This window comes from Pteronotus mesoamericanus, unplaced genomic scaffold, assembly GCF_021234165.1.
Source record: "Pteronotus mesoamericanus isolate MK-2021 breed Mesoamerican mustached bat unplaced genomic scaffold, CSHL_Meso_final contig_68, whole genome shotgun sequence".
Taxonomy (NCBI): domain Eukaryota; kingdom Metazoa; phylum Chordata; class Mammalia; order Chiroptera; family Mormoopidae; genus Pteronotus; species Pteronotus mesoamericanus.
This window is the reverse complement of record NW_026555234.1, coordinates 12,080,920-12,369,277: the sequence shown is the minus strand read 5'-3', so window position 1 is coordinate 12,369,277 and position 288,358 is coordinate 12,080,920. Positions and strand designations below refer to the sequence as shown.

Genomic DNA, 288,358 nt, shown 5'->3' with positions numbered 1-288,358 from the left:
CAATATCATCGATGACAGGGGTAGCAGCGTTTAGTGGAAAGGAGAGATTTTGGAGTCTGGCAAAGACTGGGTTCAGATACCAGACTGTGCGTCAGGCTGACCTACTTTTTTTGTGCTCTTGGAAAAATTGCTTAATCATATTAAACTGCAGTTTCCTGATTTCTGAGAAGCAGTATTGCCTCATTTCCCACCTTGAAAGCTCCTTATAAAGACTAAATGAGAGACGGTATGGGTAATGAGGTAAAGAAACCCATGAATTCGTGCAAGGCCCTCAATTTACAAAAAAGTGAAACTGTTTAATAAGGTGCAAACCCACAGCTGCAACCTCATATGCTTAACGCAGAGCACAGTGGTCTTTCTGCTGCAACCTGCTGAAGGGAAGAAAAGTACTTATAAAGGGCACACATTATGTAATGTAACTACATAAAGTTATGCTCAAGAGAAACCACATTTTCTAATTGTAACTCTATGAAGCCTAATTGTAACTCTTATGCCAAAGGCTAAGAGGATGCAGAAGGTGACCAGCCAGTTGGGTTTCTGAAAGATGCATCATGAGTGAAAGACGGACATTGGCTTGAGTTGTGGCCTCCAAAAAGACATGCCTATGATGAGTCCCAGACTATGTAAATGTGACCACATTTGGAAAAGAGGTCTTTGCAGACATAATTAGGGATTTTGAGATGAAGAGGTTATCCAGTGACAAGTGTCCTTATAAGAGACACACAGAGGAGCTGCACACAAAGAAAAGGAGGAGGAATACAGCCACGGAGGCAGAGATGGGAGTGACCACATCCAGAAACCCAGAAGTGCCCCCCGCCACCAATGCCGGCAGAGGCAGGGACCCGATTCTCCCTGCAGGCCTCTGGAGAGCCTATGGCCCTGCCGACACCTTGCTTTTGGTCCTGGGGTTCTGATTTCAGATGTCAAGCCTCCAGTACCATGAAAGGAAGAGTTGCTATTGATTTAAATAATCAAGGTTATTTGAATTTTAGGGGAGGTTATGGCAGCCCTATACACCTGAGACAGGTGGCTAAAGCATCTGAGATGAAGAACTGAAGTGTGTCTGCCTAATACGAGGGGGCCAGGTGTTTTGGAAAGATAAGCTCAGAAGTAGACAAGGGCAAAGTCATGGGCATGGAGGACCGAAAGCTTCCATAGGCCAGGTGGAGCAGGTCCAGCTCTCCAGACGGCAGCTCCGCCTGTGGCTTCCTCGTCTCTGCCCCGGAGGCCCCGCTGACAGCTCTCCCCACGCTTTAGTCCATCGCCCTAATGCCCAGTCTGGACAATGGAACTGAGAAGGAAGAGGGGAACAAATCTCTTGTTATATGTGACAAGCACTGTGCTGTGGACACATGTGATCTGACTTAGCTCTCACCACACTCCCTGGGGAAATGTGGGGCCATTCTGTTTTTCAGTAGAGGAACCACTTTCCTGGAGCCGAAGGACCTTTGGGGATTCAGCTGCTGCTCACTTCTCGTCTCCAGCTCTAGCCACACTCTGTCTCATGGTTCACACTCTAGCGATGCCAACCTGCCTCTAGTTCTTTCTTCCACGCTTACTGTAGTGATTCTGCCTCAGCTGGGGCCAAATTTATCCTCTGGGGTTAAAATTTGACAATGTCTGGGGACACTTACAATTGCTACAACTGGGGGAGGCAATGCAACTGTCATCGAGTGAATAGAAGCCAGGAATGTTCAACATCTTGCAAGAAATGCACAGACAGCCCCCTTCTGCTGAAGAGAATGGCCTGGCTCAAAATGTCAGTAATTCTGAGACTGGGAAATGCTGCATTAGTGCCTGTCATTCCTTCTGCCTGGTCTGTCCCTGTTCCTCTTCTCCTCTTACTCTTTTAAGACCCAGCCTACGTGCCACTTCCTCTAGGAAGCCCTCTCTGATTGCTCCAGACTGGGCCTGGTGCTCCCCTCGGGGCTCCCATACACAGCCTCCCTAGCGATGTCTTCTTACTGGTTCTGCACTGCCCTCTTCATGAATCTGAGGCTTTCCCTGGGCAGGGAACCATATTCCACCCATCTTTATGTCCCTAGAGGCGACTGAAGAGCCTGGCAGGTACTTAGTATATTTGTTGGGTGAAGGAAGGGTAATTTGGGATCTATACACCATCTGGAAGGGACCGTGGGAAGAACTGATATAGTTGGTTTCAGTGCAGAACGTTTGGCTTAACAAGAGAATGGCAGAAATTGCTGCCTTGGAGATACAGGCCCATTTCCTGTTGGTTTTAGTCCTGGTTTCCTGACCCAAGAAAGAGAAGAGAAAGTCCCAGAGGAAAGAAAAGGTGGAAGAATGTACTGGATACATGGCCTTTTCTTCTTCATTCCTACTTCCTCTCCATGTTGTGATAAAGACATGACAAAACATGCTAACATGTTATATAGGCCAGGACTGGCTGTTGTAGCTTGAAGGGCAATCAGATCCATCAGAGGAGGTGTGGAGAAATGGCAATGTATGTGAAAGGACGCGGGTTCAAGAGCACCTCATTGGCCATTTTCTTGCTTCTGTCAGATAAATTCTAGTGACAGTAGCACTTGTGCCGGCTGCCAAAGGAACTGGCGGAAAGCAGGAGCTATCTGAGGCCCTTGACATGCTATTTCTTTACAGAGAGTGTGTGCGACAGCCTTCCAGCTCCGACTCCCTTTGGCACTTGGAAGGACTGGCAGTCAAAGGGACACTGAGGACCTATCCTCTGCACAGTTTCAGGATTTTAGAATAGCCCAGGCATGGATAAAAAGCACACGTCACTGTTTCGGCTAAGCTCTTCTACCTGTAGCAGATGGAGAGCCAAAGATGAGGAAATGGGACTTGGTTAAACATAAAGACTCAGGAGCCTGCCCGGGCACAGGCTAAATGGAAATCTGGCTCCAGGAATTCGTACTGGCTCTCAAGTGCATGAATCTAGGCATACTACCTTTTCTACTTTAAATTCATTTCTGCTTATAAACAGGAGCTTAAACGTTGCACGTAACGTAACGTGATTGTTGAAAACTGATCATTTAGTGCCAGGGCAGCCTAATGGAAAAGATGCCTGGGAGTGGGCCTCTTTTCTCACACTGGTTCCAAATACCGCTGCTTGCCAGGGCTCAGCCACTCATTTTTCACCCTGAAGGAAAAAAATAGTTAGGAAAATTATTACCAGACTAGAAAAGCAATTCCTTCATGGATCATATGCTGCAGGGAGTAGACACTGGCCAGCAGTCCTGATCATTTGATGATAATGCAGTAAGACTTTGAGTTCCTCCCATCAGGGAGGATGTTGAACAGTGTTGCCTGGGAAGTGCATGCTGTCCAGCTCCTATGCCATGGACCATCTGTCTCTATCGCACAGCCAATCCTAACCTCATTACCTCTAGGAGGACAGCACTTGACATTCTCCTCCTGCTCCTGCCATATCGATAGAGAAGCCAGACAGCCCCGGGCACATGGGCTGGCTATAGGTAGATACAGTGCAGTGGAAGTCAAAGGGAGACAGCAGAATTTAAAGTTTTCATCAAAGATTTAAATTTTTAATGTAATTCACATTTTAATATTTTTCTTTGTTATGTGTTTTAAAATCCTTCTGCAATCCAAGGTTATTTTATGTAACACTTAGAAAGGATCAAAAAAGTCAATTGAGCCTCGACCAGTGTGGCTCAGTTGGTTGAGTGTCGTCCCACAAAGTGAAAGGTTACTGCTTCAATTCCTGGTCAGGGCACGTCGCCAGGGTTGCAGGTTTGGTCCTGCATGCGAGAGGCAGCCAGTTGATGTTTCTGTCACACACTGATGTTTCTCTCACTCTCTACCTCCCATCCCCTCTCTCTAAAAATAAATAAAATATTTTTTAAAAGTCACTTGAGCTTTGACACCATGCCTTTTTATTGCATCAGTTATGAAACGCAGTCCAATGTCAAAGATGTGCATCTTACAATCAGTGAAATATGGTACAAAAAAGAGATGAGCACAGGAAAGAACTGGACAGCTTATATGCAAAATATAAAAGGAAGTAAGGTCTAGAAATCCAGAGTCTGCAGAGTTGGAACAGTCCACAGCTTCTGGACTCCACGGAAGAGATGTGATCTGGAAAGGTTTTGAGAGACAAAGACCCAGGGAGACTCCTTAGCTGAGGTAGGCGACTCAGCGTGGAAGTAGAGATTAGTGGGGGGCCTGTCCACTTAAGCCCCGTAGCCTCAAGGCAGTGGCCTCTGTGCTGTGAAGGGCAGGTATGCAAGTGAGGAAGTGAAGAATAAACCTCCGTGATCCAAATCTGCAGAACTGTGAATATAGTTAACAGTGCATGGATCTAACAAGAAGTGAATAAATCAGAAGCATACTAATTATGCAAGGGAGTTTGCTGCCAAAGAATTCTGGCCTAAAAAAAGCCACACTGTTCAGGGAGTCTTACAGTGGCCCTCCTGCAGGAAGCAGGCCAGGTGAGCTGTGCAGCTCTTAACAAAGGCACCCTCTCCAACACCCACGTTAGCCATGTGGCCAAAGTGGATAATGAACCAGAGAAAATGTCCCTGAGTGAAGTCCAGACTTTTGAAAACCATAGGGCAAAGAAGTTTCTCCTTTGGGGAATAGAGTTGGGGGGTCATACAAGGAAATTTCAGCCCTTCCTTTGCAGGAGACCTCCACAGAGTTGGCCCAGTGGTATTGTAGAATTGCTACAGACCAGTGGCTACAAAGCATCTCCCCATTTTCCTTTTCCTCACTGAAGGTGTCTACATGGCTTTTCTGTCCCTGTCTTGCCATTACACACTGTGTGTGGGAGCAGAGGAAGATAACCTGTCTTGCTAGTACATAGGTTGTTGCACAGTGAGGAGCCACATTGCAGTGTAATTGGAGAGGTCACCCAGAAGCCCTGGACTTTCAGTGGTCTTCGGTGCAGATTGGATCTCGGGATTGCCTTCTTGGGGATGGTGTAAGCATGTTCTATATAGGAAGAAAGAATGAAATACATATTTGAAAGCCAGGTGTAGAGACATTTGCAGTGACAGTGCCAGGCGTTTATGAAACCCAGGTTATTTTCCTGCCGACTACATTGGCTGGCCACATTGCTCATGCTCCCATTGTATCAGAGGAGCCACCGGACTGTGTTCTGGCCAATCAGATCTGCCAATGGAAGTGGCAGGCACCACGTCTAGACCCCACCATCAAAACCCCTTCCATAAATGTCCATGCTCTCTCTCAAAGGAATTCAGAGGCTTTGTACTATGATGAAAGGAGCTCCCTTAAATAACTGCAAAAACTAGAACAGAGAGATGCACACCCCTGTGCCTCTTACACCAGCGACTATGGTCAACAGTGAGCAATAAAATGTTATTGTGTTCAAATGAGATTCTATTTTTTTTTATTTCTTACTGCAGCACAACTTAGCGTTGCATAATTAACACAATCAATCAACTTCTCTCCATTGGTTTATTCTTATTGAACTTACCATCTATTCATTAATATTGTCCAACTTGAAAATATCTTTCTCTTGGTCTCAGAGCCTCCTCTAGCCTATTTCTTTGTCCCTGTTCAAAGGACAACATTGTAAGTCTTCTTCACACAATGTATCCACTTCTTTCCCCTTCCATTTATTCCAAACCCAGCGATCATTTCTCAGTCCTTATTTACTTTGAATTCCTAGCAGCTTTCATAATGGTTAAGCATGCTGTTATCTTTGGTTTTCTTCCTATTCTGTTAGCCATTTCTTCTGGATCTCTCTTGTTGGCTTCACCCCTTCACTGATCTCAAAATGTAGGTGTGACCCACAGCTTCTTTGCTTGCCCATCTAATTCACATCCTTGGTGATCTCATTCATATCTGTACCTCTAAAGTGTCCCATATTTATGGTAGTATAACCAAAATCCATAAGTTTGTCCCTAAAACTCTAGCCTGAGCACCAAAGTCACATATTCAACTGTCTACTTGATATCTCTGTGTGGAGCCCTACTGGACATCTCAATCTCAACCTGAAAAAAGAGACAACCACTAATAGCCCATTCCATCATATCTTTTCTTTCCTAAGACTTCCCATTTCTTTCAAGAGCGCCCCTGTCCTCAGGCCCAGAACCTAGGAGTCCTCTCGGACTGTTCTTTGTTTCATCTCTTCATCATACCCCTCAGCCAGTTAATCAGCAATTTCTCTTCATCACCGTCACTAAACAAACTGTAATTCAAGCCACCCTCGTCATTGGATTTGACAATGCGTCCTTGTTGGTCTTGTTGTTTCCTTTCCAGCCCCATCAGGGCAGCCAGTAGCCTATTTTGGATGATAAACCCTCCTATCTTTAGAAGTCTCTGACTGCGAGTAGCATAAAATTCGGGTTTCTTACTTCGCCCCCACGGAGTCTTATATAATCTGATCCCCACCTGACTCTCCAGTCTCATCTCCCCCACGTGCCCTCTCACTTAACTGAATTTTAGTCTTACTGCTCTTGTTGCTGTTGCTCAACCATGTTAAGTTCACTTTATCTCAGGGCCTTTGCATTTCCCATTCCTTCCAGTTGCAGAGATTTTCTTTAGGACCTTTCTTTCAGATTTTATGGCTGCTTCCTTCTCCTCCTTGTTTCTGCCCAAATAGCCTTCTCTCAGACAAGCACATAGATAATCCCTGAGTCATTTTCCATCCCTTTAATAAATTGTCATTTTTCTTTATATGTGACTGATTCACTCTAAGGGGATTTGACTATATTTTAAATAAGGGATATACTTTGACTATTTTTGCTTTATAATTATTTATTAACCAGTAAAGAAAATTCTGTCTATTTAGCCTTTCTACTAAGAAATTTCATGCAGGAGCTAAATATAATGAATCTGGCAGGAACTGAAGAGAGGCGCTGGCTTTTGTGCAGAGACACCTAATAAAACCATTGGTTCGAATAATTACTTAATCATAGTATGCCAGAGTTTGAATGCCACCTGATTATGGCTTCATTTCAGTTTACAGCCAAGGTTCTGGTGCAACCAGCTCTTTGAAATGCCATGGCAACATTGCCGCTGGAGCATCTTATTCTTGGCAGAAATGTTTTTTTTCTTCCTGGTTGCTTGGGCACCACTTTCATTAAATTGCCATCAAGTCTTTGACCTCCAACATGTCTGTTTTCAGAGGTAGTGCCACCCTTTAAAACACCCATACTCTACCTGACAGAGTGCACTCTCTCAGGCTATGAAGAGATGGATACCCATGCAGACCCTCGGTGAGGGAGGCTTCAGTCCTCACCTCTCTCTGCTCACCTCCCGCGTCAGCTCCTGCTCCTGTCCCTCTAGTCCTGATGAACATGGGGCTCCGTTTTCTCAGCCCCAGCTCTTGCTGGCAGGACAGGCACTTCCAAGGGTATAACATCCATCTAGTCACCAAGATCCTCTTCGTTACAACCCGGGCACCTCTTAATTTTGGAGGCCAGTTCCCGGGTAGTTCCTGGCACCTCTTAATCTTAGATGCCAGCCCCTTCAAGTGCACATGTCCTGAGGTTTAGGCTCAGATATGGTCTGACTTTTAGCATGTTGTCCTCCAGTCAGAAGACTAGGATGGTAAGGGAAAATAAAGTGCTTAGGAGCTCACCAGAGGATAGTTCTGTGCTCTTTCCCTAGGATCTTAACTCCTGCCATTAAATCCTTTTATGAGAAAACTTGGCTATCCCATGCTGGGCAACATGCTTTCAAGGACATCAACCAAGGCTCAACCTGTTCTCTCCTAGAGAACTAGTTTGCTTCTAGACTTCTTTCTTTTTGATTGACCCATTTGGCAAAAGTTCTGGGAGATCTAATCTGAATTAGCACTTATTTTGAATAGATCAAAATCTTTTGAGAATAAACTTTTAAGTTTGAATAATACATAGATTTTTCTGATAGGAAAAGTTCTTCCTTATTCTTGAGAGTGAGGTCTACATTAGTTTGCCAGGGCTGCCGTTAAGTACCCCAAGCTGGGTGGCTTAAACAACAGAAATGTATTCTTTCAAACTTCTAGAGGCTAAAAGTCTGAGATCAAAGTGTTGTCAGGATTGGTTTCTTCTGAGATCCCTGAGAGAAGGATCTGCTCCTGTCTGCTGTCTTTGGCTCTTGTAGATGGCTGTCTTCTGCCTGTGTCTTCAATGTTTTCTTCTCTCTGTGTGTCTGTGTCTCTGGGGTCTGTGTCCAGATCCCATCCTAATGACCTTATTTAACTTAATTACCTCTCTAAAGACCCTGTCTCCAAATAACAATCATATTTTAGGGCCATGGGTGTTAGGACTTCAGCATGTGGATTGGGGGGTGGGAACATAATTCATCCCAGAATAAGACCTTTAACCTTTTGAGAAACATTTAATTAGAAGTCACATTCTGTCACATACATGATCACCTGTAGCTAATTGAGTGCTTGCTTATGAGCACCTTAGTTTGTTTCTGCCTGAGAATGTTTGCACTGGCCCTTTCCTGGACCTAGCATGTTCTGCTTCACACAGCCACGTGGCTTCTGATTAACTATTCCATAAATGAAGAGCGTCTCCCAAATGTCCAATTAGTGCACACATCTTCCCCCCATGCCCAGCCACTCTCTGTCACTTTACTGGCTTTATTTTTGTTTGTAGCTTTCAGTACTATGTAAAACTTGAAAATGCTGTTTAATTGCAAGAATAAAGATAATAAGGTGGTACCTCGGTACTAGTTAATTCGTTCCAATGAATGGCAAGCAAGTGATGATTGATAAAGCATTTTCTTTTGTGGAGCAGTGTCAGGACTTACACAAGTTCTAGCAAGTGTGATGAGTGGCGGGCAAGTGCCTAGTGCAGAAACATTTTTTCTCATAAAAATGCCATGTATACCAGGTCTGACAAGCTCTGAAGCCTATGTGCACCGAGGGGTGAATGTGCTAACATTCATATCTAACAATCATTGAGTATTACATGTTAGGCCCTCCTCTAAGTATTTTATACAGGGCAGGGCAAAAGTAGGTTAACTGTTCTTTGTATGGAAAATAATACAATAAATAATAAATAATAATACAAGACTAAACTGTTTTGCATACTCACAACTGTAAACTTACTTTTTGCCACACCCTGCATATTATTTTTTTAAATTTTACAGCAATCCTGTGAGGCTGCCATTATTTTTAACACCATTTTGTAAATGAGAAAACATGCTTATTTCCTTATTTACCTGTGTGTACTGAATGATACATATTAAAAACTTATACATATTTGTTGAGTGAATACAAAATGACTACAGATGCAAAGTTGAAACAAACAGAAAGGAATAAAATCAGCCACAGGTCTTTGTAATTCAGATCCAGAATTAATTTAGAAAGTAATTTTTAAAATTATATTGAAATGAAAATACAACCTTAAAATTTCTTGTATATCTCTATGGATGTCTGAGAACGTGTACGTGGACTCCCATGTTACAGAATTAGTAGATTGTATCATCGGTGGTTTTTGATGGAGAGCATCCATCAGAATCAACTGGGGAGCTTTTGAAAACTGTACCTGCCTGGCTCCCAGACCCATGGAATGAGAACCCTTTGAAGAAAGGTCCAGCCATGTGAGTTTTGAGCTTTCTACTATACTTGAAAGTACACCAAAGGGGGGAGGAAGGAACCTCATGGCCTTGGAGATCATGGGGCTCATAAGTCTTTCTTGTGCTGTGGAGCATATGGGTACCAGCATGAGCTTTGGAAGTCATTCAGATCATGGTTCAAATCTTAGCTCTGTCCTTGCTTTTGGTGTAAATAACTTAAACCTCCTGAGCCACGGAGTCCTAAAATGTAGAATGAATATAACCTTTCCTATTTCATAATGTTGTTCTGAAAATTAAGTGAAATTATATACTATTTACTACAGTGTCTGGTCAGAAGTAATTCTTCAATACTTGAAAACTACTGTAAATAGAAATCTCATAGGAAAATGAAGGAATGGTAGAAACAGTTTTTGTTTGTTTGTTTGTTTTCATTTTTGTAAATGCATTAAAACCAGTCTTTGGGATGTCTCTCTGGAAGACACCTCTGTGCCAGAACTTGCTACTCAAAGCATTCTAGAGCCTTTTTGATGCCCTACGTACCAATATGGTAGCTGGCCAAAGTTTTCAGCAATGGGATCTCAGATCTCAGAAGAAGTCAGAGGTTCTTTCTTTCTACTCAGAGACTGTTGGAGCTTCTGCTAAGCAGCAATGGCCAGCGTCTCCCCAACAGTTACTAAGCACCAGCAGTGGTCCTTTTAGCCACAGTTGCAAGGTGATTACAACTGCTTTTTAATTTAGTGCAGCTGAATAGTTTGGAAAGATCATCACGGACAGTTTTATTATCCAAAATCATCCTAATATCCTAGCAAAGAGACAAGTCACCCATGAGGCAGATTCAAGTACAGGAACTCCTAGCTGCCCAGTTTGGTTCTCCATCATATGGATGGTCTGACAAGTGTTCTACCCTAAGGATATCATCATTCCAGAATCCTGCAGAAAATCTGACCTTGTTGGCCTTGACTTTCCTAGAGCTCTGTAGATGCAAAGTTGATTAACATGCAGTTTGAATCACTCACCCTTTCTATTGTTCACTGAGCAGAGTTTAAAAGGAAATCATTTGCATAACTAAATTTTGCCTTCTTCAGTGTTTTGGAGGGAGCTCCTTGTTGTGAGTTGTTCCATAAGGTGAATTATCCTAATGGATTCACTGTATATGAAAAATTAACAGATGTTTGTGGAAGTCAAACCTATTTTGCCTTGTTTAAAGATGTGATTTAAGCTCATCTGTCTTCAAATGATTCAAATAAATAACTAGTCAACCACAGAGCACATTACTTAAGGGAAGGCTCTGCCCAGAGGAAGTATATATGCCAAATTGTATTTTAATTTTTCAAGAAAATTGATTATTTTCATTGTTTGATGTGTTTACCACTTTCTAAGAGAAGGCTTGAGATGGCACCTATGCTGAGCTTTTCTGTGGCTTCCAGAAAACTGAGGAAACAAATTTGCCAGTGGGAGCAATGTTCTATATTAGGAAACATGCAGATTGGCAGATGGTCGAGGGAGTGCTACCTGAGTGTAGTGGGCCATTTAGGACCATTCAAATTTAAATCTCCAATTTGAGCTGAACTCAGGGGGAGCAACAAACCCATTTGTCACATTTATACTTGGATGAATTCAGAAATGTAATATTGGTTTTACACATACTTGCAAATAGGTCATTGCTTAAATATATTTGTATAGCAAAGAAAGTATAACCTCCAGCAGAATAACTTAATGGAGATAATAACATTTGTCACAGTGTTACTATTGTGACTGGTCAGGGCCTGGACCCTGAACAGGTCTGCCTAGGGCCAGCCAGTAGTAGTGTGTGGGTTCTTGATTTTGTGAAGGAAAGATTTCACCTGTGAGTCCCGGTGATTTTGAGAGTACATTTATTAAGGCTGGGGACAGGGAAACGAGGAAGGAATTAGGATGGAAGAAGTAACAGGAGAGAGCCAAGGTGATGATGGGCTTTGGCTCTCTAGAAAGGTTATAGGAAAAAAGGGAGCCAACGTAGGGCTGTTAGCTCACTAGGAAGTCAGAGAAAAAGGAGACCCTGGAGACAGATTCAAGGGCTAAGCTTGCAATGAACTGCCACTGCCTACTGCTCCCTTGGTTGCAAGTCTTGTTGGGACCCTCAGAGTTTAAGAGGAAGTAAACAGTTCATACCTGAGAAGGGGCATGGGAGTGCTCTAGTGTTAGCCTGCACTGGGTCTTTGTCTTGAGGGTTTTCATTTCTTTTTTTCTGCAGGTGAGAATCTTAGGGGAGGGTTTCAGCAGAATATTCATCAGTTTTCCAATTGTGTTTTTAATATGCTGATGCATCAAAATGAGCGTACAGGGGAGTTTGTGATCATCTCTGGTCGGCTTTACTATTTTATTTTTATCTTGGGTCTGTCTGGCTTTTAATGGGGTTTTGTTATTTGTTCCCCTGACTTCTCCCATCCTTGGGCTTAGCTGGCACAAATGGCATGAGCTGGTTCTCTGCTCTATCTCCCTGGCCAGGGTGATTGAAGCGATGCATTTTCTGGTCAGGGAGGAGAGATGTAAACTTGCTCTTAAGTGTCCTTGTTTAGGGAAGATAAGACCTTGTGATTCACTAGCTGGCTCTGAGTTGTTCAAACTGCTTGGCCTTGTTTAATTTTCTTGTATCAGTTTCCGCATTCCACTTGCGCAGGAGTTTTCCTAGCTTACTATCCTGACTCCATGCATCTATTACAGAGTATTTATTGTGTGGTAAGTGTGTGCAGGAACAGGGTTATATAAATTAGGAGACCCTGTCACAGTATGACATACAGGGCAGTTTTATAGGAACAAAACATTGATACCTACCTTTTTAAAAACATATGTCAGTTAGTCTATAAAACTTCTATAAAACATGTATTCGATAAAAACCTCTGAAGGAAGCAGTTTAACTATTTTTTAAACTTTCCAAAATTTTAAAAGTTGTCTTTAGTGCAAGCTGGCTATAACTGGACACAATTGGGCTTTTTGACAATAATAGATAAATAAGCAATTGAAATTCATTAATCAACTAAGAAATTAATTCCCCATTTATCTCCCTCCTTGAAACTAAATTGAAACATTTTTTCCTGTTGTTTAGAATGTATTAGCAATTTCCTTACTATGGTTAGGATAGTGCTGCAAGGAAAATTTACATGTAATCTTATTATTACTAAACTTAAATACCTACTTCAGGAACACAAATATTATTGAAGCTGAAAGTAAACTTAGGAGACTTTCTAGTTCAACTTGGTCATAAGATAAAGAGGAAGAGTGACTCACATAAGGTCAAATCTTTGATGGATGGCTGAACCAGAAGACAGGTCTAAGAGAGCTCAGGTTAATTAAGATAATTAACATGCACAAAACCAAGACTTACCAATAATTTTCCTGATAATATTTTATTCCACCGGTTTTTTTCAGACAAATTTTATTAAAAACAAAGTTACAAATAAGATCCCAATTGTGTCGACTGTAAAATCAAATATAATTATATTAATACATCAAATTAACTAGAATTTCTGAATGAGTATGGATTTGTTGAGACATATACAAGAGTACTTGTGCAGTGACATGGCTTTCTGGTATTGCTTTTCATGAACATCTTTCTAGACTTTTCTTCCGAAGGTCAGCACAGCATTGCGGAGCAGTCTCTGAAGAAAACAAGAGCCTGAGCTTGCCTGGGGTGGGGAGGCTGGTGTAGCTCTTTGGGCACTTGACAGAGATAAAGAAGGAATTTGGATTCCAAGTTAGTCATGTTTGTGTGTGTGCTTGTGCTATGTTTATGCATATTTTCGTGTATTTCTTCCTCCCTTCAAGGGTGAGTACACGGAATCTCCAGCCAAAAGCATGGTTTTGTTGTTGTTTAATTGAATGCCCTACGACTCCCAGAGTATATGGATTAAAGTTCATACAGTAACCCAGTCCCCCTACTATGAGGGACACTTTTTAATCAGATTTTTTCTTTATGTGAATATGTTTCATTTTATTCCCCACTTAGTATACACTTGGGATGTGTATGTATATCTTTTACTTCATGTGATTTTTCTCTCCTATGAGACTGCATGAAGGGATATTAAAGACTTGTGTTTATAACTGTTATAGCTTCCTGATGGGTCGAACCCTTTATCATTATAAACTGTACTTCTTTGTCTCTAGAAACAATTTCCATCTTAAAGTTCACTTTGTCTGATGTTCGTATAATCATGGAATTCTCTTTTGATTATTATTTGTAGGCCCTTCTTTTACTTTCAGCCTATTTGTGTCTTAGAATCCAGTGTGTCTCTCATAGATAGTAAATAGAGCATGTATTTTTGTATTCATTCTGCCAACCTCTGCCTTTTGATTAGAGTATTTATTTTATTTAAACTTAATGTACTTACTGATAAGGTAGGTTTACTTCAGCCATTTTGCTGTATTTTTTCCTACGTGGTTTATCTTTGGTTTCTCGATTTCTCCCTTATCATCCATTGTGTTAAATAGATATTTTCTAGTGTTCCACTTTAATTCCCTTATGGTTTTTCTGTTAAATACTTTTTTTTAGTTACTTCTTAGCAGCAACTTGGGAAGTCAGATCCTGCCACCCACTTAGAGTTTGTTGTTTTTTCTGTCTGCTGTTCTTTGTGTAATGACTTTTTTGAACTAAGGTTGTAAGGTCTGCATTTTTGTTGTGTGTGCTCGCTAAAGTTTGTGCTCAGTTAGTTTAGTGGTCAACTAATGAATGGCAGAAATTTCCTTAAATACCATGAGCAATAAGCCTCCCACCCTTTGCCATGGGACGGCTATAGTTTGTTGTGGCCTGTCTTCAACACTTTGTCAATTTGCATCTCCACCTTATCCTTCACCTGCGCTTTGCAAAGAGCCTCAAGTTTAGCCAGGGTGAGAGCTTAAGGTCTCCTCAGGCCTTTCCTGGCATGCGCATGATCTTCTCCTTCCCTAGGAATATGTCAGAGCTTTTCAAAAACCCTCCATACAATTTTATTCCGTAACATTTTCTTTTAACTTTTTTTGAAAGCCTCTTATTTCCCAACTTGTGTCCCCAGCTCAGGCAGCTGTGATATTCAACAATTGCTGCTGATTGCTTTGGACAAATGCCCTGGGGTTAGGAATTTTCCCACTCAGCTTTTGCAGGGAGCTGCGAGAGAGCCAAACTCAGGACGGTCCTCCGGGGACGGGGACGGGGACGGGGCTTCTGGCAGCGCGTCAGTCCCATTCTGCCCCCTTGAGTGTCTGCTGGGCTGCGCTCTTCCTTCTGGAGGTGCAAGGGTTGTGAGACTGCTGGTTCTCAAGGCCACTGCAGCGTTGCGGAGGGGGAGGGACACGGTAAGTTAAGGCCCAGCCCATCTCACTGTGATTACTGAGATTCAGGTCTTTTTTACTTAAACACTCCTCAGATTGTTACAAGCCTTTGGTCCATTTTCAGCTTTCTGGAAAAAGTTGCTTTTGACAATACTTTGCTCTTTTTCTTACTGCTTTTCTGAAGGAGTGAACTTTGGGGGTTTTTAGCCCGCCACTGTGGAAGTACATCTCTACTTGGGATTGCTTAGCTCAGACGTGATTATCCCTTCCAGTGGGTCTGGCCTGAACTCCCATGATAGACACAGGGTCCGGCAGAAGGAAGGCCTGCTTGAGCGTGGTTGGCAGGGTAATAATATGGGTGTAACAATTTATAGTTTTAATTTGAACATTTCACCTAAAATGTCATATGATGTGCTTGAGCATGATACTGTTATGTTACAGAGCTACATGCTTATGATTTTGTAGTAAAAGATTTTGTAATAAAAACGGGATAATTATTTGTGTTGGACCCTGTATATCCCACGTTATAGTTAAATAGTATTTTTTTTTTTTGTTTCTCTTTCTTTCCCCTTAGTGTGTAGGTTCTTCAAGAACAGGGACAGAGTTCCATTACTCTTTGTGGTCCCCGCTCCTTTGCAGCTTCTGACTCATTTAACTTACTTATTCATGTATGTTCTCTTCCTCAGGTGTATGCTGTCTTTCCTCTAAAGTCATTCAAGGCAGATAAGAACATAATAGTGAAGCGATACAGAGTAACCCCCAAACATGCCTCTTTGGGATATTGATTAAGAGAAAAAGACCGAAAAAGATTTTTTGACTTTCCCCCAAACTGCCTAAAAGAGTTTAACCAGAGAACCTGCTTCAGAAAAGGAGGCCATCACCATAGATAACTATAGTTTAATATGAATAACTGTGACGAACAGGGAGGAAGGAAGCAAGGTTTCTCGGATCAAAGTTCTCTCTGTGGCCCGTTTGTTGACCAATAATTTGCCTTTTTATGTGCATGTGAATTACCTTTCTCCCCTTTGAAGCCCTAAACCTCTACCCCCACCCCTTTTTCCTTAGCTCAAGATAACATGTAAGCCTCAACTACCCAATTTGTCCTCAGATCCCATAATTATGCTAATCGAATTTGTCTCATGTCAATCTAATTCTTAGGTCAGCCAGAAGAACTAAGAGGGAAAAGAGGGGGAAATTTCCTCTCCCCTACAATAGTCAAGATTAGAACAAATATTGCAAGGTACTTCGAGAAATATATTTAGGGCTAATATTTATACTACATATGAACTCATACAATTTTAGGTGTATAGAATGAAAGTTGGTTTTGAGATCCCTAGCTGCAGACCTCTGAAAATCTCTTTTTGGCTTTGAATACAGAGTAATGGTTATAAGACAGAAATTTTTTTGAAGTATTTTAACCAATATCTCCAAATATCCGTTATCCTTTCTCACGGTCACTTTAGGAGCCGGACTTATTTCCAATGATGTCTCCCCAAGGCAGCTCTCTCCTCAGGGATCAGCTCTTGCCTGCATAGTCTCACCACCAAAAGCACCAGAATCATCACCAGCTTCGGTTCAGGTTCAATGTGCCCCATTCCCTGTGCTCAGTCCTCCTTACAAAGGATGAAGATTTACTTAGTCAAAGTGCTCTGGGTGAAATACATGCTGACTGTGGACCAAGCTCTTCATCAAAGAGCCTCATGGGAGACGGTGCTTCTAGCTGCTCATGGGGCCCTGCCATGCCAGCCTTTTGCTGGCATCTTAACAAGCTCTTTCTACATGGAGAGACAGGGTCAGAGCTGCAAGTACCTGTGTGTCCAGCGCCCTTTACCTTAAATTTGTGGTGCTGAATGTATTGCAAAGATATAAAGACAAAGCTAAACAAATGGGAAAAGATATTCGCAGAAATACAACTTCTTAATTTCATGCCAAACTATACATTTGTCTGCACAGGAATGGTTCAGTGGTATTTTAATGGATATGAAGAAAAGTCTTTGAGATGCTGATAAAAGTATCTGTAATGTGGCTTCTCATCTATTTTATGCAGTCTTGGCACAGAGCTCAGCAATTAAGAGCCCATAGACTCTCCTTCATGGAAAAATGGAAATAATATAAATTAACTCTCTAGAGGAAAATTGAAAGGCTTGTGACTCAGGGTCAAATGTTTTTCAGTGTAATAAAGACTCCTTCCTGGCCATCTGCTACTCCTAGTGGTATTTGTATCTTTAGAATTGGTAATTAAATTATAACATATATATGGAACATGTAAAATTTAGATAAGCGAAATCAAAGACTAGAATCCATTTGTGTTTGACCACTATCCCCAATATTATGTTTGCAAGATGCACCAATACTGCTACGGGTATATGTAGTTCATTCACTCTCTCTGCTATGTGGCTTTGTATGGTAGAATATACCACAATTTAATTATATATTCTACCATTGGTGAATAGTTCGCTTTTTTTTTTTTATTTTGGTGAACATATACCCAATTTTCTTGGCTGTTTAACTTGGAATGGATTTGCTCATTCATGCAATAGTCATGGGTTTAGCTTGATAGATACTGCCAACTGTTTTATCCAGAGTATTTCCACAGACTTTACTGTGGAAGTTATGACAATTCAGCTATTTTCCATATTTTAGCAACATTTGATATCGCCTGCCTTTTTAAAATATAGCCAGTCTGTGGGGTGTCTGGTAGTCTTAATTTATATCTCCCTGATAATTAATAAAGTTGATTCCTAGTTCAAACAAAAAGTATACATAAGTTAGATTTTGTAATCGTGAGGCAAGAAAATTGCACGGAGTCAGAGACATTGAGGCTACTACGTCGAAGGGGCACCATTTCCATCTCATGCTGCATCTGAGGACAAAGATGAAATGGTTGGCTGTGGGAGGCTGTGCGTTCTCTGAGTCAGTAGAGGTTAACGCTGGTGACTTGAAGGGAAGTATAGAAAAGATTCCAATAGTATTAGACTTCAAATAATTTCTATGGCTAGTTCAGTGGTCTCCTTAAAATGTAAATGTGCTGTTTAATTTTTCTTAAACTCTCTATTTTAGTATTGTCTTGATTTTCTTAAGGTCATGTTGGTTGATACTTATTATGGATGGTATTTGTCTTTACTCTTTCTGTAGAGCCTGAATTAGTAAAAGACTGATTCAACTTAGAGAAAAAAAATCATAATATTAAACTGTGTTACATGCATATATGGCACAAGTAATGAAAATGATGCATGAGTATTTCTATAGCATTTGAGGAGAAATGGAACCTTGAAGGGTTACATTAACCTTTCTAACAAGGGACCCTTCGTATTTTACCTCTTTGTATTGCCTAATGTTCTTTGACTATTGCTGTACATTTAATTAAAGCTAAAAAAAGTTACATTGGTTGTTATGATTCATAAAAATGTGAAGACTCTTAAATGCTGTTCAAATACTGCACGAGATATATTGCTGCTCCCTGAGGAAAAGTCTAGTTTTATTATAATTTGTCTCCCAGTCAAAACATACATTATTTTGGATCCAAGTGAAAACTCTGCTTACTTGCTTGCCTCTGTTTTTACAAGGTATCAGTTTTACCCCCTCCTCATCTTGCTTTTGTATAATGTAAAAACTTGTGACTCACTGAGGACTTACTGTGCTAAACATGTTACATCTAATATTTCATATAATTTGACAACAACCCTGGGAAGGAGGAATTTTTATCCCATTTCACAGATGTAAAAACTGAGGCACATAGAATTTAACAATTACCTGCATAGCTAGCAGGTGTGGCAGCGGGGATTGGACTAGGACTTGGCTCTGACTGTTCGCCCTTGAAAACGTGGGGCTGTGGTGCAATCTTAGGCAGCCAAACTCAGCATGTAACATTGACTCCCCCTAAACTTGGCTTCAGCTGGCGCTTCACATCTGCAGATTCAAGAAACTGCTGATCAAAACCAGTGTTTTCATACCGCGGCTGGGAAACTGCAGTTGGGAATGCAAAAACACCATTCCTGATCCTTGGTTGGTTGAATCTGCGGTTATGAAGCCCAGAAAGGGGAGGGATGGTTGTATTGATTAAAGAAAATCCTATGCTGTTGAAACTGGTGTTTTTCAAGGGTCAGTTATGCTAGCTTAGTGCCCTTGGGTAAGTTATTTTAACTTTCTGGTCTGTCCCCTCATCTGACAAAATGAAATAGTATTGACAAAATGAGGTAGTATTGATACTATTGGGTTGTTGAGAAAATTGAAGATGGTAGCTCTAAAGGGCTTCCTGTGTGCATGTCAACATGTAAGGACTCTAAATGACTGCTATATTATTATTATTATTGTTACTTACTGTTAATATTATCCTCAGTTGTCATTATTGGCCAGGTAAGTTTCCAGGTGCTCACAACAACTCTACCACTGATGGTTCACATTAATGCTCTGTGTGTTAGTGCACACTAAGAGTTTATACTACCCTACTGTGTAGTAAACCCTACTATACTGTGCATAACTTTCACTGCATGTAGCTCACACTACTGCCCTGTGGGTATTAACTCACATTGTGTGTTGCTCACACTGCTATGCTGTGGGGTGACTCACACGGGACCTAGTTCAGTGCTGCTGTGTTGAGCACTATTCTATGTGGAGGCCTTGAGAACAGACACAGCTCTTAAAAAACTAATCCTAAGAAAAAGAGAACCTCTTCTAAAATTCTCATGGATGGAAGTGTTATTTTTAGCATTTGCATGGTTTTTCTGCCACGTCTATAAGTCAGGATTTCACAGTATAAATAAGCACCATGTATGCTGCAGAGAGTGCTGGCATGACAGCTTCTAGTGTCAAATCATCCAAGTGTGGCCTAGGAGAGGCAGTCATTTAGAACTGCATTGAGGGGTAAAGGAGGAAACCATTATCCCTGGATTTGTAATAATCCACATAGATGATGAGGCTTCTCCACATGCTCTTAGGAGTGACTCCAACATGCATTCTGAGTTTGGATCGGGCTGTTAACTACATAGTCTGTGGCCAAGGTATTATACTTCTAACTCCAAAAGAGTGCCTTCACCGACAAGAGGCTTTAGATTTTGTCAATAGATGGTACATTTTGGGATGGACAAGAGAACAGAAAATGGGTACAGAGTGGTCTATGCATTAGTTTTAATAGTACATCCTTCAGATCCATTCCAGAACCTTCAGGTGGCAAAGTCTAATATGCCCTGAAGGTGCCAGGATGATACCCCAAAATGCAGGGGTTGGTGTTGGACCTTGGGCTTATGAAGGTCAGAGCTGGATGGCACAGATTGCTGAGCCTTCCTGAGGCAAACAGCTCCAGGGCTCTGGCTGACGATAGGCTTACTGGCCAAGCCCAATGGGTTAAGAGAACAAAAACACAGGGACTCTAGAGGAGAGATACTATTCCCACTCCTGCAACCAAAGACGAGAAATTTCCCTTAAATGGTCCTGGCCTCCAACTTTGCACTGATCGCCTTAGGGAGTGGGGTGAGTTGTCTAGTTGCTGCCTGATAATCATTGGTGTTAGTTTTTTGGGGGGCCCTGTTTCCTTTTCACACCTGTTCAGCACAATGATGCTGCATACGTGTCTCATTTCTGCAGTTCTTACCTAAGAAAAGTCCTAGCAAGGCAGCTCATTGTTGCTGCAAACCTAACCCCATACTGGCCAACTTTTTATCAGTCTCCATCTGCCTGGATCTTCTGGATCCTTCATTAGTCCAGAACTCAGGTGGTGAGGACATGGGTTTACTGTATTAGCTCCCTAAAGTTCCTAATGCTTCACATCACTTACTATAGTTTTATTTGTGACCCATTTGTATATGATTTGTATATGATGAATGTCTGCCTTCCTAATTAGTGAGTGAATTTTGTGGGGAGTGAGAAGGTGAGCACACGTGCTTTTGGTCCCCATCGTATTTATGGGACCTGGTCCAATTTCGCAAGACCATAATACAATTTGTCAAAGGAAATGAATAAATGAGTCTTGGAAACCCTCCCATTTTCATTGGGTCTGGCTGACTCCCCCCACCTGTAGGGTCCTCTGGCTGAGGTCTTTAGAGCTTTCTGGACTGAGATTTTCAAGCTCAGCAAAGCCCACAACACATCACAGCGCCACCTCTCATGTAGAGGCAGCCCTGTGTAACTGCACTCTATGTCAAGGAAGAGTTCCGAATTTTCACGTTTTTTTCCCCTTTGGCTCGTCATGAGTATTTTCTTTCCTGTAACTCAGCTGGGCAACTACTTGGTTAGCTGCCTGCTGAGCAGCCCAGCACCAGGGAATAGACAAGAGTCACACAAGGTAGCTGTGCTATTCACCCAGCTTTTACAGAGTGCAGGTTCACTCAAAGTAGAACATCAACACACGTCAATATCCTATTCACACTCTAACAACCTAAGAGAAATATAACATACACACAGAGCAATCAGTGGGGAATAACAAACCCGAGTCCCTGAGTCTCAGTCTGCAGGTCCAGGAGACAGCACGGTGGGCCAGGGAGTGGTCAGCATCTTGAAAGGAAGGCTCTCCAGAGGCAGGTGGGTAGCAGGGCAAACAAAGTCCTCAGTCCAGCAGGGCAGAGCCTCCGGCAGCCGATGCTGAGGGAGGTCAGTGTGGCATGGAGCAGCGCTCTGTTGTGTGGATCTCGGCTGTCTCAGCCATGGTCTGGAGCCTGCCTTGGTTATACCTTGAGAGTGGTGTCCTCCACCCTTCTGGGCCTCTTGAGGAGTGTCTTTGGACTCCTGATTGCAAGTGGAGAATTTACCCAGAAGCTATCTATGGGTAAATTCTATCTATCTCTGCAGACACAGCTGTTCTGGTGACATGGACAGGTATCCTGTACAGGTGTCTCTTTGCCAGATGTATCCCGCTTGATTTAGGTAGTTTCCCTCTGGAACCAAGGTGCGAGGGCTGACTAGCAACCATCTTGGTTTACAAGATGTGATTCCATTTTGTTTTATATACTTTATGCTATCTTGACCAGACCAATGCTATTTTCTTGGTACTTCTCTCTGCAGCTCCTCACTTCTAGCTATGGGCTTGTGTTTTTGTGAACTCTGGCCTTAGGTTTGCCTCTCCCCAATATTCTTAGCATGTCTTCATGAAAAAACCCACCTGCTTTCTCTGTTGCTAGATGGCTCAGGAAAGTCTTGGGATGTGAGTCTGGGTTGCCGGAGGTCTGAGATCCAAGCTGGTTGACATTCACTTTCCCCCACCCTGGCCACCCTGGGGCTCAAGAGAATTTGGAGTGGGTTTTGGGCAGAGCTCAGGGAAAAGAGTTTTGTCTTCAGACTTTCACGGAGGGAGCGAGGAGCATGGTGGAGAAAATATTTACAAACAGAAGAGCAAGAGGGTTGCCTTGCCTTCCTTCCAGCTATTGCTTTTCCCTCTTCTTTAAGAGTATAAAGGAACATTTTCTCTCTTCTCTTGCCTGGATTTTTCTAGGGCTTTATCATTTCACTTTTAAACACTTTTTTCTTTGGACTTTATCTCTGAACCCTTCCTGGGGCTCCTTCCTCTGCGAACTATTTGATAGGGAACAGGCAAATTCAGCACAAAGGAAACAAACAGAACCCAGCATTTTCTGCGATGCCTCCTGGCCACCTGCTGGAGGCATTGAGGCTGTGCCCAGCGACACTTGCTTTGAAACAGAACAATGTGTCTGCGATCCAAATCAAAGTTGCTTATAAAAAGATTTTCCTCTTTCGGGTCCGGATTGGCGTTTTTCTCTCCCACCTCCAGGTCCTACTGTCTTCCTGCTGCCACCAGGGAAGGGCCCAGGGGCTTCTTCCTGCTTTGAGTGGCACAAGCTTTGCAGTGTGAGCCCTTTTCCTGCTCAGCTGGCTGAAGCCAACTTGGTGGGTGGCTCTCAAACCTGGCCCTGAGCTGTTACCTACAGCTGTACCTTCCTGTCTCTCCTTCTTTTCAAAGATACAGTGTTTTCTCTTCCACTGTATAAGTAATACAGCCTTCCTCTAGCAAATCGCTATAGAAATACGCAGGGGGCAAACGATTCACTCCCAGCCCCCTGGCCAAAGATAAACATTGAGAGCATGTTGATACATTTCCTTCCAGACTTTTATATTTTTTAAAAAACATCTTTAGAGTTGGAAGACTCCTGGTCCTTGCACTTGGTGTTCTTATCCATCAGATACTGCAAATTCCCAAGTGGGGTTTTATTTTGAGGTGGGAGTTTTCTAAGGGAGGGGGCAGGGGAGGAAGGGGAAAACATGCTGGACATAGAAGGAGCATAAACCCAAGTGTCTTCTGTGAAATTATTTCATCTCTGTGAACTCCCAGACTGGCGCTTAGTTATAATACTTCACATTTAGATTCATCTACTAATTAGAGAAGCCATGAGTCAGCAACTACTTGAGGTCTAACAACTTGTCCCTCTGAGTAACTTTTCAGCACCTTCAGCTAATCTCAAAACAGTAAAGACTTGGCGGGCAGTTTAATTAATAATGAAAAATAATGTCCCCTCAGGGCTGCCACTTGCAGGCACGGGTGGACTCAATGCGTAGAGAGCCGAGTGGGGCTGCCCGACTCCCCTTCTAGCACCTCTGGGTGGGGCACAGCCCTCGCGGCCATAATGGTGGCTTGTGGCCTGGAATGGGGAACCAGGGAAGCACAGTTTGGGGTCCAGTATTGGCCACCGTGTGATTTCGTTTGGCCAGCCACTTTCCCTTTGTGGCTTGGCTTGCTCCCCAGTACAATGAGGGGCCCAGAATACAATGATCTCTAAGATCCAGGTCACACATTCCAGGGAGAGAGCAAGATTGCATCCCCAGATGCCGCACACAGTTGTAGACCTGTCCTCTGGTCTCACCGGAGGTCTCAGGACCTGGGTGCAGCGGGTGAGTGAGCAATCTGTTGGGATCCTGAACTGTTCCTTCCTAGAGCTGAGTGACCTGGTTCATGTCACTTAATTTCTACACCTCCCTTTACGACTTTGTTACGAGGGAATAATAATGTGTGCCTTTAAGGGCTGTTAGGAGAATGAAATGAAAAACAGAATTACTTAATAAATAATTTAACGAGTACTTCTTAAACACCCACAATATGCCAAGGAGAGTCCCAGTCACTGCGGGCAAGCAACGGGCCAGCAGAAGGTCCGCTGTCCTGCGCAGCTGTCATACTGAGGGGGCAGGGATGTGGGAGAGAGGAAATGAATGAAGGCATCTCTGCTGGCTGGGCAGACGATTAAAATGGGGCGAGGTGGTAGAAAGTGACGAAGCCGCCCCCTTTCAGGCTGAGCACTTAGCGAAGGTTTGAGGAGGTCACCTGCAGGCTGAGACGTAAATGACGAGGAGCCAGCCACACAACAGTGGCCAGGGAGTGAACAATTCAGAGACAGGAAACTGTTCAAGAGAAAACCACAGGCCCCAAATGGCATCACTTGTGTTAAAACCTATGCTACCGAACCTAGTTTAACACCTGCCCGAATTGCTGTGCAGCCTCTCCCAGAGGCATGATCTTAATCAACCAGCCTGGAATATTCTGGTCAATGCCACTAAGAGCATGTGTCACTTGGGTCCTCTCCACCTCCCCCACTCCCAACAGAAAAAAGGGGCAATCTGCATGATAAAAATCCTTGACCTTTTTTTCCCTACAAAAAAAGACGTCCTGGTCTAAAAATAACCCTTTCTGTTCTTTAGTTAATAGCTCCCTTGCCCTCCCTTCTTCCTATAAAATCTGTCCGTGTTGTACAACCCTCTCGGAGCTCCCTTCTAGTTGCTGGATGGGCTGCTGCTTGATTTAGGAATCACTTAGTAAAGCCAGTTCGATCGTCAGATTTCCTCTGCTGAATTTCGTTTTTGTTAACAGAACAGAACTGCAAAGTGCAAAGAGGGAAGGCAGTGGGCGTGGTATATTTAGGACCGGCGGTGACGTCAGTTTTTCTGGAGTCTAGAAGGTGAGGAGGCGGTAGGTTCAGCGGGTAGCAAGGAACTGGATCACAGAGGCTTTGGTGAATCAGGAAAGTATTTGGGACAAGGAAGAGATTACTTAGCTCGTGGGTGAAAAAAAGGGCTTCCACGGAAAGGAAGCTCACAGGGCGATCTGATCATTAATTCCCACCCAAGAGGGGAGGAGGCCGGTAGTCTTGCCCCAGGCATGTCGCTCTTTTAGTAAAAGGTTTATTTTGGTTGTAAGCAATTGTCCATTGTTCTTGTGCATGCAAGTTAAGGCACCTTTGAAATGCCCCCTTGCAGACCCAGCTGCCCTTGTTACAATACCTGACAGTCTTCCTTAACTTCCCTCCTTCATCTCCTGTGCATCAAAGAAACTGCAAACTGTCATTCTTTGAAGCATTTATCTCAGTCGTTGAGATCTTGCTTCAGGTGCATCCTCTCTTTGGCTCAAATAAATTATAAAAATTCTCTACAGGTTTGGAAGTTTCTACGTCGACAAGCCCTTGGCCCAAAGGTGCTCTTGACTGAGGGACTTGTCTGTGAAAATGAAGAGCAAAGAAGGTTCTGGAGAAAGCTGCTTCCTTCTAACCCCGAAAGATAGAGGTAAAAATTCTTTCAAATGCTGCCTTGGCAGATGGTTTCCAGGGTGGAGGGTGTCTGCTTGTGTCACACAGAAACCCTGGGGGACAAATGGGCTCCCTGAACCTTCAGAGGAGGCAGCTGCGGAAAGTGGGGAAATAGTTCATAAAAGAAACCTTAAAATTGGTTCTGATAGAGATGCAAATTCAGTTCAGAGCAGGTCTCCCAAAGTCAAGAGCTTGAAAGAGTCCCAGGAGGGGAAGTAGGGAAGTGGAAGCCCAAGGCAGAGCAGATGGCCCAGCGAACAGGAGCTGAACACTTCGAGCTACTCCAAGCACAGGAGTGTTAATTAAGTGAAATCCGCCCCTCCTCCCCCAATAGCAGACTGTTTGCCTTCATTATGAATAGTATTATTCTTCCGTTTTTGAGAGGTGAAGAGGTAGATCTGTCAGGGCTATCTAGGTCTGAGAGGAAGAGAATCCAGCTCCTCTTCCTATTATCAAAGATCCCTGGGGCTTCCCCCAGGACATTTCCCAGGATTTCAAGGAAGGCTAATGTTCCAGATGACAAGTAATTACATCTCTTGGTTTCTAACTCTGCCAGAGGCAGCTCAGATAGTTAATTGGCTCTGCTATCTTGGCCTCTTTTCCTGAGGCAACTTCCCTCTGCTTCCTGGAATACATCTGGGGGAATTTTCACCGTCCAGCAGGCTCTGCACATGTAGGTCACCCTGAAGGGTGGGTGTACCATCAGGCAACAATGATTTCCAAGCCACTGTAGCTACCTTGGCTGGTTTTCTGTGGCGGGAAGGAGGACTGGCTGTTTGTTCGCATCTCTGACATTCTCACGAGCACTAATGAGGCCCATTTAAAATCTCAGACCCAGACCCAGTGGAATTCTTCCATGCCATAGTGTAGCCCAGCCCTGGTTCAGCAGCCTGCCACCTGGAAAGACAAACTCGTGAGACAGGCGCTAGCAAGAAGGAAAGAAGTTTATTCCAGTGCCAGCATCTTCAGAAGATGGGTGGACTCCTTTTCTCAAAAACCCGTCTTAACCTCTCCGTCAAACCAGTGATCCTTATAGGGAGTGGGTGGGAATTTGGGATGGAGACACTGCCCCGGGGAGTGCAGATGTGCAGGTGCTGGTGAGAGGGGAAGCAGGAGTCGGGGAGGTGGCTGAGAGGGGAGTCCCCGCAGCTCCTGCCCAGGTTCACTCCTTTTGTTCCCGTGTTATCTCCTAATTTGCATTCACCTTCCTCGCTTTCCCAGATACCCGCGGTTAATGGGCGGTACTGAAGCACAGGGTTGACTACGTACTTTAATTTGAAACAGAATACATGACTCTGATTACTAGTTGGGAGGTACTAATTCATGGTTACAATTTAACATCTTAGTGCAGGCACAGGTTTTTCCAAGGAGGAAGGGGAGGGAAAGTAGAACAAAGAGACCGGGGGAGGGGCTGTGGACAGGCAGGCAGTGTCCTTGCTGGTCCTGATGCGGATCTTTACGGTCAGCATCCTTGGGTTGGCCCTCTCACCTTTGTCCGCTTAGCAGGGCTCTGAGGAGGTGAGGCTGCTTCTTACCTTTTGATTCCAGTGAAGTACACTTAGAAAAGAAACTTTTAACATGTAAACTCTAGTTTTGAGAGAGAAAAATCAGTTTAGAGTACCAAGCAGGGGTTTAATATTTACTGAGATTAATATGGGTAACTTTACATAAGTATGATGTATTAATTTCCCATCACAACAGGGATGATTAGAGAAACTCTTTTGGCTTATTTAGGCCCTAGTTAAGATCCAAAGGAGCATCAAATTTATCCCAAATGATAATGGTATTCCTTGGAAAGGAATTCTCTGGAAGCTCGGGACCTAATGTTTTGAAAACACTTTATAATGAAGAATTTCACACATACAAAACGAATAATGTTACAATGAACCTTCGCATGCTCATTGCTCAGTCATTACAATTACTAACGTTTTGCTAATCTTTCTGCATCTCTTTCCCTTCTTATTTTTTCTTTGCAATTGTGAGACATCATTAACACCTCATCCTTAAATTCTTCAGGGTGTATCTCCATTAGATAGAAAACTTCCCCCATGACGTTGTTACAGGATGGGTTCCCTGGAAATCAACCTCTGAGGTGAGAAGCAGTGGGCAGAAAGCTTATTAGGAAGTTGCCAGACTAAAAGGAGTGAAGAAAAGAAGCGAAGGCGGTCTCTCTAAAGGACTCAGCTGGCCCCCATGAAAAGGTGCAAAGCTGAGCACTCCTTAGTTGTCCAGGGCCTGGGGGAGAAGGTTGGGACTTTATATTCCTGTGCCACTCCCATATTGACCAGGCTCTTTCTTCTCAGGAGCTGGGTATAACCTTGAGGTAGGTGCCTCTCTTTAGCCAATGGCATCTGAGGGCAATTTCTGGAGAAGGTACATAACACATGGTTGTTAGCTGGCAGTCCTCCTAGAAGCTTAGGGAGTTTTAATTTCTGAAGGGGGGTCAAGGCTGCGCATCACAGCACCCACTGCAGACATTGCTATGCCTAATAAAATCAACAGTAATTCTTTCCTGTTTTCTAATATTATCTAAACAAGGTTATGTTAAGTTTAAACGTTCCTTTATAGCAGGTCTGTTATGAATTTTAAATATGCAAATGATAATCAGGATTCTCTAAGAGCGTTCTTAAACGTACAGCATTCCCAAAATTTATTGGACCACCTAACATGTTTTTGGTTTTGCTTTTATTTTTATTTTTGGGTACTTATCCCAAAAAACAATATCCTGGAGAATTTAATAAACAGGCAGAGCAGAAGTTTTTATTTTACAATGTTCAAGTATAGCTAAGGCTAAGACAGTCTTGCCTGGCAAAGGAGCTGAATGTTTGGAGAGGAACCACAGTAAGAGTAATGAGAGTAAATGCTACTGGATGACATAGTCCCTCCGAAGACAGCTATGACTTACAGAAACATTTGAAGGCATCTGACAGTTAGAACAGGACATGTGCTAAAAAAAAAAAATACTGTCTGTTTTGTCAAATTCACAATATTTCACTGACACAGCTTTATGATACGGTCATCTCTTCACAATGGAAGGGTGGCAGAAAAATGTGGGAACTGATGAGGAGTCTCCTTGTGGACGCTGTGAAATTATTTTTAGGTTGTTTCAAAGCCTCATTTGTAACTGCTACCCCAATCTTAAGAGGCTGCGGTTGGAGACCAGGGAAAGGGAAAGAAGTGTTCTAGGGTTTAGTGAAAGGTCCATAAATCAATAGATTCCAGCTGTGCATACAACATGGGGCCAGGCTGCGGAGCTGGTAATTGCTTCCCTAGGACTTTATATTGGGATGATGAAGGGAGAGGTGACAATTAATTCAATGGAGCAAAACAAGGAAACATGTATGTGATTAATTTTCATTTTGTTGTATGGTTGTTTCTCTCTTGGGCTTTTTAAATAAACACTACCTCCAATGATATGTACATGCAAGAATTATTTCTATTTCATAGACAGAGACATGGAGAAAATACTTCATGGCACAGCGAATAAGTGAAATGTTTGGAAACATCATCCAGACATTTTCATCGTAACAATTCCAGTTGTAGTACACAATGGTGGCAGTTTAGAACGAGGAAAGAATCGAGGGGGAGCTGATCGGGTGTCTGGAGTTAGGGATGCAATTAGCAGAGGATTTCTTTTGATTCAGTGATTTAAGGTGTTGGATCCCCTTCCTTGGGAGGTGAGACACTGGACTTACTGTAGGGGTTCATGCTCTGAGAGACATGTTTTTCTACTTCTCCACATTTGTGGGGAAACTTAGGTGTTTTCCAAATATACGGAGGTTGCTAGACAAGGTCATTGTGAGAGACGACGCAGAGTGGAAAGAGAGCGTAGATGTGCGCACAGATATGACTGCTTTTAAACTCTATTTCTGCTTCACTATCAGCATATTTTCATGCATCACCTTGAGAATGTTAGTTTTCTGATCCGTGAAATGGGACGAATAATGCCTACATCCGTACAGGGTGTCTGTGAGGATTAAATGATGATGTGTGCTTTATTGGGAAACATCCCATCTGGTTTCAGGAACTGTAGCCTCGCCAACAGGTGAGAGGGCCCCAGGGCTGGAGCTAATCAAGGAGGCCTTGGGAAAATAGGCCACTAAGGAGAAAAAGCCTGTCCCCGTGGCAGAGGCGCAGCACCAGCCTCCCTCACATCACCCTGATTGGCCCCGAAGGATGGTTGGTTAGTCAATGACAGTTCAGACCCCTCGATGGCAAGGGCAACCTAAGACAGACACAGCCTCACGGGCATCAGGGAAGAACTTGGGGGACACAGAGAAAGGGCAAAAAGACCCTCATCCTTTGGCTTTGATATGGCCAGGGTCCTCATTCCATCTAAAAGAAGTCTCCTTATCTCTTGTCAGCTCTGATCCCCGACCTGGCTCAGGTTTGAAACAACGTGAGACAGCCCTAAACTGGATTGGGCAGTTCCTGTGGGAAATCAGGCCTAGAAGTAAATTCTTTGAAGCATGCTCTGTTTTTCCCTCAAAAGCTATGATAACCAGCTCATGCTGGGAAGGAAATTTACATAATTCACAGACCCTGATCCTAAACCCTTTGGCGCTCTTATGTTTACGCTCCCATCTTTACTCGTCTCCTCTGGGACCCATGTAAATTCATATGTTCCTGCCATTTGTTTTCTTCAAAACATCATCAGTTCTCTGTAAACATTAACATACTGATGTAATGAGATCACCTGTACATTCCTACTACCTGGCGCCATCGATAAGCCTTCCAATAAAAGCCTTTGGACACAGGGGCTCGGGGCCTTCTCCACTAGAGGGAAGTGCTACCTCTTTCCCTGGCAGACAGAGAAGTGTCTGGAATGACTTATTTTATTTTCCCCATCTGTGACGACCCTGGAGCGGCCTCTGTGGGATCAGAGTCCACGCTCCCACCTCAGCTGGTGCCCGAACAGGGACCCTCAGATCCACAGGCCGGCGCCACCTCAGTGCTTTGTGATAGTGCCTAGGAGGAGCTTGATACCTGACAGACACATGGTCAATAATCACTTTCCCCTTATTCCTCATGAAATCACTTATCTTCAGCACAAGAAGTTGTTGGTATCAGAATCAGCTTTTCAATAAAAACTGGAATTTCTGGTCTCCTCCCTTCCTCCCCCACCCTATTTTCTGGGAATTCATGCAATATATACTGTTAAAGGGTCAGCTGTGCACTCTGCTAAATTATTTTCTATATTGGTATGTGAGTCTCTGAAAAGTTCATGCTTCTCTGCCTGATCTCAGACAAAGTTCTCTTATTCTGTAGTGAAAAGTAATCATGGAAGCTATAATCTCCTGGGTGGTTATTATGGCCATTTAGGTGTTTGCAGGCCATAACAACTGTACGAGATAAGTCCTGTTGTTACTTCCATTAGAGTGATGACACTTTGGAGTTTGGGGCTGTGTGGATTTCCCCAGATCATAGAGCTGTTAAGTGATGGAGGAGACCTTTAACCTAGGTTTTTGTGTTACCACAGTATGAGGGGTAAAACCTTCGGATAACAAAAAGCTTGTGCAGTGACTTCTGATTCTAGTGCACCAGGACCGCTTGGGTGCAGTGAAAATAAAGAATTGGTTATTCAAGGGCCTGCTTTTGCATCTAGTCTAAGTTTACTCTGGTCAGATGTCTTGGCCAGAAGTCCAGTTCAAGTTTGCTTTAGTAATTACGGGAAATGTATTGACTTTAATCTTTTTCTCTCTGTAACTCTGCTTCTGTTGGTCAGCTTTCTTCTCATATTGAAGGAAATTACCCAAATTTCACCCAGGAAATCTGCTAGAAATAACTTTGACCTAGTTTTCTCTGTGATCACAGAGAAAAAGGACATATTTCCATAAGATCTGTCAAGTTTGTGGCCCCATACTAATTACCGTGGACAGGAGAATGAAGAACTCTTTTTTAAAAAGATTTTTATTTATTTACTTTTAGAGAGAGAGGAGGAGAGGGAGAAAGAGAGGGAAAGAAACATCGATGTGCGAGAGATACATTGATTGGTTGCCTCTTGCACACCCCAAGTTAGGACTTGGCCTGCAACACAGGCATGTGTTCTATTGGGAATCAAACTGGCGACATTTCAGTTTGCAGACCGGCACTCAGTCCACTGAGCCACACCAGCCAGGGCTGAAGAATTCTTAGCTTGGCAAGGTCGTGTTCCTCTAACCTGTGGGATTGGGTAGAATGGAAGGTAGGGTAAATCCCATTGAACGTGTATAAAGGACCCATGGACAAAGCCAAAGTGGGGATGGATTGAGGGTGGGAGGTGGGGGGAGGTGGGGCAGGGGAAATGGTGGTAGGAAAATGGAGACAAACGTATTTGAACAATAGAAAAAATTTAAAAAATAAAAATAAACCAAAAAACAAAATCCCATTGAAAATAAGTTGAATAAGACATAAAAGGAAGAGACACTCATCAGATAAAAGATCTTTTTCCTTAATAATATGCCATGTAAAACATGTCTAAGTTTAAGTGTTGTTTCCCTGGATGAAATTTGAAACTGGCCTCAGCACACAGAGGTCAAGGAGAGACCAAAGAAAGAGGCCGGCTACTCCAGATTGGTAGGTGGCAGGTTCAATAAGCAAGGGAGCTTACATAGCAGGCTTTTCCTGGGCAGCTGCGAGCTGAGTGGATCTCTGCATTCAACTGTCATAATCTTGTTTATATCGAGGCCTTATCTGGGTTCAGTCATGTATTCAGTCCTTGGGGTCTCAATGACACAATGAAGGCTGCATCCTTACGTGGCCCCTTGTGTGGGAATGGTGGGTGGAATGTACACCCTAAGGACAGGGGAGGTGGGGGAGAGCCTCCCATTGCTCGGATCTAGCTGGAGGGTCAACCAGAGGTCACACCCACTCGATGACCTCCTCAAACGAAGTTATTTCTCTTTAAGCTTTAGTCTCTTTGTCTGTAAAACAAGAGTAACAGTTTTCCATAAAAGTTGTTGTGAGGGACAAAGGAAATAACAGATGAGAAAGAAAGTGCTCTGTGTACATCAGAGGCCTGGGGCAACATGACTCCATGCTGGTGTCTGAAAGCCTGCTGTGTCTCTAGCCACCTTTGTTTTGACATATGACTTATTTTAGGTGCTTCCTTTCCATTCAGTGATAACAAGTCATGCACCACACTAAATTAATGAAACTATATGTACTACTACTATAACATATGTCCTCATACTCTTTAGCCTGAAGAGAAGTAAAAATGAGAGCATGAAAAAAAATCTGGGATACAGTTATTTATATCTCATGTCTGCCAAACTCTCTGCCGATGTACAGCTTAATTTCAGGTTTACCTTAAAATGTCTCTGCTAAAAGGTGAAAGCTGGGTAACAAGCCTGTGGATAAAAATAAACAGAGCATTTATTCAAAGGGAAAATACAAAGCAAGAATACAAAGCTTAGGGTCTGTGGGTGACAACTGAGCCGTGAGCCAACTGCGCATTTTAAGGTATGCTGGAACTCAGTCTAAGGTTATGAATCAAGGGGAGAAAGAAGTGCTTACTCCTTTAAGTGATTAAACCTAAAAATCACATCCTACTTGAATGCTCCAGCTAATCAAAGTGACTCTGGGGGGCTCGGCCTCCCAATCAGGAAGGACATATTGAATTTCAGCGGCTTCCTGTTCTAGCTGAAAAATTCTAACACATTATGGGAAAGCCATTTAAAAACCAATTTTTTATTATTGTTCAAGTACAGTTGTCCCCATTTTCCTCCCATGACACTCCCCTGCCCTACCCACCCCCCACCTTCCACATTCAACCTTTAGAGAATTTCCCAGGTGATGAATGTGGACTGGTACCTCTATAACAAGTATAAAGTCACTTAGAAGGGTGTATGTGTCTCAACATTGTAGCCATTGGTTTTTAGACACTTAGGATTGGCTAGGTTCCTTTAATACTGGTTGATAGAAACACTAAAGAACTGATGAAAATGACTTAGTCCTGTGGCTGGGAATAAGAAGGCCTACATTCTAATTCTCATTCATTTGATATTAATTTGAAGAATTAATATTTGAGCATCAGGCTCTGTCCTAGGTGCCAGGGATAGAGTTTTGAACCAAATGTTGTTCTTGCCTTCATGAAGCTTATATATCTATCATGTGAAAGAGATACCTAATAAAGGTATCCTATAAATGGTTATTACTGTGATTAAAAAATCAGTAGGGAGGGGCATTGAATGTTTTTTCATGGAGACTGGTCAAAAGAATAATTCTCAGGAGGGTTATTACTTGAAATATGTCTTGAAAGAAGTGAGAGAACAAGACATGAGTTTGGGGGAAGGGGAGAAGAAGGCTCCTGGAAGAGAAACTGGTGTGTGCAAAGGTCCTGCAGCAGAAGTGCGCTTCACTTTTTTGAGAAAGTAACAAGGAGGACAGGTGATTAGAGGGGATTCATCTAGGAAGCAGGAATGATAGGTAAGAAATACGTAGGAGAGCAAGCTGGAGGCTGTGTTCCATGGGGATTTACAGGTCTTGGTAGCACTTTCTATTTTATTGACATGTAATGGAAAGCCATCGGGGAGCTTGAACGGAGTAATGGCACAGTGTGATTTATGTTTTAGAAAGATCATTCTAGCTGTCATGTGGAAAACAGACTGTGAAAAGTAAAGGTAGAAACAAGAGAGCAGCAGACGACTATTATAGTAATTGAGGATGTTCGTGGTTGTAGTGAGAAATGGTTTTATTTGAGATAGTTTATGTAGGTAGCTCTGAGGGATTTGATGGGTTTCTCTGCTGTAGAGCTCTGGTTATGTATTTTGGAATGTGATAAAATATAGCAGACATTTCATATAATATTTTTTCAAACATACACAAAGGTAAAATGAATACTAAAGTGAACTGTGTATCTACCACTCAGATTGAACAGTTTTAATATTTTCCAATCCTGTTTTGCTCATGTCTTCCCATTACCACTTCTTTTTGTTTCTGGGATGTTCAAATAAATCCTAAGCATCATATCATTTTACCCATCAATATATTAGTGTGTATCTCCAAAAATGAGAACTTTAATAAAACCCCCACCATACCACACATTAAAAACCCCACAATAATAACCTAACAAAGTTAACGATAAATATGTATTGCCATCTAAATCAATGTTTGTTCAAGACTTCCTGTTTTTAACAAATGTATTTTTATAGTTTGCATGATCAAGTCAACATCCAAAGGAAGTCTACCCATTTGCGGTTGCTTAATTTGTCTTGTAAATCTGTTTAATCTCTAACTACCTATGTTCTCCCATTATTTTACTTGTTTATTTATAACTATTTATTTTATTTTACCTTCTCATTGTAATACCTTATTTTTTAGAGCAGTTGCAGGTTTCTGGCAAGGCTGAGATGGAGGTAGCGATTTTTCACATACCTCTGAGCCCCATTAACAGCACCCTGCAGTGGAGTGGTGCATTTCTTAAAATATGTCACTCTAAACTGACACATCATCCTCACCCAGAGTTCCTAGTTTCCTTAGGATTCGCTCTTGGTTTGTCTATGGGTCTGGGCAATCTATTCATCATTATGGTATCATTCAGAGTGTTTTCACTTCCCTGAAACCCCTCTGTGCTCTGCCTCTGCATCCTCTTCCCCTCCCTCCCAACCTCTGGCAACCACTGACCTTTCTACTGTCCCCATAGTGGTGCCTTTTCCAGAAGGCCATGTAGTTGATGTCACACAGTATGCGGTCTTTTCCAATTAACTCCTTTCACTCAGTAATATGCATTTAAGTTTATTTCATGTCTCTTCATGCCTTGATAGCTAATACCTTTTTAGTGCAAAATAATTTGATTGTCTGGATGTACCAGAGTTTGTTTATCCACTAACCTATTGAAGGGCATCTTAGCTGCTTCCAAGTTTCGGCAAATAGGAATAAAGCTCCTATCAATCCATGTGTTGGTGTTTGTTTAGACATAAGTTTCCAACTCCTTTGGGTAATTACCAAGGGGTGTGTTGCCAATAATATGGGTAAGAGTTTGTTTAGTTTTGTAAGAAATTGCCAACCTCTCTTCTAAAGTGGTTGTACAATTTTCATTTCCCACTAGGAATGAACGAAAATTCCCATTGCTCCACATCCTCACCATTATTTTATATTGTCAGTGTTCCAAATATTGACCATCCTTTTATTTTTCTTTGCCATTTTTAAAAATTGAGAACCCTGAGTCATTTGCCCTGTAAAATTTCCTATATACTAGATTTTTCTGATTGCCTTGTGTTGCATTTGAAAAATGTATCTTTATCCCGCTACTTTACTATGAAACTCTTAGATCTAGAGGCTTGGTTATATTATTCTTTTTTGGCAAAGTCAGGACCAGAATGATTTATAGGTGGTGCCATGTATTATCTATGTTATTTCATTGTCAGCCTAAGTAAAGAAGTAAGCTGAGGCAAACTTGAATTACCAGAACTTGAGTTTATTTGGGAATAATAGAGGAATTGCTATTCAAAACACAAGCTATGGCAAGCTATGGGAGAGTCAATGGGAATATTGGATGAGCTGTTTTTATTGACAGGTTGTGCAAAGAAGGGGCAGTTTAACTAGAATTCAAACAGCAAGTCCTTTAGCTTGAGGATGGGAAGAGGTTCTTGGTGGAAGTTCAATGGTTAAGGGATAAGATTCCTTTTCCTGAGGGAACGTGGGTGAGATTCTCTGTTTCTTATCCTCCAGTTCCATTTTAGATTGAAATTCTCTCACAGCATTGAGGCCCATGTGACAACCACTTTTGTTCAGGTGGGTTCAAGTGACTCACAGGAGACATTAAAGGGAGACAACCTATCCCAGCAGAAGCCAGAAGCAGAGGAGAAGTGTGGTAGAAGGGAGAAGGGCAGCAAGAGAAATTGCCAGCAGGGGACAGTCTCACATGCTGTTGCTGGCTCTGAGACATGGGGGTCCCTGGGCAAGGCCCGTCGGAGCTAACGGCAGGCCCCAGCTCACAGCCAGCAAGAAAAATAGACTTCTGTCCTTGCACTTCAATGAACCTTATTTGGCCAACAGCCTGAAGGAACTCAGAAGTGATTTTTTCCGGTGCTACCCAGGCTGAGTGACACCTTGGTTCTGACCTTCTAAACTCTGCAGCAGAAAAACCAGTCAAGCAGACCTGGACTTTTCACCTACAAAACTGTGAGATAATGAATTTGTGCTGTTTTAAGCTGCTAAATTTGTGGTATTTATTACAACAGCAATACAGGCATACCTCAGAGATATTGCAAGTGAGTTCCAGGGTGCCACAATAATGCAAGTTGTATCCCTTTCGCTGGTGGAGGGGCATCGGGTCTTGCTTTCAATCTGCAAACAGTACAACATCTGTGGAGCTCAATAAAGAGAGGTGCAATAAAAAAAAACAAGACATGCCTACAGATAAGTGTAAGTACCACAAGTGGATACAGGTTTGTGAGCTTGGCCCATCTATTAGAAAGTTCTGTACAAATTTTTCACCTGTGGTTTCAGCAACTGTTGATGATGTGTTTGGATCTATTGTCATCTGTGTTTATAGAATGGAGATTTTTCTAATTCTGTCTTTCCCTCTGCATTTATTAGCTGGAATTCTCTAAAGGAGAGCCTTACTTTATTACAAATTTAGTTTCCCTAAAGAATTTTGTATATGAAAAGCAGGATAAATGCCTGATTTAAAAAAAATTAATTCTCAAAATGCGGAGATGAGAATACAAGGGAGAAGACAGAGTCCTTTTCCTCATAGAACTTATATCCTACTGGGAAAAACTGGTGTAAGCCAACCAATAATTACATCTATAAGAAAATATCAAATAGTGAGGAGTACTTTGAAGAAAACTTAAGCTGGGGAAAGGCTTGGACAGTAAGTGACAAGGGCTTCATTTTAGGGAGCAAGGCCATTGAAAGCTTTTCCCTGGAGGAGACTCCTCAGCCTGAGGGAAGCGAGGCAGAAAACTGCCTGCCCCTGCGCACACCCTCCAGGCAGTGGGAAGTGCAAGTGCAAGACCCTGAGGAGAGTCTTGCCTGGGGCCTGCTGGATGGCAAGGAGCCAGTACTTCCTGAGCTGTGAGCAAGGAGAAGGGGGCTCCGAGAGCAGAGTGACTTCACAGCCAAGTGTGGGCTCACGCAGGGACCCGTAAGCCATGCAGAAGACTCAGGGCTTTCTTCTCATCACAGTGACAAGCCATCATAAGGTTTTAGTAAGGCGCATATAGTGTTCTGACCACTATTGAAAAAAAATTCGCCACGCATTAGTCTGGGACAGAAAACAATTTTCCATTTATATGCTATAGAACTAGATAATTCGCTGAGTTGTACTTAAAGTGCTTTGTAAACAGCGCGTTTTCATTCATTCATTTAATAAGTAAATATTGAACAACATACCATGAGCACCTTTTTCAGCATCAGGGATAGAATGATAAATGAGACATAAGCGCTAACCTTGTAGAATTTATAACATTTTACTTGAGTGCAGAAGAAGTCAACAGATCATTGTATATAGTTAGCAAGTTCTGTAAAAAGGGCAAACACTGAGGGGCATGCGTGCCTTTGGGCGAAGCACACAGCCCAGACACGGGTGGATGGGGAGGGAAGCAATGTGTGTTTACTTCAGCTGTGTTCCGAAGACCCAGCTGTAGGGTAGAAGGGGGTAAGGCTGCCAGGTGAAGTACAGGATGACCAGTTATATTTGAGCTTCAGATAAACAATGGATACATTTTTTAGTATGTCTCAAATATTGCCTAGGGCATGCTTGTACTAGAAAAAGTATTCATTGTTTATCTGAAATTCAGATTTAACAGGGCATCCTGTATTTTTTATTTTCTAAAGTTAGCAAATCTGCAGGATGCTCTTCAAGGGAACTGCAAGAAGTTGGATAAGCATGGAGTCCAGAGCCGGAGACCGGTGTGTGGAGGGAGGGCATTGGACCAGTGATTTTCAACCTTTTTTCATCTCATGGCACACAAAAACTAATTATTAAAATTCTGCAGCGTGCCAAAAATATACTGTATTCTTTGCTTATTTGACCAAAAGGTAGGTATAATTTTGATTCATTCACACTGGATGGCTAGTGTTGTATTGGCTCTTTTCACTTTTTTACTTGACAATCTAAGGGAGAAGAGGTCAGTGATCCCAAGTAAATAGGCAGGTATTGGCAAGGTTTAAAAATCCCTGAGGTGTACCCAGTGAAGATCGCTGGGTCAGACCAAGTCGAAGGGGCTGAATTGTACCCTGCTGTCAGGATAAAGTCAAAGGGCAGTCAGGGAAGGGATTTTAATAGGGAAGCGACATGCTCAGTATTCCAGGTTAAGAAAAACCACAACACTCTGGCTCTCAAAGTACCGATCGTGATGAAGTGGGGGCTGTCTTCATAGCTTGACGACAGGAGACGTTATAAATAGGTCATTTTTACGTAAGGGCCTTTTAATTTAATTAAATTATTTTTAGCTTCTTTCATATTCCCCCGAGGAAGGGTTTAGGCTCTTTCTCATTAGTGTGCACTGATGTTAATCCTGAACCAGCCGAAAAACCCTTGACGAGAAAAATTTTTCATGAGAAACAAAAACAAGATTTCACCAGAAGAGATCTTCCCCACAGAGCTCCCAGAACATTTTCGCAGTTGACTCACTCGCCCTCAGATCACCTCTCACTGTCCATTTTAGGAGGAGGAGGGAGTAGGTGTCAGAAGCTTCGTCTCTCGAGTGACCTCCTTCAGCCTCCAGCAAGGACCCCCAAGGGTTTCTCTGACGAGCAGGAGGCTAAGGTGTGTTTGCGAGGCCAAGAGGACAGCACCAGGAGGCAAATCCAGCTCTCCCCGACCGGGGGTGGGGGGTGGAGGGGGGAAACTAGGCCTCAGCTCTTTGGCAACAGTCAAACTCAAGGTTCAGTCTGACTTTGAAACTGATTTATGAAGGCTGGGTGGAATTTCCTTGGAGATGAGAATGCAAAAGGGAATTGCTCATCAAACACAATGCCACAGGCCACAATAATTCTGAAGCATGATTCCCTTCTAGTAATTTGTCATCTGTTTTATCTTTCTGTCAGAATTTGTGGGCCTATTAAACTCATTTTTCTTAATCCAAATTTTGTCCTTTCTTCTCTTCTCCCTATTCTTGGTCACCTACCTTAACCTCCCAATTCTTTCACTCCGAGTTTCATCCACTTTTTCATTCATTAAATATTACCAAACACCTATGGTAAAGCCTATTTTTGGTCTGATTGCTGAAGAATAAAAAGATGTGTCAAAGAGTGTCTTTTTTTCAAAGTATATTTATAGTAGTTAGGGGAAGAGAGAGAACAAATTAAGTAATACTTATTTATTTTATTGTTTATTCTATTACAGTTGTCCCAATTTTTTTTCCCCTTTTGCCCCCGTCCACGCAGGCCCACCCCTCTCTCCCACAGTCAGTCCCCTCTCCATTGTCCATGTCCATGAGTCATTCATACACGTTCTTGGACTGATCCCTTCCCCTTCCTCTACCGTTCCTCTCTTTCTTCTCCCTCCCTACAGCTATCAGGCTGTTCCATGTTTCCATGTCTCTGGTTCTATTCTTCTCAATAGTTTATTTTATTCATTAGATTCCAGTCATAAGTGAGGTCATAAGGTATTTGTCTTTTGCGGGCTGCCTGGCTTATTTCACTTAGCAGAATGGTTGCCAGTTGCATCGATGCTGTTGCAAAAGTAAGAATTCCCTTTTTCTTTCTGCTGCGTAGTATTCCATTATGTAAATGTACCACAGCTTTTTAGTCCACTCATCTACTGATGGACACTTGGGCTGTTTCCAACAATTGGCTATTGTAAATAGGGCTGCTATGAACATAGGGTTTCATAAGTTCTTTTAAATCAGTGTTTCAGGATTCTTAGGGTATATTCCCAAAAGTAGAATCACTGGGTCAAAAGATCAATTTTTAATTTTTTGAGTAAATTCCATACTGTTTTCCACAGTGGCTGCACCAGTCTGCATTCCCACAAACAGTGCATTAGGGTTCCCTTTTTTCCACAACCTTGCGAACACTTGTTGTTGATTTATTAATGATGGCCATTCTGACAGGCATGAGGTGGTATCTCACTGTGGTTTTAATTTGCATCTTTCTGATGGGTAGTGATATGGAGCATTTTTTCATATGTCTATGGGCCATCTGTATGTCCCCCTTGGAGAAGTGTCTATTCAAGTCCTTAGACCATTTATTAATTGGATTGTTTTTCTTCATGGTCTTGAGTCATATGAGTTCTTAATATATTTTAGAGATTAAACCCTTGTCTGAGGTATCAATGGCAAATATGTTCTTCTATACTGTTGGTTCCCTTTTCATTTTGATGACAGTTTCTTTAGCTATGCAGAAGCTTTTTAAATTTGATGTAGTCCCATTTGTTTATTTTTTCCTTTATTTCCTTTTCCCTAGGAGATATATTAGCAAAAATGTTGCTACGTGAGATGTCTAAAATTTTACTGGCTATATTTTCTGTTAAGACTTTTATGGTATATCAACTTAGATTTAAGTTCTTTATCCATTTCAAGTTTATTCTGGTATATGGTGTAAGTTGGTGGTTAATTTTTTTTTTTTTTTGCATGTACCAGTCCAGTTCTCCCAACACCATTTACTTAATAGATTGTTTTTATTCCATTGTATGCTTGTGCCACCTTTGTCAAATATTAATTGACCATAGATAAATGGGGTTATTTCTGTGTTCTCTGTTCTGTGTCATTGATCTATGTGACTGTTCTTATACTAGTACCAGACTGTCTTGATTACAGTGGCCTTGTAGTATAGTTTAATATCAGGTATTTTGATCCCTCCGACTTTGTTCTTCTTTCTCAGGATTGCTGAGGCTATTTGGGGTCTAAAAGATTCCATATAAATACTCAGATTATTTGTTCTAAGTCTGTGAAATGTGCCATTAGTATTTTAATAGGAGTTGCATTGAATGTATAGGTTGCTTTGTGTAGTATGGACATTTTAATGATGTTAATTCTTCCAATCCATGAACATGGAGTATGCTTCCATTTATTTGTCTCTTCCTCAATTTATTTCTTCAGTGTTTTGTAGTTTTTTCAGTACAGGTCTTTTACATCCTTGGTTAAAATATATTTTCCTAGGTACTGTATTTTTCTTATCGCTATAGTAAATGAGATTTTTTCTTAGTTTCTCTTTCTAATAATTCATTGCTGGTATACAAGAACGCCATCAGTTCCTGAATATTGACTTTGTATCCTGCTACTTTCCCAAGTTTACTTATTGGGTTGAGTAGTTTTTTAGTGGAGACTATAGGGTTTTCTATGTACACTATCATGTTGTCTGTGAATAATGACAGTTTGACTTCCTCCTTTCCAATTTGGATGCCTTTTGTTTCTTTTTCTTGTCTGATTGCTGTGGCTAGAACTTCCAGTACTATGTTGAATAAGAGTGGTGAAAGCAGGCACCCTTGTCTTGTTCCTGAACTTAAGGGAAATGCTTTAATTTTTACCCATTGAGTATGATGTTGGCTGTAGGTTTCTTGTATATGGCCTTTATTATGTTGAGGCATGCTCCCTCTATTCCCACTTTGCTGAGTGTTTTGATTATAAATGGGTGCTGAACTTTATCAAAGCTTTTCAGCATCTATTGATATGGTCATGTGATTTTTGTCTTTCATTTTGTTTATGTGATGTACTATATTTATTGCTTTGCAAATATTATACCATCATTGTGTCCCTGGGATAAATCCCACTCAATCATGTTATATGATCTGTTTAATGTATTGCTGGATCCAGATTGCCAATATTTTGGTGAGAATTTTAGTATCTATGTTCATCAGAGATATTGGCCTATAATTTTATTTCTTTGTTGTGTCTTTACCTGGTTTTGGAATTAGGATAATACTGGCCTCATAAAAAAAGTTTGGGAGTCTTCTCTCTTCTTGAATTTTTTGGAATAGTTAGAGAAGAATAAGGGTTAGTTCTTCTTTGAGTGCTGGTAAAATTCACCTGTGAAGCCATATGGTCCAGGGCTTTTGTGTGCCAGGAGTTTTTTGGTCACTGCTTCAGTTTTGCTAGTTGTTTTCAGTCTGTTCAGGCTTTCTGTTTCTTCTTGATTCAGTTTTGGGAGATTGTGTGTTTCTAAAAATTTGTCCATTTTGTGTAGGTTGTCCAGTTTCTTGCCATATAGTTGTATTCTTATAATCCTTTGTATGTCTGTGGTATTAGTTGTTACTTTTTGTCTTTCATTTCTGATTTTATTTATTTGTATCTTCTCTCTTTTTTCTTTGATGAATCTGGTTAAAGGTTTGTCAATTCTGTTTATCTTTTCAAAGAACCAGCTCTTGGATTTGTTGATTCTTAAGTAATACTTACTATTGTAAAGAGACATGGAGACAATCAAAATATCCTTTGACAGAGCATCAGGTAAAGAAGATGTGGTATATATATATAATGGAATGCTACTCAACCATAAGAAAAGGTAAAAGACTGCCATTTGCAACAACATATATGGATTTTGAGAACATTATGCTAAGCAATATAAGTCAGTCAGAAAAAGCTGAGAACCTTATGATTTCACTCATATGTGGGACATAAAACTGAAACTCATAGACACAGACAGACAACAGTATGGCAGTTACCAGAGAGAAGCAGGTAGGGGTACTGAAGGGAAAAGGGGCCAAATATTTAGTGACAGTAGATGATTTGACTTTGGGTAATAGGCACACAATACAATGTACAGATCATGTATCATGCAGTTGTATATCTGTAACCAATATGATCCTATGAACCAATGTCACCTCAATAAATTTAATTAAAAATAAATAAAAGCAATCTATGACAGTAATAATTTACTTATTGTGGGGGAATGCTGGACAGCCTCTGGATCTGAGGGTCCCTGTTCCGGGGGGCCAGCTGAGGTGGGAGTGTGGAATCTCACTCCCACAGAGCCTGTCTTGGGGTTGTCACAGATGGGGCAATAAACACAAGTCATCACAACCACTTCTCTCTCTGCCAGGAAAGGGGGTACGGCTCTTCCCCCTAGTGGAGGAGGCACTGAGCCCCTTTTTCCAAAGGCTTTTATTGAAAAGGTTATCAATGGGGCTAGGTAATAGAAATGTATAGATGATCTCATTACATCAGTATGTGAATGTTTACAGAGGAAACAGATGGTGTTGAGGAAAACAAATGGCAGGAACATGGATTCACATGGGTCCCAGAGGAGACGGGTAAATGTGAGAGCATAAATATAAGAATGCCAAAGGGTTTAGGGTTAGGGTCTGTGAATAATGTAAATTTCCTTTAAAGCATGTGCTGGTTATCATAGCTGCTGATGGAAAAACAAAGCATGTTTAAAGAATTTACTTCTAGGCCTGATTTCCCCTGGGAACCACCAGATCCAGGTTAGGACTGTCTCTGGTATTGTTTCAAGCCTGAGCCAGGCAGAGTATCAGAGCTGCCAAGAGACAAGGGGACTTCTTTCAGATAGAATGAGGACCTTGGCCATATCAAAGCCGAGCTGAGGGTTTTTGGGTCTTTTTGCCCTTTCTCCGCATGCCCAGAGTTTTTTTTTTTCTTGATGCCCATTGTGGCTGTGCCTGTCTTAGGTTGTCCCCTTCATCGAGGGATCTTACCTGTCATTGACTAACCAGCCATCCACTGCGGCCAAGCAGGGTGATGTGAGGGAGGTAGGGGCTATGCCCCTGCCAGGGGGACAGATTTTGTCTCTTCAGTGGCCTGTTTTCCCAAGGCCTCCTTGATTAGTTCCAGCCTTGGGGCCCTCTCATGGGTCGGCAGGGCTACAGTTCCTGAAAACAGATAGGACACTTACCAACACTTATTATTATAAAAATATTAAGTAATAACAATAGTAACAATCTGGCATGTGCTGAACAAATCCTGGAGACTCTTCTAAGAACTTTATATATATATATATATTCATGCCTTTAATAGTCACAAAAACATTCTGTGAGAAGACTGCAGTTTTGTTACCATTTTAAGAGAAAAGTGAGATGTAGAAAGTTTCAAAAATTTGCTTAAGCCCCCAAGGTTAATGGAAGAGCTGGGCGATGACCAGTACTCTGGCTCTAGCATTTGTGTTCTTAACTGTATGCTTTATAAGTATTTATTGCTTATTATATATATTTATAGACAAATGTGCTTTTATACAATTCACTTGTAAAATAGGCTATTCATTATTTAAAGATTCTCTTCCATGGGTATTTTTACCATTGGCTAAGTATAAGAAAGATGGAGCTTGGTATATTACTTGACAACAGACCCCCTACCCCAGATCAGATATGTCACATGTATAATATGGTACAGTTGCCCCTGTCTGGAGTTATAGTGGGGTTTTCAGCTAAAGACCGAAATTTGGGAGTCATCTCCACGAGGGATTTAAAACTATGAAATGAACGGTGTCAACCGGAAGGGATGTATGATAAGAGCAGGAGGAGAATAAAACTTGGCCACCTCAACATTTAGAGGGTAGGAAGAAGCAGAAGCACAGGTAAAGAAGAGAATAGAGTAGAGGTGGGAGGAGGTCAGAGAGCGAGTGCTGTGGGTGACGGAGGAATGAAGTCTCAGGATGGAGTCATCATGTCACAAGCAGCCGAGAGAGCCATTTCACTTCCTTACCTTCCTGTATAAATGGCACTTGACGAAGCTGTGCAAAAATGTTTCCCGACAACTAGCCCCTGGTGACTCATGCTCTCTTCTGTCCTGGGGTTAATGTTGTCCTTTTTCCTTGCCTGGGCTGGACACTTCTCTTTCTCAGAGATGCTTTTGTGTAACTGGAGGCCATTTGGCCGTCAACAGATTTCTACCCACTCCATCCATCCTGGGTGGATAAGCCCCCTGTCCTAATAAACAAATGAATGAATAAATAAAGAAATCTTGATTTTTCTGCTTCTAGTTTGCTTTTGATGGGACAAGTGAGATGAAATGACTCACCACCAGAGCCGGATGGTCTGGACTGAACTCACATTAAGGAGAAAAAGAGGGGGAGAAGATGGAATCTCCTTAGCAGGAGCCTTAGCAGGAATCACACTGTTTAAAGAGGAACAGTGAGTAGAGATACACTGAGCAAAGGATAAACGTTCATTCCAGGAAATGCAGGAAGGTGGCCGTTCCAATCTCAGGTGTCCTGTGAGGTCACTAGCACATTTCTCAAAGAATTCTCAGAAAAGCTGATTTAATTATCCACTTTTCTTCCAATACTACCAAATGTCCTTTAGATCTAATGCTGGCAAGATGACCTGCAATGAGGAATGGGTCATCATGTCCTTCCCTTGAGGGCTGGGGATGGGGCTAAAGGAAGTGCTGAATGTACTTTAGGAATAAAGACAGAAAACAGAAAATAGACCAAATTCCTGGTGATTATCCCAGAAGCAGGGACCAATCTCTAGATAAGAAAGTAGCTTCTAAATCTTTATGAAATTCAGAAAATATTGTACCTTCCCCATATCTATTATTTGGGTTTTCCATTATATATTCCTCATAGTGACTAGTGATAAAAAAAAATCCACTCAGAAAGACTCATGGCCTTGATTTGAGATGGAAATTGGGGTGACAGCAACGTAAAGAGGTACTATCTCCAACTCCGCACCCAATTCATGGCACAGGGATGGGGGAAGAAACCCAACGATGCTGGTAACAGCAATTTTATAATACCTTAGAGGGAAGGAATCCTAAGACTTGGTGCAAGGAGGAAAAAACAGAAAAGGGGAGCCAAGGTAAAAAAAAAAAAAAAGTACCAGTATTACAGTAATTTTGATGTTACCGAGAGCTACAGTGCCTTAGACCCTGTTCTAAGTGTGGTAATAATAGGTATTACTTGTCCCTCTTACTAATGCTACCTAACAAAGCTTCCCAATGTTTAGTGGCACAAAATAACCACCATTTTATTATGCTCACAATTCTGGGGACAGGAATTCTGAAAGGGCAGAGTGAGCATGATTTTTCTCTATCCATAAGATCAGGAGCTGCAGCTCAGAAGACTTGAATAAGCTGGCTTTTCACTCATACATTTGGTTCCTTGATGGGGATGGATAGTTGGCTTGAAATCTGGGCATAGCTAAGACCATGGTGGCTCAGGGAAAGTTAATTTCTCATGTGACAACTCTGAATCAGGGAAGAAGGTGGAAACTGCATAGCGTGTTGTGACCTGTTCTGGGAAGGCCCGTGGTGTGACTTTGGCCAGCCTCCATCGGTGGGAGTAGACATCAGCCCACCCAGACACGAAGGGAGGGAGCACAGACTCCAGCTGTTGATACCGGTATCAAATAATGCATTGCCATTTACAATATATTACACTTTTATTACCACCATTTTATAAAGGAAGAAACGAAAGCCTAGGCAAGTTAAATAATTTGCCAACAATGACATTGCAAGTAAGTGGCAGAAATGAGAATCAAATCCAGGGACTCAGGTTCCAAAGCCAGTGTGCTTGATCATTCTGTTGGTAAGACCATCGCCACTGATGATAACACCACTCTTACTCCAGCTAGGACTGCTGCCCCTGCTGTGGCCACTGTAACTGTATCTTCTATTACTCTTCTGCTACCACTCTATCTACTGCTGCTGTCTGTCTCCACCACTATCACTATTACTACCACAACTATCACTACTGCAATGACTACTATTACAACTACTAAACAACCATCCGGTGAGTTTAGTTTATTACTCATGTCAGCCCTTGTGATAAATATCTTACATACAATATTGTATCCAAACCTTACAGTATGTCTGTTAGGAAACCAGTAGTACCCCCTTCCTTTTAAGAATGAGAAGACTAGGTCAGAAGTTAAGAGACTGGTGTTGGATAATAGGCTGCATAGCCCACGCTCCCAATCATTCTTGAGTCCTTCTTCTCTAATGCTGGCAACTCATGGCAGGTCAAGGCTACCTCCTCTATCATCCAAGTTCATTCCTAAGTTGGTGTAAGGTTGTTCTTTGATCTTGGAAGAAGCAGCCCTACCCTTAAACATTTGTAGGGAGTAAAATGAAAGGATATATAAGTAGATGTGTTTTTGCTTTATTGATGAGGAATGTGTATTGAGGATACAGGGTTATACAGTAGAGAGAGGAGGTCTCTAGGATTTGCCCTGGCCATTCCAGAAGTCGTGTGCCTTTGGACAGTCACTTTGTTGGCTGCACCCTACTTTCCCTACTCTTTGGTCAAAAGGGTTTGCAAAGCTTATTTCAACTCTGGTGTCTCATAGCCTTGAATTAAGTGGACAGTAAAGAATGGGAAAGAGAGGCAGGTTTCCTTAAGAAATTTGTATTGGGAGCAGCTTCTCAGTGTATTTGTATTTAGTAAGTTCAACTTGTCTGGTTCTGAGATGGAGCTGGAGTTACAACAGACCTGTCGCCCCAGGAAAAGCCTAACTCACCTATAAGAAACAGGTGGGGAAAGGGTTGAAGAGTGAAATTGGAAATGCTTAAGTGCTGAAAGTTGTTGAACACAGTGCAAATTATATAAAACCACAGGACTTCACAGACCTTTTAATGAATATTCTTTCAGTAATGAAATTACTTTGGGTAATGCATTTCTTGGATATGTTTTGTATAAGGAGGGGAAAATAAAATCGTGCCAAATTAAAAATCAAACTAAAATGAACTGGAAGAACTGAAGATACTAAATATTGAAAAGATCTCAACAATTGTAACATTTATTTTTTTTTGTTTTCTTTTAACAGAAATAGTGAAGAAGAAGTCCAATGAAATGTTAACATTAACTTGTGAAAATTTAGGCAAATAAGCACTTTAAGGCTCTTTACACAGGGATGGATTTATCTCATTTGGCTACTCAAAAGTTTGTTTCATGTGTGTATGTGTGGTCTAATATCATGTTTAGGTTTTCTTTATTAATGGTTTAGAAAACATGATTGGTACCAACTATATTGCTTGCAATGTCAGCCGGTGACATAATGTTTTTTAAAAAAACATGTATTAAATTTATTGGGATGACATTGGTTAATAAGGTGATATAAACTTCAAACATACAATTCTATGACACATCATCTGTATATTGCATTGTGTGTTCACCACCTAATGCCAAATCTCCCTCTGTTACCACATATAATATTTGACCTCCTTTACCCTCTTCTCCCTCTCCAACCCTGACAACTTTCTTTAATTATGCTTTTCCTTGAGTGGCTTGCAACTTCTGGGAAGGATAATAATAAAAACCACAGCAATAATGGTTATCGACTATTTAGTGTCTGCCAGGCACTTGCCTGAGCATATCTTGTTTAGATCTTCCAAGATTCCCTATGAAGTATTATTATCGTCATCCCCATTTTGTAGATGAGGAACCTGAGGGTCAGAACCATTAAACCAATTTCTTAAGGTCACACAGCTGTTAAGAACCAGAAGAGCCAGGATTTGACCCCACTGCAATCAGAATCCAGAACACAAGGTAACTACCACACAACACCAGTAGTTCAGGGTCATCTTTCAGTCCTATGCTATTAGTTGCACTGATCTGGGAGTAATGGTCTCATCCTTTTCTGAAGTTTGCTGTTAGTGGTATTTCTGGTAGGTTTAGTGCATCAGCTGCCTGCTGACCATGAAGCCAGTGTTATGGACTAAATGTGTCCCCATCAAATTCCTATGTTGAAGACCAAGTCCCTTATGTGATGGTATCTGGAGATGGGGCCCTTGGAAGTGATTGGGTTTGGATCAGATGATGAAGTTGGGGACCCCTGATGGATTATTGTCCTTAGAAGAAGAGGAAGAGAGAACAGAACTCTGTATCTCTCTGGGATGTGAGGACTCAGGGAGAAGATTGCCCTCACCAGGAACTGAATCTGCCAGTCCTTTGAGAGGGCAGCTCTCTTTTTTGATACGTAGGTGGATCTATTGAAATTCATATTGATGTGGGCCAAATACCTTATTAAGTTATGGATTAAAAAGACTATTTGCTATTCCACTTTGTATTCCAGGATCCTAGCATGGAGAGAGGACATGAGAGAGACTTGATATTGTGTTGGCCAAAATGTTCATGTGTTTTTTTTTCCCATAAAATTAAAGGCATATTTTTCATTTTCAGGAATCACTATATTGATTGGAATATTTTGAGTGTGTTGGCTATCTTCCATGTGGTATAACATTGATTGTTCTCAATTAATGTTTTGATTTGATCACTATCAACTTCAACTGGTCTACCCAACTGTGATGCATTGTACAGTGAGAAATCTCCAGCATGAAACTTTGCAAACCACTTTTGATATATTCAACTGGTCACAGCACCTTCTCCACTCACTGTACAAATCCATTTTTGTGTTTCAGTTGTGTTTTTACCTTTCTTGAAATAATAAAGCATACTATATCAAAAATGTTGCGTGTTTTCCTCCATCTTCAATATTAAAATGGCTACACAAAAATTTGCCAATTTTGGTAAATTTTTTTTAAATGCACACTGAGATGACAGCTGTCACAATACAATCTAACAAAATTGTTTTGAATGAAGTCAAATATGACTAAGTGCTACTAGAGCCATCTTATAGAAAAAAAAACTGAATGAACCCTTTGGCCAACCCAATCATTTCATAAATCCATTAATACACTCTGGGCTACTGTCTCCTGCCTCAAAGAAATTCCCTTGCCAAATTAGGAACTATCCTTCAACCCTTGAGTTTATTCCCCACTTAGAACTTTAAAAGGCTTGTATACAATTTCAAACAGAAAAAAAGTAATGTTTTTAGCACATATCCTTCTACCGTTATTTAATGAATGCTGAAACTAATTCACCATTAGAACCCAGTGTTTCTAGAATCTCTTGTCAGCATTTTAAAAGATCTCTTTGGATATGAGTAATCCATATTAAAAATCCAGGCACAATTTTCTATTCAGAAAAAATGAACCCTATAAAAATTCACCTCTCTGAAAAGATTAAATGTCAGCGTTTAGAAATTAAATATCTGTTGCTATCCGAGATCACTAAAATCTTATGCTTCAATTTGTTTTAAGTCCTGAGGATGGATTGGCTTCAATAAATTCTTACATTTTCATCCCCTGTGGCTAGGGGAATATAATTTGTTAGACATCTGGCTGATCCAGAGATCTCACTGGTCTCAAGGAATGTAAAGGGAAGGGAATTAACTTGTGTTGAGAATTCAGTTAATATGTGTCAGGAGCAACAGCCCTGTGAGGTAGATATACTGTATACTGTTCCCATCCTATAGACTATGGCAAGAAAACAAACATATGAAAACCAAACCAATGCCATTCAAGAGAACAAAAAAATGTTGAGTAATGAAATTTGTGACAGCCTAGTAGTAGCACTCTTCAAAGTACCTGTACTGAGTTGTCCTTCAAAAAGCAAAGCTGTGCATATTTTCCATTTATGAAGAATGAAGTTTTGAATGTTGCAGTATTTTATGGATGCAGTAATATGAAGGACAGTTTTGAACCACAGTCTCTGTAGGTGTTTTCTCTAGTTGGTCTCAGTGCGAGGCACTATTAGAAAATTTTCTTTTGTTCCTTGGTTTGTGTATTTTTTACAGAGGCTTTGATTATGGGGTCCATGGACACCCAAAGGATTCTTGAATAGAATGCTGAGGTTCTGTGAATTTGGATGGGGAAAAGTTGCCTTTTTACTTTCATTAATCTCTAAACTTTCATTATGAGTTTAGGCAACATCCTTCTGTAATTTTAGGTGTATTGTGGCCTTGTCATCAATAGAAATTACATATAACTTCACATTATATGACAGTTTTTGCTGATGTGTTGAAATTGTATGTCCCTGACTAGTTCAAAACTATGGTAGTTATCAGACCAACTTATATATTATTATTTAATGGAATATTAAAAAAGCATATATATTTTTGTATCTCAAAGTTGTTGCCTTAATAATTGGTTACTGTATTTACAATATAAGTAGATTCTCTCATAGCCTTATATATGTTATTTTATGCAGTTAAAAATATTCTAAGAAAGAGTTTACAGCCTTTCAAGGGTCATGGCACAAAAAAAAAAATGGGTCTCAAGTCTTTACTGTGTGTTTTATCCTCAGCCTCTTTCTCTGCCATTTCTTTTTTTGCTTCTTTTATCTCTTTCTCTATTATCTCTCCTTTTTCTTTTCTGTCTTCCTTTCTTCCCATACCTGCCTGTACGAATATGGAGATTCTACTCAGGCTTCTTTTACTCTGATAAATAGTGAAGTGAGTTCTCCTTGAGTCTTTCTTTTTTTATCTGAGCATCTAATCTACTCTGAGAACAGTTCACTGTTGTTTATTTACTAGAGTCTGAAGCATTTGCAGGGAGCAAGTAACCCAACAGGGTCTATATACCAGCTGGGTCTATGTTCTATCTGTGTGATAGTATTCAATTCTATCTTTTTCTTCTGAGATTTTGTTAAATGTCCCACATCAGGGTCCATGCCTATGTTAAAGAATTATTCTTTCTTGAATAAAAAGGAGTGAATCCAGACTTTATGTTATTTCTCCAATTCGGCAAAGACTATGAGAGAGAGAGAGAGAGAGAGAGAGAGAGAAAGAGACAGAGAGAGGGGGAAATGAATGAATGAATATAAAAGGATGAATTCTAGTTATATTTATAATACTGGCCTCCTTGGTAACAGGAGGGGATGCAAAAAGAGCTTCTGGTGTTTTGTGTGGCTCTTTCCTAAGATTCCATATTTCATAAAGTAACATCTTATTCATTTTCCTGCATATTTTCTATGTTTCTCTTCAGTTCCTGCATCTTACAGGTAATAAATACTTCTATGTCATTATCATTTCCCTGCCCTTTCTTCTTTTACTTTTAGCTCAGAAAGTTCATATGTTACCATGTCCCAGTGACTTCAGGGAATGGTTTTAAAGCTCTTAACACATGGCTTTGGAGCATATAATTCTGTGTCTCTATGTTGCTTATCTCAAGGTAGGTCCTTAGATATCCCTAACATAATTCTACATTGACTCCCAGTATAGGTCTGTGTTGATATTCTTTTTTGTTGTCTTTTTTATTTTTGTCTATTCAACAGCAAGGTCTTCATTACTGTCTTTTTTCTTTTCAAAAAGTGAGGGCGTAGACTACCACTTAATGTCTGTTTTTTTGCAGAGCTTCAATTGTGCATGTGGGTGGGAGTGTGCTCAGTCCTCAGCACACAAATTATGGAATGAAAGGAAATTTCACAAATTGTGAAAGACAGAGTCTGGTGACGGGTCCAGATTAAGACTGACTGAGAGTCATCCTGAAGCTGGGGTGAAAACTGAGTAAAAGGTAAAACTTAGAGCATCCGGGATGGACCACCAGCATCCTGTCCAGAGGACAGAAGGCAAAGCTTGGACAGCATCCTTGAACCATGAGGACCTAACATCAATCACTTTTTATAGGCGTTTGAGCTTGTCCAAGGCTGAGGACAGAGAGCTGTCGAGGACATTTGGAAAGTTTCTCCCCATCTAAATTTCATTCTAATGAATAATCACTGTCTTTTATGTCTGTCTCTTTGTTGATTTAGGTAGTGTTCTTGAGATGATTATAGGAGAGAGGAGATGGCTAGCATGTTTGAGGATCAATGAAAATGCCAAATGCTGCTCCAATGAAGGTATGAAAAGGGAAAGCTAGGAGATAAGGACAGAAAGGAGAATGAGAGGTCAGATTATGGAGGATATTTGTGTTTCTTAAAATAAAGTATTTGGGTTTTCCTTTAGTATATTGGGGAAGCTACTTCAGGGTATTAAGTAGAGGAAAAATATAGTGTAGTTGCTATTTTTGAAGGGTCTCTTTAGTTGCTGTGTTGAAAAGAAAAAGCAAAGATATCACTTTGGAGTCTATTGCAATTGCCCAGACAGTAGAGGAAGGTGGCTTGGATGCTGCTGAGAAGAAGGGGTGGTGAGGAGTCTTACCAGTAGGACTTGCTAGTGGCCTAGACCTCGGGCATGATAGAAAGAGGGTGTTAAGGATGTTATTATGGGTTTAGAACTGAGGAACTAATGGAAGTGAATTGCTGCTGACTTTCATAGAGAAGCTCCAGAAGAAATATTTTGGGAAAAGGATAAATCTAAAACTTTCTAAACAGTGACATGGTTACAATTGCTCATCATCCAAATGTAGTGGGTTCTCCAGAATGCCACATAGAAATAATTTAGAGACAGTACTCTCCCATTCTAAGGAACTATTATTGGAGCAGTTTTGCCTATCGCTTTATAAAATTAAGATAATTAAATTGTACATATTAGAGAGAAAGATGCTATTGGAGAGTTCAGTTAACCAAGCAATTCTTTGACATTGAAACTACCAGAGAGAAAAATGAATCTCCAATAGTGGGTCATCTGATCTTCCTGGAAGAAATGCCCTCAATGACTTTCTTAGGGTTTGTTTTTTTTTTTATCTTTTTTTTTATTATTGCAATGGTCCAAGTGGAGGTGTGGAAAATGTTACTCTCATATAGTTCAATGACCCAGTGTGAGACCTTTCATGCAGAACGAAGCAATATAGCCTATTTTATCAGAGAGGATTCCGCCTGTCAGCCGAAGTCATTCTAGCTAATTTAATGGCAGGAATCTATTACAGGTATTTATAAAAGTATTAGGGAAAGCAACCAAAAAAACAAGGACACCTTAAAATTTGCAACAGTGGGGAGCTGCTGCCAGCCCTAGGGTTGGGGGATGAAGAGAGGAGCTGGGGTCACTAGTGGAAGCAGTAATCACGTGGGTCTGCCGGGGGTGGGGGGTCCTGAGCTCAGAGCTAGGGTCAGAGAGCAGGTGCAGCCTTGGAGGAGGCTGTGTTTGAGGCAGAGGCAGGGGAGAAATGCACTGGCTTCCTCTTCCCGCTGCCCTTCAGCCTCCTTCTGTGCTTCCCACTGGGAGGCAGGAGGCAAGGGGCCTTGGAACTTTGCTGGCAGGGCATTGCCACCCACGTAATCCAAAGTAGAGTAGGGAGGAGGAGAGAGATAGATATGCAGGCAATCAAGCAAATCTCTGAAAAACTCCCTCAGAGAGGTTGAAAGGAGAATGAAGTTGGTGAATTTTTGTCTCAGGAATCAAAGGGAAGGAAGGAGTTACATGGGGCTTCAGGTACTATCAGCATGGAGTCAGATCTTAGAGAAAAGACACTTTTTATTGAGAACTTTGATTTCAAAGCTTTGTACTCTCATTGTGTTTATTTTTATTTACCTTGTGGTGATAGATCCTTTAAACAAAGAGACAGTAAGAAAAGGAGGCCTGTGAAGACTACATTCCTTTACACACTGTTGGGGGAGAAAAATCCCGTTATTATCGAATCGGTAAAGAAAAATTTCGAGGAGGCAATAATGTGGAATTACTCATTATGACAAAATAAAAACAAAATAGAGGTGAACCAGTAGTCCTTTAATGACATTCATTCTCAAGGTCCTTCCCTTTCTGATATTCTAGACCATGGTTGGGAGTTCTCATTGAAATCATCATTTCTACTTCAATCATCATTTGTTATATAGGATGAGCAAAATTATTTCTCTTTCATGTTAAATTCATTGCTTTTGAGTCTAAAATGACACATACCCTGGAAAAGGTAAGCAAAATTATTTCCTCTACATGCATCATAACCTAGGAACATTTGTTGGATATAATCAACAAATGACCTGTCATTCAGAGATTAAGTTATATTTTTTAAAAATCATTTGTTGTGAATTTTACTGTTGGATACATTTTTGTTTTGTTTTATTGAAGCAGGACGTTAAAAGAAACACAAAAGTAAAAACTTTGGTAATTCAAAATTCAACCCTATGATTTGTAATTGTTTTTATTATTGTTTAATTACAATTGTCCGACATCTTTCCCCATTGTTCTCCCCTGCCCCCTCCCCACCCCCCACAGTCAATCCCCACCCTATTGTCTGTGCCCATCGGTCCTCTATACCAGTTCCTTGACTTGTCCCTTCTCCTTCTTTCCCCTATTACTCACCCCCCTCCTCCCCTCTGGTAATGGTCAGTTTGTTTTTTATTTCAATGTTGCTGATTCTATTTTGCTTGTTTGTTTGTTTTGTTCTTGAGGTTCCACTTACAGGTGAGATCATATGCTATTTGTCCTTTACTTCCTGGCTTATTTCACTTAGCATAATACTCTCCAGCTCCATCCATGCTGTGGAGAAGGGTAGGAGTTCCTTCTTTCTTTCTGCTGTATAGTATTCCACTGTGTAAATGTAACACAGTTTTTTGATCCACTCCTTTACTGTTGGACACTTAGGTTGCTTCTAATAGTTAGCTATTGTAAAGTGTGTTGCTATGAACATTGGGGTGCATAGGGTCTTTTGAATTGGTGGTTGAGGATTCTTAGGGTATATAATCCCAGCACTGGAATCATTGTATCAAAAGGTAGTTCCATTTTTAGTTTTCTGAGGAAATTCCATACTGTTTCCCATAGAGACTATACCAGTCTGCATTCCCACCAACAATATACTAGGGTTCCCTTTTTTCCACAATCTCACCAGCACTTGCTTGTTGATTTGTTAATGATGGCCATTCAGACTGGTGTGAAGTGGTATCGCATTGTGGTTTTAATTTACATTTCTTTGATTACTAGTGATTTGTAAATTTTAGACAAACTAAATTTGATTTTGCTATCTGCCCAGCTTGAAGTTTATAATTCATGTAATGTGACCATCTTTCTTTAGCTATATATTACCTATAGAATACAAGTCTTCATCAGCTTGAGCAAAGTAAACTTTCCATAAAAGTTATGATGAAAAAAATCCTTTAGTTTTTAAGAGACTGGAAGAAACTACTGTTATTTTTAAAAGATGTTTTTAGCGTGGGTGATGGACTTACTTCAAGCATAAATTATAAAAATGTGTCTAATTCTTGATTTTACTTTATCATACTAATTCTTTTGTATTTTCTGACATTTCACTCATATTTCTCATGTTAAATTTTTCAATGTTTATCAACCTAAAAGTTATTTTCAGATGTTCAAATTTGTATATCAAAAATATTTGTCTTGTAACATCAATAGACTGATCATTCCAATGATTAACACTCAACCAATTGCTTAGTTTTAATGCTCTCTCAGTGTAGTAAGTGCTTCACACTTTTACATCTTGCCTTTGTACATATACCTCAGTAGGCCTATGGAATGGTTCAGGAGCTTTACTCTTTTAGAGGTGAGAACATTGTGGTTCAGAGGAGACACAGGACAACTGTCACTATGATAGTGTGGTGCTGATAGGTCAGTTGAAGTGGAGGCTCTGTCTCTTTAAAGATGTATGTAGGAAGCATAGTACAGTGACTGGCACAGTAGGGGTCCAGGAAATGATTACTTTATTCCATTTACTGCCTAGTACTTGACACACTGTTTGATTCTAGGCGGGGAAACATAACAATAGGGACATTGTGTTGGCCCACAGGATTCCTTAATATCTTTCAGATCTAGAAAAAAATAACAACTTTTAAAGCAGAAAATGAACACACTGATAATACTCCCGTCCTATCAATTCTGAACTATACTATGGTTGTCATTCATGAAGATGAGATGCAGAAACTTATGAAATACCTGAATACATAGGTAGAGAAAATAAGAAGCCTAAGAGCTTTGAACAGTGATTTAATATCAAAAGCCCCAAATATCCTGTTTCCTTAGAACTCTTCATTGGAAGGACTACTGGATACTTAGAAATCTTCCTCTAGGTAAGTTGAAATCTGGACTCCACAGAGGCAAAGATGTCCCCTTTGTTATGATTTTTATAAAAGAACTTCTCTTTCCTTTTTTCCCCATCTCTCAGTCCTCAGATTTCTGTACATTATCATCCACAGTAGAAGTAGAATTGTGGCTCCTTATTGGTATAATCTATAAACATTATTGACATCTAATTCTGGGTCAAGCACCATTCATAGGAAAAACAAAGAGGAAGGCACATTCCCTGCCCTTGAAAATTCAGATGGCTCCTCAATAGAACTCAATGGCTTTATCATTATTGCAATAGTTGTTTTCTTGTCTGTCATCTCATTAATTTTTCATCAGTGTCTTTAGGATATTCTTAATATTTTACTGACGTTAAATATGCTTAATGTCTCTCAGAGATGAAGTGTGACCTAAACAAGTATGGTCTGACTCTTCTTCCAAGGTGGTGGTATCCTTGTTATTATTGCCAAGTGGGAGCTACCGAAAGCCATCTCTTCCTCTTAGAAAATCTTGCCCTCCGCTTGCCTTCACAGCTTCCGCTATCTCCACCCTTAGTAAACTAAGACTCCATGCCTCTCCCTTTCCCTTGGGACAAGCTGATATAACGAGTGTGGTGCCTAGGAGGGCTTGGGTGTCTCAGTCCACTGCAGGGGTTGGAAGAGTAAAAGAACTCTGCATATCCTAAGCTCCTTTGCAGCTGGGATTCTGAACACCATTTATTTTCACCAATAGGATGCACTCACCTGAGATTGGGTAAGTGGAGTGAAGCAGAGGCCATTTTTCCATGGATGCTATTTTCTTTCATCCAGCATGGCCGTGGTACTATACTCACACAGCAGAGGTCTGCTGTAGGTCCACTAGGATTGGAGAAAGGAGAGGCAGGGTCCTAATGTTGGCGTGCTGGCAACTCCCCGTTTCTAGATTGTAGCCATGGTGTGTTGCTAGAACCAAAAGTTCCTGCAGATTTCTGCTTTTCCTTTATCTTAATAACAACTCCAAGGGGTAGATACTACTATTATCTTTCCGCTTTATAGATGGAGAAACTGAATCCCAGAGAGGTTAAGTAAAATGCCTGGTTCACGTAGCTAATAAATGAAATGACCTAGGTGAGTTTTAATTGTCTGGTTTCAAAGGCTGCCCTTTTAATCTTGCTATGTTGACTTTTTATATATACGAGAGCTAAACACAAACTAATATCCAGTAAATTATATGTCCAGAGAAGCTTTTTAGATCGGATGAATAATGGAAAGCCCTACTCAATAAATATTAAGTGTATAAACAACACCTTCAGTTTATAGACAAGGAACCTGAGGCCCAGATAATGTAGAGCTATGTCAAAACTTTTATAGATAAAATATTAAACTGCCACTGAGTGTTCTTATTCAGTGTCTGTTGTTCTTTGGAAGCTAAAACTGATATGAGAATCTGATGAAAACTTTCGATCCCTTAGTAGAAAAAAAGCCTAAACACCATCACGTATACACACAGTATTTTGTACAAAATTTACTTTATTGTTGTAATTGGTTTCTCAGAATTAACCTGAACCTCCTTTTGACAATCCTGGCATTCTAGTGCAATGAAAGCAATTGATTGGGAATTTATTTCACAGTGAAGAATAGACACAATCTCTTAAGAATTATAATTTTCCACTGTCCTTTTTAAAAAATTATACCTATTTCTGTAAAAAGTTTGAAAGAGGTCTAAATTGCACTAACAACAGTTTGTTTGGTTTGGTTTTGATGAGATGTTAAGATTGGAGAGAGAGCTTGTTGAAGTAACAACACACAAGCATCTTTGACAGCTATTTGATTTTGACTTTCATTTTCATAAGAATAAGTGCTGAAAACCCTGATTTAAGGATTAAGAGGCAAACTGAGTATTCATTTCATTATGTTTCATTATGCTCTTTGTTGTGTAAGGGTAGTTTGTCTTATGAAACACTGGAGAGTTCCAAGATTCTTCCTCTTGGGGTTAAATTCATGATTTCCTTTGCCCTCAAATCAGTGAGGATATTTTTTTCTAGAAATTTCATCATGGATGCTATGTATATTCACAAGAACAGAATATAATCCTTTTTTAATCTCAACAGAAATAATTTTTGGCAGACCTTTGTAGTATTTCTGAGTGTCTGCAGGCTTCTGACAAATTGACTAGATGTTATCGTTTTCAACTTCAGCCTGCTGAAACGGTTTTCCAGCTTTGGAAAGTTTTCACAAATTTCTGATTCTAATCCCTTCTTCCAATGTGGAAAACAGGCCAGTGGGATCCACAGTTGGCCAGCAGCCGCCTCTGTAAAGGGGACTGCAGAGCTCCAATGAGATGATTTACGTCCTCCATAAGGGCCCAGATAGCTGCCAGCTAAGCAGAGACCTGAGCGAACTCTGCCTTTTCTCACTGTTCTGGGAATGTAATTTAGTTTTACTATTAAAATGCAACTTCTGCTCAATTTTCAATCCAGCTCTTCAGGACTCCTTCTCTTTTGTAAGCCAGGGAACATGCGTGCAGAAGACATCTTTGCATTCAGCCTACTCCTGAGCGAAACCACACAAAGAGGCTGCCATTCAAAATCTAGATCAGATGGAAGAGCCCACTTCCAAGGCAGTAGACTCCCAGGACAGTAGACTGTCTGTGGTTTCAGAACCCAGCAAAGAGATCCCATGACATGTGCAACTTCCTTCTTCATTAAAGCAGGAAAAAAAGTTAATGTTGTTGTGTGTGACAGGTGACACGTCTGTAGAGAGCACCAAGAATTTGTGTGCTGAGTTAGTGTTGGCAAATAAACTCTTTACTTTTTTGAGGTTATCAGTTGATTCCATAGTTTCCAAAGTGGTTTAAAACATTGGGTTTCCACCCTCCAGGCCGCGGACTGATACAGGTCCGGGCCTGTTAGGAGCCAGGCTGCACAGCAGGAGGTGAGCTTGAATGTAAAGCACTTGAACCATCTCCAAACCATCCTCCCCACCCCCGTGCATGGAAAAATTGTCTTCCATGAAACTGGCCCCTGTTGCCAAAAAGGTTGGGGACCACTGGCTTAAAAGAGGCATTTTTCATAGACATGTTACCAAAAATGAGTTTAGATCCTGGCACCATTGAGAGAGGATAGTAGCTCCATCTAGTTAATACTGAAGAAGGATAAGGTGCATTACTATCTGAAACATATTTAAAAGGATAACAACAAGTTTGGAGAAGAGAGTATTATTGATAGAGTAAGTACTTCAGTTTTTGTTAGTTTAGCCATTTGTAGTTCACATGGTATTATGGGCTCCATTATGTGCTTCAAAATTTGTGTTTTGAGTCTTAATTCCTCTTACCTCAGTAAGCGACCACCTTTGGAGACACGATATTTAAAGAGCTAATTAAGTTAAATGAGGTTATTATCATGAGTTCTAATTCAATATGACTGGAGTCCTTATAAAAAGTGCTTAGGACACAGACATGCTCAGAAAGAAAACCATCTGCAAACCATGGAGACAGGCAACCCTGCTGACACCTTGGTCTTGGACTTGGAGCTACCAGAACTGTGAGAAAATAAATTCCTCTTAAGCACTTGTCTGTAGTACTTTATTATGGCAGCTCTAGCAAACTAAAACATGGTTTCTCTAGGATCTTGCCATCCTGTAAGAGTCTTTTTCTTGGCAATTCTTGGAGGATGCTTCAAAATAAGGTGCTTTGGATAAGGCAAATCCAAGTTTTGTTGAAGTTACAATCTTTCAAAGCAAACTTTCTTCTCACAAAAAGGTCTACAATTCCTGCTGTTTTGTTTTGATGATCACTGAATAGGTTTCTCTAATTGTGTTGACTTCAAGAATTATCCTAGAACACAAATGAGCACTGTGTCCTGTCCTGCTTAAGAAAGCAAAGCCAAAACATACCTAAGCTTTGTTCCATTGACTGTTTCTAAATTAAGGTAATCCCAATGCAAATGCAGAAGTGTTTCTGTAATTAAAATGGTAAGGTGTGTTTTTGCTAATTCTTATCAGTGATAAATTATTTTAGGCCTCATGGTACAACAAATATTTTAATGAAATTTTGTATGACTGGGGTCCCGTTAGCTGAGAGGAGAAAACAAAGGGGAGCCTGGAGAAGACACGAGGTTTTTAAATTCCCTGTGTTGGAAGGAACCATATTGTTTCAGCTCACACTCCCTGGGTCACACCTGCTTGGTCACAAGAACATGCAGGAAGGTTGGGATATGTCTAAATGCACAGCCCCTTGCCAATTACAATTGTACTGTCGTATGTGTATTATGCAGTGTAGTCCATACTATGGTACAGGAGGAAGTGAGCAGATTTTTGTGGAAAGTGGTTGTCTCTGCCAAAATAGTTCCCATCTATTTAATACTCACTGTGTGCTCTGCTGCCATAAGCCCTTTCTATCATACGGCCTTTAATCTTCACAACAACTCATTAAGTAAGTTCTGTTAGTATTCCCAGAATATAGATGAGAAGCCGAGATAGAGAAATAAGTTGGTTACATTCACACAGCTAGGAAATGAGAAAACAGGATTCAAATCAGCTCAAGTGACCATTATAGCAGACCACCATGTCATGTTTATAAAGGAAGCAATAAGATCATAAAACAGTGAAAAAAGTTTAAGACTTCATGATTGTTTCAAAAAGACCATGAAGAGGTATATTCTTAGGAAAACAACACAGCTAACGTCATTCCTACTTTCTATCTAACCAAAGTATTCCTAATTTTCAAAACTTGAGTTAACCTCATGCCTTAGTATATTTTTGCTGCTATAACAAAGATACAATAGGCTGGGTAGCTTATAAGCCATAAATATTTATATATAACAGTTGTGGAGGCTGGAAAGTCCAAGATCAATGTACCAGTAGATTTTGTCTGGTAAGGCATGCTTCTTGGTTCATAGACAGCAATCTATTCTTTGTGTCCTTACAAGGTGGAGGGGGGACAAGAGTTCTCTAGGGTCTCTTTTATAAGGGTACTAATCTCATTCATGACAGCTCTGCCCTCATGACTTAATCATATATCAAAGGTCCCACATCCAAACATCATCACATGGGGGATTAGGTTTCATCATTTGAATGTTGGGGAACACATTTAGCCTATATAGCATGCATCTCTTCCAAATACTATTTTCTTAACTGTATAGCCTCTATCGGCCTCCATTAACTTCCATAACATTCTGTACCATGCATCTGCTTCAGTTACAGAATTATTTATTTACTTAATGATTTATTCATCATCCATTAGCCATTTTTAAAGTGTGTTATGTTCCAATTACAGTGTTAGGTGCTGGTGATATACTGAACAGAACACGAACTGTGCTTCCAAAATTTCATAGTTCAAAGGAATATGTGTTTAGAGAATAGACACTGAATAGCTTATATTGGTGTGGAATCTCTTGTATGTGCTGTGTTTTACCAATGCATTTTTGAGTTGTAGCTTCTATCACTCCTCTCCCATTGAGCCTAGGATAATAAGACATATTATAGGAGCTTGAAAAATGTCTGCTTTCTTAAACATGCAAATTTTATTCTTTCAAGTAACTCCACATATATCTTTAAAAAAATCCTCACCTGAGGATATATTTACTGATTACAGAGAGAAAGAGAGAGAGGAAGGAAGAGAGGTGGGGGGGAGAGAGAGAGATCAATGTGAGAGAACATCAATTAGTTGCCTCCCATACACACTCTGTCTGGGGACCAAACCTACAACCTAGGCATGTGCCCTGACCAGGAATCGAACCTGATACCTTTCCATAGGACAATGCTCCAACCCACTGAGCCACACCAGCCAGGGCTCCACATATATCTTTAACTCACATGTATCTTGGAATACTATTTTCATCATTTGTTTGAAAATATGCTGGTGAATAAGTGGCTCTATAAGAATATAAGGAAAACTGAATCGAATAGCGTGCTCGCCATTTTTTGTTCCACATACCTGCTGCCATGGCTGGTCAATTTCTGTCAATTGGAATTTGAGTGGAATTTGATAATGGGAACTGGGCTAATGACACTGAAAGAGAAGGTGTCACACAATGCTCAACTTATTTCTAACTCATTTAAATAAAATGTCACATTTCCTCACCTTTGAGCTCAAAATAGATCATACGTTGCACTTAACAATCAATCTGAACTTTGTATGAGAAGATGTATATAAAGTACTTCACATTTATAGTATACATGCATACAACACACCACATACACACACATACAGCTAGATTTGAGAATAGATGTTAATTATGTATTTGAATCCAAAGCCTTAAAATACATCCTGCTCAGAGTGTGGGAACATTTAATAATTTGTTTATCATGCAGCAGTGAGGAGAAAGTTAGTTATGGCGTAGTTGCACAACCAATTCAAGAGGTGAGAAAAAAATTAACCAACTGGATTATGTTCAAGGCATAATAATTTATCTTATTTTTCTCTCCACTGGAAATGATGAAGTTATGTAAACAGCATCAAAAACTCCAGTTTTGTTTTTCTAGGTTTTGAGGCTTTTCTTTGAAAAATGAGATAACTGTATTTGAATTTGAGTAATCACTTTTGTAATGAATGTCTCTGTTGGTATAGTGAAGGGAAATTTTGATCCATTGATTTGTATAATTTTGGAGAAGTAATCTTTTATCGTTACATATCTTAAATATTAAGACAAATTAATATTTTTTTCAAATTCATTGAATGATTCATTACCCTAATCTTTAGCTTAATTTTCCTATTTGTGATTTTTAAAAATACTCTTAGTAGGATAAAGTCATCTCTTAGAATTACTGTAGTTGCTTTTCTGGAAAAAGTTCTTCCATAGCAATACAAATTCTATGGATTTTTCACAATATTTACTCATGCATTTCCTTCCCCCCCAAAAGTATGGTAAAACTTTATAGGTAGAAAAAAAATCAAGTAATATTTTCTCCAACAAAATTCCTTTGGCCTTTAGGAGATCTCAGGAAAATTCTCTATGTCAGAATTGAGGCCCTGTGTTCCCATAAGGTAACAGAGTTTACTTGAGGGAGTGAATAGATTTTGGCTGTTGTTCATTTTTAAGCAAGATGTGGTAGGCAGTCTCCATGGATCCCTTTGCTTGTCACCACATGTAACCCACTCCCTGAATTTTCTAACCATCTTCTAACAAATAGAATATGGCCAGTAGATGGAATGTTACTCCTGAGATTAGTTTCCAAAAGACTAATTGGAATCCAGAATTTTTAATATTTTCCATTCAGTATCCCATAGAACAAATAATTTCCATTAATTAGAGGCCATACATTTCCAGATTACTAGGGCCCACTTCATTCCCAACTTCATGAGGGTGACAAAAAAGACCCTATCAGCAAGAAAATGCAGAACATTGTCATTAAAGAGAGAATTCTAAAAGCTTCCAGAGAGGAAATGAATAGCAGGTCACATATGATCAAGAATTACAATCGCATCAAGCTTCTTAATTGCAACGTTGGCAGATAGAAGACAAGAGAGGAATGCTTCACAGACCCGAGGAAATGAATTCTAACTGGAATTACGTTCTCAACCAAACTATAAATCAAGTCTGAGGTGAAATAACATTTTTAGACACACAAGATGTCAAGCGATTTATTGCCCATGGCCTCTCATTCAGTGCATAGGGGCACGTAATAGACAATAGGACCTGAGATCCAGGAAACAGAGGGTTTCTGAAAGTAGAGAAAGAGAGGTGATAAAGAAGAGAAGACTCATTTTGCCTGCTATGCAGCTGGCCAAGATGGATCGAGTCCACGCTGGAGCATATGACTTGGGCTCCGTGAGAGATGAGCCCAAGGAAAAAGGAAGATAAAGCATTGATGTGCTTTATCTTGCTGAAAAGCATTTGGCAAAGTTTGAGTATGCAGCAATGATCAGCACGGAGAACACAAAGCAAACAAACACGCTTGTCTTCTTCAAAAGGAAGGAATAAAGATATTGTCTACAATGGCAAAATCTAGAAATAGCAAAACAGATATTGTATATTGAAAGTAGGGGTAAATATCACAAGAACCAGCTAACGAGTAAACTAGGATGGCTCTGGAGATTTGAAAGTGGGAGTAACAAGGGCCACAGAAGAGGACTGCTTGGGGAAAAAAAACCAAACCTAGTCTAGCTCTTTGACTTAGAATTATGCATTGATTACAATAACAAGAAGTTCCCAGAACTCATATTTTATAAATGTTAAAATGCCTCATCTTATTCTCCCTCCTCCCTGCACTCCTCTCCCCTTCATGACCTACAGACCCTGAAGCTTTTATACTTCTACTGCCTGGTCAAAAATCCATACAGTCCCCAGAAGCTCCCATCCCCCCCAATTCCTGTGTCTCTTTCCCTCCTTCCCACTCCGTACCAGGAAAGTTCTAGGAAAAGGGGTTTACATAAACATGGCCTTCTGTATTTTCTCTTTCCCTCTCCAGAATTTCACATTCAGCTTCTGGCAGGGATTCAGCATCAAATGGGGTCATTGGCAGGTCTCACTAATGATTTTTCCTCTTCTCCATTTTTACAGTGGTTTGAAAACAATAGATCTCCCATCTAGACAGCTTCATTCTAAGAGCACACTGGGAGTTTTTCTTGCTTGTGTTCCATCTCAGCCTAGGCTCTACCCTGAAAATTGAATTGTCTCTTTGCTTATTTAGCCTTTTTAGTGAGATTTCACCTCATTATGGTGCACCAAGGTGAGCTTGCCTGTCATTGATTTCTACGTGAATTCTGGATAGCCAGTCAGTTAAACCAACACTGCTCACTGGGTTCCTTTCTGAATGCACTCCTTGGGGAGGATGTCCACAAACTCCTATGAAAGGTCATTATCACAGCAGTTCTGGCTGGCCACTGGGATTGAGGCAGAGCAAATATTCACAGGGGCTTTTGACTATAAATTTCTTTTCCTAGTCTGGGTTCCGAAATACAGAATCTGATCTGACTCTCCAGTTTGGTGTGAAGTAGCAAGGGAGTAGCCTTCCCTCCTCTTGCTCTGTGTTTTATATGTCTCAGGTCTTAGATGGGACTACGGTGGGACTAAGGACAGCCTCCTCTGGCAGCATAGAGCAGGGTTCCATGTTTTTGCATATCAGGGACAGCTTCCCTGGGAAGGAATGTTTTAGCATTGACTTTGTATGGAGCTAGAAGGCTGCATAGTGTGAGGTCTGAACTAGGTGGAAACAACTGGGTGTATAAAAACACTAACAATCACACCTGGCATGATCTCTTACCTCTACAGAGCATTTCACAGTTTATAAATAATAGCATCTCCCAGTACTGGGTTGGTCAGGAGAAAAAGAGCCTGTGTCCAGAGCACCAGCAACGCCGGGGCCAAGGAAATGGGCGCAGTCCAGCTTCAGCAAATTTACTCATAATTTTGCAATAAGAAAATCAACAAGGGGCCTATTTTAATTGCAGATTTTTTTTTTTTTTTTAGTTCTGGGTTTTGTAGTTTGTATTGGTTTTATTTTGTAAAATATGTAGGATGAGTAGTAGAAGTTGGGGAGGCATCATTTATTTTAAAGAGACTAACCTGGTTACTTTACATGTATTGTCTTATAACAACCTTGAAAAAACTGTATAGGCTAGATATTGTTATTGTTGTTGTTGTTACGATTATTATTGCCAAGTTAATAGGTGACCAAACATAGGTCTAAGAGCTGCTAAGGGACTTGGTCAAAATCACACTGCTGGTGAAAGACAGAGGCGGGGCTTGAAGCAAGGAACTGCATTGATCCACGATAGCCTGTATGTCAGATAATTCTGAGCCCAAATCTTCTTTCTGTCATGTGGTGAAACTCTATTACCTCATTCACCTTCAAATGGGGCAAAAATATATATGCCAGAGAGTTTGGAAAATTAAATAAGATAGTGTTGGAACAGTGTCTAGCCTGGGACAGGCTTGAAGTATGTGTTTAATGGATGGTGGTATTGTCATCCCGTAGTTTCTGGGTTCATCGACATATCCACTCTGCAGCATGTGAGCGAGAGTCCGTTAGAAGAAATGCCAGACCAGGGGGAGGACGGATTAAGTATTTAGCTTGCTCAGGACTGGGTGCGCGTGCAAGTGAGACCACGGGCGTGATCTGATGATGCTGTTGATAAACTTTGGTGCTCTCTGCCCTGCTCCCATTTTATATAGAAACAGCTTAGGTTATTTGTCCAGATTCTAGATGGAAATATTTGAGTTTCCACATTTTTCAGTGTATCCTTTCTATCTGGTTTATTCAGTCAGAATTCAGTGGTGGGAGGGGGAGCTCCAGGGCCAGAGAGGCTGGATCAAAATTCTGGCTTTCTTTGTCTTCTAGCTGCATTGCGTTGCAGACATCATTAGAATAGTCTGTCTCAGGATCCTTATCCATAAAATGAGAATAAGACTAGTATCTACTTATTGGATGTTGAAAAAATGAAATGAATTAACACATGTAAATTGCCTAAAATTGCCTGGGAGAGGGTCAGTGTCCATTGAGCATTTATTATATGTCAGATCCTATTTTAAACACTGAGATATTATCAGTCACCAAGAGAGACAAAGTCTCTCTCTCCATGACCTTAAGTTCTAATGTGAACAAATAAGTACCAGTGAGTTTCTCAAACTCTTAAGATTCTAATATGAGAACACATTTTGATGCTGCTTTGTCATCAAAATGGAGCAGCATATGTTTCCAGCTCCCTCTGGGTTTTGCCAGATCATTCAGAACCCTGATGATATTCCCTTCAGCGTGTGTGAAGGCTTTAATCTTTTCCCTCAGGAATGACTTCCCACAAACTGATACTTCTGACTTCATGAGAAGCAACTTCGTTATAAGGAACACTTTATGGATGCCAGGTAAAAGTTTGCATACTACAGGCCAAAGATTAGAAATGTCTAATTTTGAGTTTAGTTCTAACATATGTAGATTATCTATCTAAGTTAGGAGTATATATCTTTGTATTATAAAATTTGCATCCTGCTAAATAAAACTCTGGGAACATTACAGGCAAAGCCACTGCATGACAAAGAAATGTGTAAAGAGGTGACATCTAGGATTCTGAAAATCCTGATTTCAATGCCTTCCTTGTTTCTCTTATTAGTAGTTTTATAACAACTGCAACCCTCTATTAATAGCTATACTTTCCCAACCCAGGGAAGGCCTTTCCACTGAATTGCAGCCAGAAATTTGGCAACAGTTGAGATAAGAATAAAACATTGCATTTATGTTCTTCCCATTAGTGCACATAAAGGTGAACAAACTCATAAATAACTTGAAGTCAACCTAAATGAACAAATCACCGATGAGCTCATTCTGTGTAGACAATGCACACCTCAGTTTCTGAGGCGGCAGGAGCCTATTGGATAATGGGCAGGCAGAGTCCCAAGTAGACATTATTTCCTTTGGCAGTACCACTTCCACTCTGCTACTTCCTCTGTGTCACTTGTCACACACAGAGCAAGAAATTATGTAACATAATAGCAGAGAGCCAGTGACTCTCTGTATGTGATAGACTCTGATTACTTAATTTCATCTGACGTCATTTTTTATAGTGTCCCGAATGTAGAATGCACATGCCTACCTGGAAATACACTCGTTGGCCCTCCCCAAACACACAGAAGGATTTAGAGCCATTCAAAACCATCATCTCAGGCTTCTAATTTGGAACTTGATAGGCTCCTTCATAATAGTGTTGATGGTATTTCTTGTCAAAAATCCCTTCTCTTGGGAAATGTGTGCCCATTCCTCATTCTGCCTCACAGTCTATATGTTTATGGATACATGTTTCATAATTTAGCAAAAGTCTCACCCAACCACCCATCAGACACCATCCATAAGAGTTGAGTTCAAATTTGAGCAGAGTATTTTGCTCTATTAACAGAGAGGCTGATATTTTACCTGTAGATACTAGTAAGTCTTTATCAGAAAGCTTATACTGTCCTAGGAGCTAAATATTTGTAATATCTCCCTAGGTACCCTTGCACCTCTGTGAAAATGCTATTAGCTAGCTATACACAATTATGTATTCATTTAGTCCCCATAGGTAAATTTTGTGTTTCAAAAAAGTTAAGAATCTTATCAGTCTAACCTTAAAGAACACACAGTTTTGGGGAAAGTGATGAGTGACTCCTGTCTTAACTATCTTGGCATTATCTCCTATCAGCCCTTAATAAACCACAGGGTAATGCATTATTGTGCTCTATAAAGGAGAATATGTTGGCATGAGATTGTGTATTAATCCACTTTGAATGCTATCTGAAGTCATTGACTTGCTTTACTCAAGCACAGGTTTCTCCTTAATTAAGCCAAACTGGCACTGGTGAAACACCACACTTAAATTTAAAATGAAGTACAACTAAAGGAAATACCATATTTTGCCATGTATAATGCACATTTTTTGCCCAAATTTTTGAGGGAAAAATGAAGATGCACATTATACATGGATATAATGATTACATACCATGAATATAATAATGGATGTAATAAACCTGTGTATAAAGTGCACAAAAATGTGTGTGCACATTATGCACAGTAATATATGATAGATACCATGACTGAGTTCATAAGTCAAAATCCCATTAATCCCAGAACCTGGAAAATTAATGTGCTTCAACACTTGGTATTTAAACTGCATATTAGAGACTGAAACATAAGAAATCTTGGGTCACATTTGCAACTGCTAGCCGCATTTCAGATATTGTTTTCAGACATATATTAACTTAGTAATGCACATAATCTTCCATGAGATACTTACTTTTATTATCTTGATTTCATAGGTGAGAAAGTGGGACAAAAGAGGTAAGCAAAGTTTATACACCTACCAGTTGGGGGGGCCTATGATTCAAACCCAGGTCCCTAGCTCCAGAGACCATGCCTATAACTATCACTGTATGAGCCTCAATATAATATTGGTTGAGTATAAAACTGGTCTTTATTTAAAAGCTGATCTATTTGAAGCATTTTTAAGCACTCTAACCGTTCATCTTTTACTCTACTGAGCCCACAATTGTCCATGGGGATTAGCTGTCTCTGTTCCAGGGCATAATCTGAAGCCAACTCACATGTAATTAATTATTTGCCTGTCCATCCTATAGCTTGGACTCATGGGACTTTTTCTAGTTCAGCTGGTGAATGAGGGTGAATGCCCTTCCTAAATCAGTCACTCTGGGATGAATGGCATGCTTTAACAGGAATAAAACAAACTCCAGGAGGGCAGAATGGTTGTACCTTTCTCATGATTGGATTCTCAACACCTGGAACTGAGTTTTCCTCATGATTGATGCTTGTAATTGACTCAACATATGAGTGCCACCAGCCCCTAAATTCCTAACCCCCAGTGTGATTATGTTAGTAAGTGCAGCCTTTGGAGAGTAATTAGGTTGTTAAGGTAGAGCCATCATGGACAAGAACAGTGTCCAGAGTTCCCTGCCCTCTTTCCACCCTGTGAGAGAATAGGGAAAAGTTGGCAGCCTACAACCTAGAAGACAGTTCTCACCAGAATCCAGTCATGGTAGCTCCCTGGTCTTGAACTTCCAGACTCCAGAACTGTGAGAATGAAATTTCCATTATTGACAGGCTATCCAGGCTAGAGCATTTTGTTTTGGCAGTCCAAGCTAGGACAATACTCAATGAAAAATGATTGTATGTATAAATATAATGTAAACCCTTGACTTAGGGAAGACCAAGCCTTGAACACTCTTGGCTGAGTGTAAGAGTGCTGAAGGAATGGGATTGAACTCTTTCAAGAAAACTGAGGAGTTCACACAGGGACCTGCAGTAGTAGCGGGGTTTAAAGAAATTTAATATCAGGTGCTCTGGCTGGAGGTCACCTGGGCCTGACTGAGCTTAACCTGAATGGAAGAGACTTTCTTTTGTCCCCTAGTAAGCCTTAAATTGCCACTGCCAGGTTCTATCACAACAGTGGGAGGGACAGCACCAGGCAATGAAGATTTTGAGTAGCCCAACTGTAGCAAAGCCACGCAATGCAATAGAAATGAGGCCTTCTAGCAGACTCATCATATTACCCAGTTCTCCCTCAGTTAAGGCATTATTCAGCAGGGCAGACCTCTTTTATCTAAATAGGCTTTAATTTAAGATTTAGGGAAGGGAGGAAAATCTGTGAAAGCTATCGACTTCTCATTCATCTGGCCATATAAAGATGGGATAATTAACTTTGGAAATATACAGGGTCTGGCACAAATAATGTCCCCTTTTTATTACAAAATCTTTTATTACAAAAGCATAAGCATGTAATTCTGTAACATAACAACATCACACTCAAGCATACCATATGATATTTTAGGTGAAATGTTCAGAATGTCTCATGCAATACATTCACATACCCTACCAAACAAAATCAAGCAAGCCTTACTTCTGCTGGACCCTGTATTTTATTAAAAAAATGAAATTTGACTATGTGTACCCAAAATTGCTTATAAGGTTCAGAGTGATTGAGTGTGAGTCTCTGATACCAAGACAGCAAGTATTATATTCATTTCAATAGAAATTGAAATGACAATGATATTTAGTGAGTCGAGTCTATGAAATAAACAGGAGAGTTGCCCAGCTGTTGTGTGCTCTTGAATCTTTTGGATTTGAGTTTTTCTTCTATTTTACAGAATTTTTATGCCTGAAATATCAAATAGAGTTAATAAAATGGGAAGGTCCCACAGGAATTAAATGTGTTTGTCTTAATCATGATTCAAAGTCCAGACATGTCTTATTTCACTGAAATTTTAGTTTAAACTGGGTTTTGAAAAATATGACACCTTCTAGGGTAGTTAAATTTCACAATGTAGTCTTCTTGCTAGAGTTTTGGTAAATTTGCTAGGGTTGCCAAATTTATCATCATGTTGTGAGACCTACTAAATAGTGCAGTAGGGTCGCCAGAGACAAGTGCCCCAAATGAAGTTGATTTCAAGGCCTTAACTGATAGCAGTCTCTTATTTCTTATTTTTCATGCCCAGCTTGATGTGGTACTACTGGGAACTTGTTAGCTCAGCGGCATTTATCATGATTCTGTTTTGTTGTACAAATACAATAGACTCTTCTTTTTACATTTAATCAATACATAAAGTAGGGAGATCCGTAGAAGGGAAAAGAATCGTGTTAGATTAATGATTTCTGACTTATGGTGAAATTCAGCTGGAATATTGCACTCACAGACCTGAGATGGCCTCTCCTAAAAGCAAAATATTTCTAAATAATTCATTGACATTGTTCCTGTACATCATAGCTGCTCTTTCATTTCATCACTGGGAGAAAAAGCAAGAAACATTCCAATCCATCAAAGTCAGTGTTACTTAGAAGATAGACTTTTGCAGGCAGAGCAAATGCAAATTTCATTGGAGGGGGTGGAGTGGCAGAAAGAGTAGAAGAGAAAGGGGCATTGGAGGTCTATCAAACTCTCTAAATATCAAATGTACGTTATTTCATGTAACCTTCTTTATAAATGTACATTATTTCATGTAACTTCCTTTATATACTTCAAAAAATATAAAGGGGGTTTAACCTTATAAGAAAAGCACTGTGTATGGCAGTGGTCCTGCTCAGGCAGAAGGTAGTGAATGTAGTCCCTGGATAAGGTCTGTGTAACTCAAAAGCCCAGTCTTTATTCTTTTTTTTGTTTGTTTGTTTGTTTCCTCCCAAAAGGCCACGATCCTCTTTGTGTATGTGTGTTGGGGGAGACAATAGGGGATATTGTTTTTATAGCAATGAACTATTTGCTATCATTTTCTATAGTGAGCACTTCAGTGGGAATTTCCCACAGAATGAAATATGAGGGTATTTGTTTTGGTTTCTCTCCTTAACACTCTTTCTCTACAGTAAAATAAAATTTGAGAAGAGAAGACTTGAAGGGGTGAATTTGAAAGGAGTAAGAATTGCAGAATTTTATGGATACGAAAGGCATTGATGAGACTAACATGAATTCTGTGCTATAAGAAATGTTACATCTGGATTCATGTACCTGAAGTAAATTTGCAGAGAAAATGAGCTGAGTCCAGCGCAGTTCAAAGCATGATGAGGCCTTGCCGTCCCTTCTTGTCTGCCCTGTGTGATCTCCAGCGCTAGATGAGACATGGAGTAATGCACTGGGAAGAACATATCTTTGGAGACAGAAAGGCTTGTGTTCGAGTCGGATCAACACTGCCTAACTCCTCATGTCTTTTACTTAATCTCTCTGAATTTCAATTTCTTTTGTTGGTTATGCAGGCATGATAGTACCTGTCTTGTGGGGTTGCTGTGAATCAGATGTGATACTGCATGTAGAACACATTGTGTCTGGCACATAGTAGGCAGTCACTAAAAAAGTTAGTTCACTGTGTTCAACTTAAATGTTTATTAATAAAAGAAATATAAATTGAGAAAGAAATTGAAGGAATGAGTTGAAAACATGGTGTGAAAACATGCGGCTCTTCCAAATGTGGCCATCCTTTGTATAGTTACCACTATGGTCTGTTGGACGTGATTTATCTGGTCCTTGGAAAGCCCATAATCTAAAATGTCAGGTTGTCTGAAAAACCCATCATTAGCTCTCTTTTGGCTCTTAAAGGCTTTCATGAAATGACATTTTAGGGGACAAGGATGGTGAGGGGACTGGGAGCAGGGTGATGAACTGAAAACAAACCGAACTTCACCTGTAGCACAATTTGCTAAGACCAGCTCTGCTCCAAAAACCCCATTGGAGACTCATTGGTTTAGGTTTGCTAAGCTTAAATATGCAATACCTTTGTTTTCATTTTGAGAAAAGACCCATCAGGGAAAAAAAGTCAGAAAAAGCTATCGCTCTAAGGAGCCTGAGCCAAGACTTCCTTTTTGCTCTTATATACCATTCCTCCCTTGCAGTCATTTCCAAAGACTTTTACATTCAAATTCTTTTCTTTCTCCCCCTCTCCTTGAGACAACAATATATGAAATCATTCTGGGAGGGGGGAACACCTACTGTGAGGAGATTAACCTGGCATGTAATCAAAAGAAAAGAAAAATAACAGAATGACATAAAATCTGAACCACTTCAGAAAATGAGGTATGTTTTTCATTGCACTTAGGAATGGGTATTTAAGACTTTCTGAATGCACTACCCAAGCAATGACTCACTCCACTTAGTGTGGACACCTGGAAATTTCAGTTCAGATATCATTATGACAGAGTATAATTTTCCCGAGCTGCGGTGTTCACTCTGACTCAGCTGATACAAAACCTACCACATGTTCCTCACTTGAGTCATGACTAACACAGAAGCTGAATTGAGAGTCATTATGGTGTTCCTTTCAAGAAGAGACTAAGGTTGCCATCAGCGTGAAGGGTACCTTTGGCATGATACATGTACCAAAGCAAACAGAAGCCTACTGTTACCCCATTGGGTAGAAATTCTTGTTAAGTATTACATATGGAATTCCTTGGGAGTAACACATTATATTGGTTCTTTAGATTCCTTATCTACATAGTAAAGGGTGTTTGGAACTGGTATCAAAACACTCAAAAATTAAATCACTTGAACTGAGACTAGTGAAGTTCTTCATGAAACAAAACAGCCAGAAAGCTTTATTGTGCTGACAGTCCTAGCTTTGTGTTGTCTTCCAGATATGAGCATATGTTATGATAATATTTTTTGGATTTCTTAAAGCTATGCTTGTATTTCAAGAGATTTAAACTGAGCTAGTTGAAGGCAAAGGATTCATCACTTTGAAAATGAGCCAGTTAAATTCAAATAACTAGTTTCTAAGTAGTCATTATCCAAAATAAGAAGACTCTAAATTATTTGAACCATTCATTGGGATATTCATAACTAATGTAGAGGTAAAACATTTTGAAGCATTTAATCTGATAATATTCGATGGAATTATTTATTTATAAAAAATTCATTTTTTTCCCCAAAGCCTAGCATAGTCGCTTACATAGTAGGTACTAAATAAGTCTTTACTGAAAGAATGAAGAAATGAACAAAAGGAAAGAAAATATTATTTTAAAAGAATTCTGCTGTATGAATCTCTTGACGTTGAATGAAGGCTAATTTATGTTAGGAAGGACAACTTCTCCTTTATTAGAACAAATACCATAATGGTGATTTTTGATAATGGAAGTTGTGTGATCTTGGGTGTAGCCTGAAAGGAATTCTCTGTATCTCAAAGTCTTAGGAGGCATGTTGTTACCCAGAGCAACTCTACTGGAGGTGGAGGGAGTACAGTGAGGGCTTAGAAAGGATGAGAAAGAGAGAAGAGATTGAAATTAGAAGAGGATCTTGAGAAAGTTGGCAGGAAAGAGGACCCTCAAAAAGAGCATGACCAACAAAAAGTTTCTTCATGAGGGGAATGGATTTAAAGTTTTAGGGAAGTAAATCCCAGGATTCAAACTTACATTTGCCATCACTGTGATGGGCTTTGACTTCTTTTTGTTACTTCAAATTTGAATCTAAAGGTGGCTCTACTCGGTAGTACTGGGATCGTTTATTTGTGGTGAGTAAAAGAAGTATCGTTTTTAGGTAGGGGGCAAAGTGGTAGAATAATGGTGAAAATGAAAAAGTCAAAATTTACAGGAGGCCATAAAAGGTTGATACTCAGAAACCACTGGAAACGGGAAATTTGAGCAATCTACTTTGAACCTAAATCTACTTTGAATCCCGGACAGACTGACATGGGTTTTGGGAGAAGGTTATGGTTTTTCCCCTCCACAAACATCTACCCACCTCTGTGCATTCTGTCTCTATGAGCCACTGTAATCATCCCTTCCCAGGGAGATCTAATGAAAAGTACCTTGATCAATATAGTTAATCACTGCCAAAGATCCAGCCTCTGGCAGCAGAGTATATTTTCATCTGATTTCCATTTAATTAACCAGTAGCTGATGAATTTATTTTGTTACAGTTGCCCAGAAGTAGGAGTTCTAAATGTCCTGGTGATTGGATTAGTTTTCACCAAAACACACCTTCTAACTTATTTGGATAAACGATTATCAAGTAGCTCCTACATTCTAACTCTGACAGTCTATCATCTCCTGATCTCATTGACAAGGCCTCAGTTTCTTTTGGTCAAAGGGGTATGCTGAAAGCCTTCAAGTGCTAACATCTGCATCTCAGGCCTGTGTCTAGGTTCTAAGAAGAAGCTGACAAAGAGTATTTTAAATGGACTGCTTGTTCCTGAAGTTAGGGGAAAATGACAGAGACAGTATCTGTGTGTGTGTGTATGTATGTGTGTGTGTGTGTATTGGATCCATCAAGTTTTCTAAGTCTGTTCTAAATGTAAAGCATGTGCAAGGTGGTAAGAGAGCTTTCTAGTAGTGGAACCCATGGACCCAGGTTTTATTCTTGTTTCCCACTGAGTTGAGCGCAGAGTATGTGTGCAATAAATGTCTGCTGACTCCAATAAAAGTGGCCAAGATTTCAAGATGTAGGAGGTGACTGTGTTTTTGTTTTTGCTGGTAAATCCCCACAGAAGTTTGCTTCTCTATTGTAATAGTTTGAGCCTGGTAGGTAGGCTAACATTTCTTGATAAATTTTAGAGAGACAATTAATCATTTGGCTGCCTCTCCAATCTCTTTTCACAGAGAGTAATACTTGAACAGTGACTTAGCCAGTGGACAGCTCTCAATGCCAAGAAAGTGGACAAGGCCTTATTTTTTTCTAGGAGATTTCTTTGTCTCTTTTGAGTCTAAACTTACCTTCATTCTGATGTGTCCTCACTAGTGGAAACAGCACTAAAAACCCTATTTTGAACACCATAAAAAGTTTTCTTCTACCAATATATTAGATTAAATGCTTTCTTTATAGAATTTTAAATATTTTAGCTCAAATTACCATATTTTTGCCATGTATAGTGTACACCCACGGTTTTGGCCCAAACTCTCAGGAAAAAATATCTTTCATTTTAATTTTTAAATTCAATTATTTATTTATTTATATTTAGAAACAAAACCAATTATTGTATTCCAGGGTATTATTTTGCATATGGATATCGTTATCATTTTATAGAGTTACACTTTTAATGCATAAGCATAAATAAAAGAATCAGAAACATTTCTATAGATACAGAATGAATACTACCCATGTATAATGCACATCTTTATTTTTCCCTCAAAAATTAGGGCAGAAGAGTGCGCATTATACAAAGCAAATATGGTAGATATATTATATTCAGTTAGGATGGAGTTCAAATGACTTTCTCACCCCTAAGTGAATGAAACCATGAGGCTCTGAGTGTGTACAACGTTGTGATGCACTTCTTCCATTGGAAAACAATTGCCCCCTTGTCTTAACACAAAGCAGTTTCCATAAAATGGTGCAAAGGAAAGGTATGGGGATATGTCTCAAAAAATGTAAAATCAGATGTTTAAAACTATCTTCTCTATACTCTTGTAAGACAATCAGAAATAGTCATTGGCCACATCGCCATATGCAGATTTCCCCAGTACTACCCTAGCGAGCTGCTAACGTAGTATTCACTGTGGGCCTTTAGAATTGCAGATTTTGTACTACATTATCAACTCTGTACATGAGGGGAATAGCAAGACAATGGAAATGAGACTCTAGAAATGAATATTGGGTGTTAATAGGAATTCCCACTCAGATTGTGTTTTATTCAGTTGTTGAACATCAAACTGTGTTCTTGAGAGGCTCATGAGGATCCATGTGGGAACTGGAGAAGTCAGACAGCAGTATAGCTTACCAACCAGGAGGAGCTAAGAAGAAAGTCAGACTCTTTGTGGTTACATCTTTTCATTTTTAATTCCTTAATCTTTTACAGGCCCTTATAAGACAGGTGTAGTATTTTCCTTTGATTCCCCCAAAAGTCTAGATGCAAGGCTGAGTGTGGTGTGATTACTTTTGTAGCAGATGGCAGTCAGGGTTACTTTAGCTGTCTAACTGCTTGCTGGTTCATTGTGCTAATACCAGCGCTCTGTTCCCTGCTCCCAAATACCATCACCATGTAATGCCAAAACAAAATAAAAGAACAGCAACAAAAAGCTTAGGGAAAAAATTCAAGATGACTGATTTTATACCTCCAAAAAAGGACTTTCGTGGGCTGGAAATGAAGCCAGAATTTCTTAACAGCCAAGAGACTTAGAGTAAAAAAATAAATAAATTGTTGGGACATTCTGACACTTTTAAATCTTGACCCGTTGATTACTATCCCCACAGATCAAAGGTATCTGATTTTTTTTTTAAAAGGGAGACCTAGGAAGAAGCATGTTCTTTCTTCTTCTTGCCAAAGGTTAAAATTGTATATTATACACACAAACACAACACATATATGCAGACATAGTGTGCGCGCAATCTACCTTCACTACATTTTATGCTGTTCTTCTTTCTCTGGACCAAAAATCCCCAGGGGCATTTGCCATCATGAAATTTACCTTCACAGCCTTAAAAGCCCCCAGATGACCTTAACTATGTAGAGATCAGAATAATTAAATTGGAAAAGGAAATAATATACTATATCAGAAAATACTAATTTAAACTGAAAAAGAAGGAACAGTTAGCCTAGCAATCTATCCAAGACTCCTTTCTGCTATTCAATTTCTTTTTAACTGAAGTCTTGTAAAACTCTTCCCCTGTCTTTATATCTTCTGAGTCAGACACACACCATGATTTAAAGAGCCTTTGAAGGCACTTGAAGCTTTAGTGGCACATGGCCTTGAGCACATTCTCTGGCCCTTTGAGTCTGGGATACAGGTTTTGTTCCAGGCTGTTAGCAATTCTGCTGAGGTCTGCTGCAGAGTCCCTCCATCTGTTCCCGCAGACACCAGGCTTCATTTAAGGGCTGGCTCTGCCACCTAAGGTAATGTGGCTTCGCCTGTACTGCCTTGCTGTCAGTCCCCTCTTTTGATCATGCTTCCCTCAAAATCAAAACAGAGATAGAAAACCAGTTAGTGATGACCTCTTACCCAAGTGAACTGGGTTTAATTTAAGCTCAAACTTTTCTCCACATGCCCTGGTAATTGACATATTGTCTCTAGTTCTACATTCTTGTCTCTGATTCTTCTTATTTCCTCTTGCCCTCAGATATTGTATGTTAGGATGGTATCTGTATCCTATGTTGGACTTCCTCATTCCTCCAAAAAACCATCCACAGACTTTATCTCCCCAGCCCATGAGCTGGATCCTGTGTCCTTTACTTTGCCCCCATCACTCAATGTTCTAACCACTTACATTGTAAAATAATTGGCTGTTCTTTGACTGGTCATTGCTAAAAAGCAACATTTTCTAAGAAAAAGTGCAATGTCTTATGTTTGGTTATATCAACAGCTCCTAGAACAGTTCCATTGTATAGGAAATACTCAGCTGAATTCAATTTCATTAAATCTGGCCTTCGCAATAATTTAAAACATTTAATAACATGTCATTGCTTCATACTAGATAAGCATTACCTTATTTAATGAACAATTTAAGATTATGGTATATGAGTAGCCAACGAACCAGACAAACACAAGAGTTGCTGCAGAATCACAAGACAGGCATTTCTCTGTTTATACCTGGACAAAAATCAATGCTAAGAGTAGGTAGAAGAGGGGCGGGGCTGTCCACCCTGTGGGGGTATTAAAGTGAGGTTCTCAGGAAGGTGAGGGAACAGGCCCGCACGCTCCCTCCCTCCCATCTTTCCAAGTATCCGGGCTCTATGGAGTAGAGTTTTTAAAGGGACAGATTTCAAATAGAAAGCAAATCAATAAAGAGGAGGGAACCAAGGAAAATTTCATGAAAGCACCATGCCATTTGTTACAGCAGCCACAGGGACACCCATGAGACAGGCTCTGACATCTGTCAGAAACAGGAAGAACTGGCTTCTTTATAAAGCTGTTAGGGATTATTATTCTTACCTGGACAGTTCTCAGCTCAGGCTCCCCATTTATCCTTGTCAGGCCAGGCCTTCTCTACAGGGATGAAAACAACATCAAGCAATATGTAAAAACCCGACAGACTTCTGCAGCTATTGCCCAAAGCTACTGAGGCAGGGGCTTCTGAAATGCTTTTATTTGGTGGTTAAAAATCATCACTTGGCCCTCATCATGTTGGTGCCTACAACTCAGTGGTTGCTTCCCAGGCCTCCTCTGGCGTAACCTCAATTGATCATCCACAACTTGTCCATATGGATAGTGTGGTGGGAAATGCCACACTTACCCTTTTAACACTATTATGAGCAATAAGAATAATTTTTCGCACCTACTATTTGCCAGGCTTAGTATATATGTTTTTATATATCACAGTTAATATTCATGACAACCTTGTTTTGCTAAGTACCTTTTCCCACCCATTTCACAAACATTGAGTATGTAGCTAAGATTTGGATTCTTATTCATCTAACTCTACAATTTCTGTTCTTCCTACTCATCACCATAATATAGGACTGTAACATTTCTCTTCAGTCGAAGACTGGGTATGATTTTAGAATGGTTCTGCTACTATGCAGTCAGTCTTATAATAGTTTTTTTCTTCATCTCTCATTACCCTGCAATAGCTTGCTTGGGCATTGTTTAAATCCTGTCCTTTTCCAAACTCTTTCTTTTATTTGAGAAGCATGAATTTGTTGACCGAGAAGCCAAGCAAAAAGCAAAAATACAAAAAAACTTCGAAGTCAGCTGGAATAAGTTTAGTCTCTCATTGACACAAGAGAATCACTTTTGCAGCTGTCCACAGTTTATAAGTGTGTCAGATACATGTTCCATCTGATAGCCTGGTGGTCCTGTTTATAGAAACAATATGCATTATTTGTCTCATTCTAAAGGTGAATAAAGTTTAGCTCAAATATTATTTACCTAAAGTATTAAATTCATATTCTCAAAAAAATATGTATTACATGCTTCCTAGCAAAGTCTCTGCCCTTATGGACATTCCAGGCTAGTGAATGGAGACAGAAAGTAAGGAATGAGACAAGCAAACAAGATGGGATCAGATGGTGATGATGAAAATGGGAAGAGGAGGAATGAGATTTTGAGCTGAGATCTGAAATTTAAGAATGGTCCTGCTATGTGAAAACTTTGGAATGGTGATATGAACTGAAGAAAGAGCAAGTTCAAAGGATCTGAGACTGGACTAGCACTGGAAAGTTTGAGACTAAAGACATGATAAAAACATGGTAGTTAGAAAAGAAAGTGGTAGGGGTTGCTATCAAGACAGTGAGGCAGTGTGTGACCCCCAAAACTTTCAGAGGACAAAGATTTTTATTCTATATGTAAGAGAATCATGAGATATTTTAATGATGGGATAACTAGAATAAGAAAAATTATATTTTCCCCCAAAGATATCTTAAATATGTGTAAGCTAGGTGCCTGGAGCCAATGGAAACCAAAGCTTTCAGTTCTGTTCAGTAACTCTGCTTTGTCCAGTAAGGACATTTGCGTGCAAAGTTTATTAGGCTCCCGCTGCTCTGGCGAATTTCCCACTTCTGAAATGGAAAAAGGTTCATTCTCAGCTTGGGTCTTTTGTATGAGCACATGCACAATGCCTGGAATGCCATGCCTCTTCTTCTGGCTAGTCATTTACTAAGTCTCTGCTTTAATCTTACTCCTGCAGCAAAGCCTTTTGTTATCCTCATATCAGCCTAGATGTTGCTCTGAAGGTACTTTGTATGTGTGGTTCACATCTACAATCAGATGACTTTATGTAAAGGAGACAGTGCTTAATGCTGCAAATGGACCTCATACAACCTACTGAAAGGCTCTAAGAGCAAAACTGACTGTTTTCCTGAGTAGGAGAAATTTTACCTCAAGACTGTGACATGCCCTCCTGCCCAAAGAGTTTCCTGCTTGCCCTGCAGATTGTGGTCTTGCTTGTACCTACAAATCATATGAGCCAATTCTGTAACGTAAGTCTGAGGGGAGGGAGAGAAAGAGAGAGAGAGAGAGAGAGATACTGAGATTTTAGTAAAAGAAAAGAAAGAAGAAGAAGCTTATGGGGCTTTTGTATGATGCAAACCCAAACTTTCAATCAAACACAGGGGTCCTTGGCATTCAAAGATCACTCACTCATGGTTTCAATTCATGGAAAAAAAAGAAAAAAAGAAAAGAAAGGCTCCCTTTTGCAAATGTTTGCTGGCTCAAAGGAAAGGCAGGCCTGAGATGGGGACTCGTTCTGTCAGCTTCTCTTTTAATGACTTTCTCTGTGTTCTTTTTTCTTTATTTTATTTGGTTTTCATGTTCATGGCTCAGAATTGTGTAGCATTTTTACATGAGGCAAGGAGCACCTGCCTAAGCTTACAGGCATTGGCAGGAAGACCTTGGAGATTAACCACATGCCCAGAGCCCATTTCCTAGTTTTGCAGAAGTCAAAAGTCATCTATTAGGAAGAAAAATTAAGCTAAAAGTTATAGAGCATTGGGCCATGTCTTATCAATCATAGGAATTGATGCTATTATTCTCAAGCTGCTTTCAGAAATGGAGGAAGAGTTATCTGACCATAAATGAAAAACTTAAATTATTTTTAACAGGTTTCCAGTTTGAGTCTGGGTGGGTCCCAGTGTTTTGATAATGTCCTGGAAGGAGGAACAGCCCCAGCACTATGACTCCGGGCTTTACATGATGAGGAACCCATGATTACTTGGGCTGTCACCATCCACACATGCTGCTGAAATTCATCTGGCCAAAACAAGAATTAGTATAATTTATGGTTTTGTTTTTACAACTGGGACAAGGAAAGAATTGATCAAGTAGCAATCTATCAGTGTTGTTCAAGGCCTTGCTGTTTTTTTGCCCCTTAAATTAAAATGAAAACCATGGAGAATATTGATTGAAAATCTTCCAAATTCTATTTAATTCCAAACTGTGTCTCAGAGGCTGTGATCACTTTTAAAGGTGAAATTGACTGCTTATTAGCTGTTTTCATGAGGCTGCTTCATTTCTTACTTCCCCTCATTATTTCTGCTTGACTATCCAGGTAAATTGGGTTGGTTCTACTGTTTGTACCCATCCAGCTTGGGCTTTGCTGGAAATAGACAATATTTATTCAATATCCTTTATTTGCCTTGGATCCATCCCCAGCAGGGCACACAGAAGAGAAAAACACAATCCCTGCCTTCATTAACTTGCACTCAAATGGTATAGATACGTCTGTATTTAAAAACCAAAATCACAAAAGGAAAAATGGTTACAGAGTCTGAGGATTTGGGTCCTAGTTTGCCTTTTTCTCTAAGTAGCTGTATAAACTTGTGTCAGATCCTGCACCTGCCTGGGCTTCAGTGTATTCAGATCATTTCTATGACTCCTTGGTTCTTAGGGCGAGTGTTACATGAGCCAACATAGGAAGGACACTGTATCAAACAAGGTCATGTTGCTTGGGGAAAGCTGGCAAAACACAATTACATAAATGTTTATTGAGCACCTACTCTTTGCAAGGTACAGTGAGCATCACTGAGGCAATATCAAGATATATGGAATGCACACCGTTCCTTGTCCTTAAGAAGATCACAAGGTAGTATGGGGGTGCAAAATAGACTGGGAGTCAGGACTAAGGCTCTGACCTCTGAAAAGTATTTGCACTTTTCTTTGTCAATAACTGGCTGGGAGGAGACAATGTAGTTAATTATCTTCTTGGAATCGTGTAAAAGAAGTCCTACCTGAAAGGCTTGAATGTGGGCGATGGGGTGTAGGTAGGGCAAAGGGGAGTAAAGGGGGGAAAACAGGACAACTGTAATTGAACAACAATAAAAACCTTTTTAAAAGATTAAATATTTTAATTCATATAATGGCAAATATTTGGGCGCCTGCTCTAAGCCAAAGACTGTAATTGACACTTGGTGTATATCGGTGAACAAAATACAGAAAGATATCTGCCTTCACATGGCTCAGTTTCCAGGGCAGGGAGATTGATAGTAAACTGTAGGTGTGATAAAGGAGTGAACTGGGAAATATACGATGAGTTGATGGATGGTATGGGGTGAAATGCAAAGTAGATGAAGACAGAGGGAATCTGGGAATAGAGACTGGGGAGGAGGCTACACTTCTGAGTATGGTAGTCAGAGTGGGCTTCATAAAGAAAGGTCCACTTGAGCAAAGAAGGTGAGGAAGATTTGCAGCATATGTCCTGGAAAGAGCGATGACAGGACAAAGGACAGACTGCACAAAGCCCCGAGGCAGCAGCAAGCCTGACGGTGGAAGGAGGCTGGTGTGACTAGAGGAGAGGGGGCAATGGAGAGAGTTTTAGGCAGTGAGGTTAGCTAGGCAACGGGAGGGAAAGACCTGGTTTTCTAGGCTCTTTTAGACAGAGTAGGGATTTTGGCTTTATTTGGAGGGAAAGGAGGGCATTGCAGAGTTTCACTGAGAAGTGACCTAATCTTACTTAAGTTTGAAGTGTAAATACACAGTGAAGCAGGAGTGTAAGCAATGGTGAAGGGGGGAAAAAGGTTAGGGAAGTATTACAGTGATTCAGGAAATGGTGGCTGGAGCGGGGATGCTGGCAGCAGAGGAGGCGTCCTGGGAGGCGTTTGGGGTCTGGACTTATTTTAACAGAAAAGTCAACAACAGTTTCTGGGTGCTTGTAAGTGGGGTACGAGTCAAGGACACCTGTGTAGCTTTAGTCCTGAATAAAAACAATTATGAAGCAGAGAAAGCATGTTAAACCCTTGACAGTCCTTAGTACAGTGTTTGGTACACAGTAGGTGCTCGATGAAGAAATTAATATAAATGACGTTTAGAAAGAACTCACGTCTGCTGACCTCTTTTCATTGTCGGGATGTCCATTAGCTATGCTTCCCTAGTCAACCTTCCCTGACTCCCTCCGGGTGCTGTACCGTTTCTGTCTAAGTCCATGTCTTTCCAGTCCTCCTCTATATTACCTCTTATTTTACATTACAACTTCTCAAATTATTTTCCGAGAGAAAGCAAGTGGTAGGAAGATACTTGACAATCCTCGCATTTACTCTGGATGAGAAAAAAATGTTTTTGTGAAGGAAGCAACTTTTGAGATGGGACTTGAAAGAATGACCAGGGCGTGACGCCATGGCTGAGAGAATAAAATGAACAGGGTACATTTTCATGCTCAGAGAAGTCTATGCAGGCGTCTCTTGCTGGCAAAGAAGCAAGAAAACCAACTCACTCCTAATTTGAGATTTCCGTCCCATATCCTCTGGTCTGGCTAAAGAAGGCCACCATACAGTGACAGAAGGAGGGCTGCCATGCTTCTGTCCTGTGAATTTACACTTTATATCATTGTCTATGATAAGAACAAGGACCTGGCTTATAGGTGCGCGTGTGTGTGTGCGTGTGTGCGTGCGTGTTACTGATGGCCCTAAAACATAAATGATATCGTGTTCTTCCATTATTTCCTTCCTGACTTTTTCAGATCTTCCACACTACTGGGGACAACGTATGGGAATGAAAGGAAGCTGGGATTAGTGTCTTCTCGTCACAAGCAGATTAAGAGTGCTGCATAGAGTTAGCTAATATCCCTGTAGGTACATACAGCTTATCTCCCCTATGCACAGTTTAAGGGATAATGGGATATCCACCATGTGTGTGGCTGTATTCCACACAAAACTTCATCGATGAGCGGACCCAGTAAAGGCCAAGTCCTCATTGTTTTATGATGCCGCATTCTAAAGGTTGTGCCATTAAAATTATAAAATAAAATGCAAATACATACGAACTTTTAATCACAAAATATGTACAACCCTGCAAAATAGAACTTCTTTTGAATCTCTTCTCATTGAAGGATTGTTTTCTTACTTGGAATAGATGGTTTAGGTTTTTGTAAAATGTGAATTCAAAGATTCAGTGAAAGAGGCTTTCTTTTTCTGATACTTCACCTGCAGCAAGCAAAGATATTCCTTCTTGGAGCAACAAAGAATTTCAAACGGTGTTCAGATTAAGGTTATTCTTGAAAATTTCTCTTGTGTCCAATATGCATGACTGTCTCCGATGTGATTGAAGGGGTAACAATGAATCTTGGAGATGGCTGTGAAGATTTTTATAATATAACTTTTCCTTAAGTGTGAATGTAATCAAAGCGTTTGGAGGATGCCTGCAGGGAGCCTTCTTATGAAGAAATGGAACACAGTGACATTGATTTCAGGGTTGGTGACAGTGAGAAGTACAGAGAAATTACTGGCATCCTAAGGTTTTGTTAAACGTTTCAGGGTGGATCCAGGAAGAGGAATGGAATCCAGAGGCAGTTTTTCAGTTACTAGCAGGGGAAACTTTAGCAGTAAGTTAGGGGTTTCATTTTCTAGGAAATTGAGATTCTCAAGTAATTTACCAGAGCAGGGACCAGCGGTGCATGTGGAGTCAGAGCTGAGGTGTACACAGGGCACTGGATGGGGCTGGCCTGGCAGGGAACGTTACATAGCTCAGAGGTCAAGGACGATGCTTTGGAGGCCTGGCAGTCTTCGCCTAGGGTCTGGATTTCTCCTCAGAACTGGGAAAGATGGGTCTGCAGGTGGCCCAACAATGACAGAGAAGGAAGAAATGATGAGGAAACTGAGGTTTCAATACTTACATTATAAGCTCCAGGAATATAAAACCTTTGACTCTCAGACTCCTGGTGGGAATGCAAATCAATATAAACCTTCCAAGGAGAATTTCATCATTTAGTACATATTTGATGGGGGCTACAGGGCCCCACAGAGTCCCCCCAGCTGCTGCAGATGGGGGAATAAGTTGTTCCAGACACTCTTGGTCTGCCAGGAAAAAGGAGAGGCAATTCCCTCTCATGGAGAGTGACCCAAGCCCTTCTCTTGAAGTGCCTTTTATTGAAAACGAAGTGTTCGGCATACATACAAAGCCTGCCAATCTACACCAAAAGGCTACAGATAATAAATTGAAGAAATACAGAGGTTTGTCTTAAATCAAAGTCTGTCAGAGAAGTTGGCGCCAGATGGTCATTAAGGCATGGTTTTGGGGGCTCAGGAGTTATCTTGTGGTGGAGTACAACCCCTGGTTTTTCCTTATCGGGACAGTGTGAAGCAGAGCAAGCTTCAGGAACTATATTGTACTTTTTAGTGGGGCTACTGTTCCCAATATGCAAGGTGGTCCCCAACATGTATTAAAAAGTTAAAAAAATATATGTACTTTTCACCTCACATGCTTAATTCTAGGAGTCTTATTGTGAGTAAAGCATGCATACAGATGGAATGTTCAAAGAAACTGCTATTTAGTAAATAAACAAAAGATAAAGAGAAACAAAAGAAACAATCTAAATGTACTATATAGAATTTTGGTTAAGTATATTATATTTTCCTTTGCTTGAAAAGAACTCACTTGGCCTCTCTGTCTCTCTGTTCATCTCACTGATAAATCTCCTATCTCTTTTCATCTTTCAGATAGTTGAGCTATTACGTGTACTATAAACCTTTCTCCACTTATTCAAGACTAGGTGAAATGCCTCGTCAATAAGCTCCACAACTCTCCTCAACCCTCCTCTATGTCAATTCTTATCTTACTGTATACTAAATGCCTGGTTTATTTTCCTAATACTATTCAGAAAATAGGGTGATATGAAAATATTTCAGATGAACACAAGTGGAGCGATTTCATCCAAGCAGGCTAGCACATAATAAATATCAAAGGGAGGTGATTTTTTTTCACTGAAGAAAAATAATACCAGGTGGAAACCCAAATAAACACAAAGGAAATACAGCAGAAATAGAAAATATGTTAATAAATTTATCAGACTGTCTTTTTGTTTCTTTTCTTAATTTGTTTAAGAACCACTTTATTACTTAGAGAAAATTAATAATGGTAGATGGTGGATACTGTAGCGCATGACGAAGTAACATATACAACAATGGACCGCGAAGGGAGGCCAGTAAAAGGAAGTATACTTTGTAAGAATCTTACATTACACACATGGCAGCATAACATTACTTTCAAGATATTACTCTCTGACAGCCTCTGATAAGTTAAGAATGCATGTTGTAATCTCTAAAGCAATAATAAATACCATTACCAATAAGAAATAATAAATAAGACTAAGAGGTGATAAAAGGAAAGACTTAAGTAAAAATGACTGATTTATCCAAATGAAGACAGGAAAGAAAAAAAAATTATGAGCAAATAACACATGGGAGAAATAGTTAACTAATAGCAAGATAATAGCTTAAAACTCAACTAAATCAATAATTACATTAGGTCTATATGGAGTAACCACTACAATTAATTGACAGACATTGACAATAGAGAACTAAAATAAAAATCTAATTACATGCTATTACAAGAGATGAATTTTAAATATGAGGAATGGATTGGCTAAAAGGAAAAGGATAGAAAAAAGTATCACCATGGAAACACTGCTCAAAAGATACTCAGAATAATTATATTAGTTTGACAAAATAGATTTTAGGATATTTAATATGACAATAAATATAGAGAGATAATTAAAAATGATTAAAGAATCAAGTTATTATGAAGATATAAAATTCTGAAGTTGCCTAAGGAGCTAAAACAGAACTTAAATAGACATGTTCAATTATAGTTTATGAGTTTTAACACTTCTCTCTTACTAATTGATAGAACAATTAGACAAAACAGTTAGTAAGATTCTAGAAGAATTGAGCAGTAATATAAACTATCCTAACCTCATTGATATATTTGGAGTGTTACTCCCCACAATTATAGGATACAAATTATTTTCAAATGCACATGGAATATTTATAAAGATAAGTCATATGCTGTGCTATGGAAATGTCTAAGTTTCAAAGAATTTACATTTTATTAGCAAAATTAAAAATTGATAAAGAAGATATCTAGAATAGTCTCAAATATTTGGAAATCCAGTAACAACTTTTAAGTAAACTATATGTCAAAGAAGAAAATCACAGGGATATTTAGAAAATGTTTCAAACTGAATGGTGAGGAAGGCTACGTATCAAAATTTGTGAACATAGCTAAAACACTGCTGAAAATTTTAAATGCTTATATAAGAAAAGGAAAAAAAATTGAAATTAATCCATTTTGGGAAAGTAGAAAAATAAGTAAATTAAACCCCCAAAAAGTAGAAAGAAAAAAAATAAGATGACTAGAAATCAATGGAATGAATAAAAATGGAGATACTGATAAAATTCAAAGGCATTTCTTAGAAAAGTTTAATAAAAGAAATAAACCCCTGGATAAATCAATCAAGGAAAAGAGAGGAAAGCAGCTTAATATCAATAATGGTGGACATTACTACAAATCTTACAGACATTTAAGGAATAAGTTTGGGTTGGCCAAAAAGTTCATTCGGTTTCCCTGTAAGCTGTTTCTAGTAGTGACTGGATGTCTTTAACTTCATTTGAAACAACTTTGTTCGATTGTATTGTGACAGCTGTCACAACAGCATGCATTAAAAAAAAAACACCTCAAAATTGATGAATTTTTGAGTAGCCGTTTTAATATTGGAGATGGAAGAAAATACACAACATTTTTGGCTTACTATGCTTTATTATTTCAAGAAAGGTAAAAATGCAACTGAAATGCAAAATAAAGTTTGTGCAGTACATGGAGAAAGCTCAATGACTGATGGAACATGTCGAAAGTGGTTTGTGAAGTTCTATCCTGGAGATTTTTCTCTGGACAATGAATGCTCCAAAGTCGGGTAGACCAGTTGAAGGTGATACCAATCAACTCAAGACATTAACTGAGAACAATCAACATTATACCACGTGGGAGATAGCCAACACACCCAAAATAGCCAAATCAGTAATGTTCTTGGTGAAAATGAAAAATATGTCTTTTATCAAAATACACTAAATGGATTTTGGCCAACCCTATATAAATGATACAATATACTCTGAAGATAAGTTTGATTATTTAAATTAAATGAATTAATTACTTAAAGCACACACATTTTAAAAACAGATACAAGGAGAAAAATATAGAAATTTTGAATAGCGCTATATCTATTAAATAATTTGACTTCATAATTAAAAACCTAAGGCAAAAAAACCCCCACCACATCCAGAAAGCTTTTTGGTGATTTTTAAAACTTATTGTTTACATTCAACATTATTTTGTGCTAGTTTCAGGTTTATAGCATAATGGTTAGACAATCATATACTTTATAGTTTCTGGTGAATTTAGTCAAACATTTTGGGTGGAAAAAAATATTAATCTTCCACAGACACTTTCAGAAAATAATATGGTAGCTTCGATTTGATTAGCCCTCACAGGGCATCTATGTCAGCAGATACAATATACCTCATGCACCTAGATGGACAGAATATTAGCAAATGAAATCAACAATACGTAAAAAGTGTCATACAACGTGACTGAGAGGAGACTGTTACAAGCATGTATGATTGTTTCCACATCCAAAAATCAATGAATATAATTCACTAAACTAATAGAATAAAGGGAAAAATTATATGGTTATTTTAATAGATGCAGAAAAACTTCTGAAAAATTCAACACATATTTATGATAACTAACTGTCAGCAAACTAGGACTTAGGGGGAACTCCTTAATCTGATAGAGGATGTCTTTAAAATAAGCTCAGCTATGTGATGATGTTTGATGATAAATTTTTAAATCCCTTGGTCCTATATTCCAGAAAAAGGCAAGGGCATTTCCATCTCACCAGTTCTCTTCAACACTGTACTTCTAGTTCCAATCAGGGAAAGAAAGGAAATGACTGCAGTGGTAAACAAATTAGGAAGGGAGAAAGAAAATCTGTGTCTACAACTGACATGAGTTTCTATGCAGAAAACCTCAAAGATTCTACAAAATAAACCACAAAAACTAGTAAATCAATTTAGTAATGTTACAGTATGCAAAAACATTTCTATTTATTACAAGTAAAATTTGTAAATAAATGTTCAAATTTGTAAACTTAAATTTGAAAATAAATCTTAAAATAATAATACTTTAATAAATGCATAAAATACTTATAAATATGCTTAAATGTACTGATAGATGGGAAAGATGTAACTCGGAAACTGCAAGATCATTCTGAGCAAAGACCTAAATAAAGGGAAGGATATATCATAATATTAGACTAGAAGACTCAATAGTGTTAAGATGTTGTAAGTCCCGAAATGTTTTGTAAATTCCATGAAACCTCAAGCAAAATCTTAGTAAACTTTTCAATAGAAATTGAAAAAAAAGATTCTAAGAAATTACACAGAAGTGCAAAGGATTTATAATAACCAATACAATTTATTAATTTGATGACTTGCATCACTTAATTTCCAGACTTACTATAAAGCTATAATAATCTAGAAAGTATAGATATGGCATAAGTGTTGACAAAAAGATCAATGGAAAATAATAGAGGCTATAAATAAATCACACATTGACATTTACTTGATTTACTAAAAAGTTGCTAAATAAATTCAATGGGAAAAGAAAATCTGTTCACTAAATGGTCCTGGAAACACTGGATAGTCACATGAAAGAAAACTTCCACCATACATCTTACACAAAAATTAATTCAATATGACTCATATACATAAACATAAAAGCTAGAACCATTAAGCTTCTAGGAAGAAATCAAGAGAATATATTTGTGAACTTGGAGCAGGCAAAGAATTTTTAGACAGGACACAGACATTAGTAAGTGTATACTAAATGACCAATTGAACATGGTAAAGATTTTTTAATTGTCTATTTATCAAAATACACTGGTAAGAAAGGAATATGTAAGCCACTAAGAGAATATCTTTGCTATCTTTAGGTATCTGACAAAGGATATATATCCAGACAATCAATAAAAGACTCTTAGAAACGACTTAAAAATATACAAAATACTTGAACAGTTTTATAAAGGATGACGCACAAATGGCCAATAAACACATGAAAATGTGGTCAACAATGTAGTAATTAGGGAAATGCAAATTAAAACTACAATGACATACCACTATACTTGCTTGAGAATGGTTAAATTTAAAAACCGCTAAAATACCAAATGTCAATGAGGACATGAAGCAAGCAGTACTTTCAGACATTTTTGGTGAAATTGTAAAATGGCACAACCATCTTGAAAAATAGTTTGGAAGTTTCCTCTAACCTTAAAAATGCACTGTACTTTGTTTCTCAGCAATTCTACTCCTAGGTATTTACCTGAGAGAAATGAAAACTTGTGTCAATGTAAAGACTTGTATAAATATATTTATAGTAGCTTTATTCATAATAGACAAGAAATGAAAATGACTCAAACATTGTATCTAGCAACAGGGGAACAGATCAGCAAATTCTTCCCTGTTTGTACAATTCAGCAATGAAACTAAATAAGCTAGTGATACACAAAATAGCATGGACGAATCTCACAAACATTATGCTAAATGGTAAGAGCCAGACAAATATGTACATCCTGCATAATTCTATTTATGAGACATTGCAGAACAGGCAAAACTGATCCACTAGAGTAGGAATAAATGGGGTGTGCTGGGAAGGTGGAAAAAAGTCTGTGTCCGGATAGAGATGTGGTTCACACAGTTGTAGGTGTTTGTCAAAATTCTTGCAACCATTCATCCAAGGTTTGTGCATTTTATTGCATGAAAATTACATTTCAGCTTTTAAAAAATACAGCATTCTGTTTATGACGCACTATTAAGCAAAACATGTTAAATGTGTAAATTTGAAATAAAGAATTTCTTCACGTAAACACGTCTTTTACTGGTCAGGGTCCATCATCACAACCAACAGAGAGACGGTAGCTTGGGGTTTATTTTAAAATATTTAGAAGCGTACGACATATTCAGGAAGGTCAGAGAGTCCGGCAGGCATGGCACCCAGCTAAGAACAAATCAGAAAGAGAACCACCCAGCCACAACATGGGACTGTTCTAGGTGAAACCCCACTGCTACTGTCGTCTGCTACTTGGTGCTTAGGGTGCTGGGGTGGAACCTCCGTCAGAGCTGCCCCAGAGAACCAGAGGCCTCCGCCACTACTGTTTCTCTTTGTGAGATTGTCCTCCCAACTTGCTCAGGTCTTTCTTGCAAGGCCTGTGCAGTGCGACCGGCTAAGTAGAACACTCGCTGTGGAAGACCTGACAAATACGAGTGACCTAGTTTCTAAAAAACAGGAAGATAGGGTATAAGATATGTATAGTCGTAAATGGAAGTGAGTGATGAATGAGTTAATCAGCTTTGTCTGCCACAGTTCAACCCTTTGAGTCCTTTGCCTGTGCACATCCTTTTCCATGTGCAAAATTCCAAATAACAGTAGTAGCACAGTGTCCATGCATTTAAAGCATATAACCATCTTTTATAAAACCAAAATTTGATTCACTTTATATTCTCCAAAGAGAAGATACACAGTCTTGCCAGTTATAGCATCCAGCTCTGAGTAGTGTTTTTTTTGTTTGTTTGTTTGTTTTTCTTTCTTACCTTAGCTAAATTATAGTCTGCTTTGGTGTTTTCTAACCAAGGGCCAAGTGATAAACCTAACCACCAACATAATCCAAACATGCAGAACCAGGAAAAAATTCAGTCCTGTTATTGGTCATAACACCATTGGTGTTTACAACTCACTTGCTCTGTTATGCAATTCATGCTACATTTTTTCTTGAAGAACATCTTGACTGATTGGAATTTTTCACCTGGAGGATAAACAAAACTTGCAGTCCTGAGGTATTAGATCCTTTGATGGACTTTCCAATATGGGTCACTTTAGTCTTACATTAACATTTTACACTGGACTTGGAAACACTAGAATGTACTCAGAATGATCCCCAGTGGTTTAGAATGTTCCTTTTTGCCCTCATGATATAGCAGTACTTTCCCTTTGGGAATCATGGTTAATAATGATTTCTCTCTAGTTACATGAGGACCCCAAAATGGCCACATGGCAGTTTTAACTTTAAATGCAGTGGAATAATTACTCTCTTGGGCACTCAGACCTATAAATAGGCAGAGCCTGGAGTCCTAGAGACCATAGAAACAATTTTTTAAAGTAGGTTAATAGGTGTAACAGTACAAGATGCACACCCACTTTCAACCCTTGGTTTTGACTACGAGAGAAATAGCATATGTATTGATTGCTAGTTCACAGCACACTCATATCATCAGCTTTTCAAGGCGATGTTTCCACGCTGGAGCTTATCTGAGTCTTCCTTAGGCCTCCGCATAATTCTATCAGGTTTACTTTTCTTAGTAAATCTGAAGAAGGCATTGCTAACAGAAGTGTGACTATGGGAAAGCCAGTCTACATGTCCCGTACTGGTGCCAGGTAATAGCCTCATCGCCCTAGCATGTGATGCCATGTCAAGTTCAGAAATGATCATTGCCGTTCACAAGAGAGAGACTCAGCTCCTTGAGTAAGGCCTGGTCAGATGTGGGGAGAAGTTCATGTTCTGCATGTGAACATTTTCCATTCTTGCCACCTTGGCCATTTTGAAAATACTTTGAGCAACCGAAGCCACAGCTGGGGAAAAGGTGAAACGACCTCCCTGGGGGAGACCATTTTCAACCGCATCAGTGGGCCTCTGCTTCACCCTCCTTCCCCACAGTGGGGCCCTGTGGCAAACATTTATATGACCATGTGTCCTTAACACTCTGAACTCATTAAGAGTGATACATCCACGTATTTCTTTCACAAGTCTTATTAACAAACTTCAAATCATGGTTGTTGTTTTTTTCCCCTGAGACTTTGCTACCAGCCAATTCATTAGCCACTACCAATCAGCTGATGTAGGTTCATCTCAGGCCTTAACTCCTTCCATGTGTAGGGGGTCAAGAAATATATTGTTTGTAGTTTTACTGAGAAGGAGCATTTCCTACATGACTGTTCTTTAGGCCTCAATCAAATGAGGTGGTTAATATGACAACACTCCACTCTAAGCTCAGCATATGTATTATGCAGAATCTTGTGTAAGTCCATTTTTCTCCCTTGTCAGTCAGTCGATCATTGGCAATTCTTCATGAAGGCATAGATGTAGATTGAGGAAGACATGATAGTTCATTAGGGGTGGGCTAGTTAGCAATGAAAGCCAATTATGCAAATTACTCGTTCCCCCATAGATCTGCTTGTACTTGATCTTGTATATACAACTTCCACTTGACTATGGATGCTTCTGGGAACATCTGACTATAATTTCTTTGAGATGCACCGTTAACTGCTCTTTCATAGGTCAGGTGTTCAGTCCCTACAGAGCTCCAATGGCAAGGCAAGAACACTTTTTCAAAAGAAGAAGAGTTACCTGCCCAAAGGGGCATGCATCAGCTCCCATACCCATTGTGATTCTCTTTCTCAGGCTTGTATAGCATCCTTGGCTTCACAGAACACCTCTGTCAGTCACAGACATTTTAAGCATCATTGGATCTACTATGTTATAGAGATGAGACAGCAGAGCTTCTTGAATTGGCGTTTCCAAGTCCCTCTTGAACCTGGTGGCCGTATGGGTAATTCGGTCAATGAGACTGGGTACTTCCACATGACATATGTGATGCTGCCAAAATTGAAAGATGATTAATAAATTTTGCATTTTTAGTGGTTATAAAGTGTGTAGTACAATTTTTTCTTCAACCTGGAGCAGATATGCTTACATGAACTAGACCCTGTTTATTAGTTGAAGAAGAAAGGCAGATTAGATAAGGAGCTTAATCTCCTGCTTAACACACTAGATGTTTGTTTTTGTTTGCTTGTTTGTCTTGTGGACTCTCCCTGGGCTACCATGCATGTCATTCCTAGGGATGAGACTATCTTGCTGTATGTTCCCAGGGGTTACCATTCATCTGATGCTAAGCACTGTATTAGCCAAAGTTCCCTACACAACAGTGATCATCTGTTCCATCCTAGCTTCACTGCAAATTATTGCAAATGGTCCATCTTGACTCTGGAGGTGAAATGCCACCATGAGATCTCGTCATTCTCATTGTAATAAGGGAGTTCATGCAATAGAAGTACTTCCTTCTTTTATCCAAAGTATATCCATTTTTTTGAAGTGGATGATGCTCTGCTCACCAATGTATCTATCACTATTGTGATGAAGGGATTGTTCTCCTAAAACTCTTGGGGGATAGAGGAAAATGGTAAGTGGCTCACTCATAAGAGATTCGGTACACGTTTTAAGACATGGTCAATAATTTCTTTTTATGTTATCATGAGGAATTCTGACACCTTGATTTCATTCAGTGCAGTCCACAGATGAATATACTTTAGTCAACCAACAAAGCAAACAACCAGAACCATCATTAGTTGTTCCACCCAGCATACTGAATCCAGAATTTTGGAGGGAAGTACCCATAAGAATAAATTCAGCTTGATCTAAACTCCTTCCTCTTTCTTCCTTCCTTAAAATCCAACCCTGCATAATCTTCCAAGCTCTTTGTTGACACATTGCAATTTTGGGGGGTGCAAGCCTTCTCCTCTTAGGACTGCCTTTGTAATCCTCCACTTCTCACCTCCAGAATGTTGGCATCTGACCCTAATGTTAGGCTATGCAATAGTGGGAGTTGGTGGATGCAGGACAAGCGTTCTTTATGAGAATCAGCTCTATTAGGGGAGGAGGAGATGCTTCTGCTGGTGAAGATGGTTCAGTGGAATCTGGAGATTTAGAATATACAAGTTACCAATGTCATTGCACATGTGTCTGTTCCAATTGTCAGTATCATGCTTTCCCAGTCCATACCCTAATTTGCAGGTGAGAAATTTGGCAAGGCTAAGAATTTTAACCTACATCATTTTTCAATAAACTGGATGATCAAATTTTTGGTCTGATTATAGGCTCTGTTGGCCCAGTAATGATAAGAGTTAATATACTATTAGGGCAGTTATAAAAACTTGGTTCTCTGCCCAAGTCTTGGGCCAAGAATTAAACACCATGAGTCTGTGATTTAATTTTTGAAGATCTCTGCATTTACAAGTAACCAGACTATTCTTCGGAATTCATGATGGTGTTTCTCAGCATCACCTTCAGCCCATGACGTATCTTTAATAGAAACTGCAGTTCAGGGTACCACAGATAATTCCAAGTAACTAAATTGCTACTGTGTGCAATGAGCGCCTAGTGTTGCATTCCCTAATGACAGTGGACGGTCCCTCTCTTCAAATTCAAATAAGTCAGTAACAAATCATTTCCATTTCTGTGCATGTCTGTTACCTGCAACCCCTTCTGTTTGTAAGTTTATCATTTCCTGAGAAATAATACATGTCACTCTTAGTAGTTTAAGCACATAGGAATATTTTTACAGGCTATCCTGTTACAAAAAGGTGGCCTTCAGAATTATTTTTCTGTGGAAGATGGCACTGGAAAAATATAGGGAACAAAATGCAGGTGCCTCATAGCCAGAAAAGAAAACACATCGTGGAGACACCCAGCAATACTGCTGCCCCTGCCCTCCACTCCACACCTGCATTTTCATGGGCCAGACCCTCGAACCTCTGCCATTCCTGGCCTAAAAATCAAGTAGTTCTTGCTACTATATTTGAAAGAATATCTAGTCTCTCCATATGTCACTACCTCATTTTACTCTCTTCCACCTCCCAAATCCCATATGAAATCTTGCTTGCACACAGAACCCAAGTTTCTGGATTTCAGGGAGTCATGCTGCCAAATGGGGTAGAGATGGATTTGCACAGACAAGTTCTACATACAATACACACATAGAGCGTTCATGGTGATTGTCTCTGGCTTGGCTTGTCTAACATATATTCTACTTTACCTATTCATATTCCTAAATGCTCAGTAGTAAACATTTGTTCTTTATGAAAATAATAAACAAGAAGGCAAGTGAACAACACGAGAAATGCATGTATGTTCTTTATAAAGTAAGAAAAATTTGGTTTTAGAAACTCAGTGAAAAGACGAGAAGTAGAGAAATAAAGTGATGTCTCTTATTTTTCCAACACCACAAGGTACGTGTGACAACACACTAAACCCATGCCTCCTGAGCCAGAGGAGACGTGCATCGTTGTGGTCGTTTATTTTTCCCCAGACATGTATTGATAGATTGGTTTAACAATAGGTTCTGGAGATGCAGAAATGCACAAGACCTGTGACTTTCCTCTGGGGCTATGTTTTCTGAACTCAAGGATAGACAAGTTCACAAAGAAGTATAATAAATAGGTAGCAGTGGCAGGGTTGGCCTGTATTTGTACAGAGGGTTCACAATATGTGTATATGGGGTTTGTAATATATGAATACGATAGAAAGAGGACCATATCTACTAAATGAAAAAAATGGGGAATTATGAAAAACACCAGAGAAGCTGTTGGTTACTCTGAACTTAATCTTGAAAAGTAAATATATGTTAAATATGTGAACAGGAGGATAAAGGAACAGCATGTTAGCTTCCCTTGGCAGTACTCACTTTAGCATCACACATTAGGATTCTTCTCCTTGTTTTTGTGCAGAAAGTAGCAGATTTACAATTATCATAATTGATTCTCAATTAGCGAGGAACAGTGACTCATCCTGAGACAGAATATGGGAGATGGAACATCCCCATACTCATATTACAAACAACGAGAAAGAAGCATGTAGTAAAGATGAAGCCTTTCAGCCTGAAAGCCATGTACGTCTGGTTTGGATTCCGGTCCCACCATGGACTAGCCATTTAACCTTGGGCAAGTAATTCAACCACACTAAGCCTCCGTTTCCCCGCATCTTTAAATTGGATATCTAAATAGTACTTACCTGTTCGAATTGAGGAGACAATTTGTTAAGATAATGTCTATGAAGTAGACATAAAGTATCTACCTGCTCAGTTTCTGACCTACAAAGAATACTTAATAAATATTAGCTAATATTATCAGCTTTATTGACCTGTCTTTTATTGTGTGAGTTCAAACATCTTATCAATCCTGTGTTGTCTGATTATCCCTCTATGAAAATTCAATTAATACCACTTAACACAAGATTAATTAAGAAAAGAGATTACTTGAAAAACACAAAACTCTCCAAATAGGGATGCAATTTTTTTTCCCTACTCATGCTCCTTGAACTGAGAGATTCAGTGTCATGCCATTTTCAGCGACACACAAGGAGTAAATTACTTAGGAATGATTAAACCAAAACTCACATTACCTGGCACTCAAAGAGTGTGTGGTGCAGGCAGCAGCTGTGCATGTGATCTCAAATAAAACTGAGGTAATTTAGCACCAACCCAGTCATTAAAAAAAAATTAGGTTGAACAGTCAATCAACTCAGTAAGAAAAAAATCAAGCAGATGATTAGTAGTTAGACAAAAAAACTCAAAGTGTTGAGTTCTCTTTCCATTTTTTTAACTGTATGTGCTGGAGTCCTATGCAAATTGGCTGCAGTTACTATATTTATTGCCATGGATACAGAAGAGAGTGTTGACTATACTAGTGTTTTAATACAAGAATTGACCTAACTAAAATGTATCTCAAAGCATAGGAACGGGGGCAGAATGATTAAGATATAATAAAATGGACTGCTCTTTGTTTTAAAAGATGTCAACAAAGAAGCAGTGTAGCAAGGAGGTAAAAGGTAAAGACATTGGGACCAGAGTGCCTGGCTTATAAGTTCTAGCTCATCTATTTTACTACCAATGTGAACTTGAGCAAGCTCAATTTTCTTTGCCTTAAGTTACTCTACCATGAAATAGGAATAATAGTACCTCACAGGACAAAAGGAATTGGTATGTGTAAAGTGCTTAGAAGAGTGACTACATCTAAAAAGCTTTCAATAAGCTTTAGTCATTTTTATTAGCAGTGTAATTTTGTACTAATTCTTTCTGAATCTCTATTTTCTTCTTTGTAAAATAGGGATAAAAGTAAAACATACCTGAGATTCTCCCTGAAAAATAAAATGAGAATGGTGTACGTAAGTATATAGAAATACCCACATACACGTTCATTCCTAATGAAAGTAATGGTTGGTTCACTCTCTTCTTTGCTGAAATGCCACACAAAGCTGTCCCGATAAGATGAGGGCCTTGGATGGGTGCCTGGTCTTCCTCTAGAAAGGGTACATACTATTCAAGAGTTGGCTGTGGAGACATTCCTTAAATCTTAGTATAAATATGATAAATTTAAATATGAAAGATTAGCCATTGTTCTGACAGCTACTCTATATTTTGTTCGCAGATAGGTAGCATTATTATTCAGAAAAGTCTCTTTTCTTTATTAGATTATTCTTGTCTTTAGAAAATTGTTAAATTTTCTCTGTCTGATTTTATCTTTGGGTATAATGTCTTTCATAGATGAATGTGAAAGAATGTGGTAGATGAAATGTGTCTGGTGACTTTTATCGAGTTAGAGTTTAAATCTTTCCAGTATAACATAAGCTCCTGTAGATGTGGGGTTGGCGTGACAGACCAGGCAAACTGGAGAAAGGTGTGATTTCAACTGATGGTCCCATGCCACATATATTTGACACCTGCCCAACTCCCCATGATGGTGCTTGAGTTCCTCCATGTCCTTGTCAAGCCCAGGCCAGATATCTCCTAAATTAATCCATGTATCTTCCTTTTCCTATTATCTCCTTAGGACATACCTATCCAAGATCTTATCACAATCTCCAAACTCTTAAGCAGTCAGAACTCTATTGATGGAATGAATCTACCAGAAGTTGACAATGTCTCAATATAGTATAAGGATAATAATGTAATATTTATAGAGGATTTATTTCTATTGTTATAAGGTAAAGCCAAGGCCTTCAGCCTAGTTAATTATTAATGATGGTTGTTTATTTATTTATTTATTTTAAATATTTATTTATTTATGTTTTAGAGGGAGAGGAAGGAAGGGAGAAGTGAGGGAAAGAAATATTGATGTGCAGGAGAAACATCGATGCATCAACAGGTTGCCTCTTATTTGCACCCAGCTGGGGACCTGGCCCACAACCCAGGCATGTGCCCTGACTGGGAATTGAACCAGCGACCATTTGGTTTGTAGGACGACGCCCAATCCACTGAGCCACACCAGTCAGGGCAATGATGGCTGTTTTACACTGCAAGGGAAATGTTTTTAGAGGGAGAGTTCATTAAAGTTTCTCACATCATGTATACTCCTGAGAAATCTTTGCCGCAGGAAATGAGATCACATCCCTGTGAAGAAATCCAGCCTCCCAGTGGCAGGCGTTTTATGTAACAGTTAATGACTATTAAGTGCCACACTAATATGTGTGTCAGCTAATTTAATTCTCACAACAACTGCATAGAGTAGGTGGTGTAAATAGCCTTATTTATGAATGAAGAAACTAAGGGACAGAGTAAATGAGGCTATACCACTTCTTGTCCTGCAGAACAAAATTCAGAACCAAGTTCTTATCTCAGAAGCCTGGTCACTTTACCCTCTGCTATACTACCTCCCAGGAAGTAGCTCAATCAGTCCCCACAGAAGCCATGGACTATGTCAGTGCCATTAGTCCTACTTAATGGAAAGAATATTTGCCTAAGGTCCTTCAGCAAGGAAATGGAATTGGGCTTCAAATTAAGCTCTGCCCATTCCCAAAGGCTCTGTTCTTTTCCCTGTAAAAAGCTTCTATGTCTGTCTTGAAGTTTCTTTTGTACCTCCAATTTCTCTTGCAACGATGTCTTTACAATGAAGCTGACACATACTATGTACTTCAGTCGAAGTGGCACTTTTATTTATTCATTTATTTTTCTGATGACATCAAGCTGTGGGTGGGGTCTAACTCCTTAAGAATATTTTCCAGAGTGCTTTCAACATAACAAATGATTGTGGCATCTTCCAGCATTTAGGCAGCCTAATGGCCAACTTCAAAAGCCAAAGGTGACTTTACTTAGACACAGTAATTCCGCTTGCACTTCTCTAAAGTGATTTAATGTCTTGTAATTCTGTGTGTCATTAAGGAGCAATTAAAAGAAGCATGGTATGTTTCAGTTTTCTACACACTGAAGAGCCAAGTCACAGAGCTTGATTCCCATTTCATTTGTTTTTAGAGGCAAGGTAATCAGAGCATGGATCTTTCTTATTTCTTTTCCCATCCTTCATTATCCTTCAAATACCTCTTGCCATTTAAAGAACATAGTATGTCCCTGTGGCAGTCCTTCAGAAAAAAAAATGAGACCTGAAAGAGGAGTAGAGAGAGCACTGAAATAATGACCACAGAATAACCCAGAGAGGCCCTGATTTCCAGAATGCTCCACCCCCTACCTCCTAAATCCCTCTTATTTGGCTCCTCAACCATGACTTGCTGAATTAGCATTTTATTACAATGAGGAAAAGGTCTTAGAAAGAAAAAAAATGGCCCCAGGACAGGAAAACTCATGTATGAGATTCCTTGTGCCAGATTTTTTTTTTTTCCAGAGAGCAAATTTTATTAGAGGAAAAGAAGAGGATGGGAGTTCACGATTTTGAGTTTCTCTCTGCCCCCACCTGCATTGGGATAAGCTCTGGACAGACATTTAACCTTCGTGAGATAAGTGTAAGCTAGGTATTTACCATCTGGGTTTTACAGTTGATGAAATCAAAGAGGTTCAATGACTTGCCTAAGGGTGTTCAGTTGGAGAGGATCGGAAGCAGAACTCAATCCTGATTCTAAAAACTGGTCTGTCTCTTTGGAGATCATCAACCGCACAGTTAACTTTTATTAACAAATACTTTAAAAAAACCCAAACCAAAACAAAAAACCCAAATACTTCTTGAGTGGGAGACACCACTTTTGATATTGGAGACATGAAAAAAAATTCAAGATGTGAATACTGCTTTCTGTAGGGAGAGGGTGGAACTTTCTCCTCCCATGTGTCATGTTTCCATTTGGAAGGACCCCCGTTGGAGTAACACTCCTGGCCTCCCTCCCTTTCATTCCCTGTCCTTCCCCAGGCAGGGCAGGGACCCCTGTGACTGGTGAGTTAGGGTTATTGAGCACAATTTAATCATCTCCCTTATGTTCGGGGAACTGCCTGCCAGCAGAGCGGATGTGTCCTTCCTCACCCACTCTCCCATCTGGTAATTTCAGAATTAAAAGCCCTTCCTCTGTGATTGAAGTTGAGTTTTTCAGTTCTGCCAAAGAAGGGTGAGTAGATTTACCTTTAGGATGTATTATTATTAGCAATCCAATCCAACCTTCTCTCTATGCCTTGATGATTTTCAATATAAATGGCTCTGATAAAGGTGATAATTCATAATTCCAATTTCTGTCTTAGTGATGGATGCTTTGTCTATATTTCAGGAAACCAGTTGCAAACTCAAAACCCTTCATGGGTTCACAGTCTCATAGGAAGAGCCAAATGTAGCCTATGCTAGATAACATTACATTGTCATTTACAGATGCTAATTTCTATCAAAGGAATCCTACACACAGGGCCAACTTCCTGGGCTCTGATAAAATAGTCTATTGAATGAATAGGTGTTTTGTTTTTTTTTAATTCAAAAATGTTAACACTAAACTTTAGTATGTATCAAAAAAATTCTAATGAAGGGAAGCATCCAATAAGTCCACTTGATCCCTTTGGGTCTAGGGAACCATTCCCCCAATTTTGAACAGAAGCTTTGGCATCCACAGACATCCTTTTCCTTTTTTCGGGGGAGGGGGTGTTTCTCACCCTATGGCCACTCTTATCCAACAAGATGCCAAATTACCAGAGTGAAAGAAACTGAATCAACCACATATTCTTTTTTAATCAAGCAACATATCCAGATGGTCAATTGATGTTTTCCAGTGATCATCCTGATGTTTTGGTGACTTGATAATGTGGCCATCTTTTAAAGCATTCTTTTTAAATAGCCACTCTGAATATCAAATATAGTTTGATATTTGTATTATACATACAGTAGCAGATGTTGGCCATTATCTAAACATTTTGGAGGGTATAGTTTAGTAGGTAGCGCAGGTGAGTACTCATTTTTTATCCAATTACCTGGATCATTCATCAAACGTTAATTTTTGAGTAACTGCAGTTGTACAGCTCTCAGCTGAGTTCACAGTGCTGTGGACTCATTTGGCCATTGTTGGAAGGTGGTTCTAAAAATAACAAAAGGCTAAAAAAGGTGACTAATGTGATAAGCAAATATTTAGATATGTCAGAATCCAGTCATGTGTTCTTTTTTATATGCTTGTTAAGTGAAATCTTTGATGCTATATCTGTTACCTCTTTTCAAAAGCAGACAGTAAAGGCAATAGTTATAACCATAATTTAATGTTTTGTATTTTACTTAATGGGTTACCTAGGTAACTCTACCAGCTTTCAGTGATCCTTAAGGCTCATACTTTCATCTGGGAAGAGAAATGGATTATATACACTTGGAGGACTTGTAAAGGATGCTTTAATATCTCCAGCTGAAGAGAGTCTGCAATAGTTTTTTGGTTTGGACATTAATATACCTTTTTTTTTAAATGAATTATTCATGTAATTATTTAGTATCTACTGCAGTCCAGGAACTATACTGGGCACTGAAATAGACAATAATTAACATATTTTGTTGCTCATTTCCTTGTGATTTAGAATTATATATATTATGCATGCACATATGTGTTTGTATGTGTGTGTGTATATATACTGAACCACATATTGCATATAACTTTTGTTAAATAGGAAGTTAATCTTTTGTATTTTATTTCTTCTCTCAATTTATAGACATCAGGTTTATCTTCTTAAGCACCAATTTTGCAAAGTCATTTCCATGATTAAAAACCCACACTCGCTTTTTATTACCTAAAGAATAAAGTTAAAACTCCTCATCCTGTCATTCAGAGCTCCTTTGGTTCTGATCCATGTTTAATGGCACATTTTTACTTAAAACCCTAACAAAAACCTCCTATTGTAGTCAATCTCATTTATAGTTTCTCCAAGATGTTTCTTGGTTCTTCTCACTGGTCATTTCTCTGTCCCAGGCACTTATGCCTTCTAGGAAGGCCCACTCCATTGTCTTCTGCCTATTTTAACTCTATCTTTCCTTCAAGAAAGATCGAATGTGATTCATTCACACAAACATCTTTGATTATTTCCACCCAAAGTGATGTTTCCCTGATCTGGACACTAACACTGTATCACTTACTACGTACGATGCCTGCTTACACTTGTCTGCTTTCTCCCCTCTAAAGACTGTGGTCCATGTGGAATGGGACTAATTTCACCAACTCTAGTTTAAAACTATTCTTACTATTCTATAGTCTGATGAAATCTAACCTCTTCATCATCTAGATTTTAGTCCCCTTATAGGAAAGAAAGGCAGTCTTAAACATGTTTGCTTCCAAATAGCACCAAGCACAGCACCTGGCTCAGGGCAGACTATCAGTAAACCTTTGTTCTTTATTTAGTATGACAGCAGAGGCAATAGCTCTAGACTTGAAATCATGGGGTCTCGATTCTTCTGTGTGCCCTGTTGCGAAAAGGCCCTGGATTCTTGATGGTGTCCTATTGGGGAAGTCACTCGCATATTTCTGAACTTGTTCCATCAGCTGTATAAGAACCAACTTGGTGACTTGATCTTTAAGTCCCATTTCAGAAACAATAATGTGTGATTAGTCTGGTAATAAAAGTCTTATTTTCCCCTTCAGTTCAACAAATACTGGAGTTGGTAGAATTTTATAGAGCTCCATGAAACTTGTAAGAGACTGATTTTTCTCAGGTAACAAGAGAAATGGGCTAGGTATTCCACGGTTGACTGAGATCCTGTTACTTTCTGCTTTGTCATCTTTAGTATTTGATTTTCCCCTCTTGGTCACCAGGCGGCTGCTGCCACCTCCAAGCCACTCACTCTTGCCCTCCCATCAGGAAGAAAGGGAAAGAGGAAAGAGAGATGCGTCTGTGGAGCATATGCCCCGTTAATCAGCCGAACAGTAGTCCTAGCAGCCCCAATGGTAAGACTTCTGACCTCCTCTCCCAATCAATTGTGTGGCTGGTTGAAAGAAAGTCATGGGAATGATGTCTTTAGCTGGTTGGGTCATGTCAGTAAAGTTAATCAATCAAACTCCCTCTTTTTCTCTCAGTAAGGGAGAAAGGGAGGATAAATTAACAAGGTCTTTTGTTCTGCTATCTGTGTCTTTACATCATTACATTTTGTTAATTAATTACAGTCATGAAACGTACAGTTAGTTCATAAGCAAGTAAGAGCCAATAAAATACTTCGAGGAGGGGAATTAAAGGACTTTAGGTAATTTAGTTTGGGGACGTACTATAATTAATATCTCAACCTCTGATTTCCTTTCCAGGAATTTCACTGATGTATAATTCATGTACAATAAACTATGTTTACTTAAAGTGAACAATTTGATGAGTTTTGACAGGTATATATACTCATGAAACTACTACCAAAATTAAGACACTAAATATTTCCATCAACCCAAATAATTTCTCCTGCCCCTTTGCAATCCGTCCCATTAGCCACCGATGCCTCAGACAACCACTAACCTCCTTTCTTTTGCTCTATATTAATTTGTATTTCTGGATTTTTATAAAAGCAGAATCATTCAGGATCTACTCTTTCGTGTCTGGCTCATTTTCCTCAGCTTAGTGATTTTGAGGTCTATTCATGTTGTGTGTATCAATAGTTCATTCATTTTTATGGCTGAGTAGTATTCCATGATATGGGCACACTGTTTTGTCTATTCATTTATTTGTTCACAGATTTTTTTGTTGTTTCTAATTTTTGGCTAAGATGAATAATGCTGCTATGAATATTCATGTGTGAGTCCTTGTATGGACATATATTTTTATGATTTCCTGGCTAAGTACCTACGATTAGAATGTACAAAAGGTTTGGTGACATAAGTCTGACTCTTAACTATCTGCCAAATTCTTGCCAAAGTGATTGAGCCATTGTATATTCCTTCAGTAATTCATAAGAATTGGAGTTGCTTTACATTCTTGTCAGCACTTGATATGGTCAGTCTTTAATTTAGCCATTTCGATGGAAGTAGAGCTTATTTTGTATATTTTGATCCGGTCATGTCAATAACATTTCTAGTGATAGTTCTATGATACTTAAGTAAATTATTTAGGTTTTCAAAGTAGATAATTAATGCTATCTGAAAATATTGATCATTTAATTTGATCCTTTTCAATTGTAGAGTTCATTTCTTATTTTACATTTAATGCAGTGTTAGAAGTTCTGGACTGATATTAAATAATATTATGTTTAATGAATGCTTATTATTTGTTCATATGCTATAATATTTATCTTATTCCCAATCTAATGCCAATTTCTTCAGTGATTCAGCATTTGGGGTAGGTGCTTTTTATCACATTAAAAAGTAAGCTTTTAAAAATTGTTGACAGAGGTTTTGTTTTATCATAGCTGCATGATGAATTTTTTAAAGTACCTTTTTTTGGCATCTAACAACATGATTTTCCCCAGTTTGATTCAAATCCATTAGATGAACTTTTTTTGAGTACATATATTACAAATTTTCATTTGTTAGTATTTCATTTATAATTTTGTTATAACTATTCAGAGATGATGTGATCTTCATATGCCAAGTTTTTATATCAACATTGCCCTACCTTTACAGAAATCAATATGGAATCTTTCCAGCGGTGTTCAGGCTCTGAAATAATTTGTACAGCATTGATAGATTGCTTCTTGATTATTTGGAAGAACTCATGTAAACTTACATATGCTTTTGGAAGAAAATCTGCAACAGACTTTCTGAATGTATTCCATGGTTATTAATATGTTTACCTTTCCTGCTTCATGAGTCTATATTAGCTTTAACTACTTCTGCACATCCCTATCCCTGCTTACTCTGACAAACACAAAGTCATCCATTTTTTGAATGGTTAAATTTATTAGCATAGGGTATTATTTATTTATATGCTTAACAATTTGAAAAATCTATTGATGGTTTGCCTCATTTTTCTTTTCTAGTTTTTTTGCATTTGCCTTTTCTTCTACTGGATTATATTTTTTAAAATTATTTATTAGAATTCCTTATTTTTCTCAAAAAGTACTATTTGATGTGTTTATTCACTTAATATGTTTGCACTTTAAAAAGTTAATTGGTATTAACTTCTCTTTCTATACCAAACTTCAGGTAGTATCTGTTCTAGTCTAGAGTATCCCTTTTCTTGTCTTCAATCATGAGTGTCGGTGATTGGGTGAAGGAGGTATTAGGAAAACGGATCTCAGAGAAGATACCATGCCAGTCTTCCCTCTTGCCCTGCATAGTTTCTGAAGCTCAGTTCAAGGTTTTATTTTTTATTTTACTTTTTGCGAATTCCACATTTCTTAGTAGTTTGTCTCTACTTATCGTTCCTAAATCTATTCAACATAGCACTGGGCATTGATGCTTAAGCAAAATGCGTAAGTTCCCTGCCTTCACAAAATGTATGATCTAGTAAAGAAGAAATGTAGTCAACGTGTAACTACAATAAGGAGTAATGAGGGGTGACATTGGGAAAATACTGAGTGCCTTGGGAGCAAACGAAGAGAACTTAACCTGGATGAGTAAGGAATTGTTTTGTTTCTGACTTTTGCTCAAGTTATTTGTTTCCTGTAATGGCCAGGAAAAAAACCATCCATTGACTTTTATGAGGCAGTCTGAGACTCTGCAAGATGTCGTCAATGTTTCTCATGCCTTAAGGCACTTGGTGTGGGAGGAAGAGCCTAATCAATAATATCAATAAATCGGTAATGTTTGTGCTCTAGATCTAAATTGCAAACAAATCGTAAAAATAAATGTAACAATAGTACAATTATAATTTCAAGGAGTTTTAAAAATTGGAATTAAAACAAAACAATAAAAATGATTACATAGCCACTGAGCTGTGTTTCAAACATAATTTGTGAGAGACTGTTAGTCTTCAAATGGATAAAACTGCTTTGACTCTGTGGGTGGGAGAAGGGAGAAAGCAAAGACCAACACATCCTTTTCCTACCCAGTATTACTGCATGTTCTGAGCTACCCAGACTCTTAGCCTTTCTCAGAAAGCAGAAGTCCACCACCTGCTGCTAAATGTGGGAGGAGCATTCATTGGTGGAGTGACCAATCTGTCAGGAAGTGAAATATCTCAAATGTGATAGCTGCATCCAAGAGACAGCAGTGCAAATCCAAAAAATAAAATTATGTTACAGAACTGAATATTTAGTATTGGTAGGATGTGCAGTGAGTGCAAACACTTGCCACTCTCTTACACCTCCTGAAACTACAGAGAAATAAACATAGTAGCCAGATGAGATATAAAGTACAATAAACACATATTTATTTATTTATTGTTGGCAAGATGGATTGGATCAGATGTCAACTTGAATGAAGGACTCCTATAACTTCCTACAGCTCTAGATTTTGAGACTCAGTGGCAGATGAATGAGTGAATAGAGCAGCTTCTTAGACCACGGTGGTGGACCATGCTACTTAGGACACTGCTGAGCCTGAGAGCCAAGAGTAAGGGCTCACTTCTCAACCATGACCTTTAATTACATGAATTCAGCACATTAGGGGAACATGAAAGAGTGAATACCATGCTCCCATTATCTCAGGAATCAGATGAGCCCTCCCACGGGAGGCTCGTATGTGTGCATAGGAAGGGCGGAGGCTACTTTTCTTCCAATGCTTTTCTGAGACTGTGGAGATGTGGGGAGACTTCCTATTGTGTGAGTTGATGCAGGAGAAGGAGAGGCTCGTTGTCTGCAAGAACATGTAAAAAATGTATAAACATGTAGTGCAAACCGGTATTTCTCACTAAAAATACTGGAATGGAAAGTCATCAGCCTTTTGAAATAGATAGTTGAATGAGATTGTGGGTGATTTTTATATTTTCTGACTATTCTCCAATGACCATGTGTTACTTTAATAATTGAGAGAGAGGCAATACATTTATACTTAAATATATTCACTGTAATGGGTTGTATTTTGAGTTTCCCATAATAAAGTGGTTTCTGAAAGCCCTGTGCTTGACAGACAGGAGAACATAAATTCCAAAAGGACAAGGATTTATGGTCAACAGCAAATCAGTAGATAGACAGTTATTTGTTACCTACCATATATTAGACATTATTTTATGGGCTGCAGATACCCTGCTGAACAAGACAAAGTCCGATCCCTCTAAAAGCTTTTATTCTAGTGGGTGGACAGAGAACAAAAATATGAGCAAACAAAAATATAACTCTAGGTACTGATAACACTTCAGATGAAAAAAGTTAGATTAGGTGAATATATCAAGATGTGTTATTTATATAGAAGGAACTGAAAATATAAAGGCCTATCAGATTGGATCGTGAGATCAAATGACAGTAAAAGAAAGACAGATAACTAGGGTCATTGGTCAATATGGAGCAACTGGAACTATGATGATCTGGAGTGTGCACGTTCCATCTGAAGGACTTGATTAACAGAAATGTGAGCCTAATGTTGCTGGATGTTTTGGTTTTTTCCCACGAGAAGCTGGAAGCCCATATTGGAAGAGAAGTCTTCCAATTTTTAACCCTTGCTACCAATGTTCAATATTTTGGACCAATAACAAGAAAATGCACACAAAAGTATGTCTGAATTGAATCAATGGCCTCCCAATTTCCAACTTTTTTCATAAACCATAAAGTTTAAAGGATTGTAGGGATTATAAAGGTCAACATAATGGTAAATATTTGAAAAAGTTGAGGTTCAGATAAAGTAATTTGACTGTTGATCTAGAGCTGAGAAAGTTGTTCAGACAAAGTTAAAATGTGCTCTTCAGAGCTCTTTCTGTTACATGTGAATGTCTAATACATGTTTTATTTTCCTTGATGCAGGGCATAGATTCTATTCCAACATATCAGGTACTGTCTTATTTTCTTTCCTTTCTATATACAGATATCTGAAAGGTCAAACTAAATGAGCCCCTTTCAATTATGTTTAATAACCACAGGAATTATTAGCATCATGGATTGGATACTTGATGGTGGGATAGCATTTGAAAGAGCCATAAACAAAATGTGTGGATGCAAGAGTATTGTATCAGTGAAATAGTAATTGAGTCCATTTAAAAAGTAATCAAAAACAGAAATATCTACCACTTTGATGTTAGAGACTTGAATGTATGCTTTCATAAGAGGAACTCTACAAAGTCACGTCACATAGCACTCAGAGTGGCTGGTAGAGAGGTTCTGAGATACATGCAGTGTCGCTTTTCCTTGGTGAGTGGTCTTGTTCCCATCCTTGGAGAAAGCTTTTTATTATAGTGTCTGATGGCAGAGGAATAATAGCTGGTGGCATAGCATGGGGAATCGGAAAAAAGAGCTCAGCCTAGGCAAAAAGCACTCGGAACTTCCTTGTAATCATTTCACAATTGTGTTTTTCTAATCATGAAGGTGGATGTTGGTTTCCTAGTAAATTTCCTGTCTTCTTTTCTGCTCTATCTGTATTTATCAAATGAATGAAAGAGTGAAAACACAAACAGAGAATAACATTTAATTTGAGTGAAAAAGAAAAGCTGGCTTAATAATAGTGATAGCAGTGGTATATCCTTCAGGGAAGTATTATTTAGTGGTGAGCAGGAAACAGATATCAGAATGAGATTGGAGCATTTCTTTGGGACATGAGTGGGCCCCATTTTGGATTCTGGAGATGGGTCCTATTATGAAAAGTCAAGAGGCAGTGAGGCATATAACTCAGGAGACCTGAATCCTTGTACTGGCTTCGTGGATGTCTGATGTTGGTTTAGTGCTTGAATATTCTGTACCCATGCTCTCATCTATTACATAGAACCAATAAAAACAGAATACATGATGCCAGACCAAAAGTTTTAAAGATAGAAGGGGCTAAACAACTGCTTAGTTGCTGAAATATCTCAATTAAGAAGACTCTTAGATGGAATGGTTTCTGGAAGTTGGTTCCTTCCATCAACAACTCAAATTTATTTTGTTAGGCTTTGCTCCTGGTACAGCTAAGAACTGTCACCTATGTGAAATGACATAATTTATGTGAAAGCACTCCCATGAATGTACTGCCTTGTTTTTGCTACTTGCATGGATTTCTAATTGAGCCTTATCTTGATGGAAGTACCTTAGGCCAGTGTAATCTATCAATCTATTATCTATCTGTCATATGTCTAATAGGGCTGGGATCCAGAAGACTGCCATATGACGCTCACAAAGAATTGATGTAACACCAACTTGGCATTCCCATTGGTGAGCTGACTCAAGGCCACCTATAGCCGCCCTTGTCCCTAGCCACTGTTCTGGTAAGGCTGGTCATTGTCACAGTTTTGACACAGAGGTGTAAGCAGCTCTAGCACAGGTTTCCCAAGAAGTTTTTGCTTCCTTAATTAAAAAGGACAGATTCAGCACCCACCTCTGTTGATAGTCCTTATTTTTCTCCGTATTTCTGCTTGCGACGACGGTGTGAGGCTTGGAGGCACTGTAGTTGTCTTGTCACCATGAGGTTACTTGTCTGAAGACTAAAGCCAAAAACAATTTTAAAAATGCCTGAGTTCTTTGAAGTGGTGCCTCTCATACTACTTGTGGTTCAGATAATTAAAAAAAATTCCAGTCTATTGCGTACTGATTAAATACAAAAAATATAGAAACATGAAATGAGAAAGACATACCACATACAAGTACAAATATTTTAACACTAAATTCAATAAGTGTATAGTAATTCTGCCAAGTTGTTATCCAAGTTTTTAAGCGCTGCCTCTAATTCTCTATGCTTATGTCATCTGTATTCATTTGCTGGGCTACTACAGCAAAATATCACAGATAGGGCAGCTCATACAATAGAAAGTTATTTTCTTACAGTTCTGGAAGTGGAAAGTCCAAGACCTAGATGGCGGTAGGTTGGGTTTCTTCTGGGGCCTCTCTCCTTGGCTTGCGGACTGCCACCTTCTTACTGTGTCCTCACATGGTCTTTTTTCTGGGTGCACTTCAATACATGGCTATTGAGGGGGCAACAGTCAGTCCATAACATCATCATGGACCAGTAACAAGAAGTTCATGGACTGGTGCCTACAGCTCCCAGGCCACATGTTGAGAGGAAACCCTAGGGTGCTGTACCAGCCCTACACTGGTGCCTCCAGGATTCTTGTTTACTGACAAAAACACACCTCCATTTGTTGAAACCATGATGTGTCAGGTTTCTCTCACCTGCAACTGAAAAAAGTGTTCTCAAGGGTTATCACCAGGAAGCACATCTTGAAAATTTACATTAGGAAACATGGCTGATTTGAGAGCCAAGCCAGTCACATCCATTGGAGAATCTGTCTGTTGTCTGATTACTGTGCGTTCCCAGCACGCATGCTCCCTGTTTCTGATAACAGAACCTCATTTCGGTTTGGAAACCCTTCTCGCATATGGCATACAGTTTTTGGAGGCTGTCAGTCACGGTGCTCTACCCTCCTCCTAACAGTGAATTGAAACAAGTGAAGGCTTATTCATTCTCCTTTATTAACTGGTGACCTTTGACTTGACAAAAAAAAAAAAAAAAGAAAAAGAACTCTGCAAATAAAGAAGGTTAATTCAGAAGACTAAATAAGGATTATGAAGTTTGTTTGATGAATAGGTAATCACAAAAAGGGGAGTACTTGAGGCATCAGCTCAAACACTGCATCTTCTATGAAACCCCTCTTGCTACTTCTAACACATGAGATACTTTGTCCATTGAGTTTCAGCAGTATTTTGTATATACTTTCTCCAGAGTGATTATTGTACCACAGTGCTATCTATGTATGCTTTCTTCTCTCCTTCCCAATTAGCACACTCCGTAAGGAGGAGAACTGAGCCTTGTAATCTTTTCATTTCTACTACCCAGAAGAATACAGATGCCGAATACAGAATACAGAATAAGTCCTGGCTGAATGAATGAACTGAATATTTCAATTTAATCATTTATTGAAAAATTCAGTCAAGAAAAATGACTCAGGATCAAGTATGCTCTATGGAGGCAGTGCTAGGGATATGAAGATGGATAAGATATAATCCTGAGTCAGGAATTTTGTGGTCTAGGGGGTGGAGAGGTATGAGAGCATACCCAGGACATATTATGATTCAGTAGGATCAGACAAGTGGAAACAATATTGATTCATTCATCCACACAACAAATATTTGTGTAGTATTATCTGTGAATCAGGCGTCATGAGCAAATGTGCACTAGCCTTGATGGGAACAAACTTTCCATGCACCTCTTGGAGAGGCTGGAAGAAGCTCCTTGGAAAGGGTTATACTTGAGCAGGACTTTAACGAATGAAGAGACAATTTGAAATAGTTGCTGAGTAAAATGAGAGTTGGTTGAGAACACAGAGACAACCTGTTGGGCATATTGAGGTTTCAGTTGATGTTTGAGACAATACTTTGTGACAGCATTTACATGCACAATTGTGTGATTTTTGTTCGATACTCAGCTGCAGTGTCTGAGAAGTTGAGAAAGTGGATGAATTTTTAACATTTACCCAACATTAAAGATTTACTAGGTGAATAATTATATAATAATACTACTGAGTGCAGTAATGAGACAGTGGTTCAGATGATCAACTCTTAGGTCCAACCTGGGTAGGAAAGAACAACCAGGAGGTGGATGATCAAAGGTAGAGAGGACAAGGGAAGAGAGAGTCTCCATGGATTCAAAGAGCGGCTTGAGTTGTAGGTGAATGTTTGTATTTTATATGCATCATCTTACATTGTTCATTCAACAGCCTTAAGAAGGAGACAATTTTATTTGTCTGCATTATTTTAGGGGAAAAGAAATTGAGATGAAGAAGTCCAGTCGCTTACCTGAGATCACACAGTAAGTAATGGAAATGACATTAGGATGTGATTACATTATCTGACTTCAGAGCTTAAATGTACTTTTTTAGGAAGTATATTAATGATCTTGAAATAAAAAATAACCTGTTTCTAAAACCATAGTAATATAGAATCAGTGTTTGTTCTCCCACACGTAATGCCAAATAAGCATTGTTAAATCCTTGCATTTACAAATTTTGCTTTTCTTCGCTGAAGTATTTGACATTACTAAAATTTCACCATTCCTGACCTACATAAACATTGACTATGGTTCAACATAACATTACAATGTTATGACAATGTACTTCTGACACTCAGTACCTGTGGCATTAACTCTTTCCAAGCATGTTGATGATGTACTTCGCCAGGGGACAATGTCCTATGTCCATTGAATTCTATTCTATCTTGACAAGAGTCTGTTCTTTTTTGAATAAAGACTTAGAGATATTTTAAAAACAACCCAGTGGTGAGTCACTTCTAGGGCGTTCCTTTAAATGAGGACTTGGGAATCCTTAGGGAGCATCTTGTTTGCAGGTGAGAGGCCACCAGATAATGACCAGTCCTTTCTCCTCCATGCCATGTGCCATAGAGAATTTAGGTGAGCTGAAAGTCGGGGGCAGCATGAGGGTTACAACTGATATTTTATTCTGTGTTGATTATTAAATGTCAGACTGTGAAGATTTAAGTTACATAAAACTAACATAAACTGACACTTGGGACGCTGCTTTGAAATGACCTGACAGTGTGATAAACAAAACACAACAATGGGAGAACTATTTCCTCCTTGCAATGTGTTATGGGGACGCCTTTGACTTCATGTAAACACATCCTGAAAAATGAAACCCTCAACAAATCGCTCAACAAGAACTTCAGGCATTGGGAAAGGAATAAGTCATACCAACAGGAAGCCATCAAATAATTATGAAAACAATCACAGAAAAAAAATGCACTTATTCACTTTGTATAATAAGATATTAGCATATTTCACTTTGTCATTCATTACAGTCCTGTCATTTAGAGAACTGACCCAGTTCTGTCTTCTTTCTTTTGTCATCCTGTTAGCAAGGGGTGAGGAAAAAGCATGTTTACTATGTTAATTAATTATGCACTGAGAACTAAAAGAATATTAATTTAGATTTTATAATTATTCATTGTTACTATTACTAAAATCCTTCCTTTCAATTGCATAAATTTTTGATATCACCAATAAAAGTATGCCTAAAATGGTATTTAAATTTAAAAAACCATTAATTTTCTTAATCCTTAAAATCGTTATGCTTGGCTGCAACAGCTTGCGATGATGAGGGCGGGAATATGTGGCACTACTTCTCCAAAGACACGTCAGACTGTAAAACACTATTAAAGTTGAACTTATTTCTTTAATGTACTGTTTGGGGTCCTCGTCATCTTTTTTATACTGATGGGGTCAATTTTTCCCCCCCAGACACACTCTGATTATTGACTTAAAAGTAGTATTTTGAAGGCAGGTGTCAGAACTAATCTGACAACCAAATTAATTAAAGTAAACATTTACTGGGACATAATTTTATTGCCATTGAGGGCAGGGAATGTTGAAGTACTCTTTGTAAAAGAAGTTTTATTTTTTCTTTGTTCTGTTTGAAGGAAAAGATCCTATAATCCATGGACATGTTTAAGTTAAGATTTTGACAGATGCAGAAACGGGGGCTCGGAGAAGTTGAGGGACTACTCAAGTTGACCCAGCTGGTACGGGGAAAAGACAGAGATGCCTGTCCTTTTTTGGGGGGGGGGGTCTCAGTGCAGTTCCCTTTTTGGTGTTCTGTAACAGATGTAGTTATTTATAAAGCATATGACCTTAACTATCTGCCTACTGCAGAGAGGCCACCAAAAAAGTGTCAGAGCTGCACCCTTAAAATCACATTGGATGAGGATACAATGCAATGACTTTTTTCGCAAGTGAAAGATCTTCCAGTGAATGCTGTGTTGGCAGGGATAATGCGTCTGTCACCACTATCCAGAGGCTTAATCCTCTGTGATCTTGTAGCAGTGACTGCAAATCGAGAGTCCTTAGGTGATGTTTTCCTCCCTGAAAGCCAGTGCTCCCCTGGGGTAAGCCATGCTGCATGCTTTTGACGGCTACCAGGCAACAGCTCTGTTTCCTGTTGACAGCATTATACCTGCTTCTCTGTGACAAGTTAGAGGTTTTGTTTAAATGTTTCTTTGATGATACAATGCCTGCTAATCAATTTCTATTAGTTTTCCTCTCTTGTCAACCTCCTTGCCTTCTCATGGGACTAGTAAATCAGTGCACAAATATTTATTAAACATCTACCAAGGGCACTGTCCGTGGATTATAGTAGGAGAAATGTGATATAACCCCAACATTCAGTAGAATCATCACTCAGCAATTCTGAGTGTTCAGAAAGATTCTAACCAAAAGAAGGCACAGAGGCAAATATACCTGCGGCTATCTGAATCGAGTAAAGGTCAACTGCATTCTTTACCGCAGGACTTTTCCGGGCCTCAAGTATGCTAATGCGATTGTAATTCTTCCCAGGAGAATACGTAGTGCGAGGTTTTCCAAGTGCTGGGCCATTTAAAGGTACTTTGCAAGGAATAATTCAAAAGACTCGTTTTCCTTTGAAGATACTTTGGGAAGTGTCTTCTTCCCAAATTCTATAATTTGAGGAGATATATTCCATACAGTGAAGATTTTTTTTTTAAATCCAAGTCTTTCCCCATGTGATAAATTCTGTGCACTTTCTTGGTGAAAATTGCTTATGTCTGGAATAATCCATGATGCCTCAGGGGTGTGCATATCTCTGAAATACACAGAACTTTTATCCAAGGGGTATATGAGAAAATAGTTTTCTTCTGAATTTTTTAAAAAATTATAGTTGATTTTCAAGGTTATATTAGTTTCAGGTGTACTGCATAGCAGGTAGCTGTACATTTATATAATTTATGAAGCGATCCCCTGATAAGTTTAGTACTCACTAAGCATGATACGTAGCCGTTACAATATTATTGACTACATTCTCTATGCTGTACTTCACATCCCGTGAGTATTCTGTAACTACCAATTTGTACTTCTGAATCCCTTCACCTTTTTCACCCATTCTTCTAACACCCCTTCCCTCCAGCAACCATCAGTTTGTTTTCTATTTCTATGAGTTAGTGTCTGTTTATTTTTTTCTTCAGATTTCACGTATAAGTTAAATCACATGGTATGTCTTTCTCTGACTTATTTCACTTAGCAAAATATCCTCTAGATTTCTCCATGTTGCCACAAATGGGAAGGTTTCATTCTTTTTATGGCTGAGTAATTTCCAGGGGGTACCTGAGAAAATTGTTTTAAGAGACTCAATTTCCAGATCCTCAGTTCCCACATGTAATTTCTATTTTTCCCACAAACTGAACTAGGAGAGAGAGACCAGTTTTGAAGAACCCTATTCTTTTCACAGCATGACTTTATGGAAAAGTTGGTGACATTATTGAAAAGAGAGTGACTTTAATGCCTGGGTGAAAGAAGTCTCTTTTGCAAGACCTCTATTTTCATTTCAATAATATTTCAGGAGCATCTAATTGACTACTTGTCTGATAGATCATTAAAAATAAATTTTGTGTGATTTCTATGCGATATTTTGGCAACTGCATGGAGAAAGTTGGAGACTTAGCTGTCTTGCTAAATTCAAATATTCCTATCCATTTATTCAGATGAACATTTTTTTTCTGAGCTTAAAAGTATTAAAAAATAAAAACTAAGATAGGAATTAATGCTAAATCTTGTCTTAATATTATAATGCTACATATAATAATGGTGATATATAGTATTTTCTGTTGGATATATGAGTTACATAGAAGAAAACCACAGCACCATCCATTTACCTAAGAAAGTATTACCAATAATATTTTACATGTTGTGTTAGTAATTAATTATACTTTTTAAAAAAATTGAGCCTTGTAATATTTATAATCATAACTCAATACTGAAAGAATATATAACACTTAAGGCTTTATGGTCAGCAGATGTTTAAAAACAATTTACCTTTCAATGTACACATATATTTTTGTTACATTGAAGTACAATTCAGTGATCACTAAAGACTTTCATACAAAAAAATGTCTTTTTTTAAGGCAAAATTCTGTGAGGGAATTGAAATAGAAATATGAATCTACAGGGAATAAAGATTGAGGTGAAATTTTAGACTGGAAAAGAAGAGTGTGCTTTTATTTACTAAATGAATGATTGTGATTCTGCACTTGCTGTTGTGTTTAGATTACTTTGAAGAGATTTTATAGTTACCTGACAGCTTAATTTAAAAGTCTTAATTTAAAAGTGTCATTATTTGTAATTTGCCAAAAGTTTTACCTTCGACAATTAATGATAAAATAAACACAAAATTTTAGATGTCAACTTAAAGATGTGCAAGTTTTTCTTGAAAATTTTTCATAGCAAAATGAGCAGAAAATGAGCAAAAAATGCACAAAGTCCACTGATTTAAGCCACAGTCCATGGCTCCTATTATTGTTATAAGCCCTTTATTTACTCTATGCATCTCCAGCTTACTCTGTGAATTTTAATTGTCCTTGGATTTTTTTTTTGAATTGTAATGAGGGTTCTTTTGTGAATATAAATGCTCATCTTGGGATAGCTTCGCACATAATCAAGTCTAAAGGTCTTCTTCCTTAAACTGGGATCAACACCCACTTTCCAGGGCAAAGCATTGACCTCTTTTCTCTCCATGGTAAATGTGTGTTGCCAGCACGGTCCTCCCTTATCTCTGAAAAAGAAGTGAAATGTGAAGAGCTGGTTCATGCAGGTGGCCTCAGGTTTTTAGAGAATTGACCAGGATGTAGGATGTGATATTAAAAAGAGAGCGCCAGTGTCTGGAGACCAAGATTTAAGGCCTGTGCAACTTTGGATAAATTATGCTGCTTCTCACAGCTTTAACACTTATTCCATGTATCAGTAAGTTTCCTTTCAGCACTAAGTTACTTATCTTTTTTTAATTTTTTTTTAATTTTTGTAAGAACATTTATCTGAGATCTACCTTATTGACAAGTTAAAATTTTTATTTTATTGTTTTTATTTTGAGATCATTTCAGACTTAGCTAAGTTACAAAAACAAAATTACAGTAATACAATGAATTTTATATACCTTTTACCCAACTTCCCAAATATTAAAATTTTATATAACAATATATTTATGAAAATAAGAAATTGATTAGATCCTACCATCTAAATTAGAGAACTTATTCAAATTCCACTAATAGTCCAATTGATGTTTTTTGTTTTGTTTTGTCTTGTTCTGTTCTGTTTTTTCTGGTCCATGAGCTAATTTGATATCTTGTTGAGTTTCGTTTTCGTATCTCCTTAACCTGGACCAGTTCCTAAAGTTTCCAACTCAACAAAAAGTTTCAATGGGCCTTGACCCATTCGAAAAGTATAGATAAAGATTCTTTACTTGACCAGACTTTAGTCGGGCTCCTGAAACTTCTTCCAATTCCATCTGTGCACTTTTCTGTAAAATCCAGTTTTAGCAACAACCCCACTAAGTTGGTTGAACCAGAATCCCCACCTTTGATATCCGATCACCCTCAATACCTCAATCAAGTGTCTCAGTCTCCATTTTTCTGCAGGTGATGCATGATCACCCTGGCTTGTCTTCCGCAAGAATCCTGTTAGGTTAGATTAGCCAGAATCCCTTCTTATTTCTGATGTTTACTCTTAATTTTTTAATACACTGACCCCCACCCTGCACCTTGGCTATAAATTTCTACTTGTTTGTGATATGGTTGGAGTTGAGCCCAATCTTTTCTCACTTCCACCCTAGCCAAATTCTATTGTAGTTGTCTCTCTATCTATCACTGCGGTCCTGGATAAAATGTGTCTTACATGTGTAAAAGTGCCTTGAATTTTTTAAGAACTGGAACAAATAATCCTAAAATTTATATGGAGCCACAGAAGACCCAAAATAGTGAAAATAATCTTGAGAAGGAAGAACAAAGTTGGAAGTATCACACTCTCTGATCTCAATCTATACTATAAAGCTATAATAATCAAAAACAACATGGTACTGGCAAAAAAACAGACGCATAGATCAATGCAAAAGAATAAAGAGCCCAGAAATAAACCCTCACTTATATGGTCAATTAGTCTATGATAAAGGAGGTAAAAATGTACATTGGAGTAATGACAGTCTCATCAACAAATAGTGTTGGTAAAACTGGACAGATACATGCAAAAAGAAAATGAAACTGGACCACTCTCTTACATCATATACAAAAATAAACACAAAATGGGTAGGACTTGAATGTAAGGCCTGAAACCATAAACTCCTATAAGCAAACCTACGAAGTAAACTATTTGACATCAGTCTGAATATTATCTTTTTTTGATACATTCTTTCCAACAAGGAAAACAAAAGCAAAAAGAAACAAATAGGATAAAATCAAACTAAACAGCTGTGCACAGCAAAGCAGACCTTCAACAAAACAAAAAGGCAACCGACTGGGAGAATATATTCTCAAATGTTATATCCAATATCCAATAAGGAGCTGATATCCAAAATATCTAAGAAATTCATACAACTCAATAAACAAAAGGAGTCTGATTGAAAAATGGGCAGGAGACCTGGAAAGAAGACACACAGATGACGAACAGTCATATGAAAATATGCTCAACATCACGAATCATCAGGTAAATGCAAGCCAAAATAACAGTGAGATACCAACTCATACCAATCAGAATGGCTATAATAAAAAATTTAACAAATATTTGTTTTAGAAAGAAGGTGGAGTAAAAGGAAACAGTGCAGAACCCTTGTGCGCTGTTTGTGGGACTGAAAACTGCTACAGCCTCTGGGGAAAACAGTATAGAGATACCTCATGAAAACTAAAATAGATATACAACCTAACAATTCCACTTCTGGGTGTTTATATAAAGAAAACAAAAATTCTAATTCAAAAAGACATATGCACCTCTGTGTTTATTGCAGCATAATTTGTAATAGCCAAAATATGGAAGCAACCTAGGTGTCCATAGGTAGATAAATGGATAACAAAGATGTTGTATATGTACAATGGAATATTATGCAGCAGCAAAAAAAGAATGAAATCTTGATATTTGAGACAGCATGGATGAACCTAGAGGGTATTATGCTAAGTGAAGCAAGTCAGGCAGAGAAGACCAATACTGTTTGGTTTTACTTATATGTGAAATCCAAAACAAAACAGAGAAGCAAACAAAACAAAAACCTACTCATAGAAGCAGAAACCAAAGGAATGGTTACCAGAGGGTTGGAGTTGCAGAAATGACTGAAAAGGGGAAGGGGAATGTAGTCAACAATATTTTCATAAGTTTACATGGTGACGGATGGTTACTAGAATTAGCAGGATGATCCCACTGTAAGGTATAAAAATGTCAAATCACTATATTGTGCACTTGAAACTAATATAACCAACCTAAGGTTTATAAGCCAATTGTTAGTAAATTAAAAAGTATAAGTATCAAGGTATATTTTTAAACAATATACACTAGTTACTTTGTAGTGTATGGAAGTTACTGTTCTTCCAATCAAATTCTGGATGCACATTTTTGGACAAAATGCCACAGAAAACGTGACGTTCTCAGAGCAGCCTATGAGGAGGCAACTGATACCAATATGTCTGATTCCTGGTGAGGGTAATGTTGAACCCTTGGTTAAGATGCTCTCTATCAGGTTCTCCAATAAAAAGATGAATTTTCGTTTGCGTTTCCTATTGAAGTAATTTTCCTTTACATATAGAGGTCTCACATAGAAACTTCCAATATTTTTCTGTTGTTTTTTTTCCCCCACACATCAACATGTATGGAATCTGAACTTTGGGTAGTTGGTGTGCATCTCTAACTTTGCATTTCTTTACAAGGTATTGTAAAATGGAACTATATCTTGACTTTTCATGGTGAACCTCTGCCAAACTCCAGGTATAAAATTAGAGCATGACATTTTAAAGAACATTTTGGAAAAAAATACAAAATTCTGTATTAAAATAGCTAAACTTATTCCATTACCAAATTTTGTATTTTTTAAAAAGTGATTTTAAAATTAGAAGACCTAAGATTAAGCCTCTGTTCTAGTTTTTATTAGCATCATGAACTTTCTGTATTTTTGTGTCTTGAATGCCTCTTTTATGAAATGAAAATACTTAAGCCTGCATTAGTTAATCTTAGAGAGCTCTTATCATCTTCAAAAAGATAACTGGTCATGTGATGTTCTGCCATTTGGGGCATCTGTATGGTATTAGGGGGGAGACGCCTCCTACTCTCTGATGCCTTGTACTTTCTGGGCACCTGCCATTGGGAGTAAATTTTTAGAATGATCAGAAAAGGATTCACCAAAAGGTATTGTATACGCTCTTTCACACACATGTACACACTTCAACCTACATTTAATGCAGATATAATCAGAATGTAATGCTGGCGTTGAAAAGAAACTCCTCTCCAATGGAGGCATGTCTACAGACTTAGACATCAGTGGTCAAAGGAAACACCCTTGCTGTCCTTAAGGTAGCAAGGACACAGCTAGGCTGTGTCATGTCAGCTTGCATTGGACTTGCCTTCTTATAGTGATTTTTCTGACTATAGTAGGCCAATGTTTATATATATAGGGTTAGCAACTGACTTTCTACAGCTCTAGCTAATTCTTTTCCTATTTGTTACTGAACAACTCCATGTGACCACCACCTCAGTAGCTGTAGCCCGCCAATTTGCAAAATGATCATCAAACCTTCTTAGAGCTGCCCAGAATCTCCCCACCCAACATCTCCGCTGCTGTCATTTAGGTGCTTGACCTTTATAGACAAGGGAACAATGTCAGATATTACCTAAGAAAGTACCTTTCCCTCATTTCCTCTGAATTATTTCCTCTTTTGCTATACTGTTCATTCATTCATTATTTAGTTTCTATTTACCGAGTGCTTCATATGAACCAAGAATATTTTAGGAGGTAGAGACCTCAAGACCTAATGGATCTTAGAGTCAATTTAGCAGATGAAGATAAAACTGTCTCTCTCGACTTTCTAGGACAAGGCTCTTTAAAACTTCCATGTCCATCTCCATGTGCATTACAAAATAAGTGTTTCAAACTATAAAGAGTTGCAAAAATGGGCTATAATTATTTTTGTGGCTTTCATTGTGTGGTTACGATTGATAAAGACACTTGGATCTAGTGAGTAGAAGCACTATTTTACCTCTTTGAATGGCTGTTTTATAACTCCTGCCTCTGCTTACACTCCCTAATTATTGTCTTTATCTTCAAGAAACATTTCCCCACCAGGAGCTATTTAACAAAGCCACAACAGCTGCGTGGTGCTACTCAGCTTAGTGAACATCCAGGTCTCACCCCGTTGCAAGTTCACGTGGACTCTGAGTGATTGATGGGTCCTCTACACTTCCTGTCTGTGCTCCCTCCTTTGGTGTTTTCCCAAAGGACAACTTTCTTGATAAGTAGTAAAACATCTTAGGTTCTGATTCAGTGGAACTGCTGTGAGACCCAGGCATCAGCATTTTAACAACCACCAGACATTATTTTGTTATAACTGGTCAGTACTATAAAACTTGGCAGAATGCAACCATAAACCATGTGCCAATATGTTTCTGTATCCATTGTCCCTATCAGAATGTCCAGAATTTCTTACTCTATTTAAATGGCTGAGCCCTGGCTGGCGTGGCTCAGTGGATTGAGTGCTGACCTGCAAACTGAAAGGTCGCTGGTTCAATTCCCAGTCAGGGCGCATGTCTGAGTTGCGGGCCAGGTCTCCAGTTGGGGGTGTGTGAGAGGCAACCAAGAAGCAACCAATCCATGTACCTCTTGCACATTGATATATCTCTCCATCTCTCCTTCCCTTCCCTTGTCTCTAAAAGTAAATACATAACATCTTTTAAAAAAATAAAAATAAATAGCTGACATTACATGGGTATAGTATTAGACTTAGTCTATATCCAAGTCTCTCAGGTGTTCAAGGACGAAAGAAAACTAAGGCTACCTTGGAAAAATGACTTGAACAATTACTCAAATCAAGACATTTGTCTTCCGAAATTGGCTTTCAAAACCACTTATTTTAAATGGTGAGGACAATAAAAAAAAATTAAAGCAGTTGCTTACTTTTTTGGTAGAAAAGTACTGGTCCCATGTTCTACCAATTCTGTTTTATTGCCAATGAAGGCCTCATTTGATTTGCACAAGACTGAGTAGGGATTTGCCTGCAATGAAAGCCCAAAACAATCAGTTGATGGTGAATACATCTAGACTTGTGCTGAATGGCTCATTCTTCCCTTTTGGGTTTTGCTTTTGCGCTTTCCACTACCACGTTGTTTATATCACCTAAAACATTAATAACACAGTGCCTAGTTGGCAAAAAAAAAACACCCCATGTCATTGTTGCTATTTTTATAACTAAAATTCAAATCTAATAGAAGTGGGAGTGAGTTACAGTTATTTAAGCATGTTGATCTTGTGTGTGTCTGTGCACAATGCAGCGGTTGCCATGGCATCTCCATGCATGATTTCTGTGAAGGTGGTGCTGATTGAATCTATAAAAAGCAAAAAAAAAAAGAAGATGTTTATGAAACCCTTTTCTGATGAAATTGCTCGTGATCCCCATCTGTGTGTTTGTTTTGTTTCAGTCCATATTCCATTATTAAATGTTTCTCTTAATGGTAGAATTTTAGATTGCTGGATGGTTGATTGATCTCTTACTGATGATATGTGAAATCATTATGCTCACTGGGATGAGATGAGAATGAAAGGTAGTTTTTTTTAATACAGTCCAGTTTTCATGCATTCCTAGCTTTTGAGCATGTACTGTGTCCCTGAGAAAGTGTTTAATTGAATTTTTAGAAATCAAACAAGGCATGTGGCCTATCTCAAACAATTCTATTGTAATTTCATACATAAATGATATTTTGTGGGGTAAAGTTAATCATCACTTTCTGTGTTCTCCACCTTGAGTGTGACTTACAGGCTGAATTATTTCAAGTTTAGTATTTGGAAGTCAGGTTGAATTCTCCCACTGTCTGAGGGCTTTGTGCAAATCACTCCTCTACCCTGGACCTCAGTTTCCTCTGCTCTAAAACTGAGAGCGTAGGCTAGGGTAACTTGGTTCCCTTCAACTATTAAGTATGATTGTGTGTGCAATGTGTGTGTAAACCTATACTATTACAAGTCCCATTTGCTTAAGGATGGGTCGTTTTTCTTATAAACTGATATATTTCACTTTAGATATATTTTAACGTAATTTGAAATGGATATATTTTAACACAATTTGTTGAAACAAAGAGAATGGCTTTTGGCTTTCTTCTCTATTCAGAGATTCATTACTAATTTTAGAGTAACACACAATAGAAAGAGACCAGATTTTGGAGTCAGACAAAATGAGCCTGAAATTGAGCTCTGCTACTGATGACTTCAATACCTGGGAGAGACTCAATTTTGAATTTAGGAAAAAGCTCGATGCGATATTAGAAACGATGGCAGATGCTGCACATGGTTCTCTCTCCAATGAATGTTATAGACTAAAATATTGAGAAAATTTTTCAGAAAAAGAAGTGTTCACAATAAAGGGATTCTCATATACTTGTAGGATAAATTGAGACTCAGTAATTTATGAATCAAATTTCCAGTTCCACTTGGAGGGAAACATACTTTTAGTCACATAGGAGTGAGCGGCTCAAAACTTCATCTGTCCATTTACATATCTGTTGATGTAATGTGTGTTGTCTTAGTTTGGGTTCTTGAGAAGCAGACTTGGCAATGGAGAATTGCACAGTGAAATTTTGCTGGGGTATCTCTGGGAGCGATGAACTGTAAGGAAGGAGGAAATGGGGGAGGCAGGATGGAATACAGAGAGAGGTTGACCTGCTTTGTGGATGCAGCTGATTTCTTAGCTGATCCTACAGAGAGTTCTGGAGTAGGATGGTCCTTAAAGTGTCTCAAATTGAGGCAAAGGAGGGGGGCCTTCCTGTGTTGTCATTGTCTGGTCTCAGGCCACAGGTCAGCCTCATGTTGGGGGGAATTCCCTGGAGGTGAGGGGACTGCCCACTGAAGGCACATTGGAGAGTGTCCAGCCACCGGTATTTTCAGCCGCTGGGGATGAGTGCACTGGCCCGGAAGAGGGTCACCAGACCCCCTTCCAGAAGCCACCAGAATCCACTATGCTTATTTATAGTGTATAAAACTAGGTGTGCTTTATTAAATAGTCCTCAAAAATGAATACTTTTATTAAAGTAAGTTAGGCAAGCATGTTTTCCTAGAGAACCATACCTCATATTATTATCCAAAAAGTTCTGTTAGATCTATCCTACCCCTCTCCAAAAAAAATTATGTATAACTGCTGCAATCTTACTTCATCACAGGAATGTATTTTGGCATAGAGCCAAATAAGGATATGCAATTAGATTCTGTAAAACATTTTTCTTGAAATTGCAGATTTATAAATGGATTACTAGGGTAATCGCTATTTCATAGGGTCAATACTTAGAAAATATTTTATCATTCCGGACGTACTTGAGAATGAGATACAGGCAGGGGACCGCATGCATGCTCATTGCTCGCCCTGCCCCTCCAGCTCGGGAGCTAGATGACTTGCGCTGGAGGTAACTGCATGAACATCGACTCTGGTCTCCATAGGACGGCCGGACGTGAGTCTGCGGCAGGGCCCTGCCCCAAAGCTCCTCGGCGCCTGTGGTCGGCTCCTTGGGGAGGCTGACGGCACTGGAGACAGGAGTGTCTTTTATGAATAATCAAAAGCAGCAAACGCCAATGCAATCAGGCCAGCATTTTAAAACCATAAAAATCGATGAAAAAGAGAAGTTTGACCCCACTCAGTGTCAAGATGGCTTTATTCAAGGCTCAGCTGAAAGTGGTACTGATTTGGAAGCAGTAGCAAAGTTTCTCCAGGCTTCTGGAGAAAAACTTGCTCTCTGTCGATGTCCAGAAACAGTCCTTGACATTGTGGTGGCCAGGGAATGCTGGCCCCGGGTAATGCAGCAGCAGATGACACGGCAGTACAGATGTCAGCCTGCTTGCAGCACAGGGAGACCTGGAGACCATGCCCACATTTGCCCAGGGTTTTAACACATTAATCAGGTTCCACAAATACCTGGAGAAAGGTGTTGAAGATGAAGTAAAAACCTACTGCTGTTGGAGTTTTTCCGAGTCATAGAAGAACCAATTGGCTAAGTTGACTGGTGTTCTTCCGGCTAATAGAGCACTTACTACATCCATTCTTAATAGACTTTATAGTGAGAATTTGGCCAAAGAAGGGGTTTCAGCAGCTTTTGCTGTAAAGTTCTTTAAATCATGGATAAAGGAAAAAGATATCACTGCAGTAGCTGCAAGTCTTCGGAATTCGGCATGGATAGCGGACTGATGGAGCTTTTCCTGCCAATAAACAAAGCATTGAGGGGGAAGTTGGGTGGGGGTAGACTGAGCAAAAAGGCTCTTGTACATGGACAATGGTGGGTGACTGCTGAGAGGTGGGGGGTACAAGGGGACTAAATGGTCATGGAGAAAATAAAATAAAATAATAAAACTTACATTAGCTAAAGTAAAAAAGAAAATGTCGAACACTTTACAAGTATTTTACTGACGTAGGCTTAACAGAGCCTTCAAAATATGTTCAGACTCAGCAACCACAGAAGCTCATAAGGAGCTCCAGAAAGAACTTCGAGAACTTCGAAAGCTAGGAATACATGTAAACTGGACTGTACGAAAAAAACTACCTTTCATTCTCATCTCACACCAGTGAGCATTATGATTTAATAAATCATCAGTAAGAGATCAATCAACCATCCAGCAGTCTAAAAATCTACCATTAAAAGAAACATTTAATAATGCAATGTTGACTGAAACAACACACACGCACAGATGGACATCACTAGCAATTCATCAGAAAATGGTTTCATAAACATCATTTTTTTTTTGCTTTTTATAGATTCAATCAACACCACCTTCACAGGTGATCCACTTACAGATATAATTTTGTATGTCAACGAGGGGATAAAAACACCACCATCCCAGAGCCCACTGTCGTTGGGATAGTCTGGCCCAGTGTGATGAGCATTGTGGAGTGGACAAAAAGAGGAGCATGTGTGCAGCAGAGCCAAAATCAAGCCCTTCAAGCAGTACAGCTCTCTGCTTGCTGCCTTTACTGCTCGAGGTCAGTGTGAGCTGGTTCTGTTGCTGGAGATCTAGGACTATTGCTATGATAACATCCATTTCATGAAAGCCTTCCAGACAATAGCCATACTTTTTTATAAAGCTGAAGTCCGGAGTGAAGAGCCCATTCTGAAGTGCTATAAAGATGCACATGTTGCAAAGGGGGAAAGTGTTTTCCTTGAACAAATGAAAAAGTCTGTGGAGTGGCTCAGAAATGCTCAAGAAGAATCTGAGTCTGAAGCTGAAGAAGGTGACTGAGTTTAGAAACTTCACACTCAATAAAGCAAATAGAAGTAGATAAAATGTCATGTCTCGCATGTCCTGGTTCTTACATCTTTCTACCTCCTTATGTCAAGCATGATAGAAGGGCTTTCAGGGCAAATTTCACCTGTATCACCTGTCTCTATGGTTACTAGAAATGTTGGATTTGGTTTCTAAAACTATGTTTTACATAGGTACAGGAACTATGCATTTGAATGTAATGTTGCATTAGTCTTTTCAGTTATCTTCCATCTTCTGTGTTTTCTACTGTAATAATGTAATTTAAGGCTGTCCATAATGACCAGTTTATTTTTTTCCTTGGTATAAACACTTTTAAAGATATGATTTGGTTAAAAATAACTTTTTATGAAAATTGCACAATACACTGTAAAAATATCCAAAGTCTCAAAAAGCAAAGATTTCTGTGATCATATGGGATGCCCAAAGCCCTCCTCATCAATGAAAGTCTTATATACAGTAATAGAATTCATTAACCTGAATCTTGAGTAGTTGGTCCATTGCTTGCCTGTTAATATTTTCTTGCATTTTTCACTCCAGTTGTCCTTGAGCTCGATTGTTTGCTCTTTGGTTTCGCTCCTTAGTGCAGCCATGGAGAAGAGAACCAGCTTGAAAGTGAGGTCTTTGAGAAATAGTCTGTGGCAGCTGTGGTCGGAAGAAGAAATTTGATCTTTTTCCCATTGAGAAACTTCTGCATTCAATTTGTAATTTTCCAGGCAAAACAAATGGGGATTCTTTTCACAGCATTTTCAACTGTACCTTAGAAAAGTCTTGTCATTTAACTAATTTAACACTTGTCATACACTTAGATTAATGGGAAAGGACTCATGAAACAGTGTGAGTAAAGGAATTGACTATACTGAACCCAGTAAATTGTTGAAAATGTTAAGTGTCAGCATGTACTCATTGGGACTCTAAATATAACTCCCATTGGCTTAGAATATTCAATGTAAAGTATGGAGTGCAATGTCAATATTTCCACTTGGACATATAGGACCAACTTTATTCTCTTAACATATTTACTGATGACTCAAGCATCTGGTTATAAATATACACTACTTAATTTTTTATTTAAAATTGCCATGAGCTGCCCTGGCTGGTGTGGCTCAGTGGACTGAGCACCGGCCTGCCAATCAAAGAGTTGGTGGTTTGATTCCCTGTCAGGGCACATGCCTGGGTTGTGGACCAGGTCCCCAGTAGGGGGTGCATGAGAGGCAACCACACATTGATGTTTCTCTCCCTGTTTTTCTCCCTCCTTCCCCCTCTCTCTAAAAGTAAATAATTTTTTTAAAAAATTGCCATAAACTAAATATCTCTTCTTTGCAATTGATTAAGTTAATTTAATAGCTACCTTTTAGCTTTTGTCTTTTCTTGCTGCCACCCATCTAGATATGTATACAGTAGAAAACAAAATGTAACCTCCATTTTTGGTGGAAAAATTTCATCTTAAAAGTGAAAATATGGGAAGTCCTAATGATTCTTGAAAGAAACTAGCTTGGAATAATGCCACCAGAGACTGAGTGGAAATTAATCCTTTCAAAGGTGCCATTATTATGACCTAAGAATTTGGTGTTTAACAGTTTATCTGGAAGGAATAATGTGTAGTATAAAATTTGAAGTAAAGGTGTATAGTAACCTTATAAAAAAGAGCATTATTACTGACACCATTGTGAATAGGGTGAAATTGTTAATTGGATAACTTCAATAAAGTTTTCATGTACAGGCAAAATGTATTCACTGGGTTTCTATGTAGTTGTCTGCTTTACTTTGTAATTTATAGTATTCAAAAGACTTTTTAAAAAATAAAGTCCATCTTTATGCTTAGGTTATGTAAGTCAGTCTTCCTTATTAATTTTTTTTAATTTTCTGGTAAATTCCATGTTCATGTCTGGTGGTAACTATATGATATACATTCAGGCATCTCTACTATGTAAGCATTGAATAATTGCTTTTTTCATCCTTATAACTTCCAAACTGTAAACACCTATACAAAATTCTGATGTAGTAGAAACTACATAGCATTTCTACAATCAAATCATTGCATGTTACTTCCATTCAAGGTGTACCCTGCTCTATTATATACTATGTATAGTGAAAGAATTTGTAGTCTTCCAAACTACATTAAAATCTCTGTCTGATCAAAGTTTTTTCTTCATAACGACAAAGTAGTGTTTATTTACTACAATATTAAAGAAAGTGGGTAAGTCACCAGTGACAGTGTAAAGAATGGATATGCTTTCTGACAAACTGCAGAATTTCATTTTAAATTTTAAGTGGCAATTTTGGAACTCAGCTGCTAATAACAACCTCTGGTGTTGCTACTTATATTTAAGTCTTTTATCCATCTTGAGTTTATTTTTGTGTATGGTGTCAGCTGATGACCAAATTTCATCTTTTCGCATGTAGCTGTCCAGCTCTCCCAACAGCATTTGTTGAAGAGGCTATTATGGCTCCATTTTATGCTTCTACCCCCTTTGTCAAATATTAGTTGCCCATATAGACCTGGGCTTATTTCTGGGCTTTATATTCTATTTCACTGGTCTATGGGTCTGTTTTTGTGCCAGTACCATATTGTTTTGAGTATAGTGGCTTTGTAATATAGTTTGATGCCCAGTATTGTGATCCCTCCTACTTTGTTTTCTTTCTCAAAATTGCTGCAGCTATTCGGGGTCGTTTATGGTTCCATATAAATTTTTGAAATGTCTGTTCAATTTCTGTGAAATACGTCATTGGTATTTTAATAAGGATTGCACTGAATCTATAAATTGCTTTGGGTAGTAGAGGAGAACATTGGCAGGAAACTCTCAGATATCCCACGCAGCAATTTTTTCACCGATGTGTCTCCTAAAGCAAGGGACATAAAGGAAAGAATAAACAAGTGGGACCTCATCAAAATAAGAAGCTTCTGCATGGCTAAAGAAAACATCAGCAAAATGAAAAGGGAGCCAACCGTATTGGAAAATATATTTGCTAATTATACATCAGATAGAGGTTTGATCTCCAAAATATATAAAAAATTCACTCAACTCCACTCCAAGAAGGCAAATGATCCAATCAAAAAATGGGCAAAGGACCTGGGCACACGCTTTTCCAAGGAAGAGATACAGAAGGCCCAGAGACATTTGAAAGGATGCTCAGCATCACTAGCCATCAGAGAAATACAAATTAAGACCACAATGAGATACCACATCACACCAGTCAGAATGGCCACCATAAATAGATCAATAAACAACAGGTGCTGGCGAGGCTGTGGAGAAAAGGGAACCCTAGTACACTGTTGGTGGGAATGCAGACTGGTGCAGCCACTGTGGAAAGCAGTGTGGAATTTCCTCAAAAAGCTGAAAAACCCTTTTGATCCAGTGATTCCCCTGCTGGGACTCTACCTTAAGAATCCCAAAACGCCAATTCAAAAGAACCTATGCACCCCAATGTTCATAGCAGCACAATTTACAATAGCCAAGTGTTGGAAGCAACCTAAATGCCCATCAGTAGATGATTGGATCAAAAAACTATGGTACATGTACACAAGGGAATACTATGCAGCAGAAAGAAAAAAAACTACTAAAATTCGCGACAGCATGGATGGAACTAGAGAGCATTATGCTAAGCGAAATAAGCCAGGGGGTGAAAGACAATACCATATGATCTCACCTATAAGCGGAACCTAACCAACAAAACAAAGATGCAAGGAAAATAAGACCAGCAACACTGAAAGGAAAAGAAACCAACAGAGACAAGAGGGAAGGAGGGAGGGATGGGCGGGGGAAAAGGAAGGGAAGAGTCAAGTCAAGGAACATATATCAAGGACTCACGGACAAAACCAAAGTGGGGAAGGGAGGGAGGGAGGGGGGAGGGGAAAGTGGTGGGGGGAAGGCAGAGACAAGTGTATTTGAAAAAATAAATAAATTTAAAAAACAAAAATTAACCAAACCAAAAAAACCCCCCCAAAAAACCCCAAAAAACAACCTCTGGCCTCAAATATGTAATTCTTAATATAAATGTTAAAATTGTACTTGTATGACTGGATAAATGTTGATTTCTCCTAACGTGGTGTCAGTTTCAAAGGATAAGTCTCTTAGATGCCACAATTAAGTGTGCATTTAGAGCTAGGAAAAAAAAAAGAAATGAAAAGCCAGTTAACTCTGTATTCAAGTTTAGATTATCTTTACCCTCTACAAATTTATCTAAGCATTCATACATTCTGTGTTTACTTAACCATTCATTTATTTGAAAAACATTAACTGGGGGTCTGACCATTTGCTGTAGAAGCTAGAATGTAAGGACCTTTTTCTAGTTTTTTAACCACTTCTACACTAAGTATCAAGTACAGTATTTAGCACCACAAAAGTATTTGCTCAGCAAATGAGTGTTCAGTGAAAGTAGTCAGTCACTGTCCTGGGCACCAGAGTGCAAAGAAAACACAGACTGCAGCTCCTGCATTGCAGAGGCTTATCTCTAGTGGGGACCTTCCTCACAATGAAAGATCCACCATAGAACTTACTATGTAAGTGATTGCAAAAATGTTACCTGTGATAGTTCAAAAGACCTCACACTGATAAAATATGGAGTAGGTAAATTCCCTCCCCATATATATATATATATATATATATATATATATATATATATATATAAAAAATACTCAAGACCTGAGAGTAATATTACTTGGTAGTGGTTGTTTTGATATCATTTTTAGGGCTTCTAGGAAGAGAGATTGTAGGATGAGAAGGAGAATTGGCATTAGTGGTTGGAACATGGCTGGGCCATTATGTCTAATGCTGATCTACATCCTTTCTAATTCTTTGAACATGTAGTTAAAAGTGCTGAGAGAATTTAGGGAGAGGGAATTAAAACATTTGGAATCGGGCCTGGACCATAGGTTGATAATGGAATTCTTGCTGTAATTTTTCAACCCTCTGGCTAGTTCTAGGGCTAAACCACATCTGCCAGCACTGTGTTTTCTCAAACCACCGATCTCATCTCCTCCAAATTTTGGCTCTCTTGAAGAGCTCCCTTCCTGCCCAATTCTGCTACACCCCTGAAAGCCAACAGGAGCCTGGCTTTGGATTGTCAGCAGCTGATATGTTCAAGACAGATGGCTTAGGATTGGAGGAAATGAACACCTGTAGTATGGTCAAGGCCAGGAAATACTCAAAGGTGAAAATGGAAGATGGTTTGGCAATAGATCCTGCATGAAGAAGTGAAATGAAGTCTTCATACTCTAGGATAGAAATGTATACATTATATTAGACACCTAAAATCTAAGTTACAGGTTTCCTTTGCTGTTTCTGCTTTTTTCCTGGATCATGACTTCAATTTTCTTCTCATCATTTGGCATATCTCTCCTTCTCTCCTCTTCATAAGAATACTCATAACTCATTTGAAGATAGGAAGTAAAAGATCAACAAGTTCTATGGCTTTCACTTTTACTTTTCACTTTTCATACTGCTCAGTATATTGAAAGCTTTTTTTCTTATTGATAATATTTCTAATTTTTTTGTCCTGTTTCTCTATTTGGTACTAATTTGTCCTTTTATAGTAATGAAACTATATTCATAGCACTATGATGGCTTTTTTTTCTAAAAGAGACTTGAAATTGAACAGCATAACTGACTATTCATTTACTCTAAATCTCAAACCTCCTGATGGAACTTTTTCATTAAATTTATTGTGGTGACATTGGTGAATAAGATTACATAGGTTTCAAGTGTACATTTCTATGAAACTGATCTGTATACTGCTTTGTGTACCTACAACCTGAAATCAAATAATCTTTTATCCCCATATATTTGACACCCTTTACCATTTACTACCCACCAGCCACCTGCCTTCTGGTAACCAGCATACTGTTGCCTGTGTCTCTAAGTTTCTGTTTATTTGATTTGTTTGTTCATGTGTTGCTTTCAGTGTTTGGAATCAGTGAAGATTGATTGCTTTGACTGCCATTTCTACACACTTGCATGCACTTAAAAATTTAAACTCAGTATGAAGTAAATATTCTTCATAATAGAAGTGAAATGATAAATAGATTATGGGTAAGAATTCAAAGTAAGACTCTTGGCTGGGTACAGATAAGAACATTTGGCTAACCGAATTGTGTTCAACACAGCCTAATTTAGTCTCGGGATGGAAATGGACTTTTTTGTCAAAGGCTCTGCACTGAAAGTTTTCTCAGCCCCCCAGTCAGTGGAGATCTACATCCAGAACCCCAACACCCTCATCTGCTCTCCTCGAGTTGCTGGCTAGCCTTGTAATCTTCTGTCTTTAAGGAAGCTCTAACTTAAAAATAATGTTTCATCAGCAAAATGAGACTTCCGCAGTCATTTTTCAAAAATCTAGACACTCTTTTTTTCTTCTGCATGTTCAGTATCATAGTGCTCCAGTGAGTCTGTGGAAATGACAGTTGTCAGCAGGCATCCTTCCTCCCTGGGCCCTCATTCACCGCCCACGGAAAAGGTAGTGCCACAGTCTCATCTGCCCTGTCCCTCCAGTTCTGTCCCTCTGCACCTCTTCTTCTAGGTCATAAGAGAAGGAAAAATGAACCAAGATCATTCACTTTCTCCTTTTCTCTCCTCCATGTATAACTTAAGAACTACCTACCTTCTGATCAGAAGACAGTTGCTTATCTTGATAAAGTGTCAAAGATTTCTCAGCACTTTTCTCAGTGCATCTTACTGGGTCATATCACCTTCTTTCCTAATCAATAACTAATTAAAACTGTGAGTCTTATTGTTGAAATGATAGATGCCCTGAGGTTTTAGAACATCTCAAAAACTGACTATCAGCTATATTTTCCTAAAACACAATTGTTCTCAATGTATTTTTAACCGACAGAACAATCCTTAAACAGTAGTAAAAATTGTCTTCAGAGATCCATCATCAGGTATCCCTAAATACGTTTATCAGGGAATGCAGTGGGGAACAGAGAGAAACTATTATCTGTGATTTGAACCTATCTCAGAGAGACGTGTCTAATAACATAATATTGAATAAATAAACGATTAAAATCAGCTCTCCTCACTCTGAAGATGGCCCACAGGGAAGTCTGCCCAGCTTCAGTGCTGCCATTGAGTTCCCTCTTCCAGTGAGGCCACCAGCACGGACAAAGAGCATGGGCTTTGCACACTCTTGGCCTTGGTTTAGAGGCTGACCCTACTGCTGCTTTGAGCTGTGTGATCTTGGGCAAATTACTCAATGCCTCTGGGCCTCTTGTGAAAACTGAGGATACTCAGACCACCTACCTCATCAGGGCGTTATGAGCCTTAAATTTGCTAATACACACATTGCACTGAGAGCCAGGCATGGCACTTGCTGAGCACTCTGTATATGCCCCTCTAACTATTGACTGACTTAATTTAAAAACGTAATAACAGGCTCTGGGAAGAGGAGAACATTCTGTGATTAAGATTTGGTAAATTAGCTTTAAATTTTGTGTGTGTTCCGTGCAGGTTGTCGAGTTGCCTCTGACGCCGGATAGCCCTACGGATGAATGATGCACCATGCACTGTCCTCAACAGCCCTTCTGCTAACACGGGCTTCTCTGGGTTTGATTTGTTTTCTTGGAATTTAGAGGGAAGCCCTTCATTACCTGCAGTGCCAGGAAGGGGAGAAGTAACTTTTCCCAGTGCCCCTTTTTCCTCTTGTCTAAATTTTAGATGAGGCGTAGTTTAAGCTTATGGCTCCCAAAGGAGTCCTAGGCCGCAGCTAAGGCTCCAGGGCTATTTACAGGGTGACCTAGAGCTGATGTGGGTTTTAAGAGCCTGAGAAGTCTAGATCTACTTTCATGTAAGCAAAGCCGGGGGTACTGGGCCAGAATACTCTAAGAGCATGCTTTTCCTTTCTCTTTCTCTCATTGCATTTCTACAATGCCCAATCTCTAAAACTAGGTCACATGGTTTATATTTCAATGTTTTTCATGAAAATTTTAAAAGAATCAGATGCTAAAAGCCCTTAAAAACATCTTGCCCATGATATTGATTTAGACAAGCTAATACAACCACACTTGGTGAAAATTGTTTCTGATCTCTTGAATAAAATAATGTTGATGATGAGGACAACAGTGGCTATCATTTATTGATTATCTATTATTGGTTAGACATTATACTAGGTGTTAGTCAATTTAGTGTTCAGGTTAATCATTGAATCTTCTCAACAACCCTATGAGGTATTATTCCAACTTTATAAATACAAAATGAAATTCAAAGAGGCCAGTAGAATTCACAAGATGACAACTAGTGGATTGTGTCCACCTGCTCTTCCACATAAGAGTGTCACTTCATCGCCCTACCCTCTTGCAAATTTCTGTTTTGGTGAAATGCCTTCACCCCTCTCAAAATTGAGATGGCTTTTTGTATCTTTTATGTGCCTTTTTTTCCTGCTTGCTAGTAAATTTATGCTTATATAAAATGCCTTTGTTGACTCCAAGGTATCAGGTTATTTGATGTTATTATTCTAATGTATGCCCTTTCAAGATGCAGCCACAGAGGAAAACGATTTTGCAAAGCTCATGCATTTCCAGATGAGTTTATAAATAGAAGCAGCATCACCCAGTCTCTTGAAATAGAAAGATGTCAAGAGAGAGGCCATTTTCAGGCCCCTCTTATCTTGACCGGGTTTTCTTGTTGGTTCTCACTGACGAGTGAAAGTAACTGATCCCTTCTGTCTTTTGAAGGTTTATTGGGTGCTGTTTGCTACAGAGAGAAGCAGCAAAATTCTGTTAGCCTCCTCTCATTCAGTTCCTTTTAGTAGCAAGATAAAGCCACACTAGCAGCCTGAAGAAGACAGTGGAATGATTTAGCCCACCTTTATTTTATTCAACAAACATCAGTAAATGACTAGTCAGGCTTTAAGTGTAAAACACTGTAAAGCACATTTACAGCTTTAGGTCGTATTTAACTCATCAGCAGTGATAACAGTAACTCAGTGCAGTCTTACACTGAGTCACACAATAAAGGGCGGAACATCACATGTAAGATGTGCACCTAAAAACTAGCAATCATTAAGTCCCAACTACTTTTTTTAGAAGTCAAAACAAAATGTTTTCTAAAATGTTTCCTGGCTTTTTCCCCATCTGCAGTATGTATCAGGTGTATTCTTTCCACCCCTTTTGACTTTGGAGTTATTTGTTCGGGATTCATGTGAAAGAGATAACTGAATTAATTTTCAAAGTCTTCTGACTAGTCACCTACTGGATCTCAAGCATTATAATTAATGGGACATAGTAGCAGAAAAAGCAAGGGCTTTAGAGGTAAATAAACATATGTTGAAATCCTAGTCCTATATCTTTCTATTCTCTCATCTCTAAAAAGTAGGCACAAGAATCCCAACCTTGTGTGGCTATTAAAACAGTGAACTAGGATGCAATATGCAATAGCCTAGGCTAACATCTGAGGTGCATATGTATTGCTTGTTATAGGTGTTACCTTTAATTTCCCCACCGTTGCCCATGTGTCTTGGTTCTAAAGAAGATCTGAGTTTCATAGTCATATGAGAATACAGGTCCCAAAGTCAGAGTCCAGACTTCAAGTTTCAAAAAAAAGTGGACTTTCTTGTCCACTGCTTCCTGACTTTTTCAGCTTAGAGTCAGTTTTGGAATCTATTAAAGATTCCAAAGAGATAAAACTACTGATCATAATAGCACCTATTTCTAGAGTGGTTTTACATGAGATAATACACATAAAATGTCCATCACATACAAAGCACTTAATACATATTTGGTGTTAACTATTAATGGGACACAGGTCAGTCAAAATGGCCCTACCTTATAATAATAATAAATAATGGCCTCTCATGTGACAAGTGCAGTTCTATAGACTTTTATTTGCATTAAATCATACAGCTCCCTTAGCAACCTGATAAGGTAGATATTACTTATAAACATCCACATTTTTAATATGAAAAAAATTGAGGACAGAAGAGATTAATTTTCCAAAAAGTCCATAGCTAGAAAATGACAGAGCTAGAATTTGAATTCTGGCTGCTGGGTTTCAGGGTCCATATTCATAATCACTTGCTGCATCTCATTTGCCTCACATGTTGTTTTGTAGCAGTGCAGTGAGGTAGGTGGGAACTCTGCCATTGTTTTTAACTTTATAATGAAGAAACAGAGGGTCCAAAGGACTGGACTTCTTGGTGAAATTGCTCCCCTCAATTCATAAAACAAAAAGCCAGCCCTTCCTTCAGAACTCCCAAAAGATTCTTGACTACGTATTTTCTGTCCATATGAGGAAGAATGGGAAAGAAATTGCCTTGCAATCTCCTGTATTATCTTAAAAACTCACCTAGTTTAGCATTTTACTTTATAATATGACTGGTTGCTTGAATATAAAAACTATCTTTAAATGTTTCGGTGCTGAGGGTAATGTATGCTCCAAGAAAATGTGTCATGTTTTTCCTGCAGATTTTGTGTCTACCTGTTTAGGAACTTAGCCTTAAATATAAAGTTAGCAATGCTAAATTATAAAGATTCTCGAGCAACAGTAGACTCTATCTTACTTAGTATCAGCACTTGGGACCTCTTTTTATGCAATAAAGATGTTGCCCAATGATACATGGAAGAAGAGCCCAGATGAGCCAATTATCCTGGCAGCCATCCTGGGGAAGAGACGGCTCTTCCACTGAACTCTTGAACCCATGTATTGATTGCTGGGAAGAACAGTTATTAGCACATTTGGAGTCATTGCTTATGGTGCCACTTAAGATGAATTAACGTAGCTCAGGACTGGTGAGCAAATCCCCTCATCATACCTTCCCTCATCTCTTCCCTCACCCTAGGTATTCCAGGGGTGCCAGAAAATTGTGGTTCTGTGTATGCTGTGTGCTTCCTCACACCTCTGAATTTTGCACATGTGGTGCCTTTGATTTAGAATATGTTTGTAAGTTCAAAATCCAACTTACATTAATATGGGCTTTTTAATTACCAAATGTTGAATAAATTTATATGACTCTCGATGAGAATGATGGGGGTGATTTAATAATTCAATAAAACAAAGGTTTACTGAATACTTTTTGACTGTTAGTGTAGAGAATACAAAGATAAATAAGAAATAGAGCCCATAAACATTACATTCAAAAGAATAAAAATACTATTAGGTACACATTATAAAGCAGTTACTTTATTAGGTATTGAGAATACAAACATGAGCAAGATGTTTTCCTGGACTTGCAAAACCTCACCGATTTTCAAGGGAACTAAACATACAAATAACAGCAAACAAACAAACATTAAAATATGTGATCATACCACATAAAGGCATGATAAATCCTGAATGGAGTAAGTGGAGAAAGGGTCTAAAAATTATGGAAAAAAACATGGAAAGAAATAAGGGCTGGATCACAAAGGAAAAAAATTGTCTTGCAAAAGTGTTGAATAGTGCTTTCAGGGAGAGAAAACAGCATGAGCATCTTGCAGTTTATTGAGGGACCCAGGAAAAGAGTCCACACCAGGAATTAGATGTATACAGACCCTTAGAAAGGCAGAATAGCAGAAGTTATGTCTTTGGTTTGGCAATGATCCCTCCATACCATGGTCAATAGGCAGTGACTGCTGCATCTTCAAGGTGAGACATGGCCCCAGTCGCGGTAGCTCAACTGGTATATTCATACCTGCAAAGTTTTCTTGTCCACTGTTCCTGTGGGAGAAACAAGGCATCGTATTCCCCTTCTGCCTTCCAAGTCTTACATTTCTATCTCTTATTGGCTGAACCTCCACTGTATTCACAGCCATAGCTACAGCTTCCTTTCCCTTTTAGTGCAGGGTGGGAAGCACATAAAAAGGGATGGAAATGGTTGCTAAGACTCATACATAAATCTGCCACCGAGAACTGGGGATATGAAGATGAACCAGACATGGGCCCTGCCTTCAGGCAGTTCCCTTTGTCAACACAATAAAAGATGGTTTGAAAGAATGTTGTGCTAAATCAGAGTCACATTTAAAACCTATCTTTATAGGAAATAATTTAAACATAAAAAAGAACTAGTTGGGGATTTGTAGAATTTACCATTCTTTTACTGCAGCACCAATAAAACCCCACTATCTTTAAGAATCAGAAATTTAAACCCATCTGTAGTCAGTGAAGCTCTGGGTCTTTTTTTTTTTAAGCCAATATATTAGAAAATACAATCAATAAGTACTTAGTACAATTTGAACTGAACTCTCTGACTACTTATGGAGAAATATTCCGTTTCATGCCAGGAAGCCTGTTTAGCAGATTGTAATGTCTCAAGTAGTGAGAAAACATAAGTCACCTTGAGAGCTGATTGAATATAATCAATGATTAATGGCAAATTTGTGGTTCCTTTAATGACCACAGCTAAATCAAATCAAATTGAACCATAAATTTGGATGATTTCTGAAATTGGGTCATGTAGTAGTAAGCTTCATAAAGAAGAAAAATCAATTTTGTAATATTACTATGATCAGACTTATAACTCATGATTTGGAGTTTTTTATTTGAAATTTTTTGACTACCTGTTTTACATATTTGCATATGTTTAATTGGGATGGCAGAGTTCAGCCAAGAGCCATACGTTTTCTTTCAGTTGATTTTATTTCAACTACATGCACTAAAATCAGCATGGGTTTAATCATTTAAGAGTAGAGATGATTTAATGATCATTTCAATGAAAAAAAATAATAAGGACTTGGACTAGCTTAGCCCTCAGTCTGAAGGCCTATTTAAAATTGGTGGAATGGTTTCAACAACTCCAGATATTTGAAGACATCTTATGCTTCCATGAGGATAAACTTGGCAAAATGGTAATCGTGTTTTGAAATGTATGCCATGGATATATTGACCTCAGGATTTATTGCAACTGCATGGCTGCTATTTCTGAGGCTATGCTGTCAATTTCTCGCAGAAGTTTTTGAGTAAACAAAAATGGTCTCCTATTGAATCACTAGTCAGTTCAGGGGGGGAGAAATGTGGGGAGGGTGGGCCTGGGGAGGTACACATTTGCAGCGAAGTTGTCCCCTGCTTCATGATGAGATTCTTCAAGAGCAGTTGTAATATTCCTGATCTCAGGGCTCCACCTATACCCTAAAATGTTTGTCTAGAGACTTCCATGGACAAAGACATCAGAGGGAAAGGCCAGATGATCTATCCCTTCTCTTCTCTGTTCGGAGCCAAGAATTGGAGGCGAAGAGGGGATTCAGCAAAAAGGAGTAGGGCATTGAGAGCAGACTTGAGAGAAGGAGGCTGGAGACGAGTGGGTAAGGGCATCTGTACCCAAGTGGCAGCCATTATTCATCTGTCGATGTAGTAAATGCTATAGAGAAAAAATTTTTAGTCAGTGACTGACATTTGACTGCACTATATATTAAATAGGTTTGTGGTCTCACGACCATCATATCGAATCTCATTAGGAAAGAGAAAATCAGGCTGTAAAATATTTTTAAAACAGCATTGATAATAATTATTATATGTTACAGAGAAAATAATCTTCAGCTGAGTTAAATAACAGCAACCCCTTCATGTGGGTTGCACACTGTGGTTTGTCGGAGTCAAATCTTTCAACATATATTATAAATCTTACCCTTTGATTCCACCATTCCCAACCTCGTCCTATTCAGTGTTGTCAGCGGACTATTTCAGTGGGCTCTTCTCTGGTCTCTTTTCTCACACTGAAACCAGGATTTAAAATATAAATCTGATTCTGTCTCTTCATGACACACGAAAGGTTTTCAACCTTCAGTAAAATAAAATCAAAGCCTTTGACACACCTCTAAGCTTCAGGTAACTTGCCCCAGTTCTTCCGATGCTAACTCTTATTATTCTCACGTTGAGCCCTTGCTGTTCTCTAAGCATCGCAGATGCTCCCCACACAGAGGACTTGCACTTGTGTGTCCCTTCCTGGAATGTTGTTTCCCCAGAAATTTGTGAGCCTTTTTGTCATATGTTATTCTTACCTCTGTTGAAAGGCTGTGCTCTCAGAGAAGGCTTCCCTGATCTCCTATTTAAATCCCCCATGATGCTCACCATTTCATCCTTACTCTGGTTGTATTTAACCCTTATTGCACATACATAACTTGACTCCATATCTTTCCTTATTTAGTGCTTTTTTATTATCATTTGTGTAAGCTTCATGGAGGTAAAGACTATAGCTTCAGTACCTAGAACAGTACATGAACCACGCTAAGTAATAAATCCTTATTGAATAAATGAATGCGTACATTTTTACTTCAAATGGAGCCTGCTTCACTCTTACATGTTAACTACCAGGACTCTTGTAGGCAATGAAGTCTGAGAACTACGCCTTCAATAATATAGCAAGGAGGACAAGTTATTACATAATCTACTGGAACAATTTTATCATTCCGGTTGTTCCAGTTGTATTAAAAAGGCTCCTCTGTGTTTTGACCTCACCAGGGAGATCTATAATAGCTGGTTTATGTTCATAAAGACACAGACTAGTATCCATGCATAGTCACTTTGACATTTTCAGAAATTAAGTATTATTTTTTAATGTTTTCCAGAGTTTTCTTTAACTTGTCCCAACTCCAAATATCAGAGATTCTCTCATTTCAGGTCCAATATTGACTATAATATTAAATCTTTTTTTTTCCCATGGAGTAGTGCCTTAAGGGTTCATTCTGCAGCAGACAGCTTAAAATAGAGTGGCACAGAAGATCATAGCAGCAATAAACTTGAAAAGGATCCTAATGATGGCAAAAAGCAAAGAACACAGTTCAGGGGAAAATTGCCAAAATATAGAAGAGCATTTACCTTCTATAGAAATATCTTTTTAAGAACTTTCTATGCTAGCAAAACCATCAGTCCACAGAAAATTTATCATTCTCAGAGGCAGAAGAGAAAGATACTTGTATATGGTGAGTTTAAGATTCCTAAATATATTTTTTTCATTAGCTCTTTATAATTTTTTCAAAATTATTTTTACTTTGTGTTTAGGCAATAAAGATCAGAGCCAATATTTCAATGCAACATTTGTGGGAGGAAAGGAATGTTGGAAATTAAACTAGAAGTCCTAGATTTGAAAGATTTCCTCTTCTACTTGAAGCTACATGACCTAAATAAACTATTTAATGCAGTGGATGAAGATTCTTGTTCGCCACCATATTTGTTCACCCCTCCTTCCTGGCATGGCCATTTGACCAAAGTTCTCAGTGTATTATTTTGTTAGGGATGCTGTAACAAAGTTTCACAGTCTGAGTAACCTAAACAACAGAAATTTTTTTTCCTCACAGTTCTGAATGCTGGTAGTCCAAGATCAAGATGTTGGCTGAGTTGGTTTCTTTCCTTGGTGGCCATCTCCTCCCTGTGTCTTCACATCATCTTTCCTATACATGTGCCTCTGTTCAATTTCTTCTTCCTTTAAGGTTATCAATCATATTGCATTGGCTCCTAGCCTAATGACTGTGTTTTAATTTAAAGTCACATTTTAAGGTATTGGGGGTTAAAGCTTTGGCATACCAATTTGAAGGGAGGGCACAATTTAGCCCATAATACTTACCAATAATAAGCAGAAGTAACTGTTTATTCTAATGATTTTGTGAGTAAGTAACTGTGCAACTTTTGTCTCATCTACTTCAATGTAGCTTGTCCTAGATTTGCTTCCTCTTTACCCTCTGGCTGCCTAGAAACAGCAAAGACTGGACCATCTTGAAGGCCATGTGTGGGGTGCCCAGTAGTAGGGATGGCCAAGACGTCTTCCTCAAAGGGAGTCTGCCTTCTCACCTTGGACTTTGGTGGAAAAGGGAAAGAGACTTGATTTTCTTAAACCCATCTCACTGCTGTTTGTTACAGTAACTCATTGTTCCCTCTAAAATACATTTTTGTCTGAACCCCCAGTTTTCCTCATCTCAAAAATGGGAATAAGAAACTTGCTCAGGCTGTTGTGATGAAAAACAACAACTATGCATGTGAGTACCCAACACCATGATGGCATTAAACCTTTAACAGGAATGATTTCCTACATTCTACTTGGAGAGAAGCTCTATTGTGTTAATGTATATAAAATTGCATTATAAATTAAAAAATCATCATTCAAACATGAAGATTTTTTGCTATTAGCTCTTTAATCTCTAAACTCTAAGTACAGAATTTAATGACAAGCTTCAAGAAGTCTTTGAAAACAGAATTTTTAGTACATATGATTATTTTTCTTCTTTCAAGGGTCCAGTGTTAAGAACCATTGAATTAAAGTGCCTAACCAAGCTAGGTAAAACCCAGGGTCTTTGGGGGTTGGCACAAAGGTTGTCCTAGCACAGAGCACAGCCCTCAAGGACCAGAATGGAAGTGGCATTACTGAAGGGGTATGAGAGAAGCTGAGGGAAGGCCTCACAAAATCATTAGGTGCTAGTGACAGAGGTTCAGAGAGGGAAACTGCTGCAGCATCCCACCTTTGCTTCAAAGTTTGCATATCCCACTGGTCTTTGATCTCCTGAGTGTGGCCTCCCCTCATTTGCCTGCTGGATTGCATTAGAAAGGTGCCATAAAAGGAATAGAGAGGTTTTCTAGTTCAACACCCGCCTTGTGTGGGTGATAAAGCTGAGATCTAGGGAGAAAAAGGGAGATGCCATGATGGCCAAGATCACACTGCTAGTCTGTATAACCAGGCTAGAATCTGGCTCTGCCTTGTTCTGTCCCACAAGCTACATCAGCTGCAATGTCATTACCAAAGGAATTAATAGTCCTCAGAGTGAGAATTTTCCACCAATAGGAGACAGCATGGCTCTACCACTCTACCACTTTCTCCTCTATCCTCCTCTATTTCTTCCTCCTTTTTCTCCTCCTTCTTCTCCTTCTCTCCCTTCTCCCCTCTTTCTTCATTTTCTATTTTTATCAAAGCTAGTCATGTCCACAGTTTGAAGAGTCAGCTGGTTTTATAGGCTTGATTATAAACAAGAGCACTTCCCTATCCCCTCTACTTTATTTCTTCACCAGTTATAGAAACCACTTTCTCTATGGGCTGATTATTTTGGTATTATCATCCAATGCTCTAAATAACATTAAGTTTTCAATTTGGGCATCATCTATGAACTTCACATTTTCAAAAATGAATTTCTTTTTACAGTGTCATGATTTTATTGAAGGTAAACCTCTGAGGAAATTCAATTCAATTTTACATTTGTATCCATGGTTGGTACAGTGAAGGTTTACCTCTAGAATGATGGCTGGCATCGAATGTTTTTAATTAGTGTAGTTTCTAAGAAAAAATAGGAATATATTTTATGGAAGCCAAAAGCCAGAAGAATATTCTTCTGGCCCCCAACATGCACATGGTTTCTGCATTCAAGAATTCTAGTGGGGATGTCTCCAGAAAATCAAATATTCATTGAGTTCACCCTTAACTATTTCTTTAATAAAAGTTCACAGTTGTTTATGTCATTTCTGTGTTTATGGAAGATTTAGGAATAGAAATCTCATAATGTTTTCTATATAAAGTAAGACATTTACATTAACTGAATGGGGCTTTAAAATTTATTGAATTTCCTTATTGGTCAAAGATGAACTTTTAGCACTTCCTTTCCTCCCTGCCTCTTACCACACATCCCTCTGCTTCCTGTGCCCCATCTCTCTCGTACACCGACCTGGGAATGTGGCTGTATCATTATTTCATAATTGTATTATTATGACTAGAGTTGCAGAACGATATGGATATTGAGAACATGGAATCTGGAGCCAAAATGCTCATGCTCAAAATCCACCTATACTGCTAACTAGCTTTGTGACCTTGGACAATTCACCAAATTCAGTTGCCTTACCTGTAAAATGAAGAAATACTAGACCCACCTCAAAAGCTTGGTATGAGGATTAAATGAATAAACACATTGAAAGTTTTTAGAATCACAACTGCTCTTGAAAGTAATATGTACATTTTCTCAAAGCTTATCCATATTATATATGGTCACCTTTATTTTTCTAAGGAATGTTTCCTCTATTAGTAATGCTTGTCTTGTTTTTTTTTTTTTAATATGAGTAATTTAACGCCACATTTTCAACGGTGTCTAAATTATGTCTCAAGACATCCAGGTGCACTCATAGTCAGTTGATTTTATTGCCCTGAAAAAGTCTTTCCTGGAAATTCCAGAACTAGTCCAACATGGATGGCCCCTTTCTATGCTTGCTCCCTAACTGCCATCCTGGGGGGTTGCACTGCAATTATAGTCTAGCAATTTTTTTAGCTTTTCCCCAGTTTGGATAGCTTACTTTCTGCTGCCCATACCTTTGGTCTCTCTCTTTGGAAAGAGAACATACAAGGTAACTTTTTGAGAATGTCCATGTCATAAAATGTTTTAACTCTAATTTCCTTCTTAATTGGTAGTTTGGTCAACTTAGCTTCTAGCTTGAAAATAATTTTCCCCCAGAACATGGAAGGCATTCCTTACTTGCTTTCTAAGTGCTGCTTTTGAGAAATCAAAGACTTCTGATTTCTGATACTTTGTGTGTGTATGTGTATGTGCAGGCGAGAGAGAGAGAGAGAGAGAGAAAGAGAGAGAGAAAGGCGTGCTTATTTTGTCCAAAGTCTTGTGAGAACTTCTCTTTGTCTCAAGTGTTCTGAAATCTAGTCATGTTGTACTTGTGATTTGGTTTGAGTTTGTTTCTAATTAATTGTTCTGGGAACTAATGAACTCTTTCAGTATAGAAACCCAAACATGTATGTATTTACGTATTTATTTTGATAACTTTCTTTTTTCCATTTCCCCCCTCCCCTCTTTCAAGAACACCTATTATTTATATACTGTAGCAGTTAAACCAGTCCTCTAATTTTGTAACTTTCTATTTTTGCTTGTTTTCTCAGAATCTCAACTTTATATTGCAAATTTCTTGTACTGTTATTCATTCAAACTATTTCATTAATCTACTTGATTATTTCTGTGCAGGTGTCATGTTGGTTTAATTGCTGAGACTTTATAATGGTTTTAAATTTTTTAAATATTTTATAATTAACTTTAACATTTAAAAAAAAGTAAAATCAATCTGCATTTAAGAAAGAAAGAGAGATAGATGGAACTCCTACCTTTTGCGACAACATGGATGGAACTGGAGAATATTAAGCTAAGTGAAATAAGCCAGTTGATTAAAGACAAATACTATATGATCTCACCTATAAGTGGACTCTATTCATCAAAATAAACTAATGAACAAAATGAAGCACAGGCACAGAGGCATGGAGCAAACAGAAAGTGACCAGGGGGGATGGGGAAAGAGGACAATGGTGGAAAGAAGGAGAAGGGACGAGACAAAGAACATGAATGAATGACCCACTGACATGGACAACAGTGTGGGAATTGACTGTGGGAGTGGGGGTGGGGGTGGGATGGGTGGAGAGGGGTAAAGGGGTAAAAACTGAGACAACTATAATAGAATAAACATGATTTATAAATTAAAAAAATAAAATAAAATAAATTTTAAGTGCTCATTTGGTCTCTGTTTTTTTTTTTTTATTTATTTCATTAATTTCTGTTCTTGGTTCCTGGTGACAATATTGTTATTCCTCCTTCATGAACTGATTGGACTCACCAAACTCCCCCTCCACCCTGGAGGGTCTCAGCCTGCATGCCAGCATCCCAAGAGCTGAGGGGAGAAACAGGCCAAGATTCCCACGTCCACTGTGCACAAATCTACACAGTCCTCTGGTTTTCCTTGTGGTAGCTCCAACTTCATTTGTCCTGATATCTTCCAGTCCAGAAATCTTTGTTCTATAATCTCTAAAAATAGACTCCAGACTTGGCTGAGGTAGGGGAGGGAAGAGGTCTACAAGCCCAAATAGAATCTGACAGTTTCATAAACATATTTTAAATCAATTCTCTTCTTTTCATCCTGCAATTCACCGCACAGTAGGAGGTAATTTATATTGCTAGTTCCTAGGTCTTTGGGAGCAGTTCGTGACTGCTGTCTTTCCCTTCTGTTCTCCTCATCCATGGAGACTTAGGTGTTGCCCATTTTTCCTTTGTTGTTGGTATAGCGGGGTTCCAGGAGAGAGCAGCAGTGAGCATGGATCTGCCTCCCAGGAATGGAAATCCATAGTCGTTGTTTGTGGGTAACCTTATCCCTGTGGAGGGGTCAGAATCATCTCTCCTTAGCTTCACCCAGACGCCAGGCATTCACTCTTTATGTGACCCACTGGAAATTTTTCATATCTGGCACCCTTTATATAGTAGGAGATAATCAGCATCTATGTATCAGGGCATCTGAGAAGACCAAATGAGGTAAGTGTGTACATACCTCCATATATAGAGTTCTTAGCACAGCAGAGTTGGGTGCATATTAGTTATTCAATAAACACCAGCTCATTTGCATCCTTAAGAATGAGGTCAGAAAACAATTTTTAAAAGGCAGACAATGCTAGCTCCCCTTACCCTTTCCTCTACCACTCATACCCCTGAGGACCTACTTCTTCAAGCTGCTAAAATTCTCTTTGTGGGGTTATAAAATCCTCCCATATTCAAGTCAATATCAGAAAGACTTCTTTAATTTACACCTGTTTTTAATATTAAGATTCTCAGTCCTGGTAGTGAGATAAGACTTGGTAAAGCACAGGCCCAACTTCAGAGACCTCACAGCTGAAGGTCTGAAACTAGGGGTTTATTGTGAGGAACGGTCTCATTCCAATTGCAAATGGGCTAATGAAGCCCCTATTAAGAAAACAGAAATTCCCTCCTGGGAAACAAGAGACTATGAAAATGTCCCTGTATTTACATGATGTTGGAGAGTTTAGGCATCTTTAAAAAAATTTTATTGAATTTATTGTGGGGACATTGGTTCACCCCAATAAAATTATATAGGTTCCAGGTGTACAACTCTATAATACATCACCTGTATTGTGTCTTCACCATCCAAGTCAAGTCTCCTTCCATCACCATTTTCCCCCCTTTCACCCTCTTCTACCTCCTGCCACACCCTTTCCTCTCGTAATCACCACGCTGTATATATTTTTTGATGTTTTCTAATTAAACTGGAAAGATCTCCTTCAGGAGAGGCAGCATGCTATGTCCTTTCCCCCATTGCCCATTCTGGGTGGAGGGAATTTGGATAGACAGCGACAGGGGACAATGAATGTCCTGGCTGCACCGTCCCATGTCCAGGAAGGCTCAGGGCTGTTCTCTGTGAACGTCCCACCCTGCCATTCCTCATGCTGAAGTAATACCTCTCACTGGCTCTTTATCTGTGCTTTTCTAGGGCCTCTCATCTTTCTGTACCTTGATGAAACAAATGCGTTCTTTCTTTTCCCCTCACCTAGATGCCTTGGTTTCCTCCTTGAGAATGAACACGCTCATGAAGATGTGACAGCAGAGAATATCTTCATGCATCCAAAGGACCCGACGCAGGTAAGAGCCAGGTCCTGCTCACTCTGCCCTGCATACATTTTATATCCCTGGACAGCTAAAATTCCTTGAAACCAAAAATCATGTTCATACATGGTTACATCTAATAATGTTAACTCCTGTTTAATCGCAACAAGACAACAGGTAAATTGTACCCTCGGGATTTCCCCAGTTCAATGTAGGAGACTGAACTATTGGGTTTGATTCTCCTCTCCCCATTTTGCAGCAGCAATATGGCACATCCATACCCTTCCTCAGCCTCATGATGAGGGGAAGGTATTTTCCCAAACTTTGAGCTTTGGGCATGGGGATGCTAAGAGATGTGCTACAGCCAGGGGCTGGAAATCTGCTACACGGTTGGCTTCCCCTCCTGGGCTTCTGTTGTTACCATGAGAAGAATGTGTTGCAGGATATCCTCCCTGTACCCCCAGCACCCCCAGCTTAGTCACTCTGGTTGGCCTGCAGACTTCCAGACTGATGTGGAACAAGCTCAGCTGACTAGCACATAAGTGAGTGAGAAATTAATGTTTGTTTTAAGCTTTTCAGTTTTGTGGTGTTTTGGCATGCACCATTATGGAAAATATTTCAGACTAAGTCTGATACCACTCTACAATGATCTATATTTTTAGCTGTTCCTATGGCTGGTAATATAAATTTATCTCTCAAAATGTCCCCATGTTGCACTTAGTCAAAGTACTATGTAATTCCTTATCATTATTATCGAATGACTACTGAATGCCTTTCCTGTTTAATGTCTTTCTTACTTAATGTTTTCCTTTTCTGCTGGTCTCTATGTTTCGTGATGTCAGTGACTATGTCTGATTTATTTCTTCCTATATCCCAGTGACTATCATGATACTTAGTACATAGGAAGTGCTCAATTTGTATTAGTCAAATGAATGAATAAGTACGAATTAGAAGAATAGGCCTATAAAATGTTTGTTAAAAATATTTATCCCCTCATCCAAAGAATGAACATATAAAGTCACTTAAAAATTGGCATATGATAGGAGAGAGCTCATAAGACTTTAAAAGGTATCTGATTCTTAGACTGAAAGTCTAGAGCTCACGACCAAGATAATGTGGAAACATTTCAGACTACGGAGCCCGAAGAGCTCCTACTTTTTGCCATGGCATTTTAGGAATAGATGTCTATATACATTGGCAAGACTGAGTAATTTTCCAGGGGACAGATTATTTGGCCAGATGAGTCTTTTTCTTGGTCATGCTGTGTATCCTTCTGTATGTTATTTCATCCTTTATTCATCAAGTAGGCTAAAGGACAGACCAGGAGAAACAAAAGGAAAAGGACAAAAAGGTTATTTTCTAGGACTCAAAAGGAGAGATATAACATGACTAAGGAAAGTTAGCAACTTACACAAATGGTTGTCACTGTTGATGACGTAATGCATTGTATCTGGTGAGTGTGAAGCCGAACATCTGGAACAGAATGGGGAAGACTGTCAATAGGGAAGCTCTTTGAGGATACTTGCCTCTGTCCAGGCAGTGGACATATGTTCACATTCTTACTTTTCAGGCTGTTCCTCTTTGAAGCAGGCTATTTGCTGTCACCATGGGAAAACTGAGGCAACTCAGTGGACTGCCTAGATCTACACTGGGGTTGTTAGAATTCAGTTTATTTATATGAGGATGGGAGAAGATTTAACACGCTGTCCTGTGGTTTGGAGGGAGAATTTTAAGTTTAGGTGGGATGGGGCTGGGGATGGGAATTCAGATGGAGGATGAAAGAATCGTAGACCAATGAGTGCTTTTTTAAAAAAATCATCTTTAATTATGCAATTTGTGATGATTCATTTGCTCTTTGTTTTATAAGACTCAAAATTATCCAATTTGTGTTTCAGTTTTGACTTCTCTTCTCTGGTTGGGAGCCAACTTCTCTGGTTGGGAGCCTTGTAATTGTTCCAGTTTTAGAGCAACCAATTATTTTGACTCTTAGGATGACTTCAAGGTGAACCAAAGAGATAGAGACAAAATAAATGCACAAATTGAAACAGAGAGACATATGGTTTGTTCATAATGGTGTGACTTTGGGAAAGGCATTTCTCTCCAGGAAATGCCTTTGCAATCCCTTAAGATTATAACTCTCATTACTTACTTTGTTCTTGTTGAGATGATTCTTGACACCATAGGTCCATGGGAACCCAGCCATATACTGAATAACTGTGACAGAGACTTTCCAACTCATTTACAATTTTAAGCTTTTAGTTCATCCTCCCTTAAAGAAACTTCCTATTTTGTCCCAGTCACATAGTGATAAAGTTAATGGAATTGGCCAGTGTTCTGGCTCTTTGTAGGCTCAAGTGTTGTATTTCACTATGAACAATGGAAATAAAAGCAATGGTATAAAACAGAGCTTTTCATACCAGACCCAAGCTCCCACCCCCCAAAAAACTGGTTGACATTTTTTTTATTAATAAAATGCTTATATTTTATCACTAGAAATATTCTCCAAGTCTGTTACATACTATCTCATTTAAATTCTGTGCTTGACCTAGCTATACAATAAATAACAAATTCTTCAGCAGTCAATTTTCTTGATAACTGAGGAATATATTATAGCTTTTAAAGTTAAAACATGGACACTATTTTTGAAAATTTTTTTAAATGCATGAAATGCATTTTTGCATTATTGGACAGACTGTGTGTGATAGAATTTAATCTTTCTTCAGTGACTGATTGTGATTCTTATGTTTGTAATTGTCACAATAAGATGCATGTATCATGCATTGCTTCTACATTTATTGTTGATTATCTAATTTTTTTCTGCCACTTTCCTATATTTAGGAGAAGTCATAGCAGCAAGTTGTTAGAATGGCATGTAAATTAAGAATCAATAGGGTCTGAATGAAGATGCAGGGACATGATATAGTAAGGAAGAGAACTTTAGAATGCTTAGTCATTGTCTATGAGGCCTTTGCTGTTTACTTCTTGATTTTTCAAAATCATGCTCTTGATATATCAAGTGTGCCTTATACATACTTATATTAACCTTTATATATTGTATGCATGTATGCATTGGTGTGAATGCGTGTGTGTGAATATGTGCATATATGTGTGTGTAGAGATCCAATATGGCATAGTAGAAAGAGAATGGTCATTTTATTATCCAACAGACCTTCACCAAATCCTAGCAATAGTTCCATTTATAACTGTTTCACCTTTGGCAAGTTTCTTAGCCTTACTTTTCTTAGTGATTAAATAGGAATAGAAATATTTACTTTATAACAGCTAGGGCAATTTCTGAGATACAGAGCTGTAAAAATATTAATTCCTTTTCTTTCCTTCTTTATAAATATACATGGTCTAGACTTTTTACCCTGTATCTATTGTCAAACTTATTGCTACTAGAAATATTGAACTTGTTTGCAATTATAATTAAAAGTAGCAAAGTGATTTATTTTATTCAATTACTATCTGCCAGTTTATTTGTTTGTACTACTTAGCCCCAGAATTGTAAATACATGTTATATGTACCACCTGTTTTTCTCTCACAATTGATAATGATTCTCTTTCCCACTGAGCCTAGATGAAGCCTCCGAATTCTTTTCAGCATAATGCCAGCTTCCACAACCAATCCACCAGAACTGGTACGTAAGATGAAACCTCAATCCTTAAATTAGTCACTAGAAAGATGATTTCTAAAATTATAATAATTTTCACAGATACAGAAGCAGGTGAATTAAGAAAAGCTGCCTCTAACGTGTTAGTGAGTAGTGACAAGAATCAACCCAGGATCTGTTTGGAACAGAACTCCTCCATAGCAGAAGGGGCACAGGCCAGGTCTGGTGAACATTTCCCATCACCCCATTAGCATCCTCAGTCATGCTGCCAAGACAATAAGATTGCTCAGCCCTGGCACTGGCACCAAGTCTATCAACTATTCTCATCAGTCCTTGATCAGAAGGGCAGTCCTATTTTCATGTCCATCTCATAGTTTAAATGTGTTGCTGCTTTTTATTTGTTTGTTTACAGCTCTAGCATTCCAGAGATATACTGTTGATCTTTCCATCTAATTTTGTGAGCATCTATTCAGGTCCTATTATGTGTTAAGTGTGCAGTTCATGTCAGATGCATAAGGCCCTCTCAGCATTTAAGGTGCTCATAGACATGAGATATACATCTGTGGACACATCAGTTCTGACCATTATGGTAGTTTCCATGAGAGAAGATGAGCACATTCCTTCTCTGATTCCTCTATGTGCCCATCCTCTCTGGAACTCAATAGGCATATAGATGGTCTGGTTTCCTGACTAGAGTGAACTCAGTAGTATGTATCTTGGATATTACAAGCTAGTAATGTGTACAAGCTTAAAACAAATCACCCTCATCAGCATCATTCCCTTTAAAAGTCACTAAGCCCCAGAGGCTAAACAGACTCTAGAATCTGCAATAAGACATTGCAGAAATGAGTTCTGTAGCTCATTCTTTTGGAATAATCTTTCCATTTTTTTTTGGAAGGACTATTTCCAGGTGGCGAGCTAAGCACTGGGGATAGAGAGGCTAACAAGGTCTGTGAATGTTTGAACAACTCAGTCCATGGAGATAACCAATAAGAAAATAAGTAATTAACATAAAATGGAGGCACCAGGAAGCCATGGCATTTAAGTTGCTATTGGATGGATGAGTGGATACTCACCAGGTAAAGAAATGAAATGAGGGTGTTCATTCCCAGAGACAGAATTTCAGAAGGAAGCAGCAAGCCAGAAAACCAAAGTCAGAACTTATGAAGTAACAGAAACATGAGTAATCTGCTTTGTTAGTCCTTGTGACTGAGAAGGAAGGAATGGTTAGGAAGAAGGAGGAAGGAGTGAAAACAGGACCAGAACCGAGGTGTATATAAACTTAAGTAAGTTGTCTTTGTCAGCATCATCCCCTTCATGGGAAGTGTTGAAGAACATGTCAAAGAGTTTAAATTTTAACCACAAATCAGGGAGGTGCTCACAAAAAAAAAAAGGCAAGATTGGAACGACATCATACTAAAGGACAGAAATTGAGCATGACTGGTATCACATTAGCCAATTCTCGTGAAATTACATTAAGCTGGTGCTGCTAATATTATCCGTATTTTATAGGTTACAAAACTGAGCCTCAGCAAGGTTTTAGGTTATACTACTAGCGAATGACAGAGCCAGCATTTGAACAGTTGTGCTTGTGAGCTTTGAACCTATGGAATGAGAGAAGAAAAGACTAGAAACAAGACATTTGAAGGGAAATAGCAGTATTTCAGACAAGAGATGAAGAGAGCTCGTACCAGAGCAGCGGTAGTGTGAGTGAGAGAAACAAACTGGTGAGCTATGTTTCCAAGATGGATGCCCTTCTGCCATTTTAGAAGCTGTTAAGGAGTACATTCCCATTCTTTTAAATTCACCCCTATGAAAATTTTAAAACACTGTTACCAAGTTGCCTATCTTTTTCGGCTATTTGCAAATAGAACATTGAAGGATAAAAACTTATAACCACTAAAGAAAGATTAAATACTAAAGCAGAGTTTCAGAAAGTTTTGAGCAACCTCAATGTCACTGGAATGATGTATGATCTGTTCAATAATTTTCTCAGTCATCTTTCCACTGAGGACCTACGTTATTGTGGGCCCTGTGGACAGTGATGGGGATATAGTAATGGGATGTAATTTGGCAAGAGCCAAATGGAGAATCCTGTGCCTTAGGATATAAGCTCTCCACATAACTTGGCAAATAGTAAAGTAACAGGGTTTTGTTTTTGTTTTTGTTTTTTGGAGTGTATAGGTACAATATTTCATTCAAATGTTTTTAAAATTATTCTCATAATACCTTTTATTCACACCTCATGCTCCAGACAATGTTAATACTAGTAGAAAGGTCCCCATGATGTATTTTTCACATTTATGGCAGAACAGATTGCAGTAAAAGGCTCTACTTCTGTGACAATGGCTTTGATTAACACCTATCAAAATAGAAACATCATTTGCTCACTTAAGCATTTGTTAAATAACCCAATCTGCTACTGAATTAGAAGCCAAAAGTCTCTAGCTCCACATGTGCTGAGAGGGCAGTTGCTACCTCCCCCTTACACCCCTGGCCATGAATGGTCCTAACCCACAAGATGTCTCAGGCCAATTCCACCTCAAGATTCTAAGATTCTGTAGACTTAAGCATTTTGTCCTAACCTGTGGTGTTTCAGCCATACTGTTCCATCAATCAAGTAGAAGATTCTATAATGGTACCCACCCAAGTGGCACCTGTTAGGAACAATGCCATTCTTGGTCAAATCTTCTCACCTAGGCTAACCATTGCATCATCTGCAAAGCAGAGTGAGAATCTGGATCAATAGGTTATATCGATGGAAAGGAGTAACTTGTAGAATTTCATCTGAGTGGTGCTCAACCCCTGACTCTCTCCAGGACTAGCGCTGGGTACTAATATTCAATTTTAGAAGTGGTATAATTATTAGGATCTGCTTTTCTTCTATGTGGTTAAGGTCTGCTTGAAATTTTCACTCTGATTTTGCTCTCTGAGGCCAAACAGAAAGTTTCTAATGACTGAATGAAGGGCCCCCTGTCTCCATCAGGTCTTCTTTTTCCTCAAGTTAGCAGCTCGGTTTCCTGCTGCTCTTCAGGTGGACACCATTTCTGGACCCCTCATTACACTGAACACTTTCTTCATGACTTGCTCAAATACTTCAGGGTTTCTCATTAAAATGTGGTACAAAGAACTGAATTTAGCATGTATCCTAAAGGATATCTGACCAGTTAAAAATTATAGGGCAGTATCAATTCTTTACTGTTACCGAAATCTAAAATATCCTTTGCGTTTATCTGACAGCCACACTGACAATTTCTGATAAAGAACACTCTTGCCTCAGGGCCTGTGCACTTGAGGTTCTGTCAGGAAAGCTCTTTCCTCAGATATTTATGTGGCTCTCCTCACTTCTTCCTTTTCAGATGCCTCCTCTTCAGCCATCCCCACTGAAGTGCTGTTCCCCTTTCACTCTCTTACCTCCTTCCATGGCTGTGCTATTTTTCACACGGAAATATCATCACCTCAGCTATAATTATCTTACGTATGTATTACTTGTCTCCTTTGCAAAATGTATGCCCCACGAGACAAGAGCCTGTTTTGTTCTCTGCTGCATCCCTCTAGTAGAAGGAAGAGAGAAGGCACTCAGCTATTTCTTGACTAAGTGAAAATTGGGTTGTGTGATCAGCTATAATTTCTAGAACATTTTCTCATGAAATGCTGTTAGATTAAGTCTTTGCCCATTCTTAACATGGCAAGTAACTAGATTTTGTAATTTAAAGATAGTTTAGCCCTGGCTGGTGTGGCTCAGTGCATTAAGTGCAAGCCTGTGAACCAAAATCACTGGTTCAATTCCTAGTCAGGACACGTGCCTGGGTTGCTGGCCATGTCCCTGGTTGGGGGCCTGCAAGAGGCAACTGATCATGTTTCTCTCACACATCAATTTTTCTCTCCTCCTCTTTCTCCCTCCCTTAGCAAAAGACCCATTTTGAAGTCTTTTATATCAACATAGTATTTTAATATATAATTTTCCTACTATTTTATTGTTATAGTTTTCCTAAAGTGATATTATAATTTACAAATTTCAACCTAAACTTATTTACTTTATTTTTTCCTTTGCGACAAATATTTTTACTAAGACCACATAATATTTTACTATGCAGGTATATCATAATTTAACACAGTTTACTTAACTAATCATTAGCTATCAGAAATGAAGGCTATTTCCAATTTGTTGTGAACTTAGTATTGCATCAATGTTGTGGCTAAATTTATGGGACATAAGAACCTATGGCAGAACTTGATATAAGAACTTATTTTATCAAGGAGTATAGAGTATACATTACTGCTAATGAGTATTAAAATATACTTAAATTTAAAGACTCAGAAATGTTTGCTTTTTGATAGATTAAAAAGAAAGTATTTATATATTACTGATAAAAATGTAAACTGACAGTATTTCTATATAATAATTTAATTATACCTACCAAGGAAGGAAAACAACATTAAGTTACAAGTAGTTCTTTTGTCTGTCAAATTTATAACTTTTATCCATTGGCCTAAATGAAAAATCAAATACTTTTTTTTTAACAAAAAGGTTTGTTCCTTCTGTCTTGTTGACATTTTTTTTTAATTATAAGTCTGTACCCAACATAGGCGCCACTACTGTGAACTTTGTACATTTGATGAGTAAATCTTCTGCCTTTATTTACAATGAGTAGGTTTTAGTTTTTTAACAGAATAAATCAAATGCAAAATAATGTATTGAACCACTAGACATCTTATTAAAGCTTCCTTTGCTTATTTTATTTTGTTTTATGATGATTGATAGGAAGAATTGAAATGACTTTAGGTAGAGAGCTACAGAAAAAAAAGAAAGAGTTTGTGAAGGAATTTTAAACAAAGTAAAATATGAAGGAAGGCAGAATAACTAACAATGATCTAGTCCAATGACGAAAGATTCCAACTATGACTCAGTATCCAATCACCCTTACTGACCTTTCTAATTCATGCCTTTGGCTGCTGAAGGACTTCTGTAAGGCAAATACTGATCCATATCTCCACTGAGGGCAGAAGAAGAAGAAGAGAGTCCAATTAAAGATCAAGGTTTTGATAGGAAAAACTCCTTACCAGTACAGAAGATAAAGCAAATATTGTAATATTCTGTTAATAGAGTTTATGTAATTCTTATTATTATCTGTAAGAAATTAAACAGGTTCATTACAACAGAACTTAAGAATACATAACCACTTCTTCCCTCCCCTACCCCCACCAAAAAATAAAACAATAGTGGCTTAAAACAGTAAATTGTTATTTCTCACAGCCTCTAGGTCTAGATCAAGCCTGGCTCATACTGATTGACCTCTTTATGTGCCTGCAGGTGGCCTGTGGGTTCACTTGGGGCTGACCAGAGCGAAAGGTCTATGCTGGGATCCACGCAGTCTCCAGTAGGCTAACACAGCCTTCTTCTCAAGGAAGAGTCAGGGATGCAAGAGAGGGACAGAAATACCCAAGCGCTTTTTTAAGACTCTGCATGCGTCATTTGTTAATGTCCCCTTGTCTACAGCAAATCATATGGCCAAGCCAGTCAGTGTGGAAGTCAATTATCAAAAGACATGGATATAGGAAAATGTAGGGAAAGAAACCTGGGGCCAGGAATGTTTTACAGTCATTTGTGTGAGACTGTCTAGTAAACTGGTTCTTGGGAGGCCTCCAGTAGTTGTTAATGGTCTCTGAGTTTATTAGACTCCTGTACCTTGATGGCTCAGGCATGTCACACCTGAAGGCAGAATGATTGTGTGAGGTGTCAGTCATGTTTATGACTATATGAAGAGATACCTGGAAATTAGTTTTTGTAACTGCAGGCAATTGACAAGACGGATATGTATCTTTATGTAGGAATATATTATGGCCCAATTTCAGCATCTTCTTATGGGTCCATGTTGATAACATAGATTTTTAATGGTCTCATTTGGTCTTCGCTGTTAGCCTCCTATATATATATTTATATATGATAAATATCTCATATATATGACTTCTGTGTTCTACTACAATAGAAGGTAAAAAAGAAAGATATAGCTGCTTAAAAATACTATGCAATGTACTTTCTTCAACAACTTTGCCTAATTGTTTTATATACATCTTAGCAGTGGGCAGCATCTGCTTTGAATATACTCAGTATCAAATGTAGGATTCCACAAGGTTAAATAAAGCCAAAAGAAGATCTATAAATAAAGTGTCTGAAAAACAATGTGTTTGGAAAAGCCAAGGAGATGGTTGTTAACTAAAAGCATTTTTCAAATTGCCAAAAACTGACATAGAAACAAACTGCTAGTATTTGGGGGGAGGTGTGCATGTATGTGTGGAATGAAGAAGATACGACTTTCCTCCCTGCCGGCTTTAGTTAAAGGACGGGGAAATTTGACTGGTTCACAGCATGGCTGTTAATCTGGACTTTGTATAACAGGAGCATTTTTGGTCCAGTGAGAAGAGGTAAGAGGTTAATTAGTTAGGTAAACTGGGATGCGGAAAGATTGCCGTAAACCTGCCTCAGTCTTACAGCTGCAGTTGTGACTCTTCATGCAGTAGATAAAATCATCTCCCCTCTCTCCTCAGGCATCATAATAATCATTGAAATGTGCCCATTACTTTCTTTTACCCCCCAAAAAGCCTTTTGTGGGAGTTAGGTCATGTAGTGTTATTTCCAATTTACTGATGAGAAAATGGAGGATGAGATGCTATCAAGTAACTTGCTCAAGGTAAGTAGCTAGTTAGGGTTCTTACAAACCCCAAGTCAGGCTTTCCTCCTCCAGCCTGCTCTCTGTCCCTGCTTAGGTGCCCACTCCTGCTGAAGGCACGTGATTGGCTTCCTTGGTCACTTTAGGGGAGGGAAGCAGAGGTTCCAGAGCACAACCAAGCAAGAAATCATTGAATAAATATATTGAGGAAAGAAAAACAGAAGATAGTAAACTATGAGAACTATGAACCAATGCATTCTTTGATAACTTCATTTGATCTGTACAGTATTTTAAAGCAGAGTTTGGCCCATGTTGGGTTGTAATACAAGCAGATGACTGCCTGCAGTTTAATACTCATATATATTTCTATTTATATAAATATATCTATATTTATATGTAAATGGGTGATTTATGCATATATATGTAAATATATATATATATTCACCTTGCTTGGCTTCTGCAGATTTGACATTGCAATTCTGAATCTGAATTTAAATTAAGAAATGTAATAGTGCATTTTAGAGAGTAGGTCAAGAATAAGATGCTCTTTTGGACACAAAGATTTTCTGGTTCTTGGGACTGGTTGATGAGGTGGTCTGTGAGGAGCTGGATGGATTAGAAAACGGTGTGCATGTCAAGGCTGAAACCTCCTCAGTGAGCCCATGCAGAGCAACCTCACAACTAGAGTGAGGTCAGCATGGTGTTTAGCATGTATTCCTGTGTCTCTAGAGGGATCAAAGCTGTAACTACATAACACATTCCCTGAAAAGTGACTCTGGAAAGAGCAACTGTCATCCTAATTATGTCACAGAAACTGGGGACTGTGCTGACCACCAAAGCTATCCTGAAATGGTGAGATGAATTTGATCACATACATTTACATCTCAGCTTTGGGCACTTGAGATGTCCCTTCACATGGCCTAGAAAACACTGGGAACAAAGTGTTTTGTCTGAGGGAAAAAGAAAATCTTTGTAGTCTTAGCTACCTATGTTTTGCAGACTCTGCTTCCATATACTGTAGGACAGTATTTGTATTTTTGCAAAAAGTAATAATTGGGTTCACTAGGATCAGCCACATTTTGATCTACAGACTTCACATTGGATATCATCCTCTTTGAAGTTGTGGATATCTTCTGCCCCTACTAATCACTTTATTCCTCTCACGGTTTTTCAACTCATTTGTCTAAGAACACTAAACTTGTAATAAATACGCTGACTTTCCCTCAACTTAGATCTCCATGCTAATGTAAGAAATTAGAAAATTAGCAGGAGAGGCTCATAGGAATTATTCTATTTCCAATGACAGACAGTAGGAGCCAGCCCTTATACAGCAAATACCATGTACCTACCATTGCTGTCAGTGGTTTACACACATCAGCTCTCTCAGTCTTTAAGACAACTCTGTCCCCAACTTCCTATCATTATCCCTATTTTACAAGAAACAGAAACACAGAAGTTAGGAACCCAAGTCTGTACACACAGTAAGCGATAGACTGGCATTGAAACCCAGATTGTCTGCCTTTTGAGCTCCTCCTGCTCTTCGCCGTTATGCTACTCCTTTTCCCTAGGTGAACTGGGTGAGTAACCCACACATTTCTGCTTAGTCAGGCTCCTCTCTTCCTATAATGTCCTTCTTCCGTCTTTGCCTGCCAAGATCAAGTTCAATTTTCACCTCCTCTGTGAAGACTTACCTAATTTCACCCAACCTCTGCTCTTTTGCCTCCCCTTGTCATGACACTTATCCTTTGGTATTTCTGTCACCGTATACTCATCTCTCTCTAAAGTATAGTCAGCACTTTCAGGGAGAGGAATATCATGTCATTTTTTAGGAGAGCACAATGTACATAGTGAGGACTCAGTGCATATTGTATTGGACATGAATGAATGAAGATGTTTGGAGATACTTGTTGGTTAATAAAATTAGGTTTTAAGTTTCTTTTAACTATTGTATTTAGTGTCAATCTCTGGCCAAAGGTGAAGTATTGTTATTAGATATTTGTTTTGATGACTCTAGACATATGGGTCCCTATTTACTTTAAAGCATTATTGAAATGAGAGAGTGGATAACCTTGACTTAGGTGAATTTAGGTAGCTTCTTTGATCTTGAGTCTGCTGTTTCTGAATCTTAACTAGCTATAGCTCTCAGTAAATCAGCAATGGCCTGCGGGTTATTAAATAAGAGAATAAATGATTTGGTGTAGTTACTTTATGAATCTCATGGAGAGTGTCTATATTTCCCACATTTCATTAGATGTCATTATTTTCTGATAATTGCTTAACCTGAAATAATGACATTGTATGCATATTGTGTGAGACCTCATCCATAGATGTTTCTCTGCATACTTACAGTATTAGGCTTCTTTTGATAATTTCCTCTGTAGAGTGCTCACTATTTTCTCTGCTACTGCTCCGGTTATTCAGGACTGAACAAATCAATTATTAGAAAGGAATCATGCTTCTTTTGTGCATTGCCGGGATGTCTCAACAATCTCATTATTTGACGAGTGACTTGTAGAAATATTTAACTCATCCTGTTTGACAGATGTCACGTGCTCTACGAGGATAATGAACGTGCTCTCCAGTACTGAGAAGGCTGAGTTTGCAATGGTTTTACCTTGATTTCAGAACTACCTGCAGTGAGAGGATTCGGCTTGAATCATAGCCATGTTTTGTCTCAAAAGCGTTGAATTGTTTGACCTTGATAACAAGCTCTACAGAATGCATTTACAAGGTAAAGGAAAGGAAGATTTACATCAGGCCAAAGTTAATTGCAGTTGGTATTTCCTTAAAAATCCATCCCCTATTATTTTAGCTTATGATAGAATAATGAACTATTTGGGGGCAAAGGGAAGTCAGTGCCATATTCAATTTACTGCCATAGGTGATCTTGGGGACTTAATTTGAAGAGGATTTTAATAAAGATGAAGAGGTGCCTTATAAATGTCTAATTACTCTTGCCTGTCAGATTCTTTTCCATTCAGAAAAGAAAACCAGACACAGGCTCAGCGGAAACAGCCATGGTCTTCAATGAGTTCTTCCAAATATTGTTTTCAAACTTTTTATAATCTGCATTTCCAAATACCTCTCAAGCATGTGCCCCTATAACAGCTACAATACTCTGCAGCCATCATGTGTCATTGTACATATCATATCTTGTTGTAATGGCCTTTTTTCTTATTCATAGGCCCTGTGAAAAGATCTATTAGGACAGATTGTGTCCTGCTAACATTGTATTTGTAGCACCTAGTACAGATCCTGGGCCATTGTAGCCATTAGAAAATAACTACTGAATTAATTCATTAATGATAATAATAATGCCACAGTCATAAATAAAATTTTAATGACTAATTCCTTTCCACAAAATACAAGAATTTCAGCTCCTAGTCATCATATATTTTTTTTTTCCTACTGGCTCCACCATGACTCAGCTGATGCCCAAGTCAAGGGCATGTTTCTCAATCCTCCCTCAAATCACATCCTTCAAAGTAGTGACATCAGGCTGTGTTTCCGAGGATGGTCACAGTGCTGAAGACGTACCATGTGTCTTGTGGAAGTGGGAAGACTATTTCTTTGCTCCACTTTGCTATCTTGGCATTAAAGGTAAAACAAAACATTTCACATCTTTCACACAGTATCCTCACAACTCACAAAGTTCCCTGTAAGAAGAGTTCTTCATCCCTACCTGAAGCTCCTCTCTCTAACCATTGCTAACCAACTTTCTCTAACCATGGACATGGATATATGTCCATGGTTCCTGGTGGGATACTGATATCTGGTTCCAGTCCCATGCTCCATGCTGCCTTCTTATCCTGACCTCTCTCAGGCATCAACTTACATATTTCACTTTTTCTTCAGTCCCAGATGGAATTTGGTTTCCTTTTTAGCTACCTTTCTTCTTTCTCTCTTCCTTCTTTCATTTATGCAGTCATTCATTCAACAGATAGTCTCTAGATAAATATTATGTACCAATCGCTATAATAGAGTCTGTGGATACATTGAAGAACAAAGCAGATGAAATTCCTATTGCATGGAGCTTATCATTCTGTTCACTAGCAGATGCCCAGATACATTTTAATTCCACTTACAACTTAACTGGGATCCATGCTAAGTCCTAAAATATAGCACATGTTTTTGTCTCTCTTGCTCAGCTATCAGTACACAGAAAACTTTCTTTCTATGTTTTGCTTAATTAGGTCAAGGCATTTATTATGCAGTTTGAGGATTTGTGAACACATTAGAAATAGGCAGAGAATAAGAAGGAATGAAGCTGATTGTATGGACCTTCTCTTTGGCACAGGAGACAAAAAGAAAGAAGTGTATAAGGAGATGAGAAAGACACTATTTGATTATGATTAGGAATAATCATCTCCTGAAAATTCCCATTGATATGGGGAAATAAAGGTTGTCTCAGTTAGGAACCCAAGAGACAGTGAAGGACTGGTATCTGGAAAAAAAAAGAGTAACAGGAGGAGCTGGGCCTCAGAGGTGAACTCCAAGGTCAAGATAATCTCCCAAGGGAAGCATTGATGAAATCTGTTGCTCAAGAACCTACAGAGTCACCAGGTGATGAGCCATTTGAAAAAGAAGATACACTTAATAAAATGAATATTAATTTTTTGCAAACAAAGCCCAAATTCCTGAAACATTTTTTTAAAAGTTACTTGAAAGCAAGGTGACCTATTTGCCAACAGTTCCAGTCAGTCATAGAGAGATGCCATTTTTGAAGAGTGACTCATCAGAAGAAAAGTGATTAAGTAGCTGCAAACAGTAAGGAGGAAAGATGATCTCCGATGAGCTGAATGTTCCCAAAGAACTGAATATAGGAGATCCAAAAGGAACTTCTTTGCAAAAATCCTGTTAAAACTGCTACCATCTCTCTTTTTTTGAAAGCTTCTTACGCAAATGGGAAGATGGAAAGATCAATCACCTAAACTGCAGGAGACAAAACTGAATGTCACTAAGGGTTGGATTTTTCCTAACGTTGGCACTTGGAAGCTGTTCAACTCACTAATCACTTTGAGAAGTAGGCTATGGCCCAAAGCCGTGAACTATCAGTCAACTTCCTAATGACCATGTCACCAAAGGGGAGCATTAGATGGTGCTCAGAGCCAAGGACATTCTATATGCAAATAAAGTATATAATCAAAAGTAATTACTTGTAGGAAATTTCCCAAGATTATATTCATCCCAGGGAGAATTTTGTTGGTGCTGTTATAATACTTGAAAACAATATACAGTGTTCTAATACTCATATTATTTCTCAAATTTTGCCTTTTTTAAGAAAGACATTATATAGTAGTTTCTTAATAGAGCAGTTACTGAAAAAAAATAGCACGCATAAGTCTTAGGTATCCACATGGGTCAATGTATGGAATCACAGTACATAAATGAAAGTCAGCTACCTAAGGGTAGTATAAACCTTTGATTGGCTTAGCCAAACATGATAAAATGCCAACAAAATAATTTCATTCTTTCTTCCATTGTTCCATGTTTACTTTAGGGGTTATTTTTTCCACACCCCTGGATGAAAACTTAGATTTATACCATAGCTTTTTCATCCTATTCAGTTCCAAGAACTGTCTCATTTCAGTAATGAAAATGTCTAGTCATCTGCTTCATAATCAGAACTCTGACCAGAAAGCACATGTAGAGTTCCTCCCCTCCTCTCTGCTGGCACTGCTTCAGATCTGGAAGCCTCATTGGAGAAGAGGAAGGCAGTTGGCTTCTTCCACTATCTTTGATTAGATTCTTGCCTTCTAAGTAGCTGAGCTCCTGACACTTTAAAGTACCTCTAGGGAGACAAGGAATCAGGAGAGAAGGGTCATGGCCTCATGGGGCTCGGTGAGCACCACATTCACGGGCTTTTCTGTATTTGAGGGAGATTACAATTGGCTTATTCTCTCAAGACCTGTACTGTGCTTCTTAGAGACTCTCTCTGTGGAATAATAAAAAATAAATATTTGGTCTTTTTCTTAGTTCCTGGCACACAGCTCCTAAAACCTTAGAATTTCTGAAGTGATGAGTGTCTCGTGCTAATGAGATGACAGGTGATTGGAGATCCCTAGATAGCTTCAGAGTTGGGGCTGGTTACAGATAGAGCAGCCATGACAAGAGGGTGAGAAGTTTTCGGTCCCCCTGACCCCACCATGCTCCCTTCCTGCTTCTCCAGGGAGAAGGGATGGGTATTGAGTTTAATCACCGGTGCCCAGTGATTCAGCCAATTATGCCTACTAATGAAACCTCCGTAGAAACCCTTAAATGACAGGGTTCAAAGAGCTTTCAAACTGGTGAACACATGGAGGTGCTAGAAGGGCACAGATGCTCTATGGCCCACCCTCCATGCCTTCTCCTGTGCATCTCTTCCATTTGACGGCTCCTGGGTTGTATCATTTATAATAAAAGGACAACAGTAAGTAAAGTTCTGTGAGTCATTCTAATAAATTATTAAATTTGATGAGGGGACCCCTGATTTGTAGTCAACTGGGCAGACATGTGGGCATCTTATGCACCCCATTTGCAACATGTCTGAAGTGGGGGCAGTCTTACAGAAGTGAACCCTTAAACCTGTGGAGTCAGACACTAACTTCAGGTAGCTAGTGCAAGAATAGAGTCGAACTGAGGGATGTGAAGTTGGTATCAGGGAATTCAAAAATTGGTCGATATGGAAAACCTTGACTTATTTGGTGTCAGAAGTGGTGTAAAGAAAAAAAAAACCCTTTTATTCTGTGAAACATTCTAGTGAACTATTAAATTTGGTGAGGGAATCCTAGGTGTACACAAATTTAGGATGGGCCTCCCAGTAAATGTAAATTCTATTTTATTCTTTAGTTTAGACTTTAAGGATATTATGTGAAAAATTTCTACCAAAACCGAGTACCAATATTACAGTTATTTTCCTTTGCTCCTTGGCTCCATATCAATAGTCCATGGCATCTTATCATTTAAGAATATCACTTAATACACTGAGTGATATGCTTATGTATGCCATTTATTTTTTTATTGTTTGTCTTCTCATCTCCTGCTTGCTACCCTGTACTATTCCTACCCCCAGGAGCATGTGACTTCTGTGAGGATGTCCCAAGAATTAGACGAGTGCCTCAGGGCATAGTAGGCTTGCAATAAATCTATCTAAATGCAAGAAATTGTGTATGAGGTATCCTTTGGCTGGTGAGATTTGATGATGATTTTGAATTTGTTCATTATATTTTTACAAGTCTTACAAATATTCTATAGTAAATACATCTATGGCAATAATAAAATAACATAGTGAGTATATAAAATTATAATGATCTTTCTATCCTTCAGCCCTTTTCTATTTCTTGAATAATAAATATCATTGTGAACATTTAGTAGATGATGAAACAGGACTGATTCTAGCAGTTTCAGCTTATGAAAGAGCCAGTGTTTCTCACATTTCCCACTGGGCCATTATGCCTGACTCACATGACTGTTTCCCACACAGGAGAGGTGGCTGGTGTGCTTGCATTGCAGTTGCAGCTATTCTTGCTGGTTTCCCCCATGCCTTTCAGCCAAAGAGATCATATAATATGCAGTGCACCTGCCTTGTGCTCAGAACATAGGCAAATGTGATAATCAAATCACAATTTCTCAGCGAATACTTAATTTGTGCCCAATTCACACTGTTAAGAGATGGCCCTCTTCTGAGAGCATTCATGTCAATCAGTGGGTAATTTTAAAAAATATGTCTTAAAATAGAAGGGTGATAAAGTAGACAGCTGTATATAGTGTACTTGTTTATAAAAAATATAAAATTCTGTGTTTTTGGTGACCCCAAAGCTGATGAATGAATATGTCACAGTTAAGAGGACGTGGCTGGATGTGTGGGCAGTGGTGGTGAGCAAAGTCCTGGCCTTGTTTCCCTTTGAATGTCAAACATTAGGCCATTGTGAAACACCTCAATTTTTGGCACTATTAAACGTAAACAAGCATCTGTCTAAGTCAACTGAGCTTTTCAGTTTTCACCTGTTTATTTGATTATCATAAGTTATCAGAGAATATAGGTATTTACGGTCAATACAACTATTATTTGACTTTAAATATGACGCTCTGTAGACATGAAATTAGATTTAAGTTTTCTTCATTTTAGAAACATAGATAGTGCAGAGTTGTCCTTGTTCTTAGAACTCTTTTGCATTTTTTAACCATTGGTAATTCAAGAAAAAAGAAAAGTGTTTGTCAATATGCTTTCTGGGATATTTCATGGTACATAGGTGAGATGTTTATGTTTCATTAATTTTAATTCCAGTTTTGATGGACTCATATAATTCAACCTGAATTTAAAGCCAAAGCTTCAGCACATTTTAATCATGTGCAAACATTATTTAGTCTCATGCTATTCTAGAAAAATTATGACATTGACACTTTTGCAAGTTTAGCCCACAAATCACCACCTTTATGAAACTGACTGCACTTTCCTTATTTGAAAAAAATGTTTGTTTTTAAAATGCTGTAAATATGGGTCCAGAACTGAACTAGGTACCACATGCAGAATGGGAACAGAACAGCAGTTCCCATCCTCACAGACCTTATGTGCAACAGTCATGAAAAACACTCATGTGCATACATATATATTTCTTATTACAGAAGTGGATGAGCATAATGAAAGAAAAAGAAAAAAAAGAACTGGATGTTGTGAGAAAGACCAGTAGGTGGTGTAATTAAACGCTGAGACCTCCACGAAGGAGCTCCGTGAGTAATCTGGCCAGGCTCCTGGCCAGGTGTGGGCAGGCCGAAGAGGTGAGCCTGGCCAGGCTGGAGGTCCCGGCCCTGAGGTCTGCACCTCTCAGCCTGTTTGAATGCAGAGAAAGTCAGAGTGGTGCAGATTCTATGGGGCAGATCTTTTTAGAATGTTCCAGAAGTAAATCTGTCCAGTGCTGGGTTGAGGAACACTGAGATTGATTGCGTCGTCCTTTCCTTGGGCATGTGCCAATTGCATTTTTCAAACTGCATGTTTTTTTGTTTTTTAATACTTTATTGTTATTTTATTAGAGTTGCCCCCATTTTTCCCCCTTTTCCCTCCTCTACCCAGTTCACCCCCCACTCCCATAGTCAACCCCCACCCTGCTGTCCATGTCCATGTGTCATTCATACATGTTCCTTGACTAGTCTTTCTCCCTTCTTACCACCCTTACCCCCCGGCCCCCACCTTCCCCTCTGGTCGCTGTCAGTCTGTTCCTTATTTCCATGCCTTTGGTGCTATTTTGTCATGGTTTGTATGGCAGGAGTTGGGGTGGATGGAAGTTGATTCAAATCATTGTAAACATGTTATGTACTTTCATCACGTTTATTAACATGTTCAGTGCTTGGTGCTGCCCAAGCACCAGTAATAATGTCAATGATAACAACAAAAGCTAACAATTATATAGTTTTGATATAGGCCATAGTAATATTTGTTGATGTTCCTATAGCCTTCCTATGTGCCATAAACAGCTATAGGTGTTGCATTTATTAACTCTTTTGGTCCTTATATCAAGCTCATGAAGCACATATTCTTATTCTCCCCCTTTTATAGATGAAGAAAATGAGACATAGAGAAGTTAAGGGACTTTGCAAAGGTCACACAGCCTTAGAAAGTAGCAGAGCTTGAATTGAAACTCACATGTTCTCATTTCAGTGTTCATGTTCTTAATTGCTTTGCTGTGCTGCAATATGAATTATGTTTACAGCCCTAAGTATGAGTGAAAGACAACAACAGAGCTGACTATAATATAGGAACTGTTATATTATATAACAGTTCTGTATAACAGAACTGTATATTATATAATTAATATAATATAAGAACTGAAGAGAGTATAAGTAATAAATTCCATTAATTATGATTTTGAAAATGTAGAGGGTTGGCAAGAAATTTGGGGTGGTCAGAGAGAAATCTGTTAATACATTGTTTATGTGAATTAAGAAGCTCTCAATAAAAGGAAATTTAAGAACTGGGACTAACTGAGAACACCTCTGGTCAGGAAGAGTTCCAAATCAAAGTCAGACTTCGTGGCCAAGGTTATACAGCCCTACTGCACTGCATGGATGCTGAGGGCAGGGTTCACGCCTGCCACAAGGTAGACCCTGAGTGAAGGTTTGTTGGATCATGGACAGGAACCGCATCTCCTTTCCTGAGAAGTAATCAGGTAACAATGGTGGCACTTAGTCGCGCCTGGGACAGCACCCATGTTGAGGCCCGGTATCCGTTACTAACAGCACCCGCAGCATCAGTTCTGATGGTCCCCATGACTAGCCTTCACATAACAAAAGATTTTCCTACATCTTATATCTTTGTAATGCCTGAAAATTGATTTATTTTGCCCTCACTTTTATAAAAACTATTTTGTCTTTGTGAAAAATAATATGTGGCCACAGTGTAAAAAGTTAAGTAGCACTATTAAGCTTATTTTAAAAATCAAGGTCCTCACCCAATGATTCCCTCCTTCCAATTTCCATCTCTACGAAAGTAATTAGTTTTAACTTATTTTTTTACTTTTTGCTTTTTTTTTTTTTTTGGTGTTTATCTTCATATATCTAACTAATGCGCTTACATTGCTCTTCTAGATTTTCCCATGTTAAATATTATCCATTCACTTCTCAGGAGAGATGAGAATTTAACTGTTTGACTTCCCCTTCTTCCTACACACATACATGCTCTCAGGCAAGCGGTTCCCCTCTCGCTAGCCTGATAATATAATTAAATGATGCTCTTAGGTTATATCAATATCTTTGAATTATTATTTTGAAATTTAAATGTAATTCCCATTTTTTCTATTTATTGTACCATGTGTCATATCATCCATTTTCCTCTCCCCACCCCACCCCCTTTTTTTTTGTACAAGTCTCTTTGGAGTAAATAATTGCCTGATTTTTTAATGACTTAATTTTCTCTGAATGTGCCACTAATTAATTCCCAAACTTTTGAACACAACTCGAAGGCTGCTATTAATACATTCAAACTCGTCAAGCAGCGTATCATTTTTTTTCTCCAGAGGCACTCGGTGCTGCAAAGCTGTCTTCTCTTTTGCCCTTTCATCGAGTGGATGCGCAGGCCCGCTGCCGTGCGGCTGCGCGATCGCCTTCACCTACGCGCCCTCTCTTCTGGGTCCGCTCCTTTGGCTCCAGGATCTCATTCCTCATTTACATCTCTGTTTGGTGATGGCACAACCTTCCGTAGCTCCACCCAGAAGAACGGCAGGAAACATTTTTTGAGATAATGCTTCTTCTTTATGATAGACTGTCATGGTTTCTCAGCTTCAGCACCTGCTAACATTGGAGCCTGATAACCTGTTGCTGTGGAAGGTGGTCCAGTGCATTCTAGGGTGTTTAGCATCCTCCTTGGTCCCCCCACTGCTTAGCACTTCCATCAGTTACGATAACCACAGATATTTCAAGACATTGCTTAATGTCCCCTCCGGCACAGCGAGAACTCTGATTGAGAACCATCAGTGTTTGTAAACAAATTAACCCCTAAATATCAGTTGTTTAGCCCAGCAAATGTTTCTTCTCATTCATGGTACGTGTGCAGTGTGGGTTGGCACAATGCTCCAGTTCTCATATTAATTTATAAAATTATTCAGGAGTCCAGTGTGACAAACATGCTACCATCTTTTATTGGCACAATAATTAAATTCTAAAGTCAAAGGAGCTGAGGGATTGGGGAGCAGGGAGACATTCACCATCTCAGTGCAGAGCAGACAGACTTTATTTCTTATATTGTGTTGGCCAGGATTAGTCACATTCTTAATTTCAAGAAATAAAAGGAAAAATGATCTCTACCACATCTTACAATTCCAAAAAACTATATTCATTTTATTTTTATCTGAGTAATAGTTTACCTGGGTTTAGAATTTTCCATAAGAAAGCAATTTTGTGCTACAAATACCATGTTACAGACGAAGAAACTCCCTCAGAGAGCTGTACAGCTACCAAGTGGTAGACCTGAGATCAAACTGTGGTTTGACTGGTCACTGCACCTGTTTCTTTTTCCTGTGGGCACACAGATAAACTGCATTTGCCAGCCTTCCCATAACATTTGGCTCTGTAACAGGATTTTGGCCAGTGGAATGGAGAAGTGATAAAATCTTCGTTCAGAACAATATTCCATGTACAATTCTTTATTGTCTTTTTGTCCCCATGGTAAACCCGGAAGCTTGTATGATAAAATGGAAAGAGCTTGAGTCTCGAAATGACATTATGAAGCAGAGCCTTACTCCAACCTCACTGGACACTGAATGACTAAATTAAAAAGTTTTACTCCCTTAACTCACTGAAGTTCTGACATTAGTTTTTTTTACCAGCTAGTGCAATTTCTCCTCATAGAGCACTGGAGACTAGATGTAAAGTGCTGCTATAACAAGAACGTGAAAAAAGTATCTTTAATTTAGTGGTTAGACAGCAAGTATCATGAAACTCATGGCAGAAGTGGAAGCCTGACAAACATTTGATACAACTGTTGCATGTAAGAAGTTGGAAGATGGACAATATACCTCCCATGCCAGCAACTCTAGGGAAAATGACTGAGCACTTAAATGTTAGTGAACGCATAAATTATTAGGGATGAGAAGTTGCCAGTTTGCCAACAGAGATGAAAGGGTATAAAAATGGTCCATAAGTAAAAATTTTGAAGGATTGGAAAAACCAATTGCTTCTATACCACACAGAGTAGAAGACACAACTGAGAGATACTTTGAGCAATTAAATTCCATGAAGATGAAGGCCTGGGGCAAAGAACAGCATAAGGTAGTGGTCCATTTTAGCCTGACAGCCTCAAGGCAAACGTCATTCTGTTAAGAGAGAAACAGGGAGTGATAAATTAAATAAAACAGATTTGAAAGCTATGGTTAGAAAAGAGCTAGCTTCTAGATGAAAATTCACAACAAATTAGGTATAGGAGGAATGTAATTCAACCTAATAAAGGCCATATATGGTAAGTCCACAGCTAACATCATAGTCAACTGCAAAAAGCTGAAAGCTTTCCTTCTAAAATCCGAGATAAAACAAGGACACCACGCTCACCATTTCTGTTCAGTGTAGTGCTGAAAGCCCTAGTTAGAGCAATTAGACAAGGAAAAAAGGCACCCAGATTAGAAAGAAGACAGTGAAATCATGTCTATTTGCAGGGAACGTGATCTTTATATATAGAAAACCTTAAAGACTCATCTAAAGACTGTTAAATTCAATAAAGTTGTAGAATACAAAGTCAACATACAAAAATCAGCTGCATTTCTATACACTGCCAACAAACTAACCCCCAATAAAAAAAAAGGAATTTAGAAAACAATCCCATTTACAATAGCACAAAAAAATAAAATATTTATGAATACATTTAGCCAAGGAGGTTACACTAAAAATTTTAAACTGCTAGTGAAAAGAAAATGGAATGAATGGTGAAATATCCAGTGTGCATGGATTGAAATAATTATATTGTTAAAATGTATATACTACTCAAAGTGATCTATAGCTACAACATAATTCCTATCAAACTTCCAATAGCATTTTTCATAAAAATAGAAAAAAATCCTAAAATTCATATTATACTACAAAAGGCCATGAATAGCCAAATTAATCTTGAGTGAAAAGAACAACACTGGAGTCATCATACTCCATGCAGATTTCAAAATATTCTACAAAGGTCTAGTAATGAGTGACATTAAATCAGACACACAGACCAATGGAACTGAACGGAGAGCCCAGACCCAGTGCACGCATTTAAGGTAAACTGATTTTCAACAAAGGTACTGAGAACACACAACAAGGAGAGGAAATAAATGCTGTTGGGAAAACTGGTTTTCAACATGCAGAAAGAAAACAGACAATTATCTCACTCCACATACAAAATTAACTCAAAATGAATTAAAGAGTTAAGTGTAAGATCTGAAACCATAAACTGTTAGAATAAAACATAGGGAAAAGCCTTCTTGACATTGGTCTGGGCAATGATTTTTTGGATATGATCCCCAGAGCACAGGGAACAAAAGCAAAAATTGACTAAAGGGATTACATCAAACTAAAAAGCTTTTGCAAAGCAAAGGAAACAACCAACAGAATGAAAAGACAGCCTACAGAATGGGAAAAAAATGTTTTCAAAGCATACATCTGCTGAGGGGCCAATAGCCAAAATATGTAAGTCACTCAGACAACTCAATAACAACAAACCCAATAATCTAATTATAAAATAGGCAAAGGACTGCAACATATATTTCTCAAAAGAAGACATACAAATGACCAACAGGTATATACAAAAGATGTTCAACATCACTAACCATCAGGGAAATGCAAACAAATCAAAACCACAATGAGACATCACCCCACGCCTGTTCAAATGCCTATTATCAAAAAGACAAAAATAGAATGTGTTAGCAACGATGTGGATATATGGACATATTGAATACCTCATTCACTATTATGATGTCCCACACAACATTACTTTTATTTTACAGCTCAGAAACACGACATTAGCTCGTATCTTTGGAATTCACTGCCATATACCAAATCACCCAAAAGCAACTCAGCAGATTGATTTGCAGAATGGAATATTGAAATGGCTGACAATACCTTGCAGGCTTGAGATGTCCAATCCAGTAAGATATATTCTTGGAGCTTCTGACCAATTTATGATTCTCCCATAACCAGAATATAAAGGTCTTGGAATTAGAAGGATGGAAATAAAATGACTCCTTTCCACTTTTTCACCAAAGTGAAAAAATATGACCAGCTAAGAAAGTGAGAAAAATGTAATTAATCTGAACCACCTACAAATGTGCACAAAACTAGGACCAAGAGGGAAACTGCTGAAATGTCACTAAAGGGAGAATTATGACAGGAAGTGATAATTAAGATTTGGTATGAAAACTTGCTAATGAGAGCCGTGAATTGATTTATAGCTAAAATTGAGAAAGGAGTCCAGAATATTGTTCTCAGCGCCCCACTCCCAGTAATTTCCCACTGCAGAACCCAGTTATTAACCCTAATCATCTACTTGTAAAGTTGCATTTCCTATCCCCTCCATGCATGGGTCTGCTGGTTTTGGGGTTTTAGCTGCTAAAGGAGCAAGTGTCCACCAGATACATACCGAAGGTTACATTGACTAGAATTCATGGATGTTAGCTAGTCATTTGAGTTCTTCATGCCAATGTTAAGACAGTAAAGAAAGGCAGTTAGTTTGTTATCTGGGGTGATTGATCCTGATTTTGAAGGACAAATAAGGTTGCTACTCCCCAGCAGGGTTGAGAGAGTCTTTTTGAGCCCAGAGAATCATATGGGGGGCACTCTTAGCACTTCAGTGCCTCTAGGTCATAGTTAATGGAAGACTAAAGCGACTCAGTACAATCAAAGCCACTAATGTTTCATTCCCTCAGGCTAAGTGCATAGGGTTCATGCTACCACAGTTACAGAACTAAAGGCTGTAGCAGCTACACATTTTCTTTTATGCATGTATATATATATACACACATATATTTGCTAAAATATATACTTATATATTTAAACACATATATATTTGTACCAATTTCTCTTTTCCCTCCTTGGGAAGGGTATTGATGGTAGTTGTAGTTACCTTATAATGTAATCTTTAAATTAAATAAGGAAATTGTAACTGAGCTAAAAGAGGAATGACCATCACCCAGAAATGGATACATTAACTGCTGAGACTTCGGGTTTCCTGATTTTGGGAAAGGATGAACTTGTCATGATTTGTATGATGGGTAATTGGATCACATTCGTCAAAAAAAATGATGCTGTCTTGCCATTCTGAAGTTTAAAAATATGCATAAGATCATATATAGATGCTGAGTATCCAAAGGGCAGTCAATACCATTTACTGTTGAAGCTTAGCACCATTCCTGTCCACTTAACCCCTTCCTACATGCAGGATCTAGTTTGTGGAATAGATTTAGCCAATGACTGGCACTCACCCAAGCTTTGGAAGGTGAGAGGGAAAGATAAGCCATTATTTTCTGGCAGCAGCTCCTGGCAGACACATAGGCAGAAAGCAAATGTGAAGTTTGCAGTGGCGTCCTGGTGAACTCTGCAGAACACCTGCTTCTGTGCTGTAGGAGCAGAGTCCTTAGGTGTCAGATTCTCTGCTCTCATGCCCTTTCTGAGTTTCTAAAAATCATCATTTAGTTTCTTGATCTTTTCCTTCAGTTTTCCAAAAGTTTGTATGCATTTCGCTTACTATCTTAATTCTCTTCCTACCTAAAATAGCTATAGTGATTTCTCATCTTTTGACCAAATGCTGATGAATATCTGACTTCTTTTTTCTCTATGATACCACCCTACAACTATTCGGTGTTTAGCCCTGTAAGATGTGATTTAGTAGGAGAAAAGGCACCGCTACATACAGTAACTACTTGCTATAGAGCCAAGCACCCCACATTTAGCAGCAAACAACAACCACCACTTTTCTATGCTCACAGATTCCATGGACCAAGAATTTTGACATGACATAGCACCATGGCTTGTTTCTTTGTTGTGTAAATTCTTGGCCTATCTGAAGAGATGCATAAGCTGGAGGTAATGCCGCAGCTGGTTTCTGAAGTCATCTCAAGGCTTTTCGTCACTCGTCTGGCCCCTGGGCTGGGAGGACTTCCAGACCACGGTTGCCAACTGGGCTGTGCCCAGGTAGTCACTCCACGTGCCTTAGCTTCCTCACAGATGGCATCGTAAGTATAGTTAGACTCTCACATGCTGGCTTAGGTCTCCCAGCCCGAGTCAGCACCGTGGAAGCTGCATCCCCTTTTGTGACCCAGCCTCAGAGGTCCCGTAGCATCACTACCACTGAACTCGGTTGGTCAAGTCCAGTCACAAGGCCGCCAAGATCCAAGGGGAGGCTTATCCACCCCAACTGTTTGGGAGCATTGTCTAAGAATTTGGGAGCATTTCAAAACTTCAATACCATCTAACTGAGAAGACAGAACTACTCTGCTCACAATGGTATTCCCTCCTCCCTGCAGTACTCTCTCTCATTGTTCAGGTCTTAACGCAGATGCTGTGCCTGCAGAGGACCCTGACCTGACACCCTATGGAATAGGGGGTAAGCACACAGACCATGGCTGCTCAGTTCACACCCAGCTCCACCACATAATGGCTCAGGGACCACAGCAATTACTCTTTCTGTACGAGAGTATCTGTGTCCGTAAGAGGACGGCAATAGTACCTACTTTAGAAGCTTGTTTAAGACCAGTAGTGGATTGAATGGCAGCTGCCAACAAAAGATGTTGTCCACTGGGAACCTGCAAATGGGACCTTATTTGGAAAAATGGTCTTTGAAAATATAATTAAGAATCTTGAGATGAGATTATCCTGGATTATTATGGCCCCTAAGTCCAATAATGAGGTGTTTTTATTAAGAGAATGTTTATACTTGACTAAATAAGTGTTATATGAATGTTTGTATTTGACTTAAATAAGTGTTCTTTACCTAAATTGTCTCTCCTTCCCATCACTCAATTCTATGACTTGGTTTCATAGTTCCTATCAGTGGCTCAGATGCTCCTACTTATTTGTTTCCATACTTACTGTCTGCCTTCCTATACTAGAATGTAAACACCTTGATAACAGGATCCTTGTCTGTCTTTCTTACTATTTTGTCCTTTAGTCCTTTAAAACATGATAGTAGGTATTTGATGATCACTATTTACTGAATAAATAAATAATTAAATGGATCTGGAAAAAAATCACAGCAAAAGTAAATGTTATGTTGCATGTTCTAATAGGATTTCATATGGAAAAAGCAAGATATGATGGAATAGTTTATAAGAATTCATGAAAAGGGTAGAAATTGCAATGGGGTTTAAGGAGAGTAAAAGTTCAATGTAGCAAAGTACATTGAAGGCTGGAAGCAACTCTTATTCATTTTTACATTCCCACTTTAAAATATGAGTGGCACATAAGTAGTACTCAAAACCATATTTTTATTGAATTGAATTCAGGAAAGTGGACATTCCAGGAAGTAAATAGTGTAAGCACCATATAGAAGGCTTCTATGAGGACTCAATGTATAAATAAACCAGAAACAATTAAACATTCTGTACCCATTTGCTTGACTCAAAGTAAGATTGAAAAATCCTTTTCATATGTAATCTCCTACAATTTATTTATTATGGATTCCTTTTTATTTAGAAGGAGAGTCTATTCTCCTAGAAATATGCCCACTAGAAAGAGAAACCCCTAGTATTTACCAAATGGATGTATAGCCCAATTTCATTATTATGAAGATAGATAGCTCCCCTGGTATTCCTAATCTCTGTTTATGAAACTAATGACTCTCCAGCTGGCCTGCTGGTCACATCTCTCCTCTTTACCATGCATCTGAATAAATCTCCCCTTAAATAAATCAGGATCTTTTTTCTTTTTCTGAATTTTTTATCGTTCTTTCTCTTGGCTGCACATATGGTTACTGCTTCATAAAGAAAAACAAAGCAAATACAAATTCTTTCTATATTTTCTGTGTCTCCAAGCTATTTGTTTTCAAAAACTATTTTCATTTCTTAGTTAGGTGAGTGGATTGAACTGAATTTCCAAAGCAATTTCTAAGCATTTTAGCACACTGATAATTAAAATCTTCCTTTATTGTTATGGCAGACCAACAGATCATTCTCCTGTTTTGTCTCAGTTGTGCAATGACCTGTATGAATAAAACTACTTTAAAAGGATGCCATAACAAGTAATCAGGACTGTAAACATCTGAAATCAACATACACTGAAAACAAGTCTCCAGAAAAGCCAAGCATCTTCGAGAAACACCTGGGTAAAATGAAAACACAAAAAAGAGACATTAGGACACATAAAAAGTACACACTTTTGCTTCCTGAATAGGTTACTCTCTTTTGTTTTAACTCATATCTATGATGAAATAACGTTGAATTTTAATGAGGAAAAAACAATTACTTACAATTAATTTAAATGTAGGCTCTTATTTTCCCATAGCCTCCTTTTGCCTCAATTTTATCATCTGTAAAATGGACATAGTTATGTGACTGTTACTATCCTCTGGGTCGATTCACTGATATGTGATTTGGGGGTTTGGTTTTATTTTATCTTATTCTTTGACACTGTATTTTACATGTGGATATTTACTAAAGGAAAATGCAGAGACATGGCATTGAAAAAGCAGAACTGATCTAACGATTTCTTTTTACTTTTCTTGAAGGACACTTGCTAAGCTTACCTAAACTGGGAAAAAGAGAAAATGAAATTAGTCTTTACAAAATTTTGCAGAGCAGATCGTCCTTGAGAATCATTCCGCCGCGCGTGCAGCTGCGCGGAGAGAGTGGATCCTGCAAAGATGCAGCTTCAGTTCCCTCTGCTGAGCAGTCTTCACAAAGGGCCGACGCTCACCTCTTGGGCGTCTGGTGCTCAGGCTGGCCGTACTGATAGCCTCTCCTCACCAGAGGGGTCAAACGCAGCGCACAGTTTTTACAAGCTCTGAGCTTATTTCTCTCCAGACCCTTTCTCCATCACTCCCTGTAATCCTGTAATTAAGTTTGGTACCTAGAGATCAGTATTATTTTTTTTCTACCCCTGGGGTATCACTTAGTGGAGTCCTGCATCGTTCAGATGGAGGCAATGGGGAGCAGAAAGCCTGATACACCATCGTATAGTCTCAGATTTAATTGGCAAGTTTTGTTTTAGATGGGACTGCATCTGCTCTGCGAAATTGTAAATAGCTACTTACCTCTTGGAACTGACTCATTTCTAGTCTGTTTATTATTTTTTTTTCCTACGTCTCCCATAATAGAACAGTAAACAATTCAAGGGCAGGGTTATTTGTTCTTTTTTTACTTCCTTGATGCTTCACCTAGCATCTTCCAGCACAAACCTACTGTCCTATTTAAATAACAATTATCCCACACTGAGTCAAAGCAAATAACAAAGCTTACCGCAGATAGATTCCAAACCCCAGTGAAAGGGAAGGTCAAACCCTAGGGGGGAAAAACACTAAGAAACAAATAACTCAGCCTCTTTCAAGCTCCAATAACACCTTTACAGGCCAAAAGCAGAAATAGCGTCTGAAATATTATTATCACTTCATGTGATTGAATTGTTCCTGTGTCTTAATTTGGAGACAGAGCCCTTATTGACTCACAGCCAGTCATTGTATAGTGATTGAGGGGAGTTTACAAAGTATTAAGGTCATTTCCAAACAATTTACTTAAATTAATACATTTAATTCCTAGAATCCCATCAAGTACCGCCTATAATTATCTCCATTTTACGGATGCGGGGATGGGGATGTGTAGAGGTTAGGAACTTGCCCAAAGTCACGCCACTGAGAGGGATCAGAAAGATTCGGTCACAGGTAGTCTGGCTAAGAAACCGCAAACTCTTAACAAACAGGCGCTACTGGTCACTGTCTGCTGAAATAGAAATGTGAAGAGCATGTTTTGAAGTGTTCTCTCAATTTTGTTCCCTAGTCATTAGGCCCATTTCTCTATCTCTGCATCTTGTTGAACACTATGTCCTTCGGAGACTGAATCCTAGGTTCCGCTGGCAGTAACCCAAGGAAACCGCACGGTTGCGTGGAGTGGGAGAGACGGCCTTGTTGTGCTCAAGCCATGGAAGCAGCGCCGAGATTCCCACAGGCTCCCCTGACTTCCCGCAGACACTGCTGAAAACTCTGCGAGTGTGAGATGACCGGAGGGGTGACTTGGGCTTCATCAAAGCCTATACTCAGGAGGTGGACCTCCTGAGTCTGGGTCAGCCTGGCAGTAGCAGCCGGCCTTTGGGGGGGGTGCAGAGCCAGGGAGAATGAAGGAAGGCTGGATGAGCCGCAGGGGCGGACCGACTGGGAGGAGCACGAACCCCCGGAGCACGCACCTGCAGAGAGGATCAGACCCTGCCCTCCTCAGCAGCGCAGCGGGGACCAGCAGCACACCAGGGACCCCCGTTCTATAAAGTCTCTTAATTGGAAAAAATTAAAATGAGATTTTTTTTAAGCCTCATAGGTTACATGCAAATGGCGCCCTGAAGTGAAATAGCTGAAAGAGGGGCCAAATCTGAAACAAATTAAGTCGTTTTAAAGCAATTGAATTACCTTGAGAAATGTTTTAAATTATTCTATTATATCCTAATTAAATTAAAGTTAAAGTTTTACTTCCTACTATTATTAAAGTGGAACTCATAAGGAAGATTGATGAAAAGAAATTCTTCACCCTGGTGGAGTGGTGTTTTGAATTTTGATTTGGCTGCAAAATTCTTCAAAACATGCATCAAAATCTTGTCTATGGGTGGAATGTAGCGTGATGTTGCTTTTAAACTTTTCTAAAGGTTCCCATTACTTTACAAATTATTTGGTACTACAGGTTAAAAGGGTACCAAACATCTTCAACCCTCTTGAGAAATGTTATTAAAAGTTGACAAAATTTCCTAAAATGTTAAAGTAAATGATAACCCTTTCACATTTGATAAAACTTTAAAACATCCAGAGGTTAAACCATTGCTAAAAATTAATTTATCTTATTATTATATAATATATTAGTCTGGTCATCTATTGCCATATAGTAAGTTTTCCCTAAAACTTACTGACTTAAAATAATAATGATTTATTTGCTCACAGTTCTGCAATTTCAGCAGGGTTCAGCTGGGTGGCTCTTCTGTCTGTCCATCATCCATGGGGTACAGAGATGTAGTGGTTCAATTAAGCCTAAAATGGGAAGTCTTCAAGTGTCTAGGCACTTGCTGTTTGGATGTTGGCCAGAACTCTGTCTCCACGGAACCTGTCCTTCTTCAGTAGTCTAGCTTGAGCTTTCTTACGTACATGGAGTATTCCAATAGTGTGAAGGGGAAGCATCAGAGTCTCTCAAGGCCTGGGATCCAGAACTAATATAAGGCTCTTTTCTCCACATTCTACTGTCACAGCAAGTCAGAGGCCACCTCAGGCTTGAGGCTGGCAAAAGAAACCCCACCACTTCATGAAAGGAGCAACAAAATCACATAGGTGTGACTTTTCAGTCTCATATATAGATCTCCCACCTGATCTGCCCTTCCTTCAAAATTTAATTCAGTGTATGTTTAAACCTCCATAAGACATTATTACTGCTTTTTTATATTCGCTTTTTATTTATATGTGTTAACATATTTACCTTTTCTGTTATTTTTCTTTCCTGTTTACATTAAAAACTAATTAATTATTTTCTTCCTCCTGGACGACCTTGACAATGTTTCTGTTAATGTGAGTCTGCTGTTAATTAATTCACTAGCTTTGTTTGTCTGAAAATGCTTGTATTTAACCTTCATTTTTGAAATATATTATTCTGGTGTGGCAGCTATTTTTTTCCTCGCATTTTAGATACGTATTCTGTTAACTTCTGACTCCATTATTGCTAGTGAGAAGACAGATGTCTACCTTATTTTTGCATCTTTCGAGGGAATGTGTCTTGTTTCCTCTCATGCTTTTGCATTTTGTCTTTTATTTTGTTATTTTTCAGCAGTTTTGCTGTATGTGTCTAGGATTTCTATGTGTATTTCCTTGTATTTACCCTGCTTTAGGTCCTCAGAAATTCTGGTATCTGTTACTTGGTATGTTTCATCAGTTTTAGAAGACTTTTTTTTCTATTTTTCTTTTCAGAAATATTTGTAAATTTGTCGTTGTCAGAAGCAGAAAAGAATAGGTGATAGAGAGTCTTCTAGATTCTAATTAGGATCCACAGGAGACCATCATTTTTCCATTAGCATGTAACAATAAGTGAAACAGAACCTGATAAGAATAGTTGTCTTTTTAAAACTCACCATGAGCTTGAAATCAAGGAAACCCAAGTCAACTAAACCTCATGAAGTAATGAACACCTGAGAGGAGAGAAGAACCCGTGGCTTCTGTCATCTCTGGTGCAAGAAGTGGAGGAAGAATAAGGAAAAAACAGTTGAAAGTTTAACAAATATCTAATGACCACGAATGGCCTGAAATGACAGATTATTAGAAGTGTGGGGAGTCCTCACCTCAGGGAGGGTCAGCTCCTTTGTACCAACTCCTTTCTCTATTCTTCGCTGAGTGCTTGAGTTTGACAACACCTGGGTGCAGGATACAAGATGTAAAAGGTGCTTTCCCCAGTTGCAAGCGTGGGGGCAAGAGGACTGAGAGCTACCTTTGGACTTTTCTGTCTCTCCCTCTCTCTGAATTAATTTCCTATTGCTACTAAAACAAATTACCGCAAAGTTGGTGGCTTCAAACACCACGGATTTATTCTGGAGTCCAGAAACCCAGCATCACTAGGCCAAAGCCATGGTGTCAGCAAAGCCCCTCCCCCTCCAGAGGCTCAAGGAGGCAGTCTCTTCACTTGCCTCTCCTGCTTTCCAATCTGCGTTCCTTCTGTTCCTTGGCTCATGGTCCCTTCGTGTATCTTCAAAGCCTGCAGTGTAGCATCTTTAAATTTACAACTCTTTCTGCTAAGGCTTTCTCTCTCCCTTCCTCTTTTCCCCATTCCTTCTACTTTGTAAATTTCTGTAGAAAAATATGTTTCTTCCCTAAGAGTTTCAGGTCAATTTCTCATTGGCTCACTGTGTGGGTCACATGCCCATCTATCTTTGAACCGGCAATTGTAGTCAGAGAGAAGGGAATCTCACTAAATCCAGTAGTGAGGTCCAAGGTCCAAATCACTTGGACCTAGAGAAGATCCTAAAAAAATGGGTTTGTACCACCAAAAGGAGGAACAGATGCTCGTCAAACAAAAGCAGATCTCCTCTGTATTCTACTAAAAAGTGTTGTACTTTTATATAGTAATATTCTAGTTAAAGCTTCTAATTTGGACTAACTGGGAGGTAGAAGTTTTGACTAAATTTGTAGAACCATTTAAAATAAGTTTTTTTTCCTTTCTTTTAAATCAGTTTCATGTGGCATGTAAGAGAACAAATTCACTAATGATTGCTTCCACTTCTTTGAGATGAATTGTTATAAAGAGTACATGGAGAGAGTTGGTAATTAGCAGTCTTTTCTTTCCATAAGAGAAAAGATGCTTTTAAAGTATTTGAGAATGATTGAAAATGTAGTTCTTTAAGTGATTTTATACATTTTACTGCAATTATTCTAACATTATTAATTTACTTGACCAAATTATCACAGATTCTGAATTAATGAGGTATTTGTAGATAGACAGATGGCATTATCTAGTTTGCTTTAAATAACCCTCAAGGCATAATATTTCCTCTACCATTGGGATAGTTGTGCAAATGTTTGTTAAATCTTTTTTAGAGCAGAGGCTTTAAAGAATAGCTGATTTATTTACTGAAATGTTGTTAATTTATTTTGAAGCATATTCTTATTTTACTCAAGACAACTTAGGTCCTGCTTATTTTAGATCTTCTTTAACTAGAGGGGTTCCTTACTGACTCTTAGAACAGTGTGTCTCTAAGTATGGTCTATAGCAGCACCACTAAAAGTGCGGTCCCCAGTGTCTGCCGATACACACACACCAAAACCAAATACAGAAATTGAGAGAATTTAGAAACTTTTATAGTAATTAGGGTACGTATTTTTGCAACATCCAAATGAAGACTCAGTGGACTAATCTTACTGAACATGGTACAACCCAGTTTGGGTGTTCTTGAACTTGCATAATAAATCATACTTGCTGTAAACTGCATCCCAGTAATGTACAATTGAACCACATAACATTTGTTATAAAGGGGTTTTATTTAAAAGAAACCTGGTCTGTTGTCATAGAGTTTAAAAAAATAACAATTTACAAAAAAATTATTTGAAGTCATCAGAAAGCTACCAAGATAGTGAAGAATTACTCAGCCTAAAGGTAGATGAAGATATCCAAGACCTTAAATAATCTCAGCAATTTTTATATGCAGTGTTTGAAAGTTCCAAAATATTATACAGGCATATGAGTAATAAAACAATGTGATTAAAAGTCAAAATTAGCATTAGACATTGTAAATAGACTTAACGCACAATCTAGCTAGTGGATTCATCAGTTATGGAGTTTAAAATAACTGTGCTTAATGTGCTCTAGAAATAAGATAAATTTGGGAATTTATCAGAGAACTGGAATGTATTTCACAAAAGTACCAAATAAAAATTATATAACCAAAAGTTGCAACAACAGTGTCAAAGATTCAGTGAATGGATTTATCAGCAAGTTACACACAGCTCAGAGAGAAAATCAGTGAAATGGAAAATGGCTCCGATGAAAAACACAGCATGCAGCAAGGAGAAACAAAGTATTAGAAAACATATCACACTAAATGTAAAAACACATGAAGTGAAGTGAAAATGTACGTGTATGTAATTGGAGCTTCAAAGAGGAGGGGAAAGATAATAAAGCTGAATGACATTTGAAATGAAATTGGTTGAGAATGTTTCCAAACTGACAAAAGATTTCAGACCACAGACTTAAGAATCACTATGACTCTTAAGCCAGATAAATACAAAGAAAAAAAGAGTGAGACACACCACTGCCAAATCGCTGTAAATAAAAACAAACAAACAAAAACCCCCAAGAAAATCTTAAAAGCATCAGAAAAAATAATGTTACCTTCAGGGAGCTACACAATTAGACTGACAGCAGGTTTCTTAACAGAAACAATGAAGAAAGTGAATGAGATAAAATTTCAAACTGTTAATATATAGCTATTGCATAGATATATTATATATATGCCAGCCTACATTTCTATGAGAATAAAAATATTCCTCAAAAATAATAGTGAAATAAGGGAATTTTCAGACAGACAAAAACTGGGAGAATTTATCACCAGTATATGACCATAGAGACAATATGAATATTCTGCCCACAAAAGGAAGATGATAGTGGTTAGAAGCTCAGAGCTGCAGGAAGATATGAAGAGCAATGAAAAAATAAATATGTGGATAAAACTAAATGAGTATTATTGGCTGAAACCAATAGAATATCTTAATATCTTATGTAATTTGAAATACAGAGTTAAAAATAGTAATAAGCATGTTGTAGCAAGCGAGAGGAAGGATAAGTGGAGATAAATGTTGAAAAGCCTTTGCATGTCCAGAAAAAGAAAAACAAAATCTTTATTTACATTACAATTTGTTGAGTCAAGTGTTGGTTTTCAACTAAGGGTAATTTTTTCCTTCAAGGAATATTTGGCAATATCTGAAACAATTTTTGTTTCACAAAATGCAGAGGATATGACTTGTTTTTGATAGGTACAAGTCAGAAGTGCTGCTAAATTTTACAATGCACAGGAAAGCCACTCTTATAACAAAAGATTATCTTAGTCAAAATTGTCAACAGTCCTTACACTGATAAACTCTGGTCTAGCTTCATCACTAAAAGAATGAGACTCAGATTAATAAAGTGGGGGGAAATGATCAAAATAATAAATTTAGATGGCAGCATCAAAAAATAAAAAAATAGAACAACTGTAACAAAAATAAACCAGGTGATGGTAAATTTAAAATCAACTCTATCGGTAATTGCATTCACTATAGATGTAGATTTTCCATAAATAAGATTGTATTGCCAGATAAAATAAGCAGCTGTATGCCACTTACAGTAAATATAACCTAAAATCAATGCAGAAATGCAGAAATACTTCAATTTAGAAAATGGTGAGTGCATTTCTTGCAAAGTGAATGAATGAAAAAAACAACTTTAGCTTTTCCAATTGTTTTCTAGAAGCATTTGCACTTGATTTTTTCTCTCTCTTCTTACACAGACTTTATTCAATTCAATTTTGTGATTGATTACTGTCTTCACATGTCACTAGATGATGAACTTTATGAGAATACAGATTAGGTTTGCTTTTCATTTTCCTGATATAAACACATTGTTCACCACAGTGCCTAGCATACAGCAAGTATTATTTATACAGTTATTAAAGTCCATTGGGGCAGAATGGAGGTTTATATGGAGAAGATGTTGGGAGAGGACATTGGAACATAGTTTGAGCTTTGATCATTCCAGGCCAAGTGAGTCATACTAAGGAATTTGAATTTTATATGCAAGCATTAGGGGACCAATGCAAATTTTTAAGAAGAATGGTAACGTGAACACCTCTGCTTTTTTGGTACCAATACAATGGTACCAAATGGACTGATACAATGACCAAGTAGAAATAAATAAGTGTGAGTTAATGATGCAGGCAGAAGACTAGTTAAAGCAACATAGCATGATATAAGTCAGAAATGATGAAAACCAAAATGAACATATTAGCAGGAAAGAGTGAGAAGAAAGAGTCAGATATGAGAGGCATTTCTGAAACAAAATAATTGATGTGACTTGAAAATTACTTGGATTGTGGGAATGAGATAAAGGTAGGAGGGAAAGATAGCACAGACATTTGTACATTGCAAAATTAGAAAAAATGGACATGCTATTAACCAAGGTAAAAAATTAATTAATTGGAACTGGTTAGCACAATGAGGGGAGAGTTTCCATTTTAGATAGAAGTAAATTTTTAATAAGGTAAGTCCTTTGTCTCAACACTAGTTCTTTCAGATATTATATATAATTATATATGTAATCTATAAAATAGATATATTGACTTGGTGGTAAAGAATTTCCCCCTGCCTAAGAAGGAGCATGGCCTTTGTCCCTTGCTCCTGGAAGGTAAATTTTGCAATTTCTCAAGCAATAAGAGTGTCTTTGTTATTCATGGTGAGTCCCTCAGACCACCCCAAATAGTTTATGCAAAGGAGGTGACTCCTGGTGAGCCCCTTGGACCACATGATATATCAACCAATCAGCCATGCCTATGTAATATAAAAAAAACTCCAGTAAAAACTTTAAATGCAGAGCTCAGGTGATCTTCCCGTATTGACAATACTACATGCATGTTGTCACACATGAGTCTGGGGAGGGTAAAGTGTCCCGAGGACAATGGAAGCCTCACATTCGGAATCCTCTTAGACTCCACCATATGCTTTTTTCTTTCTTTCTTTCTTTCTTTCTTTCTTTCTTTCTTTCTTTCTTTCTTTCTTTTTCTTTTTTTTTGTTTTTTGTTTTTTTTTGCTGTAATGAACCATATCTGCAAGTATAGTAGTTTTTAGTGAGTTTTTTGAAGCTTTCTAGTGAGTCATCAAATCTGAGGTTGAGTTTGGGAAACTCCTGAACTTGCAGTTGGTGTCAGAAGTCAGGGTAGTCTTGTGTGGGTTTTCCTGCCCCCCCGCACCAGCTCCCTAACTTTGTGGTTGGATCTTAACTCTTTGTAGTTGGGTTAAGATGTCATGGCCAGACTTGGCAGTGTGGATAACTGTGTGCTGACCCTCAGGGTTGGCTTAATGCCAGGCACTCACAGACTTGTTGTGAGGATTATCTAGTTTAATTTACAAATATTTGCACAAACTATGTAGAAGACATGGTGTGTGACAATGGGGATATAGCAATGACAATATATGTGTAGTCTCAACACTCAAGGAGCATATAAACCAGGATTAACTGTGGTATGTGAAAAGGACTGAATGTCTGTGTCCCCCTCTTCCACCATGACTCAGATGTTGACATCTTAACCACTGCAAAGTGTAGTATTAGGGGGTGGGACACTTGGGAGCTAATTAGATCATGAGGGTAGAACCCCCATGCATGTAATTAGTGACCTTATAAAAGGCACCCTAGAGAGCTCTCCTGATGTCTTCTTGCCATGTGGGCATGATGAGAAGACAGTAGTCCACAACCCTGCCATGCTGGTACCCTGATCTCAGACTTCCATGCTTTCTTCCCTCTAGAACTGTAAGGCACAAATTTCTGTTGTTTATAAGCCTTGAACTCCATGGCATTTTGTTAAAGGAACCCAAATTGACTAAGGCAGTATGTAAAACTGTAAAGAAACTGGCACAAATCCAGGTACACAGTGAGGTCAAAATAAATATGAATTTCCCTTGAACAAGTTCCACTTAGGTGGAGATATATTTGAATGCATGAATATGAATGAGGCCATATAGAAAGAGAATTTAGTGAGAGCCCTTGACTCAAGAAACAAAAGGTCTCTTCAAGCTCAGAGAGAAACAAAAGTTCCTAGAATGGAAGAGGAAGATTGTTCCATACCTGCTTCTTACCTGGAATTGACAGCGTCCAGCTGAAACACTTGATCTGAAGTCATAAAGATGACAATTTGTTCCTACATAGTTAAGTAAAAAAAACCCAAAATGATGCTTTCTTAAAATATTTGCAGCAAATATTGGAGAAACACATATACAGAAAGACAACTCTCCAGAAAGAGGAGATAGAGCGTTTTACCTTACTGTCCTATAAGCCGCCCATCACTAGGTTATAACATGTTGCTGCTGCACATACAGCTGTGGCTCCATGATCTTTTGGAGTGAACACAAGCTTTCTTTTTAACATTAGAAATAGTCATGTTACAAGAACAAAATTTCTGAATTTGACAAATGAGTATTCCTGCTTTGACAGCACATCAGCATTTATTTCTGATCACTTTATAAGTGACTGGCACAAAAATAAAATAAATTATTTTATATGTCATAACCGAGCACAGCAAGATAAAAAGTAAGGAAGCCTGGAGAAAGGAAGGCATAGACAAAACATCAGGTGACGATGATTTTGCAGATGACGTCATGATAGGGAAGACATCTGATTGAAACCATAGTGTTCACTCTGGCTTTCTAGCGCCCATATTACAAAAGCTTTTTAACAGGCCTTTAGGGTTCGTATGCTATGGAGAGAATTAGCAAGATTTTATTTCTCAGGATCATAAAGCATATTCTTTGGTGATTGTTGGAGAAAATAGATAATTGACTAGCAACTAAAATGTGGTATTGCCCTTCCCTCCTTGTTTTCATTTCTTCCTTTATTATTAAATAACACTGTGGCCCCATTCGATGCACGGCCCACAATATGAAAACACTCAGATTTTCCTCTTACGCACAAAACACCCCTTAAAACTTACTTTTTAGAAAATCTTCTGCTGGGTGAAAACAATAATAGGAACAACTTATGATTCACTCAGCAAAAAAAACAGTGTCTTTCCAGTATTGGAAAAAAAGTAATAATAACATTTTTGAAAAGAAGTCTCTTTGTGCAATGCAGATTAACCACATTTTCAGCAAATTGAAGCATTACATATGCTAATAAAGGCAAAAACACTTAGCATTTCCCATTGTGTTCCTGGTTTCAGTCAGCCCTGAACATCTTAATGAGTACATGAAGAGTATGCAGTGAAATGAAGATCTCTGCCTTGTTTTATGCCTTCTACTAAACTTTTCAATTACAGAAATTGTCTTTGTAGGGTTTTCCCTGCTGTGTAAACTTACACAACTCAATGCACAGATTGGCTATATTGAAACTGTATCATTAAAAGTACACAAATATGTTAAATATGCAAAGTACTATTATTTTAATGTATTCATTCAACAAACATTTATAAAAGGATTGTATTTAATTCTACATTAAGAAGATAATTCAAAAGTGAAAATCTTAAGTACTGCAGGATCAGCCCCACACTGGGGCATGAATTCTCATGGTTTGCCCACTCTGATTTCAGGCCCATAGTTGGAAAACTAGAAACTAGAATTTGGTATTAATACCGAGGAGAACAGAGATTGCAATTTATTATCGTACGGAACCGGGTTGTAACCAGCACTTCTCAGCCCCCTAACAACTTCGGCCAGCGTGTTTTCAGAATGGTGCGCATGGCCCGGGCGGCTCACCCAACGTCCCCACGTTCTCTCGTATTTCCTGCACTTGGCCCTCTCACGCCTCTGTCCGTGCCGTGCTGCTTGTTCTGGCCTTGCCCAGAGAGCGTACATATGAAGCGTCCATTTCCTTCCCTGGTTCCAAAAGAAACCCACAACAAGCATTTTGTGACTGTTTTGTGGATGGGGAGAGGCATCATTGAGATGGATCCATTAGGGAGCAATTATCCTTCTGATGTACTCATAATAGTACTTTAAGTTTTATGCACTTAAATTTTCATTTTAGGTATGATAACCTTGGACTCAGAAAGGTTAAGTTTAGGTAAACGGATGAAGATCATTAAGACTATCAAGTGTCAGAGTCAGCCTTAAGTCCAGATCCTTCTGAGTACCTAATACTGTCTATTATAAATATGTCTTTTTCCAGTTATTGTTTTTTACTGTAATGAGATTGTGTAGATGTACATGTACCAATTTATGAAATTCGTTTTTAATGAGAAGTGCATAAATATACAAATGCAACAAAAATATGGTTTATTTCTATATGCAATGTGGAAGCATACTATAAAATTTAAGAGAAACCTAAAGGACATCATTTCTAACCATTAATACATAGCTCCCTAAGCATCAGAGCAATTGAGATAGGTTGTATCTTAAAAAATGAAAGGGGGAAAAGAAAAGATAAACTAGGTCACAATACAAAGGAATATGTAAATATTTTACTAGTTCTATTCTACTTAATTTATGAAATCTAATAAGCCAGGTTTAGGTGGAAACTCTGCCTACTCAGTGTCTAGGATCATATTGACTCATACATCTTCCATGTTAAAATATTTAGAAATTTCATCAGTTTGAGTACTGTGTGTAATTTTCCAACCTTTCTGTCCTTACCTAACATTTTTCTTTGATGAAGTGGTTTTCTCTAGTTTCCCCAAGAAACTGAAATATTTAATGCTGTTGATTGATTAATATTATAAACATATGTAATTTATGTAGAAATGCAGCAGCAAATAGTTATTGTGCTGATTCCTGCATAAACAATGGACTTGTTCTCCTATGTTATTTTACTTTCCTGAACAGAAGGCTCCTTGGGCAATAGACAGCTGTTTCTATACTAGGGTAATTAATGTTTTATTTCATTAAAAAAAATACTTTGAATATTTTTTTAAAAAGATTAGTACAAGGATTCGTGTTATTTCCTAATTTTAAACCAGCTTTACTGAAACATATTAGGTATAGATGAGATAAATATACAATCCAGGAATACCCTGAGAAAAATGTGGGACTTTAAAGCAGTGGCTTTTGATCTTAGCATGCATCAAAGTCACCCATAAGGTTTGTTAAAATATTCAGTTACTAACTTAGTAAGTATAATGTTAGGCCTGATAATTTATATTTTTAGTAATTTCCCAAATGATTTTGATGTTGTTGGTCTAGAGAGCATGGTTTAAGACACACTACACTAAAGTAATGAAATCATTTTTCCAATAAACATATCATATTTTACATTCATATTAACATTTTTAAAGCTGTATACTTGCACAGCAAAGAAAGCCATCAACAAAATGAAAAGGCAACCTACCAGATGGGAGAAAATATTTGCAAATCATATATTGGATAAGGGTTAATTTCCAAAATATATAAAGAATTCATACAGCTCAGTAGGAAACCCCTTCCAAAATTCCGATCAAGAAATGGGCCAAGGATCTGAATAGACCTTTTTTCGAAGGAGACATACAGATGGCCAATAGACATATGAAAACATGTTTAACAACACTAATCATCTGGGTAATGAAAATGAAAACCACAGTAAGATATCACCTCACACCTGTTAGAATGGCTCTCATCAAAAACACCAGAAACGAGACTTGGCAAGGATGTGGAGAGAAGGGAGTGCTTGTGTACTGTTAGTGGGAATGTAAGTTGGTGGAGAGAATCATAGTGATTAGGCAAAGAGAGACACAAGAAGAGATGGGAGTTATGCAGGACTCCATGTAGCATCAAGACTTCAGGACTTGGCAGTGGTTTGGAATTTATTCTAAACGCAGGTAGAAGGTTTAGAGGGGAAAATGACATGATGAAATTCCAATATGCTGTGTGTTCTCGGTACTGATACTTCTGTCATGACATTCACATTCATAGTGGTCACCACTCTCTGGGACAGTCATAAGAGAATTTCATAGGGCTCAGCCTGGCTTTTCTCTCTTCATTTTCTTGATAGTTGGAAGAGTGTTTTTAGGGTAGTGTTCCTGGTCTAATGTTTAAAAACATTAAAAGTTGATGGTTTTAGAGCTCATTGTGTTCTTTCCCGAGAAGATATCTTCCAAAACTCCAAGACACTAGAATAGTGTCCAATAGGACCAAATAGGTTCAATTGGTCCAAATAGGATCAATCAGATGACCTTTAACATTAATTTGGAATAAGGATTCAGTTCATAGCCAACCAGCTGCAAATATGAATCAGAGGTGGTTGTGGCCCTGTGCGGTTACTATGTACACCATTTTAGATTGAAAGAAAGAGAGAAGTAGAAGAAGGAGGAGGAGGAGGAAGAGGAGAAGGAAAAAATCAAGATATGAAGAGGACCAGGAGAAAGAAGAGGGAGCGCAGGAGAAGAAGAAATAGTAGGGGGAGGAGAAGGAGGAAGAGCAGAATGCAGATGACAAGAGAAGAGAAAGGGAACAAGGAAAAGGGGCAAAGCGCATGTGAAGGACGGCGAAGGTGAAAGGGGGCCCTTGGCCCAGATCTTCATGTAACTGGCTCTGTGTTTTCTTGAAGTCAGGATAGACTTCCTGTTTTGCTTTAATTTGTCTCGCTTTTCGTTTTCCATGGGGCATCTCTATAGCTCATCAATAAATTCTGCAGTTTTGCTTAAACTGGTTCAGCAGGTTTTATTTACTTTCTACCTCAACGAGACAAGAGCCAAGGGGAAAGCATGACTGCAGTCAAATAGGATGTGGGGGCGGATTTATTGGGACATATTTAGGTGGAAAATGTAGGACTTAGTGCACTTGGAATACGGGGAAGAAAAGGTAAAGGAATGCCATATGACATCAGCAGGGTCTCCATACTGAGGATGATGTTGGCTCAATTTCACAATCTGTTTGAACTCTCCTTTCTCTGAACATAAATTAGAAGAAGAGATAGAAAACAACAAGGGAAGGAAAACAGAATCTCCCTCACATGCCCTTATATGACCATGAATATTTACTTTAAGAGGTAACTGGAGAATTTACATACTCTTCCTATGTGCCACAGTTATGATACCAAATTGCCACCTGGTGTTCAAATTTGTTTTGTGTTCACAGCTGGAACTTAAATGGGCACTATTTTTTATATGTGGTTTAGAGTTTGAAATGGTTCGATTTACCTCTGTTTGAATAAGTTAGAGGAAAAAACCTTCCATACAGATTATAGGTTTTCCTTCTCTTGTGAACATTTCACATTATTCTGTGAGTAATGTCAGCTGTCTTACTGTGTGTACACATGTGGATGCATGTGTTTGTTCCTTTTTCACACAATAGCAAAAAAGGAGTCATTGACTCCAACTTTTAGACTTGAGACACTAATATAATGTGAACAACTTGAGTAGGGAATGTTACTGATCTTTTATATGATCTGGAAAAAAACATTGATGATAAATGGGTATTGTACAAATATAAAAGAAAACTGATTTATGGAGCAATTACATCTATTCAGGGCACACTGTCCCAGCCACAAGACAAATTGAGTTTTGGGGAGTTTTATGGCAGACAAGTAGGTTGCAGAAATCTTATGCACAGCATGTTGCTTTTACCTTTTAAAAAGTAATCATATAATGTTATACCAACATCAAGAGAAGTTCAGAAAGAAATAGCACTATCATTAATTTAATGGGGGTGGGGGACGGGCACTTTCACTTTCCATGTCTCTGCAAGCACACAGTGATATATTTACCAAGTTGTATTCATATGGTAAGATTTTAACATTTTTTAAACTGAGTATAATACAGGAAATACTTTTCACTATTAATGTGTGTATGTGGTTACTTGTTTTTATGTATACAGATTTTTTATTGCAGTATCAAATGCGCAGAGAAAGGCATGGCTTGAATTTTCGCAAAGCAAACATCCATGTAACACACGCGCAGTTCAAGAAATACGATGCTCACCCCAATACATTCGATAAGAAGCAAAAAATTAAAAGAATAGGGACACCACCAGCACCTCAGTTTCCCTCACCTGTGTCCTTTTCCAGCACTATGCATGCTCCCAAAGGTGACCACTGTTCTTACTTCTTCTTCGATCAATTTTCAACTTTGTATAAATAGAATTACAGAGCACAATCTTTTGTGTTTCGCTTCTTTCACTCAGTGTTATATCTGTGAGGGTCATCCATAGTATTGTGTGTGCAGTCATGTGCCCCCTAACCATGGGGATTTATTCAGAGATATGTCATGAGGCAATGTCATCATTATGCAAACATCGTTCAGTGCATTTATGCAAAGCTAGATGGGATGGTGTACTGTAACTGTTGCTATACTCTTACAGGACTGGCAGAGCAGTAGGTTTGTTTATACCAGCATCACCACAAACACATGAGAAAGGTGTGCTGCAGCGTTACCATGGCTACCATGTCACTCGATGATAGGAATATTTCTGCTCCATTATGACCTTATCACTCTTGTATATGTGATTCATCATTGACCAAAATGTCCTTATGTGTGGTGCATGACGGTTTTTGCAGTCTTTTCATTTTATTAAAAAAACTTTATTGAATTTATTGGGGTGACATTGGTTAATAAAATTACATAGGTTTCAGGTATACAATTGTATAATACATTATTTATATATTGTATTGTGTTTTTACCACCCAAAGTCGGGTCTCCTTCAGTCTATTCATTTTCATTGTTATGTAGCATGTCATTGTTTCAATGAATCGTAATTTATTTATCTGTTCTAATGTTATTACTTGGGCTGATTAGGAGCAATGCTGCTATGAACACTTTCACATTTTGTGTGAAGGTATTCTTCTATATATATAAAAATATATGTCTATTTTGTGTGTATACACACACACACATACTTACATGTCGTTACTTCTAGATAAATTGTGACTGACTGATTAAAAAGTAATGAGATGGTGGAACATTTCCCAAATTTAATGATTTTTTATAAGATGTATCTAAATCTCCTATGAATTGTTGCGACATTAAATATACACACACACCACTTAACACAGTGACTGTAATAAAGAGTTAATAAAGGTTAGTTATAGGCATGTGGAAAGGACATATAGAATTTAACAAAAAAGTGATTTGAAAGGCAATCATACTTTTGAAGTTTAGCTTTTCTTTTAACTAAAATATATGATGTTGAAAGCTCTCTTGTAATTATAATTCTAAAATGTTGGTCGTTTCACCCTGAATCCTTGCCTTACTTTTCCTATCCCTTTGAACGGTAAATTTGAGAACTGGACGCTAAGAGGAATATGATAACCCTGGATTAAATTCTTCTGTAGCCAATTTGCCTAACACTTTATACTACACTCAGTGTAGACTTACTGCCGAACAAACATCAGCCGGTGTAAAACAGAAGGTGGCTCCATCCATAGGGCCTTCGCAGCAGGTGAACCTGCACTCGCAGAGAAACCTCCTCACCGGTGAGAGTTTGCACTCGCCCTCATCCTGGGGGCCGCATGCCCTCCCTCCCACCCCGTCTGAATCTGCAACACAATTTAGTTGCTCTCCAATCCGCAGTCAGGGCTTTGATTTTAGTATCCAGCCCATGAAAACGGCATTCATACATCTGTCCATTTGGAAAGCTTTCCTGAGCAGACTAAGGCCCTGAAAGCTGGCCAGCGGGGGCTGCTGGCTTTCTCTGCGCTGTGTATGGAGAGCAGAGTCGGGGATCCAAATTTGAAAATTGGCTCCCATCTCCTTGTGATGTGTCACGTTGTAAATGGCTCGAATTAAAGCAGAAAGAGAGAGAGAAAAATCTTAGATTCCATCCTTTTGCTCCCCTGTTTCTTTTGCCATGTTCTTCAAGCAAGCAAAATATAGTGAAAAGCCCTTTTGCATATGCTTGATTCTGCAACTTGTAATGTGCAGAATTAGCTCATTCAAGAAGAGTCTGTGTCTTCCTCTTCAACTGATCGGAAAACAGACTGAGAACTGCCAGTTTTCCTCTACACTCAGGCGTGTACCTACTCAGCAGCCTCCCTCACATTTTTAAATGTGCTCAGTGTATCTGGGAGATACCACTGAAGCACAGGGCTGTTGAGCAGAGTAGGAAGTCCAGTCGTCTTCAGGGGCCAGGCGGGTGACGGTAACAGGGTGAAGCTTTGTGTATGAGCTAAAAGGAGAGGCAGGGTCTGTTTCAAGTGGAGAGTATACACTTTTCCAGAAAGTATGCAAATACATTTAAAAAAAAAAAAACAACTGAGAACCGTTACTTGGTTTCTACCTCCAAATCTTTTAACCAACACAAACAATGCTTTGAATTAATCCCTGTGAGCTGTGTGAGAATTTCTCACACAGGGGATGTACACCCTGGGCTGGCATGCTGTGATACATACATAAATACGTATATCAAAATGTTATGCATGTGTCTCCAGGTGGTGCTGGATGGCTTTCGTGAATGATGCTTCCACCAGTCCCCAGGCTTATGAGCACTTCATGAGGGCCTCCACCTCCCCATGGACGTTGGGAGATATCCAACTTTCTAATCATTGCCAGCTTACAATGTGTGAGGTGATATCTTGTTGTTGTCTCTGTTGGTGTTTTCCTGATTGTCCTTTCAAATTTTTATGAGCATTTTGGGTTTCTTTTTCTGTATACTGCTTGTCTGTTTCCTTTGTCCACTTTCTACAATCTTCGTTCAGTTGATTGAAGGAGTTCCCTGCTGGTTCTATAGTGACACCTTAGTTTAAGATGTTGTGCATCAACAAAATGATAAGGGAACCCGCTGAATGGGAGAGCATATTTGCCAATGATACCTCCAATAATGGGTTAATTTCCAAAATATATAAGGTACTTGTATACCTCTAAACCAGGAAGACAATCAGTCCAATGAAAAAATGGCAAAAGACCTGAATAGACATATGAAAAAATGCTCAATGTCACCACTCATCAATGAGATGTAAAAAGACTACAGTGAGGTATCACCTCACCTGACAGAATAGCTACCATCAATAAATCAACTATTGATGCACTATTGGTGGGAATACAGACTGGTGCAGCCACTGGGGAAAACAGTATAGCGTTTCCTCGAAAAGTTAAAAATAGAACAACTGCCTTTTGACTAATAATCCCACCTCTGTGAATATACCCTAAGAATCCCAAAACACCAATCAGAAAATATATACACCCCTATGTGCATAACAGTGTCATTTCCAATAGCAATATCAGGATGCCGTCCAAGAGCCCATCAGTAAATGAGTGGGGGAAGAAAGCTGTAGTACATTTACATAATGGAATACCACGCAGCGGTAAAAAAGAAAGAACTCTTACCCTTTGCAACAGCATGGATGGATCTAGAGATTATTAAGCTATGGGAAATAAGACAGGCAAAGAACGCCATGTACCACGTGGTCTCACTTATACGTGGAATCTAACGAACACAATAAACTATGAAGAAAAGAGAACCAGAAGCGTGGAAACATGGAAGAGGCTGATGGCTGCTGGCAGCGGGAGAGCGGTGGCAGGGGAGGAGGGTAGATAAAAGAAGGTGGAGCGATCAGCCAAGAACATCTACGCATGACCCATGGACACAGACAGCGGTGTGATGAGGGTCGGGGATGAGGGAGTGGGGGTTGGGTGGAGGCGGACAAAGAGGGGAATGATGGGGGATCTCTGTAATAGTGTCAACAATAACAACAAAAAAAAGACATTGTTCATATCATCTCTTTCTATCACTTGTTAACTCCTGTGAGAAATTCCCTAATTGTGTTGAAATCAGAGTATGTTCTTTTGCCTCGTGGGCTGTGCTTTTAAAGCTTTGTGGAAGAATCCCTGGAACCCAGGATGTGCTGAAGGAGCGGCAAGCTTTATCTGTGTCTTGGGAGAGACCAGGAGATGTTCTCAGAGATAGCATGGCTATAACAAAGTCACAGCTGGTTCTTCAATGCCTGTAGCTACCTCACGAAAAAACCCATACTGCTCTCCTCCCTAGTAGTAAAATACACTTAGGTAAGGGATGACCAGCCGAAAGGTCCTTTCTCTTTGTGAATGAAATATTAAGGTGTTGTCTATTAGAATTCCTCTTGTGCTGTGGCTTCCCTTGTGACACAGGCACTTGAACTATAGTGGCTTCCAGCCCTCTCCCTCAGTGAGAAGAGCCCGTCAAGGAATGGAGATGCGTCTGCTGCTGTGTCCTCTGAGAAATATTAACAACAGAAGGACAAAGCAAAGTCTATCTGCACTTGGGCATTGTTACTCTGGGTATACTGTTCTTTTTGTATTCATAGGTGTAATCTTAGCATTGTGCAAAAGAGGGTGAATGACCATTCATTCAGTTAACCTTTAGAATTTTCTGTTTCTGAATGAAGACTGAAAACATAAGCTTAAAATGGTGCTTCTAAAATTTGAGGCTTCCTTTAGCTGATTTTTTTTTTCCGTGGGGGGCGAGATCAAAATAGCATTACTATCCTAAGGCCTAAGTGACTCCTCCAGTTAAATACCCATTTGGCGTTGGCTTCCTAAATCGGCTAGGGAAAAGATTTATGCTCCGGGGGAAGCCATACTTCATTAGTGCGACACATTAACTGAATGAAAAACACACTGATAAAAGATTTAAGAGAATGTTGTTTGTAGCCAATACTATTTTTAAGTATTAGAGCAAAAGTTGCTTCTGCTACGGGTGGTTTCAATGTTTCCTCTGCTGGCAGCCATTCCTCACACGTGGATTTCCATGCAGGTTGGTCAAACTTGCATCCTTTGTGTAGCATTCATTTTCCTATTTCCGGGCATCCACATTTTAGACCTGTTTCCTTTTGACTCAGCAACTCACAGGAAGTTAGCTTAGTCTGGGGCCTGTCAGGGATACTGAATCGCATTGCTTTGCAACCGTTGCCTTCCTTTTGAGTTCCTATGTGGCATATCTTGTGAAGAGCGTTGAAACACTAAAAGTAAATAAGTCAGGAACTCTCAATTCTACTTCAAATAATTTAGGGATTTAAAAACCCCAAATGTAGACAGGGTTTGAATCTGAGTATGTTTTAAACTTTATTCTAAATACTTTAGGATTTTTGTCATTGATGTAAACGTAGAGATGGCACCTTAATAGACGCTATACACATTCAGAAATTAGACTTGTTCTGAAAAATGGATATCTTTCATATACAAGAACACTGGCTAATATGATATCAAAATGGAATATTGTATTTTGTAACCATTGACCTCAATCACTTGCACTAATAAATTACCATGAATTTTAAGTGATACCATAGATAAGGAGGGACTACTGTGCAAGTAAATACACCAGAAACAACGAAAGCACCCCAGCGTGTGAAATAACCCCATTTCTGTGAAATGATAAATATGGGTTGTTGTAAGCTGAATTATTTCCTCCAGAAACGGAATGTTGGAGTTCTAACCCCCTGAACTTCAGAATGTGAACTTATTTGGAGATAGGCTCTTTATAGAGGTAATAAAGTTAAAGCAAGGTCATTAGGGTAGGTCCTAATTCAGTAAGACGGATGTTCTCATAAAAAAGAGGAAACCTGGGGCACAGAGAAGGCGATGTGGAGAGACACAGGGAGGAGACGGCCGCAGAGGCCAGGAGCTACGAGAGGCCTGGGGCAGGCCCTCCCCTCTGAGCCCTCGGGAGGAGCCGGCACTGCCAAGGCCTTGACGGCAGACTTCTCGTGGCCAGACTGTGAGGCGGTCTTTCTGTTACTTAAGCCAGCCTGTCGGAGGCACGCTTTTACAGCAGGCTTAGGGAGCTGATGCATGTGTGTGTATGTTCATAAAGGAATGAGGGGAGGAACGGATAAAGCTTAACTACTTGTATTGGTAGAGATCCTTAGGATATATTGTCAAGTGGGAAAAAAAGACAGCATCAGAAGGACACGGGTAATATGCTTCTATCAAATTAAAAGGGAATTAAAGGGACGTCTCTGTGATTAGACAGGAGTTTAAATATGAGCTTTACCACTTATCTGCATGAACTTGGGCAAGTTCCATCAGTTTTATTATCCATTCCAATGGGACTAATGATGCCTACAACTTAACATCGCATGGAGAATAAATGGTAAAATGGTGCATGTCGAGATTTACAGCTTCTTTGCTGCTCCAGGCCTTCCTATTTACTGTCTTCTATGTCTGGAAGGTTCTTGACACAACTGGCCACCTTGGACAGCCTCTCCTGGCCATTTCCTTCTATTTTTTCCTGTCACACAGAATCCAGTTTACCTTACTCATAGCACTTTTTTCAACCTCATATTATTTATTTCTTTGATTTCTAGTTTATTTCTTATTTCCCACACAGGCCATTTGTCCCACAAGGGCAAGAAATAAGTTAGTCCTCGTCACCATTGACCCTCCAATGCCAACAACATTCTCTGTCAGGCTCAGAGATGGCAATCAAAAAATATTTGTTGAATGAATGTTCGGCTGGGCAGAAGTGTTTTGCATAATATTTGTCACATAATAAGGACACAGAAAATATTTACAATTTTTATGGTTATTATACAAGTATACTGCCCCTTCAGTAACACATATCATAACTCAAATGTGAGGAAAAAAGGAAAATTTATAAAATTGTTACCACTGACATTCACCCAAAACATGTAGACATGCTCTCCCTGGCACACAGAAGAAAGTTGATGAGTCCTATTTTAATTTGGCTTTATTTGAAAATTTAATACATTCAGGGATCACATTCCACAGAAATTGTCCACAATTACTATTAAGGAGATTTTTAGGCAAGAAAATAGCTAGGTATCCAAGACCCTACAGATACTTGTTGACGTATTGTGACCTTATTTGGCTCAGGTAATTGTCAGAGTCATAATGATGCTTAAATATAAAATAGGGACCACTGTTCTTCATCCAGAAATGCAACACCACCCCATCTGGGCAATGATATGGCAGCTGCTGAGAAACAGCAGACAGGAGTATTAATTTTTGAACACAGTATTAGCTTAAAATCTGACGAGAATGAATAGATCCAGGTAAGCAAATTATAGGGATCCAATTACAGTTTATTTGGACTTGTCATTTGTTAGGAAAGGTTGCCTTAGTGTGATTATGGGCAAAACGATGCCCAGGCACACGGCTGCAGAGGGCTCAGTAACAGGCTTTGCGGGCGGTGGGTCTTGTTCCTCTTGTAATTCATATTGGGCACACGTGACATTTCAACACATGCTCCTTGAAGGGGATCAAAATATGTCAAGTTTTTACACATTTAGGAGACAGGTGGGGCCCTAGAGATTTCAGACAGCACTGTTATCCTCTGCCCAAGCTTCCAGGACTAAGAAGGTGGCTGTGACACCAGAAAGGCCTCCTCATTTTTCTCCATGCCAGAATTGTTACCGATGCTGAGTGCAGATTGTCACCCAGGTGGCCCACTCACGTATCTGAATCTGGAGGAAGAGAATCTGCCTCGCTCTTCTTCCAACGACACTCCTTAAAAAACCTGAAGTTAGCAATATGTCCTGTCCCTCTTTAAGCTAAATGTCCCAAATGACTTCACAACATTTATTACACTGGGAAATAGAGGTGGACTTGGCCCTGGGTCCCACCCAGGGTTTCAATTCATTCAGAACCTAAGAGAGGAAGGGGTGGGGCTCATGGTGTGTGAAAGCACAGCATTGGGCAGAGTGGCCCTGCCAAGGCCACGGGTCACCTCCGTTGCCTGAACACGTTCCAGGATATTAACACCTCTGTGGGAGCGAGGGGCTCGTAAGTCCGCATTGAAGCATTGTGTGAGTATTTACACATATGTCGTCTTCTAAACAATTGAAATATTAATTTATGCATCATTTGAACATATCAGCAAGCATTAACATTAGTGAGGTGATTTACTAATTTAGTGGGGCAAAGACATCTCTAAAATTGGCCTTGCTTTCTAAATTTCATTTTTAGGGTACACTCTGTGAGAATTCTTTTCATAATTTAACCAGAACTTACCAAACTGCATTCTACACTAGTTTGTTCAAAAATTGGCTTCAGTACATGGTGGGCCAGGAGAGACCAATGAAAGAGGTAGATCATTCCAGCTTGGGAGGCAACCCATTTCATCAGAAAGGGAACTTGTGAGGCTTGTCTTGGGCAGCTGAGAGGACAGTAGATTTGCACACACGCCTACAAGAACAGTAAAAGTTGATACAGAGGCTTTGCCTGGGTTCAGCAAGTCTACAGGCCAGACAGTCTCAACAGCACACGCTCTCTCAAGGCTGGGTCCTTGAAACATCTGCTACCATAGGCAGGTGAGGGGTGATGAGCTTTCAAGTGCTAGGGTCCTGCCAGAGGGTCAACTGCAGGTCCTGACCTCTCAACGACCTCTGCTAACAAAGCTACAGAAGTGAGTTTCAAGATAGTAGTAGACATTCCTCAGAGAAAGGATACCTTTTACCCTAGCATCCAGTTTCTGATCTTACTTCTTACTATCATCCATGTGACAAATAACATTGTAAAAACAGAATTACATAGAACCGCTATATTATATTATTATCCTCATTTGTTCATTCTCCAGAAAAATACATTTTACACAAATTCTCTGATGTATGATGAGTTGTTAGGATTATATTTCATGGCCATTATGATGTATTTTATAAATATGAAATTTATGTATTTAATATTTCCTAGATATACTATTTTACTACATATTATGTAATGTTTTTCTTTTTTATTATTTTTGAATTTGCTTATACTGTTAATTTGTTAACATTTTTTTTTATTATTGTTCAAATACATTTGTCTCCATTTTCCCATCACCATTTTCCCCTGCCCCACCCACCCCAACCTCCCACCCTCTATCCTTTCCCACTTTGGCTTTGTCCAGGGGTCCTTTATACATGTTTCTTGATTTGACCCTTCCCCTTCTTTTCCCTGTTACCCCTTATTTTCCCTGTTACCCCTGTCCCTCCTTCCCTCTTGTTACTGTTGGTTTGTTTTTTTTCTTTCAATGTTGCTGGTTATGTCTTTTTTGCTTGTTTGTTTTGTTGATTAGGTTCCACTTATAGGTGAGATCATATGGCATTTGTCTTTCACCCTCTGGCTTATTTCGCTTAGCATAATGCCCTCCAGTTCCATCCATGCTGTTGTGAAGGATAGTAGCTCTTTCTCTCTTTCTGTTGTGCAGTATTCCATTGTGTAAATGTACCATAGTTTTTGGACCTACTCATTTACTGTTGGGCACTTAGGTTGCTTCCAACGCTTGGCTATTGTAAATTGTGTTGCTATGAACATTGGGGTGCATTTGTTCTTTTGAATTGGCGTTTCAGGATTCTTAGGGTATAATCCCAGCAGTGGAATTGCTGGCTCAAAAGGCAGTTCTATTTTTACCTTTTTGAGGAAATTCCATACTGTTTTCCACAGTGGCCGCACCAGTCTGTATTCCAACTGACAGTGTAGTAGGGTTCCCTTTTCTCCACAACCTTGCCAGCACTTGTTGTTTGTTGATTTGTTTATGATGGCTATTCTGATCAGTGTGAAGTGGTATCTTATTGTGGTCTTAATTTGCATTTCTCTGATGGCTAGTGACGCTGAGCATTCTTTCATATGTCTCTGAGTCCTCTGTATGTTCTCCTTGGATAAGTGTCTGTTCATGTCCTTTGCCCATTTTTTAATTAGATTGTTTGTCTTCCTAGACTGTTTTTTAATTTACTGTTAAGCTGTTAATTTTTGGCATAATTTTAATACCAACTATAATATTATTAGGACAGTATATTATGCTTTTTGCTTCTTCTTACATTTGAAGTATAATAATATTTAATAATTATATTTATTTTGTGCTTTTAAAATATAATTATCTAATTTCTTAATATGAGCTATTTTTAGGTGAAAAATTAAAATGTTTACATACACACTCATTATAAATTTAGAACACTTAAGTCACTGAAATGTTAAGTGTAAATACTACTCTTAATAAAACAAAATATACCAACAAAGTTTTAGAAAAAAATCTTCTGGTACGTTCTGCTTCTCCATTTAACCTACAGAACAGCTGAGTGCCTCTAAAGTAAAGCAAATTCCCTTGTAAACAATAAAAAGTAAGTGCTTTAGAAATTAAAATATTAAGTTTTAGATCACTATCCTTTTTCTTTATTTAATCAAGAAAGAGAATTGAAAACTCAGTTTGGCAAGCCCACGAGCTGATGGCATGAAAGTATTCTTGCTCTTTCCTTGGAGGAGAGGTATTATGTAATCTCCCCTAAACAAATGGATTATGTATTTTATACTTTCCATTTCTTTGAGTATTGGAAACTCTTTAGAGTCTATGTGTAAGTCTGTTTTGGTGGATTATCCAGCTGGACCATCTTTATGGGAAAACCATCTTGAATTGAAGTTCTGGTGTTTTGGTGTAAAGTCACTTTTGAATGAGTCTTAAGGTGGATCTGTCTTTAACACATTCTGTGTGATACACACAAGAATTGTGATGTTTTGTGTTGTGTATAGTTCTGTCTTATGCTCTGCAATCACTAGAAAGGCACATGGACACAGTACATTGCCAGAAAGAAGTCTGTTTATTTGGAATTCAGAGGATGGGATGAAACATATTTTCTGTGTTCTCATGCATTTGTCTCTCTTTCAGGGATGGCTCCATGGACCCCACGGCTACCTGTTGTCCTCTTTTCTTCCTTTGAACCCTTCCTCTTCTCCTTCTGGCATCTTCCTACTCTCCCATGTCTGCACAGGTCAGGAGGACTCATTTATCCTCATGCCCAAAGCCAGCAGAGTAATTAATGCTGCAGCTTCTACCTACCGCCCTGTGCTCTCGAGTGTTTAGGACACCCTCAGCCACTAGGTGCTCAGCTACTCAGCTGCTGCCTCAGTGTTCTCTGCAGGAGATTTGAAGAGAGAGCGTTCTATCCTGCTGAGGCATTGTTAGGCTAAAAGGCTACCTTTTATCTTTGAGAGATTGTTTAGGTACAAGGGGATGAATGATTCAGAAGACTTGCTCTAAAGTATACAGCAATGTTAATTTTTAGATGTTGTTATGTTAAACATTGTCAATGTAAGCATTGTCCAAACCTAGAGAATTTTCATGAGTTTCTTTGAGCCAAACTGATGACAATTGCTGGAAAGCAAAATCTCAATGTGTTGAGCAAAATGCTCTGAAGAATGGAAGTTTTACAAGTTATTTTATATCCCAGAATGGAAGGAGGAGATATAAGAAGGCTTCCATGAAATTCATTGGTGGTAGATCAGGGAGGTGGGAGAAAGCAAATTCAGGAAATCTCTGAGGTTGGATGAAGAGTAAAATGGAGAGACAAATACTTCTTTTACGTTGGTAGGCATAAGATAGCTAACAATGAACACATACATTTACAGCACACAGAAGTGGTATTTGGGCAAAAACATAACAATGAGGGGTCCTGTGGTCTCATGCCCTGGTGGGCGGTTGTGCCCTGAGTTGTCTAGGTACAGAGGATCACTCTGATATTCCATGGGTGTGTTATCCTAGATGCTAAATGACAGTAGACTGGCTTACTTAATGTAAAGATTGATCTGCCAAGGAAGCTACAGGCCTAGGATGTGACTACCCACCATGACTCTCTTTAGTTAGGATTTTTATATCTAGACCATTCTACTTGGTTATTTAGGTCTCTGAGTTTGTAGGGCCACCAAGCAGGCCTCCCCTGAGTTTGTCACATTTAGTATGTGGCTCTTTTTTGTCACAGTCTATATGTATTTTTACATATATACTGTATATATGTAAAATATATGTATTTCTACATATACACAGTTTACTAAGAATGGGGAAAAAACTATTTGTGCACATAATTAAGAGCAAATTAACTCACACATACAAGTGCATCAGGATCCATCCATGCCTATCACTCTCACTATCTAAACTGTGATTGTTACTAAGTTGATTAACTGTTTCAATTTGCCAGACCATCAGGGAACAGAACTTTCAGTGCTAAAACTTGGAGAGTCCTGGGAATTTCCAGTTTGAATAAAACCAAGAATGTACCCAGGGAGCAGGACCATTTAAATTATAAAACAGAAAATACCAGGAAATGAGTTGGTCATCTTACTGGCAACTGATTTCTGAATTTATCATGGGAGACCTGAGTAAATGCATGTCCTAGGGTGGGTTGAATTACTCCTTGCTCCAGATTACATTGGGTGGAAAAAGCCTTTGTGGTCATTCAGGAGAAAATTCCAATTTTGTTAATCTGGTTGCCATAACTTATATCCTCTCCCCACTTTCCTGAGGAAGAGTTCCCAGGCACATCAAGAACCTCACAATCTGCCCTGTACCTTCTTTTCTCCCCCTCTGCCCCCTACTCCGTGCCATACTCCAGCCCTGCTGAACTTCGAGCCCTTTACTTTCAAGCTTTGCACAACACAATGTTCTTTGACCCCAGGCTCCTTCTTCCCTGTCTCCCTACTTCTTCCCTCCATGCAGCACGCTCATTGTATAAGACAGCTCTGAAAATATTTCACATACCGATTATTCAGACATGTCTTCTTTACTAGCCTGTTGCTCAAAAACAGTGATAATGGCTTATTATTATTTTTATCTCCAGTGCTTAATCTCTTGGTTGGTGCACAATAAAATTTGTTGAATGATCATCCTAGGATGATACATTTTTAGTTTTTTAGGCAGATGAAAAAACTGAGACCCTGAGAAGTCAAAGGATTTTCACTACATCAATAGGTAGGAGGGGATCGAATCAAGGCTGGAACTACAGTCTTCCGTCTCTAAAGACTATGCATTCATCACAACTTCAATTGTATATATGGATTGCCAATAAATAACATACACTGTCGACTTTCAATGGAGAACTCCAGAAAGGGTCAGGAGAGAAGTATGTTTCAAGAGAAGAAGAAAGGAAGTTCCTATTCTGAGGCAATGATCTGCAACACAATAGAAATCCTCAAAGGGAAAATAGACTTGGAATACAATGGTCTTACATTAAAAAGAGTCATTATCCTCTGTCTTGCCTGTTGTAGTTAGTTTTAGACCAGACTTGTTGATTTAGGTCAGTCTGCTGCACCTTAGTTCACATTAATTTAGTATATAATATTTCTCATGAAAACCTTAGGAAAAAACTGAAATAAGATTTGGTTTATAGTATCGTTTATACGTATAAGAGAGAGGTTACTATTCTGATAAATAAGACCATTCAATTCGCATTAATTTAAATTAAACTCCATGATTTTGTCACATTCCCATCAGGTTCAGTTTGGAATACGTTCCCTATTGTCTCCAATTTAATCCTCAATAATTAAGATCATGGATCAAAGGTTATGGATGTGTAGAGTTTCACGTACCTCAAGTCAATTTTTAAGAGTTAATATCTCATCTGAAATTAGTTAGAGAATCTTAAGAAATACTGTCACATTTTTTATATTGAGCTACAATTGAAAGGCTGGTGGTGAATTTTCACTGCTTTTAATGCAACATCAATGTTCCTAGTTTGGCTGGGATTTATTCTGAGTGCCTAGAACACATTTCCTGACTTTTTAGATGCTTTGTTTCCCCCGCAATTAGAATAACTAAGTATTCAGTTGTCATGGAAATATTCCCCTTTATAAAAATTCTTAAAACAGAAGCTTCCTTGCTTTGTCTCTCTTTGCAGAGAAAGAGATTGCTGCGCTACTTTGATCCACCTTCCTATGGGTTTCTCTTTATGTCTCAGGTACCTTCCAATTCAGATTATTTCGTAGACCATTCCTGGTGCTTGATCTCTAAGTAAAAGTGTCTCTTCATTCATGAGAAGCAGCAAGAATATTCAGATGGTGTCCTAAGCTTTTAGTAGTTGACCTCGATCAGTGGATACGTAGCTGAGGCATTGTTAGGTTGGCTGCTTTTAGTTTAATCCCAGCTCAGACTATCTGAGCAGTTACTTGGAAATAGACTACTGTGTGTGGGAGGTGAATGATGGCCGCACTTAGCGGCCGACACACCGGAACCGCATCCTGTCCATCTCCCTGAGGAGATTTTACCGCACACTCCCTGGGGGTCAATTAATATGTCACCTGTACATTTATCAGGATAAGCACTTAATAATTATTTGTTCAATGAAAGGAAACACCAAGTAGGTTCTAAAATTAGATTCTTTATCCCGGGGTAGTGAGGTAGGTGAGATGTTTTTCTTAGAGAACTGGTGGTTGAGTGATGAGACCAAAGAAATGTAACCTGTTACCTCTCTTATATCATTTAGCTACATATTTACTGAGCAGTTATAATATGTAAACACTGTGCTTGGTGCTGAAAACTCAGTAGTCACATCATGGTGGTGTTACCGGTGCTCTGGGTTCTTGCGGACTCTGAGGATAGAAATCAGAAGAGATCACTAGAAGCCAGTAGAGAGAGAGAGAAGGTTCACTTAGCTTGTGCACAAGGAAACCAGCACCACAAAGGGACAGGAGCGGGGCTGCTTCTCCTACAAAGGCTGGAGCATTTTAAAGAGGCTTGGGTGGGAAAAGTGATGTCCAAATATGTCGAGGCAGGGGCTTTTTGGACCCTACCCAGTGTAACTCCATGCTTCTTCATACGTCACATGTCTCCTTAGCATGTGAAATCTCCACCCAGGGGTGTGCTCTTTGGCCCTTAAATGAGGGACTATCACACTTACAGTTTTTCTTATTAATGGCATGCGTGAGCCAAGGGAAAGACTCAGCCCCCTGAAGTCAGCCTTACAGTCAGGCAGTCTAGTTGCTGATTGGTATTTGGCAGAAGGAGTTGGGAAGGCAAAAGGGGCAGTTCAGCAGGTCTTGGGCTTCTGCCAGCTGAGCCTGGGGAGTTGCCTGCCTGCCTCATTCTGAAGCAGCAGCCCAGAGTAATGGTTACAGGTGCAAGGCTTGGAGCCAGACTGCATGGGTTCAAGTGTACGTGTTTTCACTCATTAGATCTATGGGCTCAGTCTTCAATTTCCTCACTTGTAAAATTGTGATTGCACCTAATGTATAGGGTTGCTATGGGTGTTGAATGAGTTCATATTTGTAGGTATTCCAGAATCATACCTGGAACATTATAAGGTCTTTGTGTTTGTACAATATCAATAAGACAAAATGTTGAGTAAGAGAGACAGGGTTTCTGTACTCATGGAATTTATGATCTTGCCAAGAATTCTTCATTGGTAATATCACTCCCCAGGCTCAATCTAAGCACCAAATAAAACATGTTCCCAAGGCAGCTTTTGATAGAATACATAAGAGAAAAACAAGGAAAAAATTGAATAGGAGAGTTCACCCACACTGATACACTCTCCATTAAGCATCCACACGATTTCCCCTTATATTTACCACTACCTTTGAATGGAGGACAATAGAGGAAGGGGATCATAATGAAGGCACAAAAATATACGTATGAATCACAGGGGTGACTGGGCAGGTACAAATGCACCTCCTTCAATGTAATAGATGTCTTCCTAAAGAGTTGTAGGTACACTTGGGATCTTTAAATCAAATTATATTTCAAATGTTCCAGGAGAGATTATTGTTTAAAGGTTTCTATGGTAAATCCCTCATCAGAGATTAACCACTATCTAATTTATGTAGTTTTTATATTTTGGCTTTTGCATTGGATTTTTAAGTTACATTTATGTACTAGTTTCTCCAGAAGTGTGGATTAATTAAAAATAATTGGATCTGTTTAAACTTTCTGAGAGTAGACACCCTGTTTATCTTTACAATATGAGCACTTGTCATATGAAAGCATTCAAAAACTATTTTTGAAATGAGTGAATGAAAGCAGTATCATCAAATTATGAAATGTGTGGAATTTTAGGTTGGATTATCAAGCAGCACATTTCTCTTTAAATTAACAATGAATACCTTTTATTAAATGCTCTAGGAAAAGAGTCAGAGAGAGGAAATATTTTAAGAAAAAATGGACACAAATGCATTAACCCTAAGTGATGTTAAGAGATGATCTTAGGGAAGAAAGGATCAAAGCACACAGCTATCCCTGGTTTTGTTGCCTTCTTCCCTCCAGCACAGCTTGGTTACTTTATATGCCTGAGTGAATGAAGGCACGGAACATGTGGATCCAGATTCCCTTCAGGTGGAAGCAAGACACGAGGAAAAGTCTTGAGTTCTCATGCAGACGGAGGCCAACAACTCTGTCCATTGTCCAGGACCCTTGATGGTCAAAGTAGAGTTGAACATAGTTGTCAATCCAACAGAATATTCAGCTCTACTAAGTGTTTATCAGGTATTTTCTAATTCAGGATTCTTTCCTAAGATTTATATGGCAGTTTAAACCTCCTCCAGATAATTGGCACCTTCTTCCTTACCACTACCCGTTCCCTAGCTTCTGTCATACCCGAAGTCAACAGAAGAGCTCACTTCTACATCCCAGAAAAAAGAGTGGAAGCCCTCACATAGAAATCCCTTCCAACTCTTGGACCAAAACTCACTGCATGGATACCCTTCAGCTTCTCATCCTTTCTGCTACAATGATGGCCTTGCTCCTAACAAATCTCTGCAACTGGACTATGGATTGTATCTCCATCTGGCTCCTTAATAAAATGTCGGCACTGATTATTCAGTCTCTCTTCCATATCTTTAACTTATTCTGCTTTACTGGTTTTTTCTTATCAACAGTTAGAGTGATCAATTCTTGCCCATGATAATAAAAAGGGCAAAGTTTTCCAGACTTGACATCTATTTTAGCTACCACTCCTTCCTTTATTGCCAACACAGCCAAAATTTTTTGAATAGTTATATAATCTATCTCTACTTTCTCTTCATCTTTTCCTCAGTTGAAGGCAGATGATTTTGCCCTGGCTGCACTTCTACAATATTCTTTCAAGGATGCCAATGATGTTCTTGTTGCAAATCCAGTGGAAACATCTCCGTTCGTCCCCAGCTTGATATCCTCACAGCATGTGACATCTCTGACCTCCCCTGAGGTAATTTTGGCCTTGGTTTCCCTTACTTTGCACTCTCATATTTTCTTCTACTTCTGTTCTCTTTCCCTTTTCCCTTAAATGTTCCTTAAATGTTGATGTTTCTCTGCCTTCTCCCTTAGACCTTCTTCATTAATCTTGAATAATCATGAATATGGACTCCCTCCTGGTGCCAGGCACTGTCTAGGACCTGCTCCTCTTCCTCCTCTGTACACTTTCCTTGCTAATGCCATCCATTCCCCATGAATTAAATCATCAACTCTACCTAATGCTGAGAGGTTCAGCAAATAAAAATATAAACCATACTAAAATACCCATTGTTTATTTGAAATCCAAATTTAGTTGGTCATCATATATTTTATTTGGCAACACTAACTGCATCAGAAGTTACATATTGAAATGCCTCCAAGAGTCAGTAAGCTAACACATTGCACAAACCAGAAAAGTATAAGACAGGCAGTGGTAGGGAGGAGGGCCCACTGAAGAAGGCATGCACCATTAGAAGACCTTTAAATTCAATTTCTTCCACAAGCTTGCAGGCAAACAAATCAGGTCTAAGGGGCACATCGAATCCAAAGTTACTCATTTGAAACTTCTGATGCCTCTATGTTAATGATTCCTTTTGGTCCTGCGTATGCAACTCTTTCCTTGTGTATTCTGGAAACTCCAGAAGCACAAAAATCAAGTCTCTACATTGTCCTCAATTATCACTCTATAATACAACCTAAATTATGCCACTTTCTTATTTAAACATTTAACTGATTCTTCTTTGTCTTCAAATAAAATTAAAACCTCTCGATAGAGTTTACAGGAGTTTTATAGGTCCTTAGGTTACTGCCTTTAGTGTCATCTCTTGTCATTATCACCCCCATCCCTACTACTCAATGCTCAAACTCTTACGAAATGAATCCCACTAACTTAAACAAATTATTTTTTTTCTCTGGCCTCTGAGACTTTGCAGGTGCTCTTCTTTCTGCTTGGAGCCCTTTCCTCTGCCTGCGTCCACTCTATCTTTGTTGCCATGTGACTTGCTTTGGCCAATGTGATTTGAGCAGAAGGGGCATATGCAAATTTTGGAAGAAGTGTTAAGGCCAAGGCATGCTTTGCTATGCCTGCTTTTCTCTACTTCTGTGGTTGTAGAAGCATACATTTTCTTGGGCCCACAGCTCACAGGAAAGATAAATAATGCTTCTTTGGGTTAATGCCTTCACAGGAACAGTTCATATTTGAGTTGGTTACACATCATAGGTACTTGTTGCAAAAATGTAGGTGTAAGGCTCAGATGTCACTCTAAACAGCATGAGAAAAGAGGGAAACAAAGTGTTTTCTACTTCTAAGTACACTTAACATATAATAGACTCCCTTTGTTTTTTTCAGCTTAGGAAACAGGTGGGTCAGTCTATGTGTTGGTAAATACGTTTGTTTTTCAACTCCAGAAAGTCTGTAGTCAAGGTAATAGTTCTATGTGAACAAAAAAAAAAAAAAAAAAAAAGAGAGAGAGAGAGAGAAACCACACATATTAGTAACCAAAAGAATGTTGATTCATCTGCTTTCCTCTGTTATTCGTATAAAATAAAACTGTTCCGTTTCAATGGTGCATTCCATTAATAAAAAAGCACAGCTTAGATTAAACTGTAAAAATTCTTAGGACCAACTGCAAGAATTTTGCTCCGCACAGTGAAGTTTTTTTTCTATTCATTTTTACCTACCACATTTAATGTTATCAATTAAGTCACAGTGCTTGATTCATTTATTATCAAGCATTCATGCATTTTCACAGTGAGCAGACAATTTCTTTCCTGTGAGGAGCCATAAACTAAGACAATGTTGACTAAAGAATATTATGCAGCATTATTTAAAACTCTGACCCTCACATCCAGGCTCGCCTGGAGAGATGTTACACGTAGTGGTGCTCAAGCCCCGCTCTAGACCTGCTGAAATCTTAGAGCTGGGAGTAACTGATTTAAAGCTTTTTCTTCAGAAGGGGAGGTAATGAGCATGGCGGTGCTGGCATTTCAAGCAGAGATACAGTTTAATTATTAAGTTGCTTCATTGTCTTTGGATAATGATCATCTGTGCCAATTAACAAATTAAAACAATGTATAGTCATCCTGTTAATTGAGAAAAGATATTCAACTTTGGCAAAAAAAAAAAAAGTCTGTCTTTGAGATGAGGAGCAGAATAAAGAAATGAGATGTAATGAATAGATTAATTTTCTCATCAATATGGAGAGTGAGATAGTAATGGGGAAAGAGATTATTTAACACAATCAAAATTCAACAGATCTTTAATGAAAATCTAGTGTGTGTTGGGCTTTTGGTGTGAATCATTAGGGAACTAAAGTTGAGACAATGAAATTTACCGTGGGAAACAAATAGACATGAGCTTAAATACCAGCTTTAATTTGCAAGAGGTGCATGAATATAATAACAGTCATATTTAGTTTTCCCATATATTAAATGGAAATAATTTCTATCTCATAGTACTGATATGAAAACCAAATAATACCAAATGCAGGGTCTGGCAGAAGGAAGGCCTGCTTGAGTGTGGTTGGTAGGGTAATGATGATATGAGTGTAATAATTTATAGTTTTAACTTGAACAGTTCACCTAAAATGTCATATGGTGTTCTTGAGTATGACTGTTACATTACAGAATTACATGCTTATGATTTTGTAGTAATAGATTTTGTAATAAAAAGGGGGTATTATTTGTGCTGTACCCGGTATATAACACAATACTTGGCTTATTTACAAGATTCATTTTTACTTAGTATCTAATCCTGAAATAGTCTTATAAAGAAGATATATGTATAAGCCAGTGGTTTTAATACAAAGTAATAAACCCTACTATGTTAAGACTCATTGGCGCTAAAGATGAGACAAGGAGCACCTAACTCTGTCACTAACAGGGGCAATGGCACCAAGTGGGAAATGAGTGGTCAGGTGTACTTGGAATTAGTTGGTAGGCAGAATAATGGCCTCCCAAAGATATTCATGGCTTAATCCCCACAGCCTGTAAATGTGCTACTTTCTATAGCAAAGGAGAATTAAGGTTGCGTGCAGAATTATAGTTGTTAATCAGCTGTCATTGAATTCGGAGATTTGCTGGATTATCTGGGTGGACCTGATCCTTAAATGTGCAAGAAGGAGGCTGAGAGTCAGGGTTAATGCCACACAGCGTGAGAAAGACTCAGCCGGCCATTGCTGACTTTGAGTGGAAGGAGGCCACAAGCCCAGGAATGCGGGTGCCCTCCAGAAGCCCGAGAAGACGGAAACATGGATGATTCTCTGGAGCCTTTGGCAAGGAATGCTGCGTTGCCTACTACACATTTATTTTAACTCAGTGAAAGCTCTTTCAGGCTTCTGACACCCTCAAACTGTAAATAATACATTTGTGTTGGTTTAAGCCAGTAGTTTGTAATAATTTGTTACAGGAACAGTAAAAAACTAATACAGAACTAGACTGAACCTGTGGTCAAGGTGGGGACCAGTCTGTCCTCCCCAGTTAGAGATGACACATGCAGAACATGGGGTTGTGTGAGGGTGCGGCTGCCAGGAACCACAGTGTTTCTGTGTGTTTAGAGCTTGGGGGCAGGTGGGCGAGTGTTAGAACGTGCCCCCAAGGGGAAGGGCAGGGAATAGACTGTGGAAGGCCATACGCATCCTTAAGGGGAAGGTGGGCTTTATTCCAAAGATACCAGGGGATCAATCCTTGAAGGACTTTCAAGGTGAATGAATAAGATGGCAATCCAGAAATAAGAAGAAACAATTGGGAGTGGAAAAATTTAAGTTGCCTCATTTAATGTATCAAAATAGATCATTATTTCTTTCTGAGATCTGATCTGAGCTATAAACTTGTCATCTTCCCTTATTCTAAGTTTTGTCTCCTGCTGTTTTTGGGAGTGTGTTCAAATGTTTGTTTGCACTAGTTCGACACTTTGGCTCCCTTGTTTATCCTCCTTGGAGACAGCGTCTTCCTAAGGTGACTGATGCAAGGCAATGGCATTTTGACTCCCCTTTAATTCTCTCCTTTGATGATCAGTTGTCATACTTAGAAATGGAATTTTCAGGCTAGTCTACCCACTGCCTAAAGCCAAATTGATCCAGAAAAATCAGCTAATGGGTGGACTGCATCCTTGGTTATATTTTTATTAAAAGTAGACAAGTGTGCTTTGTGACGTAAAAGAAAGAGTGACCCTTGAAACAAAATAATCATTCATCCTTTTATGTAACAGATTTTTATTGAGTAGCTATTTTGTGCCCGGCATGGAGCCTGGCACTGGATAGCTAATGGTAAAAACAATAACAAAAACAGATGTTATTCTAGTTTTCTAGGAGATTACAGGGGTGTGTGTGTGTGTGTGTGTGTGTGTGTGTGTGTGTATTGGGAGATGGATATTAAGCAAGTAAATATGTATGAAAACATATATTTAGCCCTGGCTGGTATGGTTCAGTGGATTGAGTGCTGGCCTGCGAACCCAAGGGTCGCCAGTTCGATTCCAAGTCGTGGCACATGGCTGGATTGTGGGTGAGGTTCTCCAGTAGGGGGTGCCTGAGAGGCACCCACACATTGACGTTTCTCTCCCTCTCTTCCCCTCTGTCTAAAAATAAATAAATAACATCTTTAAAATATATACATATATATTTATATTTACAATTTGTAGTAAGTTCTGGGATAGAAGGGAATGAGGTACTTTGAGAGACAGAGAAATGGAGATGGAGCCTGGGAAGTGAGGAGGTTTCTGAGGAAGTGATATTTGCAATGCAACCTGAGAGATAGGAAGCATAGCATTGCTGGCAGAGGGAGTAGAGTGGAGGTCCTGAGGCTGGAAATTCCAGGGGGCTGGAATAAATCAGGGGCCAGGGTACGGTCTGTGAAGAGGCAATGAGGGTCAAGCTTCCACAGGCTACAACTGGAAATAACTGGGCAATTGTAGTCAAGTTGCTCAAAGTTTCTAGATTTTTGATACTTTGTAAAAAGAATTTATTGATTTTGATGGGCCCTACAACCCTGCAAAAGAATAAGACATCAATTCCATTGTTACAGCAAAGTGATGAAGGGGAAGCTATTTAGATTATTGGGAAAGCCGTGGTTTTTAGCAAATGTTTATTGAGGATTTAATGTATGCATCATACCGGGGATAGTGGGAAGAGTGAAATGTACCAGCATTGCTCTCTGGGCAAGGCTGTTCTTCTGTTATGTCTCTTTTGCTTCCATAGGTTGATCGGTAGGAACGATCCCCAAATACCACCACCCACAAACAACATTTAAAGGATCACTGAGAAGCTCTGTGCAGCTTCTGAATAACTCAGAACTACCCCAAGACCTCAAGATGCTGCTTCTGACTTGTTTACCTTCCTGCCCATGGGCTGTCACAGTTGAGGGAGGGCAGGGTTGGCTTCTCTGTACCTTCTTGGTCACTTGGTTGCTCAGCATCCCTTCCCAAACCATGTCTAAAAGATGGGAAACGTGAAGAGCTGGAATAACCAGTCAGTGTAGACTGAACACATTCTGTTCCCTGCAGTGTCTGCTGTTGGTAAATGATTTAAAATAACGAGATTCGGCTGAGGATGATTTCTGGAGAAAGCCGTGTGACACTCTCCAAGCCCTAAGCATATATCAGAGGAAGAGAATCTGGATGGTGGGTAGACAGACTGCTGCCCAGAATGCCTAGAGAGAGTGTTCCTTGACACAGGCAGAGTGCATTTAGCTAAGATTACTCAGATAGAAATGTCAGGCTATAAAGCGCATCTTTGATATTCTGGTTTCTGTTGCCCCATTTTCATCCCAGCCATCACATGGCAGGAGGGGGCACTTTTGTCTGCCTCTGTTGGCTGATTTTTCTTTGAAGCAACAATGTAAAGGGAAACTCTGTTCATGCTATTCATTGTTAAGTGATCACCACATATGGGGAAATTAAGAATATTATTTCTGTGGCAGTCTTCACTTGTGTTCTTATCACCAGAACAAAGAATGCTCTTGTTCAATGGATACCAGGTGACACAGGGTGAGACCCTTCAGGACTAGTGTCTAAATGCTTAGAGCCTAGTTGCTTTTCTTTGCCTTTTTACACTTTTATTTAGAGAACTGTAAAATTTCTTCTCATTATACTTTCTTAATTACAAATGCTTCCAGGGTGGAAAAAAAGTACTTTGAGTGAAATAAAAAGTATATATGTTAGATTTATCACAGCAAATGAATGTTAATGATTATGTATATGTAGTTTTTATGTGTGCATAAAATAATGAGACTGCTTTTTGTTAATAAGAGCCAGGACTACAAAATTACAAAGTGTTCACATTGCTATATTTAAGTTTCCACCAGATTTTGACCTTTCAAAATTTTATCACCCGGATTGATAACTCTGTTAATCGTATTTGTTTTTTGATGATATTTTCATGGGCTGTAGAAGTAGTTGTCACAACTCATTTGAATTTAGCCACAATAAGTGGAGATCTGGTGAAGAATGAAGAAAAGCTAGGATGTGGCAAGTTTGTGCCTCAGAAAACAGAGCTTCAGCTCTGGGTCCTACAAAAGGTGTTAGAATATCCCCATAATTAATTCTAATAGGGCACAGGGCTGGGCCCTGAGTTAGCACTTGGCACACCAGTAAGAGACTTTACAGTGAACTGATACACAATGACAGATAAATAGTTAAGATTTGGTAAATCACAGCTTGGGTGTTAATTGTTCACTTTTTCTCTTTTCCAAGTATACCTGAGATAAACCTCCCTCCCCTAAAGGAATATAGAGCTGCCTTTAGCCCTGACGATGCTCTGATCTTTTTATACCTTTGGGTGATAGTTTAGTAATTATTCTCTAGTTTGAGAGGTAGAAGGAAATATGAGAAGCACGATAGAATTTGCAGCTGGCTTATTCTTTGCTGCACTGTAGAGTCATTTGGCCTATTGGGATGAACATGGGGGCACAATCCTTCTCGATAAGTCATGCAAACATTTTCATTATTATCCAATTTCAGAGAATGCTGATAGTTGTGTTTCCGAAGACAAAAACGCCTTTTCTTCTCTTGAGGAAAAGAGATCAATTTTCCTGCTATTGATAATTTGGGCCAGGCATGATCAGAATTTTTCTGAATGTCTATCAAGTTTCATTGTTAGAAATGAGAAAATAAGGGCAGTGATATGAGGTATATCCTGGATCAGAACCTGGGGCAAAGGGTGCAGAGGGACCCCTGGAATTTTCAGGGTTCTGAAAAGTGGCCTGAAGGTAGCACTGCATATAAGCATGTATCAGGTGAACCAAGAGGACAGGTGTTGCAGGCATAACTTACGAGTTCAGGGCCAAGTTCAACTTCTGAACTTCGCCCAGTGTCATGCCATTCATCCATCTGGACTTGTGGGAACTTTTGCTATCCATGTCTAAAACAACTAGGTAGCCACCTCAGGAGAGAGGCAGGCCATCAGTGGCTGCTCAGAGGGGACTGACCACAAGATAACAACAAGACCAAAAGGAGCCCTCAAACATCATGGGGTGCTGGGGAGGGTCACCTGCCTTTAAGAGGTTGAATGGAGCAGGCTTCAGCAGGGGCACTGGTGTTTGGACACATCTGTTAATGCTTCTGCCTCTTTTCTGAATAGCTCTGGGAGGTCAGCACCCAACAACCCACCCACCCACCTCGAGTTAGTACGCAGAGTTACCCCTACACACACAGATAGTATGGACATCAATCTCAATGATCCTACAGGTAAAACTGAACAAAGTGTGGTTTTGTTCACTGTGTGAAAATAGAGAGGTACTTGTCTGGGCATTATGCCTTGTTGTGGAGCAGAAAAGGTAATCCAGGAAAGACAAAGGAAAATTCATCCTTTTATTCAATAGCTTTTTTTTTAATTGAGTGCCCATATGTCTACATTTATCCAAAGAAACAATGTGATTCCAGTCTCAGGGAGACTACAGCTGTGTGTGTGTATATATATGTGTGTGTGCGCACACATGTGTGTGTGTACATGTCTTGGGAGATGGTCATTAAACAATTAAGTACACAATAAATATTTATTTACAATTTGTGAAAAGTCCTGGGTAGGAGAGGAATAAAGTGCTTTGAGAGAGAAAAAGAAATGGGGCCGAAGGAGCGGTGCACTCTCTACGTTTACACTGGGCAATCGGGAACTTCGTACTCACAGAGTAGCAGTCGCAGCTGGAATCCTCACATCAGGGTTTTGGGCTCCGTTACAATCTGCACACTGCTCTTCATACCTGTAATCCCAAGCATGGTTTGCACTCATTTCTAACAATGAGTTGGTTACCAAAAACAATGGTTTTTTACTTTCACCCTCTGCCTAGTTGTTGATCCATGATGATGTGCCATTAGTTAGATTTCTATTAAAAAAATGATGTTCTCATGCTCACCTAACATCGCAAATTGATTCATTAACAGCATTCATTTGACGATCTTACTAGAAGGGCTCCTGGGCCTTTAATTCAATAGACAGATGGGTCATTCCAAATTGTTCTAAGATCTAACATGTAAAAACATGCAAATCACTAAGGTTATTTTTACACATGATCACATTTAAAATCTCATTTTGCTGCAGAGAAGACTTGCTACTCCCACCCTACAGATGAGAAAACTGATGGTAAAAAGGTTAAATTGCAAATTATACAAATATAACTGGTCAGTGTAAAAACTCAACCTCTGTAATTGTAGAGTCAGTGAAGGTTGTCCTGTTGCTCCAGATTCCTCTGCTCCCTGTGCAGGTGTATTGTCAGGCCCAGCAGCCTTCTCTTTTCACCCTTCTGTTATTTCCCTGGTTACATTTTATTACTAATGTTTTAGTTTTTATAGGTTTTCTTACTGGATTCATTTTTATTTATCCTCCTAGTTCCTAGTTCCGGATTATCCTCTGCCCCAAGGAGCTAGTTGCCTTCATAAGATATGTCATCACATTACCACAGTCTTTTCTTCTGTAAAGTGGGTATTTGGTAGCACCTTTTCATATGACTATTTCATAATACATTTACTATATATAAGAGGTTTTCAAAAGAGCATGCCTCTTGCTAAGTGTTTAGCAAAGTCTAGTTTTTAATCTTTCTCTCTCAATATTAGGAAAAACTCATTTCTTTCTGAACATGGCTTTGCAATGTCTAAATATTGAGTGTCTGTATATATTTATATATTTTTCTATGATTATATATATAAAACATCTGTTATTCAAGAGGGGATACTCCACATTATGGGTTATCGCTTACGCACGACAGTGCCCTGCCCCTTTAAAGGCCATTGGAAGACCCAAGCCCACAGGCACGTGGGAACTCGAAGCCTGACAAAGCTCCAGACTCCCATTGTCAAAGTCTGTTTCTAAATGCCTCGTTGGAGAGTTTTCTCACTCACTGGTTTTCCTGAACATCCCCCGTCTGAGCAGTTTTAGATGGAAACTGGGTTTGGACTGTTGAACAGGCCCTGTCACCAAATGTGAGTTTCAGTAACTGCCCTGCCTTGGAAGCAGAAGGCCAAAGGCATTGCCCCCTCGCTACTCAGGCCCCCCTTTCCCAGAAGAAAAAATTAGACATTAGTACCCTGTCTTTCTCCTCATCCTGCTTTCAGCTCCTAACCCGTGTGTTTGTTATTAAGAACATTTCCAGGAGCGAAGCCAGAGGATTCTTGAATTACTGTGCTTTAGAAATGCCAGTCAAAATCGTGAGGGCAGACAAAATCGGAACGATTGATTTAAAGGAGATCCTTCAATCAGCGGTTACAATTTATAGCCTTCCTACTTCCCTTTGTCATAAGAACGAAACAGGAACTGTGCAGTACATTGAAAAAAAGAAAGAGACAAGGTCTGTGGCTTTGGTGAGTTCTGACCCTTCACGTTGGCTTTGCCAGTGGCAGGACTTGTGATCTCAGCTCACTGCACTGACCCTGAGCATCCCCACTTGTCAAATGGGAAGGAAATTTGCTGCCTTGTAAGTGGTAGTTAGACAATAGAAAGTGCCAATTACAGAACTTGGCATATGATAGGTGCTCAAAAATGGTAGCTCTTATTAGTGGGAACTGCCAATTATGCATAACTTGAGCCTGCAAAATTAAATGATGTTAATTTTCAAAGAGCAATCTTAAATATATGAACAAGGAGTTGCTTGTTAATCCTTGGAAGATGGTCACTAATGATCTCCTTGCTCCCAAATACAATGGATGTTATTTCAGGCCTCTGTGCACTTGACATCTCGTTACTGTAGCCACTGCCTTCTTGGAAAATTCTCTTTTCTTGGTTGCCATGGCACAGGGCTGACCAGTGTTTGGATAAAATGCATTTGAAAATGGGCTCCAACCCTGTGCCAAATCCCAGACCCTCAATGGTGCGGACTAACGTGAGCGTATCTTCTATAGGAGGAGTGATGGGGTGGGATGAGATGGAATTAGAGAATGCTCTCTTCCCTATCCCACACCTTATGATTTGGGGGAGATTTTTTTCTGTTTAGGGGAAGATCAACTGATATGATTTCCACTATTTTTGTAATGTGCTTTTTTTTGTTGAGATTGTACATAATGGCTGAGACATGTATTTTTTTCCCCATCTTCCTCACAATGACACAACCCCACATCAATTATGCACCTACAATCTTCAAGATCAGATTTTCACCCCTCGTTCATCGTGTTAAGCCGAGATTCCAGTGCTTGCATTGTGCAAGGAGATGCGCTGGAATTTTTCCTCATTCTGTATAAAGGGGCACTGTATTTTCACCAGAAGCAGCGTGAGCTCTGGAACCAGACTGCTGGTTCCATTAGGTTTGAATGCTGGCTCTAAACTACTTGTAACTGGGTACCTCAATTTCCTCACCTATAAAATATGTGTGCTAACAGTAGTGTTAGCTCACAGGATCGTTGTGAGACCCAAACTTGTTAAATAGTTTTCATTATCCTACACATTTATCTACTAAGACTTTTTGAGTTGGTAGTATCAAAGGTAACCTACAGCCAACATTTTCCCAACATGATATTAGTATATTCCCAATATAATCTTATGCAGTCATGCTGTTTTACTTGTCCACATATTCTTTTAGCTAAGAGGGATAAAAAAGACCTTTCAAATAATTTATGAATTTTGTTTTATGAAGCTCTGGAAACATGTGAATATTGGGATAGCTGTTCTCACCACTGTGGCTAAAATTTAGGTACCTGCCAAAAATCAATAAAGTAAATAAAATACAAATGACCATTCATTACCATCACCCATCGAAAAAATTCTGGAGTTCTGAAAACCTAATGGCATCGAAACTTTGAAGGTCTCAGTCATCTTTTTTCCTCTTTCTTTTCCATTTGCCAGCAGGTTGTTAACTAACACACCTGAACTTGACATTAGACACTTCATCTATTTTGACAAGTGTGACTGTGGCAGTTTCACTCCTCAATTCTGACAGATTGTCAAACCTAGTCTTGAATTATGCAAGCTTAGAACTGTGGCAATTATTTTTAACCTTAACTAAAAATATAGATTCTTGTTTTATCTACAACATTTCTAATTTGTGTAAAGAACTTTAATTTTATTAACACATTAAAAAAACAAATTGAACATGTTCCCCCAAAATGTTAGTTTATTGGAAAATCTCAAATATAGCAAGTAACTTTCTTATCAACAATATAATACAGTGCTTTGAACCACACACACATAAACAAAGCAATGTATATATCTTCATTATTTTTTAAGGGCTTGATCTGATTGAATCAGATATTTCAAGAAAAGTGATTTAGAATGAAATTCTGTTTTCAGATATATCCAACTTTTGATTACGAAGAACATTCTAGGAACAGGTTCATTTAGTTATATTGAAACCATTTTTGGATAGTTTCATTCAACGTGCTAACAGGTAAACTAACAGATTCTTACCCCCCAAAGACTTATTTTTAGTCTAAATGCAGTACAATGAGCTATTAAAGAAAACACAAAGATAAAAGGGATCAAGTGGTTTGGAATTTAATGAACCTATCCCCCAATTAGAACATATAGTTCAAATATAGAACCTAGAGACACAGAATTGTGGTAAAACCTTTTCAGCATTAACTTCATTAAAGATATTAACTTTAAGTAGATGCAGAGCTCTCTGGTTTAACTAAATCTCCATTCCAGAGCAAGTCCCCTAGTCACTTCGCCGTGCCAGGGAGAACATAGCTAGTGGGTTTCCTGAAATTCCCAAGCGGAGAAATGCAGCTAAGTGATATACTAACTTTACGTTTATAGTATTGACTTTCCTGCAAGACAAAGTTGTAAGGAAAGCCTGAATGTTGGTGCCCAGGAACTGCAGTTCAATTGGCAGCACTCCAGCTTGTGTAAACTTCGCGAGACTTACAGCACCAAATGCTGAAAGATGTCGGACAAGGAAGGTTTGGGTCCTGGCTGCGTCCTGTGCTCCTTGTGAACACTCGAGTATGTCCTTTACTTTCCATGCACTTTAGTTGCTTCATCTGCAAAGTGGGGGTAATAAAATCTGACCTGCCTACCTCTCAGAGTTGTAAAGACCAAATCAGCTACAAATACAAAAATTCTACAGGAATATCAGAAGTAACCTTTTGGCCCTAAAAGCGTTACTGCTTTTTTTTTTTCCTGTCTCATCATGGCATGTGAGGATCCCTTTAATGTCAAGATCTTAAAGTAGATTATTTTCTCAGTTTATTCTAGTAATCACAAGAGATCAACTATCACAAGACAATTTCCAGCTGTAGTCAGATGATCCAGGTTGTGGGTATTGGCTGTTTGAAATCTAATGAGGCAATAAACAAGTCCAGCCATTTGAGCAGGGACTGGCACACACAGTAAAGCACGTTCCTCTCACCGGGGGATCTCATCTCAATGCCATGAGTTGGTTGTGATTATAACACTGAAGTCCTTCCGGGCCCGGTGAGCTTTGGGCGCCTGAGCGTCTTGATGAGCAGCGCGTCTCACATTTTAATACCTGGAACCACGTGAGGATAGTGTTAAAATGAGGATACTGATCTAGGAGGTCTGGGGTAGGGCTCCAGATTCCGAATTTATGAGTTTCTCATGAGTTCCCAGATGACGCAGCTGCTGCTGGGCTGCACACCACACTTAGGTAGAGTGGTGATTTCTCAAAGTATGGTCTTGAGTGTGTATTAATCTGCTTGGGATGCCGTAATGAAGGAACACAGGTTGTGTGGCTTGAACAAGGGAAATTTATGTTCTCACAGTTCTGGGGACTGCAACGTCTAAGAGCAAGTTTGTTAATATTAGGAAAAGTGGCAGGGGGAGAGGAGAAGTGAAGAGGGTCTACATGGGAACTCTGCTTTCTGATTAATTTTTCTGTAAAGCTAAAACTCTGAAATATAGAATTTATTAATAAGCAAAAATTAGCCCCAGCTGGTGAGGCTCGGTGGATTGAGTGCCAACCTGTGAACCAAATGGTGACTGGTTCAATTCCCAGTCAGGGCAAATGCCTGGGTTGTAGGCCAGGTCCCCGGTAGGGGGCGCACCAGAGGCAACCACTCACTGATGTTTCTCTCCCTCTTTCTCCCTCTCTTCCCCTCTCTAAAAATAAATAAATAAAATCTTTTAAAAAAATTAGATCAAACATCTCTCTCTCAAACCTCATGAGTCCACCACGGAGGCTGGAGCACAAGATGCTTTCAGACCAACCCCTTATGTGATTCTTACATATGCTGAAGTTTGAGAACCATCAGGTACAAATTGAGAGCTTCAGCTGTGTAACCGAAGGAATGTGGTTCAAAACTCAGCTGTCCCTCTTCACAGCTGGCTGATTTTGAGCTACTTATCCTCTATTTCCCCTCTCTGAGTCTCTGTCTCATTTTAAAATCAGGGCAAACTAGCTCTACAAATGATATAATGATGTCGAGTTTTAAACACAGAACATGCATAGTAAGCACTCAATAAATGTTAAATCTAGAAGTTCTACTAGATTGTTATTGCTTAAGTCCTAGGGAGCAAGACAGAATCATGCTAAAATGTGAAGGTCTTTCAGAAAAGAACAGGCAATAAAAGTAATGGGCAATAAAAGATCAGGACAATAATAAAAGTAATACTGGATACTTCTACAACATTCCAAGGGTTATATATAGCTCTCACTCTTATTCCCTGACTTGATCCTCAAAATGACCTTGTGAAGCAGAAATTCTCCTTTTAACAGATGAAGAACAGAAGCTTAGAAGGGATCAGTGACTTGCTGAAGGACACAGAGCTGGGAAATGTCAGACTCCAGATTGCCTAAATTCTAGCCCAGGGTGGTAGTACGGTGTAGTAATTAAGCACTCTTGAGCCAGACTGGTGGGTTCAAATCCCAGAGGTACTGATTACTACTGGAATGAAATTAGCAAGCCAGTTCACTTCCCTTAAGTCTTAATTTTCTCAATCATTAAATAGGGATGTAATAATAGGGACTACCTTGTAGCATCTTGTGAAGACAAAATAAAATAATGTTCGCAAAATCTGAGATTAATAGCTGGCACATGGTGAGCTTACTAACCCTGCACCCATTTTTAATGATGGTTCCTTGAGGGAACACCATGTATCCATGTTACACAAAGAGTAACCTAAGATTAATGATAAGAGGTATGGAAATCTGTGTGCATATGATTTTTGGGGGTGCTGGCAGGGAAGCGATAGGGGGGTAGGACTGCTACAGCTTCTACAGAGGAGCGATGGGCCAGGATAACAAGCTGCTCCATATGAATCCCTTCTCTGTAACTGCTCAAGTGCCCTGAAGCTCCAATAAGAAGATGGTACCAACCAGGCTGAGGCTCCCTCACCCTACAGCCCCAAATCTCAGAGCCAACTATAAAAGTGGCAACAAAAAGAGAATCTTCCCTGTGATACTGGGCAATGATTAAGGATTTGAATCAAGAGGTTCCTGAGATGAATGTCATGGTAAAATCCCACACAATGTTTTGGAAATAATATACTCTACTGTCAACTTCTTGAGTACAGTATCTACTTTCCTTGATTTTGTTGCCTTCTTTACAAGTAGTCCAAAGTTAGACACTTAGTAGGATCCAAATAGACGGATACTCATTGGCTAAATTGTAAGAAGTGGGTTGTCCCAACAAAACATTCTGGGTATTTTGTAGATGGAAGAGGGGTTGTAAGTTACCTCCCAGATTATGAAGGAAGGTTGGGTGGATCTGTCCTAGATGCAGAGATTCCTTTTCCTCTCTGAGTCATCATGATAAAGTGTAAGGATGATAATGATGATAGCTCTTAACAAGTTCTTACTATGTGCCAACAACCACTCTGAACTTACACATGTTGCTTCATTTGATATTTTCCAGCAGTTAACTGAAGTAGACACTATTCCACATCTTAGAAATAAGAAAGGGAGGTTAAACTATTAGCCCTTGGATACACAGCTAGTAACAGCTGGAACTGGCATTCTGACCCAGGTCGCTAGACCCGAACCAACACAGGCAGGGGGCTTTAGAAGTAAAATTTAGAGCTGGACAGGTGTTAGTGATCACCTATGGACTAAAAGTTGTGAGAGTGGTTTCTGGAAAGAGTTGCTATAGAACTGGAGATTCCTGTGTGTCCAGCACAGCCGTAAGCCCTTTATATCTATCAATTTTCTGAAGTCCTCACAACAAACCAGTAAAATAGATATCGTTATTACTCTATTGGTACAGCTGATATAAATAATTGGCACCAAGTCACAAAATGAGTACGTAGTGGAACCAGGATTTTAACCCAGGGAAAGGAAGTGTCAGCATCAGTCGCTTAACCATGAACTAAGAGGAAAGTCAGAGGCCTCAGGAGACCGAGTCACTGGGGGAATTAGGGCTCGGGAGGAGGGCAACCAAGTGTCAGGGGAGCCCTTGTTGCAGTCAGGGGCAAGGCTTTAGCTGCTGCCCGACGTGTCCCTGGAAGTGGGGGAGAGTGTCTGCGTGGGGAGTGTGGATGGTTTTGCAAACACTCAGAAATGGCTTCAGACCAAGCACTGGCCAATTGACCAAACAATTGTGAGTGGGAGGGAATTTTATTTTGGTTTCCCAGAGAACTGGTCAACATGACATTTTTTTTCTCTCTCAAAAGAGGCTTCATGCAGTTAACTCTTGGGAATACAGAAACTGGCAATTTAGTTTTGGTTTTCTCAAGTAGTAACCATGGCCACAAGTGGTTTATTGCTTTGTCCTTGTCTTCCCAAACATTCCTGGCCTTAGTTTCCTTAAAAGAGCAAATGACACCGTGTGATGAATGCCCACGGTAGCTGCTGGAGAGACCGCTAAGGAAAGCTTCCCTGTGAATGCGTGTCCTAAGCATCCCCCCATCTCCTCCACTCCCTCTCTCCAAGGTGGCATTATGGTCCAGACCTTGCCCTGCGCACCCTGGTGTGAAGAGCCAGCCTTTCCCCACATCTAGCCAAATCTCATGACTGGTTCTAGCTTCAGCTGGGAAAGTTTCTCGTCTAGGAGTTCCTGGCGCTCTGCCCAGTTCTAGAAAAGGGCATCTCCTTGCTCTTCCCTTCTGGTGTCCTCCGAACTCAGCCTAACTTTGTGCAGCAGCAGCTCACACTAGATGTCGGAATTTCAGTGCCCGGGGCTGACAGAGCGTTCTTGCAGGAGGCGCCAGGCCACAAACCCCCCGACCCCCTCCAAACTCCTGCCAGAGCCATGCTCTGCTCTCAGCAAGTAGGGGTCCAAGAGACGCCGCTTGTAACCCGCTGTTAACTCTCGGAGGGGGCCCCGAACGGCCTTAAGTCGCCACCAGTCTCTTTAGGGTCTGGCTGCTCCTTCGCCAAAGCCACCGCGGCAGCCCCTAGCCTGGCGACACGGCAGCAGGTGGCAGGGGCGGGGCCCGAGAGGCCCAGGGGAGGGGGCTCCTTGACCCTCTGCTTGCGGGGCCGAGCATCCGCTTCCAGCCCCCTGGAGCCTCGGCCGCCCCCTCCGCCCGCGCGCTCCCGCGCCCCCGCGTCCCGGCCGCCCGGCACCACTCGGCGTCCGCGGCGCCCCCCGCCGGCCTCTGCCCGCACCTGCAGCCCGTTTCGCGAGCTCTGCCCGTCGCCGCCGCTGCTGCCGCCTCTCTCGCTCCCAGCGCAACGAACGCCCCTGGGCCGCGCAGCGAGTGCGCTCCGGTGCCAGACCCTTCGACAGACGCCCCGGAGCCGGTTGACTCTTAAGTCCCGCTCCTGCACCCTACACCCCTAAAGATGAATGTGAGGAGGGTGGAAAGCATATCGGCTCAGCTGGAGGAGGCGTGCTCCACAGGCGGTAGGACGCAATAAGCATGCGAGCGGGCGCCGCTTCCACCCTCCTTCCCTCGCGGGCTGAGACCCCGACCCCTTCCCAGGCTGGGGAGCTTGCTGCCTTTGCTGCATGAGACAGTCATCTAGGCGGGACTGGGAAGGGGAGGTGGGGGCGGAGGGAGCCGGGGTGTGAAGGAGAGGGGGTGCACGCAATGTCCAGGTCGGGGAGGAACAGATGTTTGAAGTGTGTGTGAAACTCGCCGGTGGCAGGGTCCCCTGCGATCCTGTGCCTACTTTTGCCTTCTCTGAAAATCTCCGATGTTGTTTATGCATCCGCTAGGTGACTTCAGACCACACAGTTCTGTCCACTAACACCCGGGGGTAAATGAGCTGAAATAGTATCGATCCTCTCCCTCCACCTTTATGCTCTCCAACATTTCATTAAAACTCTGTTTTCTCCCCTAGTAATAGACAGGTGAATGCTTCTCGGGGCACATTCTTCAGAGGGAGCGCATGCCTTGTTGTATTAGACTATTCAGAGAAAATGGTCTTCAGTGACACTTGGAAATAATTTATATACAGTTAAGCCTTGGAAAGGTACTGAGCACTGTTGTGCAAGGTGCTGGGCCTTCCGAGTATCCTCCATTGTGCGAAAGCGGGGACGGGAGATGTTCAGATGAGTTTAATGAGGTCCTTAATGAAACAGGGGACGAGACCCCTACTTCCCCAACAAAGTGTCTTTGGTTCAATCGATTTGTTGTTAGGTGGCTTTGATGTGCAGTTTTTTTTAGCAGAGGTGTCAATAGAATGAAGGTTGTTGTAGGGAACATGAGAGTAGTTAAGGACTTCATGGTCCCCAAATTATGTGAAACGAGTGGTCACATATATGGTTGCAATATAGTTTGGATTTACAGGATGTAAAACTTGGATGTGAGGGATGTAAAGTTGCAAGGAAAGAGGTATTTCCATATTCTCTCTCTTTATATTCAGAGAGATGTTGTAACTTCAACAATCTGAGCCTATCACTCTAATTTAGACACTGAGAAATGGACTCTTATCCTCCCTCCCCTTCCCTCCAAGAGGTAGGTCACCATAAGGGAGAGGACACTGTTCTTATATGAGTGTGAAATTTTAAACAGAAAGAAATGTATGACCATTTCCTTTTCAGCCCCAGATTTGGCTTGCACTGACATTTAGTTCTGGTTTATTTTATGGGAATAGCTCCCACTCTTTGCAAACCAAGTGTGTCTAGGATATATCGTAGGAGAAATACTCATAATCTTTAGGATATTGATTTTTTTTTTCCAGAATGGCAAAAGTGCAGAGGGCTGACTAGCTTCTCAGTTCATAGGGTCTCTGTCTTTGCACTTCCTTTGACTAAGAATAGAGCAAAGAATGAGTTGCTCCTTTAGGCATGGCACTCATGCACAAGGCAAAGATTGGAAACTCAGAGACAGATGAAGTTGTAGGAACATACGTCTGGGGTCTTGGGTGGCTTGCATCATTCAGCATCTTGGTGATAACAGCTTTTTGGAAGGACCCAGTCCTCAACTGGCCAAATGGATATGGAATCAGCATGTCCGGTCTAGCCACAGGGTCACAGGTGGCTATAATCTGTATTTATTAGATAAAATGAGAAAAATTAAACCATATCTGGGGAGTATGGTATATAAGAAGAAATCATTTAGTACCATCTCTAGAATAAGTATGTGTTCTTTGTTCACTTGGAGAATGGAAAGATGTTGATTTATACCTTGGCCAGGGCAAGACCAAAAGCAATGAATTTTCTGGCTTGAGTTGATTTGACACCTGTTTCTTTAATTGTATTCACATGTGTTTAGAATTCATTGTCATATTAGAGGAATAAAGATAAATTGCTTGAAACATCTTTTTTCCTCTTATTTTTATTGTTTCAAGGTTAAGAGTAGAGAATGATCCCCACAAATGTAGCCTATATTATTTTCACCAAACATATGCTTTAGTACTCTGGTGATTTGTGCTCAGAGATGTGGTGGTGTTTACTAATCTGTGGGATAAGAAAAGGTTGCCATTTTTAGAGGTTTGTACTCTATTTTCAGGTCTTGTTTTAAAACAATTGTGTTTGATCTCTTGTTTCCTTTCAAATAAGTGGGACATTTGCAAAACTTCCAACATAATAATCGTAATGGTTTCCCTTGAATATGTACATCCTTGATGGAGTTTTAGAAAATGACTTAATTGGTATTTAAACAAGATTTAACTTAACTGGAGGGTCATACTGAGAATAATGTAGGAAAATGAGACAGAAATCAGGAATTGGAGAAGTGTGTCCACGTGTGTGCATGGAGGCACACTTGTACAGATGCGTGTTTTACGACTTGACTGTAGAGCCAGAATGCTATGAAAAATGGTTTGCCGACAGACAAAAGAAAACACCACAAGAAAGGGGAAGCTAAGGGGAGAAATGCAGGAACAATGGGAGCAAGGTTGAGTTACTAACCTTTATAATAATATAGCTAAAAAAGTGCTCTCTTTTCAACAGGTAGTACATTTAGCATGCAGACTGATCAGTGCCACTTCTAAATCAGTGTAGTTGGAACACTGCACATGCTACAGAGTACAGAAATTGGACACGTTGTAAATACGTACACACAAGTGGAGAAGGTTTCTTACCAATTGCAGCATGAAGTTGTACTTGGCCTCTTATCAGCTTCCACATTTAAACCAAAAGCCCGCCCAGAATATATTTTTCATGTCATTGTCTTTTCCCATTATTTTGCACCCCTGCTATAGAATCAAACATAATCCTGCTCCTAGTGGAAAAACAGAGGGAGACGATAATTCAACAGTATATTTAAAAGAGAATCAGAAATAAGGTCAGAGGAAAAAAACCTACCGAATCGAGTCATTGGCGTCCTTAATGTGTGCCGTCTAACTTAGGCACGGCAGATGTTATGTGATGTAATCTGCCAGCATAAGTGGGGAGGGAAACGTGTGTTGCGGTAGTTGCTGGAAAAGGTCATCGAGAGGGTGTGACTGCCGGTTGGTTGACCGGTGAGACCCGGGCAATGGGACGCCCCTCCCCTTGCCCACCCCCCAACATTCCCACAGCCAGAACCATTTTTAAGGACACAGCCTTGAGAAAGCAATCGCTGTTGAGATCATTTGCACAGTATACACAGCCAAACCCAGGGAAGGCCTCTATACAAAACTTTTTAAGATTCTGGTGGGTGGGGGCAGAGATCTACTTACTTGTCCTGTGGCACCCCAAGACAAGCCTCCTAAGTAAGTCCCATTGCTTCTTAAACCTACCCCCTACTGGCCTGAGTGATCTGCCTGTTTCTTCAGTCCCTCCTTGCCTTTGGCATATGGGGACAAGTTTGAGATTTCACCTGAGAAGCTCCCAGGTTTGGAGTCAAAAAGAGAGTGAAAAAGCTCTTCAGTTTTGAACTGTTGTTTGATGGATGTCTCATGGCTTTGGCTTACATTTTATGTCTATGAAGGATAAGGCAAATGGGAATTAGTAATTCCACAAGGATAATGGGGGAAAGTCTATTTACTCTGGACTCAGGAAGAGCTGCTTATTTATTGCACAAGGCATTGTTCTGTTTTCTTTCTGTCAGTAAATGTGAGAAGGTACTCAACAAATGATATGATGAAGTGTTAAAAAGTGCCTTCTTGCACTTTTCCCCTCGCCAATGCTAATGCACAGTTTCATAAATTAAGGCTATGGATGGTTTTGAAATTAATGAGCCATGCAATATAAAATGTGTCTGTAAGATTTCTGCAGAAATGTGGACCGGAGAGTGGCTGAATCTTTTGAAGATGTATTTCTGGGTTTAAAGTATGTGGTCGTTCTTGATTTTTTCTTTTTGTCCTTTTATTTGCTTTCCTTGTCCCCACTGGTTTTCTGGAACATGTGGATAATATTGCTTTTCAATATTTCATAGCAGAGTGTGCTTGTTTACTTAATAGCCTCCCTTCTTAGGGACTATTTCAAGCAGATTAAAGTGTGTGTTGGGGGAGGATCTGGAAGGAGCAAGAATGAGTGTTTAATTTGTCCAATGGGTCTTTATCACCCTTAAAAATGGTTTAAGGTTGTATAACTACACCTGTTGCTACAGGTTCACTCACCCTTGGGCATTGAATCACCTACTTCTTTTTAACACATTTTCATTTGGTTAAAGGTCCTAACGGTCTTTCCTCAATGCTCATCGTCCTGAACACTCTGCACAGCTTCATGCTGCTTGTCAACACACCCTGGAAGACTGCGAACTCTGAGAGCAGAGCTGCCGTGTTTTGCTCACGACCATGTCCCTGACATCTAAATGAAGTCTGACGTGTAACATTGGCTCAGCAATAGACATTTGCTGAATGAGAAGTGACTCCCTTGTATTCTCTAACATGCTGGATTATTCTATTCCCTCCTCCTCGTCTCTGGGCTCCTTTTCAGACCTCTTTACTTCCTCGGTCCATTTTGTGCAACTTTTCACACAGCTGTCTTGTTTTTCTCCTCTCTCAGCTCTCTCTCGCTTATCAGGCTGTAGTTTGCATGCTCGTTATCCTGATGCAGAAGTCCCCAGCTCTGGCCCAGTCCCTTTCCAAAATACCAGATGGACACTTTCATGCCCTGTCAGTCAGACCCATCAGCAAGTTTTAGCAGCACCTCAGAGTCAAGATGCCAGAAAAGGCCTCTCTTATAAGAACAGATTATTTTCCAAATTGTGCTAATGGTGGCATAATTTCTTGAGGCATACAGTAACAAAATAAAGCAAAATTGTTTCCTTCTCTATGCTACTTCCCTCCTCAATCATTTCCACCCCTTCCATGTAGAATCAGTCACCACGCCTCATAGAGTCTCTTCTAGCTTTTATGTTTAGCTCCTCCTCCAATTCCCATTGTATTTCCCGAGGTTAGGTCCTTATCGTTTCCCAGGCCATCATGGTTGTCTCCGATTTGTACTAAGTGCTACTCACAATCAAATAAATGTACTAAAACTGGACTTGAGTCACATCATTCTCCTGGACAAAAAATTTTAAGGCTTTCCCATGAAAGTACTTATAGAACTAGAAATACTATTTTCTTAGCTTGATAGTCAAGACTCCCACAGTATGGCAAAGTCCTCTGTCCCAGGATTAACTTCCGTGACCCTCCTAGGTGTGACACTTAAACCTGCTCAACTGGACTGTTCCCTAGTCCCCATGCTGTGCCTACTGCTGACAATGAACTTCCTGCCTAAAAGTTACCCACCAAACATGGTGGAATGTTCAACACCAAACACATCTTTCAGGATTAATCTCATATGCAAGGTTTTATTTATTTTTTATGTAGCTTTACTGATTCCTCCCTGCCTCCTCCCCAAAGAATTATGCTCTGAATTTTCAAAGGTCATTTTCCACTTGTTTTGACCAATATCTGAATGACAAGGCAGAATAAACTACTCATAGTTGTTTCATTTGCATTTTTAAATTGTAACACCATAATGGCAAGTACCGTGCATGAATTACTCATTTTTGTACCCCTCCAAATGACTGGCACAGCACTTAACAAAATAGGAAGTAGGTGCTTAAAACATAGTTAATTAAATTTAAACCACATTGCCCAGGGGTAGACCCATCAAAGACCCAAAATTACAATTCACATTTGATTGCTTGTTAAATCATGCACCAGAAGTGACGTTCTTTTTTGGTGTTCTGTCTTTTCCATTCCGTGGGCCAGGTTAATGGGTAAAGTACTAGGACATCAAGACAGTGCTCCATTGAACTCTGCATAATCCATGGCCGTGAGAGTTCACCTTGTTTTGAAGTAAAGCTTAATGAGCCTAGTGTTTTCTGTTTATTTAGAGCAATAGTCAGTTGTCTTTGGATTGTCGCTATGACTCTTCCTCATCCTAAATACCTTCCAGGCCTGTTTCCTCCAGGATGAGCAGTCCACAGGGCCCTCAGTAAGTGATTATCACCTTTCCTGGTTTTCCTCCAAATAGTAGAGCAGGAAGATTAATTATGTACTCCCTCTGCCTCATGTTGGTGATTGTCCACACTAGTCCAAGTTCTTGTTACAGAGAGTGGCCCTTCCAGACAGTTTCCAACCCGGAACCTCAATGGCCACATCCGCTTGTCTCCCATCATTATTGTAATCTTCATCATTATCCTCAGCTGATGGTAAATCCGTGTATTATAGCACTGGCTGGGGAAAGGAGTGGAAACATTAAGAATCTGGGACATCATTCAATGTATACGCATCCATTTCATTAGGTGCATTTTCTTTCTTAGCAGACTTCCCAGGCAGAATCAGGCTGTGTTGAGAGGGAATTAGGAGGCAAGAGGAAACTGTGACAAGGATGAGATGAGATGAGGTGAGGTTCAGCCCTTTCCCTCTCCCTACTCTGGCCCAATCTCTTCAGTGCTGGCTGCTCTACATGTTTACTAGGCACAGAGCATTAGCAAGTCTGAAAAAGAAGAGGCTCTCAGTCTTTAAACTTTAAGTTCTCCGTACTCTGACAGTCTAAGGAACAATGTGAACAGGGATATAAATATAGAATTTGCCATATTGAGCGCTTGGCCTTTATGCCCATCTTAAAGGCTGAGTTTTCCTCCTGCATGAAGAAAAAAATCAGCCAGTTCACAGCCAATGTGGTTGAATGGCTCTCCCCTCAGAAACAGGTTGTCAGTTTAAACACCCTGTGGATATACTACTGATCTTTTAGGAAGTTCTCTTCCCTACATATTCTACTCCAATGATTTATTTACGTAAAAAAGAGTAGTCAACCCATTTTACAACAACAGTTTATAACTTTCTTGGTTACCTGAAATTTGAACTGGCTTAGGGAAATGTCCCCCATGTATTCAGGCAGCATCTGCTCATGAATAGTAAATAAAAAGTCTTGGGGGAATTAGAACTGGCATGTTTTATAGGTCTTTACTGTAAAAAGATTTTGGAGGAAAAATAGACTTTCATCTCCAGATGTCAACATTTCTTAATATTTTGAAGTATTTTTTGAATGAAGCAGTTTATTTAAGAAATGACATTATCTGCAGCCCAAATGGGAATCAAAATCAGTTTTGACCGATAAGAGGTACTAGTAGTCTAATGACTACATGCTACTACCTTTCTCTCTCTCTCTCCCCGGCTCTCATCTTCGTTGTAATTCCATGTGCACATTGTGGTCACAGATGCTAAGTGTCCCCCAGAATGTCCCCAAATATGTTTTTTAAGAGATGACATGACATCCAAATGTCTTCATGAATTTCATAAAAAAATTGGGTGAATATAGCACATGTAACTATTAAATTGATCTGCATCTCAGAGGGGATATTCTGCCAGGGGATTTATTTTGGGTTGTAACTTTTTGTACTTTAATGAATTTTCAGGAGACTAGCATAAGAAAGTACTTATAAAAAATTGGTCTAGCCCATACCTTTTAGCCATATTTTAAGTATGATGAGTGTTCCAGAGATGTACTGGATGAGTTTTTATGTAAAATTTTATATAAATTTTTCCTATTTTATACTATGATTATATGCCCTAAGGGTGGAGATACACTCTTGTCGTCTAGCCCATTCCATCACTGTGCAATGTGATTGATCTCCAGGTTATTGTCTTATAGTGTTTACCGTGAACATGAAAAAAAAAAAGAAAAAGAAAAACCAAAAATATTGAACTTGACCTTTCTTTCATTGGGGCCCCACAGGATAAAACTATCAAAAGAACTGGGCCTGAAATTCTGTATTTGTTCTGTTGTCCAGATGTAAAGTAAACCAAATAGTATAGAAATAACAAACAGACATTTCAAAAACAGATCTGTCATACCCACTGTGAGAACAAGTTTAATTTAGAATAATTTTTATTTAATTTAAGAAGCTGAGCACATAGGAAATAACCATTGAGTATAATGTTGCTAGGGTCTTCTTTCTTCTATAAAATGGTGGTCTTCAGATCCACTTGTAGATTACAGGGATGGATCCTGTAATGGTGAGATTAATTTAGCAAATATTCACGGAGAAACTGCTTGGTGCTAAGTTGAGTGAGGTGTAGAGTCTGACTTCAGAGAGCTCACTGTTAACTGAGAATATGCCAGGTACAGTTAGTCCTTGCTTAAGTCAATAGGTTTTTGAAAACTGTGACTTGAAGGAAAATGGCGTATAATGACACCAATTTTACCATAGGCAGGTTGATATAAACAAGAGTGGAGTACCTATGGAATATTTCTAGTCACGAAAATATCACCAAACTTCTAAACAAGGACCCAAAATAGTTCTAATAGTAAATATTAAAAAAAAAGTGTTATACATCCATTTAAGAAAGATTAATAAAGGCGAGGCAGATAAAGATTTTTCCAAACTGTTGATTCCAATTCAGGGTCATGGTCGGCAGGCTCCATCCCAGCAGCGTAGGGCACAGGGCAGGCACTCAGTGTGGACAGGATGTCCTTCCATCACAGGGACAGTCACAGCCACCCACAGTCACTCAGACTGGGGCAACTCACACACGCCAGCTCACCTCACGTGCACGTCTTTATGGTGTGGAAGGAAATCAGGGAGAGCCCATGCAGACATAGGTAAAACATACAAACTTCACAGATAGTGAGCCTGATGAGGAATCATTTTTTTTTGCTTTTGTTTTTTTTTTCTAATCAGTGCTATCAAAAACAGGATTAAATTAAACAACATTATTTGATGTCTTGCTGTATTTATAGTAAAGTACGGACAAAAAGAAATAACTTAACATGTATATTTTAAAATATTCACTACTATGAGATGGATGTTGAAAGGCAAAATTACTTTCAGTACTCTTTTCCAAGCAGATAGAATTATATTGAACTTGACCTTTCTTTCATTGGGGCCCCACAGGATAAAACTATCAAAAGAACTGGGCCTGAAATTCTGTATTTGTTCTGTTGTCCAGTTTCTTCCTGTCTTCTCTCAATTTTTCCATCTGTAACATGGGTTTATCTGTCAACGACTTAAAGACTTTGTGATATTATCTAAAGCCATTTTAAAGATACTTTCAAAACTTATGACTCTGGCAGTCTATAAAGATGTGTACTTTTTTCATAAAACAAATATGGTTTTCAAGGTTGGGGAGTACAAAATGAGCCATAAGTTCTGTTTAAAGACAGTCATAAAGGAACTGAAAATGCTCAGTTTTCTTAATGTCAGTTGTTACATGTTCCAGTTAAGGCAGAGGCATTTCCAATTAGCGCAGGGTTTTAAAAATGAAATCGAATACTACTCTAATTTTTAAATTTAATTTTGTGGAATTCACTTCTCCAAGAATATTATTATACCCGATCTAATATTGTGAGTACTTGCCAATATCAGGTCCTCTTAAACCTTCCTCACATCTCTCCCAATAATTCTTACATTATTTCCATGTCATGTGTTTTCCCAAACTTCCTTTAATTTGAGGCTGAATCGCTTCCTACTGGGATGCACAGTGTTCTTGCAATCTGTTCCTCATTCCCTTTCCTCTTGTGGTCCGGTTTCACCGGTTTCATCAGTTTCCCGCTGAAGCTGTGATTTCTGAGAGAGTTGGTGCAGGCCCTGAAGCACAGGTGCCTTAATTTGACGGTTGCAGGGGAGGAATCTTGGGCGACAAATATAAAACACTGAGAGTTGGGAACCAGGCTTTGAGAAACATGGAAAAAAAGGAAGGTGGAAACTGAAAAATACAGCAATCTGCAGCGACATGGACCAAAGGAATTTTCCTGCAATAGGTTTATAGAATAAACACAATTTTTGCTGGAGGCATTGTAAGGTAGTTTTTAAAATGGCCACACATCTAAACTGCAAAACTGGAAGGTAATAAATACGAGAAATTCTGATGTGAGATAGGGTACCAGATTTTCAGCTAAACTCTATAAACCGTCATAGTTAAATTAAATTTGTGGATGTAGATTCCAAATAAAAGTTAGTCATTAAAACACTTCCAAAATTATTGTTTTTCTGTCAGGATAAATACTGACAATGTAAAATGTATAAACAGTATACCAGGAGGATTGAACTGTAGAAATAATTTGTTAGCAATAATGCAGTTTAAAACATTTACATTTCTTCTTGGATCCCTGAGCGTGAGATTGCATCTTTCATAAATATCATTAGAATAGAATTTCAGATCTCAAGCAGTTGACAATTTTAAGTTCAGTTTTAGTGGAACTTGTGTTCTGGTAGTTTTAGAAACAGTTTTGAGGATGTTATTCAACAGCCATCTATTTAAATCACATTTATCAATTACCTACTATAGGAGAGATATTGCTAGAAAGTATTTTATACTATAAAAAGGAATGTTAGTTGATTTGGGTATAGGAATTAAAGTTTTAAATCATATTTTCCTTCTCCACCCCAGAATCCTACTTGATTTGAAGTATGTATTGATTATGTTAGTTTAATTCATTTTCAAAGGCGCCTGCTAAATATCCTGACTGGCCCCTGGTGTGTGTTGTTGATGGAGGAACTCAGTAGCTGCTGGTGGGGACTGGATGTAAAACCACGGAAACATGAGTGCGGGAGAAGGAACTGGAGGGGAGAAGGTTATTAAGTTTTGTGCCTGGCACATGATGATCCATGAATGTCTGCTTTGGGGGAATAAAAGAGTTTCAGAAGCTCCAGAGCTGGTTACCAGAGTAAACTGCTATAGAACATTAATGTTGGATGAAGAAGGAAGCCTAAGGATGAGACCCTTGAGTCAGAGTTAGGGTTCAGACACTACTACTGTGTATAGTACTGTGCGATCTTGGGAAGCTACGTAGCCTCCTTGCAGCTGAGTTTCTTTATGAACGGTCTGTGTCTGCAACATGCTTGCCCATGGCTTGCTTCCTCATTTATTCAGGTCTCTATTAAAACAGTATGGCCCTGCCAGGTAGCCCAATTGGTTAGAGCGTCCTCCTGATACACCAAAGTTGTGGGTGTGATCCCCAGTCAGGGCACATGTAAGAATCAACCAGTGAACATAGAGGTAAGTGGAACAAGTCAATGTTTCTCTTTCTCTCTTTCCCTCTCTCCCTCCCTCTCTCTCTCTTTCTCCCCTTCCCTTTCCCTCCCTCTCTAAAATAAGTAAATAAAAACATTAAAGAAACAGTAGATCTCTGATGATTTCATCTAATATAAAACCAACTTGTGTCTCTAGTCCCTTATTCTATTTTACTTTCCTTGATAGATTTTATATACTCCTTCAAAGAGAAAAAATATTTATAAATACTCTACTACTATCCTACAATATTTATATATGCTAAATACTATTTATGTAATACTATATACTATTTATATATACACATATATTTCTTTATTTTGTGTATATTTGTTTATTTTTACCATCCCCTTAAAATTTACTCAGTGTGTGCAAATAGTAAATCAATGAAGAGGACCCGTTTCTACAGGGTGCATTAAGGATTAACTGAACTAATATATATAGCGTTCTGCACTGTGCCTGAGAGATAGGGCCTGATAAATGTAAATTGTGGTTCATTCTTCCTCCCTCCCTTCCTTCCTGCCCCCCTCCCTCCCTCCCTCCCTCCCTCTCTCTCTCCCTCCCCTTTTCTTTCTTTCTCTCTTTCTTTCTTGGCTTGAGAAAGTCGTTTGATGCCTGAGACTGGGAAGTCTAGAGGGTGGTGGGGATGGGACCCTACAGGGATGGAGGAGGGGGTGACGTGTGACGAAGGACACTTTGCCCTCTGGAAGCAGGAGACATTGTTCTCTACAGCAGAGGGGAGAGGAGGCCGTCGCAGGGTGACCTCCTGGCGAGGAGCTGGACCCTGAGCAGGGCTTTGAGCCACAGGTCGGGCTTAGAGAGGTTGTGAGGAAGCATTTAGTAGGTGGCATGAAGGAATTTGCGGGGACAGCCGTTTGACTGGAGCAGAAGGTTGTCTGAGAGGCACCGAGGCAGAGAAACGAGACTGGGCAGAGTCTAAAAAATTTGTATTTTATCGAGTGGGCACGCATTCCGGATTTTGGGAGAGATGATGGCGTATCCAAGGCGGCACTGGGGGCCTTGTTGTGCTGCAAAGGAAAGAGGTGGAGGAGGGAGTGTCCAGGCACAGAGGTGGGTTGAGAAGACTTTGCAGCTGCCCAGACTTTAGGTGGGATTGGCCAGTTTCGGAGGGGTCTTGGTGGGGGAGGGAATGACTTGGGCACATTCTGGTGGTGTTATGGTTGGTCTTCGCATTGACTGCAAGTGGGTGTGGAGGTAAGTAGGGGATCGGGGAGGAGCAGAGTCAAGTGTGTGCTCTGATGCAGCCTCTGCCCTCAAACTTTGGTGACTGAGCAAAGAACGTTTCCTCCTGATAATGGGGAATTTTTATCCAGCATATAGAAGGAAATTGTGTGTCTGTGTGTATTTGTGTAGGATCAAAAAAATAAAATCCAGCCTTATTTGGTGTCCTAGAGGGATTCCCTGGTGAAAGAGACACTAGTTTTGATATCCTTATAATTGATAAGTAAATTGAGGTATAAAGGGGTTCAGACTCCTGCCCATAGTTACAGAGCTAGTGATTGGGAGGACAGGAATAGTCACTGAGGCCATAGCAATCAATTCACAGCCTGTCTGCTGTGCTCATAGTTCTGCACTGTCGCGCCTGGACAGGGCGGGGCCGGGGAGGGCTGAAGAGCAGCGCCAGCCTGGTGGTGTCCCGGAGGGCTGGGCTCAGCTCAGCAGACAGTGCTTATTGCGCCGTGTGGTTGTTAATGGAGTTAAAGGGCAAATGACCTGGATTTCTGGATCACATCCAGAGTAAATAGACATCCAAAGCCAGTGCCCAGTCCAAGGGATCCTGCATGGGGGAAGGAGCCCGGCCTTGGGGGTTGGGGGAAAGAACTCACTCCTACTTGAGGGATTTGAATGACAAAGGAAGTTGCCTGCAGGGCCCCCCTGAGCCTGACTTTCAGGGCTGATGGGGGTGACTAGTGTGGGCAAGAGGAGGGGGCAGGTGGGGCATTGAAAGCGAGCTACACTGGGATGCTTTTGAAGGATATGTGGTGTCACGTGCCGAGATGTGATTTTTGAATCAAGGAGCATCCCACCTTCGTAGCTGCCCTCCCTGCACTGCTTCATCCTGCATTCACCTCTCCATCCTACCCTGCGGATGCTGGGCACAGGCAATCTTGCTGAAACTACCTAACTGAGAATGTGTGTCATTACTGCAAGCCATGAGCTCTAGCTATCCTCTATCCTGCCAGAATAAGCCATGAATGCTTTTAGTACTGTTTCTTAATGAGTACAGTTTTAATTCATTGTTTATCTGCCAATCCACAGTAAAGAGACTGTGTACACTTCCAGGACCCACGAGGGCACTCAACTATGTTTGTTGACCAATGGATAATGAAGTGCCTTTAAATAACCTGATAAAAAAGCAGTCAGATACTGTCATAACGATTAGGTAAGCCTCATAATTCTGCCACCATGACCTGCAATGAGCAATCACTACAGGAGCTCAAAGGAATTCTCTCTCTCTCTCTCATTCTCTGAATCTCAGGGCACTTTTCACTTAACTTTGCTCCAATCGACTCATTTATTTAGTACATTTTATAAATCAAACATTGTGCTGGGTGCTCAGGGGTGCAAGTACCTTCTCTGTCCTCCCCGATGGCTAGTAAGAAGAAATACCTTCAACAATGCAATAGCAGCGTGCTGAGAATTTCAGAACAGTGAGGAAAGGATGCTGTAGGAACCTGTAGGAAAAAGCTAATATAATTTAAAGGTTAGAAAATAATTTCTATAGGAATTATAAATTAAATTGACACTGGATTGGCAGTGAGAGATAGGGACAGAGTAGGGAACATACTTGAAGAACTGAAGAAAGTCAGAGAGAGAGAGAGAGAGAGAGAGAGAGAGAGATGCTGAAATGCTGAAGAGGTAGACATAGGGCCAGGTGGTCAAGAGTTTGAGTTTTATTATTATTAAGGATTTGGACTTTATCTCAAAGGCAGTGAGAAATGATAGGAGGTTTTAAGCAGGAGAATTTGATAACCAAATAGCCACATGTCATCTTCTTCTGGATGGGGTCCCTACACTCAGAAAAAAGTATAAGGCACTTATCCCAATGACCAGAAAATTGTTATCATGCCTTTGCAGGATCTGTAATTGTTTTCTCATCCTTTTTTTTCTATTTACCCTTCCTCTTATGTTTTGCCTAACATCAGAAATCTGACCTGGGTCTGTTACTAGAACTAGCCATTTAGTGTCTGGGTCAGCATTCTCCAGAGGGTTTTGGTCTTGCATTCATATCTGTGAAAAATTTTTTTTTGATCATGTCCTTTTATTTTAACCGATTTCACCATAAATTCTACACATGTGCTTATGGAAGTATGGACACAAATTCTTAGTAAAGCATAACTTCTTTCTTTTCTTAGATTAATCATAAACATGATAGAAATAGTAATAGCAAACCCAAAAGATATGATCCAAGTAAGCTCTTGTGAATGCATGTATATTTATCCTTGACTATTGTAAAGAGAAAAGTCTAATATTCTAGGCTTTATAGCCAAGTAGTGAATGGCAAAGAACTCTCCACAATGTGCAACTTCATCAACAGTTAACTTCCATATATTATGTGATAACTTATACAAATACCAAATGTTACAGAGGTTATGTTACCTTGCAATGCTGTTATTAACTATTTTTTCTTCCTAAAGGCTTCAGGCCAGTTTGCAGCTGTCCCTGGCCCAGTTCAGAACCGCTCTGCATTGTTCATGATCTGCTTTGCCCCGATTTGTTCCTGGCACACTCTGTCTGCTCTCTGAGTTCTTCACTGTTTCATGCATGGCAGATGTGCCAATTCCAGAGTAGCTGCCATCTCTTTGTCTACAAATATCCAAAGATTTCATGAGACACACATGAGCTGGTGACGAATGAATCAACATAGGTCTAAATAGGTTACCGCCACAAACATGCTAACATATGGGTGATTTCTGACTCAAACACAGAGAGCGCATCTGTTATTTCTATTCCATGAATCCATGCAGTGTGGGTCTGACACCTGCTGATTTGTGGGGAACCTGAGCCAACATTATCTACCCAATTGCAGTGGGTAACCCGCAGTGGAAAAGTTCCTACAGGCCTTCTCAGGAGGGGATATTTTTTATCAAAAAAGGCTGAGCTTTACGCTTTTAAAGATCCCATGTCATATGCACATTTGTGTGCCTGGTGCTGGTGGGATTGCAAGAGTGAAAGGTGAAATCTAATAGTTGGAGATGAGCTAGCGATGACATCAGAAGCCCCACAGTAGTCACGTGTGTTGACACTGATTTCATGATGGCCTTAGTTCTCATGATGTACACAAACAGCTTCAAAGCATGCCTCAGGTTTACTGACTGCTTTTTAAACTTCTGAATTAGATTCCATGTGGGTAGATATTGGCTGTTTTGCTCACTGTATGCACCATTTTCCTTGAAAAGGACCTGCCAATAGCAGGCTCTCAAATATTTGTTGAGTGAATTAATGATCACAAAAACCTGGCTCTTACTTGCTGTTTGTTCTTTGGGAGAGAACACGTGGACAAGTAAGTCTCAGGCCATTGTGACTTAGTGCTAAAATAGAGACATGTGCAGTGTCCTCTTGGGAGCAAAAGTGCGGCAATAACTACCTGTGTAGGGAAGATGAGTGAACCTTGCAGAGGAAAATAGCATCTCAGGTAGGTCTTTCAATGGGCTGAGGTTTACTCAGTGAAGGAGAGAGCAAGAGATTCCTAGGTAAAAAAGAACAGCCTGTGCCAAAGCATAGCTTTGTGTGAAAGTTCAAGCATATTCAGGGAATGGTAAGAAAACGTCTATGTGGCCTATAAATAGGCAGTGGAGGCAGATGTATTCAAAAGCGGGACTGGAAGGGTAGACAGAGATAGATCATTGCAGACCCTTGCATTTATGACCAAGGAGTTTGAATTAAAATTCACAAGCATTGGGGAGCTATTGAAGTGTGTTAATCAAGAGAATGACAATAATTGTGTTTTAGAAGGAAACAATGAAGGTAGCTTCATAGAAGTCAAGGGGACTAGTTGGAAAAATAGTGCAGACAATGTAGATGGGACACCTGAATGAAAGCAGTGTGGCAGGTGGAAGAGGGGCGGTAGGTTTGCTAACTGTAGCAGGTATAGTCAATACGTTATTAAGCATCAGAATGAGGATAGGAAAAGCAAGCGTTGTGCCCTAGCTGGTGTGGTTCAATGGATTGAACGCCAGCCTGCAAACCAGAAGGGTTGCCAGCTCGAGTCCCAGTGTAGAGCACATGCCTGGGTTGCAGGCCAGGTCCCCAGCAGGGGGCGCACAAGATGCAACCACACATTGATTTTCCCTCCTTTTCTCCCTCCCTTCCCTAAAAATTAATAAATAAAATCTTTTAAAAAAGAGAAAGAGAAGCAAAAGTTGAGAGTATGTCTGTGTGTTCAGCTGTAACCCTCAGTGGGATTGTATCCTTGAGGATACAGATGCTTTGGGATTTGCTGATGTTGAGAGAGTGTAGGAGAAAGCCAGGTTGCAGTTGAAGGTATGCACGTAGACCTCAGAACAGGCTAGAGATACAGATTTCGGAACCAATGGATTGCAGGTGAAACCGTGAGGACAGAGGAGGTCCCTTAAGGGGAGAACAGAACTCAGAGTGGAATATTAGGAAGCAGATTAAAATTCAGTGGCTGCGCCAGGGAGGAGATACCAGCAAAGGAGTCAGAGATGATTCATAAAAGGCAGTCAAAGGAATGGCAGCCAAGACTAGCACTGTGGGTGCCAGGGGAGGAAACTTCCCCAGTTCTTGGTCAATTATCTTAAGTGCTTTGCATGGTCAAGTAAAATGAGAACCGAAAGGATCTGGCAGTTAGAAGGCTGAAGCAATTTCAGTGGGGCAGAAGCCAGATTATATGGGTTTGGGTGGGAGTGAGGAAATGAAGGAGAGCAAATGGAGGCAACTCTTCTGAGAAGTTTGGTTGTGAAGGAAAAGTGGAGCACTTGCTTGAGGGAGTTACTGCTGGAGGATTCATTTTGTTGAACAGGAGAAATTTGGGCATGTTCGTAGGCATGGGCCTTGTTAGGGCAGGGGCTGGGCAGTGGGGAGCCAGGGGCTGAACACGCAGCAGAGGATCCTTTCTCTATTCTATTATCACCGTACCCCGTAGAGTCTCACTGTGCTGCAATGCAGTGGTCTATTTATGTTTGAACTACTTATTAAAATACAGAAAATTGTATAGAATAATAATCACCTGAGGATTGGTAATCACCAAAGTCAAGAGTTAATGATTTTACAGAATATATCCTGCCAGCCTCCTTTTCAGAAGGCAAATAAAATGTTAGCGCCCCCTGCTTTACATCCAGCTACCAGGAATGTGGTGTGTATCCTTCCTATTCACTCTACTGTCCTTCTGTCTGCACGTGCAGGCATGCATGAATAGTGTGTCACATGTTTCATGCATGCCTGAGTTCATTCGAGCCCCTGTAACAGAAGCGCCACAGTGTGCGTAGTTCATGAGCAGTAGGAATATATTGCTCACAGTTCTGGAGACTGGAAGTCTGAGATCAGGGCAGTGGCATGGTCAGGTGAGGGCCCCCTTCCCTGCCACATATTCTGTGTATCCTCATATGGTGGGAGGGGCTCGGGAGCTCACTGGGGCCTCTTTTATAAGGGTGCTGAAGCCATTCATAAGGATTCTACTTTCCAAGGCCCCACCTGCTAATACCATCATCTTTGGGGGTATGAATTTGGGGGGAACACAGACATTCAGAACATAGCAGTGTGTGTGTGTGTGTGTGTGTGTGTGTGTTTGAATTTACACAAATGGGGCTTTTAAAAGCATTATGTCTTGGAGACTAGCTGCATTGATGGATATACATAGTTTACTCTTCCTAAGTGCTGATTATTATTTGTGCGATGTTTTATTGCTGTGTTTGCCTACCTAAGGAACTGAGTCCTTCTGGGCCAAGGATGTGTTTTGTTTATATTTGTACCCCCAGTCCTAAATATTTATTGACTAAATGAGTAAGTGGGCAGTAGATAGGTGTGGCTTGGGAAGGAAGGCGGGGCAGTGAGGTTCTGCTCTGAGACATCAGGAAGAAGTCAGGTTTGGTGAGTCTTCATGCTCCACAGGTTCTATTTCCTGTGAAGCAGAGGGAGTGTTCTGGGAAGAGGGTGGGGATAAGAGTTTAAGAAGTGTGGTGTGGGTTTATAACCTAGAGCTTATTTAGGGGAGGTTATCCCAAATACTCAACTTTTTTTTAAAGAGCCTTACATTAGGCTCGCTTTGTTTTGGGTGTATAATTGATCATCACTGGAAAACACCAATCAGCTTCTGAAATATTGATGCTTCCCCAAATTCATCTTTCCTAATTTTATATGCGTCTTTAACACCGGGGGGAAATGGTTCTTTGAATACAGAGTATTTTGTGATTTAAATCGGTGTTAGGGTTTGGGAAAGCATTCATCTGGTTGTCACTTGGACCCTTATTAGGGATATTTTTCATGCTGGATGTGATGAATTGAACTGTTTTATGTAGTTTAACCTATTTTGCATGTTAATAATCCATCCTGGCTTATATGCAAGACTGAGCTCTGTAAGTTTCCTGTGTCTGAATAGCCTGAAGGCTCCCAGCACTGCCCGCGGGCTCCGGAGGCTGTTTCCGGGAACTCAGTCTTCCTAGGTCATTGCGACTGTGTAATTCATCACTGATCCAAACCCAAGGGTTTCTTCTCTAGGTCCAAAGAGAAAACTTTAATATGGTTCAATTAATATAAATTGGATGTCTGCTCTGGACCACGCATTCTTGCAGGGGGCTGAGAGGACAAGGAGAAAAAGAATCCAAAACTGAAGATCATACACTTGCTCTGATTATACTGTTCATTAGACTTGCAACCTACATTGGAGAGGGCTTGATGTTTATTTTGCCCCAATAGGCGCCAGGCCTTGTGTTAGAGCATACATGTATAGCAGAGTTAGATCCTCACCTCCACATCCTGTGAGCAAGTAGAATCATCATCATTCTACAGACACAAAGATTGAGACTCAGAAAAGGTAAGCAACCTGCTCCAGGTCACACAGCAAGTGTCAGAAATGACAGGTTTAAGTCCATGTCCATCAGACTCCAAAGCCTTTGTTCTTTTTTTTCTTCACAGCTATTGCCTCAATTTATATAGAAGACTAATATGTTTGCTATATTAGTTGAGACAGGGTCATATGAGCTGAATATTAAACAAGAAAATTAAAAAAAATAAATTCTCTAGCTATACAACTATAAGAACACTCTCTTAAAACATTGTTGGGATGCCCTGGCTTCCTGGCTGGGTGGGATCTGGCCTGGATCTGGGGTGCACGTTGCCCCTGCTTTTCCTCTCTTCCAAATTCCTAGGCCCCCTTGCCCCTGTTTTGGTGGTTCCATTCAGTCCTTGCTCTTTGAGAGCTGCTGAGTATTGCTCCTCTTCCCAGACAGTTTTAGGAAGCAATGTGGAGGGAGCCTCTAGTAGATCTATTACTTTAAGGTAGACAAAATAATGGACTCCTTAAAACATTCATGTTTTAATCCCTGGAACCTGTGGCTGTTACTTTATATGGTGACAGGGATTTTGCAGATGTGTTTCAGTTAAGGATCTTAATATGGGAAGATTATCCTGGATTAGAGAGCGGACCCAGTCTAATCACTTGAGATATGCAGACGATACCTTCTGGGTAAGGAAAGGCAGAGATCCTTTCCTGGCTCTGGCCAGAGGGTCATCACTGATGACGAATGGTCAGAGAATTGCAAACTTGTTGATTTGAAAATGAATGAAGGGGATCACTGGCCGAGGAATATGGGGGGAGAAAGGCAAACACGTTCTTGCCTAGAGCCTCCAGAAAGGACTCCCCCACCCTGTGAACACCTAGCGTTGTGAGGCTTATAAGAAGTTTAGGATTGATAACTGCAAAGTGCTTATGCTGCAGCCTGGCACACTTTGGTTGTTTAACAAAGAGTCATGGTAATGATGAAGATGTTCTACAGTGTTGGATTCCTCTGCATTCTTTGAATGGAAAACTACCTTGTTTATTAGCATCCGCAGCTGGATTCCTGGATGGAGGTATAACTGATCTCCCCTGAAAGCTAAACTCTCTTCTTCTGAGAAATAGAAGTGAAATATACAGTAATGGGAAGCAGGCTTGTCTGATAGTCACACTCAGGCCTTAGGATGAGACTGTCTTGATTTGAATCCCAGTTCCATCACTTATTATTTTGTGAATTCATTGTCCTCATCTGTTAAGTGAGTTAATAATAATATGGATCTCCTAGAAGTATTGTATAGGTAAGAACTATATGAGATAATGCATGCAATCTTTTAGCCACAATTATCCAGCAAATACTGGCTCGGTGTGATCCAGCTCAAGGAATTTATGACTACTCAAACAAACATAATAATTTATGTAAACCTTTTCCAATTTATAATCTCTTTGGCTGACCATGCACCATCTGGCTCTTTAAGTATCCTAGTTGTGGTTGGTGATAATACCCTTTTTAAAGATTGGGACATTGAGGATCAAGGAGCTGAAGTGACCTACGCAAAGTCACAGTAAGCAAAAAACAGACTTTAACCAAATCTTCTGGTTCCAATGCTCCTATTCGCATTTATTAATTCAACAAATTTCTTGAGCACAAACTATGTGCTGGGACACTAGGCAGTTCACTGGGTGCATTCATCACTAAGACAGACAGCTTCTTTTATCATGAGGTCTTTAACTATAACTGGCCTTTAGATACTAAAACAAATTGTTTTCATGATTATTACCAAAGAAAGTTAATGATTGCCATTAGGGGCTATATATTGGGGGAGATGAAACCTTGCAGATGGTCCTTCCAGAAGAAATAACATTTACTTAGAAGGAGAAGTAAGAGTTGGGTAGCCTGTAAAGGATGGGGAAATGCAATTCCCAATGGGGGGATCCCCTTAGGAGGGAGAGTTGGGAGGTACAAGTGAAACGATGTCTTTGAGTTAGAAGAAATCCAGTGTGGCTGCAGTGGAGTAAGGGGAAGAGGGGTGCGAGATGACACAAGAGATAGAAAAATGCACCCTAGAGATTAATAATCACCATTTTAAGGACTCAGGGCATTTGCTTACGCGCAGCAGAAGCTACCAGTAGAGTAGCAGGATCTGATTCACATTTAAAAATATAACTGATACGGGGAATTAGATTAGAGAGAAGCAACAGTGGAGGAAAGAGGAGAGGAAGGAGGAACAGGGACCAGGGGGCAGGATCCTGAAGAACTCTTTGCATTGTGAGTGTGGAAGAAATTGTTTGAAATTTTAGGCGATCTACTCTAAAACTAAATTTGTGAAGTTAACACTAACTCTTATGAAATTGATATAGAGGATAACAGACTGCTTTCTGTAGGCGAGAGAAAAGACTATTCTTTTTTCCAACCCAGAGGCCTTAGCCAAAGGCTGCTTGGCTAAATTGTATAGGCATTATTAATTTCTATTTAGAAATTGTGCTTTTGGTCTTCAAAAACCATTTGGAGATATATAACTATTTAGTTAGAGGAGTTTCTTTTTCTTATTCACCATGAAAAGCTGACTTATCTCAGGGAATTTGTACCTTTGAATTTTCTTGATATGAAACATAACACCACCAAAGAGCTGTTGGTCTAATTATATTAAAGACTCTGAATCGTGCCAGTGAAGGACCCAGTCGCCAGTATGACTGTTGCTTCTCTCCTGCGGCATTATGGGAGTAAATGTTGGCTTCAGGACAAACGCTGGAGTTGTGGGACTGGCCACCGTTATCTATGGGTATGGGTGAGGCATGAAACAGAAGACTGAACTGCTGTTTAAAAATTTTAATAATCTGATTAGAAAGTTCTTAAGACCTAGATACATGAAAGGTTAAACAGTAATTCCAGGTGGTATATGAAAAGTGCCAAACAGTCAGCTAAGGCAGAGAACGCCATAGGTAATCAGATGAGGAGAGGGTCGGAATGAGCTCGGGCGGCTGGAAAGGAAGGTTTCTTAGAAGAGACCGGATTTTTCCAGTTTGCAAATTGCTAGCACTTGGATATTAGAAGCAAGAGACAAAGGGGTTTCACATGGGTGGGTGGGTTGACCAAGTGATATTGAGTAAGAGATATTTGAGGACACTGGTAGATGATTGGTAGGATTTCCTTTGTATCAGAGCCCAGAGAGTGATGGGAAATCATGGGCCCAGGCAGTGGGTGGTAATGGAGGCCATGAGGTGGAGACTGGCAGAGAACAGGGTGGCAGCTGTGAGAGGGAGGGGAAATTGGGAGAACATGCCTTTCCTCCCAGCTCTACTTAATCTTCACCTTGCATAGCGATAAAACAAAATTGTGCATGACTGAGTCATGAGAGGCATTTGGAAGTACTGTCCTTGAATTAGCAAAACTTGACTTTCAGGTTGTAATAACATTATGGTGTACAAAAATCCATCCTTCTGTTATTGTCATGTTGGGAGGCATCATTACATGGGGTTGAGAAAGGAAACCAATATACTATTTTCCTCTTTTACTTTATAGACCTCAACTTCTGATTCATTGGTATATAGCAAATGTGATCTTCCCTCTGAACTGATCACTGATTTTGTTTCTTTTCACTTCTGACCTCTTTTGCACAGGGTAGCAAGAATAGGTTCCTTCATAGTTTGATTGATCACAATTTATATTATGCTTATTCATTTTTATGTCATTTTATACCACTGGATAATGGATCTGTTGTCTCCTTTTTCTTTGTATAGCAAAATGCTTGGCACAGTAAATATTTCTTGATTGAATGGAGAATAGGCTCCAAAATGTATTTCCTGATTAATCTTCAAACCTTGAAGAACATTACAGAAAATACCTTTGTAAAGGCAGAACAGCTGAATGGAACATTAGGAAGTTTCCTACTGCTAAGGGACCCAACAAACTTCTTCACAAATTCACCAAATATTTATTGAGCATCTGTGGACTGTCTAGGAAATAGGGACACAACAATGAGTGACTCAGGCAAGGTCCTTAATCTCCAAGAGTGTAGATATTTTGGAGGAAGGCAGGTAATAAATAGGCAAGAAAATATAAGATAACAATGCTTGCTGGGAAGAAAGAGAAACAGTGCAATGGACTAAGAGTAGTATAGAGTGCCTTCCTGAGACTTACTGGCCAAGGAAGGCTTCTTGGAAGAGGTGATCTATGAGCAGAAACCTAGATCCTAAGAAATAGTCATTTGTATGACTATTTGGGAGAAAAGCTATCCAGAGAGAAGACACTACTTTTGTAAAGAATAAAAGCATAATAAGCTTGGACTGTACAAAGGAAGGAGGACAGGGAAGTTGGAATGTAAGGAGCAAGATGGAGAGATTTGAGATGAGTCAGAGAAGTAGGTGGGAGCCCGATCATGCAGGGAAGACCTTGGACTCTAGAAGAAGGCATTTTGATTTGACTTCAAGTGTGATAAAATGCTGTTATGAGGTCTTTATGCAGAGAAGTGACAGGGTGTGACGTATAGTTTAAAAAAGGACTCGCTGGCTGGTTCACTGAAAACGAACAGTGGGGTGGAGAGAATGAATAGAAGCAGGGAGATGAGTCGGGAGGTTATAGCAGTATCCTAGGCAGCAGATGTACTGGGTTTGGAATGTCAATGGACAGAAGTGGGTGGATTTAAGGCCTACTACACAGGTAGGGTTGACCGCACTTGCCATGAGTTGGATGTGGGAATAAAGAATAGAGAGCAAGCAAGGATGCTTCCAGGCATTTGACTTGAGCTACTCTATAGGCGGTGGTGGTATTTATTGACATGGGGAAAACTCAGTGGGGAGAAGATTGGGAATGGATTGAAAAACAAGGAATTCAGTTTTGGATATGTAGGGTTAAGATATATCTTAGCTAAGCAGAGATTTCAAGTAAACAGTTGAATATATAAGATATAAAGTCTTTAGGGTGGAGATTAAGGTGGCTGATATAAATCTTTGAGTCTTGTAATATCATGGTATTAAAATTGGGAGCAAAAGAGATCATCCATAGCAAAATAATGCACAGTATGTGAGAAATATGTTCTGAGACTCATTAATATTCAGAGGCAGACCTAGGTAGTACTCAGCAAATAACACCAAAAGTGAGAGGTCAGGGATGGAGGAGATTAATCGGGAGAGTGTAATACCACAAAAGCCAAGAAGGAGGGAGGGTTCAACTGACTCAGATGCTACTGAGGGTTTGAATTATATGGAGAATAAGAAATTATATCTGTTGAATAAGAAATGAATGAATAAAAATGAAAAAGTATGGAATTAAGAGTAAATGAAGTAACATCAGAGAAGTTAAGCAAGCATTACTAAATCACTAAAATGAAAATATCTTCTGCAGCTGGCCTTAAAATTAAAAGGACACTGATAGGAATCTGCTTTTAAGGGAAAAAAGAAAAGGTGCAGTAAATTTCTTGGGAGATTTTCACCTGTTTTTTTTTTTTTAATCTCAGTATATTTACAGTCCACTGATAACTGTTTAGCAAATATTCAATTATATTTAGTACCATTATAGCATGTTCCTATTTTGGGACAATTTCATATTCATTAACAGTTTTACATAACACATAAATTGGGAATCAATTTAAAGAACAGATAATATTTTGTTAAAATAACCAGTTCAAGAAGGAAGGATAACGATCTTCAAAGAAGCCAGAGTTCATTGAGAATTGATCTTCATCATTTCCTTCTATTCTGCAAATATGTGTCCTTCTCCCATATTCTACACATAGTACATGATCAGTTTGTGAATTAGACATTTTTAGACATTAGACTGTTTGAGAGAGATCTCAACTGTGACATCAATTATAATGTTGATTCACTTATTTATATTACAAAGTGGTCCCAGCTTCTACCATTCTTCTCTTCTACCATTCCCAACAGGGGTGTTTTATCCTTGAATTCATTATTCAATGGTCACAAAATGATTACTTTTGCATTATTTTCAAGTAGGAGAAAAGAAAAATATTCCCTTTTTTTAAAATGTAAAACGTTCTCTTAATGAACTCTCAGTTGGCTAACTGAAAATTCAAGGATTGCTGGCAAAGGGTTATAGGAGCGCCATGCTCTATCTGGACAGATCAGTTATAATTCATTCCAGGAGCTAGGCACATTGCCATCTGAAAAGTAATCATATTTCTCTTATCAAGGGAGAAAGGGGGAATGGCTCTTGGGTAGGCTACTCAGGATGAATGCCATGGTTCTTCCTTATGGCTATCCCACATTCATATCAAAAGTTCTTTCCAAATGTGTGTAACATTGCTCAAGCTACAGGGAATGCTCCCCTTCACCCTTTGAGAGGGGGTGACCCCCCCACCCCCCAAGTCCCATCTATCTGTCTATCAGCAGTTATCTATCCCTCTGTTCTGCCAAGATCTGTGGGTGATTGATGATCTCCTCAGTCAGATCTGGACATGGATTTTTACAGTGAGCAACCAAGTTAAAAGTTAGTAGATACTCCCCCACCGCCCCCCACATCCTGAATACAATTGTAAACTGCAATTAGACTCTAACTTAGAAAAGGAGAGAATGGGAAGAACATAGTAGTCTACAGTCTGTAGCACACGTACATATCTTGCTGGACACAGATGGACCTGTTAGGACAAAACTCTACTATGACATTGCACTAAGTTCTTTCATCAGCCATTGGGCAACCTAGGTGATCTGTTCTCTGGAAGGATCACTTTTGTCCCTCACTCTTCTTGGCCCTGCCTGGTTCTGCCTTATAGGATGCTTTTGTTTGTATTTCTCCGTGGTCCCAAGTGAGGGAAGTTACAGATAAGGATGTCCTTCATGTGACTGCATGGATATACCAGCACAATTTCCAGGAAGTGAAGTTGTAAGATCACAGGATTGGCTTAGTGATAGATGGGTTTCCTTGGCAATGTCGTTCCTTCAAATAATTAGTAGGCTTCCAATCTTTTTTTATTTTTTCCTGAAAACCTCACACTTTAAATATATAGTCAATTATCTTGCCTGGAGATACTCTTAAAGTAAAAGTTTCCTTCTCTTTTAGCTTAATAGCCTCTCCCCTATGACTGTGAAACTTGCTTTAAATTAGGAGCACCACTGTTAGTTCTATCTTTGCTGGCAGAGCATCTTAACCTGAAGTACACAGGCCAAAACCAGTTCCCAAAGCTCATCAGGCCTACCTCTTGCTAAGCTCCAGTCTCTCTAAATCTCTCACTTAACATGAGGTATAAAAATATACTTTTCCAATCCAGCAAGACTCCAAATTGTGGGAGTCACAGTGCTTAAAGTGGTTCTTTTATTTTGGGTATATTTCCTTGATTTTTAGTGTTCTGACATCGGTTCATTTTTCATATAGGACAGTACTGAAGGCTGCATGATATAGCTCATATGCTTATTTTTTCTTAACACTGCCATTTCAGTGGACACAAGGTCTGCCAGCAAAGGTCAATCAGGTAACAGTTTGGCTGAACATTTTGCCACTAGCTCGTGAGGGTGTCAAATGTCCTAGCCTGGCCCACCTGCTTCTCCCCTGTTCTTAAGCCAACTCAGTACATTGAACTAATTCATCTTCTAGTATCTGTACTTGTAGTCCCCTTTGTCTAAGAACCCAATTATTTATCAGTTAATGATATCTTTACCTGCAAGGAATAATGTCTGGCTATAACTATCTAATAGCTGAATTTGAGGTCATTCTGGGTGAGGGCTTTATAACTGATTATGACAAAAAGCTAACATAGCCCCCTGCCCCCCACCCCTGCCGTTTTTTTTGCCAATCCAGTACACACTTTGTCTCTTTGTAATTGCAACCTGCTTTTACTTGGGGCTCTATCTGTCTCTTTTTAGATATAGTGCTAATAAACTGTCTCTCAAGATGTTTTATCCTTCCTGGCAAAAGGGCGCATCTGACCTACAGTATACCAATCAGATGGGTATCTATAAGATAGGAATTTCTATATTCCATATTCCCATGTGGGTTAGGGAATCCTGGGTTTGAAACCTAGCTCTATACATTAGTAGCTCTATGGGATTGATCAAATCCTTAACTTTACTGAGTTTTGTTTTTCTCACATGAAAAATGGGAGTGCTACAGGTTTGAGGTGCGTGTATATGTGTATGTGTGTCTGTTTGACTTCAATGAGTAATACATATAAAGTTCCAAAAAAATAGTGGTTATGACTATCATTCATGGCCTGATCACTCTGGTAGGTGTGTAGAGGATGGATGCCGGGAGCAAACCAGAAGGAAATAAGCCACATGAAGAGAGAATACTGCATCCAAGTAGTTGATAAATATCAGAGGCATCGGTAGCAGAGAGCGGTGGAGGGGGAGATGATGTAAGAATAATTTAGGATGTAGGAAAAAGAATCTTTCCTACTAAATGTATTTAGTGGACAGTATTGACTCAGGAGGTGAAACAGGGGAGGGCTTTGATACTGATAAAAGGAAGGGAAATCCTGACTCCTAATTGGTCCCAGCTCTGTTCAAGACAGAACTCTGGCCAAGAGAAGCTGGGTAACAAATAATGTCACTTGGGTTGTTATTTGTGATTCTCAGAGCCTGGCTTTACCCTAGAAAAACATTCTCTCTGATTTCTTTCAGTTAAATGCTGAATGGTGGTGACTCTTTGAAAGCAAGAGACTAAACATTCCATGTGAGATATCTATATAGATATCTATATTAGCATAGGCTGTTGATGGAAGAGTACCCAGGTAATGGGAAATATTGATTTTATTTGTGTTACACTTGTAACAGGTGGGAAACATATAATCATTGAGAATCTCTGCTAAATGAGTCCATACCCTAAATTGGACAGATGCAGGCTGCTAAGTAAATGAAGACAGTAGTTCCTTGGAAAAGCAGCCTGAAATTGCTATGGCAGCAGGCCTCTTCTCCTGAAACATTTTTCTCCAGCATTGATGTAATTGCACAGGAAGTAACTGGAAACCAAAAGTATGATGAAAGCATTTTCTCAGATATAATCTCTATAACTAGATAAGAAATGCAGGGGATTTCTATCGCTTAAACTGGGAGTTCCACAGGACAATGCCGGAGAGATACTTTCAAAATTAGATTCAGGTGCATGTATGTTCACATCTTTACTCTTAAATACAGCCCAAAACATGGAAATCACACTCTTGTCATTATTTTTGTCCTGTGAGCGTGGGAGGGTGTTTAGCCCAAACCTGTGGAAGCGGTGCTTCCAGGACCCGGGAAATCACAGCATCTCAAGAGGGATGCAGAGTAGGACAGCAGGCAGCCCCATGGGCAGCGTTTGGACGGGAGAGCCTCACCGCAGGGAGACAGGCAGCGGTGGGCCTTGCACACAGACAAAACAAAACCCACACCTGTGGCTGTTTACGGACCGCAGGCAGGGCGACGGGAAAGGCAGCGTTAGTGTGTCGGAAAGCACCGTTAGCCATTGTAGCAACAAGAAAGAGAACGTACTGTGGGAGATGTCAAATGGTAGGCTTTCGAAATTCAGTATCTGAAATTAACAAGCTGCAGTGGAGACAAATCACAGACAAAGGTGATCGATCAGCTTGGAACCCCCCCGCCCCTCTCACAATGCCTGGCACATTGGTAGTAGGTACTCAGTCTTTGTGGAATTGGAATCAGTGTGTGTGTGTATTTGTGTGTGTACATATATTAGATGCATGTGTGTATATATATGTATTCATTTATATATATATATATATATACACACACACACACACACATAAAACAAATGTTTATATCTCTTTCCAAAAAAGGGTAGGAAAGTAGTTTATAGCTATATGAGGAAAATCAGTAGAAAGATAAATGATGCACAAGGAGGTGGAGAGTCAATCTAAACCCAGGCTCCTTCACTGTGTGATTTACACAAGTGATTTGTCCTCTTTGAACTCTGAATTATTGTAAAATAGGTGTGAAAATGCTTATCTACTAGAATTGTTAAAAGTATTGAACAAGGTGTGTGTGCAAAGCATCGTGCACAAAGTTGGGCACGTAATACATTCCCAATAAAGGTTTGTTCCTTTTCCTTACGTTTCCAGTACATGTCCCCCTACCTTTATTGGATTAATCTAAAGCAGAAATTGGCAGTTATGCAGGAGTTGGCAACTATGCCTCTCTGGGTAATTTTGACCTTTTTTGTAAATAAAATTTCACTGGCACGTGGCCGTGCTCATTTGTTTATGTATTGCATATAGATGCTGTCGTGTTACAGTGGCAAAGTTGAGTAGTTTGCAACAGCATCCTTTCGGTCTGCGAAGCCTAAAGTGCTCGCTGCATGTCCCTTTATAGAAAGAGGTTTCTGATCCTGAGTCTAAAGTCAAAATTTTAATAGAAAACAAGATTCAACTGGCTTATTTTCTTCCTCTTCTTCTGTTTATCCTTTTCAAGTGTATCCTCTTCAGTCTGTTTTCTATTTGTGTTTGCTCTAACAAGAACACCCCCCTTTTTTAGTATATTTTATTGATTATGTTATTACAGTTGTCCCACATTTTTCCCCTTTGCCCTCCAGTCCCCGGTACCCCCCTTCCCTCCAGCAAAACCCCACCTCTTAGTTTTTGTCCATGGGTTATTCTTTTAAGATCTTCAGCTTCTCCATTTCCTATACTATTCGTAACCTCCTCCTGTCTATTTGTAACTACCAATTGTGCTTGTTCATCCCTGTACATTTTCCTACATTCTCTCCCTTCCCCCTCCCAGCTGTTAACCCTTCAAATGATCTCCTTATCTACAGTTCTGTTCCTGTTCTGGTTGTTTGCTTAGTTAGTTGTTTGTTTGTTTGTTTTAGATTTGGTTGTTGATAGTTGTGAATTTGTTGCCTTTTAATATTCATAGTTTTGATCTTCTTTTTCTTAAATAAGTCCCTTTAACATTTCATATAATACGATATTGGTGATGATGAACTCCTTAAGCCTTTACTATGACCGGGAAACACTTTATCTGTCCTTCCATTCTAAATGATAGCTTTGCTGGATAGAGTAACCTAGGTTGTAGGTCCATGCTTTTCATCCCATTGAATACTTCTTGCCAGTCCTTTCTTGCCTGCAAAGTTTCTTTTGAGAAATCAGCTGATAGTCTTATGGGTACTCCTTTGCAGGTAACTCTGCTTTACTTTTGCTGATTTTAAGATTCTCTCTTTATCTTTTACCACTGGCATTTTAATTATTATGTGTTCTTGGTGTGGTCCTCTTTGGGTCCAACTTGTTTGGGATTCTGTTCTTTCTGGATTTATATGTCTATTTCTGTTGCCAAATTAGGGAAGTTTTCTTTTATTATTTTTTTTAAGTAAGTTTTCAATTTCCTGCTCTTCCTCTTCTCCTTCTGGCACCCCTATGATTTGGATGTTGGCATGTTTGGGGATGTCCCAGAGCCTTCTTATACTATCCTTGTTTTTTGAATTCTTGTTTTTGATGTTCTGGTTGAGTGTTTACTTCTCTCTTATGTTCCAAATCATTGATTTGAATCCTGGTTTCCCTCTCTTCGCTGTTGGTTCCCTGTAGATTTTTCTTTATTTCACTTAGTGTAACCTTCATTTCTTCCTTTATGTTGTTGCCACTCAGTGAGTTCTTTGAGCCTCCTGATCACCAATGTTTTGTTTTTTTGTTTTTTATTTTTTATTTTTAAACAATTGTTTTATTGTTGTTCAACTACATTTGTCTCCATTTTCCCACCACCATTTTCCCCTGCCCCATCTACCCCCATCTTCCACCCTCCATGCTTCCCCACTTTGGCTTTGTCCATCGGTCCTTTATAGATGTTCCTTGATTTGACCCTTCCCCTTCTTTGCCCCCATTATCCCCCTCCCGCCTCCCCTTTGGTTACTGTTAGTTTGTTTTTTATTTCAATGTTGCAGGCAATATTTTTCTTGCTTGTTTGTTTTGTTGATTAGGTTCCACAAGATGAGATCATGTGGTATATGTCCTTCACCGCATGGCTTATTCCACTTAGCCAGTTCCATCCATGCTGTTGTGAAGGATAGTAGCTCGTTCTCTCCTTCTGTTGTATTGTATTCCATTGTGTAAATGTACCATAGTTTTTGGACCTATTCATTTACTGTTGGGCACTTAGGTTGCTTCCAATACTTGGCTATTGTAAATTGTGCTGCTATGAACATTGGGGTGCATTGGTTCTTTTGAATTGGTGTTTGAGGATTTTTTGGGTATAATCCCAGTGCGGAATCGCTGGCTCAAAAGGCAGTTCCATTTTTATCATTTTTGGGAAAATGCCAAACTGTTTCCCACAGTGGCTACACCAGTCTGCATTCCCACCAACAGTGTACTCAGGTTCCCTTTTCTCCACATCTTTGCCAGCACTTGTTGTTTGTTGATTTGTTTATGATGGCTAATCCGACTGGTGTGAAGTGGTATCTCATTGTGGTTTTAATTTGCATTTACGGTCTGTATGCAATTTGCTGCTTGTTTCTTTACTCGTTCATACATTCATTCATTCAAAAGGTAGGTATTGAGCACTATCAAGAAGTTGGAGGCAAAGTAAGGAAAGAGGAAGCTGAGGCCCCTGCTGTTGTGGGGCTCACTGGGGACCCTACCCATGTATGTGAACATGTAAATAGAAGCATGATAAACAAACCTCTGAGAAAATTAACTGATGGATAATTTAAAAGTAGGCAGATTTGAGAGCAGAGTGTGTGAGGAATAGTGGAACCAAGTCTGGCTGAGGATGATGGGGGAAGCCCTCTCTAAGGAGGGGACAGGTGAGCAGATGAGAAGGGACAACCTAGCAATAACCTAGGGAGAGATCATTCCAAGGAGAGGTGGCAGCAGGGGAAGAGATGTGATTTAGAAAGGAGGTTGGCAGGTTCAAGGGCTGAAAGAATGCAGGTGATGCCACAGTGCCTGGAAAAATGGGTATAGGTGAAGCCAGAGAGAATGAAAAGGTCATACTTGCAGGGGAGTCCAACCTGCAGCCCACAGACTGCATGTGGCTCAGGATGGCTATGAATGTAGCCCAACACAAAATTGTAAATCTACTTAAAACATTATGAGAAGTTTTTGTGTGTGTGTGATTATGTGTCGCAAGGTATTTAATGTGTGACCCAAGACAATTTCTCTTCTTCCAGTGTAGCCCAGAGACACCACAAGCATGGACACCCCTGCTTGAAAGGATTTTGCGTATGAGGATGTGGCAGACCAGACGTTTCTCCCCGTCCCCCACCTCTGTGCACACATCCCAGCAGTGATCAAGTTCTCTCCATTCTACATCCTTGCCGTCTTTCAGATCAGCCCTTTCTCTGTTCCCTGTCTTCACAGCCACCGTCTTCTTACTCCTCAGTCATGCCCAGTGTTTACTAATGGGCTACCCTGGCTAGCCTCTCTCTCACTGTCTCCACAGTGCTGAGTGCAGGGTAGTTCTAGTTTATTCCCGTGCTTAAATCCCTTTCCAGAACTTTTGGATCAAGTTCCAGGTGACTCATTTTGCACAGGCCTCTGCTTCATGCTCTGACCTCTGCTGGCCCTGGTCCTGTTGTCCTTCGCTCTCTACATGGGTCCTTTCACTCAAGCCCTGAAGAGCTAGTTCCTGAAACCTCCTCCACCGCCCATGTATCTCAACCCCCCCACCCCCTCCACTTACATTATTTGGGCAGCCCCTACTCATGCTTCATGTTAACTCTGTGTTTCCTCTTCCCAGAAGCCCTCCCCCGCTCCCCAGGCTGATGCAGACCACCCGCGGAGCCTCTGCGAACTGACACCAAGCATTGTCACCCTGTCCACGCTCCCAACCACTCTCACCCTTCAGGCTGCCTTCATTTTCTTTTTATATTTTGATTATCTTTCATCTCTCTTACTAGAATGATGGCGCTCCAGTAGCAAGGACCTCGTGTTATTCAGTACTAAATTCCTGGTACAAAGCTTGGTGGAATAAATAGCTCTATAATTTTTTGCTAAATGAATGTATAGCCTAAGCCATTGTAATCTCTTGGAAAACTGAATAGTCTTTATTCCTGTCTTCTCTAATCTACTACCTACATGATATTCAGTGGGACATTATAAAGGTAGTCACAGCCTAAAAAAGGTCAGTGTTTCTAATTGTAATGAAGGATACATAGTATTTTGACATAATACAATGTGGTATAATATATGCAATGGAATATCTAAGTTGGTCCCTAAACCCATCTTTGCATGATCTGTCTACGCCTCCACCTAATCTTATATTTCACTCTCTACTTTCTCTGCTAAACTCTAGCCACACTGGCTGTGTGACTCCAGTCCTCAGCTGTGCCAGGCTGCTACCAGCCTCAGGATCTTTGCACGTGCCACTCTTTGTCCTGCACATGGCTGGCCTTGGCATGGTGAGCTCCTTTTGTGCCCCACATCAGCTATACCCACTTTTTCAGAGCCTCTTTTCCTTAGAGCTTTCATCTTCCGGTATAGTCTATTCATTGATCTGCTTTATTTTCTTCACGGCTCTTATTTCCATTGGACTTTTAAAATGATGCTTACCTGTGTGCTTATTGTTGGTCTCCTGCACTAGATGGTGACCTCCTAGAGTAAACACCGTTGTGTAGCCAATTAAGTGTTGCACAGTGACTGTGTAACCAATTAAGTGTTGTACAGGAGCTGCTCGAATACTTGCTGAACAGATGAATGAATGGGGCTTCTCCCTCTTTACCATGAACATCCAGCCTTGACTGGATAGTAAACACCTAGATTGCAAGGGCAACACCATAATCATTTGTGTTCTCACAATGCCCGTAATGATATTCAGCGCATATTGATAAGGCTGTATTCAGTATAGATCATAAAACATAGCATGTTGGGAAACTAGGGATGTGCTAGATGAGCAATGACAGGGAGGGTTTGGCACTTTGCAGCAGTTGTGGAATTAGTCAGAAGAAAGTGCATTTGCAGATGGAAAGTATGAAAGAGCCAACTAAACTAAAAAGAGAGATAGCACTGGGGTCAAAAAGACAATGACAATGAGGAGTCCTGGTCTGTACCCAAGGGTTCGGGAGGGCGATCACTGAATCGGAAACCATGAAAATGCTAATGGTGAATTAAAAGACCTCCATATGGGTTATAGTATTAGGTATGGGTCTGGCAGGTACAGGGGTGCTGCAAAGCCCAGACTCAAGATGCGCATGCGTGCACGTCTGTGTGTGTGTGTGTGTGTGTGTGACTACAAACTTTCAGTGGCTTTCAGGACCTAGAAAGATGTTTAGAAAGTACATCTCAAAAAGTCAACTGGGTGCATCTCAGCATTGGAGCTATAAAAATTACCCATCCTCTCTCTCAGTTTACTTTAAAGCTCAGGTAGTTTTATTGCACGAATATAAATGTTGGAAAGTAGTAGTCAGGTGAAATATGATAATCTAATTATTAACTTTTTCTCTTTTAAGCCATTGAAATTGTATGTTTACTGTATAAATACATGTCACGCTAAGTACAGAAAACTAGCGTCGTGCGTAATTGACAGGGACTGAAGCATTTGCCTGAGGTGCTGGCTCTCTTTTTATAGGCCTTTCTTGTTCTAAATCTTAATTTAAAAAGCATCAGCACCTTAGCAGGGACTATATTTTGAGCTACTTTTTTAAGAGAAGTATTTTCATTGTGAAAATACCCAAATTGATTATTTTAAAAAATCTGTTCTTTGTTCATTTGAGGCTGTCAACTCATTGCATGCACCGGGAAAACTCTTAAACAGTCAATAAATAAGGTTGCTTTTTAATTTTATGTTGAATAGGCTTTTTAAAAAATGGAGAGCAGACTTCAGCTAGTCTTTAATTAAGGCATTTTATAGGCTGAGCTAGAGTAAATGATAGCAAATGAAGGGCTTCTGCTCATTAAAAACACTAATCACTCAACGAATGAGCTTTAAAAAAAGTCAAGTTCAACTCTACATGTAATAATGGTTCATATGACTTTTTTAATCTTCTGAGGAAAAGTAAATTAAACACAGAAGCTGTAATGTAACTGTCCGAATAATCAAATTTCTTTTGCCTCTTAACTCAGAGTGAGTAGATTAAAGAGCAATGAAAAGCTCCCCTTACATAATTTAGTTCCTTATAGCTTTGATTTTTCCCAAATTGCAGCTTTATTGAAGAGCAGGCATCTGTAGATGTCATTCTTAATCATAGTTGTTTTTAGAAATAAAATGTGTAATTTTCAGAATGAATTTTGGGGAAATCTCTGGGGCTTTAGAGACTGCTCCTAAAAAAGACATATTTAATTCTTTGATGAGACTAGGCGATTTGATTGATAGAAGAATTCAGTCTGCTTTGGCTTTGTTTTTTCTGTTGGTCTTGAAGAGTTCTTGATTTTCATGAGAAATTATTTAAGCCGTTGGAAATAGAACACTTTTATGTATGTAGCTCTTTAAAAATTTCTTTTTTTTTGTGTTTCATATTAAATTGATGTTGTTTAGACCTTGCAGACAACACATTGGCCTTGATATTGAGGACTCCTTTGCTGTTTGGAAGAGAAGGTTGGGCCTCACATCTCACCCTCACCTTCTTCTCCTGGGTGGGATGGGTCAGGATGTGAGTGGTATGTCAGAGTGGGACGTAGTCCCTCTGAGTTTTCCTGCAGGCTCTGGACTCCTCCTGCCCCCTGCTATTTGCTTTCACAGTAGAGTCATCTTCATTTCTCTACTCACCAAATAGTTATTGAGTACCTGCCCTGGGGTAGATGTTGTTAATAGGGGCTGGGAATACAGTGAGGTAAGCCTTCATGCAGTTTCCGTAAAGAAGACATTCAGTGCATGAACAAAGTCAAAACAAATGAAGAACAATACATTTTCAGCCCAGAATAGGGATTACAAGCAGAGTAACTGGGTGTGGTGGGGATGAGACTGGCTATAGAAAAAGGCTGCTCAGATGGGGTTTCTCTCAGGAAATGATGATGTTAAAACCGATGAGAGAAAGACAAGAGGAGCCAAGTAAAGACCCAAGGAAAGAAAAACATAGGTAAAGGGAGAAGCTTGGTGTGCCTTAGGAACTTAGAGAAATTTATTTGGAGGGTGGTTAGCAAGGGTCAGGGAGATCCAAGGTCGTTAAAGGAAAAGTATCATTCAGTGCTTTATAGGGCTCAACAAGGACTTTGGAACTTATTCTACATTTAACAAAAAACTATTTCATTTCTGTAGGATCCTAATCTCTTTTTATTTCTCAGTCATAAAGCACTTTCTGGTCCTTTTTTTTTTTTCATTTTTTCCTCAAGAAACAATTACTGGGCATTGACTCTATGTTATACAGAATTCTGCCCTCAGGAAGTTTAAGGTCCAGGTAGAGAAGTGGACATCAATCTCATATCATGTAAACTAGAGTTTATGTGGAATAAAACTTGAGGATACATACCCCACAGTACACAAACTTGGAAATAAATGGAGTTGGGTATGAAACTGTGGACTTTCATGCCTTGCTAGTCTTCATTCTCCATTCTCAGTTCTCAGTGTTTCAGAGGGAACCTGGTTAGGTCAGGACACTGTCATGACCATTTGGGATGCTTACCTTCAGTCCATTGTCTGCTAAGAACCTTTCGCTGTTCATTTTGCTACATTCTATGGCTATGCAGGGAAACAACAAAGTGTTGTTTTTTCCATTAACTTTATGTAAGGTAATCCCATATTTTATATGGTTGAATGCTGACTCTCATTGGTTGCCTGATGATGGAGACCTGGCTGTGCTAACATGAGAGGCATGCTGCCCAGGAAGCCATCCGAGCAGAATGGGCTCTTGTTGGGGTACTCAGGGCAGGACTCCTTAAAGAGGTGAGCTGAGAGCTGAAGTAGGGTGAGCATTAGCCAAGCCCCAACAGGAGAGGAGAGTGTTTCAGGCAGAGGGAACAGCATGAGGAAGCCCTGCAACAAGAGGAAGCGAGAGAGGCCAGGGCCACTGGAGCTGGGGAACTTGGGGAGCACAGACTCGCTGCTGCTTGATGGAGACGTCACGAGGGAGTGCAGCAGAGAGTCCTCCCTGGGACGCAGGACTGTGCATGCCGGCGTTCATCCATCCTGAAGAAACAAGGCATTAAAGGAAGAGAATTGCCCATCTTGCTTTGGCTTCCTTTTATTTCTTAGCATGGTGAAAGACTTTAAGGGCAGCAAAAAGCCACAGAGAGAGCAATTTAACCAGCTGTTTAATGGGCAAGAGAACTTTTGCTGTAGATTTGGATGACACCTAAACCCACAAGTAGTCAATTCAGTGTTTTTGCCAATGCTCCAAACGTATACTAGATACAACGTAAACCAGGTTTATATTTCAGAAAGGATTTTCTTTTCTTTTTCATTACTTTTATCTTTGTTTCTATCGTGACAGACTTGTCCTCTTATTTCTACTGTGACTACGAAGGAGTTACAGTTAAAAACATTATTATTGTCTAAAGAAGGCTTTATTACACTAAGGAGAAAACGCTTACTTCCTAGGCATGACATCAGCAAATATTCAAAATCCTATTGGGGTACTAGAAACATTTAAACACTGCTGTTTGCACGGTCAATTGGTATATCACTTCCAGAAGAATTTGGTATCATAGGATAAGGCTGAAGACACTCTTACCCCATGACGAAGAATGTCCATTCCTAAGTAAAAAGGCTGTTGTTGCTCTTAAAATTGGGCACAAGAGACACGTTAAGAATATTCATGACAGTGTTGTTTATTGTAATGGAAATGGATAGATGACTTTAATGTCCACCGAGAGGAGAGTGGCTATAGGAATAGTGGTATATTCAAACATTGGAAGAAACCCAAGCTTCATGTATCAAAGCCTTTAAGAAAATTTTTAAAAATATTATGTTTAGTTAGAAAATCAAGTTTTAGAAGTATACATAAAAGTGTGCCTTTTTCATAAAATGTTACATCTTTCAAACAATACTATTTCATTGTTTTGGATAGATCCATCATTGGTAAAAGGAAAGGAAGACATACTGGCTTGGTAAACACCACATTTAGACAGATCAGAGAAGGGAATGTAGGTGGCTTTAACAGTGTAAGGGTTGGTTTTTTTTTTTAACTTAAGTTGGGGTAGATACATAACTATTCTTTATTATTTATAGTTTTCTGGGCTTTTAAAAATATACCTAATCAATAAAATAATAACAAAATATTTCCGCAGTTGTACAACTTTAAGTAATATTCTTTTAAGTTTCCAAAAATATCAGAACAATATCTTCCTAGTCCACTTGAGCTGCTATAACAAAAATATCATAGACTGGGTGGCTTAAACAACAAGGATTTCTTTCTCATAGTTCTGCAGGCTGAGAAGTCCAAGCTCAAGTTGCTGGCAGATTCAGTGTCTGGTGAGGATCTGCTTCCTGCCCATAGATGGCTGTTTCCTCCCTGTGTCCTCAGGCAGTGGAAGGGGTGGAGTTCTCTAGAGTCTCTTTTCTTTTAAATTTTTTTTTAATTGTTGTTCAATTACGTTTATTCCCATTTTTCCCCCCATTGCTTTCTCCTGCTCTGCCCATGCCCTCTCCCACCTTTAATACCCTTCCCCCTGTTGTCCCTGTCCCTGAGTCCTTTAATTACATGGTCCTGGTCTCTTTTCTAAGAGAACCAATCCCATTCATGAGGACTCTACCCTCATGACCTGATCACCTCCCATGACCACGCTTGGCACCCTGATCTTGGACGTCCCAGCCTCCAGAAGTGTGAGAAGTAAATTCTGCTGTTAATAAGCCCCCCAATCTGTGCTATTTTATAATAGCAACCCAAATGGACTAAGACTGTCTTGAAAGGATATTTGCTGAGACACAGGTTCAGTGATCCCGATTTTGAAAACCTGTGCCAACTCACTTCTAAGGAAAGCAAAATTAATATTCGTGGAATATCTAATTCATGCCAATCATGGTACTAGATTCTGTTGTGTGGTAAGTGGTTCTGTTAGGGTCTCTTTTTGTCCATTTTCCAGGCTAGGAAGCTGAGGCAGAGGAAGTGTTTAATGGCTTATTCAAGTGCAGAGTTGTGGTTAATGGAGGAGCAAGAATTTTAATCCAGATACATGGGGCTCAAAAATCCAAAGGCTTATTAGAGTGTGAGTCTGTTCTCTTGGCAAGAACGAGGGAAGGGATTAAGGGTTTTGTTTTGTTTTATTCTGTTCCTTCTTTATGCGAAATTCTTATGACAAGATTGTTTCAAGAATATAGAAGATGTCGGAAACTGCGGGACATTCACGGCCTTCTCCGTGTCCAGCCTCAGACACTGTAGTTCCTGAAGACGTTCCAGTGATACAACAGCAGTGACAGCAGACTTCAGAGTAAACTTAATAAAATCATTATTTTGTTAACCACGAAACGAGTCACATTTATTCCAGCAAACTGCAGAATATATTTTGAAGAGACCAGACTATAAAATTGTTTAATTGTTAAAATGAAAATAAAACATCTTTGTTTGAAATGTATTATGAAAGAATGAGACTTTTGAAATTTATGATAATGAATAAAACTATTGGGGCATAGACGTTAGGGTGATAAGGAATTTATATTACTTGAAAGAGAAACATTTACATAACTTCCTAATGGGTCTGCCATTTATGATTCAATAGTTCTTTTCCCATTTAAAAAATAAATTGCGTATCTCATTATGGCCTATTATCTTTTACTCTGTTGATTTGGCAAGATTTCTATAATTTACTCCATGTTAAAAAAAGAATAATAAATGAGTTTAATAATGTCCTTAAGCCTCCCAGAACTTATGTTTTCCTTTTTCATAGGGCTATTTAAAAAAAAAAAATCAGTGTCTGCAGTCTTCTTAAATTGTTTCTAAATAGTCATTTCTGTTTGAGCTCTGAAATACCAATTAATATTGAAGTGGCAACATTCAATCCTTTCTATACTAATCTTAGCAGTAGCAGAATTAGTGTAGGAAAAAAGACAGTTTTCCATATGATCAGTGATATTTCATTATAATTTCTTTATGCTTAACATGGACTTGAATTTTATTTATTATTATTTTTAGACATAGTCTATCTAAAAAGGGGGTGAGTATTCTTTCTATCACCTATTTACCAGTATCAAAACAACCTTTTTTTAAGTTGAGCGGCAGATGACTTTAGAAGGAATAAAGAAATGAACCATTATTCCACAGTTCTCTCAGATTTAAACATACTGAGCATGTTATAGATATAATCAGAGATTATAAACACTGAATTTAATTTGACTTCTTTCCTCCCCGGAGGCTATTACTTTCTAGCTCCAGTAACTATGTGATAAAGTAGGACTAAATAAAATTATCCCTCTGGTTTACATGGTAACCATACTTCACCATTTTTGCTTAGCCATTATATGCAGTAATAAGCAGGGGGTCCAGCTGGTACCCCCACCAATTCCCGGGACCTGAGATGTCTCAAAGATGCACTGCAGCAGCGATGTTTTTATGGGCTTCATGTGACACTTTCTTGTGTCCCTCCTCTGCAAAGGAAGATCTGGTGGCTTCCCATATGTTGCTGAATTCACAACAGCCCTACTTGTATCATGTCTCTTCTGATCTAATGTCCCAAATCCTTCCAGGCCCCCACCACATCATCCTCTCTGCTGGTCTTCAGGTAGCTCTCTGGGTGGTCCCTGCCCACCTTTCCAAAGCCATCTCACACCATTCTCCAGCTTGTTCCCAACTCATCTCGCGGGGCTTCACGTGACATCTGTCCTGCTTCATGAAGGCCTCTTCCTTGCCATTTCCTGGACCTGAAACTCCTTCCTTTCACTCTGTGGTGTTTGGCTCCTTATTCTCTGGGACTCAGCTAGAAAACCGCCTTCCCAGAGACACTATCTCTGCTTACTCCGCCTTACGTATCATTCCTTCTTCAGTCTCAGACCTCTGTGGTCTGCTCTATTACAGCAGACTTGAAAATATGCACTTTTTTTTTGCTTTGTTTCCTTTTGGTATTGGATTTTATTAACTCTAAGGGCTCTGGGGGCAACACTTTGTCAACCGCTCACTTGTATATGCCCAGTGTCACTTTCTGTTCCTGACTTAGCTGAATGCATTACTTTTCCTGTTTCCCCTCTTTGCTTAGATTTCCCAGATACCCTTCATCTCACCCTTCGGCCCCGGCTCCCATGAAAGCACATGCTCTTTAGGCACTTTAAGAGTTTCAAGTAATGTATCTAGTGTCTTAGCAATGACTCAGGCATGCACTGTAATGTCCCCAAAAGCATCTTGCGATGGTGGCTCTATAACAGGTGGGAGGTGTCTGTGGTTGTGTCTAAGGTGTTCCCTGAGACTGTGCAGGTCTGTCTTTGGGCAGATCAGTGAGCACAGCGAAGTGAAGAGGGAAGAGGAGGGCTTACTAGGATCTGTCAACCCACATTCTTCAATTTGTGCTATTTTATATTCTCTCTCTTTGAGCCCTGCCAATGGTCCCTTGTATTTAAAAAAATAAAAGTTTGTCGATAGAGCATTGGACCAGGTTTATGAGATTAAAGCATGATTACCACTAGATTTTATTTTGCCTGTTTTAACTTTTAATAATAAACATATTTATCACTGTTCTGATGACAAACGTAATTTGTTCCTTTTTATAGATTTGGGCATTGCAACGATGTAGAAGAGAATAAAAAAATTACCCCTCATGTCATCTGTACTGCTTAAAGGCATGAACGTTGTTCAGTGTTTTCTCCCTATTTCTTAATGAAATGTGTGCACATGACAAGAGCACCATAAATATTATTGAATAAGTAAATAAATATATTGCCCATGTCCACAATTTGATTTATGTCTTTCTTTATGTATATAAATGTACATAATTTAGAGCATTGGCCTGCCAAAGATGTAGGCAGGGGGGTGTTGCATTGTCTGTTGAGAGGTCAATAATAATAATAGAACCAACTAAAATGGGCCTGCTTTTTATTTCTACCATGCTCAGGGAATTCTGAACAATGACACTGATAAATTAGCCCTCTCCCAGTAGACCCCCTCCTGCTCTTCCACCTGGTACCCTGAAGGTAAAGAGCACATATCCCAAACATTTGTAATTCTTTATTATAAGAAGTTTTCACCAGAGAACTTTTAAAACTTCTGGTGAAAGCACTTGGCGATATGTCCCAATAACCTTGAATGTATTCCTAGTCTTTGAATCTCTGTTCTGAAATTCTCCCTTAAAAGTAGCATGAAATACAGATGAAAACTTATGAGAAATGATTTTCATCTCAGCATTGTTTATAGCAAATGTGTAGGCATAGCTTACATGTTGAATATTGAATAAATAAGCTACTTAATCATGGTACACTCATAAGATGGACTATTGTATACAGGTTTTTAAAATGGTGCATAGAGAACTCAGGGCTTTTAAGTAAATTTGAATATGAAGCATCTACTAATTGATCAGAAGTACATGCAATGGAGAACACATTAAACAGAAACATGGCAGAAAAAAATATATGGTTTCATTGAGAAGGGCAATATTAGAATATAGTCATGTGCCCCATTACAATGTTTTGTTCAAAAACAGACCGCGCATATGACGGAGTGCCATGGGAATGTGACAGAGCCGAAAATTTCCTATTGCCTAGTAAACTTGTAGCCATCATAAGGTCATAGCACACTGCATTCACTCACGTGATTGTGGTGTTGCTGGTGTAAATAAGCCTACTGTGTGCTGCCTGTCACATGAAAACATAGCGCATACAATGATGTGCAGTACATAATACTCAATGACAATAAATGACTATGTTAATGGTGTATGTATTTGCTATAGCATACTAGGTATTGTCATTTTAGAGTGCACCATTCTATTTCTTAAAAAAATTTGCTATAAAATGGTGTGCCATGTTATGCCAGCAGCAGCCTCATGCATCTCATGTTTACTAGTCTCTTGTGTTTGATTTAATTTTGTTTTGTAGAGTGAAGTGCTCTATGGGGTTGTAGCCAGGAGCAATGGGCTATATACCACATGGCCCAGGTGTGTATGTAGGCCCAGGCTATAGATCTACGTTTGTGTAAGAGCACTCTGTGATGTTCACACAGTGTCGAAATCGATTAACAACACACTTCATAGAATGGGTCCCATTATTAAGTGATGCATTCCTGTTCTAGAAAGGTGTGGATGATTGTTAGAGTAACAATATTTTCAATATTTGGAGGACTAAACATGGGATCAGAAATCAAGACTTTAGATGCAATTTTTACAAGTGAGTATATGAAAAGTATAACTATGGAAGAGTTTGAAGAAGGACTTAAGAGTAATAAAATAGAGTTAGTGAGTCAAATGTGCAAAAAGCTCAGTCTCTTGGTGGCCCATGTGGCTCTCTTGACAAAAGCTATGGCATTTTCAGGTGCCAAGTCCGCTCCTGCTTTATGGATTGATACTGCTTTCTCCTTCACCAGGTGTAAAGCCCTCTTCCTGGTCAAAGTGAAGGCAAGGTGATGGCCACTCATTCAGGAAATGAGTCAGCCAAACAAGCTAGCTCTACACTCAGTAGGGACATTCGGGTTATAAGCTAGGATGATATGGTTTTCTATTCCCACTGTTGCATTTTTCTTTTTTATAATTGAGATGCCTCAAATGTTTCTAGTTATTTTTCATTCTGACTTATCTGCATGACCTATCAGCAAATCCCCTTAGTATTAATTTTTAACCCAAACTTTCAGAAATGATAAAAATTATTGATATCTTTGCATTCGAAATATCAGCTTCAGATTTTTTTTCTCCACTATTTAAAAAAAATGGTTACTGTTAGAAAAAGGAAGGATTAATGATTAAATATTGATTTAATACCTATATTGTAGCTTATGGGACAAAATAATAATAAGTTATATGTTTCTGATTTGAAAGAAATTCTGTCTTGATTATTGGAAGTCATTTTCCATTCTAAGGAGCTTTCACAGTCTCTCTCTCGTGGTTTAAAATATTTTTGCCCTCCAAACTCTAAAAGAAAATGTGTCTTTTTCACTTTCATATTTCAAACTGCAGTGTGTTGCTTAGAACTTATTTATAAATGAGTTAAAATAACACTGAATTATGACTAGAATAAAATTTTAAGAACTTCTCTGTGTTATATAAACCTATTTACTCATTGAGGATTTTTAGAGCAAGGAAAAAAACTTTGATGCTTAGGCTAGAAGAACAGAACATGAAGTTAAAGATCTTGTGGTCAATTAAGTTGGTATGTAAATTGCAATCTTACTTTTAAAGGCACATGATTCTCTTGCTGTCTTGTCAATATTCCTGGAATACTGAAAAGCCAGCAAATGGGAAAAAAATTTCTCCTTATTTCTAAATCCCTATTTCTATAGGCAATAACTTTACTGTATTTTCTTGGGGATTGTAAGTATCCTTTCAAAAATGAAATGTATCTGAAAGGCACATTGTTCCATTATTGTAAAAGTAAAGCCTGTATTTAAAAAATGTTTTATATATAGTTTTATACCAAAACATTGCACAAGAGAGTCTCAAGAGTTAAGTGCAAGAGAAAGAGAGATCCAGCCTATATGATACAGCCAGGGTATAAACAAATATGAGCATGTCATTTCCATGATTAAATGCTCTTTGTTATATTTTAATCCAGCCAAAAATATTTAACATGGTCACAGGGCCTGCATTATGGAGCCCCAGCTGGCCTTATTCACATTTACTTCTCCCACTCTCCTGCTTCTCTCTCTCTGATTTCTGACAAGCCAGGTCTTTCATATCCTACAATGCGTCATGCTACATCCTACCCCAGGTTCATTGGAAACACAAGTCCTTTTTTCTTGAGCCCTGACCATCACCTGTTTTTTTCTGGTTCCTAGAATGAGATCCCTTTGAGATATAACTCATAACACTTTAGACTGTTCCTACAAGTATGTATTACCATTTCAAGTAAATTTGTTAATAGCATTAAATGTCTATCCTTTTTAGGAGCATGCAGATTCTAGGAGGGTAATGATTATATCTGTCTGGATCATTTTTTTTTATCTGCAACTTAAAATGCCAGGCAAATAGTAAATGCTCTTATATAAAATGAAGAAAATTATAGACTCTGTAGCATAGGACACTTACAAAGAGGGAGTGAGATAGGCTGAAAGGGCTCAGCATGGATCAGAGCAAGCACACTTATTTTAAGACACTCGGAGCCCTGGATTGTTGGAGGCGTTGGCGAAGCTTCACCTGTCCGTGCTGGACAGTTTTCCTCCACACCCACCATTTCGTCATTTCTCTAGTGATGCCCATGCAATTCAGAGAGGGCACCCCTGAATTTATTATTAAGTAAAGTTAAGGCACTGTAATAAAAGATGGGATGTATACATTAATCCATCGGTCAATCAATCTGAACTTTACTGAATGTTGCTGGGTGACCACCACTCAGAGGAGGTCAGGACAAGGGTCTCTCCCCACCGCTGATCTGGAGGCACACGTTACAGGCCGCTTTGTTCATGAGACGAATAGTTACTGTGACCACTTGCTTCTTATCACAATTTTCGCTTTCATGACTGTTTCACCACCTGACTCCCACTAGTGTAATGAAATCCAAAAGTTATTAATAATCATTTAACATTTGAGCACTTATGTTTTGGCAGGCTCTAGTCTAAGTGTCTTGAATGTATGAACTTATGTAATTCTAACAGTGGTCCTATAAAACAGGATTATTATTATCCCTAATACCAAGACCTGGAGAGGTTGCCCTGGTTACGCAGCTAATAAACGTTGGAGCCGGGCTTGAATTTAGAAAGGGTGACTCTTAGTGGCTCAGACTTCTACCGCTGCACTGTGCTGATAAAATGGTTCTAAGGCAGTTCTTGTTCACAGCGCTGTTAAATCTGTGTGCCAGCAGCCCTTTGAGAGTTTTATCCTCTCTCCTTACGTCTGGAGAAAAAGAAGTGTTGGAATCAGTTAACTGTCTCAATTTGACCATAAATGACCTCATCTTCCTCTATCTTTGCTCAATTAAGATTAATCATTCATTAAACAAAAAAAAAAAGGAGGGGGGAGGCTCTTAAGTTTAGCAAGACATCCATATCAAAGGAAGTCCACTAAATTCTCCAATGCACTCATTTTCTAATTTAGAAATGGGGAAAAAAGGCAGTGGTCCCCCAGTGGACGGAACAGATCCTCTACCTACATGGGAAGCTAGAGGAGAAGATTAGGGGAAGGAGCAGCGAGAAGAGACTAGAAAACTTGGATTAGAGGGGCGCCGAGGAGAGTGAGAGGCAGCTGCAGAGTGAACAAAACACCGAGGATGGGGGAACAGCCCCTCTGGCAGGGGCCCACCCGCTTGGCTTCAAGGAGCAGCCACTAGGGAAGAGGTGCAGCACTGAGGGATCGAGGCGCGGAGCCAGCATGCTCTCTGCCCCAAGTCACAGGGTGACTTCAACCCTACTGTGTAAGAGGAGAAAGTTAATGTTTTCTTCAGGGAAAACAAAACCGAACCCAGAGTTGGTTGGAAGAGCTCATGCCTTAACAATGTCAAATAACAGGGCACTACTAAACATTGACTTAAATTATTTATAAGTGATATCATAACACTAATCAGAATATGAATTTTTAATATTTGTCGTTGAATATTGTATAATTCTCTGCATTGTGCCTTGGATGGCACGAGGTGCTCAAAATAGAAAGTTCCATATTGTCCTGATATTATTACTCAGTTATTTCTTTATAATTTGTTTTTCTTCAGATGGTCTTAGTCACAAAGGATGTACCTACTATTTTTGTGGTTTATTTTTTTAAGATAGCTGGGAATTTAGGAGCTACACCTAGTGAAACTTAAGTCCCTAAGAAATTAGTAAGTGACCTCATTGTTTCATTTTTTAAAAACTTAGCTTAAATCATCACCTATTTGACTAACTCATCCAGATATATATATATATATATATATATATATATATATATATATAAAATAAGGGTGTAGGATGCTACTAGACAGATTCCTTTCAGGCTAGGAATAATGCTAACAAGGGTCCTAAAACAGGAAATAAATGCAACAGCTAACATGCACATAGCAGCATTAAAAATTCAATTTAGATAGAATCCACTATCGCACTATGTGTTCGCTATAAAAGTCTCACACAAATATAGCTTTATGGATTCAAGGAAGAGTTGTTAGTTTTAACCACATTTTAACAACTAGACCACTTAAAATCTATGGTCTTTGGCTGTAGAAAACAACTAGTCTCAGAAAGACTAAAATGTTGAATTCAGCAGCTATCTCTTTAGTATTTACTATTGGGACAACGTATACATATACACCATGCAAATGTTGGATTGCCTTTCTATGAGCCCTTTCTTGTGTGTAATGAATTCATGTATGGAGAAAATTAGAAGTCACGGGAAGAGAAATGAAGCAATTTGAATGTCATAGGGATGCAAAGACAAACCTCAAACCATTCTGATTTTATGCACTTTACTTATTCATGGGAATTGATGTACTTCTTGAAGTCCAGCAATTTTATATGTTTAAAAAGGCCTGGTGTTGAAACAACATGTGTTAAACACACACAAAGGGTGTCAAAAGAAATGTTATCAAAAACTGTTCCGACAGCTGGTGTTCATTTCATAAATGGAGGAAAAACAGCCCCGAAGCGTACGTTGAGTCATGGGTCCTGGCTCTGATGCGCAGCGGCACACGCCTAGGCTTGGCATGTTACTGGGAAGCTGCTCCACACTCCTCATTCATTTGTGGGCTTTTCACAAAGGAAAAAGGGTTTTGCTTCTGGGTACCTGGCCTAGTATGGGATACTTGTTTGCTTATCAAAGTCCTTGCTCACTCTTAAGGTCGTTGTTATTCCAACTATGTTAGACTTTCTGAGAATTCATTGTGTCTGTGCAACTTGTGAATGGCAAAATATAGCTGAATAGGATCCCAGAAATGAGCCTGAAATGGCATATTACCTAAATAAGGAGATAGTATAATAGCTGTGTAATAGCTGTGTCTGGTGCCAGCTGGGTTCCTGGGAATATCAGGGAGAACACTTTGCAAAGCACTGATGTATGACTGTCTAACCACTATGTTGTACACCTGAAACTAATACCAAACACTATTGAATGTAAACTGTAATTTTAAAAAATTAAAAATTAATTTAAAAACCAATGAAATAAAATAAGGAGATATTTTCTAACTCAGCAGTCCCAATCTGTGGCTGGGTCACCCTCAGAGCTTCTGAAATTAGAGCTACATTGGCTTCATACTTACTGAATCAGAGTGTTTAGAGTGGTGGGACTGGGGACTCTATTTAGTTGTCATTATAGTCCTGGGAGGCAATTCTAACTCTCCGCTAATTAGGTTGCAAACCACTACTGTAGATAATTAACAGTTGACCAGAAGTTTATAATTTATAAAGCATGTCATAATTTTTAATCTCATTTAATCTGATGTGATAGGTACCATTCCTATTTTATAGACAAAGTACTCAAGACTTAAGAGAGGTTAAGTGATTATATACCCTGATAGGAAACTAACTTTAATGCTAGACTTGTGATGAGGTGAAGTCACTGTTTCTTCTTCCTTTCTCCTTTTTGTTTGGGGGGCAGGCATGATATGCATACAGAAAAATGGCCACGCTGTTACTGTGCAGCCCGGTGAATTCTTACAAACTGAACACACCCGTGGAAGCAGCACCACAAATGCCTTCCATGGGCCCCTCCAGTCACTGGTTGTCCCCCACCCCCAAGAGAGGAATCAGTAGCCTGATTTCTAACAGCATCACTTAGATTCACCTGCTTTTGTGTTTGGTCAAATAGAATCACCTAGTATGAAGTCTTGTGTAAGGCGCCTTTCACTAATGTTTATATTGGTAAGATTCATCCATGCTGTTTTGAGCAGCCATAATTAATTCACCCTCATGGTTTAGAGCATTTATTTGTGTGAATATACAAAAGTTATTTTATGCATTCTAGTACTGGTGGGAGTTTTGACAATTCCCGTTTTTGCTAACTGCCAGCAGCTGCACTCCATCAGCATTCTAGTACACATCTTTGGTGAATGTGTACGTACTTCTATTGGATATATACTTAGGTAAATCCCGAGCTTTTACAATTATAATTTTTGAGTTGACAGACTCACCGTTAGCCTTTCTCGTTCAAATCTTTCTCTTCTTTATTTATTATAATTCTACCACCACTTCCAGCTTTATTAATCATAGTGTGTCCGAAAAAAGGGAAAGGCAAATTACGTTACTCTAAGGCCGGTGTCCGCAACCTCCAGGCTGTGGTCCGGTACCGGTCTGGGCCTGTTAGGAACCAGGCTTCACAGCAGGAGGTGAGTTTGAATGTAATGTGCTTGAATCATCCCAAAACCATCCTCCCCACCCCAGGCTGTGGAAAAATTATCTTCCATGAACTGGTCCCTGGTGCAAAATAGGTTGGGGAGCACTGCTCTAAGATACCCCATGTCTAGTAATTCCTGATTCGTTTCAAAGGATAATACCTTGATTTAAATGGACACCTTTCTTATTGTGGAATTTCAGGGTATGAGAAAATTACAGGCAGAGCTAGGAAAAGGTTTTCTCTTCTCTTGACACAAAGTTTAGTTTTAAATGTCTTTGGATACAATGTTCTGAGCAAACACAAAATGATTAAGTCATGAATTGGCTACTCAGTGAGTAACCACTGTTTGACCATGTGTGTTTACTGTCCCTATGAGGTCCCGGCCCCATTCTGTCACTTAACATTGGTCGGAGTATGTCAGCCTGCTCAGAGAGTGTGTCATGATTACACCGTCAGTGTCTATCCTACAGGACGTTGCCCCGTCCCCTCTCCTAAGGGTGGATCTTAAGGATAGTATGGACCTTTCCTATGGACGTCTCTCCAGTGATCCCTGGATCTTAACTTTAAGGTTCATGGATATCACTAAGTCATATTAAATACCCTCTGGTGTCTTTATCTGAGGAGCAAGGGAGATAACACGGATTAATGGCCAATGCAGGGGTCTCCCAATAAGTAAGGTGGTTATTTCTTCAGGCCTCAATTTTCTCAAGTTCAGAATTGGTGTAGTCACATTTCCATTACACTAAATAGTATAAGAGACATCATGAGTCTAATACAAGTATCTGGTGCTGAATAGATGGTGCCATTAATGGCTGGGAAATGTCGATGACCATATCTTATTCATCCCTATAATAGTATCTCGCAGGAAGGAGCCTTGAATTTTTAAGGGAACCTGTGATTTATTCAAGTCTGACTGGTTGGTGGATAGTGTCCTCATGAAAGAGGAAGCTGCCCTTTCCCGCTGACCACTTGGCCCTTCTGGAAGAATACTGAATGACTAACAAAACTATGAGACCAGTTTTTAAGCTCTGCAAATCTGTTCCCCATAGGGAAAGCATTCTCAGGTGACAGCATCCCATCTAGAGCCTTCAGGTAGGGATAGACTGTATTGCACCAGAGCCTGAGCGTGTTTCAGAAGCACAGAAAGGATTATGCTGACAATTCGCTCATTAAGGGGTGTAAATCATTGAAACTCAGCTTTGTCTGAATCCTCAGGCCTCCCTCGGGTCAAGCATGTTAGCAAAACCACTTGAACTACTTTAATTGCTTTTCACCTCCTAGTCTAGGCTTCAATGTTAGCTATTAATTTGCCTCTTGATGGTGTGGATTGTCACATATGCCGAATGCCTGCAGAACTTCAATTGGGAAGTGGTTATCAGTAGACATTCACTCTACTTCTACTACAGTGACTATGAATACTTCCACAAGCACAACCCACAATTCTGCCACCAAAAGTACCAATAATTCTATCGGGGATACCACCACTAAGTGTAGCATATTACTACCAAGAATTTCATCACCAACAATTCCAGTACCACTAGTAATTCCATCACCAATAGCACTGGCAATTGCAAAACCACTATTCAAACAGACACTAATGGTCAACAGATACGCTTGTCTCTGGGAGCCCACGTGGATGAAGCACAGTCCATGACTTTACCAAGTCCATGGTTTAGTGCAGGATACGTATCAAAGGCGGCATTGTTGAATCCTGCCTGGCCCACGTGGACCCATATGCCCTTTATTTCAAGACACCCTGCCACTCTGCCCTCACACAGTTTTCTCAGCCACAGTTTTCTGGCTGGAATAGTTTTGTCTCTTGCCTTCACAAGTTGAAAATTTCTTATACCTAATGTTTTAGCTTAAGTGTCACTTCCAGAGAGAAACCTTCTATGGCTTCCCTCTATGTTAGGATAATAGGGATGATGGTTTTTACTTTGCACAGTTGATCAGTATTAAAAATAAATGAATGCTGAGTGCCTAGCACAGCGCTTGCAGGTAGCTATTAGTAGTAATGGTAATGGTGAAACTAGACAGGCGATCCAACTGACTGTAAATAAAGAGCCAAACTAGATAAGAAACCAAAGCCCAGGAGGCTAGAAGGAGTCACAATGGAGACAGAAATTTCATTGGGAGGCAAAGCCTGGGGTTCTATGAGCCACAGAGAGGGAGTTCCAAGCCAGTGACAAGTTTGGGGAAGATCTTTAGAATGCGCTGGACAGTTAGTTACGATGGTGTAGTTAGTGCCATGGAACAGAGCAAACAAAATCTGAAAGTAGCAAAGAGTAGGGTAGGGAATTAACTGCTTCTCTCATGAGTGTACCTGAGTGTGAAAATAAGTGGTTATTGATGAGATTGGTTCTTAATCACCATGATTTGTTATGGCCCTCTAATTTCCTTTTATGCCCTTCTCTTCCTTGGGCTCACAGTCTCTGACTGCAAAGTTATTACAGAAATACGAACTTAAAATTTTCACTTATTTTTATTGCAACTAATTCCTATGAGTCTAGGCAAGGGAAGCATCTAGGAAATAGTTCTATTTTTGTTGTTGTTTTGTAAAAGGACAAAAATGTATCCAACACAGTTTGCATAAAATTCCACAGACGATTTTCCCTAAGTAATTAGTCTGGTCCACTCCAGATTCTTCCTTTTATCTTTAACTTATGCTATGTGTGAGTCAGCATTAAACTTGTCTTTGATTTATCCTTATTCATTAGTCAGTTTAGTGTAGTGAAGTTAAGAGCAAAGATTATGGAGCCAGACTTTTTGTTTTCAAATCCCTGATCTAGGACTTGCTATCTGTGAGAACTTGGGTTTGTCACTTAACCCCTCTCTTCCTTTAATTATTACTCTGTAAAGTGGTGACAATAATAACTAATAGTACATAAGCCATGGGGTTGTTATGGCAAAAAAAATAAAATAAAGAACACAGATCATTTAAAACAGTACCTGGTTCATAATAATTGCTATATAAACATGAACTGTCACAATTGGACAACTAATAAAAAGCACTAGACAGAGGACTTTAACAGATTTTTTGTCTTAGGTTTACATTTGAAAGAAAAAAGTAATTGCAAAAACTTTTCTATAAGCTCAGCAAATATCCCACAAAACCAACCAGTTCAATCATCAACAATATTTTCTTTTTTCTTTTAAATTTTTATTTATTGATGAGAGAGAGAGAGAGAGAGAGCAAGTGCAGTTTGTTGTTCCACTTATTTATGCATTCATTGGTTGATTCTTGTATGTGCCCTGAACTGGGATAGAACTCACAACCTCAGCATCTTGGCATGACACTCTAATCAACTGAACTACCCAGCCAGGGCAACAATGTTTTCTTTGTAAACTATAATATATCAAGGGTGGTTACAACCTCTTTTAAAACTTTCTATTATGTAACCTTACCTATTATAACTGTGTTAGTTAAGGAAAGGATTATTCAAAGAGCTGAGTCATCCACATGTACATGAATTTAGCATTTCCTTAAGGATGATAATCACTAAAGATAGAACATTCATTTTGTTGGATAAATCCATGTGTCTGATTTAGCGAGTAAATGGGGGAGGGCGCAATTCACCATTTAAAATATCTTTGTCACATCTTTGTGAAGTAAAATCCTCTATCCCCAGGCAACTCTTATCTACCCTTAAAATCAGCCTCTCCTATGAATTTTGTCTCTACAATCTATATTTTTAAACAGAAAACTCAGTTTTCTCTTTTTAAAAAGTGTTTTACTTAGGCTTTGTCCTGAAGTGGGCCATTATATCATTCGCTTGCTACTTGAGACCTCTTTGATGCAGACGGGGGCTTTCAGGATATTTTTCTTGTATGTGACTTCATCCATTTTTTTGTTTGTTTGTTTTATAGTGTCCTCAAACTTTTGATCATGCCTCTCCAAGTAGCAATCATTTGAGCAAAAGCATGTATTATACATATATCTTACTTTCCTAACATAATGAACATTGTAAATATGAAACAGTGAAAAATGAAAGAAAGGGCAAGAGGAAACATCTAAAGCAAACATTTCTTTTGTTTGTGCCCCAAATGATTGACATGCGTTTTGGGGTACAGTTACTTCACCTTGAATATCAGTTATCTTTCAATAAGTCTTTAGAGATAGTTGAAGTTAATAAATACCATGTCTCCTGAGGAGACACAAAAACAATGATAAACACTTTCAGTGTGGAAAACCTTTATATTCATGAACTTAGGACTCACAGTTTTCACCGAAGCTTCAGTTAGACTCTGTCTTCCATAGGAGCTGGTTATGTCTCTTTATCTCTGGCAGAAAACCCAGCTTATTCCCTTTGTAAGAATACTTAGGAGTGAGTGTTGAAGAAGAATGTTAAATGCATTTTAGTAACTCACTGAGAAGTCTTCCGTGATAAAATGAGAGAAATTGATGGACTTTTGGAATGTGGACTTGGAGAGAAAGTGAGGTGTTGTATGAAAATTTTATGTTGTGAACAAATACTTTCTGAATATCTGCTGTTTTTGCTTTCTGGCATCTTTAGAGTTTAACTTCAAAACAATAAATTAGAAGATTATACTGTATGCTTTAAAGCATATCATAGTTTTTTACAGTTGTAATGATCAGATTCTCAACACCAAACCTGGAAAATCCTAATATGTTTTAACAGAATGTCTAAACTTTGATTAAAAAAACAATAACATGCCCTTATTCATTCCTAAACAATACAGAATTGTGTGTACTGAGGTTCTGCCTGCTTACATGATAGAAAGAAATATAAGAATCCACTGGCCCCATGCACATGGAACAAAGATTCTAGATTATTGTGAAAATGAGTAGTGATAACTGAAAACTGCAGGCATATTAGGAGGCACAAGTTAAGGGTTTTCCCTTTTAAGAGGTGCAGTCTGTCTCTTGAATTTCAGTACCCATGTACCCATCTTCCTGGGTGTCAGGACAAAGAGGTGTGCTTTCTGCCAATCATCAGGATGCCTCTTCGGACTACCCACAGGCAGGCATATTTAAAGGGTAATATTCTTAGTACTTTGCACAAACTAGCAATCTTTTTTTTTATTGGAAGGAAATGTTTCCTCCCTCTTAATTATTCCATCTGAATATCCAGTCCTGACATTTAAAGCAAAGCACGTTCAAATTTCTTTTGAAATTTAAAGTTTGTGCTAAATTAGGGTTGTTTGGTGGGAAGTGAGTTTTGCATTTTTAAGATTTGCTTATAAAAGTTTGATTGACTTTGGGCTTGTGAAGTGGGTGAATAGAGCCAGTGGCAAGAAAGTGAGAAATAGAAGTTAGTGGGAAAGTGATTCATTGTCATTTCCTGTAGTTCTTAGGCTAAAGGATGAAAAGCTGTGGATCAGGGGTCAAGAAATGAAGCAGTTTCTCTTTCTTTCAGGATTTTGCAATAATAATGAAGCATGGTGTTAAGCCTTTACTAAATATGATATCTATATTTTTTCCTCAGACCTTCTTCATGAATTGTTTTCTCTTCCTGCAGTCAAAAATAGCTGCTCAATAAATGAATATTAAATAGAATTAGGGGCAACTTAATAAAAAAAAGTTTGCTCCCTCCAAGTACTTCTTCCCTCTGTCCCTGGTTCTCTTTCTTCTCCCTACCTTTTATATTTATTTATCAAACTCAAGTCACGTGCCAAGAATTATATATAAGATGCTAAGAATGAAAGGGCAAACCACGCACAATTGTGCCTGGTCACATGGTGTTTACATTCTAATGGGCACAATAGAATAATAGAGAGTAAACAAATTGAATAATTACAAATTGTGACAAGAGTTATGAAGGACTCCATCAAGGACTTATGCTAGGAAATCGAGTTCACAATAGAGAGGATGTGGGACCACAGCTGGTCAGCAGAACATCTCTGCAGCGGACACCAGAGAGACGGGCTGGGGCCAACAGCCGCTGCAGGACTGAGGGGAGGCAGCTCCAGGAAGAGCGCATGGCGGTGGCGATGGCAGTGACGTCCCTTTCAGAGTCTGAAAGAGAGGTAGTTTGGTTAGAAAGCAGTAAGAAAGGGGACAGCGATATTTCTTTTCTTCTAGTTGTCCCTAGAAACAAACCCTAAAGACAGTGGTTTAAATTCTTGTCATAGATCACTCCCCTGCTGGGTGGGTTTCTGACGGCCATTATGATATTGCTCTCAACCACTGCTACCAGACAAACCAATGTTCACATTCACCATGCACTTGCGGAAGTGTCTATTCATTCAGTCAACATGGATTTTTCTAGGACTTACCAAGGACAAGTTCTGTTTTAGGTGCTAGAAAAACAGCAGACCAGGAGACACACAAGGTCTGGGTAGGAGGAAGGGTGGAAAGGGCAGATGATAAAGAAACAAATAGAAAGTGACCAGCGATGCTGGCTTTCAGTTCTTGAGTTTGGCAAAGAAAGAATTCAGCACCACGAACTCAGGTGCAAGAGGAAGTTTATTTAGCACACAAAATGGAAATATACTCAAAAGGAAGATTGCAGCAGGCTTCTCAGAGAACTGCCTTGGTCTTTCAGAAAGAGAGTCACAGAGGCAGAAGAAGTGAGCCAGCTGGGCTGCGTGGACTCAGGAAAAAAGTTACAGAGGCAAAGAAGGGCTCTTGGAGACAGATTCAGGTGGTTAGCCCAGGGTGAGCTGCTACTGCCCACTGCTTCTCTGGTTGCAAGTCTCATGGGGACCTTTAGAGCTTAGGAGAAAAAAAGCAAAGATACACACCTGAAGAAAGAAAGCATGGCACACTTTACAGAGAGATTGGAGTGTGCACTAGGTCCTTTGTCTTAAGGGTTTTTTTACTCTGTTTTCTAGAGGCAGGAATTTTAGGGGAGATTTCAGGGGAGGGTCTCATTAGAATCTTCATTAGCTTTGCAGGTGTGTCCTTTAATATGCAGATGCACCAAAATGAGCATATAGGTTGTTCTCTGGTCAGTGTTACCTTAAAAGAATGTCACCAAAGAGGGACCCAGTCAGGTCTTCCCCAGCAAGGTCTGGAGTGTGTAAGATAAGATTTCGTGATTTATTTTCTGTCTGTGAATTCCTCAACTGGTTTGTTCAGCTATCTGTCTCAGTTTCTCCATTCTACTCGCCAAGGAATTTTGCTGGCTTCTAACAGCACCGCCTCAGTGCTGTGCAGAGAATTAAAGCAGGGTCATGTGACAGACTACTGGCAGGGAGGGCCAGGTGAGGTCTCCTTGAGAAAGTGACATGTGAGCCACGATCCGAATAGAATGAGGACAGGAACTATAAACAATCTCCCTCACAATGATTCTGACTGGTACCTCAGAGTGAGAAAAGCCTGGCAGAATTCAAGGACCAGAAATATCCTGGCCCAGAGTAACCCATCAAGTGATTCCGACTGCGGATTGTTTTCTGACATGTGAGTCACTGAGACAGGCATCATATAAAACCTCAGAAGTTCAAGATTTGCTACTAACAACAACGATAAAAATTTATTGAGCCAATACTATGCAGCAGCTATGATGCTGGGCCCTTTTACAGGAGTTACTTTACTTAATGCTCAGACCCCTACAAAGTGGAGATTAGCTTTATCTCCATTTTCAAAGGAGGCCATGCAGTCTTAGAGGGGTCAGTTAGGTGAGGTCAGGCTTTGTGAGTGCAAGGCCCAGGACTCAGGCCCCGGCAGCCGGGCCGCAGGCCCCAGCTAATGGACAGCTGGACAGTATACTGCTTTCCTAGGAGCTGTTGCCACTGCATTTAGGGCTGATGAATGTTTTATTATCCAGAAGACTAGAATACAGAAGTATCTTGCTGTTTACTTTTGCCTGAGGCTTCAAAAAACAGCTCTACCTCTAGGTCGAAATATAAACCATTTGGACTTTTGGTGTTGGTTAGGGTGGCAGTTGTGTTGCTTGCTCTTAAATATCACTTAATATCATTTCGATATGTGAACACACTATTAAGTAAAAAACAATAATTAGTATTTGGAAAGGGAGGTAAATACATCAACATATATGTTTCATAAAATTCTGGATCTATTGGATCATGTGAGGAAGTGGTAGAACCCACTCTTGTTTCTTTGTTGAATCTGAAAGAAGATATGGGAGTTATCTTTCTGTCTTTGTTTCCTTCCTTCCCCACCCCCCCCCAACTTCTTATTTGCACATTCAAAATATTAAGATTTGGAGCCCCAGATGGTCATTCCATTATGAAATTATTAAAAAATAAATTATATTTGTTCCCTTCTGAGTTTTCTAAAGGAAATGGACCAGGCTCGGGAAACAGTATTCAAAACAGAGCAGTCCTCTGAGTATAAACTTCCTGCATCTGCTATTTCCTATCACTCTCTTTTGAAATGGAGCATTATGGCACACAGCAACTTGCCCTCCAGACCCGGCCAGCAGGCTATCAGCAATAGAAAGCATAGGGTGCTTTCTTTGTACTTAGAAAAAACTGTCTGTTATTGCACAGGGTCATGTCTTAATCCTCAAATGTATCTCTCTCTACACCTCCCACAGATTGGCCTGCATCCTTTTGTGCCATAAATAGCAGTTATAACAAGGGGCTCACAGCTTGGCAGAAGCCTACAAAGCAATGCAAGCTTAGTCTACACTCACCTCATGTTCGAGTTCCTTCTACTATGTTCCCAGCAAATGCCGATGTGACCCAGCCTCAGCCATCTCTGACAACAGAAATATTTAAACCTGTGTAGCTTATTCCATTTAGCCATTTATTTGATTACCCATCCAGCCTCCATCCTCTTCATTAATTGATCAGTTGGAAGGTTATTTAATCAGTCAGGTATTTTTTTTTAATCAATCAGGTATTGAGTGGTTAGTAGGTACCAAACATTTTATTAGCCAGGGATGCAAAGGTGAAAACATCATGAACACATTTTTACCCTTTTTTTAATAAACTTATAGTCCAAAAATGATACAAAAATATAGACAGTTAATGGCATTGTAAAACAACAGTTACTGTAATGAAAACATGTACAGAGGTAATTAGGATCATTTGTCTGCCAGAACAGTGGTCAGAAAAAAGTAAATGCTTTTTGATCGAACAGAATATAAAAACAATGGTCCATCATACATGGCTTCGTGTATCTAGGGTTTTTAAAAAGTTCATATATTACTGTACCTTTGTCAATCTAGTCTAACTCCACTTACCTTTTGCACATGTTTTATAGTTTTGTCTCTTTAAAAGTCTTTACTTTTACAGAGCTTAACTTGTCTTTGATGCTCACTTAGAGACCTTGAAATGTTTCTCTTTAGACTTACATGGTGTAGAAGACAAGGTCAATGATGAGTCTATTTTTATTGTATTTCAAGATGACTCTCAGTGAATTTCAAGAAAGAAAAATCCTGTGCAGCATCTGGTTATTCCTGGCGAGAAGCCCTGAGACCCTTCTTCAGGAACTCTACCCAAAAACCAGGTTTCTCTTCCCAGGTTCACGGACAAGTCCTCCATGCACTTAAAGTTAAAACTTCCCCAAGTCCATGCTAGTTCACACTCCCTTTGCTCTTTCCCTCCAGAAGGGAGGGACTCAACGACTTGGAAAGGGCTACTCTCAGCTGCCTTTCAGTGAAATCTCTCAGTCTCCGTTGTAATCCTGCCTGGGCTCCTGCATGCTTCCCTTTCTTCCTCCACAGGCTTGTCCTCTATCCACTCACTTGTGTCTCCACATCCAGATTCCAAAAGCTCCTCTGCTTCTCTTGTCCTTGACATGCACACATTCCTTAACTTCTACATCTACCTCTGAAAGGTTAAAGACCAAATAAGACTCAAAATGTAAAATTTACAATGCTTTGCAAATTTTACGTTTTGAGTCTTATTTGGTCTAAAGCAATGGTTTAGGGGAATGTTTACTAGCATGGGAAAATTCTCTGGAGGTCATATCTCTTTTTTATTTCTAAAGAGTTTTGAAATTTACTTACAGAGAGTAAAGAGAGAAGGAGAGAAACATCGATCAGTTGCCTCTCGTGAGCCCCCAGCTGGGAACCTGGCCCACAACACAGGCATGTGCTATGACCAGGAATTGAACCTGCGGCCTTTCAGTTGGTTTGCACTGAACCTTACCATTCAGGGCAAGGCCATATCTATTAAAAAAGAAAAAAAAAAGAAGACAATCAGTTATACATAGAATATGATCCAAATTATACAAAAAAAAAGCATATATGAATTAGCAAAGGCAGGAAAATAAGACTGAAAGGGCAACACTGGTTGCCTTTAAATAGTGGAATTTTGGTGAGTTCTGTTTTTTTTTAATTTTCACTCTTCTGTGATTTCTAAGGTTTTTTACAATGTGCATGGAATAATGAAATGTTTAGGGGAGAAAAAGGAACAAATTAAGTCCATTCATTGAGCTCAAGAAAACTGGTCAAGAAGCCTAAGTGCAGGCAGCCATGGAACTTTTCAGCCCCAGCCAAGTTCACCAGAAGGCAAAGACCATGGTCAGATCAGCTCCTGATCTCAGAGGAGCAGCTCACATCGGAGGCCTCTGCCAGAGACAGGCTGCTGAAGGGTAGGGAGGAGTCAACCTAACAGACTTTTCTAATGCGTTGGGTTTGCTCGGCTTTATCATGGTTCCTC

General features: G+C 39.3%; 1 pseudogene; it reads left to right on the top strand.

Moving 5' to 3' along the window:
• Positions 1-126,841: 126,841 nt before the first annotated feature.
• On the top strand, positions 126,842-128,524 carry LOC129077695 (eIF5-mimic protein 2-like; annotated as a pseudogene).
• Positions 128,525-288,358: the final 159,834 nt, after the last annotated feature.